The 215,178-nt window shown below is 42.1% G+C and overlaps 4 protein-coding genes across 7 annotated transcripts; 3 read left to right on the top strand and 1 right to left on the bottom strand.

Moving 5' to 3' along the window:
* Window positions 1-1,078: 1,078 nt before the first annotated feature.
* Window positions 1,079-18,580, top strand: ppm1ba (protein phosphatase, Mg2+/Mn2+ dependent, 1Ba). Of its 3 annotated transcripts, XM_085799589.1 has the most exons (7): window positions 1,079-1,508; window positions 8,389-9,303; window positions 9,936-10,053; window positions 11,411-11,525; window positions 11,780-11,837; window positions 14,658-14,674; window positions 15,530-18,580. In XM_085799589.1, coding segments are annotated over exons 2-7 (1,197 nt in total). In that variant the 5' UTR covers window positions 1,079-1,508; window positions 8,389-8,415; the 3' UTR covers window positions 15,531-18,580. The 3 variants fall into 3 exon arrangements, with proteins under 3 accessions (XP_085655715.1, XP_085655713.1, XP_085655714.1); XM_085799587.1 differs by lacking the exon at window positions 14,658-14,674; XM_085799588.1 differs by lacking the exon at window positions 14,658-14,674 and having other exon boundaries at window positions 1,116-1,512.
* Window positions 18,581-20,873: 2,293 nt separating this feature from the next.
* Window positions 20,874-27,804, top strand: slc3a1 (solute carrier family 3 member 1). Its single transcript, XM_085799584.1, has 10 exons — window positions 20,874-21,380; window positions 22,282-22,461; window positions 22,564-22,709; window positions 22,870-22,995; window positions 23,465-23,584; window positions 25,957-26,081; window positions 26,242-26,443; window positions 26,602-26,784; window positions 27,042-27,167; window positions 27,256-27,804. Exons 1-10 carry the CDS (start codon window positions 20,948-20,950, stop codon window positions 27,685-27,687), a joined length of 2,073 nt encoding a protein of 690 aa, XP_085655710.1. The 5' UTR covers window positions 20,874-20,947; the 3' UTR covers window positions 27,688-27,804.
* On the bottom strand, window positions 27,241-34,861 carry prepl (prolyl endopeptidase like). The gene is made up of 15 exons (XM_085799583.1): window positions 34,441-34,861; window positions 33,474-33,602; window positions 33,266-33,332; window positions 32,943-33,123; window positions 32,750-32,838; window positions 32,523-32,649; window positions 32,229-32,445; window positions 31,849-32,040; window positions 31,487-31,699; window positions 31,047-31,222; window positions 30,168-30,384; window positions 29,906-30,055; window positions 29,329-29,455; window positions 28,170-28,258; window positions 27,241-27,969 (listed from the first exon to the last, which is right to left on the bottom strand). The coding sequence occupies exons 1-15, from the start codon at window positions 34,585-34,587 to the stop codon at window positions 27,892-27,894; spliced, it is 2,199 nt and encodes a 732-aa protein (XP_085655709.1). The 5' UTR covers window positions 34,588-34,861; the 3' UTR covers window positions 27,241-27,891.
* A 259-nt stretch (window positions 34,862-35,120) lies between these two features.
* camkmt (calmodulin-lysine N-methyltransferase) lies at window positions 35,121-134,907 on the top strand. Of its 2 annotated transcripts, XM_085799585.1 has the most exons (11): window positions 35,121-35,495; window positions 36,695-36,873; window positions 37,180-37,244; window positions 102,754-102,814; window positions 104,291-104,342; window positions 109,082-109,145; window positions 112,665-112,731; window positions 115,372-115,446; window positions 123,926-123,989; window positions 126,654-126,785; window positions 134,608-134,907. In XM_085799585.1, the coding sequence occupies exons 1-11, from the start codon at window positions 35,334-35,336 to the stop codon at window positions 134,704-134,706; spliced, it is 1,020 nt and encodes a 339-aa protein (XP_085655711.1). In that variant the 5' UTR covers window positions 35,121-35,333; the 3' UTR covers window positions 134,707-134,907. The 2 variants fall into 2 exon arrangements, with proteins under 2 accessions (XP_085655711.1, XP_085655712.1); XM_085799586.1 differs by lacking the exons at window positions 123,926-123,989; window positions 126,654-126,785; window positions 134,608-134,907 and adding an exon at window positions 115,535-115,838.
* The last annotated feature ends 80,271 nt before the right edge of the window (window positions 134,908-215,178 follow it).

Genomic DNA, 215,178 nt, shown 5'->3' with positions numbered 1-215,178 from the left:
AAACAAAGTAATCCTGCTGCCATGAAAGCTTGACATACCTTTCTGCCCCAATAATTCCTCTGCTATAAAACAGAGAAGATAAGTTCAGTTGCAAACAGCAGACAAGAAAGAATGTAGTGATTTTGTGGTTGAAAATTTTCTCAACTGGGACCCACGGGTATCTTACAGTAATAATGTTAATGCCACCTAAACAAGGAGTAAAGGCATTTAAGTGGTACAATGACAGAACAAAATAGGATGCATGATATTGGTTGTCGAGCAAAAATTGACTAGTACATAAGTATTTTAGCCTTCTACTGTACTTTAGCAGTTCTATTCAATCAGATCTGCGAAAATGTATTATTACTCCACTGTATACATTCTACATTTTTAGCTTCTAGTTACTTTTCAGATTCAAAGTCAGATTTTGACATTAAGAATTTTAAAGATTTTACATAAAAATGCACATAGTCTAATGAGATACAGTAATTACCTGACATACTTTCAAGCATTTGACATGACAAGTTACAAACAAATACATTTGTTTGGTTTATATGTATACTTTAAGGTAAAAAAAAGAAGAAGAAGAAATTAATTAAGTTTGTTGTTTATTTATGTTAAAATCATGTGTTGCTATATAATGTTGTTTATTGTTGTGTGTACTTGATTCTATAAGACCTGAATAAACTCACTAAACTAAACAGTAGTACATATATATAATTTATAGAACACCAATATAACATTTAATAACACCTCAGAGGGGACATTTTACTGTATGATGAGCACTATTATTAGTCATTGCTGAAATACATTTTGCTGATAAAATTTCCTTTCAGGTTCTAAACATAGGCCTTTGTTTCAAAGATTTTTACCCTTATAAGTAAGTAAAAAATCTGAAAAAGTCAAAAGGGATGTGTGTGAATATGTGTCTGTACTTAAAAGTAACACATACACACAGACACACCATTCAAACAACTTGATTTTCATTGTTTACAGTCTCTCAGAGCAAGATATCTGACTGACTTATTCGTCGACCAATCACGCTTCGGCTTCGGATCGACGTTTGTCCAATCACAGCAGAGAGCGAAAGGCTGGTCACGCCCCCAAACTGGATGTTGAAAAAGAACGTCATCTGCCTCATACATTTAGCTTTAGCCAAAATTAGCTAGGCGCACATAATCGAGGTTTTTGAGGGGGGTCTTTCGTTATAACCGGCTGGCTACGTTGATTGACTGCTATTTATTTGGTGCTCCCTGGGTTTTATAGTGCCCAAACATGTACTATATAAAAGCCTTATTCCGATGCAGAGACATGCTGAAAGGAGAACTGTGACCGTGTGAAATGCTGGCTAGCTTCATCAAAGCTAGCTGACGAGCAGGGGCCGCGGTGGCTAACGAAAGTGGCTTTTAACGTTAACGGGAGCTAAGCCCATTATCACAACAAGCCTGGGCACTTAAACATACCTGACCCTGTCGCCACAGCACGACACAAGAAGACGAACTGATAGATAACTTCGCCAACCTACAAAAGTAAGTAAGTAACGCCTGGTTTCTAGAAAACACTAACACGAGCTAATCAGCCGCTAACGTGTAGATAACACTTTGACAACAGTGAAGTTCGCTAGTTAGCTGCATAGCCACCGACATAAATGCCCCTGTATCAGGGCTCCAAACTGCCTATAAATGGGGGCATTTTGCCCCTAAAATTGGAGACAGTGCAAGTAAATTCTCCATCTACTTGCACATTTGAAACCAGTAAATATGTTCGGGTATAAATATTTTTCAACACAGGTGAAATGTGAAGGGGCCACTCCAAGAATCTGGTATCTTGTCATTACAGGTGTCAGGCCAATGTGTTTGAGGATCATGAATTAAAAGGAATTGGGAATATATGCTTTGCAAGTCGGCTTACGGGGTGCGCCCCTAAATTTTCTGCTTGCGCTCCTAAAAATTTAAGTTAGAGGCCACTGTGCTCTTGGTAAAAACAAAAAGTTAGTCTGGAGCCCTGCCCTATATTATAAGCCGAGTCCGAGCTCGTTATCATTAAATATAGATCATAACAATAAACTGATAGTGGTGTGCATCTTGGTGTGATGTGATGATCACATTATATTAACGGTCTTACAGATGTAGGCTATTCAGCAGTTATTACCCACTCCGGGGTCCCATTTTGTTGTTGTTATGTTACTTGTTCATCACAGTTTTAGCATTAAGGCAAATGTCTAGACTAAGGGACTCAAGAAATGAAATGACAAGGGGCCTAACTTACATAAAGTGATGTAAGGTATTTCTCATGCTTCTGGAAATATGTTTTTTAAATCTCTGGAGTGAGAGCTCTAGTTTGATTTATAGGCTGTCTGTGTTGATGTTGGTGTTTATAGGTTTTATATGGACCCAATTGTGTCTGAAATATAGCTCATCACCATCATCACAATTTTCAAATGTACCCATGAATCATTTTCTATATTTAGTAATTGACGGATTGCAGTCGCACAATGAGTGATGAGTGACATGGCAGTGGTTTGGTGACTGATGTTAATAATGTCTGATCATGTGATTGTGTAAAACATTTGCACCCTTCACATTAAGTCTGATTAGGTTCTTGTTTTGATTTATGATGGTCTGGAAATACAGGATTCCTTGCCAATAATCCTACGCATCAGTGCCAGCTACATTGAAAAAAAATGATTGACAATTGATAAGGACTCTCTCTTTTCTTATTCTTTTTTTGAAATTCCACCTGAATGTTTGCAACAGGTGTGACTCACACATGTGAAGCTGTGAGTTTTGTAGGTTTTTCTGGTATCTGCACAGAGTACAGGGGCAGGAGAACAAGGTATATTTTGCCACTTCCTGTTGTGAAGTTTGACACTGTTATTACATGATTTGCTGTCAGTCTGCTCAACAGTGTCTAATGTAATTACAAACAAAGCTTCCTTCGTTGTTTGTATTCCTTTCTAGTGAGACACCAGTACAGGAATTAACTTGTTTTATTGGCTTGTTGTGGGTAGTTTTATTGGGTTGTTGGTGTGTGTGCGTGTGGGCCTGAGTGTTTGTGTGACGGTGTGTTCCAGAAATGGCAGCATCATCAGTGGCATGTTTGTGTTGGCACCTTGATGTGAAATCCTGCACTAGCCATGCTGTTTTAGCCAATGACCGCTGCAAGCCTTTCAGCCTGTCCAAAGGCATTTATCTATACACTTTTGGTCGTGTCCCTTGACTGAATCACGTCACACACAGATGTACACTCAGATATGGTGTTAGCTGGCAAGCTTAAAATAACTGATAATAAGTTTGTCAAGTGCCAAGTGGGAGAGATGGATTAACTGTGTGCATATGTCTGAACAAGAAAAGACTGAGTTGCAGATGTGTTTTCTGATAACACTGTTTTCCCTTTTTAGAATTAGCCAGCATAAACTGTCCCTGTTTATACTGGTGGCCCAAATGACACCAGTACATGCAATCTGGAGTGTGCTTAATTACCCATGATACTAAGGTGTGCTAACACCTAAGGTAATTTACTTAAGTTTATGTAGGCATTTTATCACATTTCCTTGTTACACTCAAGTTATGCACACAGGTTTTTTTTTAATACCAAAGGTGAACCATTATCCATTTTACTTAGATAAGAACCTTTGTGATCAAGATAAACACACACCTTGACTATGACTTCAGCTGGATATTGGAGTCTGGACTGCTTTAAACCTCAAAATGTGGCCTAAAACATTGTTATGGAACCAGCTAAATACATTTTATCCATCTACGTTTATATGAAATCATATGTTAAAGAGGAACTATGCAGGATTTTTTAGCTTAACTATGCTACATTTTTACCTTTAATTAAACAGCTTTTGAGTAATTGTGACGGTTAAATAATAACATGTAACTTGTTACAGGGAGAATGGAGTCTCTCTGCCTTTCATGTAGCGTCTCTTGACCGAAAACCAACCTTGCAAGATCAGCGCCACTGCCCCGGTGACCCAGCCCTCCTCTCTGCGACACCGTGATACAAACACACCCTGTTACCTGTAATCTCTTGTTTATGACAGATAAGACTACAACAACAAATATACCCGCCTTAACATCGATATATAACGTTATGTACCGCTCTATTGATATATTTCTCGCCGGCTTTGTTGTAAACAAATGCATATGGCCGAAGAAAGGGTTACAAAACAGCGGAAAAACGACCAGACTTGCATAATTCTCCTTTAGTGACATGCCATTCATCACTCTGTCTTCCTCCTCACTACATCCCACTGTTTCTCAACTTTTAAGCCTGGGAGTAAAATTGAAGGCAGGCCAAACTTCTAGAGAGACAGAGAGAGAGCGAAGGAGCAGGTATATACAAGTACACATGCTCTCCTTGTTTCAGAGAATCCACTTAGTCCAGTATAACATGACACATGTACCTCCTCTTTGGCCATGGTCTGATAGACTCCAGTCTGGTCCAGTGAAGGCCCTATAGCTTTCCCGACGCCACACTGCTCTGAAGACGGCTGAAGCTATCTGTTCAAAGAGCACTTGTTCCGGGAAATTGACTGCTTCTGATGCGGCTTCAATGATGAGTCATCAAAGAGAGGGATCTGAGATATCCACCGCCTTGTGTGTTTCACCTCTCTAATTTGTAAAAAAGTCAGGGAGTCTCACTCGGGGGAGTGGAGGGGGTAAAAACTGATTTAATTTCAGCTACAATCTTCATCATAACTGAAGCGATTGCATTACACCAACTGTCCCAGATACCTTTGGTTTTTTACTCTCAAATGCGGATGTGGCTAATGGACACTTACTCAGTGGAAACATAATCCTCTACCTAAATGGCAATATAAGCACATTAGTAGGAAATGATCATTTAAAAAAAACTTTACCCCATACCTGCAGTATTGGCTTTTTTAACTATATAAACTGCGAAAAGGAACTGAGTCACCCATTTTCATGGTTCAGTTTTGTTTTTAGCACTAAAGACAATTCTCAACCAGATAAAAACTATCTTAATTTTGTTGCAATGCATAGATGATTTACAGAGAACTGTACTTCATCAAATGTACAAGTTACATTTCACCCACACTCACTGCTGTACTGAAATGAAACAACCAGTTTGACTACTGCACTTAGCTTGTAGGATAAAGTAGGAGGAGGACTCTTAGATTAGTTATAGATTACTGACAATTTAACTCTGCAGTGGCTCTAACCACCATGCTGTATTTCCCAATAGCCTGTCCACAAGGTATCATGTCGAGTCACTGCTTTGATTGTGTTAATTCATCCAAACACACCTGTCACGTGTCGTTTTCCCCACCAAGTACAATGCAACTGTACTGTCATAATGCTGATGTGAAACGTAGATGTTGGCTTCTATATTGCATATTGTGCACTTTAATGTCATCACAAACAAGAGCCAGGAAAGGGAGAGTGCTAGTTTCCAGCTGCGTGTTAGTGGAGTCTGTGTTTGACAAGCTAATCTGGCTCTGCGTGTATCCCATCAGCAGCTGACTGGTAAATTGAGTTAGCATGTTAAAGCTGCCCTGCTTGTCTGAAGTCTGAGACCTGTGGGTATTGTGGGTTCCCTCTCTTTGCCAGATTTCAACTTTGACTCTCAAAGAACAATCAGCAAGACGACGCGTGAGAAACAGAAACGGCAAATGTGTAAGTCGGAGGAAGGCCGGGTTTTGACACCTTTTGTTGAGCCACAAACGGCCACACAAGTCTACGCAAACACACACACACACACACAGCTGCATCCATGGCTGTGCGGCCCTCTTGTCGCATGCTGCAACCACCAGTGTCTTACTGCTGCTGTTGCCACGGCAACCACTCAGCTGCCACTCCAAGCTGCGTAGCCATGGAGACATCAGACTCCGGGTGACATCATCCCCTAAAGTTCTCAGAGCTTATGTCACTGCTTTTACCACCATCGTATGGTAGTACCGATATTTATTTTTTCAACACAACGCCACCAACAGGACTTGGTGTGTGTTGTAGAAAATAAAATGGCAGAGTCTCGGCTGCAGCGATATACAGTGTGTGTGTGTGTGTGTGTGTGTGTGTGTTTGCTGTACAGGTGAAAGAGCAGATCATTTGGTATGGTGATTTTATTCGTGGCTTTGATATCTCCTGATAATTTAAATGCATCTGTTGTCAAGGTAATAATTCAAGTGCTTTGGACTAGTGATGCTTCTCAGCCCTTTGATATGTGATCAGAGGCCAAGTGTGCCTGTGTGTGTTTGTGTTTGCTGATATGAAAAATGAAGCACACCCTTTGTATCTTTGCTGAATGAGTAGGAAGACTAAAAGTCATACAAACCTCTCTTTTCTAAAAAAAAATACTATTGACAAAAATCTTTCATCAGGCAAACAAACACAGCCACCTACCAAAAAAATCATCTCTGTTCTGACTCCTGCTCTAGTCTCCAGGAGTAAATGTTGTAGAAATAAGTGTCATGTGCAGTCTTTTGATATGATTAAAGCTTCATACTGTATTGTGTATCACCTGCTGCCTTGGATACGGTTCTCATGTACAACTGTTTTGGCCATTTCTCTTGTCACAGGCTTGGTTTGTGTGCATCACACACCACAGGAGCCAATAATGTGTCAACTACAAACATTACTGGAGGAAAAAGATTAGTGTTTTCTACATGAAATAACAGAGACTACAGTAAAGTTTATGTTCTATTTAGTAATTATAATAAAGTTCAGATCCCCTCATTTCAGGTTTGGTCCAGTTGTTATCAAATAAGTCAGGTTGTAACTTTGGGACGTGAGTGACTCTTAAACCTTGAGTACACCAGCTGTGTAGCAAAAGCAGTAGCACAACAGGAAGACACTCAAACCTCTTCCACTGGATCCGTTAAGCCACAGCGCTGCTGTTCTCATACATGTGATTTTACAGTGCTCAGTCAGCTCACAGCCCAGCGCAATGTACATGCACAGAAATATGTGAGGACCTTTGCTGTTGCAGTTACGCATGTGAAATGAGAGGGGAATGCAAGTTTACCTGTGGGCAAAGTAGACAGTGGTATTGGTTAAGATTTACTTTAATCTAAGACAGCCTCAAAATTTCCTGTGTAGACAGATTTGACTTTGTTCAGCTCAGGTGATTGACTTCCTCTCATCATTTGCCAGGTACCATTTTTTTTTTACCCTTTACCTTTAAGTCAACTATAATGTAGGCTAATAGAGGAAAACCAGGGTATTTGATATGTGATATACAACATTTAACATTGAACACATGTACAGGTCAGGTATATAACAGACCGAAACCTTGAGTATACCTCAAACTTATCTGTAAGTAGTAGTTATTGATCAACTAAATGTTAACAGGGCATTTTCCAAGACTAAGAGGCCATTAAGTGGTGTGACAATCAATAAGACTGTATAGGTTGGTATGTTACCAGTTTACATAAGCTGGATATAGAATTTCTCTCTGCTATCATCTGCCTTCTGCTGTTCATTTAGCTAATGCAGGTGCAGTTATGGACAGATAACGTATTCTCTCGACTACTCCACGGAGGTTGTTAATGCTCTTAGTAGCCGGTTCTGGCCGGCCAAAGAAGCTTTTAAGCTTGCTCCTCAGTCTCTATAAGCATAAACCAGAGTGGCTGTGTTATTTCTGGATATGATGAGCAGCGACCACTGTTTGGTTGAATTATTCCTTTAGGCCTATTAAGTAAACAGTAAAAGAAACATTCACATGCCTTAAAAACCCGAGCAGTCCAAGTTCAACTCCCTAAAAATCTTTGGGATATTTGCAGGGTTCACATTATCAGACCCCTCAGAGATTCAGTTGATCTCTAATCTGTGTTTGTTGGCCGACATGAAAAAACCACTGCAACTTGGAGCGAGAGCCTAATTTATGTTAACAATTGGGTTCAACAACCTGAAAATGAAAGCTGATCTATGTGACATATACCCACGACTTGTTTGCATTCAATTGTTTTCCACAGTTCGAGAATTTACTTGTGGTTATTGGGTGGTGCGACGTGTGACTGATGTACATGCATTGACTCATGCAGTAGAGATGGGAGAGCGTAACTGTGGTTATTCTCTGTGACTGCAATGTACAGATGTCCTCTCAATCTCACGTACAGGCTATCGGTAGATCAAGCCTAGGTGGCCACACTCAGAGAAGCCTATAGTTCCCACTCAGCTCCTGCAGTTCACACACAACTCAAGACCGGTGTGTGTCCAAAAATGAGTTGGTTTGAAAAGAGTAAAATGAGGCGTTAGGTTGAATCTGAGTCTGTGCATGGGGAATGCCGTCTCTCTTACTTCGGCTTCAATCCAAAATGCCGGCATTTCCGGAGGCATTTCCGATACTGCAGCCATTTTACAGTTTGTTTTTAAACTCATCACCTTGCATTCTGATTTTTTTTTTGACTGGTGTCTGTCTCCTTTTTGTCTGTCCCCACAGGAAGCAGTGGGTCTCACAAGCACAGCCATGGGTGCTTTCCTGGACAAACCCAAGACAGAGAAGCACAACTCACATGGTGAAGGCAATGGCGTGCACTACGGGCTCAGCTCCATGCAGGGTTGGCGAGTGGAGATGGAAGATGCTCATACAGCTGTGTTGGGACTTCCTGCTCCTGGAATGACTGACTGGTCATTTTTTGCCGTCTACGATGGTCACGCTGGCTCGAGGGTTGCCAACTACTGCTCCAAGCATCTCCTGGAACACATAATCAGCGCTAGCTTAGGGACCAGAGGGACAGCAGGCTCCCCGACTGGTTCAGACAGTTCCTCCAGTGACCCTCCAGCACCAGCACCTCCCACTGTGGAGTCTGTGAAAGCCGGGATCCGGACGGGCTTCCTGAGGATCGACGAGCACATGCGCAGCTTCTCCGACCTTAGAAATGGCTTGGACCGTAGTGGTTCCACAGCCGTGGGAATCCTCCTGTCGCCCGAGCATTTCTTCTTCATTAACTGTGGCGATTCTCGAGCTGTTCTGTTCCGCAATTCACACGTGTGCTTCGCCACACACGACCACAAGCCTTGCAACCCACGCGAGAGGGAGCGCATCCAAAATGCTGGCGGCTCGGTGATGATTCAGAGGGTTAATGGATCACTGGCAGTATCAAGAGCCTTGGGGGACTATGATTACAAGTGCGTGGATGGGAAAGGGCCCACAGAGCAGCTGGTGAGCCCCGAACCGGAAGTGTATGAGATGGTGCGTGCCCCAGAACAGGATCAGTTTGTGATCCTGGCGTGTGATGGCATCTGGGACGTCATGTCCAACGAAGAGCTGTGCGACTTTGTGAAATCCAGGCTTGAGGTGTCTGATGACCTGGAAAGAGTCTGCAACGAAGTGGTGGATACCTGCCTGCACAAGGTGTGTACACGTTTCTATTGTACCCGGCGCGACTGGGATAGCCTCTGTTTGGTAATGGTCTGTAGAGATTAAATCTAGCAGAATCAAGTTCTCCAAGAAAACCGGTTTGGCAAAAATTAGTTTTGAGAATTATTGTCCCCAAGATGACCTCTTTGAATTTCCTGTTCAAAAGGGAATTGTATGATGAAGAAATAGTCAATATGCATAATGTTTTTTGTTGGTGCAATTGAAAGTAATCCTAGTTACAATGGTGAACAACTAAATGGTCCATCAATAAAGAAAGGAGCAGAAAACGAAATAGATGGGGCAGTTCTACAACACAACAAAGCAAAAAAAAAAAAAAAAAGCCAAGAATGTAAGCACAAGAATCAAACATGTTGGTTTTAAAGTTTCCTCATTGCTTCTGAGCAGCAGCTGCGTCAATTATTATGGATTTCAATAGTTAATGAGTGTTCAGGTGGTCAAACAGTGTTGCATGAACATGATATGTACGTTCTGATGTTGACGTTAGGTGTCAGTATCAGCATTGCGTCAGCTGCGCAGTTGTCAGCAGCAGTACATGCTTTCATTACACAGTAACTCCCTGTCTTACCTGCTCTGTCTTGGTTCCTTTCTCTTCCTGTCCATCTTAGGGGAGCCGGGATAACATGAGTGTTGTGTTAGTGTGTTTGCCCAGCGCTCCCAAAGTGTCAGAGGAAGCTGTGAGGAAAGACGCTGAGCTCAACAAATATCTGGAGTCTCGAGTGGAAGGTGAGAATGGATGGATGAGAAAAACAACAACAATCTTATAAGAAAACATGATGAACATGAAGGTTCTTGATTTTAGTTGCTCAATTTCTTAATCTGCATTAGTTTCTCTTTAAAACTGTTTTATTTTCGATGCTTATGTTGCTCAAAATGACCGTTTGGTCATGAAAATGAACAAAAATTGACAGTGAATGGAACAAGTCATGAGGTAAACTGCTTTTATGAATAAGGATTCTTATTCATGATCTCAATAAATGAGATTATCAATAAGATTGTCTGTCCTGTGAAGGTTTTTCTTGGAGCCACAGGATCCCTATCCAGAAGCAAACAGTGTATCATATCTGTCTATGTTTTCTCCACCGACTGACCCTGCTACTCTCTATTGTCTAACCTCCAGCCAAGTTAGCTCCGGCTCACAGCAGAAGAATGACACCATCATGACCTCCTTTTCCATTTCAGCAAGCATCTCGCCTCTTTATTCCCCGTTTGCTCCTCTCCTCCCTTTCCCTCCCTAAACACGGCTTTTTCTCCCTCCTCCCTTGCTCAAACATTCCCGTCTTGTTTGGATGGATTCCCTGCTTTCCTCCTTGTCTTTCTGTCCTTTCTTTTTTTCTGATTTCATCTCAGGATGTACGAGACCCTCTGGTAAACACAGTGCAGCTACTCTAGTCTTTGTTGGTTATGTCAGCTCTGTGAATCTAGGTACACAGGTACCACTTTTGTCTTGATTTTAAATGGAAGACCATAGGTGTAGCGTGTGGGGAATACTTTGTAACATCTATTGTGTAATGCAGATGATAAAACATAGAAGCAGTTAATGCATGTGATGCAGCAAATGAATGTCTGCTGAATGGATGGATCTGGTACTCCCGAATCTTTTGACATTACTGGATGAAATACAGATATGCAAAGTTTTGTTTGGGTGAAGCAGAGTGGATGTTTGGCTCAGGTGCAGTCTAATACTGGGAGATAGAAAGAAAAGGGGGGAACAGAACGAGACAAGAAGAGAAAGAGGGAGAGGAATGCTCTGGCTGAACATTGACCTGGCCTCATGCCACTCTCATCTCAGTTGCAGGCCTCTCTCTGTCACCGTCTCCCCCTCCCTCCCTCCCTCTCTCCCTCTCTCTCTCTGTCTCGGAGGGGCTCTCATGTCCACAGATTCTCTTGTACGGTTTCCATCTCAACTTCCTCTCTCCTTCATTTGTCAGATTTTTGGTCTCTCTCCTCTCTCTCCTCCTCCTCACCCTGTCTGCAGTCTCTCCCCAGCTGTTCTTAGCCGTCAGCAGCAGCAGCAGCAGCAGCAGCAGCAGCACTGTTGATACTGACTTGTGTAACAACTTTTTGCCTGGTGTTGTTGCAGAGATGCTGTCTCGGCCAGGGGAGGAGGGGTTTCCGGACCTGGTGACGGTGATGAGGAACCTGTCCACTGACAGCGGCATGCCCCCTCTGCCACCAGGGGGAGGCCTTGCCAGCAAGTAAGGACCACTGCCCTGCTCTGTCTTATTTCATCACAGGGGTCAGAAACACCTGGACTAAAACTAAAGAAGTGCACGGAGAATGTGAAACTTAGTGTAACTTTGTACTAAGATCCATAGTCTGCCCAGATGTTGAAGTACGAACCAGATGTTCACAGCTACATCTCACTATACCTTGTTCTGCTGTTACTTTTGATGGAACAGCTCAAATGACCTACAGTAATCACATTTCTGTATCTGTATTCTCCCTCCAGACGCAGTGTTATTGAAGCAGTGTACAACCGTCTGAACCCATACAGGGAGGAAGATGGGGTGAGTGTCAGTATGTGTGACGGATGAATGATAAAACACTCATATACAAATCATATTCTAATGTCTTGAGGCCATATTACTCATCCTGAGATATCGGCTGTCTTGTTTTTGTCAAGTTTATCTTGCACACACGAATTTCAATGATATCTGAAAAGCTCTTAGTCTTCTGTTGATTCATCCCGTCTGGCGGGACCAGACTGGTGAATTTGTGTACCGTATTTATTTGAAACACTCCAAACCATGGCAGATGAAGTATCAAAATTGACTTTGGAGGAGGCTGTGAGAAATCACACCCTCCCATTATGTTAAAACGCTGCATGATGCACACCTTCTTGCCAGCCCATGCATGGCGACATAGCTCTGTCAAAAGTCTCTCTCGTGGAACTGAGATTTTTTTGCTCTTCTACTAAATCCAGTTTCTGCAGATAAAAGCATTCTCTTCAAATTGATGTGCTGATATCTCTCCAACGGGGCACTCCCTGTGCATCAAAGAGTCCTTTTATTAGTTTGTTTCTTTGCTTCTCCTCTGTTTTCTCCATCCTGACGCAAAGCTACCATGACAGATTCTTAAGCCAACACACTCTGAATTTATTAGGCACCAAAATAATATGCAGCACAATCCCAAAACACAAATACTAGAACAGTGTTCCCCTTTGTGAGGTCAACTCCATGGTTTATAGAATTGCAAGCATACTTTTCCTGCTGAAAGTCAGATCTGGCTCTGCATCGTTCAGCTTTGTGCTGCCCTTTTGTGTTGTTTAGAAATATTAGTGATACAAGGTACAGACCTAGACCACACACACTCACACACACACACCCATGCACGTACCCTGTAGATAAAGCAGTAGTCTAAACTAGATCTGTACAAAAAAAAGAACATGACAATAGGTTACGCCAAATACTACACAACACTAGGGACTATGGGTTGCAGAAGGGACTACAGTACTTCTGTGAAAAAAAAAATCAAACACTTGCATTGTGTAGGCTTGAAAAGTGGCTCTGAAAGGTTTGTTGCCTGCTCCTTCATCGAGGACGCTGGCTGTAGTCAGCTTTTTACCTGTTTCAAAGCAAAGTATCAAAATGTCAAAAGACACTTTTCAAACGTTGCTGCAACATTATCCTCTTCTCTGCTGCCTGTCCCTGTGCTCAGTATGTTCCAGAGACCCAAATACACAGGTCCTCTTTTGTTCGTGACGCAGATAGTTTATCAACAACAAACAATTAAATATACGGTACTCATGTTTCTAACAGTGTCCTGTGTCACATAAAAGCCCAGTTTTCTATTTATTTGAGGTGAACATTTCAGGCTGTGGTGGTCACTATCTGATATAAATGTTGGTGTTGTACTCCACTCCGACTCTGAAGTCTTGCCCACAGATTTGGAAATAGAAGCTTGTGTGTTGGCAGGTTTTACAGAAACATGTTCCCTCTGACATGATGACTGGAAAGCAGGAGAGTTGGTGACTCGTGTGGTCTCATGTGTGTTGTTGCAGTGGATTTGTGAGTGTGTGAATGCAATCAGATGTAACTGTGAGAGAAAGCCATACTGAGATGCCACTGTGACGGTTTTCGGATGTTTGTTTGCTGCTGTTGTGTCCGGTCTGTTCTTATGTATGTCTGTCTGTGTTCAGGTTAGAGTTGGAGTTTGGTATTGGTATGGTATATTAGGCTGAGGGGCTTGTGTTGGAGGTGATATTCACCTCAGTGTTGTCTTGGCCTGAGTGTGTAAGGATGCAAGAGTTACTACAGTTTTATCTCTTTGTCTTATGCACACATACACACACTGACACACAAATGAAAAGGGCTTTTTCTACTCTGCTTAAAGCTACTATGTGAGCAATCATAGCATCTTTCAGATTCTTGATGAAGTTTGTGTTTATAAAAAATATGGTGCTGTCTGTGACGTTAGTCTGATCCCTGTGGGAACGGGGCGGGATAGTGGGATGTGCATTGATCTGTGCCACATTGTCTCTTTTTGCCCAGGGGATGCTAACATCATAAATTTACAGATTTTGCTCATAGTGGCTTTAAATAGATTTTAATAGTAATGTTTAAGCTCTGATTTTATGGTTTGGCTAAGATTTTTACTTTTAAACTGGTAAAGACTCTAAGGTACATCATTTGTACAGCAGTTAAGAACAAATTGTTTTTTATAGTTTCTTTCTTTTTTTTTAAATTAAAGGTGCTATCAGTAAATTATGGCTCAAAACATGTATTCCTCCATATTTCTCCATATTTAGTAGTGTGATAAAACTACAAATTACCACTTGTTATGCTTCTTATGGCACAAAAGAGAAAGAACAAAAAAGCAGTGAGTTTTAAGTGTTAAAAATTGGCGGATATTCTGAATTACTGACAAGTATCCAAGTTAGAATGACTCACATCTCATCTTCAGTAGTCATTTTATTCTTGTGTAAACTAGTAGATCAACATTAAGTAGCTAAATGGTTAGTGTTGACATTTGCTCTAACAACATAGGTTCTCATAGCTGATGTTAGTTTTATTGTAATGCCTTGAGAGTGAGCTATGATGATAGTGCTAGGATAAGGATATAACGAAGCCAGGTGAGAATGACAACTGACAGACCTGGGTCGATCTATATGTGCAGGAAAAATTAGAAAATAATAATTACTGGTGGCACCTTTAACTTAAAACTTAAAAACAAAGCGTTGTCCTTTGTTTAGGCAGAAGAGGGGGAAAAACTAAAAACATTATACCTATTAAAAGGTGTGTGGTAAAGAACACACTTAGACACATAACACACATGATAAGGGATGTACCGATTTGTCTAACTGTGTGTTCACCCTCTGATTAACGCAGCCCTCCTGTTTCATTTGGTAAGTGATCACATATCACATATATAACTGTTACACCCCTCCCCCCCTTCTTCCAACCCCTCATGTACACACATACGATCACCACACCCACACACACACACTGGCACACATTCTTACAGGCATGTAAGTGGCGACCTGTTGCGCATATCCCCCCTGTCACTCCTTCATCAGTCTCTACTCCCTGCTCTGATCTACTCTCTAGCATGTTGAGCTCCATTTAGAGCTTAAGGCGTGTGTGTATGTGTCTGGACGTCTGTGTGCGGACATGACTGGTCCAGGTTTGATGAAGATGAATGGTCAAGTCCTGTCAGCCCCCCCTCCTCTCTCTTTCTCTCACATCACATGCACACAAACACGCATGCACTGGCCCTACACGCATGCATCGCTGTCTCACTCAGTCTTTTCCTCAACTGCACGCAAGCATATAACAGTCTCTGTTTCTGTGTCACTCCCTGCAATGAGACCAAAGGCCTTGGACTTGTTGTGTTGGCGTATTGTTGCAGAAAGGACCTTTACTCTGAGGTTGAACGTGTGCCCTGGCTTACTCTGCTATAACTGTTTGTTTTTTTTGTTTGTTTTTTACTTTGTTTTGTTATTTTCTTGTTGTGTTGATTTATTATAGGGGAACTTCTCCTTGAAGTCCAGGTTGGGGAGCAAAGTCATTGAATGTTACTTTCTACATTTAATAACACTGTCTTCTTTTTTCTCCCCCCCTCTCTATCACCCTGTCTTCTTTTTCCATATTTTCTCTCATCCCCCTTTCCTCCTCCTTTTTCCTGTCATGATCTCCTCCTCTATGTTTCTCCTCTCATCATCATCTCTCTCCCCCTTCTCTCGGTTGCTTTCCTCCTGCAGAGCGGAGCTGATTTGGAGTACCACTGGTAGCTGTCCAGCACAACTGCCTGATCCAAATAAACAGGACCACTTCTCCACACAAGATCACATCCATAGTCACCTTTTTAATTTCCTCTGGGATTTAGTTTTTTTTTCTCCTCCCCCACATTGAGAGATCAATCAAAACGGAAATCCTGGTTTTAGACACACACAACACACCCAGCGTGGAGGACTGCAAAAACAGATTCAGTTGGTTCTTTTTATAGAACAAAAAAAAATGGTCGGGGGGAAAAAAAAAAGAACAACTGCATCTGACATGAGAACTGCATATACAGTATAGACGTCATAGGAGAGGCAAACAAGCACAGTTTCTCTTGCCCCTCGTTTCCTTGCTTTCTTTTTAGTGGTTGTTTTTGTTGTGGATTGACGGAGACACAGGAGCAGCCCTGCTCTGAACACTTCGGGGCTCCGTGGTGCCTTGCTCAGAACGGAGAGAGGAGGAGGACCTCATAACAGCCAGCCAGCCAGCCATGACCAAACCAGCCACTCGCCGACGTTTCTAAGACACTGACTAGACTTTAGTGGTTTTATTGGCTGCGACTTTATTTCGGCATTATTTGTTTTGAAGTGTGAACTTTTACTTAAACCTGACTGGTAGCCAATCGACCACAAAAGCCTGTGATTCCCACACACCTTAAGCTACGCTGTCCAGTTCAGGCAAGCTTGGGTTTTTTTTTTTGAGCATTACTAGCAGCACTCAAATGGGGCCCAACACTAAACCTGCCCACGCACCCGGCTCGCCGGAGAAAAAGCCTGAGATTTACCACCGTAGAGCTGCGACCACCACGTGAGGCTGCTCACCTGAGACACGAGGACAGAACCGGCTCCTTCTGGCTATGAATTCTGGCTCCTCCACACTGCGTCCAGACTAAAACAGGACACAGGCTGGTGTGCCTGGCTGCACATAGGAATTACAGAACAGTTTAAACTCAAGTGTGATGACTCTTCTTGCACGTCCCCGCTCACTTTCTCTTCCTCTAGTCTCTTAAAAAGGATTTTTATCAAACAGTTGATTTCCCACTTTTCGCCTGTCTCTCTCTCCCTCTCTCTTTCTCTCTATTCGCTTTCTCTGTTTCTTCAAATAGCTGAAGAGACTCACTGTCATTTGCATTGGCAGACGTGGCCAGAAACATAAGCTTTTGAGCCTGCTGTTGTTTAAGAGATAGAAAGATAGAAATTATATATTAAATTCATATATAAATATAAATATATATATATACATAGATATATATTTTGATTTGTTTGTTTCATCTTAATTCCCAGCCATGGTATTCGTTGGGGCCTAATGTGTGTGACCAGTATGTGTGTGTGCGTGTGTATGTATATGTGCGTCTGTGTCTATAGACAAACTAAATCATTAAAGTCCAAGTTGCACACACAGTGTTCCCACACAGCAGCGTTCCAAAGACAGGGTTTGGGATAAAGGGATTCCAGCCTCACCCTCTTCTTCCCCCTCTCTCAACACACACACACACATACACACATATAGATATACACACAAACCTGCTTGTGCTACAACTTGCCTTTTTCTACTTCTGAAAATCCTGTGTAAGAAAAACAAAACAAAAAAAGATGCCTTTTTTGTTTTGATTGAAAAAAATTCCACCATTTTGTCTTTCTTTTTATTTTATTTTAAGTGTTGTTTTGTTAAATATGGCTTGTCAGAGTACTGTGGCTGTGGTCCTATTACAGATGGACGAGAAAATGAGAAGGGGAGCAGGAAATATACGTTATCTTGTACTGCAGAATGGGAGAGAAGTCGGTTTTTTGGTGCTTCACTGTATGAAGTCAAGGAGTGTGACTGTGGGACTGAAGAGACTCGGCTCGACACCCAGAGCCGTGTTCACACCGTCACTTCAATGGCTCTCTTTAAACCTGTCCACAGTTTCCTACACAGACTTTGCTCTGAGGCGCAGGGCGGTGCGGTCGCTGGAGAAGCCCTGGTTTGGCTCGTTGGATTGATCAGGAGTCTCTGTCTCATTTCTGTCGACCTGAGCACTAAAAAAAAAAAAGACAAAACCTCAGATTTAATTATTTGTGAGAAAAAAAAAACAACAACCTCCTTGTCGGTCTTTTTTGAAACAAATATGCGCATAGATAAAGTGGATACACAACCTTTGACTGTGTATTCTTTTCTGTAGTTGCATTGAAAATACTATATACACAACTGTAAGATACACTTTTTGTTTTCAATCATTCGATGGAGAACTCATTGTGCTTTCTGAAGTGGCAGTATTGAAAGAGAATAGGCCTAAAAAGAGTTTGGTGGCTGGTTAATGTTGTTGTGGTACACTCGCTCTTGGTGCCATATGACAAATAGGTACTTGAATGTGTAGTTTATTTGCAGTTGCATTGTTTTTAATGGGATGATTGATTTTTTTTTTTTTTTTTTCATTGTTTGTGGTGGAGGGAGTGGGAGGGGTGGGATCTCTATAGTTGTGCATGTTTTTGTGATTGAGGGAGGAGTGTATTTTGTGTGTGAGTGGGAGATGTACTGGGCGGGTGGGGATAACGTGGGGCATGTTCAGTGTGGTGGAACGCAATGTTAGAGAGGAAAGGAAATGGTAAAAATCCACAGCAGGGTAATTTGATTTTGTTTAAACTGAACTATCACTTCTGATATTTCTGATCACTTTTTTAAAACCCTGAAAATAGTTCATGTTTTTCACTTTTTCTGGTATTTGATATTCTTCTTGACATTGTGGACTCTTGTATTTCACAACTCCATATTTCCTGACTTTAACATTGTATAAGATTTGACCACACTGAACACATCCCCCTTCTGTTTAAGGTTTATGTTTAAGCTATATCAGACACTGGGCTTGGAGAGGAGCTAAGGGAGGGGAAGGAGGGAGAAACATTTATTTTTCTGAATGTAATTCTTCATTATTCACACTGATTCCACTGCATGGACTGAAAACAAGCAGCACTGCAGCATCACATCCTCTCCTCATCAGTCATGTAATGACAGAACAAGCTCTCTTGGCTTCCTTCTTTTTTTGGGAAATAAAACAAACTACAACAAATTTTAAAAAAGAAGAAAAAAAAAACCTAAATGAAACTTGATATTATATTCCACATTCAGAATAATGATCAAGACTCACATGGGAGGACGTTTCACTTTTTTTTTTTTTTTTTCCGAAGGAGACTTTGCAGGTTTGGTGATGCCTGAATGATTTGAACCTGACTTGTTGCTTTGATTTGAGGATATGTTAAGTAAAGAGAGTTTTACAAAGCATATTGTCTCCTGGACCTGTCAGTTATTCGGGGCCGGTGGGGTCGATGCGACTGTGGACGCCAGGAGGGGAGTGAAAATTTGGAAAAGGCACAAGGCAGATATGACATTCCTCTCGTGGGTTGTTTTGTTTTTTGGGCTGGAGATGAACCTTAGTGCTCTTTGCCACCTGCTGCTGTCGTGTCTGATCGCTCCTCCTGTACACACTGTTAGATTGACAGACACATGATGGCTATGATGAATTCCACACTTGCTTTTTTATTTATTCCAGTGCTTTTTTTTTTAGCTCCTAAAAACAAGATGCTGTTTTTTTCTAGACAGAATGAGGTAACGATAAGCTGGTGTGCAATTCAGAGTGGTGTGTGACCCACTCACTTTCACCTTTTGACCTTTTGAGGAGACTAAAAGAAGGAGAGGTTCATGAGACACCCAGGGCATTCATTCACCATCCCTTCTTCCTGTACTAACTTCCCAGTATGCTATTGTGATGTTACAGACCATACAGTGAACATAATAATACAATAAAAGATGGATTTAAGTTTAAACAGTTGCTTTTTTCCTGTGATGTTTTTTCCACATTGTACCAGGGCCTTGTCTCAGTGTAACTCAGGATGTAAAGCACAAGTTTGCCAGTAAGGCCTGTTGGGAGGACTATGGATGTCACAGCAAATGTAATAAAGCAGTCCTTTATTTCATATTCTACAGCAATTGCAAATAAATATTTAAATGAACAATCAATTCATCTAGAAATAGCCTACTTAAGATTTGACAATGGATTTACAAACACCAGCTGTTGGTAATTTATTTTAAAAACAGATTCATACTGGAAATTACTTAAATGCAAATTTGTAACCCCATTTTTTTTTTAATCACGAGTATTTGTTGACACATTAAAAGCTGCTGAATGCCTATTAAAATATGAAATTCAGTAAAATTATTTATAATTTTCTTGTGACACCCCTGGTCCTTTACAGATTTGTGTTTTTTAGTTTTACAAACAGGTCATGTGAGGTGAGGGAAACGTCCTCTAACGTCTCAGCCTTGTGAGCTTCTGAACTTCTCTCACCCTAAAATGACTGCAACAATTCAGATTGATGTATTTTAGTATTGATAATTTTCTATTCTCTGGTGTTTTATTGCTGATCACACCTTGTAGCTGTCTGGACTCAAACATTGTTTCTGTGTGGAGTAGACACAGTCACTGTACTCAGTGTATCTCAGCTGCTGCTGGAAAGTCCTGTTCAGTTATGTCCTGTTCTTAGTACAGTTTTATTTCAGTAAATACACTGTAAAAAAAAACTCTGTTCTTCATAACTGGTGGAATTTGGTGATAAATGATCAGTCACAAGCTGGTAATTAGAACAACTGTGTTGCTCCAGCATTGCCTTTTCCTTTCTTTCTGGACCAAAAGCCATTTATAAATGGCATAGTAACATTTACAACTACTATTGAATGATTTAACTTTTGCCATTTACTCACTGAAAAAACAAAAACCTTTTTCTGTGAAGCCTCTCAGTCCTCCAGGTATCATTATGTGAAGGCAATTGGATGTTTCACCTCTCACCCAAAAGGATTCTTCAGTAATAAAAACCCTTTTTTAATGCCACACTGACATGTATAACTGCAGTCCTAGTGATGTATTACACAGTGTGAAACCTTAATCAGTGATGAAGCAGCTCTTACTCCAACATTTCACATTTACTGCATTGGTCTCTCCACATTTTTAACCATTTTAAGTTTTGCATTGATCGACATAATTTGATTTAATAGCTTAAATGATCAAATCAACCATTTAAAAAAAGACATTTATTGGAACCTGTGAACTCTGTGACTCAGAAAGTGGGACAAGAGTAGTAAAGAGCATGAAGTCAGTCCTCCCAGCAGACTGCAACAAAAAAGAAAAAGCTAATCTCTAACCTTTCCCATCCAGCTCTCCACTCTCCCACATTCCACAGGTGGCACCATGTGTGTGTGTGAGGGAGAGGGAGATAAAGGAAGTGTGTGTCTCTCTGTGTGTACTATGACCCTCTCAGAGCAGTTAAATTACCTTATGCTCCCTCATTTAGTCCCACAGTCCTTGTGAAGAGCAGCCAGACCAGGACGGGTTGTCTTAAGCATTTTTTTGTTGTTGTTAAAAACTTGACATGCATTTAAAGAGTCGCTCCGGCAGCCTGGAGCTGCAGGAGGGCACCCGCAACCCGGCGTTTCAGGACCTGGAGGATGAGGGTCCGGTGGCCGAGAGCATCAGCACCAACCCTGGGGAGAAACATCGGGACTGCGAGGCGGTGGCGGTGGCGCTGGACTCGGACGCGGCGGATGAGTACACGCAGCTGAAACCGTACGCCGGGATGCCCAAGGAGGTGCTGCTGCTGTACTCCTCCCAGGCCCGGTACCGAGTCCCCCGGGAGGTCCTGTTCTGGCTGACGATGGCCTGCACCCTGGCGCTGGTGGCGCTCACCGCCACGGTGATCGCTCTGTCTCCGCGGTGCCTGAGCTGGTGGCAGAGCTCCCCGGTCTACCAGGTCTACCCCCGCTCCTTCAAGGACTCGGACGGTGATGGGGTCGGAGACCTCAAAGGTGAGATGGTCGCACCGCTGTGTTTAATCAAACACTTTGTCTACTGTATATATTTGGTAGTCTAAGGTATTTGTTGTTAACAATATTCCCAATGAGTCTACTCCTACTATGTTTCTTCAGGTAGGCTTTTAATGTTGATGTGGTTGCCTATTTTTCAGTGATGGAGAGTAAGTAGGCTACATTTACAGATGTTTTGTGTAAATTCAAAACAGTTTAAAAACTTTAAACTTTGGAAATGATCAATTTTTATTCTGTTTAACTTGACTTTAAATATTTACATTATAAATACAAATCTAAGCAACAAAACCTTATGATGTGTTACTAGAGTCAATTATATGACCAGCAATAAAGTGTTTAAGATTAGGCCTGGGTGAATGGATGCATCAGTGATTATAAATAGTATTCAGTGAAATCTAGGCTACTTATATAATTTTTGATGCTGATACTCTTGCATTTTTACAACAGTAATTCTGTGTGGGAAAACTTAAACTTGTAACTACACAATGCTACAGGGCCCCTGTGAAGTTTTGGGTTGAAGTTCAGCTCTGCCTCCTCAGATCACACCCATAAAAACATAAAATTCAGTACAGGTTATATTTAGAAGTTCTTTGTTGTTGCCAACTTGGCAACCATTGGTTTGTGAATGATACAATGCAACACTGTGCTTTGAGAATGGATTGACAGTGCTATCTTATAACTTAAAGGTGCATCACAGCTTTTCAGTATTTAAGAAAATTCTCAGATTTTCATTTTCTCTTTGTTTATTTTTTTTTATAACTTATAAAGCCACATTGACTCCAGTGTTGAGTATTAACAGGTTTTTATTGTTTGCCTGTGAGGTTATTATTGGGACTGTGTATTTCAGTATCTAGTGTTCATCACTGTGGTGTTGCTCTGGCAGGAATTCAGGAACAGCTGGATCACTTCCAGTACCTGAACATCAAGTCAGTTTGGATCAGTCCTTTCTACCGCTCTCCCATGAAAGACTTTGGCTATGATGTGGAGGATTTCCGGGCCATCGACCCCCTCTTTGGAACCATGCACGACTTTGAAGAGCTCCTGGCTGAGATGCACAACAGAGGTCTTTACTTTTTAAAGTATTTGGTGGAGGGTGATGGGAGAAGGGTTTAACTTGATGGCGGTGTGGCCGTCTTTAACCGATACTAATCTTTGTTTCCACCAGGTTTGAAGCTGATCATGGATTTCATTCCCAATCACACCAGTGACAAACATCGCTGGTTTAACTTGAGCCGGGTGAGAGATCCCCACTACGAGGATTACTACATCTGGGCCGACTGCAATGAAACTGCACCAAGACCTAATAATTGGGTTGGTATTTACATTGCATCTATTTTCATTGACCCTCTATCTGTCTGGGCATGATGTATTGGAATCAGCAAAAAGGTTAATTAGTCTGGAGAGATGCTGAAAAAGTCCAGACCTCATTGTCAGTTAATGGCATCTCTGTTTCCCCCGTCCTGTCTCTCAGGTGAGTATTTTTGGGAACTCGTCATGGACCTATGATGAAGTCAGAAGACAATGTTACCTGCACCAGTTCCTCAAGGAGCAACCAGACCTGAACTTCAGAAACCCACACGTCCGCCAAGAGATCACTGTGAGATTACATGACCGCACACTGCTCTTCCTCGCATACATTACCTCTGCTACTGACTCAGCTCTAACAATGCTTGTTTTTCCAGTGACTCACATGTTGTATGTCACACTGAGATCCATGTTACTGTTGTCCTCATCTGTTTTGTACCACAGCAGTAATGTGGGATGGCTATAACTGGTTACACATTAACTTAGACCTGTTAATCCTTGTGTTTTTAACGGATGTTAAACACAGCACAAAGTACAACAGAAGGAACAGGAAGCTCTACTTGTTTGTTATTCTGCATTTTAATGCTCAATCGTCCTTTTGTTGTTGTTGAATGAGCGGCTTGTGGAAATGAGTGGAAAATACATCAATTTTACAAAAATCAACGACACTTTACTGCTAAGGAGTAGCTCACATTCTCTGATTCATAATGTAGACATCGTATTGTGTTTTTAATGAATTTATATTTATTATTTTATTTCAGGATATTATTCATTTCTGGCTGAACAAAGGAGTGGATGGGTTCAGGATGGATGCGGTGAAGCACATCCTGGAGGCCGCACACTTGAGGGATGAACCACAGGTCGACCCAAACAAGCCACCGGTGAGTGTCCCCTCTTCAGTTCAGTACTATTTATTGTATGTCTCTGGTTGGGACAGGATGTACTGTCTGCCAGCTTAGTCCCATAGCAGCTCTTTGTCCTCACAATTGGCTTGACGTGACTGACAAACATGGTACGGTCCGTCTGATCTGCTCGTTGAGGTGGATCAGTCATCAGACTGACCAACAGCTTCTACCCCAGTGCCATCAGGCAACTGAACTCTTGCACATAGACTGCCACATGCTCCCACACTGACAACACTGACTGCACTCTATAAATTGACTGCTGCACTTTAGGAACTGTGCAATATTGAATTTTACTGTCTTATTGTTGTTGATTGTGTGTATGTCTTTTTTATCTTCATTGATGTTTTTAACCACATGGAGGTTTGCATTTTAAATTTCGTTTATACCTTGGTATGAATGACAATAAAAGGAATTCAATCAGTGGATCCCTAGTTATAGACTTTCCAGGTGTATCACTCTACTACCATATCTATTTGACTTCTTCTAATGCTAGGATGCAGCTCAGATGTCATTTCAGTGAATGACAGCTGCTGATATTCTTGAATCCTATAGTTGCAGGTTTCATTTTGGAAAAACTGACATTAAGAAAGTGTGTAGTGAGACAAGATTTTTGAGGGAGAGAGTCAACTTTTTATTATAAATTTAGCTTTTTATTCTTTGCTTCTTCAATCTTTCGATACTCTGGTACCATTATCCTTGGTTGCTTCATTGTGATGGTCAAGAGCTGTATAGTTTGACTACTTTTTAAAGTTAAATTTTCAATAGTATAAATGTTCTTAATATTCAGAAGGTCTCCTTGGTCAGTCAGGTATTTGTGTTTCATTTTTTAGGGTGCAAGCTCGAAGGACATTAAGTTTTGCTGCAGCTCTTCTTTCTCTGAGCTTGGGGGATCAAAGTTCAGTTGAGTTAACAATCTCAGCTCTAACGCTCAGTTATATAATTAATATGATTTTATTGAGTTATGTAACGTGTGAGATGTCAGAGTCCAGATGTTAACAATCTGAGGGATAAAAGCAACATTGTGGGCAGAAGCCGCTCTGGTGAAGCAGTGCTTTCTGGTGGAGCTAGTAGAACAAACACAATCAAGAGCTGAGTGGGAGAGTCCTCACTGTACGTGATGCATCGTTCATCATTTATCTGTGGTTTGAATGCCAGGTCACCCAGTGCTCCTCTGGAGAAAAAACACTGGTCTTGGAATTCAGAGGAGGTCACAATTCATGCAGAGTTAAGCTCACTAAGAAAGACTTTTTGTTCCATAGAGACTGAAGTTATTTCTCACAGAGGAAAGATTAGTAGAAAAGAGGCATTTTTGGGTGGATTAGCAAGTCACTGGGATTTACTTACCACTGCAGAATAACACTATAATACTGAGACATCTACTTACTGTTGACTGAGAGGTATATTCACTGCTGCAGCACCCAAATTGACCCTCTACTCATTTTTAAGCAATAAGCCACACAAAGCTGTGCTTTATGGTGATGTTGCAGCAGAATACATCACTTTTAGGCCCCACATGGAGATGTTTATGTATATATTTACAAACTATAGAGGCACATCATTGTTACAGTCACATTTATATGTGTATTGGGGTTTTTTTAACCACAGGTTTGTATGATTCAGCCAATCATAGCTCAGCCACAATCTCTGTTATTATTGCTTTAGTGGTTTGTCCGCCAATTGTAGCTTTAAATCAAGACCGACTTTACTGGCAGCTGCCTGTGATGGCATGTTAGTTCAGTGGATTGTACTGCTGCCTCTTAAACAATGTCCATGAATAGATTTAGAGTGGATTTAATGTGTTGTCCCTGTGTCCTGAGCTGGTTAACCTAGTTCTTAGCACTTGTGTTTGGTTGCATAAGGTCAAAATTCCCCATAGGTATATAACATTGTAGATATATTTCCCTGTTTTTTTTTTTTTTTTTTAAAGATTGTTACAACCAACAGTGCATCAATAAAATTAGCACTAAACATTTTTTTGACATTCCTCTGTATCCCCGTTTACTGAGCCCAAAGTGTTTTATCACTTAGCCTCCACTCTATCTATCCGCTTTCTACTCATTTTCAACCACCTGCCCTGTCACTGCATCCTGTAATTTGGCTTTACAAAGGAATACATTTACAGCCAGCCTCTCCTAACTCTCAGTGGGCAGAGAAAAATACCATTGAGCTCTGCTAATGCACTGGAGGTGATGATCTCAGGGAGGAATCTTTACTATAAATGAACCACTAGTCTCCTGTGTTAGCTAAATGTAAAATCTGACTGTAGCACTTAAGCTGACAGCCCAGCAGGCCAGAGAGCCAGTAATAGTTGCATTACCTCATGTTTCTTCATATCCACTTAACTCCAGGAGTCTGTAACTTCAGAGTGGGACCTTCACCACGACTACACCACCAGCCAGCTGGGGTTGCATGACCTGCTGAGGGACTGGAGGGCAGTGATGGACACCTACAGCCGTGAGCCTGGCAGATACAGGTATTACACAGTAATGTTACTGTAGGTTCATCACTGAGACTGATAATGTTCTTCTTAATTCACCACTACACATAATGCCTCAAAGAAATATGCTGCCAAACTTGGCTTAGGATCAGTTTGCATGTTTTCATACATAATATAAGTTCTTGCTGCACTCCAGGTTCATGGTGACAGAGTCGTACGATTACCACGAGGTGGACAAGACCATGATGTACTACGGCACCCCGCTGGTTAAGGAAAGTGACTTTCCCTTCAACTTTTACCTGCTGGACCTGCCTCAAAACACCAGTGGCGCATGGGTTCAACATCTGATCCACCTCTGGATGGCCAACATGCCAAGGGGACAGTGGCCCAACTGGGTGGTGAGTCTCCCCATCTCCTCCAGTCTCAGGCTTCTCCCTCACTTTTCAACTTCAGCCTTTGCTTCCCTGACCCTCCAACCATTTTCATCCTCCCTTTGACATCATCTTACTCACCTCTCCACTATCTCTTGTATTTCTCTAACTGCTGCTGTCACCAGGTTGGAAACCATGACAAGCCTCGAATTGCCTCCAGTGCTGGTCAGGACTATATTCGCGTCATCAACATGCTGCTGCTGACCCTTCCAGGCACGCCCACCACCTACTATGGCGAGGAGATCGGCATGGAGAACATTAATGTCACAGACAGTCAGATACAGGACCCTGCTGGCAAATACAATTCAGTCAGTACTGTATTTCAATACTGTAAACATGACAGTGACACTGGGGCCTAGATTGAAAAAAATGGTGCATACCTGTATATACCTTCATGAGGTAGTGTTTATTGTCAGTTTGTTGATTTTCAGACTACATCAGATTTATCTTGGTGTAACCAATAAATTGGTTACTGAATATACATACATTAAAGTGCATTAAAGTCTAAACGCACTCTGTCAGAAGAAGCTGAAATGCCAAAATCATTCATGTTGTTTCACTGCAGAGCGCCAGTCGGGACCCTCAGCGATCTCCAATGCAGTGGAGTGGTGACATGAACGCAGGCTTCAACAACAAAACCAACAGCACCTGGCTGCCTGTACACCCAGACTACAAAAGTGTTAACGTGGAGGTACGTAACTCTTTTTAGAGATGGAGAGGTTACTTTGTGTTGATCTCATTTCACATCACACATCCTCTTGCTGCTCTTTGTCTTCTAGGTCCAGAAGAAAGATGACAGTTCTGTTCTGGCTCAGTACCGTTTCCTCAACACGCTGCGTCAGTCAGAGCTCCCTCTTCACCGTGGATGGTTCTGCTACATCCACTCTGACGCCAGTATCTTCTCTTACCTCAGAGAGCTCGATGGGCTAAACCGAGCTTTCCTCATAGTGCTCAACTTTGGCCACGAATCCGCCGTCACAGATCTCTCCTCCATCAGTGAGTTACCAGACCAGCTGAAGGTGCTGATGAGCACAAACCCAGCCAACGATGGCAAGGTGATGCAAAAGTCTCATATCCAGACAGAAGCAGGGGAGGGTTTGGTGATGCAGTACTCCACCCACACTCGGTTTAATCCCGACCACCAGCAACAGTGCTACGTCTCTGAGAAGGCTTGCTACTTGGGGGCCTTGGACATACTTTATAAGTGCTAATATGGACCATCAGTGGTATCCAGTCATTACAGTGTCATAGGAGCAAAACGATTGTTCTTCTGAATGTCCTCTGTCAGGGATTGCTGTCATCTAATAAAGAGGACCATTGCAGATCTATTTCCTGTTGATGTTGTCTTCTCTTCCACTGGGGCCATTGTGACTGTGATGGTACATTTAGATCAGTGCTGTTGGACTGCTTCTTTGCTATCTCTTCCTCTTGCGCTGAGGCCGAGCAGGATTCAGACCCAGCTCTGTGTGTAGAAATGCGATGTTCAAGGCTTCCTGTGTTGAGGAAAAAAAAAAAGACAGAGATCAAATTTCTTAGTCTGTTCCCATTACCTAATGTCTTTATTTGAAGGTGAGTGAAATGAGGTGAGCGCACACTAAAGAGCCTGGATGTGCTGATGACAAGCAAAATTACTTTCTCAAATGTGAAAAGCTCAAATTTGACAGAGTTACAGATCCTTTTAAGAGTATATTACCTCCTCCAGCACCCCCTCCAAGTCTTCTGGCCCGTGGTGATTTGCTCCAGGTTGGATATTCAGAACAATGTTTGGTATTGCTTTATATTCTAAAAGACATAAGAGGGAAGAGAGACAGAGGTCAAAGGGAGAGTGGGGGAGAAGAAGATCTCTAATATTGTACACCCACTTTCTCTGTTCCCCCTCTCTCTGTGTCCAGTTGCCCCAAATCTTATCTTTCTCTCTCTCTCTCTTCCGACTCTGGCTTTATTCTGCTTTCATTCATTCTCGCTCCCATCTGATATTGCCCTCCCTCCTCTCTACCTCCTCCGTATTATCCCCCCCTCACTGTCTCTGTGGTACTGGCTGTTTCACAAGTACGGTCTTGACCTTGACAGCTCCCAGTCTGTGGTGTCTAATCTCTTGCTCTGATACACTATCTCTTTACCATGCTAATGGGCCTGCCCACCCGCCTGCATGTGTCTATGCCATCAGCACTTTATCAAAGACTCGGGAGAACAGAGAAAGACAGATTAGGGAGACATATACACACATACACACACACAGAGACACTTAAGCTGCCTGGTGTCTGTGTGTATGAACAACAGAAAAGTGAGAGAGGGTGAAAGAGAGAGATAATGTGTGCATTTGAAACAAGACGAGCGGAGGCAGTGTGTGTGTGTGTGAGAGAGAGAGGGGTGTAAAGAGGAGTACCACCAATGTGGTGAAGGCAGATTATGAGTGAGAGGGAGAAAGAGCCCATCTACAGGGAAATGAGAGCAATTAGCTGACACACACTCAGACACACATGCTGTACTACAAGGTGACCTATGCTATACTTTGGTCATGAACTTAAAATTGTGATAGCACTTTCCCCAGGCAGACAGCTATACATCTGTTACTGCTGCCTCTCAAGACATGCACACTGACACTACTACTGGGAGTTGACCCTGAACTATTAAAACCTCTGATGATGCAGAAATTACATCTTAAAGAATGTGGAACAAGCGGAAAGAAAACTACGCTGGAATGTTTCCACAAACACACACACACCCATGGAAATGTGTACTGAAGCACACATCAGCACACTGACATGCATGGGTGCACATGTGAGAATCTACATGATCAAGAAAGGATTAAACTGTTGTGATAATATGAGAAAGTGCATGTGGGCACGTACCAGGCTCTGGATTCATGGTGAGGTGTGTAGAGACGGCTTTCTTTAGCTGCTCAGTGTATTTGAGGACACCTGCCAAAGGGACCCTGGCATCACTTCTGTAAGCGGTCAGCAGCATCGATGGGTAGGTCTTTCTCACACAAGCACAAGTACACAAACACACACATACACACATGTTAGATAACCTAGTTTTATTACACTGCTTAGCAAAAGTCATTAGTAATTAATGATCCCCAGTGTCCCCTAAATCATGATTTCAAAGGCCTAAGATATATTTTTCAGTGAGCTGACGCACAGGCAGAGCTTCTGGTCTTTTGTTGGACAGATTTCAGAGAAAGCCTGAGAACCACTAGTTGACCCTGTGCTATTCTTATTCTGGCTCAGGACCAAAATATGGGCCATGGGAATTTAAAGTGGGTTTTCAACATAGTCTGAATAAACTGTATGTTATCTACCATCTGAAAAGTACACAGCAAACTGAACAGGGGGAATCATGGGTATGGATGGTAACACAGTAAGGATGGCACAGTTCTCTAAAACCAGTGCATGAAGAGTTAAAGCTACAGCTTTCCCTCCATACCTGCGGAGTAATGTTGTGAAGGGGACAGTAGGAGGAGATGCTGAGTCTGTGATTGGGGTTCCCCACAGGATCCCCCCATTCCTCTCTATCCTCCAGAGTTAGAGGCAGACTAGGATTCTCCATTGTTCCCAGCACATCCAGGAAAGGAGCCTGCAAACAGGAAAATAAATGACTTGGGATGTGTTGCAACTCATGTGATGGAGCACGAGACTCTGTATTGCTCTCTCTTCATATATAATCTGCAGTGACTGTAATATCTTACTTGCAGTGTGACAGCCCGCATCAACTGTGGCTGTCTGTTGCACAGTGCTCCCACTGGCACAGCCCCAGCACTGCAGGCTGTAAGGCCAGTAAAGGGAGGAGAGGACACTCCTAAAGAGAAGAGGTGTTGGAGACAGGCTTGAAGGTCCTCCACTCCTTTCTCCTTCCCTTCTTCACGGGCTTGTCTGTGCCAGGACAGACCCCGCTCTCCTCCACCTCTGGGAAGTGTAAATATAAAGATAAAAGATGGATTCACTGTAATGCTCATAACAAAAGTTTTAATTCCAAACTTAATTAACCCTCGCAAACCATTTCCTGCTGCAACATCAATACAACAATCAATACTACTTAAATGAAGCATGTCTCTCCTCAGCAAATAAAATGCTGAGCCTATCAAATAAGTTTTACACCCCATCCTGACATGCAGTGGCGCAAGCGAGAAAAAGTACTTTCAATTAGCCTGTCCTGACATGCCACGAGCGACATCGCTCTGTCCAGCGATGTTGCCCAACCCTGAAAAACTTGATCTGGACAACATTTTGCGGCCGTGTCCCACCCCTAAACACTTCTTATTGGTTGAAAAGTACACCCTGCTTCCTGTTGACAAGCTAGTTAGCAGAGAGAGGAGAATATGAGAGAATTGCATTGAAATTTAAAAAGAACCCAAAAAAACTCCAAGATGTCAAAAACGGCAACGTCAAGGAAATGTCAAGAATCTAAAAGTACATCCCTCAATAATTTGATTGGTTTGGATTCTGAACCAATACAATATACTTGCGATAAAATCGTCACGCTGCATATCAGGACACTTTCCCGCCGGTTCGCTCACTGGCTGTATGTCAGGATGCGGTGTTAGGCTGCTGGAGAGGTGATAAGATACCTGATGTGGCAGTAGGCTAGAACCCATCCCTGCTCCAGCAGAAGCCTTTTCTCTGGTGAGAACTCCATGGTGAGATCTCTGCCATAAGCTCCGTAGACATGGGCCAACAGTGGCACCTGCTTCAAACCCTCCGCAGGTAATGCATGAAACAGTGTTATTGGCACCAGGGTACCATCCTTCAGAGGAAAGACAGAGACTGTGATGGGCAGACGCTACTAAGCTCTGCAACACGTCCCTGGCTGCTTTATATGTTAGCTGCACTGAAAGTGTGTACAGGTGTATGAGATGCATGGCAGAGTCTGAACTATTACCATTATAGCTGTTACCAAAGAGCTGTATCAGTGGACACTTGAGTCTTGATACAAAATCTTTACCTCTCTGCTGCTGATACTGTGTCAGTGTGTGTGCGCGCATGTGTCTTATATGTCAAGTGCTCTCACTTGGCTGCAGGCCTCCAAGTGTGTGGTGGTGTAATTGCCCTGCTTCTCTGGGGACCGACGATCTTCAGTGTCTGATAAAAGAAGCCCGTCCTCGGGGTACAGACAGTAGGGCACCGGTGGGTGGACTGGAGATGAGATCAGGAATTCAAACACTTTGCTTTGGTCTGCCAGGCCCGGTTTCTTGGTTTCAATGAAACGAGCCCAGGAGGGGAGCTTTGGAATAAGCATAGGAATATGAGAGGTAAGAGATGGATATATAAAAGCAAGGTACAGTAAAAACAATAATAAGAAAAAATATGCATGCAAATGAGCAAGGAGGTCGGTAAATGACACAAGGAGGAGGGGTTTTCTGACAAACAGACCTGCACAGTGTATGATTTCTTGGGATGGCTCAATGGGACTACAGTCAGAGAAAGTTCATTGGCTGGTGTTCTTGTAGACAACACACAGTGGTCTGCAACCACATCCATGTCTTTGACAACATTGCCAGGGCCAGGGGTAAACAATGGCACCCAGGAGACCATGGAGGGCTCAGATAAAGGAGCTTGTACCACCTGGTGAACATACAGAAAGATAAATGTCTTCACTTGAGAAATTAAAAAAATAACAAGAAGATGTCACATTATGTCGATAGAAAATATTCACTGGGCACAGACTTCTCAATTATAACTGTAAAATATGTTAAATGTACTGTATGCAGCCTGTAAAAAGGTTGTGCTTATGAATGCATTATAGAAACTACCTGATATTCCTGTCCAGGCCCTGTGTTAGCCAGTATGATCATCCACCCCCTCCAGTGCTCAGTGTGGTACAGTAGGTCCTGCTGCCGTGGCTGAACCAGAACAGGCTCTAAATGGGTTGTTGTTGTGTCAATTAGTAGCACCTCTGAACTGGTCCTGCTGCTGCAGTTGATGCTCAGTATCTGTCGGTCTCTGGAGAGGGCAACCTCCACAAACACACTGGGGAAACGTGGTGTTTCAATTAGGAGGTGGTGTGGGAGCAGAGGCAGCTCAGATGTCACATTACTTGCACTTACTCGGGCCGCGTTTCCTCATACACAGACGTTATTCTGCTTCCACCGGAGGTCAGGTCCAGACGAAACACTCTGCTGCAACACAGACCCTCCAGAGTGGTGTAAAAAAGGGTCTCATCTGTGGCCCATTCTGTTCACATACAGACAGAAAAAAACATACTTTTATTTTAGCCAATGCATTATTACCAACGAGCTTTTTCTTTTACATGTGCAAACAATTCAAAACATACCAAAGGTGAAGACTTTGTCCAGGGTGAGAATAATGTGTGGGTGATCCAAGGGAGGGGAAATCTTTCTTTCAAGTCTCACAATCACACACCTGGATTGTGATAGCACAACCATTTATTCTTTATTTTGAAACTTTACAAGAAAAAAAATGCTGTAAAATAATCATAATAATAGCTTAACTGTACTCTGATTCACCTTGGCTCTTCTCTGTGATTCCCTTTTAGTGTGGCAGCAAGATGCTTTTCCTGTGGGGACAAACGTATTCTCTGGACACTCCACTGAAACCTCTGCTGTTTCTCTCCATTTATAAGTCCTGACTCCTCCTCTCCTCCAGAGACTTGTCCCAGATTTAGCACCTGCTCTGGCTCCAGGTCTCCTGCAAATGAGGAGAGGAAACTGAGTCATTCACCATAGTGGGGATGTCAGTTGTAGATGCAGACATGAATTAGGGCTGTGATGGGAAAAGCCATGTAGTAGTTAACATCTGTTGTTAGGCTTCATTCTTGTTTTTTCCTTACTCTGTCTTTTGTCCATTCTGTAGATGCCATCGTGTTCAATGAAGTACACGTGATGATGGCCACAGACCTGTGACAAAAGAAAGACCTTGAGTTTCTGACATAAATAGGATGAATATAATGACACAAGGGTTATGTATCATACTGGATTTCTATCAAAAATACATAATACAAATAATATTAATGAGTTGTTTCAAATCTGAAACCTTACCACTGAGTAATCAGGTATGTTGGAAAACCTTTGGTATGCTGCCTTCAGTCTCCTGTAAAAATACCTCTGCAAGTCCTTGTACCTCTCAAGTCCAGAGCTGAGCTGATCATATGATGAGTCTGGAGTGTCCTGAAATGCAAGTGCTTTATAAATGATGGAAAGACTTTCACAAGATTACAAGTATAAGCTCCAATTGTAAAGGCCATAACTGAATAACTGTAGAACAACTCTGAATAGCTTGTAAACCACACTATGAATTAGCGTGTATATGTTTTTTCACTAGTATTTCAGCAATGCCAGAAAAAAAACAACTATCTAATAAGTGAAGAAGTTTTTATATCTGGAATACAGAGAGACATAGAGACATTGCTCATTTCTCAAATTTACTTCAGTGTGGAAGAAAATGATATAAAGGTGATCCATGTTGTTAGATAACAATAGAATAGTTGTAGTATTAGTACAGTATTTCACTGTTGCTTTGAGCTTAAACGCTACAAAAATTGTGCACAAAACTTTGCACACCTTCCTAAATAATTACTTATTAACCCCCCATTTGCCAGCTATGTAGCAGGAGGAATACTGTACTCTGCTTTGAGGCTGTGTCAGAAAATATTATGACAAGAGCCACAATTCCTGTTTGCATCATTTCCCTTGACTTCAGACATTTTTAATCACTCTGATCTTGCCTGGCTGGTGGGGGAAAAACAGTTGGAGGCAGGATATCCCTGTAAGTTTATTCCCTGTTAGCTCATTGAGCCACATCCCAACAAGAGGCTCATTTTTCAGCCCTATGCCCTTATCGGTGGCTCACTACAAGACACGATTTGTCAGCCTGGTGAAAAGACACCGTGTTCTTAAATAATGAATGACATGACGTTATCGACGAGATTATCTTAACAGCCAGTAGTAACCTTACACCACGTCTAAGGTGAGTAAACTCAGCAGCAGCACCTTTTGACACCCTTACCGTCATATAACAGCGGTGGTGGTGGTGGACGGAGAAGTAGGAGAGCCAGGCTATCCGTTGTTTATAACCGGGGAGCTCCCGCAGTCGTGGCCGAAGCGGTGAGACGAGACAAGCCGGTAACCGGAGCAAACAGGAAGCGACGGCCATTACAGAGATATAACTGTCAATCAGCTAAATTAACTGATAATAGCTGTGTTTATGTGGTTTAAGCAGCTGAGCTAACTGTCACCACCAGATACCGCTCGGTCTCATCTCATCTACGACTGTAAACACGTTTCACACAGCGAATAACCATTGGTGTTTGGACTTGTAAGATTATTATATTATCTGAATTAATCACAGACGCTAGTAAAACGTTGACAGCAACAGCAGCGAGCAAATTCTACGCACGTGCATCATTTAATAAATAAAACCCGCTGTGTGGTTGACGTAGCGAGCACTGCCAGACTAAAGCAATCAAATTCAGGCATGTGGAGCAGCCAAATAGGAACTGAAAAAAATGACGGATAAATGTTTTTGCACTTTATTACAAGGTCTTGACGTATTAGGTGGAAAAGAGCAAAAATAGAATCGTTGTTGGAACATTTCTCGTGGCGACTATGAGGTAACAATGAGAATCGAACGCCGCCGCTGAATATCGTCCCTTCTAGAATCCATTGTAATGTCTTGACTGCCCAGAGTGTACGGAAGTAGCATGCATCCATTGTGGGTGTAACAGGTGATTACAGTCAAGCAATATCTGTGAGCATTTTTTCGTCGGTGTAGTTTAGAGGGGGGGGAAAGCCTTATTTTTCTATCGCCACGTTGCTACCGATAACTGTGACAGCTCTGCAGCCGGGACATTTGTTTTTTACAGACTTATTTCCGTCCGGTAACTCCGAAGATTAAAAAAAATGGACAGGGACTCCACCGGTGTTGCAGGGAAAACCGAGCCGGCTTCGCCTTTGAGGAAAGATATTAATAACGACACCTGCGCAGCTGATTCCCCCACCTCCCCACCTGGGACCGGTGATGCTACTGATGTCGCCCGGGCCAGGTGGACTCTGCTACGACAGGTACTGTACAAGCAACACAGACACAGGCGTTTCTCCTGCTTTGAGATTTTTCTTTAGGCTATATTCGCACACATTTTTGAAAATATCTTAAATGTTTAGCGGGAAATCAGTCATTGGACATCTTTGGATGTTGTGTTTCCCCTAGAGTCTTTCATTCTCACAGCACACACCAGAACTCAACGTGTAGTTCATGCTCTCTTTATTGTGCAGTGTGGGTCACAGTTTTTAATTCGTAGCCTATATTTACCTTAAAGTACTTACAACAGATATGTGAAGAAAAAAAAATCAATAGAAGGAGGTAAATTAAGGTTTTTGCAATATCATTGGTTCTTTATCATTAGCTACAGTATGTGAACATAAAGGAATACAAGTCATGTCTGTCATGTTTTCTCCCTAACTTTGTCAATGTCCATACATAGGCTACAATTGTATAATGTATTGTAGATCACCAAAGATTTAGTCCTAGTCTAATAATAGCATATCTCATAACTTATGCTATAACTCTAGTACAGTGGAGAACTTGTCACCAGTTGTAATCCATCTCTCCCCTGTGGCCACGGAGGAGCTATAAATGTACTCACCTTGTGCACATAAGCAGTAGCTGTAAAAGAAGAGCTTTTAGTTTTTACCCCTACATGGTCATGATACAGATGTTACACTTGGCTGACAAGAAAAGCTCCCTGCAGTGGGTCAGTCCTGTATTAGCCTACTGCTGGCACAGTGATAAATCTACGACAGACAGACAGACAGACAGACAGACAGACAGACAGACAGACAGACGAACAGAGAGACCAATGATTCATTTAATTGTGTTAACTGCTCTATTTGTCTGACAGTTGAGAATAAAAAGATGTAAATTAAATCTGTACATCATTTTATTCTGATTGTGACATCATAGACCGAGTGTACAGTCAACTTTTGATGAACAGGAAAACTGCAAACTGATTTTGTTGAATGTCTGAGGTTGACTGCTGCATCATTTGAAAACCAAACCATTAAAAAGTCAATTAAAAATGAGAAATGTAAATGTCTTTTGCCTCCCTGGCATATTATTAGGAAGGACATTTGGTCTGTTGAACTGAAATGAACCACAGACGAAACAGAAAAACAAGGCTGACCAAATCTCAAGACTGTAAAGCTTATAAGAAGATTTCATGATTAAGTGATGAACTCTTTATTTCCACTCCAAACTCTCTCAGGTATTGCGTAAGAAGGAGGCGGACGCTCCGGAGGTCAAGCAGGTGTCGGTTCGAAGGTTTGCCACATTTGACCTCTTCAGCAGGAGAAGACTTGTGACCCAAGACCCCAGTGATACCTCAGATGACCAGTGGGTGGAGTACAGAAGTGTCTACTTTCCAGAGTACAGTGCCTTACTCAGGTGGGAACTCTTGAATGGATGCACATAAGGCTCCAGTATCATGCTGGCAAAGATAAAGCGTGTTGACATTGCACTATACTAGGGACAATTACACTTCAGTACAGCGTCAGTTTAGTCAGGTAAAAGTCAGTATTGAACAAGATCCAAGTTTATTTAGTCAGTGTTATGCTAGTTTTATCCTGAAGGGTTAAGCAGCATGATATACTATATTTACTTTTATATAATCTCCCTGTAAAAAGAAAAGTAAATGCACTACATGGTGTTCTTCCAGACTGCTGTACCTATGTATATCTCTGTGTCTCTCAGGGATAGCCTGGGGCCGCTCAGAGTTAATGAAGTGCTCAACAGTTTTGACAACACTGGTAATGTCTGTAAGTACAAATTTCATACTTTTTGCTTGTTTTATCAAAGTGTGTGTAGGATAATGTTCGCAGTGGAGTTCATTTTTACCAACACTGCTCCCTGCCTCTTATCTGTGACACACACACAAATGCACGCACACAACAACTTGCCTCATGCTGTGTGCTGTGAGTGTTTGATTGATGGTTTGATGCAGGTGGTTTGATTCTATCTCTGTGAATGGGAGTCCGTCTCTTGTGCAGCCTCTGCAGCGGTTTATCGTGTATGTACTCATTCCTCCCAACTACCTTCAAATGTCCTTTAGAGGGAAAGTGTATTGCAGTCTTATTGCTTCAGTAGACAGTGATGAGTGGTTTGGGAGTGAGAAAAAAGCATGACTCAAACAGGGATTTGCACATGCTTTATGATATGAAGTGGAGCAGCATCATTTGAAGCACAAGAGCCTTGAGTCTGACCTTCATTCTGTAAAGCACTTGGGAAGCTTTGGCTGAGTTTAGCTCTGGTTGAGTTTAATTCAGTTCTCTCTGTTCAGTTATTTCTTATGTTTTTATCAAAATAAAATCAATCATAGAGTTATTTCAACTAGACCTTGTAAGTGCATTATAACATGGAAAGCTAATATTGTTGCATCTGCATTTCGGATTTTACAATGATATTTGATCACTGAGTTATTATTAGTCAAACAATTGCAACATTTAGACAATGTAAGTTAGAAACAACAGCAACAAAAGCAGTACTAACAGTATGAGTACTGCTCGACTGTCATCATACTTAGGTGTGATCACTTTGGATTCATTACAAACCTCATCCTACCCATTTTTGCAGCCATTTGATGAAAGCCATGGGTAAGAGTTAACCAGCCAGATGGCTTCACAGGAGCCAGGGTCAGAGGTGAAGGCCATGGCTGGAGGCTACATCACTGCACACTGGGATCAGACTATAAGTCATGACAGAGCTCAGTGGCAGCTCTCATTCCAATCTGCTAGAATTGATCATCTCTTTTCTCTACATTGAGACAATAGGATCAATACTTATTTTTCTTTGTAGATAGATAAAGAAGAGGTCTTCATGTTTTTGCCTTGTGGCACTCAGCAGCTTCTCTCTCCTATGCTATGATGTAGGTGATTAAGATATCCTCCCCCATTTCTCTTCCCTCATCTTCAGGCATGCTTACAATATACCCCCCCATCCCTTGTTCTCAATTTAGCCCTTCTTACCCTTTCTCCACTTTCCTCCCTCCACCCCTCCATCCCTCTTTCCTCCCAGCTGGAGTCATGCTTGGCCAGATGGGTAACTGAGTTCCTGACTTGGCTGGTGGATTAGCACAGCCGGAGATGAGAGCATAGAGGAGGAGAAAGGGGGAGATGGTGGGTGGGCATGCCAGAGGTGGAGTGTGTGTGTCTATGTGTATGTGTATGTGTATGTGTATGTGTGTGTGTGTGTGTGTGTGTGTGTGTGTGTGTGTGCAAGGAGTGGAGGGCCACAAGCAAAGGGGACCTCATTCCGCAGACAATGAGCCAGCCATCTCCCTCCTGTTCTCCATCCCATGTTTGGGACTAGTAATGCGTGAGATCAATTAGGACTGGTTGAGAGGAGGCTCTGAAAGGCTCAGAGGTGACCCTGTCAGAGCTCAGGGGTATATTTTTGGGGGTGGGAGTCAGAGAGATTCTCCTCTAAATACACAAATGCACACACATTCCTAGTTATGCGCACTCTTCACAAAGCCACACACTTATGCGTGCAAAAATCTACACAGTGGTGCTAATAAACACATTCACTTTGCCCACCATCACACCCTCTCCACCTTTCCTGCTACCTTTATAATCCTCCACCCCTGAGGTGTGGACAAGCCCAAATCCTCGAGGTCCTTGTCCTCCTGAATAGCAGGCTAAAAAGCCTGGCCGGATTAGCTCACTGCCTCCAAAATGTGTGGACTCAGCTTAAAATTGCTACCCCCTCTCAGCATGAGCCTCTCTGCCGGTTATTGTGTTTGTCCCACCACTGTGCACGTATGTGAACAATATGTTGTTTCTTAAGGTGACGATAAGCTGGAGTCAATGGTTTCATTTCAAGACCAGAGGAGAAAGCAAGGAGTCTCAATGAAGACGTTTAAAGAAATGGAGTGTATATTGAGCTGGTATCATTTCACTGTGTAGACTCTGGAACATCAGGGCACTTCTAACCAACTTTAATAAGCATTGTATTACATTTGCAGAGAGATTTAATTTATTTGGATCTCCATTAGCTTTGGCAAAGCCATTGCTATTATTCATGTCCGAATGGAGCCACATATCTGCGTTGTTGCAGAGTTCTGGCATTAATTTAACTGATTATCTTATGTATATCGTTCTCTATTGTTACAGAGGGATTACAAAGGAACTTAAGGTCCAAACAACATTCAAGTCTAACTGTGTCTGATACAGTTTCATTTTCTGCTCTGTGTCGTGGATCTGAGGATAATCGCCATCCGCTGTGATCACACTCTGCATCATAATCACAGAGGGAGAAAGTAGTTAAGACTAAAATCAGGAGCCATTTGAACTCTGCATTCTTCTCAATGGGGAAAACCTTTGCAATTTGAATTGATGGGAACAATATTATTGTATATTTATTTAGCTAATCTGCACACAGTTTGCTGCAGAATATTTAGTGTTGGTGCAGGAGGTGAAAATATGACTTGCAGTTTTTTTTCTATTAGTCTATATGGACTCATTTGTTTCTGTGACTTTGTTTGTTGTTATTATATTGTTGCTCTTTTTGTTTGTAATTGCACTTGATGAGGTATCAAGCTGAAATTACCCCCTCTGCTGGTCATCTAAAGGTCATTTGTAGTTACATTTCAGACTGGTCTTGATCACTCTGAGCTATCTGAACTCTGAACTTCCGACCCTCCTGGTTCTTTAGCCGAGAGAGGAGGCTTGTAATTGTAAGGGAGCTTTGTGCAGGCGTTGTTTGGGGTTTTAGGGGTGCTTGTTTCCTGCAAGGGATCAGGATTTTTGAACACAATACAGGCCCTTGGGGTTGGGTGACTAAGAATGCATCAGAAGAGGTGTGTGTGCATATGTGTGTCTGTGTGTGTGAGAGGACAGAGCTTGTTGACATTGCAGGGCTTTTGGTAAGAGGGCTCGTTGGGCTGTGGGGTTACTTGTCGGGTTTCACATCGCAGGCAAAGGTCACGGTGACAGACTGGTGTGTCTATAGCAGGAATACATTGTCTTTGCTGCATGTTTTAATGTTTCTAATCGTCCACTGGAAGCCACAGAAGTCATTTAGAGCAATGCTTTCCCGCTTCCTGCAGTTTTGTGTCTTTGTGTGTTTGTAATCAAGAGCCAAGCATCCTAATGAAGCCTAATAGAGCCTTCTTCACTACAGCTGTCATTGTCTGAATGGCTACTAGCCTTTCAGCCTCTCAGTCATCCCTATTATCTCCCACAGACTTCACCTATCACCCCCGCTGGTAAATGCTATAAGCCCAGAATGTTTGAGTGTCATGAGAGCGGGCAGTGTGTTTTGTGTGTGTGTGTGTGTTAGCTGGTCATTTCTGTTAGTCTAGCTGATGTTTGTCATAGTATATGTTTGTGACATGGGTATGCTTTGGTAAAGAAAGGATAAATGTTGGCATATAACAGCCAATCATCACTGTACACGCCGTGTTGGACAGGTGTGTGTGTGTGTGTCTTCTGTATCCAGTACATCTATCACAGTCATGTGTGTTTAATGTGTTGCATGTAGTGTCTAAGTGTTCTTAGGGACTGTGTGTGGCTGTATGTGCACACATGCTTGTGCACGTGTATGTGTAAGTGTGTGTGTGTGTGTGTGTGTTGTAATAGGTGCCCCCCGTAGCCTCCCCTTGTGCCAAGCCTTTAGCGAAGCCCTGTTTGCATAATTATGCTAATTCATTGTGCCATAGTGCTAATTAGACCTTGTTAGACAATAGCGCTAGACTGGGAGCTGGCAGGCATACACACACATACACAGACACACACATACAGACACACGCTCACTCAGACAGTTGTGTCAATGACAAGGTTTGTGGTCCCCCTCTGCGCTGTTTATAACATGCTCTCTATAGAAATGGTTCTCTACTGGTGTGCTTTGGACTGAGCTCAGGTGTCTCTTATGATTTTTATTTAAGCTAATGGAACAAAAATCAATGTGAAACACCACAATACAACACAAGCTCCCTTACAGTCAAATGAAATTGCTCCATGCCCATATTATCATTCTTTCTTATTCCCCAGAGCTGCTGTTAATTGCTCCTTTGCCAGCAATTTGTTATATTTTTCTTAATGCCACTTTTCATTTACATGATTACATATCAGTTATATATATATTATATCATTGTACATGGTGGTAACTAGTAATACACACCTCAATTTACTCTCAGTGCAGATCCATGCAAAACACATTCATTTAATATCATTGACTCATTGTCATACAGCAGCATCTTATTTTCCAAAATGGATGGGTGGCATTAATGATACATGAAGTAACTTATTTGCAATTAGATTTCAAGTTAAAAATGTCAGTAGTAGTGTTAGTGGTGTCTGAGTTTTAAATGCATGAAGAAATTCTACTGCTTGAGTTGAATCAAATTAGAGTCAGGTAACCATGGGCTTTCTCTTTATCCTTTTTTTTTCTTTTTTATGGCACATTGTTCTTAATGCACAAAGCAGTACTTAGATGGAAGGTTGATTAAATGTGACTATAGCCATGCAATCTGCACAGGGACTTATATTTTTACAGGTGGATGTTGCTGGTAGCTATAGGTCTGTGACAAAAGAGTTTAGTTTTTTTTTCTCCAATATTTAATTTGTCTGCTTTAAATGGAGTAATTGTTTTTTTTCTTTGGTAATAAAAGTGGAGCAAACATTTAGGATAGACATTAAGAAAGTTGCTTAACATGTTTCAAAGATGTGAATCATAACAGGCACAATTAAATTCCATTTTGTATGATGCTTGATTCCTTTGTTTGGTCTTTACAGCCGGATAAAATGACAGACTGAAACACTTCTTAACTGCATATTTACCCATTGCCGCAATAATTGTTTCTAAGTCTATAATTTAACCACTAAATACAAAAAGACCGTCACACAGTAAGTGGATGTGGCTTTACAAAGTGTGCTTGCAGTGTGTGTTGTGTTTGTGTCACTTGGTGGTGTAGGAGTGGGGGTTGGAGGTAGTGTAAGCAAGACTTGAGTGGCTTCAGGGCACATTGAAAGAGTTGCCGGTTGACTTAATTGTAAGTAATTGATTTTCGCTTCTGTAGCCTTGTCTCCTCCATCCGTTCACTGGAGGAAACAAGAAACAGGGACTTGCCTGAAGTACTGCAGGGTGTTGGAGGCTTCTTGACATCCCAGAAATAAACAATCACCACACTACTTGCGAACACAACTTGATGCTAATGTGCAGATGCGGACATTCAATGTTTACGTGCATGCACAAAGACAAACATACACACACATGCGCATGCACATGGGGGCTGAAATTCCCTGCAGTAAAGCACCATTATGACTTTGAGCACAATTGGGATTGAAGGTGAGCTGTTGGGTGTAGCTTTGCTCAGGGAGTCCTCTCCCATTATAGCCAGCAGTTGATTATGTGAATTTGTGCATGACTGAAAGAGAGTGAGAGAGGGAGAGTGTGTATGTGTGTGTGTGAGTGCGCGCCTAGATGCGTGTGCACGTGTGCACTATTACCAGTAAGCGGTGGGGATTAAGTTCAGGAAATGAGTAGAGCGTTAAAGGGTGCTTCCCTGCCCAGTGCTCTTGCATTGTCACCATTGCTAATACTCAGCTAATTACAAGGACATACTTTAACAGCAAGCTCAGTCTGTAACCCTCATGTCTCTCCACTCCGTTCCCTCCCTTTCTTAGGTTACCCCCTTCACCCTAGAATTAGGGGATGAAATGAAAGAGAGAAAGAAAAAAGAAAGAGTAATAACAGGACGCTCCCCTCCCTAAAAGCTCGCCCTCCCTCTGGACGGATACAATTATTGGATTTTTCTCCATTTAAGTCACCCAACCCCTCTGTGCCCCTCCTGGCAATGTCCCCCATGGTGCCTAAGCTGAGCACACACTGGCCCCTCCACCCAAGACACACACACACACACACACACACACACACACACACACACACACACACACACACACACACACACACACACACACACACACACACACACACACACACACACACAAAGAAAGCGAGTCAGTGAGACTACATCACTGGATTGTGATCAACATTTTGGAGCTGTGCCATCTAGTCGACTTTATCACCAACTTTCATTGAACGACACTCCATCCTGTTGACTTTAAAGCTTTTATTCATGCAAAACGCTGAAGTTAAAAATGTATAAGATGTGTTCAAAAGCTGAGGAGACATGCTCCAACCGTGCTGATAATTCCCTCAAGTAGTTATTCTTTATTAGTTGCTATGCCAACATTTGTGGCAAACATAGCAGGAAAAGCTCTTGTTTCACCTTAAGAAAAACTATCTTTATGCTACCTTTGTCAATACATTCATATTGTGAGTAACATAAATCTGTGCACAAACACAAATGTGCTGAGTATGCCTCCATTAGAGAGCTTAGTTATTAGTGCATGAGAGTTAATTTGGCTCTCCTCCCTCTTGTACCCATCAAGTGCACCACTGTGTACTTCCAAAGGCACAAGTGTGCACATGCAAGTGCATGAGTGTGCGTGTGTTTTGTTTATGGGTGTGCAAATCTGTGTGTGAATGTCCCTGATGATGTTTTAAAACAAACAGATGATTAATGTGATTAGTGTGTTGGTGGGGGAGCTATGGTAAATAGCAACATGGCCATATGGGAATCCGTTTTGGCTCCACTCCAGATACTGAGTTGGTATGTGTTTCAGCTTTTCTTTGCTTTGCATTGATTTCATTGTTATCACTCAATGTAAAGCTGTAAAGAAAAATAATACAGCTTTTAAATACCACATTTGTATTCACATTTACAGCACAATGGCATAAGCTGGTTGTTTTGTGAAGTAGGCCTATTGCATTTTATTGTCTTCTCCAGAACAGAGATATGAGGCTGTTTGCTGGTAAACCCTTGTGGGCATCCAGAAGATCAAGAGCAAGAACCTTTATTTTATCTGCTGGAACATGGACTAAAAATTCAGTTCCTGGTTCCTCCTGACCCCCAAAATTGTACAAAGTCTTGAGCTATGACTCATTTTAGTGGCTTTGATTACATCCGATGTGTAATCCACTGTCTCACTGTAAGTTAGAGCATGCAAAATACATTTATAAGTGTAAATAATCATCAATTGGTCAATACTTGGTCCCGACCCATGGGATTCCTTGTTCCTAGGACTGTTCTGTCAAAAAGCCCCTACAGAGCGGCGAAGCAGCTGCTTATCAGCCGTCAGCCTGTCAACATGTCTGTGCTAATGTGTTTGTTATTTAGCTAAGCAGCCATTAACTTCCTCTGTGACTCACTGTACAGCTTTAATGCACAAACTGCTACAGTCACTTGTTCACTCTGTCAGTCTCTCTCTGTCTGGAGACTCTGTAAATAGCCCCACAGGGGCCTTTAACTGTCAGTTGGCACAGTACTAACGCTAGAGTATGTGTTGACGCTAATGGGTGTGCTAAATGCTAATGTGAGTTAGTATAGGCCTCTGAGGGGAAAGTTAACTGATTTTCAAGTGGCCCTCTGAGACTCGGCCCTAATCACTAACTAGCTGTAGCATCTCTCTGGGGCTGCTGCGGCTACGCTAACAGCTAACTGCCTCAACGTGCTGTGACTTTGCTCTTTATCACAGAGTCTTCATTTTAAATCATTTTAGAACAATTATCTCTGTTAGACAAAAGTCTTTGTTAAGGAAGTTATAAAGACTGAACGAATGAAATGGTGACAACAAAACTTATTATCATCATTATTATTAAGCAGTTTCACATTTCCTCCAGCTGTCTTTCTGTCAGTCTCTCTCTCTCTCACACACACACTTGCTGTCACACACATGCACACTTCTCTCTTACTCTGTGGCTCTAGCTGTCCACAGCAGGCCATGGCGCCACAGACCTTTGTGTTTGCCCACTGAGGCTGAAATATACTCTCTCTCTCTCTTACACACACACACACACACAGTTAAGAGGGAGAAAGGGGGACATTAGATAGATGTAGTGACTGAGATTCCCAGTTGTATGGTGACACCCTGCAACCTGTTCCTCATGCACCATGAGTTTGTATGATGAATACACGACTTAATCATTTCATTAACCAGTATGACAATTCCTTTATTTATACATATCCTATAATGAATGAATGAATGTTTTATTTTCGCCACCACTGTGGCCCATCCCATATGAGATTACATATATATATATATATATATATTACACCTGTTTACACTTGTAATGTGTTTCTCATGTAATTGCAAGCACACAAAAATCTTAACTAAAGCTATGATTGAACACATTTTGTTGATTTAATTGGTTAAGTGATCCCTTAGTGGCAGTTGTAAAATCCATGGCTGCCTTTTTCTTTTTAGCTGATGTATTTAAACCCAAGCAAAAAGCTGTATTCTAGGGGGGAGGAGTGTATTCTTGAAGGCTCATATGGACACAGACACAACGGTGATATGTGCCTGTGCACTTAACATGTAAGTGTGTGTGGGTGTGTCTCAGTGGGGACAGAGGGGATTACAGGAAGATTGGTGTGCAACCAGGTTGCTAGACGGATCTCCTCCAAACTCCCTGTGCTGCCCCACTGGGTCTTTCATCAAGTGTGTGTGTGTGTGTGTGTGTGTGTGTGTGTGTGCTCGCAGGGCTGGGTCAGAGAGCTGGGGTTAAGTGTGGGATCACAGATGGAGACATAATTTTTCATTGCCCTGCATCTTCTCCCTTGATCCCTCTCCTTCTTTCACTACCCGTCTGTGTCTTTTGACTTTGTTTCTTATTGTGTTTTTAAGTGGCTCTGTTGAAGCAGCTTTACAGGCGTTAAGACCAAATCACTTTAAAATCCTTACAACTAGCACCTTAACTGTGTTTAGGATGAACCTCACAGTTAACTCACACACACACATACACGCCATGTGATGCGTCAGAGGTTTATCTTTTGGTAGGAAACAATACCATGACATGCAGAAAACTCAACAGATGTTGTATTTAAACTAGACCACATAGTACAAGATACAAAATCTTTGAAAAAGAATCACTACTTATTTAAAAGCTTATATGATCAGTCAAATCTCCACTCACTACAACTTATAGTTTCAGATGGTTTAAAAAAGCTACATTGATGTTGGTTATTAGTGAAGAAATTGACGATTGGATAGTTATTTTCTTACTATTTTATTATTGATTAATTTTTTGGTAGAATAAAAAGCATGAAAAAACAATTTTCAGGTTTTTTAATGTGAGGATTTGCTGCTTTTCTCTGCTACATATCATTTGAAGTTCAGAACAAGACGGATGAGATTTTGAACTTTCAATTCAATGTAATATTGTACATAAATGATTTAAACATCTGGTTGAAATGTAAATCTGATGAGAGGGTTGTCTTTTTTTCTAGTAAGTAAACAGTAAATCAGGGATGATTGGTAAAAGGCGTTTCATGGTGAGTTGTAGCTCACCATGTCAGTGCTACAGGTTCTAATTTTCGCTTCCTGTGCTGCTGGTAACAGCCTCCCTCCCAGTTCCATTGCTTTCCACTCTCTCTGCTGTGCTTCTTCCCTCCCTCTCCGCCTGCCCCTCACTCTCTCCACCCACCAGTGATTGCACAATCTTCCCATCACCACCACAATCATAACAGCCCAGGTTCTGTGCCAGTGTGTAACCACTGCCAGTCCATGCACACACATACTGACACGCACACTCATGTGCACACATACATGCACACAAACGCACATGTGTCCAAGAGGAGAAATACAGTTGGAGCTTTTATGCTGCTTTCCCAAGTGGCTGTTTTCGAGCGCAACCACAATGGAGGGCCTAATGTGGATTTGTTTAGAGAGCTGGTTAATTGGAGTGGGATGCTCTAATTGCACCTCTTTCATGGCGTGTGTGTTTGTGGATGTATGTGTGTGTGCGAATGTGTGAATGTGAGTGTCACCTGGCTTTTGTTTGGACTGTGTGTGGGAAAACATTTGCTCAGCTATAACTACACTACACAAACACTATAAGCTACATAACCCACACATAAGGGGTGTGAAGTGTCTAAGTACAGAGAGCGAGAGAGAAACAAATAGCGAGAGAAAGAAAACATGAATAGTACGGCGTGGAATCGGTTATACGCTACTGTATGTGCAGAGGCCCTTGTTTATGTGAATGCACGACTTGTGTTTGCACACGGGCATCTATACAGTGCTTCCCTCTGTCTCTTTTTGTTGGTGTTATCCCCCAGTTGGGGGTGCTCTAAGTCCTTGTATGGCTCGGTTACTGCTTGTGTGTGTGTGTGTGTGTGTGTGTGTGTGAGAGTGAGTGTGTGTGTGCATGGATGCCTGGCTGTTTGTATATCGAAACTACGTGCCAGTTTGGCATCTGTTTTATCATATGAATGTCCTGGTGTGCCTTTTTAAAGGGGCACACTAAACTCCCAGATGTGTTGACAGTGTTTTCCACCACTACCTTCAAATCACTAGGGAATGGGGTTCAATCCAAGGAACTCTGGAGATGTCGTGGTGGCTCAGCGCATTACTTAGAAGTTGTTCTTTTCATTCATTTGTCACCCATCTGTTTGTAAAACCTCATAGACTAACCCCATCAACTAACGGAAACAGGTTTGGAAAGGAAAAATTAAAAAACTCAAGTCTAGCATAAAAAAGTCTCTCCCTGCTCCTCATCTGTGTCAGTTTGTTTTCCCCTTGAACTTCCCCTCTTCACTTTCCATCTGTGTCCGTCCATGTTGGTCTCAGTCCACTATCTACTTGTGACGATTGTGTGTTTGTGTGTGTGTGGGGGGGTATCTCTGTGTGAGTGCAAACACATGGCGTGCCCTAAGTGGGCCATAGGCCTAAAGCTAATCAATGATCGTCATTTAAGGCCATTCTCATCCAGCAAACACACACACACAGACGTGCACACACATCGCAGTGCTTTGGTGATCAATTGAAAATAAGTGTCATTCACTTCTGCTCGTCTGCTAAAGGACATGGACAGGACGGCCTGTCTCTATTACTCTTTCTACTTTCTCTGTTTCTTTGTGTACCGCTGTGTTTAGTTTTCTTTCTTTGGCGTTATGAGACAAGAGAGTGATCTCTTTTGTTAGCATAAGTGTATGTGTTCACCTTTCTTTTTTGCTTGTGTGTGCCCCCTGTGTGTGTGTGTATTCATGTGCACGCATGTGTTTGCAGGGTCAGTCTAAATGGAGATGTATTATTAGAAACCATTCTGAGCATGGTCACTGCAGTTCTCAAGCAAGGCAATCAGATCACTTAAGAGGCTGCTTGGTCCGTGGTCTATGGCCTAAAGCTTCCTGTCTCCTCTTATATGCGTCTCTCCCTCTCTATCCTTTAATGCCCCTCTCCAACGCACACAAAAACCCTGGCAGCCATGGCCATCACCCCTTATCTTCTCTCTCCTCACCCTGCCCCTTCTCCTCTCTACCACTCCTGCCTCCTGTCCTTTACCTCCATGGGGGGAAAAGGACAAGGTCATGAAGATAAACATAGAAAAGTGAAAGTGGAATAGAGAGAGAGACAGAGAGAGCTGAAATGAACCATCTCATTTGGACATTAGCCCCTGGGCGGCTGTGGTGAGAGGCTAGCTAGCCTAGCGGATAATGCCCAATTGTGTATAAGGCATTATTTAGCTTCAGTTAGCCAGCTGCTTTGACAAGCTATTACTGGAAAGAATGAAGAGAGCATGGTACGACTCACTCTGTGTGTGTGTGTGTGGGTGGGTGTGTTTGAGAGAAGAGAGAGACAGGTGGCTTTACTTACACATCACTGATGCTCATAGTGGGCATCTCACACTAATACACACTAATACGGGTGTGTATTTTTGTGTGTATGTGTGCGTGTCTTGACAGCATGCTTAGTGGACTGTTTCCATCCAGGCGTGTTGCACAGTGATGGACAACATTACCACACAGGGTCAGCTCTTTGTGCTGCATATGAACCTTGTTCACTTGAGTAGGCTGTTTAGTGAAAGGTCCCTTAACCCTGTTGACACTGAGGAGTCAGAGATAGGAAAACCCTTGAATCTGTTTGGAACCATTCAAGGCAGATAACAAATAGACATCCAGAGCAAAGATATTTTACTTGTTGATATACAGTAAAGGTTGACAACCTTTAATTGGAGAAAATGAAATTTATTTTCTGAAAAATGCCTTTAGTACAAACTTATTAAATTTGCAAACCATGTTCCTGTTCATATATCTTCTTTGTCTTTGGACGTAAAGGTTGAGAAGTTTTCCCCATAATGAGCCGGAAAGAAGAGACGTGTTAGAAGTTTTCTTGCTCAACTAATTTGAACACATTACTTTTGTATATCAAGGAGAGAGTTTGATATGGCAGCATTAATCATGACATCAAGGTGATTTGTATATCCTTTCCCAACCTAAAGGTTCCAACACAATATATTAGACGAATGTTTTTTTCTCCACAAAGTGAAGGCACCACATAACGATTCATAAATATTTTAAGTGCCACCTATTGTATGATTGATAGCTTCATTATAGAAGGCATGATTAATTCAGTGGTTCAACAAGTGACTTCATTTTGTCCAACTCTGCTGTTGTGTTGTCCTACCTTTCTTTACTGTTCTGTTTGCCTGTGCTGTAACGTGTCAGTGTATAGTCTGTGGCCTGGCTCCATTATGATACTGCTGTCATCATCAACTACAGATGCTTTACTCTGTGTGCCTCTGCCTCCTCTTCCTTTGTTGTCAGATGCATTTATCTCTTTATCTACTGCAATGCACATAAGCTGTGCAAACTCCTGACCACTCAGAGGATCAAAACACCTATTCCACTGTTATACATGTTCCAGTTTCTGTTCTCTAAGTGCCAGTGTGACCAAGGCTACTTATCAGCTGGTATCCACTCACTCTGCATTAATGTTTGCAAAAAACTTAGAGCAACTGTGTTTGAACTGAGCCGCTGCTGTTCACTCTGAAGGAATCTGTACAAATTTTTTTAGTTGTTTACGAATGTGCAAAATGTTTTTTAATGTGAGACACACAGTGGCAGAGAGGACAGTGGAAAATCAATGCAATTCCTTAGTGCAGCCGGTTAAATGTACAGGTCAATATCCATGGCTTTTGAAAATTGTTTGATTATTATTGATGTATTTGTATTACATGTTGTTATATATTGTTATTTTTAATTCTCAGTTTGCAGTTGAGGGAGAGGTCATCCATCCTAAACAACCATAGGTCACTTGTCACTACTCACAGATATGACTCATTAAAGTGGACAAATGGCAAACTTACCAGACCATCATCATTATTAGTGGTCATGGTTTGGTTTTAGCCTGAAATGACTTGGTCAGATCCAGGCACACATCAAGTTTCAGGTTCAAGTAAGAACTTTGTTATGGTTAGATAAACCTTTGTCATCATAGTGGCAACAATATCATGCAGACAGGGTTGTGGAACGGTCACGGTTAAAAAAAGCAACACTGATTATTGGTTTCATGTGGGAAACGAACTGTGGTGTCCCGTGTCAAAGTCCTGCATTTTGTCGATCCATCCATCCATTCATCCATCCACCGCAGCCTCCCCCTACTGAAGCATTTTTCACTCTGTGTAATACGTCACCAGACTTCACTTCTACCATAATTACTATGATTGCTAATGTAACTATGGGTCATAACAAGCTGCTTCCACAGATGACCTATGAGTTGTGTCTGGAAAACTATTAGATAAAACATGGAGACTTAGAGAGAAGAGGAGTGAGGGAAGAGGAGAGGAGAGGAGAGAGAAGAGGAGAATGTCTAATAGAGATATATCATTACACTGTTATACGTGTAATCTATTGTGCTGCCATTGAACAGCAGCAGCATGGGCTTGGCAGTAGGCCATGCACACACACACACACACACACACACACACACATACACACACGCTGTGCCTCCAGTGGGGCAGTAATAGAGGGTGTGAGTGTATTAGTCGCTACAGTCCAAGTGTTAAGTGCTGGCCTGGTGTGTGTGAGATCGATGACAGCCGGGCGGCCCCTCATTCACACACGCACACACCCACACATAGACACACACAGCTGTGACACATAGCCTGAGGTCAGGGGTCGCACTCGAACATCTCTCTCTCTCAAACACATAAACATCTCTCTCTCAATTTCTGTGTGTCTATACGTATGTATCAGAGACACTCTCTGTGTCTATTATACGCACACACACACACACACACACACACACACACACACACACACACACACACACACACACACACAGACACACACCCAGGCGTACATATACCCATCCAGTCCTGCGACCACAGGGAGGGGCCCGCTGTCAAGCACCAGTGGTCCATCGATACTCGGGTAGAGCACTAATGCCTGCTGTCTGCTGATGGACGCTGGCCTGCCTCCAGGGACCATTAGACTCACTGGGACACAGACAGACACACACTTACACAAACACACACTGGTACACTAACATGGAACACATAAACAAACCCAGTGCTTGCATACACACATCGTATACGTATAACTTGCAGGTTCAAACACACACGTACAGTATATCCATCCATATACTGTTCATTTGCATTTTAGTGTCTATTCAAAGCACCGCACATCTTTGGTTTTCTCTCACTACTCAGTCATGGACAAAAGCTGCAACACTTAAGACGTTCTGTAGCATCAATATGAATACGAATTCAAATCACTTTATTAATCCCCAAAGGGAAATTCATTTTAACATTTGCAGAAGAATTAAAAAGCCTGATGGCTGAACGTACTCTGAGATCTTCTACAGTATATCTCTTTTGTAAAGTTTAATAAAGGGAATTATAGTTTATGATGCCAAAGATGGTAAATGATGGGGGCACATGAAAATCATTGTAAGATCGCCGAAATACCTGCAGTACAGTCATTTCCCCTCAGCTCTGTGTATTCAGGATGTTAAGAATCTGAGAAACTGAGAAGGAAATGGGATATCTTTAAAGGTCTTACTGTACTATAAGTCTCATTCTGTCTTTGGTTCCTCTCTCTTTCAGGGATTTTAAACATTTCTATAGATACAATTATTCTGTTCAGATCCACTACAGTGCTGCTGTAGTAGTGTATGATGCCATCCCACACAAGCCTCTTCTTCCCTGTCCTGAGGGAGGCAGTAGGGTCATTATGTCATCAGTGTTCACACATGGCTAAAATCACCAAAGTGCTGCAGGATCAAGTGCTACGTTCTGATCCTTTGCCTCGCGATCCATCGAACTGCAATCCAGACACCATTAGCGCTACTCTTCTCTACTTTACCTGGCTCTTTGGTCCTTGTCTTCGTTCTCTTTTCCTTGCAGACCCCCTCGTTGCTGCAGCTCCCTCAAATCCATCCAATTGAGCACACTCACAGATCTATGTTACTCACTGAGTGTCAGACTCAGCACCTTTTAGGTGAATTAGCTGAACAACAGATGTGCTGAAGTGTGTGAAAGAGTAGAAGATGAGAGAACAGATACCGAGGTGACTCTGCAGCGTTTGAGGTGAACGTGGTCCATTTGTCTGAAGTTTTAAGGTCTCACACACTAAATTACTGTCGCTATTGATTACAGTAATAATCACTTATGTAGCCTAATAATCAAACTACAAAAGGCTCACTACCACGCTGTTTTTATGCCTCTGCAGTGGAAACAGACAGAGCTGCTGGCATATTGTTTGTCCATATGTCCATATGTCCCATCTTTGTGAACCTAATATCGCCGAAATTTGGCACAACAACAGCAAGTTGACCACAGGACTGAAACTTTCTCATGACATCATATATATTACATAATTGGGAGCTTGTTGCAAGGTTTGTTACCTTTAATTGTCGGTGCAAGCTATTTTTAGAACGGCGGAGCAGAGCCGCAAGCTGCTCAGAGCTACTGTACGCTACGGAGGCTCATGGGATTTCTTGGTTTTCCTCATGAAACTCATCAAATACACAATCCAACAACTCCAAAACGCTCTGGTGGACAAGTTGTGACCTGCACGTTCACCACGCTATGAGATAACAATGGAACGTTACGAGTTGTTTTCGAGGAAAATGCAGAGACTGCTTGCCGAAAAACTGCCCCCGACGGGAACACGCATCAGCGGTTTTGCATGAATTTATGAATTAGGAATTACAGTATATCAGACTGCTTACTATAGCATAACTTTACTTTTTGGAGGATTTATTGATGATGACAAACAAGTAGCAGTGGAGTGTGTGTTATTTGTGTGTAAGCCTTAGTCTCCTTGTGTGTATACAACGCATACTTTACTACCTGCCTCACTGCAGCCGAACACATTAACACACCCAGTGAAAGTGCTATAAGGAAATGTAACAGCAGTTTCTTTGTACATGTTAAATTGTTTGGATTGGAAGGGCATTGATCTTCATGCCTGGCTGCACGCCTTTATTACCAACAGATTCTTTGAGAATTTCTTTTCAATATTAAATTTTTTCCTGACTGAGAGGGCGGCTTTCATGTACAGGAACAATTTGATTAAAAACCGAGTGTAAAAATATCACCAAATAGCACTGGGATCTCACTCAGTCCTTTGTATCCACAGCAGTCAGTAACAACAATAATGAGAACCCAAGTCTGGTTTGGTTCCAGTATTGATATCTGTACTCTATGAATTCCTCATTAGACCAGTTAATTACTACCCAACACAGCCACAGAGTCTTTGTTTATTGGCTCAGCACAGTCAAAAGGCATCCCTAGAGCTCAGAGAAAACACAGTCCCATAATATAATAACAAGAGGGAAAAAAGGAAAGTGTAACGAGTTACAATGAAGCTCTTGATGGTTTTGGAGTATATCCGTATTGATAAAAAAAAATAAAGAATGAAAGAATGTAAAAGAATGATTAGAGTTGATAAAAATGCAGAGGGAATTTGGCATCTTGTGAAAAGCCGGTGTGTATAAGTGCTGTGTAGGTGCTGTCAGGGGCGAGATTCTTATGTGGAAGCCACTCTTTCTTTTTGTCTCTGCCTCTTGTCTCTTTTCTGTTTATTGATTAAAAAAAACAAATACAATGAAAAGCCTCATCAAGCCCAGATGTATAGACAAGACAACAAACAGGAGCAAGGCTGTAGAGGAAGCAGTGGTGGGGGCAGCGGGGGATGAGGGGAGAGAGGATCACTGAGAGAAACCATGCAAACAAAGTGAAAGATGATGAGGAAGAAAACAGTGAAAGGACACCTTGAGAGAAAGAAAAGAGAGAGATGGGTCCTGACAGGAGAAAGGGGGCTGTCTACAGATTTGCCTGCATCAAACCCAGGCGCCTGTGGGCATCATCACAGTACAGACACACACACAAACACACAAACACAAACACACACACATTCACACACAGATGCACAGTGATAACCCATCAGCACTGGCCAAGTGTTGTTTAATCCAACCTGACTTGCACTCGACAGAAAAAGCAAATTCACTTCCACTCACAGTCTGGAAAACGGAGCGCTCTTCACATAAATGGCAGCGCTCTGAATTATGCCGTTTATGTGTGTGTGTGTGTGTGTGTGTGTGTGTCTGTGTGCCTGTGTATGTGTGTGTGTGTATGTGTGTGCCCACTGGCATGCACACATGTTTTACAGCTCATGTTTTTATTTTCGTGATGATTTTTTCAGTGTGTGTGTGTGCGTGTGTGTTTACATGTATTGGTGGTGACAACCTCTTCAGCTGTACCCCCTTCATTGTGTGACAGGCAGATAGCTAGGCTTCTCTGCTCCCTATTGTTAGGGGGCTGTCATCAAACCCTGCTTGTACAGCCAGTTATGCTGCCTGTGTTTGTGCGTGTGCAAGCATGTGTTATTTGTGCGTGCGTGATTGTGTGGGAGACAGAGTTTGCACTTTGTTGTGCCTCTACATCCTTACGTGCACACCTGAGTACGGTTTCCTGCTCGTGTGTCAATGAGTCTGCTTGTTTTTTTTTGTGCAAAAACAGGCGTTTTCTGTGCATATGAGCGTATGTGCACAGGTGAGAGCGTGCGTTTGATTTGTTTATTTGCGCCACAATGAGAGAGAGAGAAGAGAAGATCAGGGCTGACAAGCCATTGTTTGACAGACTGATAGTTTGGCTGGAGCGCTCTACTGTACTCCCCTCTCCTCTCCATTGTTATGTGACTTGTCATTAAGCCCTTGTTGCCCAGTCAAAATGGGCAGGAGTGGTTGTTAGCCACAGCGCTGTCATTTGTGGAGAGGAGTAGGTGAGCCTAGCGCACACACACACATGAACACACACACACACACACACACATACACATACACAGATACAAGAGGGCAGAGGCCCAGAGTGGGTACCGCAGATGTGGAAAATTATTTTTTGTTCAGTATCTATGGTGCTCAATGTATTATTAACATTCTCATACAATACTGTTAAAAAAACACAGGCTGTGTTGATGAAATTAGGAGTCCTGCCGTGCTGAAAGAGCTAAGGAGAAAATTTCCCCCACCGTTCTGAAGAATAACTCGGCTCCGCAAGTAAATTAGTACTTATACAAGAGATGAAAATTGGAAGATGGAAAATCCAGTAGGTGCATGCCGGTGTATGTGTGTGAAAGGAAAACTCAGCAGGCTTCATAGATCTCATGGTCTTAGTCTTGTAAAGGTAGAAAAAAGCCTTTAATCTTGTATTTGTATAAGTCATGGTCAGCTACAATCAGGACTGTCTGAAAGGAAATACAGAAACTTTATGAGCAGAAGCACTTTTTTTTATTATATGTATAGTCATTATCTTGTCCTAGAAAATATGCATCAATATCTTTGCCAACAGAAAGGTGTTAAAGGCAACTGAGGATCACAGATGCAGAGGAACCTCCTTTATCTCAACATGTCAAAGAAGCTGATTGTTTGACCAAACTTATATCAGGAGGAGGATTCAAACTGGAAATTAGGTCACAATAATTGAAAATGTGTAGAGAGTAAACATCTCTCTTCATGTTCACCCTGGAGAAGCATCTGATACAACACAAACATACGACTGGGTGCTCAACTGCTCATCGACATCTTCTATAGAGTCGATGCTCATCCGCTGCACCAGACAGATGAGCAGCGATGGGCTTTTTCTCAGACAGACAGACAGACAGACAGACAGGCCAGTATCCTCCTGTGGTCCATTTCCTGTGTCAGGAGGGAACGAGCACAAACAGGTGACATCACTTCCTGCTGAGGACAATCACACAGGAACAGGCCAGGAGCCTCCAGAAGTGCTGTCATCGCCATAACAACCCCGACCACAGCCAAGAACACACACATACGCACACAAACACACTCGACGGCACTATTGTTAGCTCCAAACTGTCAATAAGCGGGGTTTATTGACATAATTTTGAAGCATTGTGCATTTCTGTCTGTCTGTGTGGATGTCTTTTTCCTGATCTCACTTCCTTGATCCATTTCTATCCACCTCTTATTTAGTCAGTTTCATTGTTGTGTGATTTCACATTGAGTTTGGTCAAATATCTCTCTCCTCCTGCAGCGTCTACTCTTTCTTTCCTCGCACTGTTTGTCTGAAGTGTTAAAAAAAACACTGACATCTGAAATATCTCTTAAAAACACAGAGGTTAAAGTCGTATGTGTAGGTGACCTTCGGGCCTAGGATGCCTTGTGTAACTGTTCTCTCCCGTGTTAAAAAAAAATCTCTCTTCCCACCTTTATTTCCTGTCAGCCCTCTACAATCAACTAAAAATGGTGAATGTCCAAAAAGAAAGCAAGCAGTGAACTAAGTCTCAAAAATGTGTTGCATGTTGCCCACACAGTCATTTTTACTTTATGGTTACTAGACATTACTATTATATCTGATAACATACTTATGTGTGCGTGCCGACAGAAAAATAAATTATAATCAGGCATAATGTGTAGGTTTCTGTAGAGCTGTTCAATTTGATTTTTGTTTGTATAAAAGGTCAAAGGTCAGAGAACAGAAAAAGAGAAAAAAAACACATAACCATGAAAAGGTAACTGTGATATAATATTTGTTGTCCATCTATATATCACTACAAACTGGTGTGTGTACTTTGTAATGGAATTTAAGCAAAAGCAAAACGGTTGAGAGCTTTTTGACTTCTGAGGAGCACAGTGCTGCGCCCCTGGCCTGCAGTACCTCCTCTGGCCTGAAGGTGGGAGCAGTGGCTGCAGTTTTACAGCTCTGTTGCAGCAGAGGAAGACTTGCAGCATGTCTGTGTGGTGTGTACAGAGCAACTCAAAGGCAACTCTCTACTTTTCTTGTTTGAGTCACAAAACCTACAAAAGGAAGGAAAGTGCAGTAGCCTATAAGTCTTATTGAAATGTTTTTGGAATTAATTATCAGCACTTATTTCCTTATTGGAGTATTAATTTTACAAATGTAAAGGGGCGTAGCTTTGTTTTTGAGTTTATCTATTCTATTCTATTCTATTCCCAGGAGTGACTTACAGGAAAAAAAGGGAGTATGCTGAACAGTTGATTACACATTGTCACTCTCAACGTATTTGCCTTGATGTGTGCTCTTATGTGTGCTCTTAATTGATTGACCCGTTGCTATGGATCGCCTTGTGGTTGGCAACAGTCAATACTGCCAGGTCTTAGTATTCCTGGGTGAGAGGGGGGGAGAGAGAGGGAGGACGCAGCGGTGGTGGGGGACAGAGAGAAAGAGACGGAAGATATTGATCAGGTGCCGTGTGCATCGAATTCCAAGTTTACCTGACCTTCCAAACTGCTGGCATCATCACGGCGGTACACCAGCCATGTCCCCTTCCTCTCTCGCTTTCTTCCTTCCTCACTTCACTGTCCTTTTGTCTCAGCCCCGTGTGGATTTGTGCATGTGTGTGTGTGTGTGTGTGACCGTGCATGTCAGTGTGAGTTTTAGTGTGTGTGTGTGTATGCATGCTTGAGCTGCAGATAAAGCCTAAATTGAGCTGTTTTGATTGTTCACTGAGAGTGCCTGCAGCACAAGGCCCCTTGGCTGAGGAGCACACACACACACACACACACACACATATTCACACACACTCACATTCAGCCCCGTTCCAGTCACTCTGCACTCCTTCTCCCCTGCTTTTTTTATTAAGTGGTGTTGGCAACAGCAGTGAAAATTCTTTTAATTACTAGTCAGAGTAACTTTCTGTCTCTGGAATGATGCGGGCTATTTGTTAACACCAAACTCTGAAAATGCCTCACGCATGTCTTAATGTCTCGCGACCACTAATCTGGGTTTACACAACTTGTTTTTTGGGGGCTGGATTTGCTCTAGGCCTAACTACAAGGAGGTTGTTTTTTGGAGGTATCTTGGGAAATAAATAGTTTTTTTTAGTATTCTTAGCCCGGGCAACCACAGAGACAATGTTGAATTTGCATAGACTTAGGCCAATTTATCCAATTAATTAATAGAAGATATGTCAAAGTGTCTTGTCTGCAGCTGAATGGAGTCATGTTGAAGGTTTTTTTTTAATTTTTATTTTTATAAAGCAGTGTTTGTGACATTTTTGAGAGTGTTTATGAATTATATTGTGATGCAAGAGATGCCTTTTAGGAAATAATCATGACATTTTTTCTTCACTGACCCTGATGCAACTCTTGTAAATGAAGAGTTGGATCTCTGACCTGTCACTGAATTAAAAAAAAAAAGTTTATCAATTCATTCACAATTTTGCTGCTCATTGTGTTGGTTGTAAGAGGTCAAAATGCTCTAAAGAAGTAACATAGACCATGTGTGTGTGCGTATACGTCTCAAATTGCTCTCATAGATTTACAATCAAAAGTCAGAGTATGAAAATGAAAAGCTGGTGTTTATCAGTATAAATAAGATCACCACATGCAGAACTCGAATTACAGAAGAAAAAACATACAGAGAAAATAGGGCTTTGCATGGTTCTGCACCAATAACAGACAGGTTATTGATCACATTTTACCTAATAATGCTGTAATTAAATACTTTCATAAGACCTGAGTGTGCAAAGCCTTCCTTTCTCTATATAATGCAATATAAGCAATTTCCTCGCAGTACTCAATAGTGGTCTCCCATGGGATTCCCTCTTCTTGTCTATTCGATTTAAAGAGATGCATTGGCATTTCTGGTTTCACAGGGATTTGAGAGGGGGAAATACATATTTGTTGATTTGAAAAGGGAATGAACCTGAACCGGAGTCCAACGATACCATACAATTATGCAAATGCACACTTTAAAACAAACTGCATGCAAAACGATTTGGCAGGAACACTTTAGGAGAGTGAGAGGTGTGTATGTGAACACATGGATGTTGGCATGTGCAAACAACTGCACTGGACATTGTTCTGTGGCTGCATACACGCGCACACACGCACACACACACATACACACACATACACACACACACACTCCAGGGATGATGTCTGGCTAGCTGGATAAAGTAGTGCTATTGTAATTCGATAGATGGCTTTCCCTAAGATAATCTGCCTTAAACAGATGATCATTTTGGGAGTAGATTTGATTGATGTGGGACAGGCAGAGAAAGAACAAGAGAGAGAGAGAGAGGGAGCATGTTTGTATTTTTTAGTCTGTGTGTGTGTTTGTGGGAGAGAGAGAGGGAGAGAGAGAGAGGGGATGAAAAGGGTACGTATGGTGATGAACGTTATTTGGTGCCAGCTGGACTCTAAAGGATGTTGAAACTGGGACTTGTGTGTCTCTGTTTCTCTGGCTCTCCTCCTCATGTTGTCATTGTTCATTTGACCAATCACACATTCCTGTTTCCTCTTATTCTGTCTCCTTTTTTTTGTGTGTGTGTGTGTGATGGTGAGGGCCTTTGCTCACATTCAGCTTCGCCTCACATCGTTTCAAAAACTTTGCGTCGCTCTCAATGTTAAAGCTTTAATACACTTTAGGTTCATTTCATGATCTGTTAAACCGGCCCAGATTAGATTTGATCTTTCCGCCAACATATTGAAAAATATATTTGGGTTAATTCAGCCATGAGCAGTCAGCTTCATTCATCTCAGGATGGAAATATGTTTGCACACGTTTTCAATATTGCTCTAAATGGATTTAACTCCAAACTCAACTTGACAGTGCATTTGGATTGTTTTTAAACCAAATTCTAGTAACAAATGGTCTCAGTATAACTGGAGACCTTAGGTTCCACAGAAAAATGTTTTCTTACGTACTCTGTGTATTGCGGTGAAAATAGTTTTGGCTCGTGTGGTTTGTTTTGGCTCAATAAACCAAAACGATCTGCACGGCTCCATTACACCACAGAAAGTCAAACAGTATTTTTTTCTCATAATGAGGGAGAATTGACCTCTGAAATATTCATACCCCTTCTAACCTTTTTGCAAATGGATATGCATAATGTTGTAATATTCAAAATTCATACAGTGTATTTTCTGAATCTTGAACAGATGCTGAGTGTTGACCCATCTTTGTGCCTCATTAGTTTCTCCAGGGCATCCACACCTCCTTATCCAACATCCATCCTCCCACCTTTCCTCCTTGGTCTCCTCTGATACTCTGAGCGGCCTTTAACTCGTCCTTAAAGGAAGTTATTGGGGAAAAAACAACTTCCTTCCTCCTTCTTCCTTCCTTTCTTCCTTCCTTCCTTCACTTCAATTTGCTATACGTTTTGTGTTTTCCTCTCCTGGTCTCGCATTCTTTTCCTCTCTCTCTCCCTCTCTTGCTTTCTCTCTCTGTCTTCTTATCCCTCTCTCCCAACATAATCCTCGGCTCAAGCCCCTAGGTTGCCGTAGAAACATCAATAACATTCCTGCTTGACAACATCTTAGTGCATTAAAGTGGTCGTAGGGAGGTTTGGTCCAACAGAGGTACACCTATAACACACACACACACACACACACACACACACACACACACACACACACACACTGTAAGCCATCAGTGGGATTCCTGTGAAAACAGCAACAACGACGACTGAGGAACAAAAAGAGGAAACATTCTTGGAAAGACATTTTAAGTGAAGGATTCAACAGACCATAATAAAGTAATGTTACGACTTACAAATATTTTTGGTGTAGAATTGGTATTGAATTGGCTATCATTTAATAGAATTGGTATTGAATGATGAAAACAAGTTAAATAGTTAAGCCCCCCCCCTCTACAGCCGCTGTCCATTCAGCTGCTTAGTTGTGGAACAAGATCTTAAATCCCCGCCAGGTGTGGTGATGCTGCTCTGTGACCCTGGACTCTGACCTCCCTGTGTAAGGAGGGGTGGGGGTGGGGGGGTCCTCAGGCTGCAGCCACTGATTGTTTTGTATTATTGGTTATTCTGAAATGAGGGAGCTCTGTTGTCTCAGTAAATCGTTTGGTCTAATGAAATCTGAGAGGATCATTAACAAATGCACATCATCATTTCATTTAAGAGGCCATGGTGACATTAGCCGGTACTGTTGTTTCATTCATCCAACTGTCCCAAAGGCCCCAGATATTCAATTCACTATTGTATTAAACAGAGGGAAGCAGTTACTATATTGGAGAAGCTGAAATCAAAGAGTATTTAGAGTTTATGCTTGAGAAATAACTTTTATCAGAATAATTTTAGATTAATTTTCTGTTCCTCTACTAATCAATTAATCTACTGGTTGTTTCATCTTTAGAAAGTTGCTTTGTAAACCAACAAAAAGTTAGTTAACTGAGGTTTACAAAAGGCTCGCATTTGGGCATTTCTCAACATGTTTTTTTTTTTCTTTACTGAAACTATTATAGTCTGGTACTGTAAAGACGGAGGAGGAGATGCTGCTGCCTGAAGGGATTTTAATAAACCATGGCACCAAGCATCAAGTTTCCTGCTAAGTTACATAGTTACAAAGCAAAGTTTCTTATGTTTCATCTCATCTGAAACAAATTCAGCAAAAGTGTGTGCATGTGTGTGCACGTGCGCTTCTGTGTGTTTATGTGTGTGTGCGAGAGTGACAGCATCCACTAGAGTCCACTCTCGGCTTGGACTAACATCACTTTCTGTCTCTCTCTTTCTCTCTCTCTGTCACTTTTTTCTCTCTGTCCTCTTCCTCCCTCCCTCCCTCTCTCTCTCTCACACTCAGTCCATCTCAATTAATACTCTCCCACCTCCCTTCGAGGGCCTATTATACATTAGCCCTCTAAATCGAATCTCATGGAAATTGCCAGGGAGACTAACGCTGCCAGTTTGACTGACACGCCGCTGGATTTGTATGCAGCGCAAAGAACAGCTCAGCACCTACACACACAGAATTACATACACAGATGCGTGAACACACACTCGACGAGCGGTCAGCCACATGTCCGCTACCGTCACCCAACATTAAAGCGAGCAGTTTGGACACACACATACACACACAAACGCTTGCTCGCTTGCATACACACACTGTGAACTAAGCAGCAGGTAATGCTTTTCAATACACACAGATAATTTAATGTCATACCTACAGTTCCGGGGGCAAAACGGGCGGTTTGTGTGTGTCTGAGTGTGTGAATGTGTGCGTGTGTGTGGTGATAATAATGACGCTCTCTCACAGTGACAGCATCTGAAGATTGTTCCATGGACAGACCTGTCATCATCCCAGTCAAATTATTCTGATTGGCTGCTGATTTCCTGATGGCGTCCGTCTGTGTCTGTGTGTGTGTGAGGATGTGTGATGTGTGTTTTGTGTTTGATTGCTTGCATTCTTGCATATGGGATTTGTGCGAATGTGTGCGAGTGTGTGTGTGTTCTGTGTGTGATTTCTTGATGGAGGCCCCGTTTCATCATGTGTTGCCATTCCCACCTGTCTCCACGGTGACTGTGCTGTGTCTAATCACTTGATGTGATTTGTGTTGGTAAAACAACGCACCTTCCTCTGATGAGAGCCTCCCCCCTAGTGTGTGTGTGTGTGTGTGTGTGTGTGAGAGTAGGTGTGGGTGTTTGATGCAGGCACCCTTCGGGGCTTCCAAATCAACATTGTCAAGATCCCGCTGTCCCATTATACAGAGACAAACCTTTTTGTCTGATGCACACGCTCGCGCAAAAACACACACTCACACACTCTCTATGGGCCAGATACACACTGGATACGTAGCAGATCCTTGTTCAACACTGTACCGTCAACTTGTGAAGCAATCAGGACAGATTTTTATACCTTCCCAGTTTTACTTTACTGTTTTATGTTGGTGACTTTCCCTCTCACCCTCTCTCACTCCCTCACACACACACACACACACACACACACACACACACACACACACACACACATGCACGCACTTGCATATACCTTGTGAGTGCTCCAGTCAGACAACCACATAATGGGGCTAAAGAGGTACATGAAACAGATGGTTTTCCAGCTAGCCGCCTCACTAATGCTAACAGGACATGTCACACAGGCAAAGAGAGGAGGAAAGACGATGGGAGAGATAAAGAGGGAAAGTAGAGAGAGGCAGGAGAGAGATTTATGCAGGCACAGTAAAGTGACACAGACAGACAGATAGACAGACAGACAGACAGCATGAGGAAATTTACCTCTGAAAGGTTATGAAGAGACTGAGAGAGGTGACAGAGCGATCATCAAAAGAGAAAGAGCACCTCATGGAAAAAGGGCTACAAGTTGAAAGTAACTTAACCACCACTGCAACCCCTGCTGTAGAGGTGGAGTGTCTTTTCTGCCCATAAATACACCAACTACCCATTATTGATTAGTTTCAACTTCAGACGGGGCCGACTGTCACATCATACTGATCACAGTATCTCTGCAGCACTGAGTGTTAGAAAGTGGTTTGTATTGAAAGTTAGATTCTTCAGCTGCTTCACTTATTCTTTAATGAGATATATCTTGATCCAAATCAGATATTTTTTTAACCTCTTCCCGACTAGAGACTATAGTCTTTTTTTTGCATTTAAAGTTCTTATTCAACTTGAATGCATGCATATCAATATTTCCATATTTCATTTCTTGAGAACTGTACAAATGAAATATGTTTGTGACTGGTCAATAGGGTGAAAGGAGCATACAAGCACAAGTGTTAATGAAAATAAGAGTTTAAAAATTGCGATCACACAAGGACAAAGGGACAGTATAAAGGAGACGACTGTACCTTTTTCACTTTTCCTTTCCACTCTCATCCCTTCTCTCTCTTGCCCCTACACCCGCACTTTACCCAGGAGACCGTGTGTTGCCAATCTGTGCCAGGCTGTGAAACATTAGCGCCATGCAATATTCAACAGGACTAAGTCAGGCTTTTAGCATCTGGTGGATGTAGGCTCTATATGTTTAGAGGCAAGCCTGCAGCAAGAACAATCTGATTAGCTAACAAGCGAGAACTTTCACTGTTCAGGGTGTTTGATGTTTGTGCGCAGCTGTGTGTGTGAGTGTGTGTGTGTGTGTGTGTGTGGTTTTTATGTGTGCATGCTCTTAAGGTGCATGTGTGCCATCATCATAAAAGATGCTGGGTCCTTTTAAACTAACCTGAGAGGGTGAAACGGTGAGAAATAATGTGCTGAATGAAATGCTGAGAATAGCAGCTGTATGTGTGTCTCTCTCCAGATTTACACAAGTTATTTTTAGTTTCCTCTTTCAATTTTGCTTTTTGAGTCTTAAGTGTGACCTGTGGCACGGCTCGAAAAAGACGTGGGGACGTTGTAGTGTTTGTGGAAGCTGATGTGTGCGTATTTCTCCGCTGGCTTTTGTGTTGGCCACCTCTGACACGCGCAACACTCATACACGCAATCTTTCCTCCTGCCATATCACAATGCAGCGTGCTTCTTCCTCCAACAATAACCCACAGAAAACCAGACAAAGCCTCGTCAAAGTATTGTGTTGTAGCGGAGGACAACACAGGATTAGAGCTAGGCTAGCATATTAAAAAGTGCACCAACACTCTGAACCTGTACACAGGAAATAAACAAATAAAGCCATTCTGCTTAGGCAGCAAACAGAGAGAGGTGACAGTTAGAAAACAGCTCAGACTTTCTCCCTCCCTCTCTCTTCTCTCTCCTCCTCCTCCTCTGGCTTCTCCTGTTCCTGTTTCTAGTGGGATATTCCAACATTGTCACCCAATCCTCTGCGTTATAGTTTCTGGTAGTCGACTGAGTGGTTCAATTTATGTTTAGAGCCAAAAGTATGTTGTGGAAAATGTAGAAACGTTGAGGCAAGCAGGCATACTCATTTGCTGTTTAAGGTTATCTTGCATTTTATGAATAGAGATAGATAGATAGATAGATAGATAGATAGATAGATAGATAGATAGATAGATAGATAGATAGATAGATAGATAGATAGATAGATAGATTTACTTAAGTGTCATAAAAGCCTCTCAACCTAGATGGATAGATTTACTTAAGTGTCATAAAAGCCTCTCAACCTACATGGACAAACAAGAAAGAAGCTGGCATTTTTCAAAAAAAGTAAAAAAGCAACAACTATTTTTTCTTATTTTGCATTTTATTTAATGCAACCAACAAACATAATCAGCATCCTCCCACAACATCTTACTGGTGCAATATTTAGTTTTAAATGTCTGACAAATGAAACGTGCAGTATTTTCAATCTGCAGTATATTCTTCTTTCTTTCCTTTTCTCTCCATATTCTAAATTCAGACTCCACTCGTCTTTGTCCTCTGCCTGACTTATTCCCTCTCTGCCTCCCTCCCTCCCTCTGAAACCTCATCCTGCTCTCCTGTCCCTGTCCTTCGCTCCTCCTCCTCCTCCCCTCTAGGCCGAAATTCAGTTCGCCATTGTTTCATCACCTATACTGACTCTTTTTTTTTATCTGCTACAACAGCCCGGTCTCTCTTATGTCCACATATCTATTTATCTTTTTCCATCTTTTTACTCACTTTATCCACCCCCTCACACACACACACACACACACACACCATATTCTCGTCCTAGCATTCTGGAAAAACAACCTCACCGCTCTGGTAAACTGTTATACCTACCCACACTATCTAACCTGGTGTTAATCCATCATCTGACTCTTCTCTCTGCCTCTCTTCCTGTTGCTCATCCCTTTCTGGCAAACAGCAGCTCTTGAATAATTGCAGTGAGGAAGAAATTTTCAATGCATACATGATGGGCTCTCTGAAGCATCTCTCTCGCCCTCTGAAAGTCTATCCCTTCTTCTTAATCCTACCTTGTCTAACTGAAGAACCTAGTTTTACACACACACACGCACACACACACACACACACACACACACACACACACACACACACACACACACACGGAGGCAACACACAATTTGGATGGAAGCAGCTGACTGCGAGAGGAAATGCATGGGGAGAGAGACTTATCTCTCAGTGGCACCATGTTACTCGATACACACACTGGAACGTCAACTGTTTGGTTGCACCTACTCATTTATACACTCACATTACACACACACATAAACACACATACATGTAGAGGCACACACACATACAGTCATTCACATACATTCAGAGGTCAACTGCTGTTTGTAACACGACCTTAATGAGACGGGGTTTGCTGTATAACAAAACACTTGAGTTGTTGATCATTCATCTCTCCCATACATGTGTCGCCTGCATGTGTGTGTGTGTGTGTGTGTATTTATGTCATTGTGTAGGTGTGTGTGTATGCGGGATCATACATTATGTGGAGTGTTTTAACACCGTCATGATTAGTGCAGTTATGTGTTGTCAAGTGGGAGGAATCACTTCCATTTCTAAAAAGGCACCGACATAATGATGATGTTTACACACACACACAGACAGACACACACAGACACACACACACACAACAAAAACAATGCAACCCACAGAGGGATTTTTGAGAGCTACAGTGTTCACTTGACAAATAATACAGACAAACCTTAACACAGGTTTGTTGTGTTGTGTGTGCTGCAGCGAGCTCACATCGCAGTTTTACACCAATTTTATTAGCACAAAGTTGCCACACGAGCGCGCACACATGCACACATACACCTCTCATTCCTGTTCGTTAACACCCCTCCCTCCCCCTCCCTCCAGCTGTGCAATCATAATTTAAAGGTGTTGTCTGTATAATTTCTGTGGATTATGTGATTAGGAAGCTATTGTGGCAGATTAAAGTGTGAATGAGGTTAACCCGTGATGAAATGGCTTTTGTCAGCCTGTGCCCTCTGCGGCCTATTGTAATGTTCTGTCCTTGTCCTTTTGTGTGTGTGTGTGTGTGTGTGTGTGTGTGTGTGGAGCAGAGAGAAAGAGAGAGAGAGAGAGAGAGAGAGACAGGTGGAGGCCAAAGCCTTCTAATCTTTAAGCCACCATATTTATTTATGATCATATGTCTCGATTTATTTTGTTAATGTGTCGGATGTTAGGCCGATTTAACCCTCACCTCACTTCAACTCCTCTCCTCTCCTCTCCACTCCTCTCTTCCTCCTCTCCTTCTCCTCTCTACTCTTTACCCTGCACATTAACAACAGGCAAGACACTGGGTCACATAGACACAGCTCCAGAGCATGAGCTGTTGTTGGATCCGGATGGAGCTGTGAGGAGAGGAGGCTGTGGCGCAGCCCGGAGCCAGCTGTCACAAATAGAACATTTAATAGTGTCTCCCTCTTACTCTCTGTCTCTCTGGAGCTGGTCTGCTGTCGGCTCAGGTCATCCCAGATAGGACTCTATCTTTGGATGATCTCCCTGACAGCACCCACTTTAGACTAATCACTCCATTTAGACTGGAGTGGCCCTGAGGTGGGGGAGAGAGAGATAGACAGAGAGAGAAAGAGAGAGAGATAGAGAGGGGGAAAAGAAAAGCTGAAAGAGAGAGAGAGATGACAGAGATGAACAGTTACTTCCCCGCAGGAAGAGAAGGAAATGAGGGAAGATCAGAGCAAGGGCCACGGATTGTTGCGAGAGCGAGAGAAATAAAAGACAGATTCTGTAAGAGAGAGAGAGATAGATGGCAGGAGGCAAGTTTATTTAACAGATCGTTTATGAATCTTAATAACTGTTGATTGAAATGAGGAGGATTTTGCTCAGTGTGGGGCGTATGTCTGATTCTGTTTGTGCAGGACTGCAGCTTGTTTACATGTGTGCACAGAAAACTAGGCCTGTTTATGTTTTCTTTACATCACTGTGATCTGATTGTCGTCTCTGAATCTCTAGTTGTATAAACCAAAGGGACTGTAAACTGGGAAATTAAACTGCATTTTCATCACATTTATTATATAGTTGGTTGAAGATGATATTTTTTTATTCTCTTGAGCTTCTTCCATGAATCCTTTTAGCGATTGTGGGCATTGTCGCTTGTTTTTTTTTTCAAAATCTGAATTTATATTCATATTCAATTTCCAGGTTTTTGTCATGCCATGCAGCCTGAATTATGTGTGTATATATTTATTACTATGTCCAGTTCAGTTTACCACAGGTGGACTGTAGACACATAATAGACACATTCACTCATACGTAGAGAAAGGAGATTTCAGTTCCACTTTGTTATCGTGAGTCATTGAGAAGGTGGAGGGGCAAATGTCCATTTGAAATTAAATCTACACCACAGTAAAATGTGGAAAATGTAAAGCAGTCTGAGTAGTTTCAGAAGTCACTGATTGTTTTCTATGACACAGTTTGATTTCTAATGACCTTGTCTCTGACTCACAGCACCATGTTTCTACTGCACTGGAAGTATTTGTGCGCTGGAATTTGAATGAGCTTGCTCCTACAATTTTAGGAGACAATCTATTAAGTAAACAGGACTTGTCTTACTCCAAGATATTGTTTCAACAGGACATGAAATCGCTTCAGAATACTTGCACATCCTCTGTGTATTGAGTACACTGTGATCCCTGATGGAGCTGTCTATTCACTGACGCCCGGGGTGTGTTTGTGCATGTCTGAGGTCTTTTTTTACTGTATGCCAGCTAATAATGTACAATAGCTCCCTCTTTACCATGCGTGCCTCCCGTCTTCTCTCTCTATGCCCAGATAACCTCCACCTGTCACTCCTCGCCCTCTGCCTCTCCTCTCCCATTCTTCCATCTCTCCCTCCATCCGTTCATCCCTGGGTGTCCCTATTCATCCAGAGTGATGGAGTTGGTCCGATTCGCCATTGCTTTTCAATGTGGCAAATGCACACACACATGTAGGCACACACACATGCACACACACAGACAGACTTTGTGTTCGCCACCCATTTACCTGACTCAATGCCTCTATTCTCTGGCTCCAAATTGACCGTTGGCTGGACAGATGGACGGATGACCCATGGCGGTCCCTTTCTCTCTGCCTGCTCTCTCGAACACTTGCACACACACTCATACTTGCACACACACAGACACACACAATAGAGGTATGCCCATGCTTCCTCAACAACATAAATATGTGTTGAATGCTTCTTTTTTTCCTTTGCTACTTATCATAACTCTGCCTCAGTTTCCTTCTCCCTCTCACTCTCTTGAGTCAGACACCAGCACTGCCTTGTGAATTAGTGATGAAAAGGTGTATATTTTAGTCACAACATGCACAGCTGCACTTGGATTTCAGTGCGTTTCAGGATTTTACCTCTATGCATGCATACGTGTGATCATTTCCTTGCAGTCAAATCTGATTCGTGATCACGCATTGGCCCAGGTTGATGATATGTCCAAAGCATGCAACACACTGTTTTCTGTAGCTCTTTGTGTTTATACACCAAAGCAGTTAGGAATAGGAAAGAAACCAAAGAAGTAGAATCTCTGACTAAATCCAAATGCCAAATCCTTCAAAATCATCCATTACTCCTAATCGAGGGTAAAGTTTGAAATGATCATGAAATTGATTTAAAGTCATCATCATCTAGCCCTTGCAGCAGCTAAATAATTAAAAGCAAACAAACTGAGATATGCTGCTCATCCAAAGGTAGTTTGTTGAGGGTGCAGTGTATTGCAACTGTAGCTAATTCTTGATATTATTTTCCCAAGGTCTCTACATCTATAAAGGGAAAAGAAAATTGTCACATTCCCCAAAAATGATTATTTTTCCGTGGAGTAATATGATCGATGAATTGACTCATCATTTGGCTCAAAAGCTGGTTTAAAACAACAGCTGGGCAACAAACATGCAGTATCGATGCTCGTGTTACTGATATTCCGTCTATGCTGCTGCACTGCGCAAATAATTCACAGTGCACTGTACAGTACATACTGTAGATCTAAGAAGTGAAATATGTACAGCATGTCTGATAGACCTGAAAGGTCTGGCCTCACATGGCATGCATTTGCTGAGCTCTTGTATCATACATAAGTGTGGCTTTGTCAACAGTCTGCGGGGCCAGATCTTTTCCATCTGAGGTTAATCCCACAGAGAGAGAGGGATCCCAAACCTGAATATTACCGCAGCTCAAATCTCCTCGCAGTCAGACGCCACTACTCACATCTCACACCTTCACACAGAGGGGTTTGCATGTCAAGATAAGTGGAAAAGGTAAAGGGAGACAAACATTGAATGGCAAATGCACACATGCACGCACACTACATGCCCCGTATAAACACACTTAAAACATGCACACACATCCATATAGAGAGACAGAGACACACACATACAGCATGAATACACACGGATACGAGCGCAGACACACACTGGCAGTGGAGCTCATCTGTGTGCTATCTGCTCTTTTCTCTCTGCAGTAGGCAGATAAGTGCCATAGTCAAACCAGCGAGGGAGAAACACTGTACTAGATAGGTCCTGTAGCGACACTCGCTATGCCCTGCGGTGGCTCTGGCATGTTTGTGTTTGTAGAGACTGATGCAGAAATGTATTTTGAAATCCTTCGTCCTGAATACCAGTCAAATTTTAGTGCAAACTTTGAATTAAAGTCGCCATTTAAGAGGAAATGCACTGATTACAGTTGGGTTAATAATGTTAGACGGAGAGTGAATTTTGGTGATACATTGGTGATAAAACAAAATAGTGTGGTCAACCTCAGTGAGTATCGCCAGGTAAAACCACGACTTACCCTTCCTCTGTCATGGTTTTGCCGCCATGTTTTTTTCCCACAGGATTAGATTGCATCATGATCAAAAGTCACCGTCTTACGCCTTTTAGATTTTCCATTCCCTCACCTGACATGCAGGAAATGAATGAATGAAGAGCTGGCTTTGCAGTAGCCATTTACATTTCCTTATTGCACCAAAAAATAGTTCAAGCTCAAAGCCTTTTGTGCCGACAGTCTTTGAATGCCCGGGCCCTGTTGTGCCTTTCTCTATGGTGTCCGTTCTACTCTGCCCCTTTGCTCTACTTTGTCTGACTATCCATATCCCCCCTCATTATTTGTATAATCATGTGTTTACTGTCTGCACAAGGATTAAAAGGACGACCCCAGACTGCTAACAACCGATAATGAGAATGAACTCGGTAATAGAAAGATAACTGGTTTGCTGTTTTTATAGTCTCATCTTTGTTTTGCCTCTCTTTAGTGTATGGTCTCTGTGTCAACACAGTTGCATAATTTGACTCTGGCTTGTTACCAGATTTGTTAGATTCAACTCCCCTCAGACTGAGGCCCGTCAGAACGGACCTTTGTCATCTGTGGACTTAATGAGAGACAGTACTCTAAACTAGCGTGTTGACTGGTGACCCTGACTGCATCGCTTTGCTTGTTGCACTTTAGCTGTAGACTAAGAAAATATGATAGAAAGAGGCTTCTTTTCTAACCGCTGCAGATTGACTCAATTCAGCTGAGTTCAGCCGCAGTGTCCTGACCTGACACTGAAACTGAGCGAACCACTGAAGGACTCCTGGAAACAACACAAAGCAAAGTTCCTAACGAGACAGATGAGAGGATAAAGTGCTGTTTTTTTTTCTAGTAATGTTGTGTTACTACCTCACTAAAAAAAAAAACACAGGCCCAACAGAGCTGGAACACTTAAAGCAGATATCAGTGGCAGGGCCGTTTCGGCTAATGCTGTGTTCAAGGCAGGCTTTTGAAACCGTAAGTTACAGCTTCAAGTCACAACTACGACTTGGTACCGTTCCAGGTAACCCGTAGCTCGTGTTTTTACCGTCCTGTTGTCTGTGAAAGTTCCCTATAACGGCCACTCGTAACTTCCGACCCGTGAACTCGTACCAGATCGAACTGGTATGACTTCACAGGAAGGAAAAACACAAAGTACGAGTTTCCTTGAACGCACCATGAGTTAGCAGCCCCCGCCCTTGTCAGGCATCAATTGGTCCTCGTGCTACGTCACCACATTCACGCGCATCCCTTGGCTGCACACACAGCCCTTCATGCCGTTCTCTCCCCTCATTGGATAACACTTGTATCCCACAAGGAAAATTTTCTCCTCGGCTTACAGCAGAGCAGAGTGACGGAGAGACTCGTGTTTAGGCTGAAATACTTCATGTAAGTGATTGCTGACGGAAAATAGGACTATTTAGGACTTATATTAACAAAAACATTCCACTGATATCTGCTTTAAATGCAAGGAGCATCATTTTAAATGTAGCAAAAAAGATGTAAGAAAGAAAGAAAAACAAAAGAGGGGTGAAGATATTGGCCCAAAACGATCCCAATCAGCATCAGGTGTATGAACTCTGTGTAATTGCGCAACCACAGCCACGTGTGAAACCTCTTAGAAAGATGCAAAAAAAAAGACAACTTCTAAACAGCAGCAGTAGTATCTATGAACATGAGTCTTTCTGCCTTTGTGCACTCAGGTGACCTGATGTGGTATCATACAGTCGAGCGCTGGTCTGAAGAGCTCCATCGATCTTTACAGTGGTTGGTAGACTCATAGACTGCTGCAAAGCCCTCTATGTAATAATAAAAAGAAAAAAATTAAAGCAGCAGAGGTTTATCTCCTAGCAACATACAGTAGCATCATCCTGAGGTCTTTCTTCCTTCTTTCTGTGTCAGACTTTTTTTTTTTGCTTTCTTTCTCCCTCTTTTCTATTTTTCTCTGCCTCCTCAGACCCAACAAACACTTGAGCAGACTCCTTTTGACTGCCACTACTGTGTGTATGTGTGTGTGTGTGTGTGTGTGTGTGTGTCCCTCAGGGGTCCTTGTGCATGTCCATCTCTGTGCTTTCTACCATGCAGGATAAAAGCCTTTCAGCTGTGACTGCTGCCAAATCAGCCCCTGCCACACCACTGCAACTCCACTCCAGCACCAGTTAACTATCACACTGCTGTCATTAGAAACTGTGTGAGGGAGAGAGGGAGAGAGGGAGAGAGAGAGAAAGGAACAGAGAGAGAGAGAGAGAGAGATGTAGAGGATGAGAGAGAAAGGAACAGCAGGCTCAACAATCTGGGTCACAGGATTCAGACGACTGAGCACCAGTGATATGTTTCTGATCAGGTCCACTAGTGTGGATCTCCTCAGCACTGGCTAAAAAAACACACCCTGTAGACTCTGGTACAGTATGTGAGCACAAAGCTCAGAGCACAAAACACCACATTTGCCCGTTTCACTATCTGTATACACTGCCAATCAAACACAATTTAGACAGCATCTTGCTTTCTTAAAGGATAAGTCCAGGGGTGTTTCCTCTGTCCTTTGTTAAATTAACAGTGTTAGCTGTGTAGCCAGAGCTTGTCACAGACACTGTTTACTCTCATTTGAGTAAAGTTTTATCAAAAATACTGATGCCAGGCGGGTTAATGGTTATGGTGAACACAATTATTAAGAAGTCAACAACTACAGTACATTGCCATTTTTTTGTGTTTTTGTTGTGCAGTTAACAATAAGAAAAATACACCCCAGCCTTGAGATGTTGAAATTTGATAATATTTTGAGACAGAACTGTAAACCAGTGAGATCTCAGTTTTGTTGTTACTGTAAGTTGTGTTTTATTTATCAGCATTACTTCTGAATGTGATATTTTCAGTCAGAAACAAAATCATAAATGAACAAATTTGTCCCAATATTGTAATAAGAACAGATACAATACTAGATAGTAGGTTCTAGCATGTTAAAAGTGTTTACACCACAGGTGGATGAGGAGGAGTTAAGCTTGAATGTACTGTACATGTGGCAGACCAGCGTTTACACAACTTTATGAGCCACTTCGCCATCACAGTTTGTTTTGCTAGTGCACATTTAAGGTTCTTAGGTGGTATATATACCGTTTATATTGTTATTTGTCTAACAGATCACTGAGGTTTAGAAAGTCAAGGATGGGTTAATCAGTGTTTAAGTTTTAGCTTTACGTTTCATTGTCTTTAAGTTGAACTGCCTTTTTTATTTACCCAGAGGAGGCCTCAGCTGTTGCTTCCTATTAACATCTAATTCAAAACGTTGAGGGAAGAATTCGTAATGCCATGTTAAAGGGTTTTAAATTACAGCTTCACCAAAGCAGCTGAATGCCGAGGTTAATGGGGCACTGCCTTATCTAACTTTTACAGTAGAAACGGATGGTCAGACCAAAACATGCAACTTATAGGGTTAAGGGGGCACTTTCTATACCCGACCTCCTCCACTAACCAGCTCATAATCCAGGTAGCTTGCCTGTTGACAATTGTGTATCAGAGGCCTTAAGTGGCTTTACGCAACTAAGTCCCTTAACAGATCAGACAGCTCTCCTATACGTACCACATGAGCCAGCCATGTATAGGATAAGACGGGTCTCAGATACAGAGCCGATTGACCTTGAGCTCTGAGAGCAGTCTTTACATTAGTGCTGGCTTTTGGACGGCCACAGGTCATTCTCAGGTTAAAGGTGTTACTTAAAAGTGTTTTGACCATGGCCACTGTATAAGTCACCAATAACTGTTACTACTAACTAACTATTTTTCTGCTGTATCCATTGAAACCATGAGATTGTAGTGTTGCACAAATGGCCACAGATGTAATTTATACTTTTTCTGTTTGCATCTGTTTTGGGTGTATTACAGATTGTGTGTAGGCTATACGTATTAAATAAGAATTAACTGACAAGTCTTACAGTATATTGTTTTCATTTAATGTGTGACAGCTGCTGTGTGTGTGTGTGTGTATGTTTTGTGAGCTGGTTTGTCTGTGGGTTTGGCAGGTGGTCATTGTGTACAAACATTTTTCTGACTTGGCCTTTATATGACCCCGATTAGTCCGGCCCGATCTGGTTCAGTTCAGACTTATTATAAAAACTACAGAAACTAGAAGAGTTCAACCCATTCACCAGGTGATATTTCATCTAAATCTAAAGCAAAACACAGTTCTTGTTCAGGTCAGAGAAGATGAATCTGTTGTTAACATAGTATTGTTAAGTAAAGTGTGTCCTTATGGTGTTTTTGAAACGTCCACCACTTCAATTGTTGACTTATAACTCATGCTTTATCTCCTATATCTTCCCTATGTAGCCTGAACAACAGTAAATATTCATGAGCAGCCACAAACAGATGTATAATAATTAGCAGGCAATGTATTTGAACAAAGAAGACTCTTACACATGAGTTATTAACACACAGTACAGAGTACAAATACATGTGTCAGTGTGACCCTCTCCAGTTCTCCTCACATACGCTGACAGTCCCAATGAAATCATGAGCATAAAATTGGGACAAATTAGGGGCAATTAAATGACAGTTGGACAGTAATATGTTCATTTTCTGTCTTCAAACGACGTGGAGGAGACACGGAGACAGGAGGAGAAAAACATAAAGAGATGTAGGGAGGAGGGAGGGAAAAAGGGAGTGGAGCATGTTCGTCAAACAGATGGGAGAATTACAGATGTATGAGTGTGAATAAAAACTAAAAAAAAAAATGTCTTGAGACAAATGGATGCAGGTGTTGTTGGTACTGTATATACAAACAGAGAGGAAGTTAGTCAGGTGTTTGCTCCAGCAATAAATCAGGTGCACATACGCAGAGAGACAACTGACTGTGCTCTTCTTATCTCCCATCAGCTGACCTCAATCACAAACCTGTGCATGTTTGTCTTTGGGCCTGTTTGCGCTGCTTGAGTTAGCTACAGTACATTATAGCATATGTGTTTGTTGAGAAATGTTTTTCTTAATTGTAACTGCGGTATTTAAGAAAAAATAGTTTTCCTGTTGTTCCTATTGTTCTTGTTGCTTCTTTAACCCTCACCTTAACCTCTCTGACTCTTTTTTGTCTCTGAACAAGAATGCTCCCCAAGAAAAGAAAAAAAACAAAAAAAAACATCTTGGATGAAAAATCCCGAGCAGGAGCAGCAAAAGGTTAACAAAGTGGCAAAGAGGTGGGGAGGGGGTGGGGGTGAGGGTTGACACATAAATGGAGGAGAGAACAAGAGAGGAGAGAGGAGCGCTTTTTGACAGCAGAGGCGAGGGGTCAGATGTAATCAGCACCTCTGTAATTCTTCTCAGCAAGTCAATTCTCTGTTTGTTTGTTTTTAATATTCTCTCTCCTCCCAGTCAGGGTGTGTGTTTTTGTGTGTGTCGTTGTGTGGGATCTGGTGGGGGTGGGGGGGCTAAGGAATGGGGAGATGGAAGGCTGATTATGAGATAGCACAAGAGTGCGTGTTTAGCTCACGTTTTGGCTCTTCAAGTATTTATTTTATTTATTCATTTGTTTTTTTTGTTGTTGTGTTTTTTTCTGTGTGGGGTGCAACACTGGAATACATTTTTTACATTTCTATCTTTCTGCTCTGCCCTGTCCAACCTTTCCTGGTCTGTCAATCATTCCTGTCACCATGGTGACGGAGGAGATTGCATTAACATGAAAATAACACATTAGGTATGCTTGAGTTTGTATGTTTGCCATATGGTATATGTTATGTCTCACCCAGTGTGTCTGGTGATTGCGAGTTATGGGTTAACCCCATTCTGTGTGTGTGTGTGTGTGTGTGTGTGGGCAGGTTGGCAGTGACCCAGATGAGTGGGTCTCTCTGTCCTTGTCACACACACATGCACACACAGCTGTCAGTAAAACACAGCTGACTCCATACCTGCCATATGACATATGACCCTTATGGTCACAAGCACCCACAATACACTAACCAGCTCACTCTCCCGTCAAGCACAGCTGGCTCGTGAGAATGTGTGTGTGTGTGTGTGTGTGTGTGTCTGGGTGTGTGTATTCGGATGTTGAGCATTCAGAGAGCGTTGTTGAGGAAACAACAGGGTTGATAATTGGACATGTCCGTCGAACACACGCAAACAAGCGCTGTCCCCTCCCCACCGAGGAGCTATAAACATGTAAATGAGAACAACGCTGCTCTCTTCCTTTTTCTACTTCCTCGTCCGTCCCCTCCATTCCATCACTCATCACCACTACGTCCGCGCTGCGAGCGGCGTGTGCGGGCGAAGAGGGACATATTGTCAAGTTGGTCCTAGCGGGGACACTGGCTGCATATGTTGGCAGCATGGTGCGCAGCCATTAACATGTCTGGCAGGGGACAGAGTGTCTTTGAAGAAAAAAAAACAAAACAGCAAGGTTATGGGCGACTTCTGTTGGAGTTTGAACAAACAAGAACAATCATAGATAGTTTATTTCTTTTCTTAGAGCTCTCTGATTTCAATGAACACAAAAGGATGCTGCACATAAGGAGCCTTAAAGCAGCCTCCTCTCATCAACATTATGTTTATTCACTTACAATGTTTTAAAGGAGATGTCATGGCCACGTGGATTATATTCACCTGCAGTGTTTTGTGTGCTGTATAAATGTGTTCTTGTGGGGATGATGAAGGCATTGATACTGGCCATTGTGTTGAGCCCTGTAACCTGTGTATTTGTAGGTTTACAAAAACACTTAAGTTAAGGTTAGGGAAGGTTAGGTGTATTCTTAGTTTTGGTTACCATCAGCTTTCCAGTGTTGAACAGTCTTTTGCTTAGTGATTTTAGTTGCCCTAAACATAGTAATGAAATGTTAGTTATTCTTCAGCTGCAGATGGATATCAAGGGGAAAACAAATGACATTGTGGATATTTTTTATGAACATTTTGAACTGTGTAGACGGCCTCGTAGAAGCATTTCAGCTCAGATGCAGGATAAAAGCTGAGATAAGTTGAAAAATGTTCCATTATTCCATGTGCAATAGATACACTTCATTTAAGTGTTAAATAAACTGCCTCTTGATACCTGGAATTTCACCACATCCATAGTTGCTGTAACTTGTATTTCAGGGACCTTTTGTATTGTGTGTAACACAATGATGCAGAAACATTTCCTTTTGTTGGACAATGAGGGCTTGAACTGACCTAGACTTGATTCAGTTCAGTTCAAATCCTTGAAAAATGGCAAACAATTGAGTGACGGTCCAATCGGCCACACTGCACGCCATTCACTCTGTCAAATTTCTGTTGTCTGTCTTTCTGTTACTTAGCAGTCTTTCAGTCAGTCAATCAGGTAGTTAGTCAAACAATGTTTCAGTCAATCTAGAGTCAGTCATTTATCTTCCTGCTCCTCTGTAATAGGCAGTATTAGACTAAGTACTGTTGACTAGCTGTGCTGGTAGCAGTGTTGCATTTACACAGAAAAGCTTCCATCAGTATCCATACAACACTGGCAATTGTGGCGTCTGGGAGGCCACGGGAAAGGTAATTTGAGCAAAAGAAAATGACACCTTGGAGAAAAAAAAGAAGATCGAGCCGTGAAAAAGAGAAAGCAAGTAGAAAGAAAAGAAGAGAAAAATACATGGTGATTTACGCAAAAGTCCAAATGACAGGGAATTGGCCACAGACACCTGACTGTGTTATTATATCACCATCAACAACGGCTTGCTCCTCTGCCAGGGGGAACGACGGTGAGAGGCTGGAAAGAAAGGAAAATAAAAAAAATAAAATGAGTGAAGATCTCCCCAACACAAACAAAAAGCCCAAACAAGTGTGTTTTCTTTTGGCTCGTGCAGCGAGTGCAAGGCTATCAATTCAACCCCCCTGGGGTTTTTCTTTTTTTTCCAACGGCACCATTGCTCGGCTCTCATTGTTGTCGTATTGTTTGTCAGGGTCCAGGCGGGGCCAGGCAGAGGAGGTGGTATCAAGAAGAAGAAGGGACAATTTGATGGATGTTTGTTGATATCTAGACCACTAGGGCTCTGATTGCCTAACATTAAACCAGCAATAACAGGCCAATCATCCCACTTACACCTCCACACGCCAAGCAGCCGAATTGGATCAAACTGGCTTTTTCTCTGTCACTTTCTCACTCATCCTCTCTCTCTCTCTGTCTCTCTCTCTCTCTCAGTCGATTCCTTGCTCTTTTCTCCTCTCTCCTGACATGCTTATTAGCTGATATTGATCCAGGCTGGTCAATTGTCAGCTCCTCTCATCCGCACCGTATTGACGGCATAATCAGTGCGAGAGGAATGGAGGGAGAGACAGAGAGAGGTTGGGAGGGAGAGGATGATAGGCAGATGAAATTTTCTGACAGTGGGTAAATTATTGGCTGCTGGCTTGTTGACCCACAAAGCTACTCACACCTCATGGACACTGACAAACACTCACACGTGCGCTCGGTCTCATTCATGAAAGCTCAGTTACTTTCTGAGTGGATTTATACATCGGGGATCTTTGGTGTAAAACCTGTGTTTATCAAATGTTCAGTTTACTGTCTTTTTAAACACTTTTTAACTAAACTGGAATTTAACTACGTAAAAGTAAAAAGTATTGATCAAACCCAACATCTTAATGCAAAGCATGGTTGAGAGACAGAGTATATTTTTAAGGAATCTAATGTCACCTGTGAGGTTTGGACTTGACTTTTAGGGCCAAACCATTGTCTTCATTTTGAATGTGTGTGTGTGTGTGTGTGTGTGTCTGTTGTCGGGGGTTAGGGGGGTTATTATAATTAGAAAATGAAATCTCATTTGACTAGTGGAGTGTCACTTCACATATGCCACTTGTGTTGTGACTGTGCCATGGCCCCATAGAGCCTCCCCTGACTACGCTGCCTCGCTGCCCAGCTTCAGGGCTCCGTCTCTGGGGACAGAAGCAGCTGGCATGGCCCCTCTCTCGCTGGAGGGCTGGCGCCCATCTCATATTCTCCCTGACGCTGCGGCAACACACACACTCGCAGAAAAAACACACACTCGCGCAGGGCTCCTTCTGCACATTAAGTTTTAATCAGGCACTTAGCTGGGCATCTGTTACGGCTCTGTCCGCGCGGCGCGTTAAGGACCTGTCGCTGCAGGTTACAAGCCTAACAGATCCGCTGAGTGATAGACCCCTGCCCCACTTAGTGGCTGACGTCACAGCTGTATTTGCTCGGTCTGAGAAATCTGTCTAACTGCCTGGTTGACCCCCCAAATCAGAGAATTTCAGTGGAATTCATTCAGTGGCATTTTTTCTCTGTGATTACTCTGAAGGGAAAATGAAAAGATGACGGCGAGCGCGGCTGTCAGATACAGAAAATCCTGAGTTGATACCCATGGTTAAAGGATGATTATTGCTTTTGTTTTAACCATAGTGGTGTGTGTGGTGTGTTTACTGAGTGATGTGCTGTTAATAGCTGATAAAGAAGAAAACAAGCACATTCCGTTTCCAACACAGTCACTGAACCAGTGATCATTGAGCTGGTTCAATGGCTGGGTTTTGTAGCACACACTTTATATCCAGAGGTAAGAGGGAGGTGAAGGAGACTTGACCGTTTGTGTCTCTCACTGAACTGATAAATTTTAATCAAAACTACATCTCTCCATAACCTTCAACCAGGTCTTTTAGACACCAAGGCCTATCCATACTGTAGCCTACTGCAGCTCCCATACATGGATCTTTTAGAAATAAGTTATTCTGTACATGTTGGCATTGAATCTTCAGAAATGTTGAAAATCCAAGGTTCCTCTGGGTTTAGTTGAAACATCTTGAATTACTATTCAGGGTTATAGTTATTCAGTGGGATATAGGAAAGGCCTGTTTTTCTGTGTAGGGTGACTGCAATGTCTTTTATGAACATGTGTGTGTGTTTATGTGCTAGAGCAGAAGATCTGGTACAACCTGGTCCTCCACATGATCGTTGGTTAAAAATGCTTTTTTCCCTCCATCAGCTTGTATAAGAACGCCAAGTGAACTTTTTCCACTTAATTTGAATGTAAACAAACTTGTAGTGTTTTTTTCAGCCTGGTGCCCCTGTGAGGCAGCGTGCACTCTGGCTAAATGATAATGTCAGCACGTCATCATGCTCACTTGATAACGTTAACAGGTGTAATGTTTCCTGTTGTTGTCATTACTGTTTAACAGAGTCAACAACAACAACAACATTCACATGCACACACACACTGTATTGAATGAGCTATGTCATTGAATCTGACAGGAAGTTTGCAAGTACCTGTGTATGTGTATGTGTGTGTGTGTGTGTGTGTGTGTGTGTGTGTGTGTGTGTGTGTGTGTGTGTGTGTGTGTGTGTGTGTGTGTGTTTACCACTCACACACCCACACAAAATCGCACAGCAGAATTGTCTTTGCATGTCTCTGTTTATGCATCTTGTTCACACACACATTTCCTGTTCCCATCTGTCCCACACACACACACACACACACACACACACACACACACACACACCTTCCCGTGGGTTTTGAGGTGACAATGACGTTGACAGTTTGAGCACGGGTTGGCTGTTTTTTTTTTCTGCGACAAGTAAAATTAGCAGTCTGCCAGCAATTCTTTCTTTCTTTCTTTCTTTCTTTCCTTGTGTTTTTTTTTTCTCCTGACTGCCTGTCCACTCTCTCCCTCGCTCTCTTTCTCTGGCTGCTCTGCTCAGTGGCCCGCCACATCGTTTCTCTTCCCTGTCACCAAACACACATGCATGCACACTGTTTCTCTCCTCTGTCAGCTTCTCTGTGCCGCCTGACGACTTAATAGCTCCCAGTGAGTGGATTTGAGCACTCCGCCTGTGTGTGTTTACACGCACTTGTCACGCCCGCAATATTCATATGGTGATGAGAAATATTCATTTCTGGAGGGAGAGGGAGAGGGGGGGGTGCTGGCCCGGAGGGAGGGAGGTGAGACGGGAGGAGACGGGCGGAGAACTCGAAGCATGGGGACATTATTCGACTGAACCCCGCCTGTGAAGATCGCTCCACCTGATTCTCTCCCTCTGTCCTTCAGTGTTTCTTTCTATCTTCATATCATTCATGTCTTAATTGTTTTGAGGCCAAAACATCCACTCATCCTTCAGTTTATATCCACCTGCTCCATTACTCATTGTTTCACTGCTGCCACTGAGAGCAGGATGGATTTGTTCTTGAGCATCAACGCCTCAGCTTCTCTGCTGTTATGTTTTTGGTCTTGGTGCAGCCTCGTTATAAGGAAAGTCTCCCTGAGGCTGGACCGCTGCAACCATTTTGTCCTGCATTTGCAGCTTCACACTGTGTTTTTTAGTAAAATCTGATCTGGAGTTTGTGTCAAGACTGATGTTCTGAACAGAATATCTTTTCATTTAAATGTGTGAAATCCCTGATCATTTTAAAATCTTACTTTTACTGTTGCTGCTTTCTTACTTGTCCTGAAACAGCCACTATCAGTGATGAGATGACAAGCTGACTTGACAAGACTGACTTGTATTGGAAAGTTCCCCTGAGCAAAAGTGTGTGTGCTGGTGTGAGCAGTGCATGTGAATAAATTGCAACTTGAGAAAATCAGTGGAATATTTTCTATGTGGTGCAGGATTTTGATATTTAACACACACGTGTGACAGAGTGTGATCCGAACCGGCTGTCAGTCGAGGTCAACCTCAGAAATATGAACATGTGAAGTTGTGTAACATGACGTTTCTCACACTGATACTGGATTGGTTTAGAGAGGAGAACGTACAGAGGCAGAGAGAAAGTCAGTCATATGTTTACGGTGTGTGTGTGTGTGTGTGTGTGTGTGTGTGCGTGCGTGTTTTCCCTCTGTCCTGCTCCTCCTCTCTCCGTCACTTATTGTCGGGTGAGCGGCCGGTCTCGGCTGCCACTGGCCCGGGACTTATCTTGACACCGGAGCAGCAATCACAGCCTGTGAGATTGAGCGCTGTTTATTTTGTGTCAGTGTGTCCGCTACGACCCTAGGGCCAGAATGCAAACACACACACACACATGGACACAAGCACAAACACACACTCACACACCCAGATTCATTCACATCCTTGCTCTCTCAATCACCACCCACCCCTGTTTAAAATGAATGGATGATATCTTGCCTTTCACTATTCACATCTCTGTTTCTCTCCCTCAGCAGTATGATGCTTAATCTCAGTGTTGCTCTGTTTTGTCTGATACGGCGCAGCACCAATGCATTTTTTATTCTCTATCTTATATTGCTTTTTTATTGAAGGCCATGTGTGCCTGTGTTTGTGTGTTTGTGTGTTTGTGCGTGTGCTTTTTGTACGCAAGTATGTGGAAAAAGAGTTTGTATTTTTGTGTTCTGCACATTTGGACTGTGTTTCTGAGTGTGTGTGTGTGTGTCTGTGTGTGTGCATCAGCATGCAGATTTAAAGTCACTTCCTGCCTAAAGAGTGAATCATCTCACTAACTATAAGCGCAGCAGCATCTGTAACCGCTGGTGACGACCAAACCCATGACAGGCCTGGCACACTCTGACTGACAGCTGACAATTGTCGCAGCCCCTGCTGGTAACTAGTGGCAACAAATTGGGTGGTGATGGTTGACTAGTGTGTGTGTGTGTGTGTGTGTGTGTGTGTGTGAGAGAGAGAGAGAAGGGGGGCAAGTAGAGGCAGACAAATGAGGAGAGCTTATTCCTCCCACTCAATTACTGACCCTGACTGTGTGTGTGTGTGTGTGTGTGTGTGTGTGTGTGTGTGTGCACTCCCTCCCTCCCACTCATCTCAAGGCTCTGACAGTTGACTATTGTCTGCCTGCCTCTGTCACTGATGTCACTTATCAAACAGAGCAAATCAGACCAACCCTACAACATCACCCAAGAGAGACGGCAAACCAAAAAAACATGTGTGCGTGTGTCTGTGATCATTAACACCTTAATATACACAAACTATTTTTCTTTTGTCAGTGGTCTCAGGCATCACTAGTGCTCCATTAACTATCCCTCTCCATGAGCCATGCCTCATTTAAAGACACACACGCTCTGATGTGTTGACCCGAAACAAACTCAAACTTTGGAAATGTCTCTGTTGCAATGAAATTCAAAAATGTAGAATTTTTTAATAAAAGGTAATTGTACGTGGCTCAGCACATACGCAACTTTTACAGACATTGGCAACACCTTACCACTTACATTAAGACTCTGACTTCTCTTCCCCAACCATTATTACACGGGGGAGTTAGTGAACACAGTGTAGCAGCTGACACTGTTTTCAATGTTTGCAATTAATCAGGTTATAAGGGAGGTGTTGTGTGAGGCTGAAGGACATAAAGGGAGAATTTCATGTCATTGTTTTTTTCTTTTTCTCTTTAAAGATGATGACTGAGTGCCAGGGAAATATACAGTAGTATAATATAATGGTGAACACTGATATTAGTCTGCTACAAGAATGCTCACATTCCTTCTGGCACATCATACCCACTGTGTATGTTTGCTGACCACGTTCTGCTCTTTCATCCCGTTTGAGTTGGTGTATGTGAGAAAATTCCTGCTGCTCTGAATTATATAGGCATGCACACTGGGACATGATGCTTTGATTAATTACAGTGAAGAAAATGTATGATTTGATTGATCATTCACCGTCACCTGCTGAGCTAAATCAGACAGATCCTGACGCGTCTCATGTTGCGATCAATTTAGTTAATAGGTGACTGTTGCCTCACTTCAATACATGTGTGAAATTGCACCTCTTATTTATTTATTTTTGGTGTATACATATTTCTTTCCTCTGGTGTGAGCAGAAGCAGCCAGGCAAGGCAGCGTGCTAGGAGTCGACACAGTGATACAACACAAACCCCTGACATCTTGTGAATCAGTGACAATGAAAACTTAAATCTGAAACTTTCTGAGGCTATTTTTCCTCTCCGACTTATCTGGTCAGATCTTGGCACCCTGCCCCCCGACGATGCAAGAGAAATGCACAAATACACATGCACATATACACTCGTGCACACACACCTCACGGGAGGCATTTCAGTAAGTTCCAATCTCTGATATGAAATATTCATCACAACCTTCTGTGCCCAGTTGCAGTGCCATGCTCTCTGTGTGGCGCCTGGGTTTGATGTCAGACTAGTGATACGCACACACACAATCTCACTCACACTAGGTGTTAAAGTATTCTTTCCTCGCTGATGTCCCACCTCTTCTGCCCTTCTCCGTTTCTCTATTTCACTCTCTGTCGCTCTGCCACTCTGAGCCTTTTCCCTCTTTTCGTGTCCTGTCTTCTCTCCTCCTTCGCTCTTTCACTTTCACCTCATTTCCCTCCTCCATGCCTCCCACACACAAAAACACACAAACAGAAACAAATTTGTGACCTTCTCGGCTGCTTCCTATAGCTCTGTGTCACACTGTACAAACAAACCTCTCCAGTTGTTCAGTGTTCAGTAGACTGTATGTACTGTGTCTTCTTGAGTTACAGTAACTTATCAAATCTGAAATGTAATTATCAGCTTTAAATATCAGATGCATGCTCAAAGCCTTTAATCATCCAGGTGAAACACAAAGGCAGTTTCAGATCACCTAAAAATTATCCTGGAAAAATGAATCATAGGCAATTAAAAGAGCATTTTATTGAAAATGTTTATATCAAATGTTCACCTTTTGTGTCTGAGAGGTGGCTCAAAAAAGTTTGCTGCTTGCTCCTTTGTGCCCTAGTTTGCTTTGATTCAACAATATTACACTGATACATACTCTGATAAAAAAGTCAATATATCAATTGAAACTTGTATAATGCCAAAATTTCACTGCAGTTATAAATAAAGCAATAAGTGACAGTTCATTGTGCACAATAGTGATTTAAAAAAATGCTTAAATGAGAAATTATGGACCTCAAAAGTAAAAGACTCGCTAAAAGAAATGGTCAAAGCTCAGTCCGAATACACAATCGTTTACTCATTTAAGACACTGGCACGTTCTATCCAGATTTGATTTTACATTTTTTGTAATTCTGTTTGCCCATTATAGTTCAGAGAGACACAGAGAACTGGAAAAGGTTCAGAATTCAGTGCATCATGTTTTGTACCTCCAACTTAAAGACGAATGTTGTGGCCATAAACCAGGATCGGAGTGATGACGACACGCTCCTTTCTCTGACGGCCTCATCTGGCTACATTTACAGTGCAGAGGTGACCATTTCGCTCCAAGTGAGCACTCATATGCACACACGCACACACACACACATGTAGAGAGGGAGGTTTTCCGTGGCACAATAAGTAATGGACTAAGGGGCCACATCCATTATGTTGCAGCGTGGCTGTATGAGCTCTCCTTTGTCACTTTACACAATAGACACACTCTAAAGGGGACGCTGGCAACTTTCTGCAGACATTTCTTTTTTTCAATAATGTCTACGCGTAGCTCAGTATTTCAGTTTGACTCCTCGCATGCAGAAACCTCCGTCTTTAGTCACCATCATTGGCTCCCCATTGCCCCAGTAAAGGCCCTCCCTGCCTGGACATTTGAAAAGAGACATGGGGGAAACGAGGAAATGACCCATGCTTAGCCACACAACGTGCTAGCTGTGCTCAGACAATCAGCATAGCATTATCAGGACTGCTGAATAGAGCCATCATGGCTGCATAGCCCTGGGGAGCCAGTGATCTGCCTATGGGCTTTATGGAAAGTGGAGGTCCTGCAGAGCTGCTGAGGGCTGGAGTGGAGGCCAGTGAGGCCTCTGTTAGAAACTCCTCCAATCAGCTGAGGACAAGGTCTTTGTGCTGTGATCCGGTCCTGTCCGCTCTTGTCCTCCCTTTTTGATATACGATAACAATGTACAACCTAATATTGTATGCATGACACACAAAGAATCCATGTCGATGCTGAAATATTATGTGAAATGTATTTATTCTTTTATGTAAACACAATCATTTCTATTTGTCTGTCAGCCTCATAGTGTAAAACGAGGGTGTATCATAGCAGACGTATTGATTTCTCTCTTAAATCTAAAAACAACCTTTGTTTTAATCTGACTTTGTTTAGCTGTTGTTGCCATTGTTCTGTGGTAAATTTAAAATGAGCATGCTTCTCAGATTGTGTCTTCATAAGATGTAAAGCACCTTGCTTTACCTCTCTGGGGTTGGCATGTGACGTCAGCACAAAGCACAAAAACGTAAATGGCATCACCTTCACATTGAATGGAAAACTGATCAAACTGGTTTGTCTCATTTGTATCTTGAGAAACATCTGTGACAACACAGAGTTCCCACCTCAATGAACTTTATTTACAAACTTGCTGGTCAACAAGCAGGACGTACAAAGACATGAACAGTCAATGGCAGCTATCGCTTCTTTCAAGATGAGTCATATACTTGCCAAGGACAAAAATCCAAAAGGATGGGAAGTTGGTGAAAGAGACTCCCGGGAGAAGCAGACAAAATGATCAAAAACATTCAAGAAATATGCAAGAAATCATAATCGCCATGAAGGCCATCCAGTTATCAAGCAACCCGGCCAGAACAGAAAAATCTCCCGAATCAACGGATCCTATTGACGCTTCACAGCCATGCGTTTTTGTTCACATGCATGTGCATGAAGATATGCCGACAAAAGAGGAGCTTTGTAAAAACGTTCCCTTGAAAGGTAAAATGTGAAAGGATATTTGAAGTGCTTTTAAAAACTACATTAGTGACTCAAATCAATTAATAGCTCATCTCCATCACAGCTTTGTTGCGTGCTCAAGCCAAGACCGGGAATTTCAGTTTTCTCAGTTACACGCTCTGCAGAAATGTGCTCACACTGGGTGAGGTCTTGGACGTCGCTGTAGAAATTGTGCAGATTATTTGTGGTGAGGAAGTCTGTGACAATGGCTCCTTGGTGAAGCTGCTTCCTTTGAGCTAAAGTGGGAGGCAGAGGGAGAGAGATTTGGGCAAACATTCGGAGATCTTAAAGATGAAGTCGGTGCTGTGCAGAGATTAAGCATCTGGGTGATGGTGCAAGGCTTTTGGATTTATCTTAACACTTGTTACTTGCAAAGTTGAATGAGCTTAACGCTGGGAAAAGAGAAGTGACGAGTCAGGTCAAGAGTCCACTATGACCTGCATCAGAGCATCATCATTGTCGCTGTAACTTGATCTGCGTTAGAGACTTTTGCAGCAGTCCTTTAGCCTGACGATTTGTCCAAATGCCCACATATTGTACATAGTGTATATCATTCTTCAGTGCTTTTGTCCATTTCTTGGTCTCTTTGTCTCCCTTCATCTCTCAGGTGTTGTGGAAGGTATTATTTTGGAGAGAACTGCTTCTATATACAGTGAGAGAAGCAGATAGAGGTAGGGAGAGTTAGATAGGGCTAAGTGGCCTTTTGTTGCCCCCGGGGTGTGCTCTGTTGACGTCCGTGGGTGCTCTTTGTCCAGAGCTTTCACTGTGATTAGAGCGTTTGAGTTGACAATTCACTTAAGACCTCTTTTCTTTCTCTCTCTCTCTCCCCATTCCTCAGTCTTTCTCCTGCACCCACAAGACCCATTTGTCCCTTTACCCTCTATTCCCTCCTCTCACACACACACTCTCAGGGTGTATTACCTGTTCTTGTAATGCAGTTAAGCTCAGCTAGAAGCCTTTCCTCGTAATACCACTTAATTCCCCATGTGGCAGCCAAAGTAAATGCAGTGACAGAAAGAGAAAGAGGGAGAGAGAGAGAGTGGTGACCATGATGGCGGTGGGGTGAGATGGGGAACGGGTAGAGACAGACAGTGGGGAGATGAGTGTGGAGGACTGGGAAAGGTGGCCATCCACGCTGCTGCTGCTTGGTGGGCCCTACCCACCGACCCAGTGTGATAATGGCTTTGATTGCAGAAGAGCAGCGTGCCTCTGCCTGAGAGTCTCATGTAAAATATGGGACATTTCGTAAAGGTAATAAGTACACGAGTTGAGAGAGGCGGGAGGCGGAGGGTGGAGGAGGCTCCCCTTGGATTAGTCCTCCTGTAATGCTGCGTTCCTGACAACTAGAAAAGTATGACTATTCAGCCTCCTACTGGGAAAATGCAGTGGAATGCCTTTTAATGTCAGTGTTTCCAACGAGCACATCCAGGTGGGTTTCACAAACCCACCGCACTACACTACCACACGTACACAAAGCTGCCTATACAGTGTGATTTAAACCTGTCAAGTTACTTAAACGCATTATTGAGTGCTCTGACTCTTGCACAATTGATATGAACACAATTCATGTTAAATGAGAAAATCAATTGGAAAAATAATTATTTTGAACATTTATTAAAAGTAATACTTAAGCATGAGAATGTGATCCTCTATCACAATACTGTAAATCGTGAATTCTACTCTTACTTAAAGACTTAAATGATTAATTGAGGATTAATGGATGTAAAATGAAGCAGTGCACAGACTTCATGGACTGTCACTTTATTTTTCCACATAAAATATAACATCCACAGTGTAAAAGGTTGGAAAACTGAATAAACACAACAAATTAAAGACCATCTCCAACTGCCAATTGCCAAAGCACTTGAAACCTCCTCTGTGGTAGTTTCTGTACAGTAGGTTTCTTTAGGACTGTTTGCCCTGAAGACACACACACAGATTCTCAATGTGAAAACAATACAAGCCCCTCTGTCACGGCTGGTAATAACTGAGAGCTGGTTTTGTAAATGAAAAAGTATTTTTCCACTATTCTCCCTTTTCTCTCTGTCTATTCCTTCTGTGGTGTAGTCGCGAGTACAGCCAGCCAGAGATGGACAAAGACAGAGAGATGAGTCGAGGGGATAAGAGAATGAGAAGCAGAGTATAGAGGAGAAAATGACAAAGTGACAGAGAAAGAGCGAAGGAAGGAGAAAAGGATAGGGAGGAGGAGGAGATGTAGGAGGAGGAGGAGGAGGAGGAGGAGGGGTTGACATTGCTCCTGGGTTAGTACTCCAAAACGGAGTGCTAAAATCATTTCAGCTCAGATAAAGCTCTGGCCACTGCCAGGCCGCCCCAGGATATCTGCCCTGCTCATCTGCCTCTCCAATGAAATGCTTGCACACAGGGAGCCTTCAGGCGGCCTGCCACACACACACACACACACACAAACACATGTGGATGCACGCACACACACACAGATGCAAATACACACACAGAGTCTAACTCAGCTGGAAATACACACGGCCACTGCTATATCACGTGCACACGCTCGCTGGCCTCTCATAGCGAGTTTGTCGCAGTGCAGTTTATTTCAGCTGAGAGAGGGAGAAACAGAGAGAGAGAGAGAGTGGCAGAAAGCCCCGGGGATCTTCTTCTTCCTCTGAACCACCCAAATTAACACCCTGCCACCACCACTCCTCCTTCCAATCACCACTGCCCACACCCGTTTGAATCATCTGCTCACAAATTCACCCACATCACCCCATTAACCTTCCTCCTGCCCCGCTCTCACCTTCTCATAAACTGCCTTCACCCCTCACTCACCACTGGTCTGTGGCTCACAAGTTCAGCCTCATCCTTTTATATTTGAGTCTGAAAGCATTTCAGTCTCCTCACTGTTGAGCCATACAGCTACTGTGGCTTGTTATTCTTGCCAAATGTTCAATATCAGATATCAAAATTCTGTCCAAATTCACAAATGTGACCTCAGTCTCTTTAATGTTTCTGCAGTGGCTGAACTGGAACCAGTGAGGTGATTCAGCTGACAAACTATTAAAGCTCAGAGCAAAATAATGTCGACCATCTGGAGCCGACAAAGGCTGAAATCTTGAGCCAATATTTATTCCAAAAAAGTGAATTAATCTTTGTGTTATTAATCTTTCTTACAGATAATTAAAACATGATTGCCTGTGTAATACAACGTCTTGGATGGATGTAACCAAATTAGTCAAAACGAAAACTGACCAACCATCATCAGTGCAGTGTCAGGGGAAGCAGCTGCTCAGCTGCACATGCAAGCCACCCAAATATGTCCTAAGGAAATTTAAATTGGCCAGCTTGATGTTGGTTGGAGCGTTAAACCTGTGTGGCCAATCGCAAGCTGGAGCGAGCCCTACAGGCAGCCAATGACTCAAGTGGACCAGCAAAGCGCTCACAAGTGCTGTAACAGCTGAACGTCTTCCACAAGAGACATAAAACATTTGTGCAGAACCAAAATGTGTAACACTCAGTCCTCTGGTCTGTTGTTGTGACATCGTGTGCAACAAAATCTACAACTATATCCATCCATTAATCCATCCTCAATATGGCATCCACTGCATTAAAAAAAAAGTTATCATAAAAAGGGTGAGGTGATTAAAACAAAGATTTTGGAAGAGTTAATATTGAATAATCAGCAATAATAAGTACAATCGATTGCCTTTTCAAGCAACAATGCTGTTGATCAAGTTATTTCAAACATCAGTCATCACCATCAAAAATGTTGTGACTTTTTATAGACCAAACAATCCGTTCATTTAAAGAAAAAAAAAGCCAGATGAATTGCTATGTATATTGAAATAAATGCTATTTATGAAATACATCACAACATCATAACGTCCATAAGTAAGGCAAATCCAGGCATTGTTACCCAGCAGCCACTGTGTAACACTATCAGACCCTCTTCAGTGTATTGCTCCAGGTTATGGCCAGTTTACACAGTTAAAACATATTCCACAGTCATTTTGGCAGGCTGCCCCTCAGCAGCACTGTCTTCACATCCAGAACAGATCTGTCCCCTCTACTTTGCCCCCGCCACCTCCCTTTTTGCTCTTTATAACCCTCCATCTCCCAACCACCACCACCCCACACACCACCCCACACACCTCCCCAACACACACACACACACACACACACACACACACACACACACATATCCATCGCACCCATCTCCTTCTGCTCTCCTCTTCCTTCTGCACCTCTTCACCGAGATAGAAAATCTGGGTCTCATGTTTAAGGCATCAGAGCAGTTGTTGGGCAGACTCCTGGATGCTCCGCTAGTGGATTTGATTTCTGACTCCTTCCTCTCTCTCACACACACACACCTCCACGTTTCTGTCACGCTCCCTGAATATATCCCGTTTTTTTTTATCCCCATCAGTTACCTTCCTCTTCGAATTTTCATAATTTTGTGCTATACAACTCAAACTAGTGGGTTTGACATGTTTTCACTCCCCCACTGTATTATACAGTGTGTTCGCTTTCAAACATTCATGAACTCATTGATTTTGAACAATTTAACAAAATGAAATATATTTTAAAAAACACAATAGATTAAAAAAACCGTATAAATTAGGATGGGCAATTGCAATCTATCATATCTCCCCCTTCTTTACTACATACGGTTAAGATGTTTTCTCCATTACTAACTATCTTACATGGAGGTCGGTTATGCATGACCTTGAATTACTTGGCATGGTGAAATCCCATCTTATTTCATCAAAAGCCTTTTCAAAGCCAGCAATAAATAGAAGCAGAGATTTTCATATAATGTCAAAAAGATGTATGTTTTTACCAGTAAAGCTTCATTTTAATGGAACCTGTTTGATCATATTTTATAGCATCACCGGTGTTCCTTTTTCTTTTTTCTTTTTTAATTCTCAGTGCAACACAAACCCAGAGGCTCTCCCTTTAGGATGATGCCCTCTTTCTGTGTGACTGATAAAATTCCCTGAGTGAAGGAGAAGTTAAACGATGCCATCACCTCAATAGGACTGCCATCGATCCCAGGAGGGGTAGGGTGGTGGGTGGCATCCATTTAATCTCCCTTAAAAAAAAACCAAAATCTCACCTGTACCACTTGATTGTATGACTTAAAGAGTTTTTCAATGAATAAATAAATAAATAAATCAGCGTTAGAGGCAGAGAGAGACTTTAGCTGCCTCTCAAGAGAAAATAATGCTTTGAAATAGCCCCCCTCCTCACATATGTTTCCTGTGGAGCTGTAGCTATAACACCATTTCTGATACACACAGGCTCATTATGTTTTTCTTGATAGAATTGCTTTGATTTAATAGTAAGAAATGAGCAGTGCCTTTCTGCCCTTTTTCCATCCTAGGGGCTCAAGATCTATTGATAATGCTATTCACACGCCCCGAGTATAAACTCTCCACTTCTGTTTTTTAAAGAAGTTGTTTGTGTGCAAGGCAATTGCATTTCCTCCAGCCTTATATTCAGTTCATTTGTCTCATCCATTAAACTCATCTCCTTAATCAGATAATTGTTTTTGTTTCAATAACCCCTCTTTAATGGCATGTCCTCTAAACGCACATTTAGAGGACTCCCGGGCATTTTTTGAGCACTTTAGAGACTTTTAGTTCATGATGGCTGAAGAGCTGCGATGATTACTCAATGAATCGATTAGTTGATTAGCAGAAAAACAAACAAAGAAAAAAATGAATGATCACTCAGGTAACCATGAGACCAGCTGACACAGCACCAGGTATCGCTCTGTTCTCAACTCCCACAATCTCATTTATTCGGAGATGAGACTCACTTGTGTGTGTGTGTGTGTGTGTGTTTTAAGGCATCAATTCTAGCTGATGCCGGTGTTTTTTTCATGTCAAATCAGGTGACACTTGTCTTAAAATGACTAGGTGGTTAAAATTTCCACCCTACCTATCATCAGACCTCACAGGACTGACAGTGAAACCCAAAAAGGGAACAGTTTTCAGTCGGATATTCTTTTAATTTCAAATTGAAGATAGCACATAATATTGGTTCCCATTCAGGGAGAACACGGCAGGGCGAAGGCAGGGGAGGGGCTCGGTGGCAGCTGTCATGTTTCATGTGTCATGCTTTATTCTTTTTTCCATGATCCAAGAAACAAGAACCTGTCATCAGTCATTTTAATCTCAGCTGTCCTATTCATCTCCTCCCTGCACCCTTTTCTCATTCTCCACTTTCTTCTCTCCTTCCATTCGCCGTCTCCTCTCTCCTGCCCTCCTCACCCTCCCAGTCTCTCCTCTTTTTCACTCACACCATTCCAACTCTTTTCTCCTTTTCTTCCTTTCCCTACTCTCTATCCCTTTCTCCTTCAGTCTTCTCTTTCTCCCTTTCCTATCCTAATTGTTTATATACATTAACATTCAAGCTTGTTGCAGGTGACACCCTGTAATTTGACATCCTTGCCTTTCTCCAAGGAAGGAGATGCAATCTGTGGCAATCTACATTGTGTGTGTGTGTGTGTGTGTGTGTGTGTGTGTGTGTGCAGTGTAATCTGGGGTGGTCACATGACCCCATGCCACTCTCCGTATGCTAATCAATGACTGAAGCTCTGCAAAGCTCTCGTCTGCCAGCTAAACCCCACACCTCAGCGCTGATATGTCTATTAGCCGCATGTCAAACTCCCTCTTTGTTTCTGCCTTCCCCCGTCTCTCTCCCCGCATCTCTCTGCCTCCTCTCTCATTCGATTGTTCCTCCTCTCAAAATCTGTGCCGCCGTATCTCTGCTGTTGCCTCTCTCGCATTTCTTCTTCTGCACTTTATTTGACTCTCCTCCTGTAATCCTCACAATAGTTGCACCAGATGTAATTTCATCAAGTGCGCTCCTCTCCCTCTATTCACTGTCAATGAGAGGTGCAGGGCATGATGGGAAAGGTGGTGAAGGAAGCCAGTTAATGATTTAAGAAAAAAAGAAGATAAACATAGACTATTGATATTATGTAAACGAGAACACCAATTACAGATCGGCAACCCTTTTCTTCTTTCTTTGAACTGTTTCAAATTAGAGTGAAAGACTGGATCTTTATTGATTAACAAAAGCAAGTCTTAATTTTTGTGGATAATACTAATACTGACTTGAGACAAAGCAGAAAAATCAACTTGTCACTCGTCACTTAGTGGATAAATGTAAAGATGATGTTGATTTCTAGATTATCTCAGGCCTGTAGTTGGCTTTTTTGGTCTGAGGTTTTTGTCACCCACAGGTAGCCGTAGGCACAGGTACTGATAGTTTGCCCTGTCAGTTGACATTACGTGTAAAATTGGTTTTCGTGCTTGTGTGTTGAACAGGTATAGTGTTAGCGTATCGGCATATCATGTGGACAGGGGCGGTCTGTGGCATTTGAACGCACCTCCAACACAAAAGCCACCGCGTGGTACTTTTTTTAGTCGTTTATTTCCAAAGCAGGTAAAAAACATAGAAAAACGTGATTTCATATTATTTAAATGGCTACAACAGTTAGCTTGGTAGCTTCTCTGCCCCATCAAAGTGTTGTGCACACATGCACCTGCATTGCTCATTTTCACATGGACCCGCCATGTTTGATTCCATTTGTACATAAAGTGATAAAATCTATAAAATGCTAAAAACACTGTATAATTTCAAACACAAAAGGTGCTCAAGAACAAAAAGCAGAACATTGACAAGTGGTTCTGCTTGTTGTACATATACAGCAATACTCTGCTGTTATAATATCACTGATAGCGCTGTGGCGTCCTCTGCAACAGGAACCAGCACCAGATGGTGTTCAAGAGGCAGAAAGCAGAAAGGTAGAGAGGAAATTATATGTAATGTAGTTTTGCAATTGTTTCAAAAATGTTGACACCTTTAAGACAGGATGACAGACAGACAAGCAGAGAGACAGATAGATAGACAGAGAGACAGACAGACAGACAGGCAGGCGGGGAACCAGGAAGACAAGAAGGCAAGCAGACGGTTACAGGGCCAGTTAGACAGGCAGTCATCCCTGGCATTTTGCAGCAGATAAGTAAGCTATCAAAGGAGGGGGATAAATAGCAGAGTAAAGATTGGTCCCGGCCCCCTCAGAGAGGAGCGGGGGGCCACAATGCAGGCGTGGTGGGCAGATAGCCCCCTGCTCTCATTATACTCTGCCTAATCCAAAACGATGTTTACTCAGGGAGAGAGAGAGAGAGGGAGAGAGAGAAGGGCCACGCTTATCGAAGCCTCGCACGGTCCTCCAAGCGTGTGTGCAAGTGCGCGTTTGTGTGCATGTGTGTGTGTGCAAGTGTGTGTGCGAATGCGTGTTAAAATGAGCCTATTCCAATGGAAAAAGGGATCAGGAGTGTCTCCAAGGCAGACTCTGTTGGCTAGAATGTCGATGCTTATCACACACTGCCTGGCTCTTCTGGTGAAAGGCGAATAGGCTATCTAAACTGCCTATTCACAGCATGTGTATTTACCACACCCGCAAGGCAGAATGATCATTTCGTAATTGCTATTATTATTAACATACTGCCATTAATAGTTCAAGCTTTTATAAAGCCTGACCCTATCTGATTTATCAGTGGATGAAGGTCCTCAAAGGCAACAAAACATTTGGCCCCTTTTTTTGGGAGGATTTTGAAATACTAGAAAATGAATCAGCAACGTTTCTTTATTCCCTTTATCCCTGTTGACTTGTGTTTGCTTTGCAGCTTCTCTAGAGAATGGATCTGATTAATTGGTTGTATAATGGCTCCTAAAAAGATGACATGCCTCTATGATACAGTACATGTTTTTTTTTCTTCTTTTTTTTGTTGCTCCAGTGGCATTCACATTTTTGTTTTTGTAAGGATTTTTTTTGTTATTAAAGCTGCAGTATTGGATATAGATCTTAGAATTACACAGCATCAAAAATCAGTTTTCCTTATTCAGCCCCTCAACTAGAATTTATATATGAAGATCAAAACTTTTTAAAGATTTATCTCGAGCAAAAAAAAATCCTCTTTTACTCTTGAAAATCATCCTTAATGGTCTTGACTTTTTTGTGCTGGGAGTATTGCAATACTTAAAAAATATCCTGCACCATGTAATCTTTCATTCATACAGTACAAGGCCTGAGTGACATGCTGCTTGCAACTATTTTCTAATTTATATCACCTTTAAAATGTGCTATTCAAACATACTGCGCGCTCTTCCGCCTCCCAAGTAGATGTTTTGATGCAGATTGATAGTGATCTGTTTTTACTCCCAGAATGCACAGCAGTGTTGAATACAGACATTCAGTGTTGTGTATCACTCAGTATGAAAATACAGAGTCTGAGCCATAAAGTGTTACCTTTTGCAAAGCACCATATTTTTTTGTCACAGAGATCCGACTGTCACACAAAGTGAATGCAGTGACCGGCTCTTTCATGCCTCACTGCGGTGCCACATGTGCATACCCATACTCACAAATGCACACACTTACAATCTTCTTCAATCTGTCTCTGTCTCTGTCTCTACTCACACACACACACACACACACACACTCACACACACATCAGCTCTGTGGTCTTGTGAACTGTGTGCACCCTGTCTAGGCTGGCCGGGGTAATCCTGGCCTCCACTAAAGTAGCCGTGTGAGAGGACAGATTGTCAGTTGATCATGGCCAGCCGAGAGCCTTATCCCTTATTGGATCGGCCATGGAGGAGGCTTAGGAATTATCTGAGGCCTTGCTTAATGTGGAGACGGATCACCGCCAGAGAGCCACGGAGCCTGAAGACACGCTGGGCCTGAGGGAAGAGAGGACTGTGTGTGTGTGTGTGAGAACAAAACCAACAGAGAGGTGTGTGTTTGTGTGTATCAGTATGTAATAGTGATAGAGTCGTATGTGTGTGTGCGTGCGTGCGTGCACGAAGCAACATCACGGCCCACTTAACCCCATCTTGACACCTCTCTCTCACTCCCCTTCTGTGCTTAGTCTATTTTTTTTTTGCCGTCCTGTCCTCCATCCTCCTCCCTCCTATCACTCCTCTCATCCCTGTTCCCCCTCTGTCTGTTTTTCCACCCAGTCCTTCTTCAGCCCATCATATGTGGCCTATCTTTCATTTTACTTGGACTTCCAACTGCCTTTCACCCTCCCTGTCTCCGTATCGACTCTCCTTCCTGTTGCTCTTAGCGCCATCGTCCTCGGTGCTCTTCTGTCCACTTCTAAAACTTTTCCCCATTCTCCTCTCCATCGCTGCATCCCTCTCCGCTGTGTTCATCTCCCCCCTCCTAGTCACCCACTCTGCTCCTCTTTTATCTTTTCCTTTACTCATCCTATCCTTTGGAGCCTCATACAGTAGCTCTCTGGCCTTAGCAGGAAACCTGACAGAGGCTGAGGAGAGAAGGTCAAAAACAGACATTTTAAGAACAGAGGTAGCATGGGTTTCCTCAAAAAGCAGCAAAAATCGCTCTATCTATCTATCTATCTATCTATCTATCTATCTATCTATCTATCTATCTATCTATCTATCTATCTATCTATCTATCTATCTATCTATCTATCTATCTATCTATCTATCTATCTATCTATCTATCTATCTATCTATCTATCTATCTATCAATAACAGCAAAGTCATCAGATAACTGTGTAACTTCAGATAAAACAGCTGGCCTCATTACAGTAATACCTTTTTTGAAAGCAAGCATAATTGTCATCTGCAGGTCTTGTACAGATGTTTGTCTTTTAATATTTGTACCATGAATAGTACTTGACAGACTGAAATACAGCAATCAATATTTCTTTTTAGCGCAAACCCACTCAATTAGATCCTGTTATCTTTTCCAAAGAAATGTTTCAGGCTGTGCTTAATTACTGTTGGTGCTGAGAATCGTTGCCTCGTCTCAAGTAGTTTGCTCAGTTTGGCTTAGCTAGGCAGTTATTCTCTGTTACCTCTCCAGAAATAGCACCTGGATCCCTTTCAGATATTTGAAATAGCCCTTTAGCTAATCCCATCTCCACTGGCTGATCCCTGGCCATGCAGGGAACTCCTCGGGATCTCCCAGGAAGACATGGAAGAAGTGGGTGGGGAGAGAGACACCTGGGTCACCGTGTTACCTTTCTTAGCCTGCAATGCTGCCAGCTCCAACCAATTCTGGATAAGCAGCAGGAAACCAGGAGGAATGGGTGGCTAATTCCATCCCTGTGCATGTGATCACTGACAGCTACTGAGGCCAGATTAGCACTGCCATAAGTCCCAGGGTTCCCAGGGTCAACCCCAGGTCACCAGGATGTGGAGGGATGAAGGGTTAAGATGATGGCATAACACCGTAGAGATACCTGCAGCTGGGAAATCTGCTTCCTCCACTGCTGTTCATAGTTCAGTTTATAAAACAATAGTCAAATCATGGACAGGATGCAACTGTCTTTAGTTGTTATACAATGCCTTACCATATGCAAAAAAGACAAAAACTGACCTTTAGACTGCCTTCACAGGTTTGACAGATACAATAAGCAATGAAAAGTTTCAGTCAATGGAGCAGATTGTGTGACTAATGTAAATATAAATAGGAAAACTGTATTAAGATCATGATAACTGCTGTGGAAACAAAGTTGTTTTATGAAATTTGCTTAAAAAAAAGAGCCTTCTCTTTCACATTTAAGTGATAAGTAATAAAATAATATGTCCTTCACATAAAATTGGTTGGTCTTATGAATAAAGGTAGACTCTTTAATAATGATAATAATGCTACCACACAGAAACATAAAACAATTGTTCTGTCCAAATAAATTGCAGTTGGGTTTGGAGACTAAAGTGTGCTTGAAATAAATGCCAGCGACTGGTCAGACAGTGGTTGAACAATGATAATAATAATAATAATGATAATAATCTTTATTTATAGACCATGTTTTAAAATCCACATGAAAGTGCTTGACCTGGCAGCAAAATAAAAACAGACGAGACATAAAATCAACAGGTTTCAAAGAAAAGAAAAACAGGCAAAGCAATTAAGTGTATAAAAGCCAATATAGAGTCATTTTAAAAGAAATAAAAGCATGTCATGAGAAAGTACAACTTCAGTAAAATCACCTTTAAACAACATAAAATTATAAAAGAAAATTCTAACTTTTTGTATGATCCAATGGTTTTAGTTCCTGAACCAACAGTGTAAACAATGTTTTTGCCTTACAACCCCAATAAGCCACATTTATATATATTGTTTTCGGGTTTGACACCATTGACAAGGTGTAGTGCTTCGGATTGATAACTATATTAAACTGATACACACACACACACACACACACACACACACACACACACACACACACACACACACACACACACACACACACACACACACACACATATGCTCAGGAACACAAAGCAACACTGCTTCCTTTTCTCATCTAGTAATTGAAGGTGAGAAATAATTTCATTATCCTCAGGAAGAGTAATCTGCTCTTTACTCCTGATCCCTTCATTTCCTACAGTGCACCTCAACCTGGGAGGCAAACACTCACCAATAGGCGCCGCATACTTATCACAGGTGCACGCACACACATGCACAGACACACAGACACAAACACCGTTGCTCTTGTCACCCCGGGCTATTAATGTTATTGGAGTTGAGGATTAACCATCAGATTCACATATGCTTTTCAAAGCTTTATTACTTAGTGCTGTCTGTCTTGCTTTCTCTTGCACACATGAATGTGTTCACACTCACCTGCACACACACACAGACACACACAAACACACACAGACGCATAACTTTTGTGGACAGATCCAAGCAGTATGGAAACATGGGAAGATATATCAGGTTTAGCATTTTACATGATTACAAACAGACAAAACATTGTTATCTGGTTTTATTTTTCTCGGTGTCATAATCACAGACGGCCTTGAAGGCATTTCCGTTTAACACATACACTTGTTTTCTTCTTCTTCTATGGTTCATGTGACATTAATAAGTCACTTGAACGCACAATCAGATGAAACCAAAAGAAAACGGTGCGTGTGTGGATGTGCATGTGTGTAAAGAAGATCATATTTTTTCCTCTTCTGCTTATGTTGTTTGATGGTGGATCACACCCAGTTGAATGTTGCATTACCACCCTCTACTGTTCATTTACCCAAGATGCTTTGGGTGGCCCCTTGATGTCAAGTGTCACGGTGACACACATCCGTCGACATAGAGGGGAGGGGCTGGAGTGACATTTCACAGGGCAAAGGTTTGTGTTGAGATGATCAGAAAGGGAGGGTTTGTTGTACCTTTTATAGGCTCATATCTGTAGGATCCAGGTGTTATACATTTGGACAAGAGTAAGCTTAGACATACAGAATCATAATATTACTTCTGTCTCTTATTCATTGTCTAAGCTTATTAAAACATAGATTATATGTAACCTCAGGGATGTTGTGTACTCTCCTATATCACTAAATCCTTAGAGATACCAAAACCATCAACAAACCTGGGTGACATTTTCCTTTGACAGTTCTGCTGATGTATAGCTTCTTTATTGCACCAAATATGTATTAATTGAAGGCTGAAATTAGTGGTTTTGGTCTAACCATCTTAATAAAATTACAGTGATAATGCAGAGATTATGCTGATTTAAAATTGATCATTAAAATATATATTACCAGTCTCATTCTTAAAACATATACTGTATAGAATATGGAATACCTGAAATCATGTAGCATGAGAAAATAAAATATTTCTGTGCACACGGTGTGTTTGTGTGCTGTGTGACAAGCACCTGGCTGCAGCGGGATAACAGATGAAATTTAAAATGTCACTTTATTTAAGCCTCGTGTGTCTTGACTTTGTGTAGACACACACTGTAGCTACTCGGGCTGTCAATGCATTTGTGTGTGTGTGTGTGTGTGTGTGTGTGTGTGCGCTGTCAGGCCAAGACGTAGAAAGCGTGTTTTTTTCTAATGGGGAAAAGGAATATTTGGACATTTTATCAATAGGCATTATTAAATCCTGCTTGCTTGAGCTAATCTTGGCGGACCGGAGCGAGAGAGAGAGAGAGAGAGAGAGAGAGAGCTGGGGCGAGCGAGCGAGATAGACACAGAGAGGGAGAGTGAGAGAGCAGTGATGTCTGCCCCATGAGGTGAAGAGAGACTGCCTGTAAGCCGCTTATTATATCGACTACCACCTTTTCTCTCTCCTCCTCCAGCCCTCCCCTCCTGCCTCCTGTTTTCTCTTGTTACCTCGCTCATTTTCTATCTCTGTCTCCCTCTCTCGCTCGCTTTCTCCAACTCATTCTATATCCCCTTATTCTTTTTTCTCAACAACTCCTTCTTATAAACACACACACACACACCCGCACACACACAGACACACCAACACACACACACAGACGGCGCCAAGCTGAACCTTCTTGTTCAAAGCCAGAAGCGAAAAGCTGAAGTTTTATTCAAATGAATGTTTACTTCTTCTACTGCCAAGATGTGTGTATTTGTCTGTGTGTGTGTGTGTGTGTGTGTGTGTGTGTCTGTGTGTTGAGAGAAAGGGAAAATAGCAGCAAGCACGCAAGTGTGTATGTGTGTTAGTGTGTGTTACATGCACAGCAGAAGGAGAAGGGCTGACAGTAGGTGATAAGCCAGACAGGCCTGCACGCTGTGATTATCACCCACCGGACCCCCTGTCACACACATAAACACACACATACACACACACACACATACACATACACACCCTTGTATAGACAGTGCCCAATGAGAGAGTGTGTTGCAAGGATTTAGGATAGACAGACAGACAGACAGAGACGGAGACGGAGAAGCCTTGGATCACAGGCAAGGTGGAAACCACAAGAGAAGCAAATGAACACAGACTGGAAATAACAATGCATCCAATTATGTTTCACCGAACGCTCATTGTTTCTATTTCACTTTTCTATCAATATTAATGTGTTTTGATGTTTAGACACTGGAATCAAAGCAGTGTGTCACACCAGAAATGTTTGCAAATAAATATCTGTTGCTGAAATGTAACATCAGTCGGGTCGGGTGTTACGATCATATAATAACCCCATGTTTGTCTCTTTCTGACTTATAGGTGTGTGGCCGTCGGAGGAGGTGATGGCTCATTACTGCCTGCAGAAACGTCACATGTTCAAGTGAGTTACCCCTCGGACAAAAAGACTCAACCCAACTTCCCCCAGAAAAACAAAGACTAACAGCTTTGATTATGATCTACATTGTTTTTACTCTTGTATTTAAACTCCAGGGTAGATTGTGAGCTAATTCAGATTTTCCACACAGATAAGAAATGTAAGAGTCTCTCATTTTTTCTCTACAGACTTGACATCAGTAAAAACATTTACCACTTAAATTTAGAGACACTTGTTATTGTGAACAAATCAGAGAGATGCTCGGTGGTGTGTGATGGCCTTCTTTCAAGCACGTTTTATTTCACATGAAACAGGAAATTGCTTTATGATACAAAACAGGAAAAGGGCCATCATTCATTCTTCCCCGTGCAAAATTATCGCAGCTATGGGAAAGAAAGGCTGGACCACTCGCTTTGGAAAATGTTTCTCCTCTTCAGTGGAATTAAAGAGAAAATTGAAAACGCAAATCACCATCAGTGAGGTGGAGCAGGGTGAAGTAGCAGCAGCCGGGGAAACACTAACAGATCGCTGCTGTGAGATAAAGGTGTCCATTATTTCTCGTTTTATCAAATGTAATTACACCAAAATATATCAGTTCCTCCATATTCACCTGTTAATCTGCATCAGTAAGTTACAAAATGAGCCCGTCAGAGAGCCAGACAGCTCCATGCAGCTCCTTCAGCGGGAATCCCTCTTATTTAAATCAGCCTGAGACCGGCGGCCTTAAAGGCCCGACGCTCGTGTCACTCTGTACCTTTCCATGCCACGCCGCGTTGTTGTGTTGCTGCTCTTTCCCCTGCTCCCGTCTGCCGAGCACCGGCCTGCCCTGCAGCACGGGGCTGAAAAAGCACCCAGGCACCTTTGATTTCCACTCAAGGTGGAACATCACCCTTTGATTTCCTGTTTTAACATTCAAGAGGCAGGAGGCGAGGAAGAGAGGGGTATTGATCAGAGCGGCATAGTGAAGGTCAGAAAGAGAGGGAGGGAGGTAGGGAGGGATGAAAGAGGACAGGGGTAGAGATGGAGGGGAAGGCGAGATGAAAGGAGGAAGAGGATGGAGAGAGGGGTTGAATGAGCATGCAAGCTACAGGATTCTGTGTGTGTGTGTGTGTGTGTGTGTGTGTGTGTGTGTGTGGTGGGGGGGTGAGAGAGAGAGAGTGTGTTTTCTCAGATTTCCCGCTGATTGAGCTTGTGCTTCTCAATGTTCAGTATTCAGCTTTCAGGTTGATGGTTGAATTGATATTTCTAACCCTGCTGTGTTTACTGTCTGTGTGTGTGTGTGTGTGTGTGTGTGTTCCGGGCCTCTAGACTGGAGCATGTGCCGGTGTGTTTGTGTATGTGCGTGCGTGCTTGTGTGGCTAAGCACGCATGCACGTGTGTGTTACCACTTAAATTTTTGAAACATTTTTGAAAACTGCTAGTTTTGGCTCAGCTCAGTGAATCTCACTCCCACTCGTCTCTTTCTTCTTCTCTGTGTCTCAGGGGTGCAGTGTGTGAGTTAGGGGGAGGTATGACTTGTCTCGCGGGGCTCATGGTAAGTGACACACACACACACACACACACATTTTTCCAGGGAAGTAGCTGGGCCTCTCTAATGAAACTGCTTCCACACCAATCAATACACAAACAGCATGGGCACCCAGTATCCATACCAGTTCATATCCACTATCATTCACTTTTTATGTGCCTGTATATCTCTGTATGTACTGGTGCGCACGTCTTCACACACATTAAATTATCAATTCCTCCTGTGTCTAATATTTGGTGTTAAGGCAGTGTTCACAGAACATTTTAGTGCTTTTAGCTCCTAAATGGTTAAATAATCCAAAGAAATATGAGTGCATTCTAATAAATATGATGAATATGAATGATTTACCAAGTATCCTAGATCTTAATCCGTGAATAGTTGTTGGCCCCCAAAATTTGGCCCATGATTTTTTAAGTTTGTAAGACTGGTGACTTTTATTATTTTAGTGTTGTGAGTATTTTATCAAGAATAAGTATAGGTTAAAGTGTATTATGTATTATTACTACATGTCCTCAGTGGGTTACATCACAGACTAACGCACGTCACATCCACACATTGGATTCATCAATACAGCTCTTTATTAATTATCTTCCATTTGTATGCCTTTTTGAATAATATCAATGCCTTGATTGTTAATGTGGCAGCAGTTTGCACCTCTTGCTGCTGTATTTCTATCATGAATTAAGCGATGCAGAATCAGCCAAGGCCACTTGTTAAAGACAACATTATCCATATAGTAACAAGGTCAACCATGCTTTTCTCTAAGACTGAGAGTTTTCTACTTGGCAAATGAAAAAAAAATCTCATTCTCATTGTTGAACATCTTAAGAGAAAACTCTCCACCAGGACCTTTAGGTGACTCTGTGATAAGATAAAATACTTTGTCAATGTGGTGCAGGATTTCTTTCAATATCACACTATATGGAAAGAATAGCCATGAATACCACTGCAGACAATGTGGCTGTTTTACTGTGTGTGACATGAGGATTTGATGTTTTAGATTATTTGAATTTAAAAACAGTGTATTGTGTTCATATGTGAAGCCAGATTTTATGATTAATTAATGGTTATTTTAATAAGATATTAAGATTATGTGTCATTGTTTCGTTTATCAGCAAATACACACATGCACAGACGCACGGTCACCAGACCACCCAGGTAGCAACACCTAGGTATATGGACTCACTACAGGCTTAAAAGATGTCCTGCATTGACATGTTTCGCACACTCACACTCACACACAAACACATGTGCACATATACACACAAACACACACGCACACACTGACACACTCAGATATACCTCAGTCTGTTAGCCATAGGGTTTATTAGCCAGGGTCTTAAGGGCCCCTCCACATAGCAGGCGTCAGTGTCCCATCGATCTGTGTGCGTGCGTGTGTGTGTGTGTCTGTGTGCGTGTGCGAAAGCTCGGTTTTATCTCCTGGCAGTCAATACACCATGTTTTGACATTGGTGGCTTGAGATGGAATCCTTCCTTCACACGTCTCCTTCTCCTCCTCCCTCCTTCATCCGTCACTGACACCACATTCAGGTTTTTTTTTTTCCTCTGCGGTCCATGTGAACAGTTCATTAATTATTCCTTTAGTTGCTGCAGTCTGTCCCTCCCTCTCTCCCTCTCTCCCTGCCTCCCTGCCTTTTTGTCATTCACTCACCTCTCGCTTTAATTCCTTATTTTAGATTCTACATCATTTTCACAACCTGATTTCAGCGCCTCATCCCGCTTTTTACGCTCTCTCCAGGAGAGTCCCGATAAACTGCACGCTTAAATTTGTGATAATATTAGATATAATTCCTTATGTACATTGTGACCAGAGGTTTTTTAGACTGTGAGAGATGCTGGGAGTCACACTGAGATACTGGAAAAAGTGAAAGGGACACGTCTGTGCAGCTGGTTTAGTGTTTCAAAAAGAGAAAAAAAATTAAGTTACTGTAGTTGTTGTAGTTTGTCCCCATGTTTTTGCCCATTTATCAACAAGGTGAGCAGTTGGAGCTGCAGCAGCAGACACACACACGCACACAGACACAGCCCCTGGCAGCAGTTGGGGTACTTTGAAACTCTTAACACCCGATTGCCTCAATTTGCCTAAAATTGTGCTCCCTCTCAGTCAAATCTGAACACACAGCCGTCATATACATATTTTTAGATTCAGTGTGATTTTTGTGAGGATGTTATTACCGTATCTCTGATGTTCAGCGTAAATAAACGGCCACAAATCTGCTTAGTAATCAGAGAAGAACACTCCACAAAATCACTAATGTGCCACGAGAAATCACATGAAGATGTGTAACTTTAACATTTTGTAGCCTCGTTCCCTGAAATGAAGCGTCTCTGGGCAGACTGGGAAGCTCACATCCTGGTCATGTCTTCATCATGGTTCACCCCCTCAACCTCTGGCTGCCTCCTGCGCTTTGAAAGGCATCATCTCTCCCACACACGGCTTGCACCGACAAGCTTGCTGGAGGTTTTAGGCCGAGCTAGACGCGAGGCTGGTCTTTGGCTGGTGGTCAGTGGGTCGGTCCATGACTTGGGACCAAACTGAAATAGCTCAACAATTACTGAATAGATGGTGATGACATTTTGTTCAGATACTTATGGTTGCCAGAAGAATTCGTAAAAATGTCACAAACTTAACTTTACGCTTAAGTCATGGGTCCTAGGTGATCTTAACAACTCTGGTGATCCCTCTGGCTTTTCATCTGGTGCTGACAGTTGAGGTTTAGAGTGAAATATCTGAACAACTATTAGAAAGATCTTAATGAAAGTTGGCACAGATCATCTTTTTTTTATTTTTTACTTTTCCTCTAAATGCACTACTGTGTCAACATTTCAGTTTGTTTATAACTTATAAAATGTGTTGCTGACCAAATAGATGAAAAACTGCATTGTATGATAAGTGCTAATAAATAAATTCAACCTTTTTTATACAATAAAAGAAAATGGTGAATCCTTAAAATGCCATTGATCTGTAAACTCTGGGAAGACTCCCTTACTTTTAGACTTTATGGCAAACGTTTAAGACCATGACATGAGACAGGCGGACAAATTCCTTGAGTCAAGCTTCATAACACTGTAATAATTGCAACAATCTTCACTGACGTACTTACTTTCCCTTTTAATAACTTGGCTGTCAACACTGCACATTTTCCTTCTCATCATCTCTGACAGCAGAACAAGTTCATGCAACTCTTTGAAGAGACTGTATATATAGATCATTTAGAATATGCTTCATAAGGCTTATATTCCTTTTTTTTCTTTTACCATCTCACTAATCAGACTGTCTGTCTTTCTCTCTTACTGGAAGTCTGCTCAAATTGTTCTTCTCTTAAACTCCTAGCTCCTGTGTCAGATCCAGGTCCAAAATGTAATAATCAATACCAAAACTGACAGTGATAAGGATAAAGTTTATTTTATTACTGCTCAAAGGGCATAAATAGTTTTTTGCTTCAAAATTAGATTGTAAACTTGACAGTGGTGTACAGTTTCATGCTTTGAGTAGTATTTGTCGAGATTAGGATCTTTGTTAGCATTTGAAAATAGCCTCGTTTGTGTGTAGTGTCGGTGGTGGCAGGGCGTAGCTAATGGGTTGCCAGGTTGGGCTCTTGATCTTTCAGCTGGATGCCCTGGTTCAGCCTGGAGGTTGCTTCCTCCACTTGAGCAGATGGTGGAACGCACAGTGCTCAGTGACCCCCCCCCTCACACACCCTGCAGCGCCTGAACATGTGTGTGTGTGTGTGTGTGTGTCTGAGTGAGTGAAAACGTGCATTTGTGTGTGTGTGTGTCTTTTTGTTTCCGAAAATTTTCATGCACCGGATACACTACATCATGTACTTTCTATGTGCCATATGACTCAAGATTACATTGAATCAGTCATACAGGATTTTCACACACACCAGCACAATAGCTACTTGCACTTACATTCACTCATGTGTTTATGCACACACACACACACACACACACACACACACACACACACACACACACACACACACACACGCTCCTTAACAGAAATTGACAGCCTGACACACACTTGCTGATATATAAAAAAAGCATCTGCAAAGAAAAGAAAATGTGAAAAGATGAGGTTATAGTAAAGCACACACCTCTCTATCTATATCTCCCTCACACACAGAGACGCGCAGGGCAGCACAAAGCTTTCTATCCATTCTCCCGTCTCCCTCCCTCTCCCTCTCTTTCTCTTCGTCTCTCATAGTCTGCACCGCAAAGTTATATGAAGGGCATCAGGCAGGCCCGGCGAGCCGAGTGCAGAGTGACAGCGGCGAACGGAGTGATGGCTTGGCCCGATAAACACCCAGCGTCAAATGAAAAGGCTCTGCGCTTGCCATCATCCCCTGTCACAATGCAATTACTGAACAGAGTGATAGCAAGATAGCAGCCCCCACCGCTAGCCACAATGATAAAAGTATTGACTGATTTGATTGAATGATTAAAATAATGCAGACATAAAAATGGGGTGAAGATAGAGAGGGAAATGGCAGGGAGGAGAGGGAGCAATGGAGAGAGAGGGTGGGGCGGGCCGGGCTGCCAAGAGTGAGGCTTTGTAGATATGGTTATGTCATTATTGTGTGTGTGTGTGTGTGTGTGTGTGTGTGTGTGTGTGCGTGTGTGTGTTCAGATGTTTGCTTCATCTAAGGGTGCTTTTGGGTTTGTTCTTTTGTTCTGTGTTGTTTCATTTCTCTGTCTCTTTCCTGTCTCTCTGTCTCTCAGGTTGCCATTTGTGCTGACGTGAAGGAAGTTCTGCTATCAGATGGGAACGAGAAGTCCATTCAGAGTATCCTTTCATCGTCCTCTCTCCTTCTCTTTCTGTCTATCTCTCCATCTCCGCCTCATTCCTCCGGCTCACATTTATTTATATGCGTTCATATGGATGTGTTTCTGTGAATACTCGTGTCTTCTCTCCCGGGGTTTCAAATAGCGGGCCGGTCGTTGGTTTGTGCATTCCCTCACATGAAAGCCACATTCCTTCACATACATAACACATTTCACAGGTTATAAAGTCACCTGCGTTTACATGTGCTTGGTTTTAGTGATAAATTCACATCATATAGAGTAGATTATATGATGTTTGTCGATTTTGTATTTTACATTTAATGTAGAAGAAAATAATTATACGCAACTTTTCTGTGACAGACAGCAATTTCACATCTAATGTCACAGCGTTTAAATGGGCACACACATCTTTGTTACATTTTACACCTGAAAGAAAAAGACACATTCAGGCACAAGTGTTTTTTTTTGTATATGCGTCATTTATAAATATAGTAACATAGATTTGATTCTGCAACTTACTGTATATATTTATTAATAAAATGGTTGCAACTCAACAAGCAGAAATATCCTATTCTCATAGTTTCTGCTCAATCAGTCATAAATCACTGTGCCAGTTGGTATTGCCTATTAAACATCAATAGGTCTTAATTGAGGCTTTGCAATCGAGTCCATTATTATTGCTGGTGAATTATGGTGCTATTTAAATCTCTCCTACGCTCTGTGATCAAGTGTAATTTCTTACGTGATCTAGTTTTTCCATTGGCCCTGCTTTAACTCTATACATGACTCTGAGGCTGAGGCTCAAAAACAGGAACTTTACTGTGCACTGTATCCTCCTGGTTTTCATCCCTAAAACCGGAGGTCGGGCTGGAGTGGATCCTCCTCTTTTATCTTTAGGCAACAGCAGCAGATGGGGGCACCAACAGTGACAAATATCCAGCACTAGTGCTCAACGTGGCATCCACCAATCCTAGCTGCCCACAGTGCCAAGTTAAGAGCACAGTAATTGCCATGCTGTCAGATTTTGTTTGAGACTTCATCTAATGCTAAGGCTAGGGTTAGGGCTTGATGAGTGTTTTTGAAGAAGGAACAATCAAGGTTTGTTAAAATGTTTTTGTGTGTGGTTAAGGTTTAGGCCTATAATTAAGTTTTTGGGACAAATCTTTAGGTCTGATTTTTTTTTTTTTTTAAGCCAACATTTGTTCTTTGAGTGGGTTATTGATCAACTCTGTCAGCTTGCAAACCATCTCGTGCTTCTTTTCCATTTCACACTTGTCCCTGTCTGATCTCCTCTTGTTTTCCCTCTTTTCTTCCATTTTCTTTCATCATTCCTGTCCTTTTTCTCCTGTCCCTCCAGATCTGGCTTTATTCACTATACAACTATACAGACAAGAAAAGGACGCACTGACTCTTTACAGTTGTTTCACAAAAGCAGGAAATATAAATACACATTTCTTCCCCATTGACCAACGTGGCACTTCCATATTTTGCTCTGCTCACAATATATCTGTCTCAGCCAGCCACAATGCTCCTTTACTGATCACAATAAGACCAAACAATAACATTACGGAGCCTGTAAAACACACACACAAGGGCACACAAACAATACGCCATTGACTGACCGCTTTGTTTCACAGAACAAACACATAGAGCGAATTGTAAGTGAAATCATAGCGAGAATGGATCGAACACACAGAAATAGAGAGGGAGCGTTGAGAAAGACAGATAATTTGTTCTGGGCTCAGCCAAATTGGCCCATTCACATACCGCAGGCACTATGTGGCATTTCCTCTCACTGAGGAAGCGGCTGGTCTTAGCCTCGTGCTAATGACCACTGTTTGTCTCGCATGGCCTTATTGTGCGGCTGGTGTTACAATGGAAAGAGATTGTGAGTTGTGATAGCACTCCGTTTTATTCAGTGAAATAGATGAGAAGATAATTCAGAGAAAGAACTTGTGAATAGACGCGACATTCAGTTACATATATTGGAGAGAATGGATTTTCCCCATTCCTCAGAAGTTGTTGATCTCATTTATAGTGCAGGAACACACTCCCACTCCCACACACACACTCACACACACCACAGAAAGGAGGAACTCTGTTGCTGTGACCTTGAATACTCATGTTGAAAATCAATTGGCGTTCCATTAAGAATGATTGATGCATGTCGTTGGCTGCTACTTGTCCGCTTCAAGTGATGGGAGCAAATATTCCTCCACTTTAATGGTCAATAATACTCAAATCTCTCCCTCTTTCACTTTTTCACCTTTATTTCGTTGTGTGTTTTCAACTCTTGAGTGTGTCTGTGTCTGTGTGTGTGTGTGTGTGCTGACCTCTCCCCCAGTGGTGTGCTGGTGATGAGATTACAGTAAGCTGCTCTGCTCTTCGCCCTATCATCCCTATGCACAACACACAGATGCACAGGTGTCCAGCCTGTCTGCATGTGTTGTGTGCTGCTGCTTGTGTATGAATATATGCTGCTAACCTACATATTATTGTGTATCTGTTTGGAAGGCCTCTTTGATTTTGGATTGGCTCTCCAGCTATCAATTCATCAACTTATCACGCTCCTGCTCGCTCTCGCTCTATCTCTCTCTATCTCGCTCGCCTGCTCTCTGTCTATGTCGATTGGATTTGTCTCAGCTCTTTGCAGGCTTTAAAGACAAGGAAATCCTAATTGAATTGCTTTGCAACTCCACAAGCCAGTGTCTTAATAGACAACTTGACATCAATCGCCCTGCCTTTGTGCGCGTTCATCTGCATGTGTGTGTTTGCGAGAGGGACAAGTGTGAGTGTGTGTGTGTCTGTGGTTAAAAGCCTTCCCATTGATCCAGCTAGAGGCTGCTGTGATCTGCTTCTGCAGGAAGGCTCTCTATCCCCGCAGATCATCTCTGATCACTCATGCTTTCTCTGTGTTGATGCTTACCACTTATATATATTTTTTTTACTTAAAGGGGTTCTTACTCAGAGTTATTGTCTCTTCATGAATTTAGCAGAATACTTTTTGATGGTTCAGTTGGTAATTTGAATATCATGAACTACAGTAATGGAAATTAAGGCAGAAGAGGCATAGCATTAATTGGAACATTAATTGAATTAGCAAATACAGTGTATGTATCCAATATAAATAAATAAATATATTGTTTTACTAATATATTTCTGTTTCAATAGCAAAATGTTTTTATTTGTAAAAATATATACACATACTTAAAAAGTCCTGGTAAAAATCGGTGTAACCTCTTTCACAGTGAGTTTTTATAGAAACTATGATCCTTCCCAATGTTTTGCCACTTGGTGCCAGAAATTGAATTTTTTAAAGTCCACTAGAGATCTAACTTGAAGCATTCAGTACATTTTTAGCAATGACTTTTTTTTTATCTCTGATCTAAATTCTCACCACATGTTTTGACAGCAAAAGGAGAGACCATTTAATTTGACTATTATGTGATCTTTAAGCTTGTCCTACAGCTGAGAGTGTAACATGTGTGTCTATGATAAATCCTTGACCGTGGTGCGTCAGATGTGCGAGGGCTGGTGGAGAGGAACAGGAAAGCTGGAACGTTTGGGTCGGCGCAGGTATCCACCAGGTGAGAACATTTTCACAGCTCTTTATAGAAGGATGCATGACTTCTCCTCTGGGCTCTTTATCACCGAGGCCACACAGAGGAGTGGGAAGTGTGCAGTGCTTATTGTAAATGTTCCTCCTAAGAGTGGTCCACATCATACTGTGCCTGAAGCCAATGAGTAAACATAACCTGCTGTATCACATGTAGTGGATGTTTTTACAGTGCCTTGAGTGCATACCGTTTTAGTTTGGGTGGGAGTATAGATCTGAACCATCAACCAATCTTTTTTTAAGACACAGTTGGAGCTTCATAATCTTCACTTCTTAATCAAGTAACAACTAGAAGAGAAAAAGACCACAGTGCAGGGCAAATGATCTGCCTTTGGCCCATGCTACATCTCTTCAGTACTTTTTTTATGTAGCGAATCCTGCAGAATCAAACAGACACAGATGGAAACACAACCTGCCTGTCAAAGGTAACAACACCAGCAAACATAGAAGCTACATTAGATGAAAGTACATGCTAAGTAAGGGACAATAAAACAATGCCATAGAAATATTTTTAAGACAGATTGTAGTGATTAGTAGACATGCATAGACACTGTCCTGTTTTAAACTCTCTCAACTTAAATTCATCTTTGAACAAATACCTGCTGAATGATGCTGTATACTGTATGTGTATTGTAGTTTACTTCATTGGATGCTTAAACCTATTCACGACCTGTACAACATTAAGCTTTGACATTTTCACACGATAAATGGCTTTATTCAATTTTTGCTGAATATCTGCAGCTGACGGCTTTGGACCAACTTTATACCAAAGTATTGTACGGAGCTCCTTTGTGAATTAATGAATTGCAAACTTAAAATACAATCGGAGGAGATTCACATCTTGAATAAATATTTCAGTTTTTATAAATGTTCACATTATGTTGAAAAAGTAAATGACAAAAGATCAAACCTTGTTCCCTTCACACCGCAAAGTCGAATATGCATGTGTGCTTGTGTTCACATGCGCAGAGTCATCCAAGCAAAATGATTCCCTTTGATAAGGAGTTCTCATCCAGAAACCATCAAGAGAACTTTCCACAGCACACACACACACACACACACACACACACACACACACACACACACACGCTTCATATGTGAGGACAGACTAAAACGTAGTTAATTGTTGTCCCTGTCTCAAAAAAGGCATTTTGCCACCGACTGACTGTTTTCCTTCCCTACCACTCTCTCTCTCTCTCTCTCTCTCTCCCTCTCTCCCCCCTTTCTCTCTCCATTTCTCCCTCCTGCACATATTTACACGAGTGGAAGATGGAGTGAAAAAGTAAACGTATAATTAGGCTACATTACTTTGATTGTTTTCTTTTCAGATTATGCCTGCTGTCATCGCTGCACCGCAAGAGAGGGCGAAGGGCACGATGCGATTGGACAAGGGGAGGGAGAGGGAGGGGCGTGTCGCGTGATGGTGTGTGCACATGAATGCGTGTGTGCGTGCGCTGGGACCTCCTGCCGAGAATTGAGATTGTGTTTCTAGCGGGGCCTAATGTTTTGTTTACTGAGTGTTAATAATGCCTAATTAATAATCCCCCAATCTGCCTGACAGTCTGAGAGAGAGAGAGGGAGAAAGAGAGGGAGAGTGGGGGAAAATGGTGTGGAAAAAGAGATGGAAGAACAGTATGCAGTTTCAGCGCAGCCCTTACACGATCTGGATCGACCAAATAACAGCCAGAGAGAAAAAAAAAACGTCAACCACTGGTTTTCTACTTCAAAAACTCAACTTCAATGCTGTAAAGCACCAAACAGACTAAACAAAGTGGAAGATTGTTTGAGCGTGGTGAAAGACCAGTAACTGAGAGAGACGTTGACCACAACCTGGACGTTTAGAGCAGACCGGGCCAATTCTCCCCCAAAAATAAGACACTTACATGGAACAATACTTCCTGCTCAAATGACTTTGACACACTCGCCTCCAAATTGCAAAACCAATATGTAAGACCTAGTTGTGGTGGATGCTGATAATTTCCACTGAAACACCAAAATATGTGTAAACCTGCTGCAAAACCAGAAAGGTCTGGGTTTTGTCTTTAGTTCATATCTTTTATATTACATTTCTAGTATTAATATTTCCAAACTAAAGCTCCTTCTACTGTATATATTTCTGGTTTTGGGGATTTTATGGTTTATATTTTACGGTAATTTGCAAAGAATTTATTGTCTTTTTTTCCCCACATTCTGATTTATTAACAAAGAAAAATTGAAGAAGAGGACGGTGGATATTCAATAGCAACCTTCATGGATGTGCTCTTTCTGTGTGTGTGAGAGAGTTTGTGTGTGTGTGTGTGTGTGTGTGTGTGCTCACCTGGTATAAATGTCAAGTGTCATGTCAGAGGCTCCGTCTCTTTACCTCACAGATGACATGTCGTCCCTCCCCAATGCTTTCTCCAAGTCTCTACTGAAGCAGAAAAACAGTGGGGGTCACACACACACAGAGAGAGAGAGAGAGAGAGGTGTCATGGAGCAAAAAGTGAAGAAGCGATGGACGACAAAAGACGGACAGGCTGCTGTTGGTCGCTGCGCAGCTTCCTGAACGTTGCCGTCCTTCTGTCACCGGCTCTGGAAATACTTGACTGTGTCTGTTTTCTGTGTGTTACAGGGTGGTGAGGTGGGACTGCGAGTCAGACATTTCAGCACTAGAGGGTCACTTTGACATCGTGATGTGTGCAGACTGGTAGGTCCACACACACACACACACACACACACAGATTTATCTCTGTGTGTGTGCGTTCATGGCATTAATTTTCACTTTTGCATGACAGTTCTTGCAGGGCCCCCCACCAGCGCCTGGACCTTCTCCGCCTTTTCCACACACGCACATATACTCACACACATACACACACTCACACACACATACATACATATGCTCAGATGCCCGCCTGCCTCCATTTTACACCAAATTGCCTCGTTTTCATGCTTGGTGTCCCAGCAAATGGATGACTTAGGCAAATTGCAAATAATTGCGCCTTGACAAGGAAGGAGACACAGTAAGATAAAGAAAGAGTTGAGGGCGGATGGAGGGAGGAGCAGAAATGGAGATGGAAATGGAGAGACAGAGCAACATAAACATAACAATTAGCCCATCGGTCATTGAAATGTAGATCTTGCGGCTAATCAAGAATTACATCTGTTTTTATAGCTCAGTCGTTCTGCGTGAAATAAAATGCTTCAGGGTTTTCAGTGCATCCTGCACCTTGACTTCCTCAGAGAAAATGTGAAGGAAGATAAGTGTGATCCATGAAAGAAATTGCTCCTCGATCTGTACATGAACTGTCAAAAGGGATGGAATGTGCAACCTTGATATGCACACATGCACACACACACATACACACATACACACATACACTGTAGAGGTAAATAAAGGTGTAGGTAAACCTTCTGCGTCTGAGGCCTGGCCAGCACAAACCTGCACTGTTACTATAGAGAGTGCAAAAAACATGTGTTTTATGCACTGTCCACGTATTTTCAGCCTGTTGAAATGAAAAAAAAAGCAAATAAGTTATAGCATAACATTTATAACATACAAAAAGACACTGGAGTTGTGCAAATCTCTTGGTAGATCTGGGTGGGGTCCAATGCACATTTTGGCAGTCAAGGGGAGGGACTTTTAGTAGGGTTAGTCAAGTCAAGTCAATTTTATTTCTAGAGCACATTTAAAAACAAGTGTTGACCAAAGTGCTTTACATGCAAGATTAATTCAAACAAAGACAGGACAGACACAAAGAGACATTATAAACAACAAGTGAGTGGGAATGATGGGGAGTTCTCATGAAACTGAATTAAAAGCCAAAGAGAAGAGATATGTTTTTAGCTGAGTTTTAAAAATGTCTATGGAGGGTGAAGATCTGATTGTGGGAGACTATTCCTTAGTTTGGGACCAATAACTGAATATCTGGGTATCCACTGTGTGGTAGCAAAGCAACCGTCAGGAAGCTGAAGACTTCACCATCACTAGACGGACATCAAGAGGCATTCATGTGCAGCAGTTTTTTTTTAATAAAATGAAAGATGTGAACGGAGTTTGTGCCAGACATGTGGAGGTACCTAAATTTGGGGGGGGGTGGAGTTCATGCAAACCTTTAGATGAGTCAGAAAGGAGAATCAAGAGTGTTTTAGTAGAAGAGGAGAACCACTGACCTTGACTGGTGATATTGCTGGATGATTAAAGGAACACTTTGAGGAACGTCTGAGCTTCATGGCGTTTGTGAAGGAGTCAGGAAGATTTCTGCAGCCTTCTGGTGGAGGTCACCGGGGCAGTCAGGAATTTCTGCAGTGGTGAGGTACCAGGACTGGATGAGATTCACCCCAAATTGAGGCAGCTTGTCTTGAGTTCATGTCTTTTTGTTAAATTGGTTGACGTTGATGACTGTGCCTGAGTGCTGAAGACATGGTGCATCCTCTGTTTCAAGGACAGGTCAAAAACAGTGGGCCAGAACCTTCCCTAAGGTTATTCCAATTTTTTTTTTAGATGTGAGTAAACAACATTTTTGTCCATTTATCCTCCACAAAACGTGTACACTCCACTTTCACACATGCATACACACGTGGCGAAGATGGACATGCTGTTGGTTAAGCGAAAGTTCTTGAGTATTTTGCACCATCTGAGCAAAATCAACTTGTGTACAGCACTAGCATTGGTGTATCTGTCTGTGCAAGTGTGTGCATGTGCGCTAAGTGCAGCATTAGCAAACGCTGTTATCATTATTGTAATGTCACGGTCATTACAGGTAATAGTCAGGTACAGCACTCAGAGAGAGAAAGAGAGCAGGCAGCTAATAGAGGATATTTTGAGGATATTAACAGACTGGTGTATATGCACATGTGTATGATAGATAGAAGCAGATAGTGTGAGAGCAGAGTAAATTGCATGTGAATTTTTGATATCGCAGGTTCCTCAGATTTCCCATTTCTCTCAGCAGCAAAGCGCACTTTAGCCATGGCTCTGTGTGTGTGTGTATTGCAAGATGTCTTTGTGCACGGTACCATCTCTTCTGTGTCTGTGTGTGTGTATGTGAGCGAGTGATTGTGTGATAATTGCAGTGGTGGTGGTTGAAGAGTGATGGCTGACCGATTAACGGGCGCGTCATTGTGATGATCACCTGCGAAAAGGTCAACAACGCAGCTTCCACTCCGATTAATTATAGCTCCTACCAGTAGCAATGGAACCACCGCTGAGAAGGGAGGAGAGCAGACGGGAGGAGGGGAGTAAGGAACGGAGAAGAGTTTGACGAAACATTGTCTGTCTGTAGTCCATTATCTGACAACTTCTTTTTTATATATCTTATATATCCTGCCAATTTTTGGATGGGGGCGGGAGGGGGGATGTTATGCAAAAGAAGGATCATAAATATGGCAACCGCTTTACCAACTCTTGACCATGATGAAACTGCAGCACTCAAATAAGACGTCACACTTCAAGGTCACACAGTAGATAGAATTTTTGATTAAAAATAGTTTTACAGTTATTTAAACATAAATAACCTTTGTTGAAAAGAAATGTCCTTCACATATGTCATACTATACTGTACATACACAGTATAGAGCCGTCATGCTTCATGTTACAAACATACTGTAGGAACATTTCCACCACTGCTGTCGGCCATTATTTCACAGGGTGGTTGGTATTAAACCTCTTGAAACACACTTCTTGTTGTTCGTGCTCTCCGTGCAAGCGGCTTATTACCTATACACCTGCAGTTACATTTAATGTGTGTTGACCTTTAGTGGCCATAGTGACTGTGACTGAAGTGTATAGAGTGTACAGTATAGGAGGTGGAGAACTTGTATACAGGAGCCAGCTGTTTGGTTCACCATTGGATCCACAAAAAAAACAGTCGATGAAACCGATCAACATTGTTTCTTTTGATCCATGACTGCATGTTTATTATTGTAAGCATGACAACAAGGATTCACTTAGGAACCAAACTGTCAGCATTTCATAAGCTTAACCTTTAACAGCATCACCCATAAAGGGCCATTCTGGGCAAATTCAACCTGGAGCTGTAGTTTCCTAATATTTTAGGTCTAAAAGACGGATTCTTAAGATTTTCTTTTTGCTCCTGTTTTGCAGTAGTTCGGCCTCTCCCCGCATCGCCACAGCAGCGTATAATGGGAGCAGACCGATCTTATGCTGTTTAGGCTGTTTACATCCCTCAAAACCGCAATTTTTTCTACAGACAGAAACTGCCGACATGTTTGTAAATGGAGCTGTAACACAAAGTCTCACGCAAGAGTGAAGTTGACGCACTCACAAGTTTACAGGCAGAATAAACAATATCCAGACTTACTCTTATTGCTACGAAGACGTTGTGGCTCTGAGTTGAACAAACGGGAGAGTTTCAGACGACCTGTAAACATAGTTAGGCATAAACTTGACTCTCACGCAAGACTTTGCGAGTTCACGCGAGACCTCAGGAGACATTTTATACAGCTCAAAAATACGGTTTTGAGCTGTATAAAATGTTGATGTTAACAGCCTAAACAGCGTAAGATCGGTCGGCTCCCATTATCCGCTGCTGTGGCGATACTGGGACAGACAGAACTACTGCATAACAGGAGTAATAACAATAGGCTTTTTGAAAATAGGCTCCACTAAATATTATGAAGTGTTACGTAGAGATCCAGCTCCAGGATTCATTGTGTGTCCAGCAGTTTAACTAGTTTAGCGAGATCTTTACGTCCATAACTCTGAGATTTACAGAGAGAGACAGACAGTAATGCAGGAAGGAACAGTGGAGTGGCATGTGCACCCTCACATCTACTGTGTGTGTGTGTGTGTGACAGAGAGAGAGAGAGATTCCTGCAGTGGGCATGTGGATGGCAGAGAATCCTTGGCTGGGATGTTGGCATGTTTGCTTTTTCCAAAAACTGTCCATGTGTGGGCACGGAGATAAAGCCTTGTTGTGTGTGTGTGTGTGTGTGTGTGTGTGTGTGTGTGTGTGTGTGTGTGTGTGTGTGTGTGAAAGAGTTTGTTTATACGTCTGTGTGGATTTTTCAGTTTTTGTACAATATCTGTGTCATTTGCATCTCATACATTCACATTTTTGTGCATTTTTCATTCACACGCCTCTTTTGTGTGTTGAATCTGATTAGATTATGAACTTTGGATTTATCACTGACACATGGACATAAAGACTCGTCCTCTTTGAAAGCTCTACGTGATAATTTGGCACTTTAAACAAGTGAGTGTTGTTCGGTGCTTGTAGATGTTTTTTTCTCATTATGTTTATTTTATTACACCAAAACATCCTAGTCGTAGAGCTACAGTAGGTGGCCTAGAAATAAAATATCTGATTTTATCACACCTGCAAAAGACAGCCGTTTTCAACCATATATACTAACCATGTATATACATGGCTAAGAACTTCTGTCACTCTGATCAAAACAGGTTGGTGTTGGACACTGATGAGTATTCAGAGCTACTGTAATTCTGACACTTGTTCAGCTGTCTTACCACCTCAACAGTGATTTCTAGAGACACGCCTCTTGTCTTTGCCAAGAAATGTGTAAGTCGCTTTCTAAGAATGTGATTACAGTTAAAACACATTCAGCACACACACACACACACACAATGCACCACTCTATACTCCTTAATAGGATGAAAGACTGAAACCAGAGTGATGTCGTCAGTTTTGGCATTAACTGTCCTTTTACTACATTGCACTCTATATTTAACTTTTGTCACGTGTTGGTTTGTTTCCTTTTTTGTACTCAATCACTAGATTGTGTTTCTATTTTCAGTCTTAAGTGGCTTATAGTTCTGGTGTAGCACGTAGTAGTAGCACTGCAATTCCTGGACAGTCTCGGATGGAAACAAATTAATTAGATACCTTTGAAGTAATTTGTTTAAGCGCAGTAGAACAAGGAAGTACTTGTAAAGAAAACTGGTATAAGAACACTGCTATAAGACAAAGGGGTGATATAAAAACACAAGTATAGTACGAGTTTAAAAATCTGAAATACGCATTCGCCCTCGTACCTTGACCTTTGACCCTTGAGGAAACTACAGCGTAGTGGATGATGTCATGTATTTCCACGGTCTCACCCTTGAACAACATCCTTTATGTTCACATACGTGTGTAAGCAGACAAATATAGCAGCAGTGCTCCCTCTCTCTCACACATACACGCATGCCCGTGTCGTGCACTTTGACCTCCACTCAGTTTTGACTGGAGTTCGCTGGGCCGTCCCGGGTTAGAGGGGTCAGTGTGAGACAATAGGCCCCTGACAGTCTGGGGGCATGTGGGGTGACTCTAGAGAGGGGACCACCACTCAATTTAGAGTCCATAAATGTTAGCCTGACATCATAAAACAATAAATCTCAGCCAAGCAGCGAAACAGAATGAAAAGCAGCACAAGAGAATAATTTACTCAACTGTCAATCTACAGTCTACACTTTATTATATGGTGAAAGTAAAGAGAAGACGAGACTCAAACTGGCAATAAATTACCTGTCTGAACTGTTTCTAGAAGTGAAATCATTTAAATTTTTACTTAACCACATAGTGCATGTGTTTATTATAGCATTATAGCATTATGGTATAAAAGAAGAGTAACTTTTACTTTCTGCACTTCAAGACGGTCTTATCTCATCTCTGACTTTAACTGTTGCCCTCTAAATGACACACTGTCCCTCCCCTGCCCTCTTTTTGTCTGTGTGTATTTCAGCTGTTACCTCCACCCAACCGGCCCATGCACTTCCTTGTTTTCATTACCACTCACTTTTTCCGTCAACTGATATCTGTGGCAAAATAAACCAAACACAAACCTCTCACCATGCAAGTCAAATAAACTTTGCACCTCTGTCTAACCCTTAGAAACAATAATAAACGCAACACCTACATACACACATCCTGGCCCTGTGCTGAGAGCTTGTAGTGCTGTGTGTAGTGCTCTTCTATATTTTTGTCGGCATATGGGCAGAGATGCAGTGAGGAGATGCTGTGACATGTACCGCTGATTCCTCACTGGGCGCGGAGGATTTTGAGCGAGGAAAGGTCAGGGGCTGTGATTGGAAAGTTGCCACTCCATCGGCTGGTTGAGCGGATGTGTGGGATTATGTCAAATCTGCACTGTATTGTTGCATTTTAGTCAAATTATTCCACTCTCATCTGTGATAATAGGTGCACACAAACATACACACACACTCACACAGCGCTCTACTTACTTGCATAATGGATTGAAATCTGTCTTTGTGGACATAGAGACAGGTGTTACTTTGTTTAGAATGATTGGAGTTGATTTGTGTGTGTGTTCCCTTGTGTGTGTGTGTGTGCGTGTGTGTGTGTGTGTGTGTGTGTGGCCCGAATCTCCATCCAATCCAAAAATCATCCCCATTATATAAAACCAACTTGTTTTTCAAAAGTGTATTATGTTTGGATGAGGAAGTTAAAACCTGAGTGAGTAATTGTTCAGACTTGTATTAAACCCACATTTCTCTTTCTTTCCACCGAAACTCTCAGAAATGCTCTCGCAGCTCTACAATGAATTCAGTATCTTTGTTTCATCCTCTTTCACTAAGCATAATTTAATTTTGAAGAAAAAAAACTTGTTAGCGCTAAAATCCCACTTCTTAGCTTCTTCCAATTTCCTTGTTTCGGGCGTTGCTTTATTTCTGTCGAACAATGAGATATTTGCAGAGTGTGAAGTTGTTAATAATTTGCTTTTATTCATAAAATACCCAATGGGCCAACAGAGAATGACTAACCTACATTTTCCTATTTACATCTATGGCACCAGAGCACCGATCAGACACCGAAGTTATTGCACATTCACCTCAGGTCCAACCACGTTTGGAACAGGTAGAAGTTAATATAATGATATTTTTTTCAGCATGCATGACTAATGATCTGCTCTTTTTGTTAAAAGTTCAACGACTGAACATTATTATAAGACATGAGTTCAAGGGGCGGTGCGTGGCGCAGTGGTTAAAGCGGCCACCCCATGTAGAGGCTACAGTCCTCAACGCAGGCGTCCCCGGTTCGAATCCCGCGTCGGGCAGACCTTTCCTGCATGTCATTCCCCCTCTCTCTGCCTCTCCCTTTCCTGTCTATCTTACTATGTACTATCAAATAAAGGCAAAAAAAAGCCAAAAAATATACTTTAAAAAGACATGAGTTCAAGAATTGAACTTTAATAGCATAAACTTAATTTGGTAAAGCTAAGGTAAATCTGCCCAAATAATACAGATGTAAAGTCATTTAAAAAAGCTTCCTCTGTTTCAGTTGTTTTCTTACTAAAATGTGTCTAAAACTATGCCATTCTCTAAGAGGAAAAAGTCTCACTCTGTATTTTCCTTCCTTCTCTGTCTCATACACTTTGCTCCTCTGAAAAAAAACATCTTTATAGACTTGCTGTGGCTCCACTCATTATCCATTCATTTCTGCATTAACAGTTATACATGCTCATTATCCTAATGCACGCTGACATACACAACAGCATATACGTCCCCACTCTGCCATTGAGCATCCTGATCATTTCAGCTCCAACTTAAATGTCATCATACATTAGCAGTGCTATAATTTAATATTTAAATGTGTTAATCATATTGAAGTGAAGCTGCACAAACACACACACACGCAAATGGTCAAATTCACATATACAGGAATGTACATACTGTCTGTGAAGTTACAGCACAAAGGTGTTTAATGTACAATGGAAGCAGTTAATTAGATTTTGTTAACATTTACTTTGATTCTTTTTTTCCACTCTCTTTGTTGTTTTTGTTCATAAATCTTAACATTTACTGCACGGCGCACATTCCAGGTATTAACAACACTAATTCAAGTTGCTTTGTGGCGCTTTGAAGTATCTTTATTTTCACACATACGCACATGTTTGTGTGTCCTTGGCATGTGTGTGTCTGTGTGTGTGTGTGTGTGTGTGCATTTACTGTCAGCGATTATATCTGCACACGCTGGATTTTCTGATGTTCTGAATTCCTCTCGCTGCCTCATCAATAGGGCCGAGGTGGAAACACATGGAAACTCAGACGTAAACAAAAAAGGAAGAGCATCTTACTCATGCAAATTGTTTTTCCCTTCTTCCTGTTGGTGGATTTATTTGTAAACAAAAGAAAATAAATAGCCTGCTGCTTTATCTGGAGCTGCTATCGTATGAATGCATTCTAACCTGACTCTCCCTCTCCCTTTCAGTTTGTTTGTCGACCAGTACAGAGCCTGCCTGGCTGATGCTATAAGGAGATTACTGCAACCCAACGTAAGTGTGTGTGTGTGATTGCCTCTGTGTGTCTACTGTATATATCTCTGTTTATCCCCTTCCTCTAAATCACCACCCACTCTTCTCAATCATAATTAGGCCTCGCCCCAAACCCTATACACATTAATGGTCTGACAGGATTAATATCATGTAATGCTTTAATGCTTATTATGAGCAACTTGAATGCATCGCTCTGATCTCCATCTCTCTCTTTCATGCCTTCCCTTAATCATAAATCCGAGGCAACTTCTCCCTTTTGGCCTCGCGATAAGACCCCATGCTGTGACAGCCAAAGCAAATGGGGGGAAAAAAGCAAAAGGCTGGAAGAGATAGGGTTGAGATTTATATTCATCTGAGGGAAAAAGGGTGCATTTTAAGTACAGAGGCCAGAGTGGTGTTGGGAATATCTGTTTATGAAACAGAGTTTAAAACGGCACCGAGGGGAAGGAGATAGGGAGAAACAGAAGGAGGAGGAGGAGGAGGAGTAGGAGGAGAGGACACAGGAAGGGAGGGATGAGGGAGGAAAGACATGGATCAGAGGGAAAGCAGGAGGGGGAGCAATGAGCGCGATGAAGGTCTGGAAAAGATGAACAGCGGGATGGAGGAAGAAGAAGAATATCTGAGTGTGTCAACATGGTTTTTGTTGGAAATCTTTTCTAGAGAGGTTTTAAATTACAAAACAAACAAACAGCAACTTTGACGTGAACTGTTTTCTGGAATTACTAAGAAGAAAGAAAGAAATGGCCCCTATGAAAACTGCTAGCTGCATACTCAGATAATCCAGCACAAATCGGGCGCTGTGTCTGGAAAGAGATGTTGCTGCTGTGTTTTTTTCTTCTTCTTGGAAATGTCATTTTTAAATGCTGTCAGCACCTCAAAGGAAATCCCATTCACTTCCATTTTATCGAGGTTTGTGGCAGTAATCTCCAAATCTGGTCAAAACTATCCTCATATCTACACACAGCTTTATTACCTTTGTTTCAAATGCAGAGGCAACTAAGATATTATGAGTGGCACGTTCAAGTTTCCAGTGTCCAATGACGTGTGCTGACATTTCAGGCAGCGACATGCGCAGTAACACCAGACGCGTGATGAATATGTGTACATGCAGAGGCTGATGCGGACATCTGGCCATTGTTGTACATCTGTGTGTTAAGTCTCTCTTCATGTCTCTCTCTTTAATCCAGCGGAGATAAATCAGGGACTAATATGATTTGAGTGTCGGGCCATCAGACTGTTGCTGCCACAAGCTTTGCCAAATATTTAATAATTTGCTAAGCTGATTAAACAATTAACAAAGCAACAATTAATTCTCCCATCTAATGGCACTAATTTGTTGTTTCTGACAAAGGTGGTCCATCCGGTGGGCTGGATCCCCCTTAATCAGCTGATTAGTGCCGGGAGGAATTTTGTCTGTTTGTTTGCTTTTGCTGTGTTTTTTAAGAGAGAGGGGGGTTCAGAGGGGGAAAAAATGCAACCGGATAGACAGATGAAAAATCATCTGTCAAACAGGGTGATCCTGCTGTTTTCACTGCCTTTGTGTTCGTTTAGCTTGTGTTGTGTCAGTGTCTATGTGTGTCTTCAGTGGTTGTGTGTGTGTGTGTTGGTGTGAGCATCCCTCTTTGCTCCATTTAATTAAAACAATAATAACACGATCAACATGAAATAAAACTGAAAGCTGAAGGATTTCAAAGAAACTTTGAACCTCTAGGTAATCCTCTTAGCATTTGCAGGACATCTGTGATGCATGTACACACACACAAACACTCTTTCTTTTCCTCTGTCTTTTTCTGTCTCACACACACACACTCTCAAACAAGTCACATACATGAGTAGACATATTTAGACCTTCACATGTGTTTTCTCATTTCTGGGGTTGATTAAAGCTTTAGTTTTTAGTTGTTGGTTCTTTTTTTGGTTTTTTATCATCTAATATGTACCTGGTGGCAATAAAAGAAAACAGTCACATTCAAGCAGTTAACAATTTGTGTGTAAAGGCTAACCAACAACAACATTATGAAGAATATGAGGTGCTAAACAGTATGTGTGACACTCATCTGGAGGACCAGGCAATAAAACCCCAAAATGTTATGATAAAAAATGTTCATATCAGTTGATAGAGATAATTTGACCTGAAGAAAAGTAGCAAAAGTAGTTTTAAAGGCCTTAAAGGAGCTCTAAGTAACTCCCAACAGTAAGAGTCCAGAATAAAAGTTGCAGGTTCAGAGTTCCTACCTTTAGCGGTAGAAAGCAACGCCAGTTTCTTCTTCTTCTTCTTTCATTTTCTGAAGCTTTATGGCTTGTCCCATCTCTTAATATTGCTTTACAATGTGGTTCTTGGTAGGATGAAGAAATACCTCTGTGTTTTGGGAGGTTTAAAAGGATTAAAAAACACCCAAAGGACAATCATGGCTGAATATCTTTGCAAGAAACAACATTAGCAGACAAAACATGTATACAACATATTTAAAGAAACTAAAATACTGCCATATTAGGTTGGCTCCATCATCATCATCATAAACAGAGGAGGGATCAGACTTGTTTGTTTATGCACCTGTGAAACAATTGGACTGCCTATTAAACAGTCATCTTATTGCTATTGATAAAGACTAAATAATAAAAACTTTCAAGTACTAACTCCCCTCTCTTATTTTGTACCCACAGGGCATGGCGTTGGTGTTCGCTCCACTGCGAGGTGAAACTCTGAGACAGTTTTGTCAACTGGCCCAGCAGGCTGGACTCTGCGTCTCTCAACACCAGCAGTATGACGCTCAGGTCTGGGATGTTCACTTAAAGGTAGGAAACTCAGGCACTCAGCACGACTCCACAGCACTGGACCCTGCACAGAAATAAGACACGAGAATCAGTTAAGTTTTGGTGAGAGAGATGACTCACATGCAGTCATCTAATGCAGGTGAAGTGCTCACTGAATCAATAACATAAATGATTGTTCATTTTCTCATCATGGATTTAGTGGTTGATGATTTCATGTTGTTGATTTAAGTGTAGTACAACTACCATATAAAAAGAAATTTGGCGGTGTCAATAAAATGTTTGGTGCAAATTGAAATGAATGAAGTTAAAACCTGGTTAAAGCAACTCAATTGCTTTCCAGGAGAAATGTGAAAAATCTGTTGCTTGCTTAATAAAGAGACCAAACACAATCCAGGCTGTGAAACGGGCACTCAGCTTTAATGAGGACTCGTGGATTAGCCTGTCGTTTGATACTCAGAGACACTTTGGGAGACACACCAGAGCAAAAACAAGCTGCCTTAACTTGGCACTGTGTGTGTGAAAGAGAGAGAGTGAGGGAAGGAGAGAAAAGGAGAGTGAAAAGAGAAAAGGAGCAACAGAAAGCACATGAGTAGGCAGTGTTAGAAGAAGTGGTGTCCAGCTGTTATCTCCATTACACACACAGCTACAGAAGAACAGGACAGCAAGGAGTGGGCTAAATTGGTGCACACATGTTCAGCTACACTGGTGGGACAATTGGACAGACTGGCCATTAAAATGCCTGTTAAAGTAACCTCAGCGAGGAAAATCTCACTCCTCCTCTCCGTCTCTCTGCACTAGCATACTCTACAAGTGACCCTTTCAAACTGTATCTGGGCTGAGGACACATTTACAGAAGTGACTGACTTAAGACTGAACTTGGTCAAATGGTCACAATCCATACTTGGCCTCCTTGTCCTCTCCCCTGCAGTGAGAGTGTTGGTGGCCGCTGTTTTCTAGTGAGGAAACCACATCTGGAGAAAGACACAGGCCAGGCAAGGCAAGACAATTTTATTAGTATAGTCCATTTTTTCAAACAGTTTGTCTCAAAGGGCTTTACATACATAGCATCATAACAACATCTTCTGCCCTTAGACCCTCACATCAACTGAGGAAAAACTCCCAGAAAAACCGTTTTAACCGGGAAAAATTGGAGAAACCTCAGACGACCCAGGACGGGCAGACGTGCAATAGATGTTGTTACAGACAAGAAAACAGTTTATAGCACAGAATATGCAAAACATAGAAATGTTAACAAGAGTTGACGAAGGCAACTTCTGTTGGGAGGAAAGGCATGGAGGGCAGGCCAGATTAATGGGAGGACTGGATGGCAGACTGGTTCATGGGAAGGGAGGGCAGGCTGGTTTAATAGCAGGGGAAGGGAGTGGGGGGTGGGGGTGATGCAGGCGGCGGCTGGTGCAGAGAGATGGGGCTCCGGTGGATTTGTGGAAACACAGAGACAACAAGGCCAAACTATAAAGTGCAATAGATAAAGTTAAAGATAATGAAAGTTCAAACTGTGCTAGAGTGGAAACACAGAGAGAGTGCCAAACTACAAAGTGCAATAGATATAGATGATGATAATGTGCAATAGATATAGATAAAGATAATTACAGTTTAAAATGTGCGAGAGGAGGGGAGAGGAGAGGGCTCCATGTAACCAGATGTGTCCCCAGCAGTCTAAGCCTATAGCAGTGTAGCTATAAAATGCTTCAGAGCTACCTGAACCAGCCCTAACTAAAAGCCCTGTTATAGAGGAAGGTTTTAAGCCTGGACTTAAAGTTATGGTTGGTAATCCTGTTCAGAAACACTTTTTGTTATACTGGGTGAAATGGTCCTTCTATCCTGAGAGTAGTCAATACATTATGTATTCAGAAAAAAGAACGAAAATACTCAGACCTTTGTGGCAGTTGCAGGAGTGACAAAACTCTGACCAATCCATGCTTTTCGCTCTGAAAAGCAAAAAATACAATCAGATGCCTTCATGTCTACTTCTGCCTACCTGTACGCCCAATCAAGCTGCCGTCTCTCTCCCTCTCTCCCTCCTCTTCCGTGCACGATCAGAGTCTTCACCTATGTCCGTGGAAAGGTGAAGGCGTGGCTTCAGAGGGAAGTCTGAGGAAACTGGTTGTGGGACTGCTGACTTGTGTGTTTTCAAAATGTGGCCTGCTAGAACCGTTTTGTCAGCAGTACGCATTTCTATCACGTTTTTTCATCGCTGTCGCTGTTATCGATCATCTGTAGGTGAGTTCAGCTGATCAGTGATATTTTCAAAAATCAGCCAGTGGTGATTGATCGGTAGCTGATCAATCAGAGCATCAATGGGGTCGCTCCATCCAGTGAAATACAGCCAGTTTCTGTTTTTCTGTTTTTGCAAACCTTGAAAAATATGTTATTGTAGCCTACAGTTAATATGTATTACAAAACACTCTGTATCGAAAATGTAACACCAGTAACATTTTTCTTACATAATACAGTACGTACTGCCATAATTCACTACTGTACATTACTGTTTTCCCTATAAATAAAGCACAATTACATGTTTCATATATTCTTTAAATGAAAGCACTCAATAAAGGATCACACAAAACATGATTGACTATTAAAAAAGTTCAATCTGGCTTAAAGCACACAGGACACATCCAGTTGTTCAATATCAAACCAAAACCACCATCCTTTCCCAACTAAAAAATAGTCTTTGGATGAACCATGCTTTAATAAACCCAAGACCACATGTGTTGTATAGGACTCAATTTTATATGTTGTAACTAAACCCAATGAATAAACAAACACAAAATGGTGTTTAATCTTCTGTTTAGTTTCCACTCTATAGCAGCACAAGAGGAGCTGAAGTCTGGAAAAGAACAAAAAACTATGGACTCGGAGGGGGAAAAAAACAAAGTTAAGAGGGACAGAAGTAGCCTCTAAAGTAGATGCTGCCATTACCTTAGATTGAAAAGAAATGCATCTTTGAAAAAGGTGTTGAGAGAATTGATGAGGCCTCAAGGCCACACAATACTCTGAATATTATTACAATATTTTCAACAGTGGAATAAATTTAAACTGAAATTGATTTGGGTAAAAAAAAAAAGAGAGAAAAAAAGAGCATCATGAAATTATGCTGGTTTTTTTTTGTTTCCTTTTCTGTGGTATGTCATGGGTCTCTCAGACCAATTAGCTCACTGTTGAAATGTACACTTCCCTCTCAGTGACACACACTGCTACACACACACACACACACACACACACACACACACACACACAAACACACACACAAGCACAGTGGGGTCAGGTGCTGTGTGCGGATATGAGGACAAGTTGAAGTGCCCCCCTCACAACTGAAGGTGATTAAGTCTCCTCTGCTTATCTTCTGATGAACACTCTGAACAACCCCTGTGTGCTTTCTTTCTGTGTGTGTGTGTGTACTTGCATGTGCCTGAATGACCATTCTACACACACACACACACACCTACACACCTACACACCTACACACACACACACACACACACACACTGTACGCACAGATAGGAAACAAGCTATATCACAATCCCACACAGACCAGACATCACTCAGACAGCATATTGGCTAGACATTACACACAAACACACACACCACATGATGATATCACAGCGAAACATACACTGCCACCATGCACGCACACACACACACACACACACAAATGAGCAGCTGCTGCTCATTTACACTACAGATTAGCTTTCTTCAGCTATATTTACTTTCAGTGGGTGGACCACAACACAAGAAAAATGCATATCAGACCCGACAGTGGAACACACACTATGGATTTTCTTTCACCGGGGCTTAAGACAATCAAAGACGTCTCCACCAAAAGCATGTATACATTCAGAGGAAGAACTGACACTGAAAAGCCTCAGTTAATTTTTACACTTTAGGTTATAAGCAAACACTCGTTATACTAAATGAACTTTTTCTGCCTAATTAATTTTGCTTATTTAGAAAAAAGAAATGGCCTCCTAATTTAAAAAAAAATACATATATTCTATGTTGCACTAAAATGTCAAAAAATGTCATAAATTTGTCGACGGAACAAGAATTTGTGCTACTGTGATTAACAAAATAATAAAACATGAATTTTTAATTCTATGGCAAATGTGTGCAAAATGACTGTATGAAAATCAATGTAAAAAAAATCAAATTAATATCAAGAAATATAATGAAATGGACTATGTAACGGATGAAACTCAACACTCACTCAGTCATTTGCTAATGATATAAAAACCACTCAAAGCTGTGAAATGATAATAATGAATTATCTCCCAATCTTTAACTGAGAATCCCAGCATAACACTCAGCCACGCAACAATATCACGCAATTGGTTGAGTTTCCACGTGTGTCGTTTTGTCCGAGTTTACTTCTTCTTCTCATGTTCCCTTAGCGACTCACAAGCTCCTCCATCTGGCACAGATGCTGCTCAACAAACGCAGCGGTGGGTATGCTGGCATCCCTCGCCGCGCCAGCTTTGACACACGTCAAATTTGATTTTGTTTGGAATATACTGCCAGTCCTCACATTTGCTTTGCATGTGTTTGTGTTTAAAAAAAAAGGAAAGAGCTGGGATTTTTTTTTTTTAAGCGATTCTTTACAAACCATCTCTAGGCCCCGTCTCGCTACTCTGCAGTTTTTCACACAAACACACACTTTCACCCACTGACACAAACACACTCGAGGGACTGCCGACAGCAGGCAGGCCCGATGTGCAGCAGTAGTGTGTCTAAGAACTGTGTGAGTGTGTGTGTGTGTGAGTGTGTGTGTGTGTGTGAGTGTAAGGCGTGTGCTGGGACGGGCAGACAGGGCTAGTGCGTTATCCTCTTATCCCCACTGTTGTGGAATAGAGAGGCAAGCAGCTGGAGGGACTGCAAGCAGCCTGATAATGCCAGCGCTATTTTCTAACCCGCCATCTTAATCTTGTTACTCAAATGGTTGTGAAGAGAGAGTCATGAATTTTAATTTCTCTCAAACGCACAAGCACACACACACACACACGCAAGCGAGTGTGTGTGCACATGTGTGGATCCCCCGTCTCTCTCACATGCATTAATAGTATCCCCACTGCGTCCATGCACTCACACTCTCCTCCCTGCCTCCTTCTTTTCTGCCTCCCTCCTTCACTCTTTTTCTCTCTCTCTCTCCTGGCTGCCCCCTTTCCCTCCCTCCCTCCCTCCCCCCCTTTCTCTGACATATCTTCCTTCACCCTTCTCTACTCTCCCTCCCTCTGTTCCCCTCTATCTTCCCATTTCCTACATCACGACCCACTTCTCTATTTATTCAAGCCTGTCCTTCTATCCCTTCCTCTACTCATCTCTCCATCCACCCAATCCCTCATTCTCTGTTTCCTAATCCTGCCGAGAGAGACCCCAGACATCCGGTTCATCCGTTCCTTCCTTGTCTCAGAGCCCCCTCCTGTCTTTTTTTTTCCACCTTGTTCACTTTCTCTCTGGTCTACGCAAGCAGGGCAAGAATAAACGAGAAAAAGCAGGAGGCAGAGAAATAGAGAGGCAAAATGAGAGCACAAGAGAGGGAGACAGAAGCTGGGGCGAAAGTGGCAATAAAATAAATGACTTGCACCTTGGAAAGGAAAAAAAAAGAGAAAAGATTGTGGGGGTGGTGGGGTAGGGGGCTGGGTTGAGAGCCGATTTAGCCAGCCACCCATGAAGCTGATTAGGCAGCCTGCGATCAGGAGGAACAGCTTTGCTTGTTAAACTTTTCACCTCTGCGAGCTCTCAGCCCTCACCGCGTTAAGCCCCCCCCTCCTCCTCCTCCTCCTCCTTCTCCCGCCTCTCTATCCCTCCATCCCTCCATCTATCGCTTCCTTGCTCCTTCCGCCTGGTAGAATTTGAATGTGAATGCTGGCCATGGTCCCCATAGCAGGCTTAGCATGGGGGCAGGCAGCTGCCCCTCCACGCCCAACCACCCCCTGGGCTGTCTGCTCTCCCTCTCTCTCCCTCTCTCTCTCCCTCTCTCTCTCTGGGGGTCACAGGTTCAACCACCGGCCGGTGCCTGGAGGGATGGCCACGGGAAGATAACACACATGAAGGGCACTTGGGGAGAAAGGGAGGGACCGATTGAGAGGGGAGAGGCAGACACGAGCAGTGTGTTCATGTTCAACAAAAAAGACCGAATTAGGAGGAGGGAAAAAAAATACCAAGGATGAGGAGAGAGACGGTGTTGGAGGAGGAGATCTCTCACTTTTTCAGGACGGGGTTTGGGAGTAGGGGAGATGAGATGTGAGAGAAAGAGAGAGAGCTGTGTCAAAGGAGGATGTGAAGCAGGACTTCAGGAAGCCATTTAAATCACACAAACCTTCTTATAAATCCTGTTCAAGACGCCACCTCTTCCCCTGGTTTCACTGACAGCCTGTAACTGTATAACACAGTGTGCTGCTGATAAGATGCGGCATCACTTTACCCTGCTCCATCTCTTTTGCTTCATGACGAAATTTTGTTTTCAGTTATTTATCTATTTCATTTTAAATTTCCAGATTAGACACTTTAACCTGTTGTTTTTATCTAAAAGAAGCTTCAAACACTCCAGTGATTTCAGCGATTACATTATGTTTCCTGCACTGACACAACTATACTGCAATACACTGCATTTCTAAATTACAGCCTTGTTAAAATAATTTATTGAAGTGCAGCTAAATAAAGAGACCGGCAAGTGATTATAGTTTCACTGAGGCCTTCTATCCTTACAGCAGAACAAAGCCTATAGATGTTCTCCTTTTTCTAAGTTAAATCGAACTAAACTACCAATACTTTTTAAAGAATTTTAATGGTAATAAGTTGAATTTTTTTTAATCTTATGTATTACATTTATTTTACTATGATGCTGCATGGAAAAATTGGATTAAACCAGAACAGCTAGAGCCCACAGCATCATGATTTTAGTAAGTGCCAGAAAACCACCTCATTTGTTGTGAAACCAGCCCAGGTCGGGGTCGGAGGGGAGGTCACTGGCAGAGCCACAGATGCCGGAAGTGAATGTCGGGTCAGTCTGAGTTTCTGTTTGTTGTGAAGAAACCTTTTCACACTGTTCTGCACTATCCTGTTCTCACCACACACACGCCCCCACACACACTCACAGACGATCACACACTCTCACATGAGCGGAGCCCACTAAACTCACTTTCATAAGTCTCTGATCATTTGGCCAGACGCTGAGCGAGCTGATTAGCTGGTGCATGCTCAAACTGCCAAGTCTGCTTAAGAGGGCACTGAGTGGGCACCACATGGGCACCCCACAAAGCTCAGTGTGTGTGTGGGTGTGTGTGTGAGAGAGAGAGAGAGAGAGAGAGAGAGAGAGAGAGAGAGAGAGAGAGTTTGTGTGTGCAGATACGTACCACAACGACACCGGAACACCTAATCAATTAAGTGACTGACAAAAACTTGATTGGAAACTAATATGCTGATAATGAATTAGTTGTTTAATTTGCTCATTATAGGTTCTCAGGTATCACAGTAAGCTGCTTTACTGAAAATCTTTGGGTTTTGAGCTGTTGGTTGGACTTTAGGAAATGGAAATGAAAAATATATTCATTGAGAAAATATTAGAAGTTGCATTGAGAACTAAGCTGGTTAAATATTGAGTGTATGTTGCAAATGATTAATGGTATTGCTCTTAAAATTCCATAGGAATTCATAGGGGTGTGAATCAAATTGGTGTTTATGTTTTGTCAACTGTGGTGGTAAAGTTTTCTAATTAAAGGTTCACTGAGGCAAATAATAAAATAAGAGTAAATGTTCTTCCACACTCTGCAGAATATTTTAGTTGGTATTGTTTTAATTGCTTTTCATGTTTCGTCTTCCTCAGATGCAGAGAGAGGGAAAAGAAGCGTACGACGAGAACATCCACTATCCTCTTCTCATCACCCTGACCAAAGGACCTCAACCTGCCAGCCACTCTCAGTAAACCAAAACAAGTGAGCCCTCATCTCCACACAGCACCACTCCACATGCTTTTGGATATTTGAAATGGAACGATGCTACAGAGTTGTATCAACAACGTGATCCACATGTGATCTAAGTGAGGAGGAGGCATTGCACTGAAAGAGCAGTATTAGAATACAGTGGGGCTGTGTGTGTAGTCAAAGTCGAGAGAAAGAGATTTTAAAAAAGTTGTGGCCACTTTTGAAGCATTTATATATTTACATCGGCCACTGAGAGGATTTATCACTGATGGTGCAGAGAATATTTGAGTGTGCGTGTGTTGTAGTTTAAAGTGCTGGTGAGGAACGACCTCAGATCAGATCCAAAGCAGTGCAGATAGATGCACCGAAGCTGAGGAGAAAACAGAGGTGGATATATTCTTGTATGTTAGTTTGTTTTTAACCATGTGCCATATATATATATATGCTTAAAGACCTCAGCCCTTTAATCAGGTGGCCTGTCACAGTGGTAGTTGACAAGACACCTGATCAATCCTCCCCTCGTCCATTTGGTTAATTTACCATCCAGGAAAGTGAACCATGAACCAGTCAGTACTCTCCATCTCCTACTGTAGGTGTCAGTTATTCAGTCAGTTGGCCGTCTTTCACCAGTCTGTGTTACCTTCTGTCTCTGAGTTTCTGGCCTCAGCATAGAGCTCAGCTCTTATTCAGAAACTGTCACAGACTGTGGAGCAGCTCACAGTTTCCTTTATATTTTCTTCATTTCCTTTTATTCCCTCTTTTCTTCCACTTTAATGTCTTCTAATACGACTCACTCACCCAGGCAGAGGTCAGTATTAAGAATTTCTTTTGTGCATTAATTACAACAGTGCATTAACATGGAGACTAATGAGCAGTTGTTGCTGCCTAGGAGCTACAGCCTGCATAGCGATGCAGCGACATCGCCATGGATACAAGCAGTCCACACACTACATCACATTTAAATTTAATTTCACACAGCTCTGTTGGTGTTATAGTCGCTGTTTAAACTGTTGAACAGACACTTGCTCTGACTCTGTAACTCCACCAACGTCACCTCCAACCCCTGCTCCACACATGGTTCATTCAGAGTTTGCTACACGCTGCTAAAAACTCAAAGTCTGAATCCACCTTCTGAGAGAGAGATAGAGAGAGAATACATGCACACATTTATTGACAAGTGACCCCAAAACTGTGGAATAATGGTATGAAACTAGATTTTTCTTTGCATCTTTTTTTCTTTCCTTTTTTGTTGCAATACAGACCTCTCAATAGTTTCTTACCTCCAATGTCCACTGGCCTTCTCACTGAAGCTTCTCGCTTTACATTGGCCAGGTCTGTCTTTGGAGCTGCTTCTGTCCAAGTGACTTTTGAATTTATGTGTATGACCGCACATGTTGAGAACTGATTGAAACAGCTTGTTTATTTCACCTCTACATGAGGAAGAGAAAACTTTGCCTTTCCCTCTGTTAATATCCTCTTTTCCAAAAAATCCAAATGATGAGATACAGTAACTAAAGCTCAGCCACAAAGTATTTGTTACCGCAATGACACTAAATGAGCTGGAAATGTGTGTTTTTTTCTATCAATATAAAAACACAAGATAGATAAGGAACAATTCAACACAGCCACATCCAGTGGACATCCAGAGTTAAAATATGGATTTCAAGTTGATAAACTGTGTGGAACCATAGTTATTAAAAACCCCACAATCTTTTAATAACCTCAAGAGAAAAGAGTTTTACACAACAGCCCCTCGGTTCTTCTGTTTGCATTTTTTCAACACAGTTTTACTCAGGTCTTTTTCCCTTGAATTCAGCTGTTTCTTCTTTCCTGCGATAGTAGAACAATGCCAAGTGTCAGTGGGTCACTCGAGCCTAAAGCTGTACCTATCACTAGTAAGGTGTTTTCATATTTCACTGTGATCCATTGCTGTGTACAACAGCCAAGAAGCTATGCAGTATCTCCCAGTGGCTGCTGTTTACATTCCTCATGTTAAAAGAAAATAATCCACCTTCAGAAATAATAATAATAAAAAATAAGTATTCCCTTTGTGTAACTACTCTGAAAAGTAAATTAAGCCTGTTTTATCAGTGGTCTCAATGCTTTGAGGACTTAAATTGCATTGCAGAGGTTTAGTAGTGTATTTAATTACATTTTTATCTATACTGCGGTTTGCTGTATACCTTTGATATCTGTGGGCTAACACATAAAAAAACCATCCCAACTGTGACCGTGAGGAGTGACTTCATCACTGTCTGGTGTGACGTCACCACCGTCAACAGTGATGTCATTTTACAACCACTGTTTACTGTGACATCTGCGTTGCATTTGCTGCTTCTTCTGCCTCCGTTTAGTGACAAACTCCTCACCCGGTGCACCCACGAGCCGCTTTCACGCGGTGATGTCGTCACTTCCTGTTGTGATATTAGTGCTGTATGAGAGGACACTCGCCACTTCTCACTGTGACATCAGCAGACAGATGAAAATTCAGAGACCGTCACATGATCTTTGTTTGAATTTGCTAATATCAATAAGAACAGTTGGCATAAAAAAGAAAGCAGAGGAGCTCTGCTACAACAGATTAATGACACTGTATTATGGGATGTCTCAGCTAGGCTATAATTTTGATTATCAAACTCACAGGCCATGTCTACACTAATCCAGATCAATTCCTAATTGAATCTGCTTTTATTAATTTTGACCTTTTTTTTGCAACCATCAAAATCTGAACCTGAAGAGAACCATCTATTTTACATAAAGTAAAAGCTGCTTCTGTAGCATTTTGCTCTGAGTGAGCAGTTTAAAAAATACTGATGTGCAGCTTGTCATCTGATAAAGCTGCTGGCTCAAGTGCTTTGTGCATGGTCTAATACACTATCACAATATTTCAGTTTCTCTACTTCAGTGTGGACATGGCCTAAAATAGTGAGTCTCAGTCTATCAATTTCCCTCTGCTTCATTGTAATCAGTGGGTTGAATATTGTACTTTGCTGTGTAAGAGTGTGTGATTCTCTTTTTTGGTGAATGAATAAAAATTAATAAATTTTCTTCAAGAAAACAGTGATTCTGGGCTTTATTTGATTTTAATCTATAGGACAAAGTAACACATGAGCTACAGTTCTGACATTATCTCAGTAATAAAAATCCTATGAAATTTCATTACCACAAAACGTTCAGTATCACAAAACAACACTTTGCACATTATAGATTTTCTGTGATGTGGTTTTCCTCAATAAATGTGCGTTATGGGGGGTCAGGTTGTCAAAGCTGCTTGTGAAAAACGTGTGTGTTACATTATTAAAAAATCTAGTGTTGAATGCTCACAGATGTAATAAAGTTTCCTTCAGGCCCCAATCGGCCGCGGCCTGTGTTTCAAACACAATGGCCTCCTGTTGGCTAAGCTGGTGCCAGACAAGGTAACACACACAGATACACACACTTAGTGCTCACACACATATATCAGGACCAGTCAACAGTCTACTTCTCCACAGGAAGAAAAGAGAGAGGGATGGAGGAGGGAGGGAAGGCAGTACACAGCAGCTAATCCTGCAGGCTCACTCTTCTGTTTATCAGTCAGAAGGAGGGAGGGAGAGTTAGTAGAAAGGGAGGGACCAGCAAGGCCTCCTGATCTGTCTTTTGATATTTTAAAGAGGTCTGTTCTCTCCTCCCCAACACTCTGCCAGAGAGACAGAGAGGAGAGATAGATAGCTGCAGACAGAGGCAAAGAGAGAGAGAGAGAGAAAGGCTGAAAAAGACAAGAAGGCAGAGGATGAAGATAAAGAAGAAATGGGAAAGACACCCTGAATGACTGGAGGGAGAGGCGAAGTGAGACAGCTGGAAATGAGGTGAAACTAGATCGAAACAGCAGGGAAAAGCTTCATCCACGAAAGAAAAGAGAAGCTGACTGAGAGACTGAGATTGACTGGCCGAGTGAGTGATCGAACAGAGAAAAAGAGAGAGACAGAGTGCTCCTAGCTCGACACAAGGGCCCCATTAACTTGACCACTTGCCCTTTGCACACAAAGGCAGGGCCGGCCCACTGCCCCTCCCACCCAATTATCCACGATTAGGCTCAGTGCACTGTGTCAAGATGGAGAGGGAAGGAAAAGAGGAGAGGGGGAGAAAGGCGAGCACAGGGAGGAGGGAGGAAGGGAAAGAGAGCAAGGACTGGAAGGAAGTGAGGGGCGTTTGATGGCGGAGGACGACAAAGATTCAAACATTTGATTTGGCACCATCCATGCACTTCCTCCGGAAACTTCTATGACTTGCAACTTCCCTTTATTTTCTGTAGTTTTCCTGCATCATCATCATTTAAGGACTCAATTTGCTTTTGTTTGATTTATTTCCAGATTTTCTTTTCTGAATGAAACATACATGTTGATAAAGTGATAAAGGTGTTTACTTCAATTACCTGTTCTTTGTCTATTTGCATGTGTTTCCCTAAATCTGCAATTATTCATTTTATGCGGAATAAGCTGTAAACACTACAGTGAAATAATATTGCCTTATAAAGCTGATACGCTGAATGTGCGTGGACACAGTTTAAATATTACATCAAGGCCACTGTGTATGTAGAAAATGTGTACGGTGCTAAAAGAGTAAAACCTGTTACTCTTTTTAAAAGCAGACAGGGCAGCTGGAAGCCAACATGGTCACCACCAACTCCTCACAAACAGAGTGATGAAACCCGCCTCATGATACAGTGCATCTACTAATTCACACTTGTGTGTAGCTGCGTGCAAAGAGCTCTGGTATACTGACACACATAAACAAACGCACAGATCTTCCTCGCCGCACGTAAACACACCACGGGCTCAGCTGCAGTCCAGACCCATTGCGTCATGTTGTGCTTTGTTGATACTCTGCCGCCAGCTAGCTGGCATCCCCAGGGCCTTGGGTTAGCTGCCACTGCTGCATGGCACACTGCTGCTGACTGCAAATATGCACACATACACATTCACACACACTGTATATCAATTTGGTTTCTACCCTCACTTTACCTGGCAGGTTGAAGTGCCACAATTCCTGCAGCTCTCTAAAAAGTCTCAATGCATCTTCATTTTTGTACTGACTACTTTTGTTATGGCTGTGTAGGTTATTTCATCTACTTTGCCTCCCTTTGCTTCATCATTTTAATGTTAAGTAGAAGTTCACAGTACAATATAAAAGAATTTATGCCACACATTATTTATTTATTATTTGTAAGGTTGATGTAAGGTTATATATATTCATATGGATATGTGTGTGTGTGTGTGTAATAGAGCTGTCAAAGTTAACACGATAATAATACCTTAATGCAAATTCCTCTTCCGCTCTTTTTTTTCCCTGTTTGATGAACAATTAACTTATGTTCCTTTATCTTGGCCTTTGGCCTGACTCATAGTTTGAATCAGTTCCCGGAAATGAATCATCTCACAGTAAAAAGATAAACCGTCACTGCTAACACTTACCACTCAGATGGCATGAAAAAAAAAAACTCCTCAATGGCAAGTTCAGCTAAAATCGTGCCAGATGTGTCTGTTGAGGAAACCAAGGTTATTTACAGTTACTGTCGATGTGAAATGTAAGTGTAGCCTTTATTTAACACTTGGAAAAACATCCCTTTTATTGTACATTTTGTACAAATAAAAACAATGTTGGATTAATTTACGATTAACTAACAAATAGACACTCGTGCAATTAAATATAGCAATCAATTAACAGCCTTAATATAAACACACACATAGTTTCTGTGTCTTTGTTTCGAGGCTCAGTGTTGAGCCACAGATGGTGTGTGTGTGTCAGGTGGGTTCAGGTGGTCAGTTACACCTGTGACTCTTTGACCTGCACTCTCCACACTTCACACACACATACACACAAGCATGAATATGCCAAATGTTTCAGTGTATAAACCGTAACGTGTGACTGTGACTGCATCGTGTGCGTCTGCATCTCCCAGCCCCGACATGTTTACACGTCACCTGCTCTGTTTTCTAACCCCTCCACCCCCCACCCCCCCTCCACCACTCTGTCCATCTCCCCAAAATCTCTCAAAACCTTTCAAGCCTTTTCCTCTCTCTTCTCCTCCTCAAGGCAATTTGAGGAGGGCTTTTTAAATGATCCGCTCATTATCGGTAGTGGAGTCACTTTGGTTTTTCAGCTCCGTCTGCTTGCCTTCCTGCTCCAGCCCCGCCACCCACCCACCAACCTACCGCCCACCCCTCCTCTTCCTCCTCCACGCCCCCACCCCACCTCTTTACCTCTGTGTGTTTTTTAAGGGGCTTTTTCTGCTTGCCCCTCCACCCCCCCACCCTCCCCACCCACCTCCCTCTCCTCCCTCCAGAATGGCTTTTTGGTCCGTTTGTTTGTGCTCATGAAGTGGAATGCAGCAAAGTCCCTGAGAGCATTTTTTCCCTGTTTTTTTAATTTAGAAAGCCATCGAGTATGAGTTGACGTGGCAGAGTGGGAGCTACCCCCCCTCTCTCCGACCCCCCCAGCACACACATGCACACCAACACACACCACAATCACAGTCCTCTTCGTACACACACCTGATGCTGGCCTTGACGACAATAATGTTTTCCATTACAGGAGATGGAATTGAGAAATATGTGGAGGTAGACTTCGGTGGTATTAATATTGTCACCTGGAGCTGGGTGGAATTGGATACCGTCTATACAGAGTGGGAAATGTGTGGATTTTACCTTGTTTATTATTATTATTCCTTTTAAAGGAACAGCTTTTGTCACTTATGGATGTGTTTCACACACATAAACACTCAAAATCAGTTCTGTCTTGACTCCCATCTCTTCTCCAAGAGCCTCTCTGTGGCTCCATATAGGCTGCTTGCATTTATCCTCATTTACCTGTTCAGACCTTCCATCTCTAATACCCATTAAAGCTCTCCACTCACATGTGCAGGAGGCTAAGTTGACTGACTTATTAGCTGACTGGCTGGAGCAAGCTGAGGTCATAGTCTGTAGGTTGGGAATACACACACATATTCACCTTCACTCAGTACAGTGATGCTTACACACAAGCTTATAGCAGTGGGCTGCTAATTAAGGGGGCTGTGCTGTTGACGAAAGCTCTTAACTTATCACTGATTAGGTCAGGCTTGTGGAAGTGAAGACACACGGAGGGAGAACGGCAGAAACCGACTGTGAGACATAGTATATAACCACACAAATGGTTTTGTGTTGGTTGAGAGCCTTCCCTGTAAATGTTGACAGTCTCTTGTGGCAGTATTTACCCTTCTTTTAATGGTGGAGGGCCGACATTAGCCACTGTAGGAGCTGCGTGAATTAACACCTGCCTCTCTGCATACGGGCAGCTGCTTTCTGTGCTTTTGTCTGCCTGTGACTTTGTCAGTCAGTTAATCAAGGAGGTCATCAATCAGCCAGCGAAACAGTCAGTCTGTCAGGGAGCCACCAAATCTTTACATTTAATGAATCAGACGGCCAGTTTGTGAATTCAGCAGCCGTCCAAAGCAGCCAGTTGCATTGCTCATATGATTATGTTTGTACATAATTATTTGATACAACAATTAAACCAGGCTCCCTGTTGATATCCAACTAATATTTTCAATGAGAAAATTAACATGTATATTTTTCAAGATTATTTACAAATTAAAATTAAAAACTAATTCCATGCATAATTTGCCCCCTTGATTCATTAAAGACCCCCTCTAGGCAAGACATACAGTATAAAAATACTTCGCTTGGAATGTCTGATATGATGTTTTTTTCTCTCTCCCTGAAATATGAGTTAAGGTGGTAAAAAAAACAAAAAAAACATCCACAGCTATATTAATCCTCCTACTTCTTCCCCCTCATTGAAACCCCCCAAATCTATGAATATGTAAATATTTGTTATTGTAAAAGTTTCACTTCTTGATACAAGACATCTCCTAAGTCTGTGTTAAGTCCATTCAGTGTAACGTATGTGTACCAGACATTTCATCACACATGTGTAAGTTGCATTTTTGTCTATACGACTGGCTTCCAAAATAGTTGTGATGTCACAAAGTCTGGGTCGTATGGCCACCTGTTAAATTTAGATTTTAGGTGAGCACAAAGGAAATTTCTGCACTCTGCTGTCAAACCCCGTTCATACACTGTTCACACACTACACCCTGCTGCAGAGTGAAGCCCAAGTATGCATGGGAGTAACAACAAGCAAAACACATCTTGAATATGGGAGCTTTAACCTTTGAGCTATAATGTCAGATACAAAAGTTAAGAAAATGTTTCCATTAAAACTTTGGATATATGAAATCAAATTCTATATGCTGTTAAATGTGCAAACATTTCTAATACTTGTAATTCTTGTGATTCGTTTATCAGCCTGATGCATGTGAATATACCTGTGATGTATTGTAAATTGACTTGCATTTATGTAGCACTGTTCTGGTCTCAACAACCACAGCAAACTTTACAAGCACCATACACTACCTGTGCTTATTACACATACACACATCAGGGGCAGTTTTCGGACAGAACGTGCTCTACCTGCTCTGCCTCTTCAGCCGCCGATATATGAGATAATAAAACAGCTCATTGGTAATCGAACAGCTGTGAAGGTAAATATATAACTGGATCAGGATCAGGCAGGATTTTACTGTTTACAGGTATACTGTGCAAATATAGATTTACTCAGGGTTAGAAATCAAATCCAGATGTGGAACATTTAGGTTGAGTGTAAATGTCTGATAGTCCTACTTTCTGTAAATCTTCATTTATGATTTATATCCCTCCTCGGTGGCCATCTGTCGGTTCTGCCTCCTCTCCTTGTTGTTTCCATATCTCTCCATCTATTTTTCCTCTCTCTTCTGCTGCCCCCCAACCCCCACCCCTCCATCCCTCCATCTCTTTGGCCTATGTGCCTGTGGTCACCAGGGCAACAGCTCTAACCTGCCGACCCATGTTCCCGTGGGCCAGGGGGCCATTAGGGGCCAGTCAATGAGCCTCTCTTCCTGCCACAAGTGGTGCCGGCGGGATGGAGAGGGCCCTCATCTCTGCTTTGAAGGTCAATGAGGCCGCAGCCCGGCACTCTGCCAGTGACTCTTAGGCCCCCCAGACCAGCATGGCAAAAACACAGCGTTGTAAAGAAGGTCCAATTCAGCCACATGCAGATATAAGTATTGTTTCAAGTCCTGGCTTTAAGTGCATATCCTGGATGTAGTGAATTATCGCTACACTTTTACCTCATCCAGCTATGTAATCAGTTAGATGTTTCAAAATGTCCCATTTTTATATCACTAAGTGTAGTCTGACAGGCGTACTTTGAAAAGCTCGGGTATTGTATGATCACTTGCTTTACAGGTGGGAAAAGTGGCAGTGATTGCATTGCTAATAGAGGATACTTGCTAAAAGACATTGCTGTAACCTCATCATAGTTCAAGCTCTTTGGTTTCTGTCCCCTTGAGAACCACCAGAGACGTCCACTTGTGACCCCTTTTCGCAAGTTTTCTTTCTATGAGTTGTGAGCTATACAAAAAAAAGTGATTCTTTTTTTTCTCTCTCAAATTGTTTCATTTGAATAATTTTCAGGGGCTTGAAGTGGCAAAAATATCCATATTTTAAAAGAAGAAAGAATGATTAGAGATCTCAGGAAAAAAGACAGATAATTCTTCTCAGAGGAAAAATGTTTTTGATTCACTCGTCTCCCATTAATGAAATTGTGACCTCTCAGATTTATCTTCCAACCTCTTTGAGCCACTGTAATAGACTGTGAATGTACTACTGTATTTTCAACCTGTTCCTTTTATTAGCTGTATTCATAAAATGTTCCTCCGTTCGTGTGTGAGGGGTTAAAAAATACAAATAAAGCTGTAACAAAAGTCTTAAGAATACAAAATTTCACCTTTTAAAAGTGCTGGAGCAATAAACACAGAACAGCATTTTTCTCACAGTCTTCTCCTCTGTCAGCTAACAGGGTGGCATGCACCTGTTCCAAACAATTTTCAGGCTATTCTGCTTGAGGGAGGTAAATACTCCAGTAGCCACTTGTCTGCCTCCTTAGGGGGAAATGTACATAGATTATGTCCACACTAATCCTTCTGCGACAAAAAGGCATTTTACTTCAATACAGCAGTTGGGTAAGGGTTTCAGCAGATACACTCATCCTAGCAAACACACACCCGCACGCACACATACACACACACAAACATTTCCCGTGCATATGTGCACAAGGACATTGGTGCAATTAACCTTTAGCTGATTCAGTCCGAGTACTCAGTTTGATTGAATAGAGCTGGAGTGTTCCCTAAGCCATAACCACAACCTTGTGTGAGTGATTTAGAGAATGTGTGTGTGTGTGTGTGTGTGTGTGTGTGTGTGTGTGTGTGTGTGTGTGTGTGTGTGTGTGTGAGAGAGCGTTTGTGTGTGTGTGTGTGTGTGTGTGTGTGAGAGAGAGAGAGAGAGAGAGAGAGAGAGAGAGAGAGAGAGGGAGAGCATTTCTGATATACTGAATTTGAGTTTTTAAGTATGCCAAATATGGGAAGTCTTCTTCATAATTTTCTGTAAATCTGTCTGTATGTGTGCGTATTTTGGTGTGTGTATACATCCATGTGTGTGTGACTCTGACTCACCATAAGTGCCGCCATTTCTCCACCCAATGAGTTTCAACTCTGAGTTTCAGTGTTATGGCCTGGGTTCACCGCGCAGAAGGAGAATCCTCCGCTCCAGCTTTAGTCTATAGCCCGTGGCCCTGGCAGACTGTCATCTTTCCAGAGCCTACTACTACTAGCCTTGAGTTCCTTTTTTTTGTTATTGGCTGCAATGGATTGAGCTAAGTATGTGCTAAAAATATTGGAAGCCCCCAAAAATATTGGCATGATTCAGAAGAGCCAGCTTGTTGTTGCCCTGCAAGTGTATATCCTGTTTTTAGCTTCCCATTGTCTTTGCTATTTACTCATGTGTATGCTGTCGTACCTTACTAGTGAGACATTTGTCAGGAGTGTCTGATTCAAACAAACGCCCAAGTGCTGTAGGGTCAAATAGCTACTGAGCTCTTGCTACAGTGGAAGCTTCAACTATAGCCGATTTGGCATCATATACATTTTTGTTTTTTGTTTTTTTCCTGGATATTCAATATTAAATGCGAGAAAAGTAGACTTACATTGATTAATCAGTTATCTATCAAACCTGTTTGTCATATTGTTATAATTCTAATCATTTTTTATTTTGAGGTTTTATAGACGTCCCTTCTTATCACCCACCTCTAACCCTATTACAAATTATGACAAAATGTACATGATAATACTTGTACAGTTTCTATGGCTCCTCACTGCAAAAAAAAAGAAAAAGAGAAAAGAATCACACGCGACACAAAGAAAAAGAAATGACTTGATATCTATTGAGATCATTATGTCCTGATACTTTAGAAAAGTTAATGAAAGAAAAAATATTATTAATCTCACTGTTAGAAATACTATTTAAATCTTATATCAATAAATTTCAAGTAAAATAATGACACAGTATCAAATGACCCTTCACTATGTGTAACAGTGTCACAGCATATGACCTGCTGCTATTGCATAGAAATAAAATGAGGGGAAGTGTTACATTGATGTCTCTACTCATTAATCATTGTTTCTGTACCTTAAGTATTTGTGTGTGCGCAGGTGTTGGAGTTTTGTGTTAATTGTGTGTTTGTAGGTAATTTTGCCTATTTGTCAGCATGCGTTTCAGTGTGTGTATGCATTTGTGTAAGTGCGTGTGTACATGACTGTGTGTGCTACAGCATATCCCCGGTCTCCCCTGTAGCGTACTCATGCTATAACATGGCTGTGCTAGCTCAGAGTCATGCAGTGTGCCGTTGTGCGCTGCTAACTCACACAGCTCTATTAATTAGCTGTTTGATGCTGTTAATTGGGCTCCCACTGCTGCACTAATTGATAACGCCATTGCCATTGACAACACGAAACACAAACACAGAGAAGTCTCTCGCCGACAACCTATTCAAGCTCCAGAGAGTGAGAGTGGGTCGGGTGAAAAAGCGTGAAGGAAGTGAAGGATGAGAGTCAGCAGCAGCAAACGGCCTGGAGGAGAGGAAAGAGAGACAAAGAGAGATGAGATTGGGGGGTAGTGGAGGTGGGTGGAGGGGGGGGGTTAAAGGAGGGCAAAGATGCCGCAGTTTTTCATGTTTCACAATGCAATTTCCCAATGTTATTCAACATATTGATTACTGTTTTGGTATTCACGACTTGTGGCTAACTCTCACAAACAACAGTCTGTGTTTAGGTTTCCATTGGATGAAAATGTAAATGCAATCTCATGTGTCAACACCTGGTAATAGCAATATCATCTTTCTATTGCTCTGTGATCTGCATAGTTCCACACCCCTCACCTCTCTAATGGCACTGTTCAGCTATTCATTGAAATGTCTGTTATCATATATAGCATGTGTTTTTACCTGTCACTGTCTCAGAGCCTGAGATGCCGATGCTCAGCATTTGAAGTCAAAACAATATTATATGAGCAGTCACATTGTAAAAAATCATTTTTGAGAGAGGCAATGTTTGTATCTGAATTTCATCAATTAGTATTTCACATGAGTGCTGCTGAACAAAGCTTTACTTTCACAACAGGAGGGCAAAGAGTCACTGACAGACAGCCTTTTATTTACACTTTGATCACAGTTAATCATTCAGATCAATTATATAACAGCAGATTGTGTATAGACACATTGGACTGTTATTACTGTGTATTGTGTATCATCGTCACCCTGGTCAGTCTCTATGTCATGTCTAACAGCCTGGGAGCAAAGGATCTCAGTTCTGGGCAGAATTAAATGAATCATTGTTGAGCTTACTTCTGGTGCTGACCTGGTCACCTGACATTTTATCCAGCGCCACGGGCAAGTTGACATTTTTAGTTTTGAGTAATATCAACAGTACAACTGGATGGATTGCTGTGAAATCCCATAGGGTGAATTATTATAAATTTGCTGATTGCTTTGCTTTTCATTCAGATAAAAAAATACTCAATAGAATAAAAGAAAAAAAATCCATCTAAACATGCTACACTATGATGGTGATCATAGTGCATTGCAGCCTCACAGTGCCATTAGCATGGCTGTAGACTCATAGTCTTGTGCCTCTATTGGACCTACATTTTCTTTTTTTGCCTTATAAAGGGAGCTAACTAAGAGTGTGTGTGAGTGCATGTGTGTGCTTGTGTCATTGTGAATGCAGCACTGTCGTTAATGGTAGCAGTAGTGGCAAATTACAGACCAGGCCAGACCATTACTACCACACACACACACACGCACACACACGCACACACCCACGCACACACACGGCTCTTTGGGCATCTGGACACACAGATGTTACCCACCTTATAGTAGCCCATGCAGCACCCTCAACAGTGCGCACACACTCACACACACACACACACACACACACACTCACACACGCACACACATGCAGTCTTTTGCAGAGGCTTTTCCTTCCATTTTCTAAAGAAAAGTACTCTCACTCTTAAGCTTGGATGTGGCCTTCCTACTCTCTTGCTATTATATGTCTTTCCATTAGAGGCAATTACTGCTCAGACTCCTGCACCAGCTACAACATTCTCATACGGGTGTATCACTTTTGGTCAAAGAGTTAGCTTGTTCATGTCAAGTATGCATTGTACACGCTGGAAAACAATTTACATGATACTTTTGGTCAATAATGGCATATAGCTTAATAATTCTTCTTCCACTTCTTTTTTTTTATGTCAGGCTTTTTATGTAAGATTGGATTGTACACGTATTAATATAGTGTTTTTGTTTGTAATTGTTAACCATCTCTAATTTGGCTGCAGCTCTGTGTGTAATGGGAAGAAAAGGAACGTTAAAATGAAATAGAGGTGTTGTTAATTTTAAATCAAGCGTTGATATAAGATAAGTAATGAAAACAGCCCATTCATTCAAGCACTTTCTGTAGACGCGACACAGTAATAAACCTTTGTTAAACACCCTTTGCTCCTGAGAGACTCATAAACCCGCCGTGACCTGACAAAATGGCGTCCGACAACATGAAAGACAACTTCCTGTATTTTGCCCCGGTGGCCAATAGTGGCCTGTGCTCATACATCAAACGCAGCTCAATAGGAAATGTCCCTGCACAGACAATAACAACCTTGGTGTAACTTTGATGTGGCCATAGCCCCCACTGTACAAACACCACACGCAAGGCTGCCTACCAAGGCCAAAAGGTACCCGTCCAAAACCTGGGTGGAGGCTTTTATTATGTTCAGTGTCGGACTTCAGACGCTGCCTAAACTTCCTGTCAGCAGAGAGAATATGTTTCCTGTGTCACCAGGCCACTGTGTGTTGTGTTATTACGTAGTGCCTCTTTGTAGCATTTTTTTTACTGTTTAGATATTTTCAGTTTTTTTAGTTACATTTGAAGTTTCAGGAATTTCATTTAGTTGAGCAGCTTTTACTATGCCTTGAAGGACCTTTCCTTATATCACTGTAAATGAGAATTTCTTCTCAATTAACCTTGTTCTTATTGAACATAAGCGATGAACCGACTGCAGTGATTCCAGCGAAAACATCTGAAGACTCTGCTCATACATTTACAGGAGCAAATGATCCCATTTTCAACCTTTTCTAGCACAGAGCTGATATTCCCTTGTCTCTGATAGGCCTATCACATCCAATCTGATTAATCCCCCTTTTAAAAAGCCGTGACAGAAAACACATCTGCGTCCCAAATGTTTAACGTTTACTTGTTCTAATGCACAGCTTGTGTTTTGCAGTCCATGCTGTGTTTTCTCCCCCAAAAAACAGAAAGCAAGAGCAGAGCAGTCTTCCACAGGGAACAGATTTGCATATCTGCCGTGCCTCCCGACAGGCAGAGAAGTGCTATCCTGACAGGCCTAATGAACTAGCCGTTTAAGTGGTCAAATTATACACTCATCCCTTTTTATCCTCTGATATCCCGTCTTTCTACAGGTGATGGAAAGGCAACTTTCCCCATTCACACCCCTTTAGAAAAACCAACCTCGCCTAATCCCTTCTCCCCGCTCTCTCTCTCCCTCTCTCTCCCTCTCCTTCTCTGTCTCCATCTCTGCTCTCTCTTCCATGGCATTGGTGGAAAGTGGAAGCATTCATAGAATCGAAGAGAGAGAGAAAGGCAGAAGGGAAAAGGCAGTGCTCTGAAGCCCTTTGTGGAAAGAAATCATGTCGAAAAATAGACCCGGGGCAAGAGAGAGAGAAAGAGAGAGAGAGCAAGCGAGCGAGGGAGTGAGAGAGAGCAAGAGAAAGAGAGAGAGAGAGAGGCTGTCACAGACCTCAATGGCAGCATTATGTAAATGGCTGACATCCCCTGATGTAAAGCTGAATAGAGACACATTAATGTCTTGTGTATATTTAAAAAGCCTGGGCCCAACTCCTCAGGATTGCGAGCGGCAGATCCCGTAATCATGTTGACGAAGTAATGGCAGAGAATTAGTTGTCCATTAAAAGTGTATTATGCACCACGCTGGCACATGAAATTACTCTCAAATAGTGGAATGGCTGAGGGGGAGTGACGAGGGAGAGCAAGACAGAGATGGAGGGGAGTGGGAGGAGGACGTTGATGGATCGTTTATGCGTGTGTGCGTGCGTGCTCGCGGGCCTTGTGTGCAGGCGTGCACGTGGGCCCGTGTGTATGAATTCCCCTGCTCTGACTCGGGGAGGCAGGTGATTGACATCTTTAGACTTTGAGAAATCAAAGCACAGTGAGTGTGTGTGGATGGGCGCACAGCGGGACCTGAAAGATTCTAATGAGGTTATAGAGGGCTGGGTGTCACACTCACACACACACATACACACACACACACGACCACATACTCACATTTACATTTGCACATGTACTGTACACACTGCTCCAAACACAAGTATAGATATGTGACAAGTTAAAAGTATTAGAGAAGAGCTTGTGCTGGGATAATAAGATGGAATAGGGGATGGAAATGTCCTGGAAATGAGTGAATGGACGGAGGCTCGGTCTTTCCTCCTTTTGTCGGTCTCTTACACAACACACAACGGACATTAATGCAGCGCTCGATATGGAGGATAGACATATTCTTGTGACACAAAGAAGGAATCTGTCTGTACGTGGACAGGTAGTGTCAGTTATCTCCTCTCGTGTCGTGTAAGAGTGAGCGTCTTCCTCGCAGTCTGCTGTTATCTCTGTCAGGCTGCAGTGTCCCTTTGTCAGGCCTCGTGTGTGGCATCCGTAGACCGCAGGGTGTGTGAAACTCTTGAAGTTAGTGATTCTCGAAAACCTGCTTCCATCCCCAAATTCTCCTACATTTCTGTGGCACTTGTCAAATTACAAGAATATCACTTTTCTGTTAGCTGCTTCCCTGCAGCCACACTCAAAGAGCACATGTCACAGGCACAGAGGTTTGAGTTTTTTAGATGCCAGCCAAATACAGTGAAGTTAAAATAAACATCTAAGTGATGGTTTGCCGTCCCGCCTCCCTCTCTCCCTCCTTCCTTCTCTCTCCCTCTCCTCCATTCTTCTCTCGTGTCTGAGGCGATAGAAATGTAATTCAGATGTCAAAACGCCCCGTCTCGCTCTCTCCCTCTCGCCCTCTCCCCAATCTCTCTGTCTTTCTCTGTCCTTTTCTAGTCCGTCGTTCCTATTGTTCTCCCGGCTGCTCCTTTATCGAGCGAGACATCGCCGAGAGGGGGAAGAAAAGAAAAAGATGACATGCTTTCTCAGCCCGTTGCGGCGCGTCCCCGGCTAGAGTGGCTTGTCATTTGAGCGATAGAGGAGTGACAGCTTCCACTGTAGAGGGAACACCCCTGCACCATAATGGGACTGACTGGGCTGCCACAGACCTGTCTGTCTGCCTGTCACTCAAACCTGTCCATCAGCTCTCTGTGACACAAACCTGTGTGTCTGCACTGCAGGGCTGGCTGGCCTTTTGTCTGTCTTGCTCTCACCATATAAGAAACTATAAGTCATACAGTCTGTCTCCTTCTTTTCTGTCTGTGGATCTGTCTTAATATTTACTTGACTGTAAATAATAAGTCTGTATTTGGCTGGTCATTGCACTGCGGTAGATCTATGTCTGCCTCACGCTTCCCTCTGGAGCTTTTTTCCCACTGAGCCTACATTTACCAAGTATCTTCCTGTCACGTCACACATTCCCATCCCTTACTCTCTGCATCTGACCATCTAGCAGCCAAATCAGCTGTCAAATTACCCCCTTGACGGCCGCTTGATTGCTGTGACATTTCAGTATATATCACCATTCCCACTGCACCCTCCTGTACATGACATATAGCTACAACAATAAGATGCCATACCCTCCTTCCGTTCTCGAGAACAATACGTTTTTTTCTTTCCCCGTGGAGTTAAATGGAGTCGCTGGAAGTGACTAAATGGTTTTCGCCTGCAAATAGAGTGAGATGTATAGGTGATGCCTTCTGCAATTATCCCTGATGCGTACAAGGCCACATCCAGACTTTGTTTTTTTTGTGCTCTGATTTGTTTTAGATGTTGCCTTTTGGGATCATTTCACAGCCATTATTCTCTTATGAGACTGCTTACAGTCTAAAATGACAGAGAGAGAGATAGTGGTGAGTGACGAAGACGATTAGCTGAATTTGTGAAGTCGATAGCCCGCCAGGCAACGAGAACACATCAGCTGAGATAAGGTGAATTGTGGGAGCTCAAAAAGAGAAGAAAAACAACACAAAACATAAAACACTGTATGTCATATTATAACCATAGGTAACTTATCTGTATCTCACACACTGACAACCTCTCAAATCATTGACGAATTCCACTGGTATTAAAACACAAAGAAATGTAATTTTCCATTTTGTCAGATAAAGAAAAGGTGAGCGCTGAGAAGACAGATGAACGTGAGCTCATCTGTTTTTTTCTATTGTCGCTGTTGTATTTGCGAACACAATTGCTTTTTTTTTTTTTTTCATTTTGTATTGTCTTCATCTTTGGATTCTCTGAGTGATGTAACGTTGATGCAAAAGTGAAGTAATACAATATGATGCATCCTGTTTTTTTTCTACAAAGAAAGATTATTTATAGTCGCACAATTTCATTGTATCCTAATAAACAATTTGTTTTAGGGTTAGTAATGAAATTGGTGGTAGGTTTGCACTGTTTAAAAGCATGTTAAACATAATCTTTACCATTTTAAGAAAATATTATATATTATCAGGGTTCTCCTCTCCTCTCCTCTCACCAGTCTAGCACCAACAATGGCCATCAGAGCCCCTCGGAGGGCGGCCATCAGGGGCACAAAAGCACAACGGAAATGAGGGATAACTTCTGGGAAGTCTGGTCTCTCCTACTCATTACCTCCCTCTGGCCCTCCTCCCTCCCCCACACAGTCTCTCTGTCTCTCTCTGTCCCTCTTGCTCTCTCTCGTTTGGAAATGAGTGATAACTTCTGGGGCAGGTTGGCCTCTCCTGTCCCACTTGTGCCCCCCTCCTAGTCCACTTCTCTCTTTTTTCCCTTTCTCTTTCACCCCATCCCTTGTCTCTTGGTCTCTGTCTTCATCTATTCTCCTCTCTCTGGATGTGGACTAATTTGTGGGGAGGTTTTGCCCTTTACACACACATATGCACACACACACACACACACACACACACACACAGACCTTGTGGCGATGCCAGACCTTGTGGTTCCTCAGGCACAGGGCAGGGAGCAGGGGGCCTTTGTGACACAGGTTGTAGAAGTCGCAGTTAAGAAAGGACCTCTTCTGTATGTGTGTGAGTAGGTGTGTGCCTGCATGTGTGTGTTTTTGGGGGGTTACAAGGGAGAGGAGGGGGTCCAGGAAAAGGAACAGAATTTTCTCTTTTGTGTTGTTTTGTGTTCTCTTGTGTTGCTCGGAGGAAGAGCACAACAAAAAGGGGAGAACCCGAGTTATTTGTCTGCCCTTCCCTCCTTCCGTCCCCTCGTCTACCCCCCCTTGTTCACTCACTTACTTATAGGACCCTGTTGAATGGGCAGAAATGGCCTGGAGGGTGAAGAGAGCCACACAGACAGACGGACTACAGTGTGGAGATGTTTGTCCAACAGAGATGGAGGAAGAGTGGGAGAAAGAAAGAGGGAGTCAGGACCACCTGAGTGTCACCCTCACTCTGTCTCCCCTCTCTTCCCCTTCCTCTTCTTTGGCAGAGGGTCACCATTCAGCCCAAACCGCTGACAAAGATGTCCAGTGTGTGTGTGTTTTGGAGAAAAGAAGTCAGTGTCTCAACGACAGCTTGACTGCATTGCCCCAACTTCAGTGTGTGTTTGTCTGTTTGTGTGTGTGTGTGTGTGTGCAGGGGGCTGCAGAGGGTTAGTGTGCAGCAGACCACACAAAAGTACAAAATGTAAGAGTGCAGAGATAGATTTTCTTGCCAAATGTAAAATATCGAATCAAAGGATAAGATAAATCGGAAAAGAAAACCTGGACTATAGAAACATGGTAAGAATCACACAGAGATTCATATGAACTTGGTCCACTGTCTTTACTACACTTCCTTTTTTAAGTTTTCCATGTAAATTTTCCAGTTTGAAGCTTAAATGCTAAACACAAATGATGGTAAATTCACTCCATGGCGTTCTGTGGTCCTGATTCCACTCTGGCTTTTTCCAGCTCCTTTTCACGTCTGTTGTTTAACTTTTTGATAATTTCTAACCAGATTGTTGTTGTAGACTGATCATTTAGATGGTTATTGTGAAGTATTTTTACTGATCTATATAGATAAGATGATGAGACATGACTTGAAATGTGTTTTAGTAAGACTGATGTAGTTCTGTATTCTATTCTTAGGATCACGGTGGGATTAGAAAATACTTGCTGCCTTTGTGTACAACCACTTTATATCTCTACTCTCTAGAGTTAAGATAATATACACCATCTCACTGAGATTACATTTAAATCACTTGTAATTTATAACAGCAAACACATTTTTGCAGAAACGTAATGTAATGTTGCCTGGGCCACTTTATTATTTAACAGCACACCGACGACAGGCTTAAAAAATACTGATCTCTGATTATTTTAATTTAATTTTTTCTTACGACAGTGCCCACTAATAGAGAGCGATGCTGCTGCTTTTTAACAATGTTCTGGTCATCCAAAAAAAAAAAAAAAGTTGTGTGCTTTATACAAAAAATTGAAAGAAGTAGAAGTTGCCTGTGAACATAATCCATGGTGCGATTATATTTTTACCTCATAGAAAAAACAAATTAAAATTTCTAGGGAGCAGGCTTAAAACACAAACTTAACGAAGCTTGTGTCAAAACACTCTGTTTGCACAGTTGTACCTCTGATGTCATAATGATAAAGTTAAGATAAAATGCTACTTTTTACATCATTTAAAACTTTGAGAATAAAGATTTACTCCACATTCTTAACATTTATTTTAAGTCTCCCGTTTGCCAGGAAACACAAATACTGAAGTTGTGGTAAGTTCAGTTTTGTGAAAATATCCTCAAGTATTAAAACATAAAATGACCCGTCATGTAAATCTGACCAAAATCCGCTCATGTTCCCTTCCAGCTCTTCTCTCTATCACTTGTTTCCATTCTCTATGTCTTGTTTTCATTCTCTGTGTCTCAGAATAACATTGAGTTTGGCCACACGGTGTGTTAGGTGTTCACTGGAGAGAGAGGGAGAGAGAGGGGCCTGCGTCCCATTAATCTGCCACATATGGTGGATCTGCAAATGACAGATCCTTAATGGTAAACATTGACGGATAGCGTTTGCTTGTTTCTATTGGAGAGCTGGATGGGTACACTTGTGATAAGTGCTCCATTGCCGAGGAGAGAGATGGTGTAAATGGGGCAGGAGAATACCACTAATAAAGCCCCCCCCACCCTCCTCCCACCTCTGCTCCTCAAGCTAGACCTTTTGTCCCACCTGCTATTCTCCGGCTGTGAAATTAGGTTGCACCCCCTCCTCTTTCTCATTCCTCCTTTCTTTATCCACCTCTTTTCCTTTTGGGTGAACGGCCATGTGAAGAGGTTCATTACCGCTGTGGCTGGCCCTACTCAGGTATGGCTGGGTCTGTTCCCACTATAGGCCCATAGCTCTCTCTCTGTATGGCCCCGCTGGCTCCCTGGAAAAGGGAAACATGGCACACAAAGGTCCTGTTAGTACTTCCTATGAAATCAGCAGTTTTCTCTAGAGGTACAACGCTCCAATTACCTCCAACACTCAGAGGATGCTATACCCCCCACACAACACTATACCCATTGCTTCAGTGTGTGTACGTGAGTGTCTTAGTCCTCACCATCATGGTATTCTTCAAGAAAGGGCCTGTGCTAGGTGGCTAATTAGCACTGAAGACACTCTCCTCCTTCTTTTCTTCCTCTTATCCTTGTGCTCTTCTGCTCCTCCTCTTCTCGCATCCTATGAGTGCATTTTATTTACCAGACCATTCTCTGAGATGGTGGCCCCCCGGCTTACTCTTACACTGTACACTGCACAAGCAGCCTTTCCACAATCAGCCAGGGCTCTGTCCTGCAGAAACACACATGGGGGACCCAAGGAGGGGCCCTTCATGGCTAGGGATGCTACCTGGAGACTGTGGGCAGATGTCTGGCTGGATGGCTGCCCTCTTTCCTTCCTGATGCTGCAACAGCCTTGTTAAAAAAGCTCCATGGGGTCAATGTTGAGTTTGTTAATAGGAGGGTATACTAGCCAAGGCTCCTTGGGGAATTAGCGATTGCTGCACAATTCTCATGAGACCCTGACAAAAATGTATGTTGAAAATAAAATAGCAGACTATTTTCAATATTGATACAAAAGGTGAAATTTCGATGGCAATAAATGGGTGTTTATAGATGTCTCATTATTCGCCACCATAACAGCCTGAGAGGATCGTTCACTCCAAAGTGATATGTCTATGAAAGAACCTACAAAATGCTCCATTATTTCAAGAATAGCACAATTCTTTAAATATTTAAGACAGACTTTTCTGCACGTAGTTCAAGTATACTCCATTGAATAGTTTACTTGCATGCCAATGAGCAACAATAAGTGAATTTTATAAACACGACCTGGAGGCCAGTACAGTGAGAACCTGGGAGGTCTCAGAGATCACAACTAGAGTTAAGTGCAGTGAAAGAAGAGCATAAGTGAATCAGGAAGAAGGGATAAGAGCGTCTTCTCAGTACAATAAGACAGGTGTGGAAAGGAAAGGACTGACAGGGGTGGAGGAGGGGACACAGGACAAGAGGAGGGGAGGGGGGGCATATGTTCGGGGGGCAGACAGATGCATTCACTGACCACAGACTTGGATTTATGTTTCACTGCTAGAAAAAACATAGCGTCCCTGAGAACTGACCCTGCTATCACTTTTGGATAGTTTTTAAACTTCAAGTCAAAAAGTTTAGTTTTCAATTTTACATATTAACTAATGATAACCACTTGGCAGTCAAACGTCGAGGAGAGCTGTAAAATGCAGTTATACCGAACAACAGATCAAAATGACCACATTAATGCCACATGAGCTCTTGATTGTACTTACATAAAAAGACCTATAGACCCACTATATATACACTATATGGGACTATGTAGACCCACCCATTTTTTTTAAAGGGGTTGATAATAATTGATAGAATAACAACTGGGTCTGTATAGTCTTATTTTTTCAGCATGTTAACTGTAGCAGAACAGTAAATGTAAAACTACACTGTCCATGTTCATTGTGCTGAAGGGACATGTGGAGGGGACAAGGGTTTTTAATCGTTTTTGGACAACAAAGTTGACACAGCAGGAATACAGTAAGTTGTGTCCTGTAATTAAACTAAAGCTGCCATGTAACTTCATAAAATTTTGTATATTTACACAATAATTCTGTTTTTCCTTACAATAGGAAGCTGGTATTAGAGTAAGTTTCTATAGTGATAAAAGCATGAATGATCTGGTGTAATACTGTTTTGTCTCGTATCGTCTCTCTATAATAACAAGGAAAACCGTCACTGCTCCATAATCTGTGACTCATTTCCTCTTCATCATCCAAACCTATCAATCATCATGGGCTGATGATTGTACTTACATAAAAAGACCTATAGACCCACTATATATACACTATATGGGACTATGTAGACCCACCCATTTTTTTTAAAGGGGTTGATAATAATTGATAGAATAACAACTGGGTCTGTATAGTCTTATTTTTTCAGCATGTTAACTGTAGCAGAACAGTAAATGTAAAACTACACTGTCCATGTTCATTGTGCTGAAGGGACATGTGGAGGGGACAAGGGTTTTTAATCGTTTTTGGACAACAAAGTTGACACAGCAGGAATACAGTAAGTTGTGTCCTGTAATTAAACTAAAGCTGCCATGTAACTTCATAAAATTTTGTATATTTACACAATAATTCTGTTTTTCCTTACAATAGGAAGCTGGTATTAGAGTAAGTTTCTATAGTGATAAAAGCATGAATGATCTGGTGTAATACTGTTTTGTCTCGTATCGTCTCTCTATAATAACAAGGAAAACCGTCACTGCTCCATAATCTGTGACTCATTTCCTCTTCATCATCCAAACCTATCAATCATCATGGGCTGGATGTATAACCAGATTACTTAGAGCTACCCTACATATATATATACTGACACATATACATAGACAAACATTAAAACTATATAGGTATTATTGCAGTACTGTTATCAACACTGGTATTGCTTATCCCATCTTGGTTCCTATCATATCACTAAATGGGATTAATAGATCTCTGAGCGTGACATGTGAATTAAACTCCACCCCCTCCATGGAGATAAACACATCCATGTATGAACTTCAGAACCAGCTCCAACTTCACCCATCTGCCGCTCAGCTACAGGGTTAGAGGTTTTAAACCAAGGGCACAATGATACCTCACCATCATCATAACAGCATCAGCAGCCTTAAACCATAAATCCACAAATCCTTGTTTGCAGGTTGACCTTTGACCCTTAAACAAATAACAACAGAGTTGTCTTACTTAAGATTTCTTTGGAATAAATTAACCTCTATTGTCTATTGTGACTATACTGCCGCCTTTTAAGTGCCTGTACCTTTTGTTTCATTTTACTTAGCATTTACGCATCCAAGCACTGAACATGCACTTTATGTTACAGCAGTGCCCTCCTTCACATTCACAGATACCCGCATCAATTCAAAAGCTGTGCATCCACAGTCATGCCGTCTTAGCTCCACTAGTGGGTGAACTGCCTTACTCACCAGAACTTAGTCACTGGAGCTGCCGGGGGGAGGGGGGAGGATCAATGTTTATTATCCACTTTATTTATTAAAAACACATTTTCCCAGGGAGTTCAGAGACTCCGACCAGTCATAACACCACTTGTCTAACCTCTAGGCCTCTGCTGCTGACTGGAGCTGACAGGTTAATGTTGGATGGTTTACTTTATTGCTTAATCAGGGGTTGTGATTTTTTTTTTTTCCTGTTCAAGCTTCACTGGATTCACCAGAAAGTGAATGATCAGCATAATGTTTATTTACACATGGAGGCTAAATGGATTTACATTTTGTTGGTCAAAAAAATTACATATGCATTGAAGGGCCATGCATTCATGCAGCTTATGTGACAAAAAAAAACGTTTGCTCTTTAAATTTTGAGAAACTCGAGATTGAAGAGAAGTTGTGCAACATGTGTATTACTATATCACAAGATGCACATTTTTCAGTTTCATGAGAGGATTTTAGCCTTGATTTAGTGCTGAGTAGCAGCTTCACAACCAAGACATATTTGAATATTTTTCATTTTCAAATCATTTGTTGCCTTATTTTATAATGAATATAACTAAAATTAGAATTAAATAAGAAAGCAGCCCTCACTGGCTCATATGAGTGAACACATGCCTGTTTAAATATTTGAAATTACTGGAATAATGGTAATAACAATATTAATAAAAAATAATGTTGATTGTGATTAATTATAATAATAAAAAATAATGACGTAGGTATCATTAATATTCAAAAATGAACATGGCCAAGTTATTTAAAGTTATTTCCCTTTTGTGTATCTATTTTCGCGAGCAGTTAAATATGAAGAAATGAGTTGCAGCTCCAGAATAAAAGCGATTAAGGGAGAGAGGATTATTTTGAATGAGGTCAGTGTTGATGTGAATTAAAACAGCGTCTCCACTGGAGGCCTAGTCACTCAACCAGACAGTGCCGAGGAGGCTTATATTGGGAGAGGCGTTAAACACCATTTTCTCATCACTCTCTCTCTCTCTCTCTCTTCCCTGCACCACCTCTTCTCCATCTCTCTCCTCGTCTGAGAAAGCCGAGTCCTGAAAGACAAGCCGCATCATCATGCCATTAAATATTTAAGCAAAACACTGAAACTATATGAAAGATTAAGGGTGCATAAAAATAATTAAGGATTATCGCAATGAAAAATGCATGCTCGGTGTAACCTAGGAGTTCATGATATGAACAATACAATATTAATGGTCTGGAGTGGAGGACTGTGCAGGCAATTCTGTAGCCTCATTAAAAGGAATGTGTTTGTGTCTGGCCCAGGCGAGGCTGCAAGCTACAGATACCAGATCAGCCTTCACTGTTTACAGGTCGACAAAACAAACAAAGGTAATGAAACCACGCAGTGTAATAAGGTCTGTTTGTTGAGCTGGGGATACCTTACCACGGGCCTCCTTTAATAAGACACACAGATAATGAAACCATCCAGAAGGCTATATGTAAAATAACATTGTTTTGTCTTTTGTGCCAATAGATGGGAGTGAGTGGGATATTGCTAGGCAACATTTAAATAAAAAAGCAGTGTCACTGTACCGGAGCAAGCCGGAGAAGGTCATTGTCGATGCAGGTCGAATACCGGGGATATATTCAGGGCCACAGAAATTAGAAAGCACCAATACCTTAAATCACATTACCATGGACAGACTCCATTTCTTTCACTGAATTATAAAAGCGTGAACAGCCTCATATATCTTTTATGTCCGTGGCCCATTTTGAGGAGAAGTGTGCTCATTTCTCGCGGGACATTGATATTTTAACAGTGTTTTAATTATTGGAGGAGAGAAGCTGCGGGGCCGTCGCGATGATGAGGTTTCCCCACATCGGTGGTTTTCAACAATGTCAGCTCTTTGACACATTTTCAGGTCATTCCGCGATGAATGAAATACAAATGAAACCCATCGCCTATTGGAATAAGGTATCAATAATTGGCGGCGCAGCAAAAGGCCGCGACCAGAGAATTTGGGAGATGTGACCTCTCCTGCAGAGGAGGATTAGGGGCCAAACACAATAATGGGGAAAAGCCATTGTGTCAGCGGATTATGCAACTATCTTTAGGTGCCAGCACAGACCATATATGATGGAGAGGAAATGTGTAAGTTTAAAACGTGTCAGGCATCTGTCAGGGGGGAAAGAAGCCTATACGGTTCCTTATTGGAAATGTGCATTGTGCGCACACAAACTGGCACAAGCTGCAAAAAAAAAAAAAAAAAATGCAATTATTATGCATCAGTTACTGCTTCTTAAATATGTTCTTATCTTTCAAGATGATTTCTCACAGCGCAGTTTTCATATAACAGCCATTAATGACAGAATAAGACCCGTTACAACAACATTCATCCAACAAACCCAATCATGTCCGATTAATTTAACGTTTAAGAAAACAATATGATTTTTAAAAGAAACGATGCATTAAGATGATGATGTTTTTACACACACATACACACACACATTCACAAGTACACACACACGTACACGCACCCACGCACGCACACACGCGGTGAAGTGCTGCTGTCAGTGCCTTCTCACAGTCAGACGCTCCCTCCATTAGTGCGGGTGACCGCACACTGCGGCTCCGCGCGCGCTCCCCCGCTCGAGCTGCAGATTAGACGCAGATTCTGCTGCTATTATGAATTCAAATACATCCTCCCGTGATTGAAGGGAACCATTACAATAAGTCACGGGCTGCTGCTGATAATGGCATAAGGCAAGCACAGCCTTCAGCCGTTGTGACAGGATATTGAACGGAGGTGAAAAGTTAACAAAATTATCAAATAGCCAGGACCGTGCTCCCTCAGATGTCATTGTCCTGGGAAATAAAATAATAATAGAAGAAGAACGAGGAAAAATATGCAGGAGCCTTTAATAAAAATCTTGAGGCTAAATCACAAACTCTTATTTTAACTGCTGCTAAATAACAAGAAACACCCAACATTATAAATAATAGCATCTGCAGCTGTTTACTGTGTGTGTGTGTGTGTGTGTGTGTGTGTGTGTGTGTGTGTGTGTGTGTGTGTGTGTGTGTGTGTGTGTGTGTGTGTCATTTTTTAGATTTTTTTTTTTTTAAACTAAATGTGTGTCTGTAAATTAAAGCGTGGCCTTGCAGTTGACGGTCTATTCTCTCCGCGGCAGACAGAGCAGCAGCAGCAGCAGCAGCAGCACCCTCATCATCTCAACAGACTCCCTGGCTCGTATTGTTCCTCAGTGGCATCGTTTTTGCCCTGCTGCCATTGTCAGAGTTGGGCTAGCATGTTGTAGCCCGGGCTCTCAGACAGGAGGGGGGGAAACCTGAGGAACAATAACAACAACAAGAAGAGTCTTCATGAATAGGTAAAATGTCACTGCATGGGGACAAATATTTAGCCCGGTTTTACGGTTGCCTGCAGTGACAAAAAGTCTTCTTTTTTGTTTTTTGTTTTTACTGTGCATTTAATATATGTAAATATGTTTTACATTAACCTAAATCCAGGTGGTTGTGTTTGCATCCTCTTGAGGCCGGTGACCCTTTTTTTTTTTTTTTTTAACTATTTTATTCCCCTTCACAAGAACACTAAAAGGTAGAGCCAAAGACTGAGGGTGCTCTGTTTTGTTGCAGTAGATATAAATGCTAATGTGTGTAATGTGTGTGTGTGTGTGTGTGTGTGTGTGTGTGTGTGTGTGTGTGTGTGTGTGTGTGTGTGTGTGTGTGTGTGTGTGCGCGCGCGCGGGCCTCATGGAGTCGTTCTGCGGGGAGAAATGATAGTCGCATTAACCCTTCAACTCGCATTTCATGGCTGCCTCGTTAAGAAGCTTGTGGATTTAATTACCGTCGGTGGAGGCTGGGAAGGTACAAGGCCCCGTGTCGCCGTGTAATTGGAAGCATTTCTCTGTACACCCAACTTAACATTTTCCACCCATCTCTAATTGTCAAGTACAATTCACACTCATTAATAAGGCGAATTATGTAATTTTCAAAACAGGACTTGCTGTGGATGAAGGGGAGAGGGGGTGGGTGGGGGGTGTTGAGCAATAGACTGATAATTCCTGCGGATTTGGAGCCACATTCAGCACAAACACATCACATGGCCCATGCTGCTGCTGTATATAGGCAAAGCTATAATTAAAACCACATCAATTTTAAAGGGCTCCTTTTGTGCATACATAGCATTAGTGTTGGTGAAACTCTAAGTGGCCGTGCACTATATTTTAGCTTGTGAAGTCAGTTTCACAATATTTATCAAACCACCACAATACAACACAATGTGCAATATAGACATTGATGATGCCTGTGGCCTGACCCTGTTTGTGAAGTTAAAGGATCATTTTACGCAAAATAATGATTTGATATAAATTGTTACCTGCAACGACACATCACAGCCATTCCTGAAATGTATTGCACAGCCCACCCAGTGGTATATATAATACATGTGAATCAAACACATGGTTAAAGGGTTCAGCCTGCGGTCATATCAAAAAGGCTGTTTTGTTGCATTAACTAATGTGATAATGTCTGTTTTGCTTGTTGTTGCTTGTTGTCACTAATTTTGTGAGACACGGGTGCGTTTGATGGCAATCCGTACAAATAACTCTCATTGTTCTGAGAGGTTATTATAGGAGAGGGGGTTAGAGGAATTAAGGAGTACATTAAGAATGCTGCAAAAAAGGACTAAAAATATTTGACCTTTCCACGAAGAGCCTTGGAATATAAATGAGTTTGATTATTGTAATAGGCTGTGTGCCTTCTGTGTGGCTACTGTATGGCTGTCGTCTTCATTAATTAACTCCACCCATTCTGTCCTTATCAGTTCCACTCTCTTTTTTTTTATTCACTTCCCCCGGTCTGTCTCTCTCTCTCTCATCCCTGCTCTCCATCCATGCCAGGTATCAGAACTATATGACATTTTCAGTTTGCTCACACAGTCATATCTTCTCTCTCTCTTGTTTTAATCACCATTCAATAACCCCCGATGACTGTGTGAATGGCAACATTTAATGGGCCGCACTTCATTTGCTCTTTCAAAATTGGCTGCCGTTGATGGCAAACGACAACGCAGGGCCCCGCCTGGAATAGAGAAATCACACACAGTGACAGTCGTGGTGAGGCGAGGGGCCGAGCACCGCAGCAAATGAAGTCCTCAGACACAAGACTCCATTAAAACGTCGCAATGTGATACCAATCTGCAACTTTATTATTGCCAGGCCCACTTCCCCCATGCCAGCACTGCCGCCACTGTAGCCGCCGCCGCCGCCGCCGTACTCCATTCTGCATTATCAGAAAACACAGTCATTAAAAAGCATTTGACCTTTTTGTAGCGAGTATCGAGAAATTACCTTTCCTGTTTGGTTCTCATCCCCCCCCTACCCCCCTCCTCCTCCTTCCCACCTTGTTCGGCGAATAAATCACTTCACTGCAAATTGTAATGCAACTCCTCCTTTGCTCTGAGTGGCGTTAGGTTCGCTCTGCCTCGACAGCGCCTGAGGAGATACCGCCGTAATTAAATGTTACATCTGCCAATTGTTTCACAGGGACAATGAGGCCAGCCACGGAAAGGGGAGGAAGAGAGAGGAGAGGAGAGAAGAGGAGAGGAGAGGAGGTTGGAGTGAAGACAGACAGATAGAAAAAGCTCTTGGCCTCACATTGAGCATCTCAGTGTCATCGTCCTAGTCTGTATTGATCTGATGTGTGTGTGGGTGCGTGTACACATCCTTGTGTGAGTGTGTGTGTGTGTGTGAACCAGACAGACAGATGGAGTGTTAGAAGTGTAACAGCGTATCCTAACACTTTGAAATCCTCTGCTCAGACAGCAGCTATCTCAGATATCTTGGCCTTGCTGCCATTCGCTGCCTTTCACTGATACCTGGAAGCCGTCGCTGTGCATCGTGGAAAACAACCCAAGAGCCTGTGGCTTCTACGTGTGTGTGTGATAATGAATATTTATTGTCCTATGATGCATCCCATCATACACCTCAGCATCCACTGACACACACACACAGACATACAGTAAGGCCATATACTCTCACCCACTTCACATGCACAAATACTCTCTCTCACACACACACACCTCCTCCCTACGTCTGCAGAGCGAGCCTTTGTTTACCCCCGGTGAAATGAAAACTGTGACGGGAGTTGCTCTGGTTGTTACATATCACCCTGTGAGCAATTAGCAAACTGCACAGGGGGTGCAGCAAAAACATACCCCATCCCACATGACACGGTCTGTCTATGTCTGATTTCTGCAAAGTGCAAGTTTGTGCATCTGTGGCAGTGTGTGTGTGTGTGTGTGTGTTTACAGCTTATTTATGGCACATCTGCATTTGTAGACCAAAACAGTGGCTTGTTGCTGATGGAAATTGGCACAGGAACTATATTTAACAAATGTTTTTAATTTGAAGGTTTAATTAGCCATATTATATATATTTACACTGTATATTTAAAACACATATTTTCTCACTTACCTTTAACAGCATCAAACCATGAGTACAGTCTTGATTTTCTTTGTCCTGCTTTTTCAGGTATTCCTCTTGAGATGTCTGTGGTCACAACAACACAATGGATTGTGAATGGAGTGTATGTAGTGTCCTTTGCAGAGCTCACAGCACTGATAAAATGGCATTTAAAACATTTAACATCTTTCAACAGGATCATTGACCCTGATAGTTGTCATCGCTTTAGTCAAAAGTTCTAGCCATTATAATCACATGACTGCCCGATGGCTACATATCACCAATGATCAATAAATCCAGTAAATACTTGCAGTACAGTAGGCTACACATGGCGATATGTAAGTATTACATTGTACTGTATCCCCAGGGTGCTGTTGCATTAACCTAAGCTGTAGCACCGTAGCAAATCAACAAGGGGATGAAGGATGGATAAATGGAGGGGTTGTGTGGAGCAAACTCTGCTGTATGTGCCGGAGGGTAGAGATGCATTTCCATAACAGCGATAAATTGGATTTAACGGCAAATCATAGACAACAATGGTTTAGGACGCTAAGGGCTGTCGTGTGTCCCACCCTACAGCGAGGATCTACCCAGACCTCCGTGTGGGTTCGTGAGGCAGCGTGTGCCTCGGCTAAACGGGCTTGTCTTGGTGAAGGTATGAAATCGCTCTGACCGTAAGCACCTTCTCTTTCCAGCCGTGACCTGTTATCCATTTAGTTGAGGAGAGTCGGGGGAGTCCTTGTTTCTGCCTGCAGGCAGATGCCAGCACAGACTAAATCCAGAGGCCCCACCATGCAGACTGAGCTGCTGAGGAGAAGCTACCTGTTACACCTGCTACACAGGCCTGCAGGTGCCACAAAGGTGAAGAGATACCAGGTAAAGGAAAAACACTCGCAGGTTTGATTGTGAAAGTGCACACAATAGTACACAAGTAAGATCATTTCACCTACAAAACACAGTAACCTTTGACCTCCACCAGACACTGTTTGCATACTCAAGTTTTCATTTGACTAAAGTTAAGTTTCAAACATAAGACAAACCCATAGACAGCTCTATAATGAATCTATCTGTTCAATATATTTCTAACATTTTCTCTGTGGCCTCCCTGTTTTACCACCAGTTAACAAAAAAATGCATTTCACTTTAAAACACACACACACACACACAAATTAACAAAATTGTTGCAAGAGGAGTCATAACACTCAGTTTGAATCGGGATGGACCTAATTTAAAAAAATAAAAAAAAGCAAAGAACACAGAGGATGATATTGTCAAAGAGAAGTAAACAGAGAAATCAGCTAAATACACGCAAACGCACTCACACTCTCACACAAATACGCACACCTCCCGCTGACGGTGATAACAAATAGTGATTAGCATGTGAAAAACAACACAGACGGGGTGTAAGCAAGCAGATGCCTGTCCCCCTATTAGCCATGTTGATTAGCCTACAGTCTTAATATCTTTGTTTTGGTGGATGTGTGTCTCTCTCCCTCTCCCCTACTCTCTCTCCCTTGACGACACACCCATGGCCACCCTGTAAAACCCAAACTCATCCTAAAGCCAATTCCTGCCTCTTTTACCCAGAAAACAAATACACAATCAAACAACACTAAGCCACACTAATTTCCTCCCTTGTCGAAGCTTATTCACAGACACACTCACACTCACACAACCACACACACACACCTCCTCTAATTTCCTGGGGCCGTGGTACTGGCAGGGAGTGTGTTGTAGCGCCAACAGAGCTCTGTGTTTGGGGTAATTGCTCTCGCTGCGTTAGTATGGAAATCTGCGAATGCGTGACAGGGCCAGATAGCTTCCTCCAATGTTGTTCTGATCCTGCCTCTAGGCCCGCAGCCAAACTATTTTATCTCTTAATGCATTAGAGTGATCTTCCAATTAGCCCACGCTCATAATACTCCCCCATTCCTGGTGGCTGCCTGCTCTGGGCTGCAGAGAGACGGGGAGGGAAGCGGTGGGTATGTAAGCGTGTGTGTGTGTGTGAGCAAGTGTGTGTGTCCACGTAAATGTGTGTGTTCTGTGGCTTGATGGGATGGCGGCGGCGGCGGTGGTGGTGGTGGTGGTGGAGGCTGGGGAGGAGGAGGAGGAGGATGAGGAGGAGGGTGGGCGAGGTTGGTGACCAGGAAAAGTGAAGTGGAGAGGATGCTGCTGCGTACGCGTGTGTAAGTGTGTACGTGCATGCAGGCGTACGAGACGAGAGGGGTGGCTGGGTGGATGGGGTGGGTGGGTAGTGGGTGGTGGTGTGGCGATAGTTCTGCTTGAGAGGTGAAATGAGGTGCTTATTGTGCGCGGCGTGGGGGTTGCGCCGTTAGTCCGGGGCTCCTGTTGTAAAGTTTGCTGATAAGGGGAACCCGGCCCTTGAGCATCCATTCTCCTCGGTGTATTAGCGCTCCCTTATCAGGGGCCCAGATAAAAACCGGCATGCCATTTGCCTTCGGTGGAATTAGGCCCTCCTCCTCCTCCTCCTCCTCCTCCTCCTCCTCCTCCTCCTCCTCCTCCCCACCACCACCCTCCTCCCCTCTCCTCTCCTCGTCTGCCTTGGCTAACCGGGCGGGCTGCGATTAACCTCGACACTGTCCAATATCCTCGGCAGACTCCCGCCCGCAGATTAGCCGCTATTAGTTATGACCAACTAAATTAACCACCGCCGCTTCCCTGGGAGAGAGAGGGAGAGAGAAGGAGGGAGAGAGAGAAGGAGATGGAGGGAGAGAGGAGGATGGAGGGAGATGGAATGGGCATGGGGCGGCTCATTTAGAAAGAGAGGGACAAACAAGGGGGAAAGTGATGGAAAGAGGGTGCGAAGGGAGAGAGGGAGGGATAGAAAGAGAGGCCAAGTGCTCTGAGCGGTGTGTGTGCACACTCTGAAGTGGCTCACTCTGCAACGCACACTATGGGATATACATATTGCACACCATACACACACTGTGGTTGCATTGATATAGCACTTAGATGGTGGGCTATAAGCACGTGCACACTCACACCTCGGCACTGGCAGGAAATATTTCAAATAATACATATTGGAAAGATTGGTCACTATTTTATCATGTAGACTCACACACACCCCGACCAAAACACTGCTCCTCATCACAGTTATTTTTTTGAGCATACTATTCAATTTCATTTATTTACTTAATGTCATTTCACTTTGCTCCATCTCAAATTATAGAAAATCTAACCATTGTCTCAGTGGCCTGAGCCAATCATCACGATAACTTTGCTTTTGAGTAAAACGCTCTCCTTTTCAGCAGTGTCAGTGCTGCTGAATAGACCATCAAGTGAAAATAAACACAATTTTCTAACACTGCTAACTGTCACAAACACCCTCCGGCCGACAGTGTGTCTTTGGTCTATGAGCCACAGGGTTTAGAGCAGGAAACATTCTCACACTAATGGCATTTATGGGTCCGATTTTTTTTTTTAATTTTTTTAATTGCATGCAGCACCTTGTTGGAAAACATCAGGGGAATTAAAACAATAGATTTATTGAATGGTAACAACACACACACACACACACACAGAAAGAGAGAGAGAAGGCACTGGGAATGATATTGCTAAAATTAATGTGAAACCCTAATTAAACTAAACATGTTCACAAAGTCCAATTAGATTATAAATGTATACTATATATTCAACATGTTAATTATTTAAGTGGCTTTTTCATTACAAATTAATGGTGTTTTAATACACTATTGTTACATAGTTTATATGTAAATATATCAAATTTTGTTGTGAGTTGGATGAATGGTGTTCCTGCTTCATATCTCCATCTCTTTGTTTTGCCCTGGGTCGGTGCCTACTCTTGACAGAGGGTCACAAGAAACAATGTGACTGGCACAATACTGAGGACATGGTCTCGGTTTGGTTTTTTTTGTTGCTTGGGCTCGGAAGATAGACGGTGGCACACTGTCTTTTCTGTTTGCATGACCTGTGCATGAACACACAGACAAATTCCAAAGACACACATACTCACAGTGTCACACACCGCACACGGCTAAGCCTACGCTAACAGTATTAAGCCATCACATCTGCGCTTTGTGGACAGAAGATGCGACAGGGGCAGAGCAACAGCAACCTGCAACCTCTGTGCCCAGGGCGATCATCTCTGCTGCCCTCCGTGTTTCTTTCTTCTCTCCTCTCCTCTTCCCTCTCGCTGCCTTTTCTCCCAGCTCACCATGTTCAGATATGATATTGGTATTCACACAGCTCTGAAAAGACACCGTAGTGCACAGGCAACCTCCGAGATCCAAAAATCAATACTCAGCAGGTTTATTCATTCAAAGTGCTAATTGCTGTATTAATTAAAGATCTCTTTTAAAAAAAATTAAAAAATCAACAAAGTGTCTGGTTTTCACATCCAGAGTTCAAATGTGACTATTTTTCCCTTTAATTTTTATTTTCTTTAATCAGACTGCTTTTTTGAAAGAAAAAATTATCCAAGTAATAATCAAAATGTCATGTTTTTTTCATTCAGATGAAACCAATACAAACATGTTTCAAATGGTGAAAATAACAGTTAAATCTTGTTTTGCCAAATAACCAAATATTTCTCCATATTATTTGCATTTATTGATTAATTAATGAATTAGAAAAGAAATACTCTTGCAAATGAGAAAGGATAAATTTATGATGTTTTTTTAAAAAACATTTTTAAAGAAAAAGCAAATACCACTTGCTTCATAATATCTCCTAATACTTGTATCACTTTGAAATCTAGCCCACCAACAGTACAACCTAAGCTGCGCTGTCACAGTTGTAAACAAACATGTCAACGTTGAAAACCAAGGCAACATGTGAAAGTGCGGCGCACATGCTCTGCTCATATTTGATGTTGGTGGTACAGTGGTGTGTCTGGTTCACAAGATTGCTTGGTGACAGTGTGCCTTCCCTAACCAGTCGTCTCTTTTCCCTTTGTACTTAGCTGTCACTCAGAAGCTTAGAGTATTGGATAACACCATTGAAAACGGTCGCTGTAATTTTAATAGGGAACCAGTGGGCTTCAAAGGACAAGCGAACATGGCACGGTTGTTGCCCTCCACCATGTAAAACGACAACAGGAGTGCAAAGCCGGTAGCCCCCCGCTCCCTCTCCCACCGCCACCCTTGTCCACAATGGAAAAACCTGTTTATCTCTGCGTACAATTAAGAGTGTGAAATTCGAACATGCCGAATTAACTAAGAAACCCCGCTTTTGTAACAAAGGAAACAAAGCCTCAGGAGAGAAGAGAGGGAGTCAGAGAGGGAGCAGGGACGAAGGAGAAAAAAAAAAGGATTTCTCTGTCACGAGAGAGAAAGACAGCATGGCTCACTGATATCCAGACATTTCACATCACATTTCCCATTGGCATGTGGTGCAAACACACACACACAGACACACACACAGATAATGTAATGCATCTACAGGCACAGGTTTAAAACCCCACCGCAGGAGAGTGCAACATTTTCTATGACTTTGCACACACTGACTTTTTATTTTCACCATTCTGTTTAAAAACATTCACCTACACACACACTCACACACACACACGGTGCCCTGAAGCTATATGACAACGTGCCAACCCCACCCTGTGTGCTTGTTCATTCACCCACTGTTTTGGCCCGCTAACAGGCCTCTGGCATTGCAAGCCAGCCAGACCACCCTGACCGTCCTCCTCTCACCATCTCTCCATCTTCTCCTCTTCCCCGAGCCAGCAATCCAGCCAGTCAGGCTCAATGTGGCTTTACTTACTGCCATAGCGACACCTCACATCTCCCCACTTCCACCTTAACAGAATGCGTAATCAACAAACCAGGAGCCATTTGCTGACTGTCAGTCATATCCAGGACTCCACTACGCTATCAGTCCTCTGCCCGTCACCAAGCCCTTCTTTCCTTCCTCTCCTCTAATACCAATTTAAATCGTTCAACGTGCCTTTCCTCCCGCTGCCATTATTCAAAAAGATCATAATAGTTTTCCCTGTGCCCAAAGCACAAAAAATCAATTATTTCCCCACAAAGACTTGAAAGTACTTAGCGCGGGCCTGCGAGGGGAAAAGCTGTGGGTTATATCAAATTGAAACTGCACTCATTACACAGGCACACAATTAGTTACCTCTGGTCTGCCTGCCGCTCTTTAATTTCCGAAACGGCATATCTGTATTATAACAGAAACAAGCATGCAAATGCTATTGTTGGGGATTTAGAGAAATCAATAGGATGGCTGGCGAGAGGCGTTTGGTGGCGCTGTCACTCAAAATCTGCTGCCGGCGACTGATAAAGGTCTGAATTCAAATTAGCGCCAAAGCCGGCCAGTGACATCAGAAGTGACATCCGAAATAAAAGGGACGACTTCATGATACATGTAATTATTCTCCTCGCATTTGTGCTACTTTTTTTCTTCACTCTCCCTCCTCTTTCCTCCCCTCCCTCATTCTCTCTTTCTCCTCATTGTGTGTACTTGTGTAACTGTGTTTTGCATAAAGGGATTAGGAGTGCCTTAATGAGAAACTGTAATTGTTTTTTCAGCCTCGCTCTATGGATATGTTCGCATGTGTGTGCGTGTTTGTGGATATTTGTGCGAGAGAGACAGATTGAAAATATGGCTTGAATGAATGTGCCTTGTTTAATGCAGAATGAATACAGTATTGAAATAATATGTTTTTTTTTTCCTCTTCCATATCAGAGGACTTGGTGTGAAAGCTGGAAGGTCTGGGAGAAAACTATGTTATGAAATACATTTCCCCACAATAATGAGCCAAGAGCTGATACTGAACAATGGAAACATAACCAGCCTCGGCTTCAGTTTTTCTCAGATACCAAATTATTGACATCTTTTCATTTCCAGTGTTACCAAACTTTTCTGTTCTGCAGAAATCCTGATAAGGTATAACAGCTACCAACACAACTTGAGGAAGTACATGAGTGTACTGGTGCAGCATTAACACTGGGAACCATTTATCAGTGTTTTCTCCATTAGTCAGTGGTGATAAGCTGAAAAGCTGAACTGAAGCCTCTTTAAAGTACAAACTGCATTTCAAATGTTGTAAAACCTGTAATTTCTGGCTAAACAGTTCCCACAAATTCCATATGCAGAATTTCTTTTTTTTTTTTTTTCTTTTTTTTTTTTACAAAATAACACATTTAGCTTGCTTAATATACCGTAATAGGTCAATTTTAAGTTTATTTTTTGGTAAATATGGCATCATTTATGCCAGGGTTAACAGAAAGAGAGGAGTTACTTTGTTGAAATTTACAATTTAGTGTTGACATTTTTCAACATTTTGCCTCAGTTACCCCCATTTTTGTCAGCCTGTTCCTACATTTCCCAGAATGCCTTCTAACGAAGCACTTAGAGTGCAAAAGCACTGCAAGTTTTCACACTTGAGGGAAATTTAGAGAGGAGAGACAATAATGCTTTAATGGTGATGTTTGTTCAACAAGGGCATAATTTTCATTTCAACTTAGGAGGAGACGTCCACTGGGAGCTCCTCAAGCCGCTACAATTATAATCTTTAACAACAGCAAAGTGATGTTCTTAATGGGATACTAGTCATGTGAATAATATACTGCGTACCGCAAGCCTTTGGGACTTAACATGACATCTTGGCCTGAGCATTGCACAGAGAAGTGTTAGCCGCAAATCAAATTTAGCCGTGGCCATCGGTAAAATAATAATTATGTCACTGATGATTGATTTAATTAGTGAACAGGCTATATTTTCTCTCTTTAAAATGAAGAAATTAGGATAATACAGACACATTTAAGACACTTTAATAAACTGAGACATGTTCCCTAGAAGGACAGCAAGGAGGTGCTGGGTTCAAACCTTCCCAGCAGAAACCTTGTATCTGCATGGGTCCTTAGTTCAATCCCACAGCCCAAATACATGCAGGCTATAGGCTAATGGGCTTCGGCGTGGAGGTGTGTGTGAATATGAGTGTGTATGGTTGTACTGTATATCACCCTTGTGATAACCTGAAGACCTGTCCTCTCAGGAATAATGTGTCTAGCTAACGGTTGGATGGACTATTAAAGGTCCTGGGGACATGTTGCTAACACATCTACATGTATGTACTGTATAGTACATGTACTTACACTCTATAGGGGACAGCAAGTAACTGCTGTCTATTTTAAGTTACTTTCACCAGTTATATAAATTATAAGCTAAAGTGCGTAACTTCTGTTGACCTCTGGACAAATTCTGCGTAATTTTAAAAACACTGATGGTGCTTCTATATCAGGTCTGGCAGTATAGGCTGTGGTCACACAGTGGCGAATATTCCCGATCACTTTCAGTCTAGGGGCGAGTAGGCGTATAAAATATTTTCTTCCTGTGGCAAAGCAAATGTGCATCTTGGCTGGAGTCACAGTGGTAAACTTCACAGCCTCGACCAACAGCACAGATGTGTGTGCGGCTCATCCCTCATTTGGACTACAAACAAGCACACTGATGTCTGTGTGTGTCACCTTTGCTGCTCATGGCTCCTCCTCCCCGTCCTTCTTGAGTCTTGAGGTAAAACACCTGTGCACGGGGCGGGTATGTCAACAGTCAACACGAAATTCAAAGCAACAGATACTGGAAAATAACATCAGAGATTTGCGGAGCTGATCGGTTTAATCAGTATTGTGATATCTCATCTAGTAATGGCTTTATGTGATAGACATTTAACGGACATGTTAAAGTTACGCCCTACAGCTTAAAATCTTCTCACTGAAAACGCAGCAAATACCTGCAGTGTGACTCCTCCAGCTCAATGAGACGGCTGTTTGCAGGTGGAAAGGCAGCGAAGGATCATGGCCCTGTCGCCACACTGGAAACTCCTACTGGCTGGTTCAGACCTCCTGCACAGAGGGAGAGATGGAGGAGATAACAAACTCAGTTAGAGGAGACACAGACCACAGTGCAGGGGGAATTCATCACAACAAACCAAGAGGAAAAAATACAAACATTGAGCTGAGTGGATCTCTCGGTTGTTTTTGCTCTGTCGGTACTTCTGACAGAAAGACTGGTCAATGTTACAGTGTAACATGTCTCCATGTCTTCGTCTAAAACCACATCTGTGTCACTCAGTAGAGTTTAGGGCTAAGGATTTATACTTTCCATTGGGTCATCAATATGTCACCGAGAAGCAGAATAAGTATCAGACGCTGTTCAATGGCCTGTGATACTGACATCGCTTTACTTTATCTGTCATAATGATGTTGCTCCTGATGTTATTATACAGATTGGAGTTGATACAAATATCCCTCCAGCTTTGAGAGTCTGAGGAGGCAGAGTGCAGCATCTGCTTTGGTGACTTTGAAGCTGACTGGACCTGCTGGATTTGAGCATGTTCCTCGTATGGTGGAGGAGGCCTCCGTGTTAGAGTGACAGGAGGGTTAAGACAAACATGTCTCCTCCTCTCCTCTCCTCTCCTCTCCTCTCCTCTCCTCTCCTCTCCTCTCCTCTCCTCTCCTCTCCTCTCCTCTCCTCTCCTCTCCTCTCCTCTCCTCTCCTCTCCTCTCCGCCCTTCCACCTTTCTTTCCATACTGTGATGCTCACTTTGGAAGAGCAGAAGAACGATCAGCCATATTTCTGCCTTGTCCCGGAAACAAAGCCCTCTGCTCTGGGCTGGGCCAGAATGAAGTGGGACAAAGTATGCAGGGGAGGGGAGAATGTGCCCTTTGTTGCCCCCCTGCCCCATTCTCTCTATCTCTCCATATCCTGCCTCCCCCTTCTCCCACCCCTGCTAGTTCTCTAACACTGAAGGGAATGGCAGGGGAGGGAGGGAGGGGGGTGGCTGGTTCATTCAGCATCGGTTAAACGTTTTCACAGCGGCACAATGCCGGGGCGGAGTAGGCAGGTGCAAGCCAGGGAGAGGGAGGAAAGGAGGGAAAGGCAGAGGGGGAGAGAGAGAGAGGGAGAGGGAGAGAGAGAGGGGGGAGAGAACAACAGGTTGACCTACAACGGACTGTAATCATGTAGCACCACTAACCCTTGGAGACCTCCCACTCTCTGTCTTTCTTGCTTTCTCACTGTTTCTTTCTCTTTCTCTCACTCCCTCACCAGTGTACACAAGCTTACTGCCCCGACACTTGTAAGACCAACCAAGGACACACACACACACACACACACCTACACACACACACACACACACACGAGCACACAGACTGGCAGAGCACAGAGGCAGGATGCATACAAACACACACCCACACACCTCAGTGGCACATTTGCACTCATTTCACATACATGGCTAGTCAAGTGCAAGTAAAACACACATTCACTCACACGCAGACACAACAGCAGAGCGGGCATATAATATGGCAAATCACACATGCTAAGATAAGCACTCATGTCATAATATGGACACACCCAAGCACGCGTACACGCTGGCTTTCTCTCGGCCCAACCAAGTGTGTGATGACCAGTAGGAAGGCTGCAGAGAGGAGGGAGTGTGTGTCAGGGTGTAAGAGTTTGTGTGTGTGTGTGTGTGTGTGTGTGTGTGTGTGTGTGTGTGTGTGCGCCTCATTCATCTATTGCCAAGGAGCAAATCTTACTCACTAAAGACCTGTTAGAGTCTGTGCGCGTATATGTGTGTGTGTGTGTGTGTGTGTGTGTGTGTGTGTGTTCAGTTTGTGCAGTTTCACTGTTTTGGTTTTGTGTTTTTCATTCCTCAGTAACTTTCACCCTACCCCTAACCCTGACCTTACCTTAAAAATGTGTTTTTTTCTTTGTACAAACATTGTGATAATAGATTTTTTTTGTCATCAGAAAATAGATGTAAATATGTATCTTCCAGTGAAGTAAGGTTAAATACTATCTGTTATATATATCAAACCATTCCTGAGCTGATGTGTAACTCAACATTGGTATGGTTTAACTTCATAAAGTACCAAAGGTCAAAGTTATGAAGAAGGGAGGGATAATGTACAAATTCAAAAACAATCTGAACTTGTCTTTCTGTTTCAGGACACACTAACTCCTACTATTCAAAAATCACTGTGAATTCCTTTATGACAGAAATCAGCCGTCGCTAGAATGTCTTACAGTGGTTTTATGTGGCCGATTGAAAAGTAAATGACATAAACACAACTCTCAAAAAGCCTGAGTGAAGGCCAGAGTGTGTGGCCAAGATGAAATGTTCAAAAATATTTACACTTAAACACGTCTGGATGAAGAATAAAGTAAAACTTTAATGATTGAAGATTTTTCCATTCAAAGGAATTTGATATATTTTTTTGCCCACAGGTTTAATTAAGGCTTTTTTGTGCAGAAAAACAGGCTGCCACAAGGTCTGAGCTCCTCTGTTACACTTGAACAGTCCTTCTCTCTCTTCAGCTCTGTAGTAGCCCTCTTTCTTTTTTTCTTTCCTCTCCAACCTCACTCCTCCACACCTCTTCACTCCCCAAACACACCTACTGCTCCGGATCCTTCCCTCCTATCCATCTCCCATAGGTGATCGATGACCCTGCGAACATGAATCTTCCATTAAAGCTGGAGCAAGGAGGTCAGGATACACTTCCTACAGTAGTTGGCTGTCGGTTGCTTCCTCTTACATCCTGCAGGTCTTCTTTCCGCAAAAATTTGTTTCCACCTGTCCTGTTTTTCCTCCTCATCTCTTCCTCCTCTCTCCATTCTCACACCCCAAATCTCCCCTTTCTCCTTTCTTCCATCTCTTCTAATCTTCCTCCCTTCCCTCCGCTGTCATTAAGACACAGCTTGACGAGGACTGTCAGTCTGCTCCTCCTGTATTCTGTCTTTCTGGGGATTAAGGTTTGCAGTGTACAGTGAAAAACAATATAATGAACTGCGTCGCAAAGGGAAATATGGAGCACGGACTCCTGCACACAGGCGCAGCTACATCACACACATACATGCACACAGACAGAAGTAGGCATACTGGTAGCGTACCATTAAGCAATGCAAACAATGGCTGGGGTCCCATGAGTCCGCCTGGCTAATTCTGAAATGTCATGTGATATTAACATAGGCAAATCAGGTCACATCTATCTTTACTCTAGTTTGACAACTGCACAATTCACTTGGGCTGTTTTACCTCTGTAGCTGCTCTACCTGCTGTTCCGCTTCTTCTCTGTCTTCCATGCCGTCTTCGCTATTCCCAAGATAACATAAAGCGACAGCAGAGCCTGGACATCAGGGACTGTTTATGCAGTAATACATGTTTGGAGCATGAACAGTAAATGTAAGCAACCCATTAGCTGGCATGTAAACCCAGCTACCAGCAATAAACCACTATAGACTTAAAATAATTCACCGGTTCCAGTTACTGTATTTCTACACTGTTGTCAAGGAGACTGACCACTGTGCTCAGAGGATAATAAGTGTGCTGGTGGTTTTCTTTCCACATTTGCCACATTGTAGATTTTTTGAATTTGGGCCTTGGTTGTTTAATTTATCTTTAGCTAAATGATTTGCTGGCCTTAAATGCACAGTATGTATTTCCAGTCCCTAATCGTTCTTAATCAGAACAATAGCAAAGAATGTATTTTTAAAAAAGAGCATTAGATCATAGTCTTCACCATTACAGCTGTTGAAACTCGATGTCACTTGACTAAAATGTACTTGTTGTACTTCTTACCTACCCTACTACAACCCGCATTATGAGAACCACTCTCCTCAGAGTCAAGTTGTTTTTACTGTATTCACTAAAAGTGGATGACTCCTCTCTCTTCACTGCAAGATGGAGAGATATAGAAGATCCTTCATACCTACAGCCATATGGCGTTTTAATTCTTTGGCAAATGGTAGATGAGCTGACAGGCAAATGCATTTTCCTTTGGGATTAATAAAGTCATCCTTATTCTTATTCTTAATCCTATTCTCTTATGTTTAGCAGATACTTAGATGGCACTCAGTACAATTGTATTCATTTCATTAACGTATTTGTTTATTTCACCTACTATGTCTGTATGAGCAGACACTACAAAGCTCATACTGATCTATTACTATGCATATACCTTAAACTGTGAAGAATATACTTTGCTACGAGCATAAGAAACTTTAAAAAAAGAAGAAGAAAGAATCGAGCATGGCATGCGCTTTCATGGCAATGTCACATGATAAAGGTCTTTCTGAGTTGGTGTGGATTTATACATTTACAGAAATAGAGCTATCAGTTCCATGATACACACGAGTGATGGACGTCTAAAACGCTACAGAATATGCTTTTAAATGCAGGCTGGTGCGAGCTGCCCTTTAGTCAACCTCCGTAAGAGGGGTCTGAAAGGTACTGAGTGTTGTTTTGATGCAAAGCTTCAAACATCACACATTAATGGCCTATTGGACCCGTCTCCAATTACTTATCTCCACTATTCACTCAGCCCTCTTCAAGAGGCACAATTCTGAATGTCACACCTCTGATTTTGCTCAGAGGTCTGAGGTCTGAACATGTCTGGACAGCTGCAACGCACTCAGACTCCTCTACATCTGAAACTACACTTTAATTGTCCAAGTTGAGCAGGGATTCCCCCACGCCTCAACCCCATGCAGCTAGAAATACAATGACTTGTTCTTGTTGTTTATCCAAAGTGGGGAGTTTTAGATTTGGATAGACATTTAGAGGATTAGCTCGGTGCTTCCAAACATTCCTATGTAATTAGACACCACCACTGTCAGTCATGCAGAAGCAAAAAGCTGATTGGCTGAGTGTCAAATAAACCGCTGCCTTTGGGAATGTCCCCGGCAGAGTGTCAATAGTTAGTCTTTGAGCCCTTGAGTTCACTCACCTCGTCTGCTTTATACAAAGTGACTGGAAGAAAAAAGACCTGGGGGTGAATGAGTGTGTGTGAATGTGCAAGAGACAGAGGAAGAAAGACACAGAGACAGAGAGAGAGACAGACAGAGGAGTATAGAAGACATGTGCAATCATGGAAAACTCTTAAAATAGCATAGAGGTATTGCTGAAAAAAGGAAACATTTGCATCATCTAAATTTGAGAGAGAGGCAAAAAAAAGAAGAAGAGAAAAAAAGCAGACCTTTCAAGGAGAGCGAGTGAAACAGAGAAGGGGACTGAGTTCATGTAGTGATGAGCCAACACAGAAACAAAGCGAGTGAGACAGAAACAGAGCGAGGAAATAGTAAAACAGAAAGGCAGACCCAAAGCACAGGGTCGGAGGGGAGGTGGAGTTCGAGGATGCGTAGGGAGCTAAATGTGGATCGTCTGATCTGGATCACATAGTCAGCACTGATGAATGATAGATGAGAGGAGCATTACCACCCCCCCAACCCCCCTGCAAACGATGGAGAGACAGGGGGCAAGCAGAAAAACAGCAAACAGTCACGCTCCTTTCTAAAACGCCTTGTCCTGCAACTGATCCAAACATAAGTGCTTCTGTCTGTTATATTTATGCATTTATCTCTTTCTATTTCTATTTTTTTGTCCTTGCTAAAAAATGATGCAATTTGTCATTTGTTTTAAATTGGTAAAATAAAGTTATAGTGAACTGACAAAGACCTTCTATAGCAATCGGACTATTGTCTTTTTGCAAAAAGAAAAAAGGCAGAACAAGCATGAGGACCCTTGTAGGGAGGAGGTTGAGTGGATTCAACAAAGTGTATGACTTTAACATGGGAAACCCCTCTTTTTTTATTTCCTGTCAGCCAATGTTGTTTTTGTTAAATTGTGACCATGATGTGACCACAGTCTGGTCCCGAGTCCTGACCTAAACCAAGTTATCTTGTATCTACAGTAAAAGAGCAGAGCCACAGTGTAGGTGAAAACAATAAATAAACCGTGGAAACACTGTGCATCTCTCAGAACAACGTTGCCCATTACTCATGTTACATGCTTTAATCCTAATCTGTGGTTTTAACTGTGAATAGGAAGTTTTTGTTTCCTGAATTTAGCCTTGAAGGCAGTATCCTCCTTCCAGGCAGAGCTCTGCCTTGGGGAGATGCTCTGCACTTAAAAAAAGGTTAAGATAGTACAGTAATAGTACAGTAAAACACGACTATACTGTTGGTTTGGAGGACTTGCTCTTAGTCGGTGTATTTTTACACACTGTGACCTGATTACTGTGCATACCCGGTTGGAGGTAGCAGGTCTGCTTAGTCTGCTAGACATCTGTCCTGAAGGACGAGTGGTTAACCGCAACAAAATACAAACTTAGAAAAAGAAAAATGGTGAGATGTTTCTGGCACTTGCAGGTTCATTAAGTCAAGTTACATAAAAATCTATTTTCTTGCTTTAATTTACTGGTTTGTAGCCACGCACGCGCTCACTCACTCACACAGTAAAATGTTGACAGTGTGCTCTGTGGATATCTGCTGTAACAGAGACACCGTTTCTGAAAAGAAAATGTCCTCTTACTCTGCGAACTGCAAATACACCATGCAATAATACAGTCATTGAAAATAAAGTCAAGTGTCAGTGTTAACTTTCAACTCCTTCTCATTATTTTTCATTATTGTTTTTCCTCGTCCTTTATGCGTTTTTAAATTACTCTCCCTGTTCCTTTCTTCTCATGGGTATTCTCTTTCTCTCATGTTTGTCACATTCAACTGATACTGAATATTTTGGTTTTAACACACCTCAGTGGATTTAGCCTAGTTTTTTTGTATTTGTATTTAAGAAATTCACACTGTGGTCACATTGAATGTAGGAATAACTGGGTGAAAAGGAAACAGAGAGAGAGAATGAGCAAAACAGTTGGACTGAGCTTCTTTTTTTTTCCTTCTTCTAATACAGCAAGGTTGTTTTAAACAGGCATGCCCAAAAACACACATTGTGCCCCAGCGCCGAGGTGGTGAAAGAACAAGAGAGGGCAACACAAAGCCCTATTCGCTGATAGCCTGCACACAGTAACATTCATTTCCCACTTCTTAGCAAAATATTATCAATTCTTAACAAGGCTGTGGACCTCAACTTCTTTTTAATAAACGGTCACAAAGGCAGGGATGAACCTCTTGGGGTGAGGAAATGCTGACATTCCTGTGGTGACATCAAAGTGCTTTGGAAGCAGCACTTTACGGTAATAATGTCACATCATCCAATGAAAGGAAGAGTTCCCTGCTGTATTTTCAGCGGCCATTGCTGTCTTTGTAATCCTTTCTATATGAATATAACTTTCCAGCCTTGAATGCTACAATGTTACTCCTTGCTCAAAAGGGACACGTTTATCACATCAGTCTTTAATTCCGTAGAGTACAAAATTAAATTATTTTAGAGGTATTGTGCGCATAGAGCCGACATTTGCTACTGTGAGGATTTTTTTGTTGCTTTTTTCTTCCCTTTTTTATTTCTTTTTTTTCCCTCTTTTGCACAGAAAACAATAAAATCTGTTTAGCCACAAGCACAAACACAACAGCAGATTGATCTGCTGCAGTTTACAGAACCATCCTCAAAAACTGATATATATTTTTTCATTGTTTATCTGACCTCAAACAGCCCTTTCCTTTAGAACTACAGTATTGTATGTGAACTGAATGACTCATTTCTACATTCAAACACAACTACAACATGGTGCCATACTGTAACATACTGGCTATACCTCACACAAGCCCACATTAAATAACCTAAACTATCACTTTAAGAAATATGATCTTGCACTTTTCTGTTTGCAGTCAGTTAAGTTGACATTTAGCGTAACATTTATTCTTCTCTGCTTCTTTATTAAGATTATTTCTTAGGCTTTGTTTATCTGAAGAACATCCAGTCATGGTTTGTCAAAGGGATTTGCTCCTCAAACACATATATTGAGTCCTTGACTGTAATTCTGTGTGGAACCTTAGGACCAACTATGTTATATAGACAAAATAGATGCAGACCTTCCTGCACTGACGTACATGAACAAAAGTAGGTTAGTTGTATCTGGTGATGTGAAGTTGAATAAATTGGATTCAACTGCTGAATTCATTTTCTACAGTTTCTTTCCTTCCTTACCTAAACTCAGTCTACTCTGCCTAGTGCCTACGGCAAGTTTCCTGCTCCACTCGTTCAACTGAGGAAAAGCTTAAATTCCCCCTCAGGTAAGGAACCCCCTCTCCTCCTCCTACACACTCACACACACACACACACAACAACTCAACACACCTACAGAGCAACAGTGAGGTTTAAAAGCATGTGTTACATTAGCTAAACATTAGCATCTCTTCAGGCAGAGCTAATGAGGAGATAAATGGTGAAGTGTTGTGAAGGGCGTCACTAAATAATGTTGACACTGTAGATAAGGGCTCAGTTTAGGAAAGCTAACAGATTAGCAACTGCAGGCTAAACAATTTGTCTGCTGTTATAGATATGGAGCAAAACAAACAGCTTGTTTTAGCAATGCAAATTGTTCTGTATGCAGGGATCACATCAAAAAGACTATTTGTTTGTTTATCAAGTTGAGGATATTGAATTCAAGACTGTATATTTACAGTAAGCAAAAGCAGCACATATCTGCACCGGAATGTAATTACATGAACTTCCCTAAAAAATGTAGATGCTTATTCTATAATATATTTGAACTTTCCTTTCCTTTGATTACGTAACGAAAGACGATAAGGACAGACAGGTAAGTCTTGGCAAAGACATACTTCTTTTAATTTCCATGCACAACATGGAAAAGTCTCTCACAACTCATCGTCTATAATGGTCAGAAACACATGACCTGCTCCACATCAAGCAATTTTCCTAAAGAATAAAACTTATTCACACACAGCAACACAGAATCTCTGCACAATCTCCACAGTTTCAAGGAGGGCATCCAAGATATGTCACCCATTCAGTGTCTGGTCACATCTGCCCTTTTGTTCCCGAGTGCTGAATACAATCTGCAGAACTTAAAAAGTCAAAGTGAAGTTGACCTTTGACCTTTGAGATATAAATCACTTCAATCATTTTATTCTGTTAGACATTTGTGGAATAATGTTGTCAGAATTAGTGGATCGGTGCTTTCAGATCACACTGACCTTGACCTTTGACAACTGAAGTGTGATCAGCTCGTCTTGAATCCAAGTGAAGGAAACCGCGGTGCCTGCCCAACCTGAAGAAACTCTCCCATTACTGAAATAGGACACTCATGAGACTGTGGAAGATGTTCAGATGGACAGACAACATAAGACTTCTGTCCTCTGCTGTTGCCAACCAAAGGCGTAATATTACCAGTGACGGCTTAAAGGTTTGCAATTTCTTGATTTCTGGAATAGTCTTCATAGAATAGTCCTTCAAGTGGTTTCACTGAAGGTCAACAACGTTTCTTTATTATTAAATCTAATATCATAATCAAACAATCAATTGAATGCCAGCACTCCTGCTGCATTTATGAAATCCCTTTTTCACGTGGTACTTGAAGACCTCCATATGGAGCACATTCAACCCCACTGTAAGAAATGTCAAGTGTTGCCTGTGATATACAGTGCTAAGCAGTCTTTTTACTATAGCTTAAGAGCATGTAAGTGACACACAAAGGAGAAAGAGGATCGTGTTTTGACAGCTATGAAGGCTAAACATAATGTATTTTTAATTATTAATAGTAGGTCTAACGTTACAAGGTCAGATTTCTTAAATTTTATAAAGCAGATGATGAATTCCTGATGAAAATATTTCACTAACCACATGTACGAAGTTTGCCCTTCATCCTCAATAAAAGCATGGTTAGTGAAATGTGTATGTTGCTTTAAACTTATAAAATCATGTACAGCACATATCAGACGTGAGGCTTACTTTAAATCCACATCAGTCAGAAGTATCTTGTGGTAAAAAAAAAAAAAAAAATGAACTGACGCCCTTTTTTGAACTTTTTAACACAACACTGAAGAGACTGGAGATGCAGATTGTAACTAACTCCATGGTCAGTATTCAGAGACCCGTCTCATGACTTGCACTTTCTCCACTGAGCAACGTCTTTGGGATCAATGTGGAAAGTATAAATTATGGTAGATAATATGCAGACTTTGAATTATAAGTGGAAAAAAAATATCCATGATAATAACTTCTCCTAATCTCATGGCCTTTATCACCACATACTGTACAATCAACTGCCATTATTTTTCTATGTGACATTTAGAGTGAAAGACACAGTCTGAGACTGTCGCACGATTTATAGGGTGAGAGCAGAGAAATGAATTAGACGAGTAGGAAATGAGCCAGCAGAGGTGACTAATGTTGATGCACATTTGGTAGTTGAACATAAAGCAGGTTTTTGTGGAGGAGTTTATTTCACCTTTTATAGTTATACTTCAGAGAAATTTGTCATTTGGGTTCATTTCTACCAAATCTGAAGATCCTTTGTCATTAAAGACCAGTGGTTTGTTGCTACTCGTCACAGGGCACGACATTGAGTTGTAGCACTATTTTATCTGACATCTCGGGCAACTTGACAAACTTTGATGAGATTTCATTGATAAAACTCTATTGCTGGCATAAAAACAACTTGACTTAAATGTAATTTTGCCATTGACACTTAATCTATATGTAAATATGTGTTATTGAAACTTAACTGATATAGTATTGATACTGCATGTCCTCTTTACATGGACATAGTGATGATGAGGATTATATTTAGAATTCAACATAAAAACTTTTCTACCTCTGGATCCTAATGAATGCAGTTGTGAATAACCAGAGTTTAAATCTGATAGCTAAAAGCTGTTGGGTTATGTATAATGTCAGAGGTTCTTTCATAATCATAGTCATATCACTGTGCATGTAAGGAAGTGAAAAGTTTTATGAAATCTTCAGAAATATAACTATGTAAGTTTTTTTTTAAAGCAGATCTTGAATTGATTTTCCATTTGTAGATGAATATCTGGTGGACTGCACCTGACATTCCCATCCAGTGTGATAATTACAGTGGAGAGCAATATGCAGTAGTGAGAGAAAAGATCACTGATTGAATAACAGAGGAAAGATGTGGATGAGTCATGAGACGCTGATTATTAGAACAGTGGCTAAGATGTTAGAGCTACAAAAGGTCATTTAGATATGGCAGCATTAAGATATCACAGATGAGAGTGGTGAAATACTCAGACAGACTGATGGGCAGACAGCTGAGAAGAAAGTGCGGTGTGTGTGTGTGTGTGTGTATAATTGTATCTTCATACTTCCTCCGTCTCTTCCTTTCTCACCTTCTCTGTCTTTCTCCCCCCTCCCTTCCTTTTATTCTGTCACACTCTCCCCTAAATCTCCCTATGAAATCTACTCTTGCCACGGGTAATTACAATGAACAACTTCATATGGCTGCTCCGCCTGCTGCCGAGATAAGGCGGGGTAGCGCGGCATACACACCCAACTGCATGCACACACACACACACACACACACACACACTCGCGCACGCACACACACCTCCATCCCCTATCTTATCTCCATCGTCACAGAACAACCGCCTTCTGCCCAATTCTGCCCTAATCTTCTGCGTAAACAATACTGATATTTCACCACCGTCCACAATGAAAGGAGGAGGGAGGAGGAGGAGGAGGAGGGGGGAGAAGGAGGAGGATGGAGGATGGAAGGGGGAGGAAGGGGAAGGAGAAAATGACTAAGGCACGATAGATGGAGCAGAGGGGTGCAAGATTGATAAAATCACTCTTTTATTAAGAAAATATAACTTTCTCCTGCCTGATTCAGCCCCAGTTTAGCTACATCAATGTGTGTAGGTCTATCTGTAGAATAATACCTCACTGACGGTTCATCAATTCTTACTGAGGTTGTTTTAAAAACACATTTTCACCGTTTCAGCTTGTTTTATCTTTGATGAAATAGTTCTGTGAATCCTATTAGTGTCCATTTATAAATGTACTCTGAACTGATGGCATTTCAGTCCTGCAAGTTCTCTCACACTCGTGAGGCTGAGTGCACATTTTCTGCTTTTAAATCTTATGTGCTTTGTACTTTCCATTGATATTTACATTAAGAAAAAGAAGCTCAGAAGTGCAGAACATAATTTTCTTAAACTAGTTCAGTGAAAATGAACTCTGGTTTATTATAAGTGGAGCTTTAGATTCGTCATTTTTGGCCACCTCTCATGCCTGAGCTGAAAACACTGAGTCAACGTCAGATCTGGGAACACACCATGCAGCCTCATTCAACAAAAGATGACGAGGCTGCTGACAAAACACTAGTTCAGCCAAACTTGGTTGGAAAAGCAAACAATAAATTCATCATTACAGTAAAACTCTGATTCCTGCCTATCACATGTTTAATGTTTTGTATATACAAATTTGAATTAAAAAAAAAAAAAAACTTGCAAAAGTAACACACAACTGACAATTTTGTTTACTTTGACAAACCAGCTCCTGTTAATACCTACACAAGTGCAGTGGATGGAAATGTGCGTGCCATGAACTCACATTTTCTTTTATCAGAGTTGTTGATACTCAGTTCAAAGTAGCTCGACATTTGGATAAAAATAAATTGCTTACAGTCCTCCTTCAACTCTGACCTCTTACACCTGCCATACAGTACATTGCATGCACCTAGTTTTTCAATGAGAGATTGTTCCTTTCACTTCTGGTTTTATCTCCTAATTACATTGTCTAGAAACTGGCACAGCCACTATGAAGATAAAATCAACGTAATAGTAATACATGTTAATTTTGAAGGCAGTGACATCATATAGCCCACAGGTAGGAATATAATAGAGAAATGGAGGGACTCCTTTGGTGTATTTTGCTTTTCATGCAGTACCAATTATGCACACGCAAAGATTGTTGCAACATCATCGGCTGTTGCCCTCAAAAGACAGTGTGGCTTTCCTGGCATTAACTCTCATTGCATCTCATTATTAAATTTGTTGATTTACATTTGCGTCACTCTGTGTCTTTGGTGCAAAGAATCAAAACACCAAATGCACTGACTAAACAAACCCTGGCACACATCTACATCAGCTTTGATTGACGTCCCACTCGACGAGCTCACGAGGCTCCTGTTGTGAAAACAGTATCGTTTGCTTTTAGTGACCTCAGCCTATACCTCGGCGTAAAGCAGCCTGGATCCTCCGAAGTGTCTTGGCATTTAAATAGTTTTAGCTGACCTGCGAGTCCGTGGGACTGAAGTGATCTGAACACTGAGGCTTTTAAGAGGATGCCCAGTTGCACCGCAGAGCAGCACACACTGACAACAGACCACGGTTTATGTATATATTTAGATTTTTAATTCAGCTCCTACACTACAGTTTTCTTCCCTGAAGCTACAACTAGAGGAACACAGACATGAGCTGTGACCTTTCAGTGGCTGCGAGGGATAAAAGAAAACAATGTCAGGGAAATTAAAGAAAAAAAAACTCTGCTATGACTAAAGGTTTCCCGTCATGCTTTGTGTGTGATATTTTGCATGTATATCTTGTTATTTCTGTCTCTATGAAACTACAAAAGCAGCTTCCAGTCTAAATAGTTGAATCGGCCCCTCTCTCTGTCATCTGAATACACACATACACACACAGACACACAGACACACACACTCTTCACCCCCCTCCTCCCTCGGCAGTGATGCTGCAGGATAACCCCGGGGGTCTGAGGAGAATTAGAAATGGAAGTTGATTTAATCAGTCACACATTCACATACACCTCCTTAGTCCAGGTTAGAGGGGGACAAGGTTGTGTGTGCGACTGTGCGTGTATGAGTGTGAGTGTGTGTGTGTGTGTGTGTGTGTGAGTGTGTGTGTGTGTGTCATCAAAACACAGCAGCTCACTTCAGTCCCTAAATCAGCGAGGACATTTCTATTGTCGACACAACACTAACAGCACTGCTGAGGCCATCTGTTTTCCATGGGAAACTGTCCAACAAGCAGCTTTACAACCTGTTCATTCACATGAACATTAACTTCTACTGTACGTAAACATACACAAGAATAGATAGAACCGTCCTAAAATAAATATCTAGTGCCAGATTGTTTTTATTCCAAATTATGTTTTTGGTATTTCGTGTTCAGATGTAGAGAGAAAAGTAGTTTTACGCCTAAGCTGAATGTGGAAAGCCGTTAGTTTTTCTAGTTGGACTGCAACAGCAAATGTAAACGTCTGATGATTGAATGAGATGCCGGGTCATTGGCCTGCTAGAGGTCACGTGACTGAGTGATGTAAGATTAGGCCAGCGGTCGACCAGCTGAGTGATGGAGTCTCTTTACTGGTCGTTGCTCTTTTGTGTGCACGACAGCTGACATGAATGAACGTCTAACTTTCTGAGTGATCGTTTTACAAGTAATTGCAGCCAAAATCACAGCACAGCCTCGGTCTTTAAATGATGTGAATGGAGATTTTGTCCGACAGCAACGTGGTTATCAAATCAGGATTTCAGTATCAGCTTGGAACCGGATTGGAAGTGACTCCACAGAAACAGGAAGATATATGTGTCTAGCAGAGTGAAAATAGGAGAAAAGCAAACAAACAAAGGGCCAGTGACCATGTCCAGTCATATAGTGGGTTCTGACCCAGTCTGATCTTATAAGCCCCCTGTTGACCATGTTGACCTGTACCTGGTATAGCTTCACTAAAATCCAATTTCCCCTTAGGATATGTGAAATGAAGCGTTTTACTTAAGAACATGTAATATACACCTCCTTAGTCCAGGTTATAGAGGGGGACAAGGTTGTGTGTGCGAGTGTGAATGTGTGGTGTGTGTGTCATCAATACACTCACTCCAAAGTCCCTAAATCAGCCAGGACATCTCTATTGTCGACACAACACTAACAGCACTGCTGAGGCCATCTGTTTTCCACTGGAAACTGTCCAACAAGCAGCTTTACAACCTGTTCATTCATATAAACATGTTGTTACTTCTTTTCTACATTAACATGCGGTAGAACAAATATAATTGTTCTGTAAAAAATAAAATATATATTTATTCCTGGATTGTTTTTGTGTTTAGTCGTATCATTCAGACTGATAGAAAAGTAGTTTTGCATCCAAGCTGAATGTGGAATGCCATTAGTATTTTTTACTGATCTTATAAGCCCCCCATTGAGCATGTTAAACCTGTACCTGGTATAGTTCTGATATAATCCAATTTCCCCTCAGGATTTGTGAAATGAAGCGTTTTGAATCAAATATGAAAATGCAACATGTCATACAACAGGGCTGTAATGATTGTAGAGATACAGAGGAATATCGAGGACAGTTTCCCCCAGCACAGCCCTACCTCATCAAAACATTGGTCCAGACACTAAATGAAAGTCCATGAAATTGTCTGAGGATATGTCTATTTTCATTTATTTATTCTGTTGTCTGCGTGAGTTTTTTTATTTACTGTAAATGATTTTTATACTCAAAGCTCTAATTACAAGCCTCCTCCACACTGCAAGCAATATCATTTGGTTTCGGAAATAATGACTATTTATTGTTATCTTTTTTGTTGGAATAAAGGTTGTTAAATTTAAACATATCGAGGACACAACCTTAGTTTCCTCAGACTGCCTGACAAACAGGAGGTAAAATTCTGTTGTTACTTTGAAATAAAAAAAATAAATAAAAAAAATCACAACAGGCTTATAAGAGCCGCTTATTGGCCGTTCCCTTGAGGGATGAATACTTGTTTTTGCAGCCTGTCATGCATGTAAACAATGTGACTGTAAACATTACAGTAAACATGTTTGGCAATGAAAAAGATGGCAGGGGACGATACAACTTGGCAAAGTTAGAGGATGTAAGATAAAGGAGGCATCTCTTGTTGACAGATTTTCAATGGGTGATACTATAAGAGCCCAGTGCAACCTGGTCAGGGGTGGATTTCACTATGTGCTGTAGAAGCCTATTTGTTGTGGAAAGGATTACGGTGACCGATCTAGTCGCAAACAAGATTAGTGGCAGGGGATCATGTTTGATTGGGAAGCTCCAAAACAGCCCTCACAACTGTGAGACAAGTTGTTGCCTGGCCTGTTGTCAGCGGGAAGAAAATCATGAAATACACATGCAAATAAATCAGGACGAGAGGACAATCTGTACTCTACTCTACGTCACCCTCTCTGACCAACCCACTTTTGTTTGTCTAACTGTTTTCTGTTGTTGCAGATGTGTCCAGTTCACTCTGAAAAGCAGGAGACGACGCAGTGCACTCCAAAGTAATTTTGCCTTTGATTTTGAGATTGAGCTGTGGAGTCATGTCTTTTTATAGAGCTGGACACTCACACAACCACGGTCACACACAGTCAGGAGTATCTGTAATCCCTAGTTGAGACAGGCAGACACCCCTGGTGCATCACTCTCCCGTTCATTTCATAGATCTGTCATCGTCCCTGGACAAAAGCACCTAGCCAGGATGACTAATCTGCGCTCAGCTCGCTGTCCTGGCTGACTCAGGCTGCCATGTCGATTCTATTTCAGACGTGAGTCAGCGATCGCTGAAGCGAGCTATGATTGGAATGGAGACAAGTCACACAAAGGGAAGACAGAGACAAAGATGGAAAGAGAGCAGAGGGGAAAGGGAGAGGGAGAGGGAGGGGGTGGGGGGGCTTTATTTATTCTGAACTCATTAAAACTTACTCAAAAGCTGAAAGATGACTAGAAGCAAAGCAGGGCCTATATCAGTCCATGGGTGTGTGTCTGTGTCTCTGTGTGTGTCAGTCCTCAGCCATTTCCCCTCCAGCAGTGACAGTGAAGGCTCCAGGGCTGACACAGGGGACAGCCCACCTCAGCCTGGCCCAGAAACCCTCACCTTGTCTGGGCCAGTAAGCACACCGCAGCCCCCTCCGTCAGCGAGCGGCCCCATCCAGACAGTGATGCTGCTTGGCTGGGGAGGCTGGGGACAGGGGCGGTTTTGGGAGGGAGTCGTGGTGCAGGTTGACTGGCTGTCACACCAAATGTGCACACATACACTATTGTAACACACACACACACACACACGAACATACCATATCAATATGATGATATGTGAGAGAAACGACGTCACTGTTTCTCCCCTCAACCCCCCGTCCACCAGCACAACCACCAACCTGCAGTGTCCTGATGTATCATCCTCAATGACAAGAACTGGTGAGGTAAGCGGTCTAACATGCATACACACTGCCACATGCACATGCAGGCACTCAAACATGCAAAGACACACACAATAAAAAGCACACGCACACTACACAAACACAGACACACTTGAACACTCGATAGAACTCCAAGGATAAACAAAGCTGCACACAAACACGTGCTCTTATTTTCTGGAAACCACACGTATTGTTGAGTAACACAAGAACAGACAAAGAGTGAGCTGTGGTGGGATGTATCAAATGTTTGACATGGCGCGGAAATAAAACCGAATTAACCGCACTGCCAGTAAAGCAAGACCACCAGTAATTGTGAAGAAACAAACATTGATCTGTTGAACTGGGACAAGAAAGGCTTGAGGTTTTTTTTCAGACAGGCAACATCTGTCGTCTGATGTTGGAGACCCCTCTGTACCGGCCGCTCTCTCACTCTCCATGTCTCTCTCCCACAGATACATTGCAGATCGGTGGGCCTGCTGTCTTCGCCAGGCAGCGGTACACCATCCCTGCTGAATTATTCACATCTTGCAGAGAAGAGGAGCAGAGAGAGAGAGAGAGAGACAGACCGTATAAAGCCAAGCTAATTAAAGTAGCGGTATTAAAAGTATGCCTGTGTCTCTTCCAAGTAGAGAGGAAAGAGAGATCAGCGGTGATACCTTTCCTCTCTCCGCGTCTCTATCACTTGTCCCCCCGCCTCCTCCTTCTCTCGCTTCACTTATCCCCCTCTTCCCTCGGCTTTCTCAGGAAAATTACAACCTGACTGCTCACTTTAATATTTCAGCATCTAAGTGAGTGTGACAGGCTCTCCTTTGTGTCGTTCTCTCGCCCCCTCCTCCTTCCTGTGTCCCTACTTCCATCCATCCACCCACCCCCTTTCTCTCTCCCTGCCCCAACCTCCCTCTCCTTGTCGTTTGCTTATCGTTCCCCCCAATGGTTCAACTTTTACCATGTGACAGGAGAGAGAGAAAGAGAAAGAGAGATAGATAGATAGAGAGGGTTGGAGATGGAAAAAAAAACAAAAACAAATCAGGCTCAAACGGAGAAGGCTCTGCCAGGCTATCAGGCTGTCTCTCTCTGTCTCTCAGTGAGTTCCATGACACATACACGACCATGAACCTACAATGAGGAGAGGTATCGCTTCACCTTGATTTACGCCACTCACACTCAACGCTCAGGCTTTAGATGTACACAGGCAGTGTTTCAAAGTGACAGCGAGGGTAGTGATCTCATCCACAGAGACAGACATGGACTCACAATGGAGGGTTATGTATGTCGCCGTGTGTATGTGTGTGTATTAGGAGTCACCTCCTATACTTGAGCCACTTCAGCTCATGTGTTCCCCATGAAAAGACGCCGGCTGCAACCAAAACACCGATGCTCTTTTGTATGCCTGTATCTACACTCATATGTACCATTGTGAGTGGATATGAATGTGTGTGCGGACATGTATTATACCCCAATGTATTATACATGTCAAAGTATGAGAGGTGTACTTGTTGGTGATAAGAGCGTGTTATTGGAGGTGAATAGCCGAGGAGATGGCTCAGAGTGTTATGTGTTCATAGGCACTATGATACACATCAATGATTTATCTGCTCTCCCCTACTCCCCATTCATTCTATTTTCATCTCTGCCATTTGATATCCCTGTCCGCTTCCGCTCTCCAAACACAGTGTTTTATGTCCAGAAAGCAAGTGAGAAGTATGGAGTGAGCCTGAGGAAATGAGCCCTTTGCGCCAATAAGTAGCAAACTAAATGGTGTGAAAACAACACATCAGCAATGTAAGCTGTTGTCACACCATACTACATTGTTACACTATGGCACCACAAAAGCATTTAAGAAATATGTATCCGCACCTTACACATGCACTGGTATGTCTGCACACAAACACTGGTTCAAAATCTCTCTCTGTCTCACACACATACACACACACACAGACTCTCAATGAAGTGAGCAAGTAGCGACATACACAACATTGATCCTATAATTTACTCCTCTCTGTCAAGCCACAAGGCTATTGATAAAATAATTCCATATGCGGGTCTCGGCCACTGCCAAATTGCTAAAATGGGGCTGCTCTACTTAAAGCGTGTCCCATAATGGTTTTGGCATTGATCGTGGCTCCCCCTCACTCATTCCCAATGCAAACAAACCCCATTCAACCGCAGAACTTGAGAGCAAGAAAGGGTACGTGAGCCAAGGCGAAGTGATTGCGCTTACATGCACACACACACACAGACCTGAGTGGCAAAGGCAACACGCACGGACCAACACTTTAACATACTTATACAAAATGTGCACACAAGCTTTCAGCGCATGCTCTGCTGTCTATTTGTGGGTTCATCAAACGGTGGAATGAACTATTTGCTGTGGGTTTCTGAGTGGAGCTGCACTGTGCAGCGACAGGCAGATTTCAGGTGTGATTGGAAGATTAAGGCCAGTTGAAAGGCCAATTTGACCCATTTTTTACTCTGATGGTACAGCTGACCAATTTCCTGCTGCTGAGTTGCCTGCAGGCTGGAGTCACACACACATATACACACATACAATAGGTGAACTGTAGGGCCAATCTTCTCTCTCCGTCTGGTAATCCACATTACCACCGTTACGGTCGGAGTATCGGCAATAAGCCTGACATGACATGAATCTTCAGAGGCAGCAACTCATTTTGAAACGTTCGCTCAGAACAAAAAAAATTACAACACACACTTGGTACTTTGATTTGGCACAAAAAAAGTCCTACTCCACAAACTATAGACTATAGACACAATTAAAGGAGCATTTCAACACTTTTGTAACTAACTGACTAAAGATGTCTCATCAATTCTTAATATGGCTCCTATCTGTACAGTGTGCAAAAGCTTGCATGCATAAACGTACAATACACTACAAATGTGCGCACATGGAGACACACACAAAGATACAACAGGATGAGGGAAGCAAAGAGACAGAACAAGTCACCATGGCGATAAGAAAGGTCAGAAAACAGAGTCATTGAAGTCAAAGTCAAAGTTCTGTCTTGCTACAGTACGTTCGACTTCTGAATTCTTCCATCGATTTTACAGTTGTTAGAAACCAGATCCAATATTATTTTAATTAAAACACGTGTGTCTACTCAGGCCTTTTACTGTAATTGCCCATGTTTCCACTGTTGGTTTTGGTTGGTTACATAACTTCATTTTCTCCAGTTTCTCCATTTTTACATGTTGCCAAAACACAGACACTGACCATGCACCATGTATCCTGGCCGATGGCATCCTGCAGACACTAATGGAGGCCTGAAGGTGCTGCTGCTGCTGCTGCTTTCATCACACAGCCTCTGTTCATAAGCTGTGTCCCAATTCAGGAGCCACTCCACTAAAAGGCAATGCATAGTCCTCTATAGGTGGGACTGTCCCATTTTGGGTCATGGATCGTGTCTGCTGAAGGATGTGGTCCCTGGATTGGGAGGCAACTATAGTTTTAAAGTGCAACTTGAACCACTGTTTTAAGCAGAAAAGGCTTATTGGAGTCATTGAGTTGTGTCCCACTACTCACCAGATGTTGACTGTGATATATCGCAGCTACAGTGGGAGGACGAAGAGGACATTTAGCCACTTCTCAGTTATTCCTCTTTATGAAAATGGCATGGAAGCACACAGAGGTTTCACGTGTAGATAGTGTTTTCAAATTTATCATGAGAGGGAAGTGTGACAGTGGAAACACAACACAGGAAGGGGAGAGAGAGATGCACTGGACAGGAAAGGATGGGGGAGAGATAGAGTGTGACACAAAAGGAGAGAGTAGGAGAGTCCAGCTGGTGGCAGAAACAGAGAGAGATGTAACGATATGACACCTCCTGTCTCTGCACTGGCCCTCGCTGGCCTTTGCTGGAACATACATGACAGCGCTGTCACACTCATTTACTTTCCCTCTCTCCATCAAGAGATATATGTAGAGGAGAGTCATACACAGTGGGCGAGAGAGGGGCAGACAGAAAAAAAAGGAGAGAAGAATGAGAACAGGAAAGCGACAGGGAGGGAAAAGGGAAAGAAAGAACGAAAGGTTGATGCAGCAACACTGCATCAACACACTTTCACACTGGTGTCGCTCAGCTTGCCACTGTAGCTACTAATGTCCTTGACATATCCCCAATCTGTTTGTGTGTTTGTTCCCAAAAAACTGTAATTGCACTTTTTTGGCATGCGTTTCCAAAGCTGTCATCAAATCTAACAAAAAAAAGTTAAAATATAACATTGAAATAACATTATCATTATTATTATTATAAATCATAGTAGCAATAATTACCTGTACCACATAAAAAAATGTTGAAATCTAAATTGGTAACACTTTATAATAAGTAGGCTACACTATTAGTTAAGCATTAATAAATACTGAATTCTTCATTTATAACACATGAATACTCATTAGTATGTAGTTTATAAATACAGTTAGTGCTTATCAATGATGAGTAAAACATTCTTAACTGTGGTTATAAACTACATACTACTGAGTATTCATGTGTTATAAATGATGAATTCAGTATTTAATGCTTAACTAATGCTTAATAGTGTGTACTTATTATAAAGTGTTACCTCTAAATCTTATAGCCATGTGATTGTTTGTGCTCCCATTCGACCACAGGATCATTCAGACTGAAAACTTCTCTGCATTAAAATGCAAGAGACCGTGTTGGTTTGGGACATGTTGCTTCAAGTACCGATCAGAAGATGACATGTGATCCAGGACGACTATGAGTTGGACATTTTTCCACCAGGAATGTAAAGTTGCAAAATGTGGATTGGCGTACGCAGTGAGTCACAGGATGATACTGCCCTGTGTGAAAAGTTGAGCCAGGTTCACCTCCATCTATGTTTGTCAACAGTTTCTCATTTAAGTCAAATTAGTTTTTGTGTATTTATTCTCATGTGTGTGAATTTTTTTAATTTTCTGAAACCAATTGCGCAGAGAAAATAATATCTCTCCATCTTGTTGTTCTCGAATCAAATAGAAGTATCTTTACCCTGTAGTTGGATCACTTGTTCATACAAATGCCTTAAAAAATGTTCAGCATCCACCAAGAATATTTATTTGTACAATAGACAAACTGCAAGAATGTCCCCTTTAATCCCCTCCAACATGCTTTTTTTATTTCAAACATCTCCTGGAAAACCAATATACTTCATTATTTTCCACTTAAGTTCAATGTCACTGATGCAGGAATCTTGGAAAGTGGAGCAGCATTCAAGATTTCCTCCCAATTAAAATGAAGGACTAAGGCATGAAAAACAGCCCAGAGTGCTAGTGCCAATATGGACCACTGTGTATTATTATTATCATCAAAATTATTAACATAACAAATGTTGATGAATAAAAGTAAATAAAATGTGGAGTGTATCTCCTTTTTCACCCCTCCTTCCCTCTCCAACCTCACTTTGCTCCCACCATCCATATTCATGGCTCTGGAAGCAGGCAGGAGAGAAAACATCTCTGGGCGTCCTATGATTTGCATGTGATAAATAAATGAGGTGAACCAATCAAGAGAGCTTTGTGTGTGTGTGTGTAAGTGTGTGTGCTCGTGTCCGTGGCGCTCAGCTGGTTAAAATTGCATGACAGAAGGAGGGGGAGGAGGGGGACGCGTGAGAGAAGCAAAAAAAAAAAAAAAAGGGAAAAAAAGATCAGTCCAGCACAGTAGTTAGTTTATGTAAAGAAAGAGAAACACTGAGAGAGAGGGAGAGAGAAAGGGGGGAATGGGAAATGCAGAGTCTTGGAGGGCCCTGTCACACCGCTCGACACAATAATGAATTTCAAATAAGTTATTCACTTCAGGAGTAAGTGGCTGGCACCCACTCCTTACAGCTGGTTTGTTGAGATAATTGATTTTCAAATAGTTTTGAGGACGAGGAACAGGGATGGGGGCTGGTGGAAGAGGAAGGGAGGGAGAGTGGAGGCAGGGAAGGGAAGGGAAGGGGTTTGCTGAGCGTAGAGGGGATGACAACCACAACAGGGTAGTGTGCACATGTGTAGCAGTGGCACTTTTGAGTGTGTGCATGTCAATTATGTGTGTGAGAGAGAAGTTACAGGGATGTTTTAATTCGCGTAGGAAAGAGGCCGTGTCGGAACGGTGGCCGGGGCGCTAGCTGTAATTAAACTGATACAGCTCTGCAGGCACACACACACACACACATGCACAAACACACACACACACATACTCATGTAGGAAAGATTAATTTTTCATGTCTCACACGTCTACTTCATCTCTGCTGTCTCTCTTCTCTCGTCCCGGCTCAGGGCATGTTGGCTAGCTAAACTTTGTGCTGCTCCTCGCTGGGCTGTTAACATGGCAGCCCTCCTGCGCTGGCTGCACTGACACAGATAACTGAGCATCCGGGTTGACAGCGACACAGACTCAATGAGATGCATTAGTGGCAGGATTTGAATTGACAATGTAATTTACCACATCTCTCTCCCTCTCTCTCTCTCCTCTGCTAAGTCTCTCCCCTCTCTATCTGTCTGCACCACCCTCTTCTCGCTATCTCTCTGTTTAATTCATGGCAAGAGGGAGAAAGTGATGTGAGGAAACTCAAGCAGCCGCCGGGATTTCCATCATGAATATGTTTAACACGCAAAACATCATACAGGAGAGAGGTGGAGACGGGAGGACGAGCAGCTAGCGTCCAGCTAAACAGCGATTGTCCTCCTGCATCAGATCATTTTCAAACTGTGATTTACAAAAGATGCTACTAATATGAAAAGGTTTATAGATTTATTGAAACCTTTTTTCTTGCATGTGTTTTTTTAACTGGAAATAATGAAATACTCATTTGCTATGTTGGATCTCACCCGTTCAGTTTCTACTTCCTCTTCCTTTGATGATGTTTGTCCATCTGCCCCTCCGTCTGTACCTACAACTACTTGATCTGATGAAATACCCTGAGGGAATCTCTTCAGAATTGGTACAAACATCCACTGGGACTCGACCGATTGAACTGATTAGATCTGTGTGGTCACATGTCAAAGGTCAAGGTCAGTGTGACCCCATCAAATACTTTTTAGCCTAAACTCAAAACTTAACACACACAAATGGTTCATATTCTGGATAAAGTGGTGGAGGCAGAAAACCATGATGCACTGACTGTAGTTTAATTTGCACGACGTGTTGATGTCAGTTAATGATAATTTCACATGAAACCAATAATTATACATTGAGAACAAGTTCACAACTGAGGCCTTGTGAGCCAAATGTTCCACCTTTAATCCAATAATGGAAAACTTTGTGAATTTTTATTTGACGCTGCTTACTGCTTAGTTGTAAGCATTTGATTTAGATAAAGATCTAAATTGTGATAAATAACCTGTGATTTGTGCTTTAATATTCATTTGATTTAGGTGTTGGGGGACAAGGCCCTGCTATTATACACTGATACTGCCCCTCCTCCTGGCTTTTCCTTTTTCACACATTCCACTGGCTGCACCAGCCTAGTAATTATGTCCATATTTAACTATAATGCTGTAGCAATTCAAATCAACCACAGTTCTGGACCAGCCCAGCAGAAAGTAGTCTGACAACTATGACAACCAGCTTTCCCAAACCTGCTGCGGTGTTTGCGACTTAACCGTACCTGTACTTTAGTTGTCACATGTCTAAAACAAAAAACAAAAAACGTTGACAATGAATCTTCGCTAAGTTTGTCATTGAACCTAATCCGGGTTTTACAGAATCACCCACTTCTAACGCAGTTTGAAGGTTAGCACACCTCTTTACTATTTCCATGACTTGGATTCTCAGGAGACAGCACAGCTTTGGCCTTGGGCCTAGATACTCATTTAGACCATAATTGAGCTATAAGCTTAAAGGGTAATCGGTATAGCCTCTGTTTAGCACCTGACTGTCAGTCTGTGTGTGTGTGTGTGTGTGTGTGTGTGTGTGTGTGTGTGTGTGTGTGTGTGTGTGTGTGTGTGTGTTTGAAACCCAAGCCTTGTCATTGTGCAAGAGGAGGAGTTTTAGGAGCAGGCTCTGTGCAGACATGTACACAATCTCTGGAGCCAAATTCTCACATAGGACACAGGCTTGAAGACACACACATGTACACACGCACACCCACACACAGGCTAATTGCACACACTTGAAAGCACACACTCAAAACACAATAGTTTTTTGTGTTTGTGTGCGTGTGTGCATATGTACATGTGCTTGTGTGTATTCTTTCTGATTCAGATTGACAGGATGCTTAGGAGGCTGTGTGCTCACTATAATTACACACACTTGAGAAATGTCGGCTCTCGGTGTTGGAGGGGGGTGTAATCAACGCTCTCTCCGCGATACACACACGCACACACACACACACACACACCTGACATTCTTGCAAAGATTAGCAACACACCTCTTTACTCTGGATTCCAATCTGAGGATGAAGAAAAAGAAGTCAGGTACACACACACTCACACACAAACAAAGGAAGCCTCACTGTCATCATAGTCATCATCAGTGACAGCTGTTGTCTTATCATCAAATCTGTCATCATCATCACTATCATCATCACCTTCATTGTTGCATTTTGTTGGCAGCAATCTTTGTTTATTACTTAGTCAAAAGCTTGTGAAGTATAATTCCATTTACGTATGCACACACCTACACACCGACACACACAACCATAAACACACAGTGGAATAACACTATTCGCTCTCGTTTTAGTTGTGTGTGAACTGCAACACCACCGTCAGGTTCATGCTGAGGTCAGATATTAAGGCAGCAGCAAAGGTCGACAGTGAGGGAGCCAGGGAGATTTAATCCTATCACACATGTGTTTGTGTTTGGACGGTTTCGACCTGTCAGTGTTGCACCTTTGTCATTTTGGAGAGCTTCACATTTAACTTTTGATGTTACAGTAAAATGGCCGGCGAATAGAAATCATTCCTCCAATTTTCCCAAAACTTATATAAATGATTTAATGAGAAAAAAAAGAATCATCTTAAAAAGGCCCCAACACTTTAGTGACAAAACCATTGACTCATAGTGACACATACAGAATAATTGTTCATTTCCAATGTGTCACTTCTATGATTGAGGTCTATTTTGGTTCAGACAGGTAAACTCTGTGGTTAAGGCTCATCATGGTCATGAGAAATCAGTGCTGACTGTTGTTAACAAACATGGTGCACTATGATTTTTCATGTCAAAGTCACAAACTTCATCTGTTTCTCCTACAGAGAAGAAAATAATGTAAACCAATGTAGACAAAGAAACAAACAAACAATCAAATCAGTGAGCAAACAACTGTTGAGGACTGTGGCTGTTGTTTTTTTCCCCTTGGATTTTCAAAACTTATTTGTTAAAACAACATTGAAAAACCTAAGCTGAGTGAAAGTGTCTGTCTTTTTCTGTTCCTACTGGGCACCTTAATTACCTCGGGCACCATTTACCAGAGGTTATTAAGGAACAGCTGTCCCCTCCCTATGTTTATGTATGTATGTTTCTGCCCTCCAATCTCAGCCCTTAGGCTACCAGTCCTGCCTTTTAGCATAACAAGCGTACACTCTGCAGTCCAGGTTCCATGGCCATTATTCTGCACCCTGTGGTCCCTGCATTCCCAAGTACTCCCCCAGGTCCCGGGCCTCCCGCAGGCCAGTGTTGAAGGAACACTGTTTTCATTAAGACGGTCATTTTCTGCACACTGTGATTTGTGTGCGTTCTTTTAAATAGTTTTTAAAAAGCCAGGGCCCCTTGCATTAAATACCGCCGCAGTAGAACTATTAAGTGGAGAGAAGCATGCCGGACGAACTGTCATTGTTATGGCATTTCAATTCCAACGCAATGGGATGGCGTTAAGACACACACACACGCACAAACGCACACACACCACCTTGGCCTCTGTTGGCCCACGGACAGACGGCACGTAAACATCTAAACGCTGCTTCACGCTTCTTTTTTCCCAATCTTATTGCTTTTGCACAGCTTTTATTATTACTTAGACAAGAGGAACTACAGCCCACACACACACACACACACACACACACACACTGCTTACGCACAACCTTCCACTGTCTCCACTTTACCAGCAGCCATTATTCCCCTTTGCCGAACTTCAAGACAGGCAAATTAATTACGGCCTTCTTGATCTAGAAACAATTATGATTACGCCACGGCCTCCTCAGCAGAGCCTCAAAGTGTCATGGCTGCCACTCCCAGCATCTTTGAAGTGTCGTGCTGGTGGATGGCACCATTAGTGTGGCACTGCATCTTATCACCATGGCCCCATCACCCTCCTAAGAACTCTGAGGGAGTGTATCCTCTAATAATTAATAATTACCGAATTTAACTGCAGATATGCTTTTTCTCATTAGGGAGGGAGAGAGATACTTGATCGTGTGTGTGTGTGTGTGTGTATGTGTGGGTTGCATATGTTTGTGTGTAAGCATATAATTGTGCAATGCTTTGTTCTTTCTTTGCAACTCTTTTTACTATTAGGCACATTTTGAGATGATTATTGAGAATATAAAGACAGTCTTGTGCGTCAAGGTGCTTCAAAATGCCTCAAAATGTGTGAGTGTGAATATTAATAATGTCTTAGTTTTCAGTAGTCTGTTTCACCATCTAGGCCTCAGTTTACTATAGTGATATAGTCAGTGACTATACCTGCTCCTCCTCAGTTTGATTTGTTTAACTATTTAAAACCGACAGGTCACAAATTAAAGGAACAACCTGAGGAATGGGTGGGGAAAGAGGACGACCTTTGAGGATGATCACTGAATGGTTTGATGAGCATGATTATGATTTCCAAGCATAAACTTGTGTCAACGACTGTCATCTTGAGAGTGAAGACTCAGTGAGATTCCAGCTTCTTTTAAACGCGCCACCTCAGTCAAGCACAACAAAACAAATCAAAACTGGCGCACTGAGCAAATTTCAAAGAGTTTCCAACAAATATGTCAGCTAATACAAATTATTTACACATAGACATTGTTTGATGATGTGTTTTTATGTGTGAATGGTTCGAAATAAACATGAAGTGCAAAGAGACGCAGTGTGAGTCCACAGACATGAATATTTCTGTCCTGAGTGGACGGAGAGGCGGTTTAGCCAGACAGACATTTTATCAGTCTCCCCTATCATAACTGAGACACGCACTCAGTCATGTTCACGTCAACTCACTGTCGGTAGCATAGCAAAACCTACAGGGGGCACATGCCCACACTCACACACACACCCAGACACACACACTCAGACACACACTTGTCCCAGATTCTAACACAGAAAAGCACTTCATGGACAGGCTGTCTGGGGAAAGGTGTGGACAAGATATTTTGTGGCCTTTTTCTTGGAGCTGCTGAGCTACGCTAATAGTTCTGCATGCGTGCATACACACACAAACACACACACACACACACACACACACACACACACACACACACATAGACAGACACAGAGCCCTGAGAGACAGGTCTCACTCTGCTGTGTGGGGATGAATCCCTGACAGCACCCGTGTTTCACAGTAAGAGACCCCTATTTCTGCCACTCAGAGGGAGGGCAGGAGAGACAGAAACCAGCGAGAGTGGAGCAGCAAGAAAAGATAAAGTTGTCCCCATGTTTTTTTTTTTTGGCTTGTGCTCCTTCCTGCCGTCTTGCTGTGGTACAATACATCAGCAGCACGAGACCTGCATCTTTATACAGCCAAGCTGCGAAAAATGGAATTATTTCTCTCAAATGATGTGTGACCCCAAAGGTCGTTCCCAGTTCTCAAGTCTTTGTATGGCAGTCCATGTTCCCCTGAATGAAAAGCCTGCTTATCAATAAAGAGGCCAAGCACTATGAAAGGCCAGAATGTGGGGAGGAAGAAAGGGCTGACTTTTAAAGGTTTGGTCTTCAGGAAAGGCAGCACACGTGGCTGAGAGAATAAATGGCAAACTCATAAACCCTCGCCTATTCAGCTCAACTGCAAAGCTGAAAACAACAATAAACACCTGCATCCAGAAGACTCTGGAATGTGTGTTAGTGTGTGTCTGTGTGTGTCATTCGGACGTATCTCAGTGAGGAGGTGATGCACAGATGTGCATGCATATGAATGTGCTGGTGTATTCTGTGCAGATAAACTTTTAGCACGCCGCTGCTTTGCTGCTTTCGTTTGAGTTACATGCATTATGCAAAGATGGTGCAGACAAGTTGGGTAATCAAACGTGTAACAAAAAAACACTAAAAGAAAAAAATAATACACCTGAAGAAAATCGATGGAGCCGATGTCTCATAAATGTGTTCTCAGAAAAACCTCTTTCCATTATCAATTTTATGTCTTGTTCTTTGACATTTTACACTAAAGCAGATTTTGGTAGCGACTGCTCAGTTAGTGAGGTGCTGTGGTTTGTTTATGTAAATATGAGCATATATCACATATATTATCAATATGGAAACAGGAAAAGGCTGAAAAAGTTGCTTCTTTCACAGAATTTAGTCATGAAATTGTTTAAAGGTCAGTTCATGCAAATGACAAACACTTAAATGTTGTGGTATTCCATTTCATATAGGATATTTATTTAGTAGGAAAATCTGCCAATGAAAACCGTTCACAGAGAAGACTGTGGATTATCCGGAGTGAAGTGGACACTTGTTTTGGAAAGACATGTCATTGCTGACTTTTTAAATGTAATTATCAAGGCTGTGAGCAGCACAAACAAAATTCCACTTAACTCCGGTGTATTGCTTTTGGGCCTTATTGTATTAATTCTGAGAAGTGCAATCATCTTTTAGGCAGCGGTAATTCAAGCCATATTAAAAAAAAAACAAAGCCATGTATTTAATGGGTGTTCGAAATGACTTTTGGAGTTCTTACTTAGCTTGCATTTCTACAAGATCTTATGCCATTGCCAAAATGTCACTCATACTTGCACTTGTGTTTTTTTGAAATGTGCCTGCAAAGAGAGCAACTCATGTGTGGCGCTGCTATACAATTTATTTATTGAGGAAATTCAATGGGAAAGTATTTCTTCAGGATGGAACGCCACAAAAAGGTCAAATCCACCCATCCATCCATCCATCCATCCATCCATCCATCCATCAATCAATCTCTCTCACCCGTCTCTCTCTCTCTGCTCGTCCCGCTCCCTGTCACTCATGGTTTCCCTGTTTTCTCATGACTCCTTTGGCATCATCCCTCCTTTATCTGTTCCCTCTACAGCTTGTTCTCAACATTCTGCCTCCAGCAAAATAACATTACACCCTGCTACTGAATGAGCTTTTTGCATGTGTGTGTGTGTGTGTGTAAACATGTTCATGCGTCCACATGCCAGTAGGAAGGCAGTGGTTTGGGTGTGTGTGTCTGTACCTGCTTACATTCATGCTGTGTGCTTTTAGTTGCTTGTGTGAATGACTGCGTGTGTGCATATGTGTGTATGTGTGTGTGTGTGTGTGTGTGTGTGCACATACACTCACGCATGGGTTCTGGTGGATTGGGCTTGTTAGCTTCATGGCTGCCCCCGGCCTCCACAGCTCTCTCACAATCAACCTGTCTCACGACTCTGACCTGGGCTATTGTCTGGGCACAAAGCACTTTGGAGAGCAGCACCTCAGCAGGCATTAGCATTTTAATCACAACACACACATGTAAACATTGCAATGTCGTGTGAGTGTAAGGCCTGTCAACAAAAAGTGGAATATGTCAGTAAAGAAGAAGTGATTTTATTTTACGGGGGGAAAAAATAATCTCCGTCACAATGGGAACAAAAAACAGAGAACATCCATCAGAACAGAATAATAACAGGGTATTTCTCAGTTAATAAACTACTTTACTCTCTGCTTCAACTTGTCTGCCTTATTTTTCTCACAATGCTGCCATTACCTCTGCAGCTCCTGCTGATCCACAGGTGTTTAAACAGAATAAAGGCTCACACATACACATGCTCCGTCTCTGTCCAAAGGTGAACACTCAGCTTTCTTAATTGTTACGATTTAGATTTACAACCTGAGACTGTTCAGATTGTCTGTACAGTATTTCCCAGTGAGGTGACTGCATTTAAAGCTGTTAAATAAATAAATTAATAAAGATCAATAAGACATAAATTCCTTAAGAAACATGGGAATTGCGCAGCTGCAAAAGCAGCATGCATTTCCTGACTATAATTGCTCTTGGTATGTTGTTATTTTGTTGTGTGTGAGCTGAGTGTTTTTTTAAGGATGTGCACATTACATGACACTTCTGCCTGTCAATCACCTGACACCCACAGGGCGAGGTGGAAAGTAAACTGTAAGTTACTCAACTTAGGTGTGTCTTCGTTTTTTAAATTGTGGAAACATATCTCATCTAATAGACTGAAATATGAGACTCAAAGGAATTTGCTGATATGGTGATATGGAGAGTTAATGCATTCATGCAAGAAATATTCGAACGTTTTAAATCCAGTGCTTTTCTTAGCTCTTTTTTTGTGTGTCAACCACTTCCTCAAAGCAAGCATTCCCTGTTGATTATTGTTGAGCAGATATATATGGGTCTAATTTGTAGTTTGTCCTCAACAATTGCCTGCTACTCTTTTACATTGCATGTCATCATTTATCTAATTGATAATAATTAGAGCATCTATACATGCTTGACGTGCTTGATGTTTAGTTCTCCAGTGTACATTTGGTCATGATTCAAGCTGGTTGTGTTGTGAGTTCTTTCTTCCTGTGTCACAATGTAAACTCTCCGGAGAGAAACAGTGACAATCAGTGAGAGATTAACACTGGTTCCCGCAGGTATAGTGAAAGAAATCCCCACACTTACATGAAAATCACCCACTTATAAAAAGAGGTGTCATGTTCCAGGTGACTCCTGTGCCATGGGGTTATGCCTTGGCTTCTGGAGAAAAGAAAAGAAAAAAAAAACATAACCAGGCTAAAAATATGCAGCCTGCCTGAATGAATGAAGGCAATGAGGAAGAGGATGAGATATCCTCGGTCTTAAAAGCAGTCTTCCTCTTTCATGCCATCCCACTCTCCGATTGGTATAACAGGTAATTAGTGGTGTGTCATGGCCCTGGGGAGCTAAGAAAGGAGGAAAAGGTGGGTGAGGAGAGAGACAGGGAGAGAGAGATTTCTGATTACCTGACAAGTTAGGGCTGGAAAGGCTACACTTAGCCCATTAAAGATTTTTCGTTCAGCATGACATTTGAGAGCAGCTGCGAAGCTGCGCGCCACCTTGCCATTTCCCTGTACACTGGGCATCCATTTAGGGACAGGGGATGGAGAGAGAGAGAGAGAGTGAGAGGGAGAGAGAGAGGCCACCAGGCCACAGTGGCACAAATGGATTTCATTCACCAAGGTGAACTGTAGTACGCTGATAAATGCACTTCCTTGAATGTCAGCAAATGTCACCCGAGAAGCTATTTGCCACCGCTTTAATAGCTTCCCCCGACTTATGGAGGGAGTGACAGAAAGTAAGAAGGTATGCGGCGAGAGAAGGAAGATGATGAGTCACATGGAGTGAGGGACAGACAAAGTGAGGGGACCAACTAATGCACACATGTACAAGGCAACACACACCGAATGGCGGAGGGATTAGGGCAAAGAGAAAGAGAACAGATGAGAACAAGGCAGGGCTATTGTCACTTCCACATGATTAAGCAATCAGCTATTTGAGATGTCTCCAACAAGGTGGTGCAGCGAGACAGAAGTGGCTATTTAGAACATAATCCCTCTGCTGCTTCCCCTCTCTCGAACTTATCTCCATATCTGTTTATGTGTCTTTGCACCTGCACCCCCCCACCACACCCCCACTTCAACCTATGAATGTATTTACAGTATGTTTCTGACTGCCTGTTTGCCTCTCTCTGGCTCTGCTGCACACCTACACACACATTTAGCACACCTACACACACACAATTGTCTGCTCAAGCATGAGTTGACATCATTAAGTGTAATGTGAGAACTTGCAGGTACGGTTGATGCCTCTGTCTCCTGAGAACTGTCACACAAAGCTTGAGTTGATAAGTGTGAACACACACACACACTCAACACAGGTTAAAGGCGAGTGCAGAGAAAGTGGCATAAACACTTTTTTCACACACAGAGTTGGCTTCTTAAACATGTCAGTTAACAAACAGAGGCAAGGCAAACTAACGAGGACTGTTAATAAAACTAAACCAACAACTGTCAGTTTGCTTGGGCTTCATGAAGTCATCGAGCAGGTTCAGATGCCTCAACCTCAAACCTGATAACGAATCTTTTAACCTCGACCGAAAAAAAAGACAGTTTACTTCTCATTTTGCTGCTTCTCTTTCTTTTCAAACTCATTAATCCTGTTGTTTTCACTCCTTTTCTTCTTCTTTTAACACTTACTCTCCTTTTGTCTCTGTGCACAACTTTTCCACGGCTTTTATGCCCCCATATGTGCTCAGTATGCTCGAATTTAGTATGAACAAATACTGCCTTACGTGTGAGTGTGTGTAGGTTGTTTTGACTGCATGAGGACAACGCTGGCTGCAGCCAATCCTAATCCCCCATTCATTTCCACAAGCAGTTGCTAAGGTTACAAATTACCTTTGGTGCTGGTAAGTGGTTTCTTTTATGACACTGGATGCCCTAATCCTTTTACTGAATACATATTTCATTTAGGATTAGCACCACAACGGATACAGTTGTTCTTACAATATTCCAACTCCAGCACTCTGTTTTGTTCATGCTCATCAGACACGCCGCTTGCATATCAATGCCTGACTCTCATTTAAAATAACTAAATAAATTAATAAATCTCTTTTATTTTTTCAAATTCTAGTGTGCTTTATGTTAGAACTAGTGGGGAAGCCTGAGGGAAGTGAAACTCAATCAGGCAGGTAGTTTTAGATAGGTAACGACACAGCTATTATCTGGTAAACAATCGATTAGACCACACTTTTCAGTTATTTTAGGCTTCTGTGGTGTGTTCAGAGTGTTTTCTTACACAGGCCAACAATGGGGACTGTTTCTTTCTTTTAATCTCTTCCAACTGTTGTTACACACTTATCTGACCGTCTCAAATGGGAAGGAACTTTTACGTTTTTCAGGAACTGAATTTCACCAGCTGAAAATGACAAAAGCTTATGGATCTGAGCTGATGGCTGACGTCCTGATTCACAGGATTTTGTGTTGCCTGAAGATTCAAAGCTGTCAGGTGATGTAAACTACAACCAGCATGGTGATGTGTGTGTTCTCTCTTATCCCATGAGCTGAAATCCACATCTGTGCTACTGTCATATCAGCTCTTTCCAGTGTGACATATAGACCCTGCCTCAATATCTGATCATCAACATGTACACATTTGGTAAAGAAATAAAACAAAGCGCTGAATCATCTACTTGGAGGCAATGCAAATACAGTTTATTTCTGTTGCACATGTCATACACAACACATTACATTTAAAACACTAATCATAGAAACAAGTCAGTAAATTAAATTGAATTCATTTAAAGGAGGGGAACATAAGCAAACCGCAGCGGTTTCAGGTTGATGGATGGAGGTCTGAGTGCTTAAGATTCAGTAGAAAACGTGAATGCTTTTAAGGACCAGAGTCGGGTCAAAACAAAACTCCTGGAAGCGACTTCCACTAATGTGCAGTATGACTAAATGCTACGTCTCCATGTTTTTGCTTTGTTTGTGGGAACAGTTAACACATCAACACCTCGTGACCCCAAAGGATCAGGAAGGTGCACATCATAAAAGCTGCTGCAAAAAAAAGTGTAGTGGTCTTTACTGTAATAACCATGTGGAGCTTTTCCACACAGAGAGGTGGTGTCTTATTAAACTCTACATGTTCACTTTTTCTTTGTCTTTGTTAGGATCCTATCAGCTGCAGTCTGAGAAGCTTTTTTTTTTGGAGGAGGGGGGGAGACAGGAGGAAAGACGGTTGAAGCTCAACCTGCTGTAAATAAAAGGGTGGATAGGCTTTTTCTAAGTCCTGCCTGGACTTGAAAGCTCTGATTCTTGCTGATTTTAAGATGATAGTAGAGGCTGTTACTTACTTGATGTGGCTATTAGAATTCACACCGGAAGACAGAGGTGATCTGAGGGAAATAATACTTCTTTTTTAATGAACATTGTCTTTTTTTTATTTTTTACTTTTCTTCTTTCTCATGTTTGATTCGACTTTCTTTCTTGAGAGAGAAACTGCTATAAGGAGCCACAGACTAACCGGGAGGATGTGATCTCATTTGATATCTACCTTAACTTAGTGTTTTGATAATTAGCTGCTACTAACCCACTGGCTGACTGGTGGGCTGAATGACTGATGGGCATATTGACTGGCTGCCTGTCTGCCTGCCAAACTGACTGACTGGCTGACTATTGAGGCTTAGTCCTGCTATGTGGTGAGATCATCATCACTGGCAAGCACAACAAAAGGACTGATGGGAAGAGGCTGTCAGCTCGTGTGTGTCTGTGTGCGTATGTGTGTGTATGTGTGTAGGGGGGGGGGGGTATGTGTAAGTGTGTGATGGCTTCATCCCTGTATCAACACAGTTCTTTCTGTGGATGAGTCAGTAGGCCAACCCTGACCATCATCCTCTCTCATCTCTCTCTATCACACACACACACACATGCAGGAAATCAAAAAGCTCTCAGCACACGCACACACACACACACACAAACTGTGGGCTTGGGGGTGAAGTGGTGCTTAGAAGGAGTGAACTTGGGGTCAGGGTGGAGAGAGACAAGAGAGGGACAGATAACGCTTTCTGTTGGACGCTCTGTGTTTTATTTTCAGCGTCTTTTAAATGACCGTCCTTGTTGACTAATCCTGCAAATTCAAACCGCAGCGTCTCCTCTGAAGTCCTCGTGAACCCTTCGTTCGTTTGACAGTCGGATCATCGTTATACATTTGCCCAAAGCCTGACTCGCTTCCCTCCGCTTTTAAGGCACGAGGCATGAGATAAAGAGAGCAGCAGACAGTAAGAGAGGAATGACAGTAAGAGCGGGGCCCTTGTTAGCAGGGACACATGGGGGAAGGGATTTGGTGTAACACCCAGCTGTCTACCTGTCCGTCTTACTGAGGGAAAGTGGGGTTTTCAGTGTAACACAGAGCCAAGCTGTTCTCCTCTGTGGCAGCTACAAGTGTGTGTGTATGTGTACCCTCCTTGCTTGCTTGGTCTCAGGGGCGCCATGGTGAGGAGGAGATAAGCAGACAACCAAAATCTCTCTCTCACTCTCTCTCACTCTCCCTCACTCTCTCTCTCTCTCTCGTCTCCAGTATAAATGTCTCCTTACAGACACAAAGAGAAAAAGAGAGGATGAGAAACACTGAGAGAGAGGGGAAACAGAGGGAAGGCAACAACAAAACAGGCTCTCGCCATGCCAGTGCAGAGCATGAATCTCAATTACCTGCTTTGAGGATGTATGACTTCCTCCGTTCTCTCTCTTTCTCGCGTCCCCCTCCCTTGTTCCTCCTGTTATCCTTCCTCCCATCTTGTCTTCCCTGAGTGGAAGGACTGAGACGGAGGTAGTCGTGTTTGGGTTTGTGTTGTGATCCTCTGCTATGAGATGCTGTGAGTTTCTACGGTGCTCATTATCCATGTAGAAAATCATAACATGACAATAATGATTGTGTTTCTTTCAGGAACAGTCACACATAACATTTACTTTAGGTTTTAACATCAAATTGAATTATGAGATCTGTCTCATCTGTTGTGTTTTCTGTGTGTGTGTTGAGTTAAGTCAAAAATTATATAGTGTAATAATATAGCAACTATTATTATAAGGAGTTATCCAACCAAAACTAAGGGAAAGAAGTATTTATCCTATTGTAACATGACCTAAAATAGCTTCTATACTTTTTTGTTATAATTAAATACATTATCATGGAGGGAACTGACTTTACATATAGTGAATTATAAAAAATATTGTGTAATATGTTAATTTCAGGCATACACAATCTTGATTTAGCCAAAATGTATAACATTTAGATTAAAAGTAACAGAAACCCCAAATTGGTTTAAAACCTATTTTTATTTTATTCTTTTAACAAATAGAAAATCTAAAATTTTAAATGTTTGTTTCTATTTGTTAAACTTTTTGTCATTATCTAACAGTTAATGCCATACAGTTCTTTAACATATAATAATACCAGTCTTTAATAATTATTAGTTCACTTCTCAAAGTGATAATCTAAATCACATGGTGGAGACATCACTTCCACAATGTGGTCATTTTTAGTGCATTAGAGGAAAGCTCAGTAAAACGGTTATGGCAATTAAAATGGTGGATAACCCCCCTGACCTGCAGCAGTCATCCCTAATGAGATAATAATAATCTCCTCTAAAAAAAAGAACATTTATGTCTATTTGATTCCAGTCTCTTACATCACTCTTATGCTGCTTTAATATTGCTGAATATTAATCAAAGACTTGATGTAAAGTCGCATGAGTGGAAATGTGTTAATAACGGAGCAGTTCACTGACTTCTGTCTGATAATAAAACATTTACAATCAAGCAGCTTTTAAACAAAGGAAAAAAGAATAAAGTAAATTAGGAAACAGAGGCATTAAGTGAAATAAGTGAAACAATTTCTTTGGTGTTAATGATTATTGATATTTTCCTTTTGATGATTGTGTTTAGGGTGAAAAAAAAAATCGGGATTGGCTTTGCTGTGAAATCTGTAAAAAAAAAAAAAATGACACTTAGCCGTTTAAATATAAAACCTTGAAAAGGACTTAGGAAGGAAAAAAGCTGCATAAACTGCAGCCGCCTTGAACAGTCAGTCTGAGAGAGAGGATATAAATAGACTCCAGACTTCACAAGTACAAACACAAAAGATTTCTCAGGGAGCCAAGGAGGGATGCGGAGCGCTAAACTCACCAGCGCCCATAGTGACGTGGTGATACTGGTCGTTTTCCTGCCGGGGGAAGATTTAATAAACGCAGAAAAACAAACAGGGTCTGTGCGGTGACGGGGTTGTTGCGGGGTGAGGACGGTGGCACACTGGACACATCCTCCTGTAGGAAGGAAGCGGAGTTGAGGAGAGAGAAAGAGAGAGAGAGGGAGGGAGAAAAAGCAAACAGGAGCCACGGTCGGGTCTCTATAACCCCGCCGTGAACCCGCGACCTTACCTTCCGACTACTTCCCATTACCTCTGCACGACATTGTAGCCCACATACCGCAGAGCGCGCACGCACACGCAGCATTGTGTGGGGCTGTTTGGAAGGGGGTGGAGGGGGGGCAGCGAGGGCGGCGGCGTGCTGTTCATGGAGGGGTCAAAAGAATGAAAACCACCATGTTCGCAGGGCAATTACAAAAAAGGCATGGAGGCTGGATGCTCTGTGCAGACTGAGAGAGAAAAGATGATGCTGCAGCTCAGGACACACACACACGGATTTTTATTTTTATTTTATCTCTCTATATATTTAGCCATGGTGCTCAATATTAAACTGGAAAAGTTACATTTCCCTTTTTCTCATTTGATCTCTTTTGATGGAGGATTAAATGGTTCACAGCCAACAAGAAACCAAAGCTGCAGAGATAATAAATAAATAAATAAATAAATAAATAAACAAATAAATAAATCATTCACACAGGCGATTAAATAGAAATTACCTGGAAAAGTTCCTGAGTTATAACTTTACTTATTCTATATATATATATTTTTTAGGATAATATAACAAATAACCTACTCCTAAATATTCCTAATCATTATGAGGATATTTTGTGATATTACAAGTAAACAAGTAAATTCGGTATTGTATATATATTAAAAATAAATAAATAAATAAAAACTCACATTATATAAATTTTGCTGTGGTAAACAACTTGATTCACCACAGCTCACTGCAACTATTTAATTTTTTTCAATGCTTTAATTGGCTCACTACACAGTTGTTGTGTTGTATTATCATCTATTTTGCCAAATCATGTTGATGTGAACTTTAAAAATGTTTTATAAACTGCAGACTCAACACTTGTATACTCTATTTGTATACAATTCGTTTATAGAGACACTATCCAGCACATGTGCTCCTGTGTTCTTCCTGTCATATGTGATTATCTATAAATTATAATGTGGTGTATTAGGACAAGGTGTTATAGAGAGTTGCAGTTTTTGGTATAACAGTTATTTTTCCTGTATAGTTTGATCGTGCTTTTGGCTTAAGTAGGTGGCTGAGCTGTGTCTTAAATGTTAAGAGATAATAGGTTAAGTGAGTGGAAAGGTCGCGGTTGCTTAAGAGGGGAAATGAAGCGGCCACAGGAGACACGGCGGAGGGCAGATCCACAACTACAGCTGCCACACATGAATGTTTGATAAGCGGGCGGGATAATGGCTTCTTAAATCAGTGGAACATAAACATCTCGATCACGCTCTGACATCTGCCATCCAAAGCTAATAACCTGCACCTGAATAATGAATGGGCATTCTCCAAAAAATAAAGATGAGAAATATGTCTATGAGTCTTACAGCGGGACTTAGGCAGGATTTAGGTCAAGTCTAGAGTTGTGTGTGTGTATTCAAAATATTACTGCTATCACTAATATGGTGGCTGTGTATGTGTGTGTGTCACTTAGGTCGGTTTTTGTGGGGTCTGCGTGTGTATGTTGTTGCACAGAAGGGATGGCAGGTTGCATGCTGGCTCCAATGGTTTCAGCAGAGTGTGTATGAGCCCCATGCGTATGAAAACATTATGGTTTCAATAGCAGGCAGTGGGTGTGCGTGGTGAGCGTATCTAACTTGATACAAACTACTGATACTGTATAAGCCAAACAGCACTGTACTGAGGCGAAGCTCCCCACTATACACATCCACATCCACATCCACACAGAGAAAACACAGTCAGATGTTTTGCTGCACTGAAACTGAAATATTCCACAATGACAAAGGGATATTTTATTAATTAAAAAAAACACCAAGGACCATGTTTACTCTTTCAATTTAGGCGTCATGAATAAAACTGTTGTGACTGGATTAATGACGGATCCTTTTCTTTTTCTTTTTTCTTTTTACAAGTAAAGTGCTGATTATAAACATGACAGAAATCCCTTTTTAAGACTAAAAATCAATCATTGCTGCAATGATTATCGAAAGCTTCTGGAAAATCAAAATCCCTCTGAAGGATGAAGCTTCAGGGATTCATGAATAAATAATAATAATGATGATAATAGTGATATATAGCTAATGATAATATTGTATATATTTAATATAAAAAAATCCTTAGAATTCTGCATATTAGCAGCATACAAACATGTACCAAACTAATAGTAGTGCGCAGATGTGAACAAGCCATTTTTTTTTATGTTAATCAAGGCACAGTATTTGTCAACAAATAGGCTGCAAATAAAGCTTTAATTCAATGTTTATAACCTGCTTTTAGATATGATATAGGCTTGATGTGTTTGGCTACAATAACATAATTAGAAATAATATAATAGCTATACCTCATCCTCTATAAGGAACTAAGAGATGCAGAGATACAGGCCTTCAGTATCTCAACACACACACACACACACACACACACACACACACACACACACACACACACACACACACACACCTGCTCTGCTCTGCTCTGGGGGTCACTCTGCTGTTGACCTGTTGCACCTCGTGTCTGTCTGTATATGCAGTGGCCCAGATCACCGTCACCCCCCCCCCCCCCCCCCTCCTCCCCCCTGCTCTCCCAGACGTCCGCTATTGATCCGCGGAGCTAAACGGAGATGCGTGACACAGATCAGATTGGACGGGAGCTGCTCACCCGTGAGTAACGGGCTCCTCGGCCGCCGCATCCCTCCGTTATTATCCTGTAAGCTAATATCCACTCACAGAACGATTAGTTCCGGTGCTCCCCTCTGATTGGCTGCTGAGCCGGAGCCACGGTGATGTCGATAAACACACACCTGAGATTTCACCAACAGACCAGCGCCCTGCAACACCTGCACCAATCTGTTGCTTAGCAACCATTACATACGCAGCTATAACTATACTACCCTCTTGGAGATGGTTTCGTTGTTGTTCTTGAAGAAAACAATTAACCAGATATTTGATACAATTGAAAACTTGTTTATTTATAAT

The sequence above is a fragment of the Trachurus japonicus genome, chromosome 15 (assembly GCF_045865225.1).
Source record: "Trachurus japonicus isolate A0001 chromosome 15, Traja_1.0".
Classification (NCBI taxonomy): domain Eukaryota; kingdom Metazoa; phylum Chordata; class Actinopteri; order Carangiformes; family Carangidae; genus Trachurus; species Trachurus japonicus.
The sequence above is the reverse complement of the archived record's forward strand: the minus strand, read 5'-3'. Positions and strand labels throughout refer to the sequence as shown.

Bases quoted from the DNA above. Each gene is read 5' to 3' on its own strand.
- ppm1ba (XM_085799587.1), top strand. From the start codon at position 8,416: ATGGGTGCTTTCCTGGACAAACCCAAGACAGAGAAGCACAACTCACAT. The intron at 10,054-11,410 runs GTGAGAATGGAT...GTGTTGTTGCAG, and splicing joins TCTGGAGTCTCGAGTGGAAG to AGATGCTGTCTCGGCCAGGG. The intron at 11,838-15,529 runs GTGAGTGTCAGT...TTCCTCCTGCAG, and splicing joins CATACAGGGAGGAAGATGGG to AGCGGAGCTGATTTGGAGTA.
- slc3a1 (XM_085799584.1), top strand. From the start codon at position 20,948: ATGCATTTAAAGAGTCGCTCCGGCAGCCTGGAGCTGCAGGAGGGCACC. The intron at 22,462-22,563 runs GTCTTTACTTTT...TGTTTCCACCAG, and splicing joins GGCTGAGATGCACAACAGAG to GTTTGAAGCTGATCATGGAT. The intron at 26,082-26,241 runs GTATTACACAGT...GCTGCACTCCAG, and splicing joins CGTGAGCCTGGCAGATACAG to GTTCATGGTGACAGAGTCGT.
- prepl (XM_085799583.1), bottom strand. From the start codon at position 34,587: ATGGCCGTCGCTTCCTGTTTGCTCCGGTTACCGGCTTGTCTCGTCTCA. The intron at 32,446-32,522 runs GTAAGTGCAAGT...ACGTTTCCCCAG, and splicing joins TATGAGGAAACGCGGCCCGA to TGTGTTTGTGGAGGTTGCCC. The intron at 30,385-31,046 runs GTATCTTATCAC...TACACTTCCCAG, and splicing joins CTAGCCTACTGCCACATCAG to AGGTGGAGGAGAGCGGGGTC.
- camkmt (XM_085799585.1), top strand. From the start codon at position 35,334: ATGGACAGGGACTCCACCGGTGTTGCAGGGAAAACCGAGCCGGCTTCG. The intron at 112,732-115,371 runs GTGAGAACATTT...TGTGTGTTACAG, and splicing joins TCGGCGCAGGTATCCACCAG to GGTGGTGAGGTGGGACTGCG. The intron at 126,786-134,607 runs GTAGGAAACTCA...CGTCTTCCTCAG, and splicing joins TCTGGGATGTTCACTTAAAG to ATGCAGAGAGAGGGAAAAGA.